The sequence below is a fragment of the Pseudopodoces humilis genome, chromosome 1 (genome assembly GCF_049639895.1).
Source record: "Pseudopodoces humilis isolate 2021_Gansu_Grassland_sample_001 chromosome 1, ASM4963989v1, whole genome shotgun sequence".
Taxonomy (NCBI): Eukaryota; Metazoa; Chordata; class Aves; order Passeriformes; family Paridae; genus Pseudopodoces; species Pseudopodoces humilis.
In genome coordinates this window covers 135,673,295-135,913,071 of record NC_142200.1, presented here as the reverse complement: position 1 = coordinate 135,913,071, position 239,777 = coordinate 135,673,295, and the positions used below count along the sequence as shown (strand labels likewise).

Below are 239,777 nucleotides of genomic sequence, written 5' to 3'. Positions count from 1 at the left end.
ATCAGTTTTTAATCCTGATGCAGCCACGTCTACTAGATTACTAAGCTCCCTATTATCCTCCTGAAGGATTCTCCAACAGTCCTACAAACCTGTATAAATAGAAATCAAGCAGCTCCTGAATTTCTTTTATTTAGAATTGAATTCAACAATGTTTTCACTCCAGTGAATTCATTCTTTCACTGCTATGTCTATCCAATATTTTAATATCTTTTGTGAATCATTGACACCACTACCAGGTACTTGTATTAATGTCAGAGGCAATAGAAGTCTGGAGTATTGCCTTCTCCAAACTCAATATTCTCACTCTTATGTCAAGAATTCATTGGCCTTTTTGGATATGAAGGTGGGTGAAGGCCGCAATGCACAGGATCTTCTCACCCTACTTGTAGTCAAGGAGCCCCATTATAAGTGTGTACTCTTAAAGCTTTTGTTCGGTGTGGTGGGAACAAGATTGGGTTGCAATCATTTTTATTGTTTGTGAAACTAGCTTATCAGATTGTTCTATCATGTCAGTCTGTTCTTTTAATTATTTGTCTCTGTCTTTATCACTGTCCTCTGTGGGAATTTTATCAGCAGTGATTTTATTGTTTCCTTGGAGGCTAATCAAAATAAGTTAACCAACAAGGAGTCAAGATCAATAGACCCTTTATGACCACTTTTGAAGTCTATCAGCCTTTTTTTTATTTAATATCTACCATGACATTCTATTAAATGATTTTCTATTAAAATTATTATTTATTTATTTTTTATTTTTAATTGTAGTTTCTCAAAGTTTTATTAAATTAGATATTTTACAGAATATAAATACATTTCTACAACACATTAACACATTATCTATTCTATCTATTCTAACACATTTATCTATTCAATTTGTGTTCTCACACAAAAAGATATTAAGTTATCCTGAAAATATGTATACTTCTCCATACATTCCTATTGATTTGCATTAATTAAATTTGTCTTCTTTAATTTTTTCTTAGTGGAATCTCCTATGTGTTCTGCCATATACTTGGGATCAATATTAATTTGATAGGACTATAATACCTATATATATCTTTCCAATATTGGCTCAACCTTTGCTTTCTTTCAGTGATCTGGAACTTCTCCAATGTTTGAAAACTGAGAATGAATCTTAACAGTCCGTAACATCCTTTGCTGGCTCATTTAAAATTCTTGGATGTGATTAAACTGTATGCTTATTTAAGAAGATCTAATTTTAGAAGATACAGATAAGTAGACCACCCTTGTTTTTCCTTTCAATGAAAATAAAAAAATATGGGTTTTAAACACTGTGGTTAAAGCTTTTGATTAGTAGTGTTCGCTGTTCCAGAGTCTATGTCGTGATAAATGTACTGCAGACACTATTCACTCACTTTCTTTTTCAAAAAGTTTTAAAATAGTTAAATATTTAGAGAATGTGTTTATGGTTTGTAATAGAGGGAACAGTGCAATGACCAACAATATATATGTATACTTCTACATGATAGAGCATAAAGTAATGATGTTCTACATGAAATTGATGAATTCAGTAGTACATTATGAGCTATTGGTAAAATCATAGAATCATTGAACAGTTTGGGTTGTAAGAAACCTTTAAATGTCATCTTGTCCAAACCCACTGCAATGAGCTGGCACATCTGCAAATAGATAAGGTTGCTCAGAGCCCCATCCAATTTCATCTTCAGTATTTTCAGGGTTGGAGCAGCTACAAGTTCTCTGGGCAACCTGTTCCCATGTTTTACCACTGCCATTGTAAAAAATGTCTTCCTCGTATCTAGTCCAAATCTACTGCCTCTTTGTTTAAAAACTACCCCTTGTCCTATTGCAACAGGCCCTGATAAAATGTTTCTCCCCTTTATGTACTGAAAGGCCACAACAAGGTCTTTCCAGAGCCTTCTCTTCTCCAGGCTGAACAAACCCAACTCTCTCAGCTTTTCCTCATAGGAGAGTCATTCCCTCTCTGATCATCTTCATGGCCTCCTCCAGACCTGCTCTGATAGGTCCATGTCTTTCCTGTAATCAGGACCTCAGATGATGCAGTACTGCAGGCAGGCTCCTCCCATGGATTAGGTTGGTTGTGCTGTAGCTCACATGGCAGCACAAACGTTCTGACCCCACTCCCACCACAGCTTCCCCTTTATTCTGCATAAATAAATCCAAAATTGTGTGCAGGACAGAGGAAGAAACAAAAGACATTCACGAATCAGAGACCAAACCACTTTAACCACAGCTCAAATGGCTTTTGAAGATAAAACAGCAGTTGTATTGACTTATGAACATGTTCAAGCTCAACAACCTGAGCATCCCACTGATTTTGTAATAATAAAATTAAATCCTATGTACATATTATGTACAATATAAGCACTTGGCTGTCAGAAATTCTCGCCTTGTGGCTTATTCTCCTGCCACCTGCCATTCTCCTTATTTCTTGACTCAGATTTGCACTCACAGTAGGACTCACAGATGGATATTTTCTAAATCATTGTGAAAGAGCTTCACGGTTGCTGGATGCTGTCATCTGCATCATTGTAATGTATTTCATTAAAGAATGTGTGGCCTAACTGGTATAGGGAATCAATGATAACAGAATGAATATGTGCAAAAACTGTAAAATTATTACATTTCTGACCACAAATATTGAAAATATTGAGCTGTCTTACATGTCTTGAAATGGGAAATTTGAAGGTGCAACGAAACAAGCTAAGCCCCCAAATCAATGGATCTTGATATTTTACATTATTAAAAAGAGGTTTTGAAAAGTGATTTGGAATGATTTGAGAAAACACATTTTAAATAGTTGTAGTAAAAGCAAGCGAAAGCTCATGCCTGTCCTAGAAAACAGCTCTGTGGTGGCTGTTCAGTCATTCCAAATGAATCTTCTTTCCTTTTTCAGGTCTGCATCTCTTTCTCATGTGGCTCAAATTATGTGCTTTCTGTGCACTTTTGTGGGGCCCACCATATTTGAGCAGTTTGTTAACACACTGAAGCTCTTTAAAATGCACACCATGTGTGCACAAAATGTCTTCATTTATCAGATTAGCTCACAGATCAGGCACTATTCAAAAGAGCAGTATGGTGCCAGAACAAGGGTGTCAACTCACCCTGCAGCGTAACTGAATTCCCTCTCCAATCCAAGGCTGGGAATGAAAAACAAAATAGAACATATTACTAATTTTCAGTCTTTACCCCATTTTAACTGACAGAGGCAAATTGCATTTTAATAAAGTAAATAATTTTTAGAACCTCTTTCCACAAATTCAGGCTGCATTCACACATTCCTTGCTAGCTACTTCCAAGAGGCTGAGGTGACCACCTCCTGCATATCTATGGCTGCTGATTGCTGCCCCTCTGATCTGCCTCTGCAACTGCTCTCCTTAATGCTCCTCCCCTCTTCCAGACAGAGTAAAGCAGCTTCAATCAAACAGTTTACATTAGAGGGCCTGTTACAGATTTATCCTGGTGGGGCAGTGTGAGGATGGCCAAATCTTGGCCACAAAACCATTCTAGTGCAAGCCTCTTGCATGGATGCAGATGTCTGAGCAAACCTCCATGGTCACAGCACAGTTGGGATTGTGCCTGGGGTTAGTTACACTGCCCTGAAGAACCAGGCTCCCACAGCTGAGCTGAAGCACTTTGGCAATACAGTAACAGGTATTTCTATCCTGTTGGAGCAGGATATTTATGAGGTAGACACATTTATCCATTCACCCCTGCACAAAAGTCAGGTGTGTCTTAAACATCTGTATTAAGTAGATGGGATTAATTCTTTGATCATGTAACATGGCCCTCCCTGTATAACATATGTGGCAGTGTGTTTTATAGTATTCAAATTTCTGTCCTTTCCTTTCTACAAGCACAATATTGAGAAATGGTTGAGCAAAACCAAATAACTTTAAGTGGTAGGAGATGTGTTAAATTATTCTGGATTGATTATTGAGTAATATAACCAAATATCAAACCAGATTTCTAAATGTCAGGAATAGTGGGAAGGAAGAAATTCATACCAACCCTCCAGCTAAAATCAGAGACTTACTGCTTCTGTGTCCCGATTTTAGCTTTCATATTAGTGATCCATATGAAAATAAACCCTCTTGTGACTAAATCTCTTCCTACTAACCAACACAGAAGCGTAAGAAATATGAGATATATCATATATGTGGTATATTTCTTTAATATATAAATACATGCCAGCTGAGGGCAAAACATATCCTATAATTTTTAAGTTTTCCTACACAAATTCAGAAGACAAATGATAGGAGAAACCTGCTTGGCAAGGGGAGGGGGCGGAGGAACACACAAAATCCAGCCTGATATTGTGAGATTTCCAACATAAATTAAGGCATGAATTAGAAACTGATATAATAGTTTTGTTATTACTCTGCTTATGAATAAAAATTACTTAGAATTCTAGAATTTTCAAGGTTGCAAAAGACTTCTAAGGTCGTCACATCCAACCATTAAGCCAGGACTACCATGTTCCCCACTGAAGTCCTCCATCCACATGTTTTTTCAACACTTCAAAGGACAGTGATTCCACCAGTTCTCTGGGCAGCCTTTTTCAATGCTTAACCACCCTTTCAGTGAAGACATTTTTTCCTAATATCCAATCTAAACATCTTCTGGTGCAAGTTGAGGCCATTTTTTCTCAACCTTGTTACCTGGAAGAAGAAACAACCTCCTTCCAGGTAACTATAGAGAGTTGCAAGGTCTCCCCTGGGCCTCCTTTTCGCCAGGCTAAACAACCCCAGCTCCCTCAGCTGTTCCTTGTAAGACCTGTTCTCCAGCCCTTTCACCAGCTTTGTTGATCTTCTTTGGATATTTCCTTTTATTTGATTAAAACCTTTTATACAAAAATAGTTATGCATTAGATAGCATAATTTATACAGTCTATTTTGTGAATAAGCACTAGCAATGGATTATACATAAATCACTACATTGTTGCTGTGATCCTTATTCCTAGGCACTTATAAATAAATATGTTCCCCTGTGGCTTCACTAAATCTTTGAAAAGTACATTTCTATGCAAATCTGTGAAAAGTTATATGGCAGTGTCACCCTTAGCATTGCAAAAGTTGTCCAGTACCACAGTGGACTGTGGAACAGTCTGACAGCTGATGGACTGGAAGCTCCAGGCCTTTTTCAGTAGGTACATGTAAAATTAGAGGGTATAAAAAGCCAGATATAAAGTACAGAGGACGATTTTGCCATATTCTACATATATACATATGTACTGGATAACCTCCTATTAGTGTCTTAGTTATGCACTTAGTTATACACAATATTCACAAAGTCCTTTGCTAAGTTTTTCTAACGTTGCTTAAGGGGAAGAACAAGTGATCCTCTGATCCAGAAAATGCAGCTGTCTGCCATGCACCAAGGGAAGGCTTGGCAGCTGCCAGCCTCCAGCCTAACCCTGCTTTGTGATGGCCAGCACTGACCCTGTTGGAAGGTGGCAGGGCTGGGACTGGCTCGCTGCTGCTTTAACCAACACCTCCCAGCTTTCAGCTGAACCACAGCAATGGAACAGCATCAGCTACAGGCTTGGGTTACAGGTTCATGTAGTTTATATCCATCACAGAACTGTAATAGGAAATCACTTTATAGCAGTTTTATTGTTCTAATGGACTATTATAGCAGGAGGCTATTGTAAATAATACCTGAAGAGTTTACTGAAATTAGGCTTTTTCAGTTATGAAGACAAATCTTTGAATGAAGCACTGTATGTCAGATTTGCTGCTCTTTTTCTAATGCAGAACAAGAAAACATTTGAATACTGAATTCTCTTCTCTGAAATAAGAAACCTTTTGGCCACACAATAAAAATAATTTAAAATTATATGTATTAGCCACTTGAGAAAAGATATTCAGCCCAACTTTTTTCCAAAACTTTTTTTTTCCTTTCACTGGAAACTAAAGGAGTTTTCAAAAGAGAGCCTGTTTCAACAAGTTTTTTTAGGATAAAAAGGACCTGCTCCCCTTAGTAGCTTATATGATACCCAGTCAAGTATGATGTCCATAAAATCTGAAGAGATTATGGCACTCCCTAGGTTATTAGCTGGCCAATACATTGTTTAAACTTGCTAAGAGTTTGGTGTGTGGCCAACATAAGTACCATCATCAAGATTTGATTTTTCAGATCTACAGCAAATGACCTTTACACAGCAGGAGTAATTGGCAATGATCATAGACTGTAGTCCACAGATTCCTGTGAATTTTTTGCCTATTGTGAAAAAACAAGAGAAAATAAAGTCCTGAGTCCAAGCCTAGATCCAGTGTAGGAAGTGTTTGTAGTTTTTTAGTGCTTTTCTCAGCCCACCTGTTCTCTGCTATGATCAGACACCATATCTAAACAATCTTCAATCTCATCATAGTTCCTCTTTACCTTTTCTTCCTCTTCCTCCCCTTTTACACCTGTACATGCCCCTTCTGTCTGGCCCATGCAAGTGTCTGCACTATTTCTTCTCCCAGACTTCATCATACTGTTACATTAGGGATGCCAGGGATACAATCCCTCTATGCCATTATCCATCACAGTGATACTGTATGAAAAAAAAAAAAAAAAAAAAAAAAAGTGCAGAAAAATTCCCTTAACCATTGCAGTGCACACTGGAACATTACTAGCACAGCCCAGTTCCTCAGGTGACAAATTCTAGCTCTTATAAATGCTATTGAGAGTATGCAAATATGTTAGTTCTAGAACTTCAGGAATTCACCAAATGTTGTCAGGTTTTTCAGGAAGAGCAGGAGGTATGGCCCTGAAACTACCTTCTGCTATCTTCTTCATTCAAAATAGAGAGCTCTTGGAGTAATTTCTTGGCTGAAATATTTGTAATGATGCTACAGAAAGCATTTCTTCTTTCTGTCTCACAAATTCCTCGGAGAGGAAAAATAAAGTCTGAAATAGAAATATGTGCTACTTGTGCTAAATTAAGACTGAGAAAGGTATAAGCAACTAAAAGCAAAGCTTTACAAGGGGAAAAAACCTGCAAATTTCACATACAGTATAGTGAGGGCTCTATAATACATCTTCAATGTAAAACAACATCTTAATCTCTTTTTCAGTCAGAACAGCATGAGTCTTATTTTTCCTTAGCATGTAAGAAAAGATATCTAGTTGTGAGACATCTTTTAGTTGATATAAAAATGTAGACAGGATCTACCTTACATATCGAAGAAATTTTGAGAAGTACAAACATGTCAGATACAGAATGAAGAGTCAGAGAGTTAAAGAGAAGAGATGGCATGCATAATTATCCATCTCACATTCAGAATTATTTTAAAGAATGTTAGAAATATTTTTAATACTGAATAGGTATGCATTTATTAAATGCCACTGATTAAAAAGTCCCCACCACCTTAGGAAACACACTGGCCAGAAAGATACTGTGGAATTATTATAGTGACGACCAAATAAATTAAAACATTCATAGCTAATGGTGACAGCAAATAGTTGAGCATAGCAGGAAGCTGTCATCAGTAATTTACATATTCACTTCTAATTGTGCTTGTGCACCATTAGTATTGTTCATATTTGCATTTGCTGCCCTCTGAACCAAGTCATTTTCCAGTGGCATATATTCACTTTCACTGCAGGTAACTTTCATTAGTGGTAATTAAAGGACAATTTTTACTGCATTATGCTACAGGAAACAAGAAGTGGTTGCTGAGATTGATTAATATCTAAACTAAGTTTGAGATGTAATCAGTCTCAGAGGCACAAGAGATTGTTCCTGTTATGTAATGAAAAGTAACAGGAGAACCCCCTCCTATTTGTTTTGAATATCCAAAGCTTATCCTTTAAATTTTGTTGGAATGAACTAAGTGGCCTGATTTATTTTTAAATGTTCCCAACAGAGAATAGCCTCAGTCTATGTGTAATGACTTTTTACCCTCATTTCTGCACAGTCTGTGTTTGAGCTCTGACTGGCACAATACCAAGGAGAATGTCAATGTTATCTTAGTGTGGAAGTGATCTTCTAGTATACAACTGCATCTGAAGGTTGCTGTGCATCCAGTCTGATCCCTTTTGCCTTCAGTGCTATTGAAGATGGTCCTTTTCAAACACCGCTCTACCCTACAGACTCAGCATTGCTTCCAGTTGAAGCTTTACTGTTTCACTGGGAGCTGGAACAGACCCAAGAACTGTAATGTGTTTTCACTTGCTGAAAAAAACCCCTATTATGTTGTCCCTTATTTTGCCATCCAAATACTGTGCTTGGTAATATTATCACTGCAAAATTGTTGTCAAATATTTATTTTTATTGGGGAAATAGCACTTCTTCTGTAGTAGCATGATGTTATCATTTAATTATTTTTTCTTTTCTGCTTTGTGATGGAAAACTGCAATTCAATGAAGTATATATTTAAATGCAAAAGAGGCACACCAATTAATCAGTACAGAATACGAATGCTTTTAATCTGCATCAAAAAAAAACCTGTGGCGCTTAGAAAAAAAACAATCTTTTAAATAGAAAGAACATAAAAGTAATTCCTATCCATGCTCAGATTTCCTCAAATACAATGTAAAATTACAATTGTGCAATTAGATTATCTTCACAATAATATATTCTTTTAAAGTTCCGCATTATGCAAAGCACATTTTGATAAGCTTTTCATTCCTTTTTTTTTAAGAATAAAAATGGACTTAGATAAGTAATTTTAATTGGTAAAAAAAATCCACAGAGATAGCTCAAGTGTTGGCTCTGAAACACAGATGTTTACTATTTTCTGGTTTTTATTCATCCACTGTACCAAACACAGAAACTAAGTACTGAAGATAGGAAATAAATCAGTCTAGGTATATATGGGGTAAGTTAGGTATAGCCAGGAGCATGAAGTATCAATTCTGAGGTATGGATAAACTAGGTGATAGTATAGTACAATCAACTCTCCGTTATCTGGGGTCATAGAGGACTGGGAACTGATGGAGAAGAGGGAAAACACAGACAGTGGAGCTGCTCCAAGAAACAACAGAGACACTTCTGTAATGTGTGTGGTAAATGTAGTCCAACAGAGTTGTGGTCAGCACTAGGCAGTGGTCTCAAGGCATCGTTTGCAGTGTTGCAGGAATTTGCAAAGCCATCTTAGACTCTGCTTCTCAAGGAAGCAGTTACAGCTCTGCAAACCATGTCTGAGCCAGTCAGTCTCATTAAGCTTGGGGTGGCTCTATATGTGTTTTCCCAGGAACATTTTTGTTTGTGCTATTCTCATAGCCTTTATAAAGCAGTGCAAAACAGACCAGAAATGGTACTAAAGGTGTTTTCAGACTTCAAAATGTTTTCTAAGACCTTAAGCAGTGTTTTTCTTCCTGTTAGGGATACTTACTCCAAAGAGCTGAGCAAGTAGGACACTCTTGATATGGGCCATCTACCCTTTCAGTGCCTGCTTAAATTAAGAGTCACAGGAGAATTGTCTTTAGATCTGTTATATTCCCTTTCACTGTTAATTATGCAAATATTTCTTTTTTTCTGGGCAAGGTGTCTCTCTCTGCTTTCAACCAGAAACTCTATGCAGGGTGAAAAACCTTTTCCAGGAAAATTTTTACTTCATATATACATATCAAATAAATTTTTCCATTTTAAAGGATTGCCATCCTCCAACAAACAGCTATTAGCTCAGGAAATCCCAACTTACCCACCCTCTAATGAGTATGCCAAACCTGCATGGGTCTATTCAAAAAGCTGACTTTGACTCCATGCCTACCCCTTGCAATAAGATGGTTCTTTTCATATTTAAATTACCTTTCCAAAGCCATAAAATAAAAGAATGAAAAAAAATGCTAATAGAAAGGATTACTGCAAGAAGCCCACCTCCTGCTTTAAGTGGCTGCTCTAAAGTCAACGCTTCCTCAAAATGTTTTTATAGCAAAACAGTTTAGCACTATTTGTTAATGGTGTTAGAAGCAAGTTGTCATTTGTCATACATTAGCCATCCTCTCTGTAGGTCTAGGAGAAAGAAATGAGCTGCCTGAGGTTCTCGTATCTGGCTGCACCACCAGGGTCTAGATCCCCCATTTTCCCCATGTTCTTAGGACAGTGGATGCCTTGGTAGTATTTTGAGGGATTAAGAAGATAAGCCTACCTTGTGATGGGCAGCTGGAAGTGACAGCAGGAGAAGGGGTCGAGATTGGTAGCTGGGAGTGGAAAATAGGAGAGGAATTCCTTGGTACAGTGGAAGTGGAAAGGAAAAATCAGGAGACAACCTAAAGGCCAGAGGCTGAGCTGAGAAAGATGCAAGAATGAAAAGATTAAAAAAGACCAAAAAATTAAAGAGGCCAAAGGAACAAGGGATACAGTGGAACATGGGAGAAGAGCAACTGAGATGACAGATGGAGAAAAGGGTAGCAGAGGTGACGGAAAAGGAGGATTGCTGACACCAGAGTACTGCTGAGGAGCAAAGATAAGTACACAGGAGGGATGAGGAGCAGAGAGTTTTATGAAAAATTAGGTTGAGACAGAAGGCAAATCCTGCAAGTGAAAATATATTAGAGGAGAAAGGTCATGTCAAAATACAGTAAAACTATTTATTTTTTGCCACTCTTATCTTGTGCATTCTTGAAGCTGCAATTTTGAATCTTATTACTTCTGTGCTCCCCAGCAGCTCAGGCTGCCTAGCAATGGCTGGCTGTGCTGGCTCTGCTGCACAGAGCTCGTGGCTGCCTAGCAACTGCCAGGGGGCTGTGCTGGGGTCCCCAACCAGCTCAGGGGTGCAGTCCTGCCCCAAACACCCCTGCTTCCATGGCAAGCCAGGAGGCAGCACCTCCAGTTGTTAACAGCTGTGATGAAAACCTTAAAAATATTAATTGGGAAAAAGGGCATGCGGAGGTGACCACAAGAGTGCAGAGTGCATGACAAACTGTCTCCAAAATGCAGGTACAGCCCCATTCATCTCTGCAATATTCAGACAACCTGTGATGATAACTGAAATATCAATATGGGTAATTATTCTGGTTCTTAAATAAAGCTCTGTGCTAAAGCAAAGGAAAGCAACCCAATGCAGATATGCATCTTCTTGGGCAGCTATTAAACCGGCAGAGCAAATTTTGGTACCAGGAAAAAAAACCATTAAGAGTATTAAGTAGTCACAAAGGCTTGCCCTAGTACAGCCATACTTGTGTAACTACTATTGCAATCAACAAAAATTTTCTTACAAGGAAATGAGACTTGGCATCTTGGCATTTGGCAGCAGAGCTGATGTGGCTGATCTGAACAGGCCCTGTGTCCTCTGTGCTTCCAGCTGCCCCCTTAGATCCCTCATCTCCCTTTCCATTGCACTGTCAGAAGCGCTTGTGCAGCTAAACAACCGAATCAGGAATCAATCCAGCTGAGAAATGGTCCAACAAAAAAATAAAGGGTTATTTTCCAATCAACACTACTGAAGCAAGTACTGTTCGTTCCCAAGGGAAAAACAAAGACACATGCCAATCTATGGTCAAGGAAAGGGAACAGACAGTTACAGAGCTACCCAAATTACAGTGCAGAAGAAGTTGCTGTGATACTGCTACTCTGCTGCTGTTCTAAATAGCACTTAGAATACAGTCACATTTTTCTTTCCCAGCCAAAAATGGCCTATTGTCCCTATTGTCCTGAAAGACAGGATTGCCCCTAGAGTTCATGCCCCACTGAAGAGGAGAAAATCGCAGAGGTAAAGTTATAGATATATAAGACACTGAGAAATATACAAGCATACCTACTCTGGGTAGGATCTCATTTGGGTGATTGTTTAGGTGGAGATTGATGGACATAATTACATGTTTTCCTCCACCAGTCCAGCAGCCCATGCCAGGAAAATTTTAATTACCAGCTCTTTTACACACTCGAAGTATCTTGTGTAAGTTAGATAATTTTTTTTCTAATCAGCAGTTTATTGTCTGGTGCAATGAGAAAGTGTGACAGAGCAAAAAAGCCCAAACCCAACAAACTAAACCAAAATTAAAAGAACAACAGAATAAAATAGTTTCTGGAAAGAAACCCCAGTGAACGCAGTTTAGATGCACACTACTATCTTCAGCAAATGTCAGCTCAAGCCCAAGGTTTATTGATTGTGGCTCAGTGCTGGTTCTGCTACATTTGCACTTTTTCAGGTGCTTTAGAGTCTCTCAGTGTGCACACCATGCAGATTCATGGAGCCAGCTTCGATCTATTGCACCTGAGTCAATGCACCCTCCAAGAGCCTCAGATATGAGCAACACCCTGCAAAGACACTCGAGGGACCCTGCAGAGAGTTATTAGAAAGCTATTTTAGTTATTTAGGGCTAGCATGGGGCAGAAGCTAATAAGGCCTGCTGATCTAATCAGTTGAGCGTATCTACACCACAATTCCCAGTACATCTTACATTGTGTGTTGGTGCCCTCACAGCAGCACTGCCATGGTTGTATGGCACACAGCTGAAAGGTCCTGAAGGAGCGGATCTGGAGCCAGTTTGGGTGTTAGACCTACCCCAGGTCTACCTCGTGGGCGTGGGGACAACACCTGGCCATGCCACGGCAGGTGCAGAAAAGCCTCAACGCAGCTGTCAAAAGGTGGCGACCTTTGATGTGCTCCTCCAAGGTCTTCATGAGTTGTGAGAACATTTCGAAGTACACTGGGTGGGGTTTATGCAAGGCCTTTCAGGTCCAGAGTCCAGCAGGGCATGAGGCTGCAAGCCCTCCTGGAGCCACTACTCCATGGTGCGAGGTGGCTGCATCTTCTGGGAGCCCCCACTGCCTGCTCAGTGGCTGTCCTGCCACGGGCTTGGAGGACAAGCTTGCTCACTGAAGTGAAGCACAATACATTAGCAAAACACATGCCACTCATTTCTCTTGTACTGAAAAAAGCTGATGGGCAAAGCCCCACACGTGTCATTTCTTCTGCAGGGGCAACTGTAACATTTTAAGAAGAGCCAACAACAATTGTGCTACATTTGGGGATGTCAACAGCTTCCATGAAGATAGTCTGCGATCTCTAGGCAATTGCAGACTCATCCAAGCCAGTGGGTGTTAAGCAGTTTGCAGCCAAAGTGAATAGCAAAATCAAATTTGTCTTTGTATTTGTCTTTTAATGAAAAGCTGGAAACAAGGAGAAATCAGTACAGGAAACAAGGAGGAGACAGTGCCCAAGAGGGGTTCTGGTCACACTTGCCCCAGGACACGTTTAAAGCTTGCCAATATCTCAATACAAACCAATTGAATTATTTTACATTAAAAAGAATCAAAAATAAAGTGTTTTATTGGAAATTAAATACTGCCCTAAAGAGAGCTATTGAAACTCCTTTGGAAACAATTTTTCTAAACTGCCAAGTAAATTAACCATCAGAAGATAGCAATGTAGATACATTTCTAAGCCACAGCAAGTGCTGCAAACATACCAGCTCCTTTGGCTCCTCAAAGAGCTCTCAAATCATTTTCTTGGTACCTTTCTGGCTGCTCCCAGACAGGGGGTGGTTTTTGTAACTGCAGCTACAAAGAGTCCCCCAGGCCCATTGGTCCTTTCCAGGCTCCCTACCTTTCATCCTTGCCTCTACAATTCTGGGCTGAGATGCTGGACTTTGCTAACCTCAGAGGTGAAGGGAGATCTATTTTTTTTCCCCTCTCCACCTTGATTTAGAGACAGTAGGAAGTACACCAAAGCACAGCAGTACTGCAAACAGGACACAGACTACAGAGAACATGTAAAATGTCCCATGTTTATGCAGAGATGAAGCAGTCTCCTCTTACTATAATGTGCTTGAGACTGCTTTTTTTCTGAAACATACTGACTTTTTACCACTGTGTGGATTTCTCTGGGATAACTACTAAAATTCAAGGACTTACTGTGCTTGTGTTTGTGACTGCAGACACATGGCATGAACAGCACAACCTTTGAGATGGCTTCTTCTGGTCCTGTTACTCATTGCAAAAGCAGGCACGGACAATCCAGCAGAGCAGTCACCTGCTGTTACTGGCTTCTCTTCTGGCATGACTGCAGAATCAGGATTTGCTTACAAAAAACACATGCAAGAAAGATTGTACTAAGTAATCACCAGACCTTTGTCTTCCATACCTTTGCAAACAGCCAGAGGAAGCCTTGGACGATGATTAACAACTGAGGTAAATGAGTGGCCGGAATACTGTATTTATCTCAGCCAAGTATGTAAGCTCTTCTTCTGCACCTAAATCCGGGCAATCACTAATTATTAGTGAGCAGGCCTTGATGAAGATCTACATAGCTTAGATTCAGTATTTCTCCCTCCCCCTCATGGGGTAACTCCCTGGAAGGCACTAGTTGTCCCCAAGCCATGATCCCTCTAACATCTTACCAGTGTTTTGTCATCTTTGGAATGGTCTGCTCAGGGAGGTGATGGAATCACTGTCCCTGGAGACGTTTTAAAGAAACACCGGATGTGGGATTTAGAGCTGTGGTCTAGTTGACATGGTGTTCAGTCATGAATTAGACTCGATGATCTCAGAGATCTTTTCCAACCTAATTTTTCCAACCTAACTGGAAACCTAAGATACGTGATCTTCCAAATTTCTAGCCTGGCAGACAACCAGAGCACTGCTTCCCTCCCAGACCCTTCTGGCCTCTCCTGCAGAGAGGCGCTGTCTCCGGGCAGCCCTGTGGGGCGGCGCTGTGGGGCAGCGCTGTGGGGCTTTTCTGAGCGTGGTGTGGGGATGGACATCGGTGTGTCCCTTCGTCTCTGGGCTCCCAGAAGGACAGTCCGACAGGCCGGCTGCCGCCCTCCCTCCGCGGGAGCCAGCCAGGCCGGGGCACTCCGGGCCCCGCCATGTCAGTCCGGCCCGCGGGCGGTGCCCATGAGCGGCGGCCGCCCCGCGCATGCGGCCAGGCCTGCCTACAACTCCCGGCTGCCTTCGCACAGCGGGGGCGGGCTTTTCCTCTTTTTTTCTTGGTCTGGTTTTTTTTTAATCTTTTTTTTCCCCTCCCCTCCGAGGGGGAAGGATGGGTGGGGAAAACGAGCGTTCACGAAAGCGAGGCGAGGAGGAATCCCACAATACCAGGCGGGTTGCGAGCCCGGCGCTGCCGCTGTCTCTTTAATGCAAGAGGAAGCGATGCGGAGGGGTGGAAAATGGCAGAGTTGCAGATGTTGCTAGAGGAGGAAATCCCTTCTGGCAAGCGGGCTCTACTCGAGAGCTACCAGAATCTCACTCGAGTCGCCGACTACTGCGAAAACAACTACATCCAGGTGAGAGGCGGCGGGGCAACGCACCGGGGGCCGGCGGCGGCGCTCGGCGGGGCCGGGCTCTCCTGTGCGGGCGGCGGGGCCGGAGCCGCCCGAGGGGCAGCGGCGCCTGGCTGCCCTCGCCGCGGCCCCCGCCCCGCAGCCGGTCCCTTGGGTTTGCCTTTTCTTTCAACTTTCCCAGCTGAACGGCCAGGCTTCCCTTCCCCCCCTCCAGAGGGGAAGGGAGGGGGTTATTATGTCAGTCCGGCTGTGAGGGTGTGTCTTCTTTTTTTTTTTCTTTTTTTTTTTCCTTCCCCCCCCCGTATTTATTTATCATGAGTCACATCCCGGAGACCTCCTAGGGCAGGGGTGGGGGTGTGTGAGGCGCGAGGGCCCCCGAGTCTCTCCGTGCGGCCAGCTCCGACCCGGTATCCGGGGTTTCCCCAGGGCTTCCCGGCGGCGGGGCTCCCTCCGGGGGCCGCGGACGGGCCCCGGGGCGGCGGTCGGTGGCGGTGGCCGGGGCGGATGCGCCGCACGTGGGGCGCGGGTGCCGGCGGCCCCGCACCGCGCTCCGCCGGGGCTGCCGCCGCAGCGGCGCGGGGAGCGGAAGGGGCCCCGCACACCCGGGGATCCGCGCCGGGTCCTCCTCGGCGTGCGGGTCCCGGCGGGCCGAGGGAGCCGCGGTGCTGCGGGTCCGCAGCGCTGCCTGAGCACCGTGCGGGGGCAGGAGGCTGCCCGTGGGCTGGCACCGCCGTGCGAGCGTGAGGAGGTGTTTCAAAATGGCAATCGGTGCCTCTCGCCGCCTGCCCGGCTCTAACACCCTGCAACAGTGATTGCAGACCGGGTCTCTCGTGCTGGAAGAGGCTCCATTGGTTGTAGCGTCTCTCCACTGGTTGGTGTGGGGTTTTTTGCCCCCCTCCTATAGATTGCCAGTGCTTCTTGACCTTGTTTTGAGTCTGTGTTTGTGAAGCTACTTTAAGCACAATTTACTATTATTATTTTTTCAGGATTTACATCACGTGACTCTAAGTCTGCGTAGTCATACAGATCTGGATGCAGAACTATCCAGAGATGCTGAAACTCAGCCTTTTTTTCTGTGAAAAATTTGAAGGTGAAAGGCAAATAAACCTTATTTACTAGACAGGTCGTAGAGTGAACTTGTTGAATCTAATACTAGATCACCTGTGATAAGTATTTAATGCAGGTTACTAATGTCTTTCGTATCCATCATTGCTGGTAAGCTATCTTACTGTTTTTAGTAATGGAGCAGCAAATATGGAAGCATCTTTAATAATACAAAGTGATTTTTTTTATGAGATATTTGAATTTAAACTGCTCTAACAAGCCATATTTTCAAGGTTTTTTTTTTTTTTTTTTTTTTTTTTTTTTGTGGTATATGAGGTAGTATGAGTTAATGTCTATTTATGCTTCTTAGTTGTTTGCTCCACCCAGAGAAAGCTGCTGATATAAATGCTTCTAAGAGGTGAGGTTCATTTGGTTTTACTCATGGGAAATATGACAAATACATGAGTATGGTAATTGCAGCACAAGTTTTGACGTGTCTCCTGCTCCTGACTTTTCCCTATGTCAGAAGGGTGCAGAGAATCTTCAGTTACATCATATTCTTCAGAGTCATAAAACTTGTCTTTTCTTACTTCCATCAAACAAACCAAATAAACACAACACTTGAGCAAATTCCCATCCGGTCATTTGGGGTGGCTTTTCCTTTTTTCTTTTTTTTTTTTTTTTAATTTGGTAGCTCATTTTCACCTCAAGTATCAAGGTCAGCTGGATGTGGGATTGCTGGGGTCTGTTTTATCTTTGTACAGCTGTGTTTATCCCTTTTGAAAGGAAGCTGGAATTCTAAAATTCCTAATGCAGTCTTGTACAGTAGCTTTGGAAAACGTATTACCTTGCTTGTATTTTACATGTTTTGTACATTTGCTCAGTAAAAATGGTAACTGTATTGATAAAACTATGTATTTTTTTAAATGTTTGATGGAGGTGTTTTTTTTAATCAGCACTTGATGCAAAGCCATCTGCTGTCCAGTTGGACTACTGAACAGATAATACTGCCAGTGCATGTGGTGGGGCTGCTGCCGGATTAGGCAATATGACACAGGGCACTGGGTTATGAGATTTGAGTGTATAAGTATTGTGGTGTGGGAAGAGAAAAAAGGAAAGGAAGAGGCTTAACAAATATACAATATAAAATCTATGTGTTTAGTGTAATTGAGCATTTTATCAAAAAAGACAGGCCAGAATAGAGAACCTGGTCATTAAATGAATGTTAAAGTATTTCACAAGTAGCTACATATTGAAGCTTATGGTTACTTATCTGTAACTTAGAGCTGGCTCAGTTCAGCCCCTTTGAATATGAAGGGATTTCTTTTTTACTGTGGAAAAAGTGAAGTGCTCTATAGTGGTAAAAATTACCATGTGCTGTTACTCCCTCTGAGTTGTGCCACTGGGGTGGAACAGGTTTGTCAGACTATTCTGAGTGCTGGCATTAACAATTTATAGTGATTGTAATGGGAGACAGAATGATATTCTCAGTGTTATGGTTTATATTCTGTGGTGACTTAAGCAGGAAAGTAATTTCCCACCACTAATATTGCTGTATTCAAGCTACATACATATTTTTTATTTAAAAATACAGGAATTTTGTTTTGTCTCTTTAACTTAAGCTGAGAATAATTCTGATAAAATTTCAGTCATGCTAGTTTTTTGAGGAAAACTTGTCTTCAGTGTCTTTAGGAATTCCTCACGGGGGGTGGGAAAAAAAAAGAGAGAGAGAGAGAAATGGGGAAAAGCTCACCTGGCTGGAACTTGGCTCCCTGATGGTGAATGTAGTTGTGTGGAGAGTAAGTATCCTTTTACTGAAGCATTTACAAAAGGTGACAGCATTCAGGAATCTAAAGTTGAAAATTACTGTTCTTAGAAAAGCAGGAAGCAGGTTTTTGCTAAGGCATATTGTGACTATATCAGAATGCTGGCTGGTAACACAGTTAGCCAGCCCTCTAGATCATGTGTATTTTGGTTATCTTGAAAGTTTATTTGTTAGGAAGAGAAAAGAATTCAGGAGAAGTAGAGCAAATAAGCTTCTAAGGAAGACCTGCAGTGCAAAAAGGAAAGTACAATATGGTGACAGTCTTGAGGGGGATGGGAGAAAAAGGGAGACAAAAAAAGGTAAAGAAAACCAAATGTAGAAGTAGTAACTGAAGAACATTATGGTGTTTTGGTGGTGATTTTGGCTTTGAATAGAAGGAAAAGGACATTATAAGTACATTAGTGTATTTAATCTCTGATGATATTTGAAATCTGGTGATGTTTCTGGTTGTAAGCTTCAGTAACAAGCAGGTAGAAAATTAGATCCCTGTTTTAGGTCAGAGGCTTAAACTCTGAACAGTTTGAAGAGCAGGTTTTGAACCTTAAATCTTTAAGGCATATTTTTGCCTTCTGGAGAAATTTTTCTTCTATATAGATGTATTAATTTTTAAAAACTGTTTTCAAATTGTAAGCTCCCATAGCTGATGTCTTCCCCAGATCCTTTTGCCTGCAGGTGTATTTTGGGACTAATCCTTCTGGTGTGCTTGTAACCAAAAGGCTATCTGAAAATCTGTAGCATAAAGCTGAAGATGCTAGTGAGGAGTTTTATCAGTATCCTAGACAGTATGAACTTGATCAGTACTACTTAATACAGAAATAACAAGGAGTTAAAGCATTTGCAGTTCTAGTTATGATTCATCAGCTGAAAAGTACTAACTTCCTGACTAGAGATTCTCTAGTCATTTTTCTGGCTGTATTGAGTTATTTTGGTGTTTTAGGGAACTTATTTACAATAACTAGCTTATGAAGCATTAGAATGACACAGGAAATCAGCTTCTTCAGTGTTACTGCACTGATGGCTTCCTTTTGAACAACTTCAGTTGACTGGTGTATCCCAGAGAGGCCTCTGTGCTATAAAGCACTGCTTGCAACTCGTCTCCTGTCTAAATCAAGTGTTCTCATAACCCTGTTTATGCATATGCAGATATACATAGTTTTTGTCAGTCTCAAGTTTCTAGACCACTTGTGAAGATCCCGTTGTAATTTTTGTTTTTAAGCTCAAACATAATTTTAATACGACTGTGAGAATCTCTAAACAAATAGCTTGCACTCCTTGTGTAAATTGTCATCCTGATAGTCTCAAGTGGGTAGATTTAGCAGCTTTAGAAAAATAAATTCAGTGACATTTTAAGGAAGTAAGTGCTGTGTTGCCTAAATGTGTATTTTTCTGTCATGTTACTTCCTTCTGTAGCTTCTGACTGGTGTGTGGAAACTGAACAGTGAAATAACAAGTTATTCTGGGTAAAACAGACAAAAGCACAGACAGATTTCAGTTTAACTGCTATTCCAAAAAATTAAAGTATCTTTCCAGTTTATATAAAAGTAAATGTGTGGCATTGAGCAGAAGTGTTGCATGCAAAAAGTTTCATAAATATTTGTGTTATCTTCCAAGATGCATAGAGGAACTATTTTTGCTTCATACCTTGGATGTTCTACACTTCTATACAATAGATACTTCCTTTCCAACACTAACAAACCTTTTTTTGGTGGCTTTTCTTTAAACATTGGTAGGTGGTCAGACACTTGATTTCATTGCCTGGCACATGGAAAGTGGCTTAACTTAGTTCAGTACAAAGAAGTTCACTCAGAATATCTAATTCAGGAAATGAGCTGCTCTAAAAGGATAAACTTCTTAAATTGTCACTAATACAAATCCTTTATGTGCTGTAAGAACTTGCATGCTTTTATGCTCATAGTTAATGAGTTTGTATTGAGAGTAAATGCAGTGGTATTTTTTCTTCTGCAAATTTGATTGCTAAATTTGGAACATTTAACAAAAAAAGCAAATTAAGTTCATTTTCTGTAACACCAAATATAGTTCAAAATTAAGGGAGCAATGAGATTAAAAAAAATGTATAATTTATTATGCTTTGGTTTAAATAATATTCTTTTTCAAAAGGTGTTGTATTATACTTTGAAATAATGTTCTTTAAAGGTAGTTTAAGCAAACATTTGCCAGCAGTATAAAAGACACGAGCAATTCTGTGTGTGGTCTTGGACTTCTTTTTAGAATAATAATATAGGTACAGATATAGGTTGGTGGGTTAGGCTTATAGTTCTTCTGTGCCTTGTATAGGTCTTCTGTGCCTATGCAAGTATCTTTGTGTTTTGCAAAATAAAGCTTTAGCTTATCAGCAGCAATAAGACTGTAGCCCAACTTCACTGAATCAGCAAGTGATTACACTGAACTTAAAGAAAACTAATCCTTTGGTGTTGTATGTCTGGTTTGTGTCCAGAAGAGGTAGATGATATGGGATTAGCTTTTCCAAATTCGAAATGTTTCTATAAATTTTGGTATATTTGGTTTAAGAAGCCAGCAAGATGTTGGCTGCTATTCCTTCTCCATTTTTCATAAGTGCTGCCTTAATCAGGTGCAGTGAAGTGGATTGGGATAAGATTTTACAGGTATGTATTATTTCTTCCACAAGGGAAGTGCTCTCCACTCCCTTCTGTTTGTGCATTGTTGGAAGGAAGAAGCTTGCAGGATGTCTGTGGTCAGTGTGAGTGAGATCCTTGGTCCCTGTGCTGCTCTTGCTGTGCACAGTCCTGTGGAATTATTGGAAGGAAGAAAGAAATATGATTAAATGGGGCAACAATCTAATATTCTGGTTCTCTGGGAGGTTACAGTAAGTAGCTCTCCTGGTAAAGAGAAAATAGATGAGGCTTGGGGAGGTCTCATAAAAGTGGAGAATGAAGGCAGTTGTAGTGAAGAGTACAGGAGCATGCTGAGTACAAGTAGGAAGTGCTGTACCTCTGAGGGCAAAGTTCCTGCTAGTATCTAATCTAAGTTTAACAGAAGAAAAAGCCTGAACTCTGAAACAAAAGAACTGCTACAACTTTCCATTATCTTTGTTTAGCATTTTGAACTGTCTTCATATTACAAAAGCATAAGTGGAGGCATGGAATTTATAACTGCCTCATGGAAGGTCATATAGGGACATATTGTCAGACTTGGGAACAGAACCTGATAGTGTGGACTTCCAGTGCTGTCCCCCTGCCACCCCACCCCTTTCCAGACTGCCTCTGTTGCACTGCAACACAGCAAAAAGTGGGTGAAACACAGGAACACAGAGACAGTAAGCACAGAGGCAGTGTAATGACTCTTTTTGGAAAATATGCACCTGAAAGCAGCATTGAGCATCAACTCATTAGCAATTACTTTTTAAGAATTTTATGTATTGACTCTCGTAAGAACCTTGAGATTCTCATTTTTTGCGAACCTTGGGAGTTACATAAGGCTCACAGTACTGTTTGTCTGTGTGTTGGTGGGTCTTGGCAGAAGCACGGGAAGATGCCGCTCTATTTCTCATTAGTGAAAGCAGTCTATGTTTGACATTTCTGGTGACCGAAATCTTGCTTTGCTACAGAATGTTGGAGTGGCAACTGTGTGGACCAAGTGTCAGTCCTGGCATAGCAAGACAGCCTTGAAGGGATAGAGGGGTATCTTGCTCTCTCTGCCTGTGTTCAGTCCTTATTAAGTGACTTGGAGTCTAAAGGAGTGCAGTGTGGTTTTTATTGTTAAATGGTAGGAAATTACTTGTGGGACACCGCTTACTCAGTGTCCAGGCTTGTTCATAACTACCTGAGCATTCTTGCTCTCGTTAGCATCTGTGTTCCCTAGAGTGGTCTTCCTTTGCTGTTATTCCTTCCACTTCAGTCCCAAATCTGAGCACAGGTGATAGAGATGGGTGACCTTGGTTAGAAGGATCCTCACCTCCCTCTACCCCTACGTAAAGGGAAGTAACTGCTGAAATTTAAGTGGTAGTGTGCCTCAGTCTGGTTCCTCCCTTTTCCTGACCTTGCTGGTGAGGCAGCAGCCACAGAGACTTGATGTCTCCTGTGGGTTTCGGAAATAGCCTTTTGCAGCTTAGAACTTGCAGAGCCCTTGAGAGCCAAGACCAAGGTGCTGTGGAGAGTAGGTCACAGTGTGCTTCCGAACACAGCTCCGAGCAGAATGGTCCTGCAGGTGCCTTTCCTCCTGCACCCCCAGCCTGTCAGTGTGTCCTGACTCTGCTGGAGGGGCTCAGTCAAGTGTTTCATCAGCTTACTGTCAGGTATTGAAATAGAAGATGCAGCATTTCTAACTCTTTTAAGTGGGCTCTTTAAAGCATTTATTAGGCAGCAGATGAAAACAAAACTCTAAACTCTTCCTCCCGATTTTAGAGGGAATGCGTTATTTTCCTTTGGCTAATTAATAACAGTGTAGATGCCACCTTTTCTTGAGACTGTAAATAGTGTTGCTCATTACTTATTCAGGCCCTTAATGGTGTTAACGGGAGCCATGCATGCTTGCTTAGAAGAATATATATTTGCTACTATGAAGCTGATAGTTCAGAAGACAAGGAGGGGTGGGGAATCCTGTATGAGACTTTCAACTTAGAGTGAAACATAAGTATAGCATTTTCTGGTACAACGTGTAAAATTCAGCAGTTTGTATTAAAGTGAGTTGGAATTGGTAGGTAACTTGCTGGCTGAGCTAAAGAAGCAGGTTAGTTTAACTCTGAAAAAGACTGACTACTTACGAAGGGACTTTATTTTTAATAATATTCTTGTCAAAGGCTCCAGTTCAAATATGTTTAGTAAGTGCTGGGGTTTGGCAAACTGAAAAAGTATCTGAAAATCAAAACATCCCTTAGTTTGAGCCTCCCGTATGATAAAGTCTCTTCATAACCTCCACAGATGGTTTGCCATGCTGTATCTTCTGACATTGTGGAATATTCTAAAAGAACAGTAAAGGTTGTCTCTTCTGCAATGAGATTGCATCTTTCTTGTGTTTCTTATGCTAAGATAGCAGATATATTTCTGATAGTGTCATCCCTCCCTCTCTGAGCCCAAAATAATTCTGTATACTCTTTATACAGCAAAAGTTAAAGTGCAAGCATGCTGCTCCATGTGCAAGGAAGCTTTGGTACTTGGTAGTGATGTACAGTTAAATAATTAATGGGGAAGAGACTACATCACTGTCCTAACTTTACTGTACCCTCAAAGAGAAATAGGAATAAAATGTGGTACTGTTTCCGCTTTTGTTAAGAAAGCAGGAAGGCCTCTCAGGACTTGCACGGAGGAGTCTTAGTAAAACAAATGTTGGTTTGACATCCTTAGAGTTGAATGTAGTGTTCTTACTGGGTGGTCTTAAAGTTATAAATAGTTCCAAGGAACGAAAGTTTGTTTACCACTTGAAGCATAACAATTCTTGGAAAAGAATTGAAGTGTAGACTCTGCTGGCTACTTTCTCACCAGTGTTTCACATGATAATGCTTTTTGTAAGCTATGCCTTATCAGGCAAGTGTGGGGGTTTTTGTTGGCTTTTTTGTTGTTTTGGGTTTTTTTTGTTTGTTTCATGGATAATCTTTTACTAGATGTATATTTTCACTTTCGTTTTCTGATCTCCTTGTTGTACTTTGGGGTCAGCAAATCTGCCAAGCAGTATTTGTCCTGCAGTAATCATTGTCAGCTGTGCATCTTATTTGACTTTGTTTTAGCAGATATGCTACAAGTTAATATTTGAGCTGTGGTCCTCATGCAATAGTTCTGCATTTTCTGGAGCCTGTGATAAGAAAATATATGCATAAAACAAATGGGCAAGAGAAGAACAAGGTATTCAGGCAGGTGCATCAGATTACTGTATGAACATCTAAATAGCTGCAGAATGCCATGCCATGGCTTGTCTTTTCACATACCTAGTAATGCTAGTTGTTCTTATGTCACTAAATATTACTAATGATGTTTCTCTCTTTCCATGTTCTTCTCCTAGGTTGTGATGTTAATATGAATTTGCTGATTTCTCTACCCCTGCTCAAGTCTTCTATTTACTTGCTGCATATTGCTTGTTAGACCTTTTGTCTCAGTCTCATGATGTTGACTTTGTCTCACTCCAGATCTGATCTGAAAACCTATTCTCCCTTGCCTATTTTTTTAATTAATCTCTTTCTAATATTTAATTACACATTTTACTGCCTTGCAACTTATATTATGCAGCTATTTTTCATGATGCCTTTCCTACAAAGAGTTTCTACTAGCATGGGTTTGCTAGTAATTTGAAACCTTCAGCTACTGAAGACATTTATACACATCTTGTTTTAAAATTATCTTTGTTGGCACAGAGTTGAGACTAAATCCTTATCTCTGCAGTAGTCTTTTAACTACCTGAGAAAGCCATGATGAGCAGACTACAGCGGATACGAAAAGCAGCTGGGAAGACAGTGGAATGGGAGTGACATAATTCTCCCTATTACTAAAATTCTTAGGAGGCCTCTCATATTTATATGCAGCCTGGCCTTTCCTATATTAGAAACCTGTCTTCTTCAGGAAACTGGTCCTTTTGTTACTCTTTTGAGACTGAGGAGTAAAATGAGCATAATAAAACAACTCTGCTTGGAGGGCTTTGGTTCTCTTAAGAGTGAAGGAAAGTGAATGTGTCAGGAGGAATGGCATTCTCTTAACATGCGTGTGTCCACAAAGCAGAGCTGGAACAGATCCTTAAAGGGTTTTATAAAATATGGTTATAACCTCCAGGATTTCCACTGAGAAGCCTCGTGGCAGGTGGCTTGGATGGTGCTTCAGTCAAAGTCCAGAGAGTATCAGACTAACAAGTCTATGGTGGATCAACGCACTTAGGTTGGCAAGATCTTTGAGACCTGGCTGGAGATTGTTCAGCTTTTGATTTGCTGTCTGACTCGCAGGATTTCTAAATCTCTGGGAGGAGCTATTGTTTCTGTGATGCAAACTCCCGGCTTTAGCCGCATTAGATAAAATATGTGTCTGGTTTGGAAGTGCTTGGCTCTACAAGGGCTCTCTTCAAATATCGTGGGTGTGTTTCCTGCTGCAGCACACCATATGTTCTCCCAGCACTGAAATGATGTGGTTGCTGCATTAGTCCTGGGATTTGTCTTAAATGGCAACAGATTTTTAATCTAATTTCTAAGGTGTCTTTAACTTTGAACGTTAGAGAAATTGTTGTTCCCATAGATGTATTTGAAGTCTGGGCTCATATACAGTGCAGTTTACTTTGTCAGAAATTTTGTATCTCTTCAGTAGTGGCTGTCATTTCTAAATGTGTATTTCATTCCTCTTTATCAGTTTGTCCTTTAACCAGTGGAGAATGATAATAGCCAGTGGAAAGCTTTCTAGCACACATTCCCTCTTTGAAAACCTACTGTATGTTAACACAAACTGTAAAATCAGCTCTTCTCAGTACTCTGCAGTGAATGAATATTGACTGTTCAGAGACTGAGGGAGGTATTTTTGTAATTATGAGAGAAGCTTGTTTACTGGGGGTAGAAGCCAACTAGGCAGGGATATGGTACCTGTTGATTTCTGTCTCTCTGCTAGAGAGAGAAGTTGCTGGTTTTGGTCCTGAATGTCATATGTGTGGAGTATTTAAATGTGTTCCTCGGGCATGGAAGGAACTTTAAGACTAGATAATCTGTGTTGAATAACTTTCTGCCTTGCTGATAGAAAATGGGAGTGGTTTGAAGGATATCTGAAAAGCAATTTGAGGGTCTTGAGAAACTCCCAAGTTTCTGGTGGGAATAAGAGCACAGGAAGAATGGGGAAGAGTGTGTGTAACCTTCCTTCATTGTGTTCAGCTGCTCTCTCTTGCTATCTGTGGTACTGAGAAGGACATTGTGAAAAGCAAATACTATTTGTTTCCTGCCTACAGCAGAGAAATAGCTTTACTTTTTTCCCAGATTGCTGTAAGGGCTTTCTGCAGCAGCAGTGGGAGTGGGGGAGTATGAACTGGAACAGGTACTTTTACTGGCTGCAGAACATCCCACGAGGCCTGGGGGAATGAATGTGGGGAATACTGTGACTCATACTTGTCAGTCTCATAAAGCAGGAGGCTTTTTAAAATTGGCCTTGGAGGGGAAGAGGTCTTTAATGGAGCAGTTTTGCAGGAGTTATGCAAATAGAGAACATAAATAATGAGCAAACACACTCATTTAAGCTTTTTGTCTCCTCAGAAAATGACTAAATGCAAACACCCATTGTGAAAGTTAAGAAAAATGCATCATCATTTAACTATAATGTGTGCAAAAATGTGGCCATCCATGACGATAAGAAAATTCTCCTTTTGTGAATAGCAAAATTAATTTATGTAGTTGTTGAACAGAAAACATGCTTCTTGTCAGTCTGTTTGGTTTTTTGTGCTTTCCAGTTTCCTTTGAAAAACAACAGGCAGGAAGCTGAAAAGCAGTTCCCTAACCCAAGAGCGGGTGGGGAGGGGGGGTGGTGAAAAGATCAGTCTTCAGTTTTGCTTTGGACGTATCTTCTCTGTTTAGGCTGGTTTAGTATAAAAAAAGTTTTTTTCTTCTCTGTACCCTTATTCATGCAGGATTTAATTTACATGTAAGTACTGTGTATTCTTTGGTGAAACCAAGAGCATGTTTTTAGAGTATAGCTGTATTTTTATTTTTTTTTTCCTTACTGACACAGCCACTTCTTGCTGTTTTAAATTAGTTTTGAACAGAACTTATAAAATGTCATTGTTCCAGTCCTGGACTTGCTTGAATCATAGTGAGAATCTTATCTCTGATAGTAAGCTTTACCAGCAGACTTAATGGGCATAAAATTTTCTTGGACTACTACTTCTGCCTCTTGCGGTGCAGAGAGGCCATCCCAAGCTTTGAAGCAGTTGGAAATGACAGATCTACCATCCTACATGCTGCTGCACTGCTGTACATGTCCTTCCGTGGCCTCCCCTGTGTTTCAGCCCAGCTTCCTCATGGGTGTACAGATGCAGAGGTTGTGGCAGTGTGGGTATGGGTGGATACACAGCTGCGGTGATGTGTTCCTGTTGTGCAGGGACTGTTTCTCTGAGCACAGCCCCTCTGCAGCTGTAATAAGGCCACTCAAGCTGATTACAGATGAGATAGCAATGTGTCCTGATGGCCCTATGACAAGTGATGAAATAGAATAGTTCAGGTTTTGTTTTACTGCTGGAGTGGGGAGACAGGGAGTGATGTGGATGTGACTGTTCTCATGCATCTGGTTGCGTGGAAGTACAGCTCTGCTGTCATCTGTATGACTCTGCACCTTCTGCCTATGCCTACACCTGCCGTCTACATTGTACATGAAGGGGAAGCAGTCTTTAAAATCGTGTGAAGGTGCATCTTAAAAACACTAGTGCAACTTCAGCACTGATTAGAAAACTTTGCTGTAACTGTGTCTGCAAGAGGCATTGCAGCTGTATTTATAGGGAAAGTTATTCACTTGAGCTGCTGCTGTATTAGCTAACAGCACAACAATCGTCTCACCAAGGACTTCAGAAAAGCCAAACAAAGAATTCCCTCACTCCTGAACTTGATGCTGTATTTCCTATAAAATAATTTGTTTGCTTTCTTCTATTGCTTTCTGTAAGTTGGGTTTTACCTATTGCTGGATGTGGAGATTACTGTATTTATTTAGTTCTAGTTATCTGTTCTTCTGTTCACTTTTTGGTGAGGAAAGAAATATTGACTCACCATTCCTATTCCCTCTCCTTCTCCGTTCTCCTGAGCTCTTTTGCTCTGTTGTGTGTGGTTTTTAGAGGAGATAAAAATCTACTTGTTGCAATTGAAATAACCCAGTATGTAAGAGAGCTTCTGCATGTAAGATTTTGCAATATTGTTGCTAACCATAGGATAAAATTTCAACTTAATAAAAATAATTATGCAGACAGAAGCTGGATGTAGTGTGCTTACAGCCACTACCAAATAAAAACCGTACAGTCAGGTCCAGGAGTACATCAAAGTCTGAGCAGTATTTTCTGTTTGTGTGATCAAGTAGAAACAGAAACTAGGTTAATTTTTTCAAATTACGTGCAAGTTCTTATAAAAACAATAATTCCTTGTATTGCAGTCCATTACTTTATTACCGTGAGATCACTGTATAGCCTGTGTGCTGTGTGAGAACATGCCTTGTGCTGGGCAACAATTACTACAAAATTCTGGGACTCTACTAATTTCTGGTCTAAGTATGCTGCTGAGTACAGTGAGATACGTGATGATTGTCTGCTGGACTGAATATATCCATCTTCAAGAAACTAAAGAGTCAGCAGTGTAGTGATACAAAGCACGAGGAGAGAATTTGATCCTATAATGGCCATTGTTTCCTTTGTTTTAAAAATACTGTGATGTTTCAGAACTGCCTGAACTGTAAAATCTGGGCAGCAGCTGTGTGTCTAAAGTGACTCTTAAACATGAGAGCTGTTCCTGAATTAGGAACACGTGCAACACAGAAATTTGCTGCTTGTCTGAAGGCCAGTGTGATTCTTGGCTCTATGTTTTTTTGCCTCGAGATTCTCCCTGGAGCTGGACAGGCCTGTTAATGACTTTCAGTGCTCCCTTCTCCCACTTCCTTCACTGCTTTGTTGTCTTGCAGTATCTCTGGTGTCTCTATGGGAAGGAACCTGTTGCAGTGCAGAGTGTAGCTTTGAGCCTGCTTGTTTGTGGGCCAATCCTTTAGTGGATGCTGACATTCAATGTGTTTGTTTTGCATACAGATGTTGAGGTTACCCTGTTGTATGGGTTCAGAGCACTATTGACATAAAATAGAATACCAGGTTGGAAGGGGACCTTAAGAATCATCTGGTTCAACTTTTCTTGGGCAAAAGAAAGCATAATCTAGACAAGATGCCCCAGCACTCTGTCCAGTTGAAAACTGGTGTTGGGGATCCACTGCTTCCCTGACAACATTATTCCAGTGACTGGTTGTTCTCATTGTGGAAACTTTTCCTATTGTGTCTAATAGGAATCTCCCCAGAAGTAACTTGTAAAAAGGGAGATTCCATCTTTTCCTAACCACCCTTTGAATACTGGAATGTCTTTGATAATGATCTGTGATACCAGGACATGCTGAGATGAAATTTGATCCTTTATGCTAAATCTTATTGTGTTAACCTTGCTTGTTCAATGCTATCTGGTATGATTCCAGGCCTGCATAAAAGGTAGGGAGGACTAGAGAATGAGAATCTGGGAAAAAAAAAGGTAGTCTTTGAAGCTGACCTATGAAGTCATCAAATTTTAGCCTGTTGCTTGTCTTCAGATGAAGATTTGTTGTATTCTGGGTTTAGACCTGTAGTGTGATTTGTCAAAACAGAAAAAAGACTTCATGTCAGCAGTCACCAGTCCTAGAGAGTAAACTAAAGAGGTAAACAAAATCCATAGGAGGAAACGTTGTGAACATAAACTTTTTCACACAGAGTGAACTGGGAAGCTTTGACCCAAAGCAGGTTACTCTGTGGTGTCTGGATTCAAAGGCTTGCATGACATCAAAGTCTGTCAATTTCTGATTTTTCTCTTTGTTTGGAGAAACTCAAGTTTGGTTCTATGTTGCTGCCACTATATCACAGAGAGGATACTGAAGTAACTAATAAATAGTGAAGTGTTTCCTTCTTATTCTCACCAAAAAAAAGAGTGAAAAATAAGTCTCTGACTTATCAAGGTGCGTGTCTTGCTAGATGAGCTAATATTTGTGGGTGGGTGCTGTCACTTAAACAGCCATTTTAATTTCAAGCCCTATTACAAAAACAAAAGATCAATATTTGAGAGACATTCTATTTGTTTCTCTAGGCACTGTAAGTTCTCTAATTCACTGTTATCTGCTGTCTGGTGTGCCAAAATAATCATACACTCCAAAGCCTTGGGTAGCTTTCTTAGTGTTGAAGGAAGAAGACTGCTATGGAAGTGCCAAGGATTTCTTTTTCTGTCTGACAGCCCAAGGGTGGCATTAGAATCACAGAATTATTTAGATGGGAGAAGGCCTTTGAGGCGGTCAAGTGCAGTCATTAACCCAGCACTGCCAAGGCCACTAGTAAACCACGTCCTAGGTGTCACATCCACATGTCATTAAAATACCTCTAGGGTATGAATCCAACACTCTGGAGCTCTGGTTGATATCTCTGATGTCAGAGGCTGCTTTATGTCAGCTCTGAAGAAAATGGTGTTTGATGTCACAATGCAAATCAGACACTGCAAGAAAGTTCAAGGTGTAGTTTTGAAGGAACTGTATGTGCTACTATTGGGCAGTGCTTTACAGAAACAGAATATGTGGTTTCTGTATTGAAGCTTATATTGTCTAAATCATGTAAAACACAGAATGTAGGATTTGGACCAAATTTCTTACCCTTGCTGTGTGTGCAGCCTTGAAGCCTTACTAAATGAGTGTACAAGGGTTGTGTGAAAATGACACGTGGGCATGTCTGCTTCTGTCACTTGAGTTCAGTGTGGCATGCCATTATGGTTGTATAGACAGATTGTGACAACTGACAGTGACAATGTATTGTGCCAACATATTTACTAAGACGTCTCTTTGATTTGATTTAGCAGAAGAACTGAAAATTACATTTTCAACAGTATTTTTATATATTGTATATAAATAATATATGTATATATAGTGTTTTTAATAAGGGGAGTGACTTAGTCCAGAGCCAACATGAACCTTGTTTGTTGCATTGGGCAGAAAATGCTACTAACAGAGCAGCTGGCATGTACCTTCCCAGGCTCCATCTGTTAGAGTCTGCATTGCTTTATAAATCACATTCCTAGTGGACAGATTTATTTCTTGCTACAATGTTTGCAGCCTGGATTAAAATAGAATTCCTCAATTGTTTTTTAAAAAAAATTATTTATTGTTTAAGTGTATATGTATATATATATGATATATGTATGTTTCTTAAACTTTCTGTTGGAATTAACTTCTCCCTTTGATAAAAAAGCTTTTCTCCCTCTCCCTTTCTCAAAAAAGAGGATGATTAAAAAATTCAGACTCTTGTATTTACAGTTAATCAACAGAGTGAAAAGCAACTTTCAAGTAAAAGAAAATTGGCGAAGACACAGTGAGATTGACTAAATTTGGTCTCCGCATAGAAATGCTAATTTGCTATCAAGGCTATTCAGGACTGGTCAGGGGAATATTATTGATGGAAATGAAGGATTTGCTTCTAGCTGATTGTCTCGTGCATACAGGATTTGGGGGAAGGGCTTGTCTGAAACAGAGTTTGCAAATTACAGGCAGTGCTGCTTACACTGCTGCGTGTGTTTGTTAAACAGTAATTTGGTGTGCGTCTTGAGATAAAGAAGCTGACTAGTCAATGTTGTTTGTCAAGATAATGTTTCTAAAAAGAAACAGACTGAAATCTTGTTTGTGGACTGCGGTATGGTGGTGGTGGTGATCACCTCATCTTCTGGTGCCTTGAATGAATGCCAGCTTTATTGTGCAAGGTCTTTACCTGAGAAGAGATTTCAAATTCTTCTAGTTTCTCTGCATTTTGTATAGCTGATTTACTGCATCTTATCTGGAGAAACTCAACAGACATGATATTATTTCATACCAGTGGATTTTTTTGTTTTAGATGCTGGAAGGAAATTCCCTTGAGTTGAAGGTTAGATGCTAGCTTTGCTGTGTTTATTGAGGATTTCTTCCTTAGTAGATGCAAAGAATTACTGTTTACTGAATGAAGTGGAAAGAATTTTAATCATGCTGATTTTAGTTTTGGGGTTTTCATAGTGAAAGGTATCTTGGGGTTTAGAACTGCTCTTAATGGTTAGGCATCCTTCTGTACCTTACCTGGCTTTCAGATTCCTCCATGTTTCTGGAACAGTTAGTTATTTAAATAATCAAGAGCTCTGATATTTCTATTTGACACTACCTCTCACTCTGAAGAGAGAAGCCTGCTGAATAGTCTTGTTCTATTCCTTGTTTTCACTGTCAGTGAAGGATTGACTGCCAGCCCCCTGGAGAGGCCTTGGACCAGGAGGTGGACATGTTCAGTGACTGCAATATGTTGCTATTAGTAGCTTGCAAGCTATGGGATAATTAAAGTCTTGAGCTTTTACTTGCACACACACAAATTCAGGAATGGTAGAAAAGTACAACCAAATTACATGTTTTGATAAGAATCACTTCAGTAAAACCCTTGAACGTTTTTGTATTGCACATACTTTAGCACTGATCTTTGTGATGCAGAATTTTAGTTGAGATGTGCCAGTGGTCTGGAGTGTGTGTGGCTTTTTGCCTTTAGTTCCCCTTTCAGTATGGAGGCTGGGTTGGTCCTGTCATTTTATCAGTCTGTACTTAGACTAAGTCCCTTCCTGTTCTTTGTCCCCACATAAATGCTTGCTTTTCAAATTTCCCACAGTTGTTTTTACTGATGATAATAATGATATGAATGGCAGAGCAACTGGTTCAAGTAACAAGAATATGGATAGTGATCTGCTTATGTTGAAGAAAAACAGTAGATGAAGTGTACTGGTGACCCTCTATAGCCTTGTCTGTGGTGCTGTGGGAGGGTGTCTCTTGTCCTAGTACACTGGACAAGAGTTGAGTTTGAACTTCTGAGTTAACTCTTCTGATGGCTTACTTCACTTTCCAGTGGGGGAATTGGAGTGCTGATCAGTGATGAACAATCCAACTTGTAGGCAGGTAAATTCCAGGCCAGATAAAACTCTGTGGGTATTGGAATGTACTCAGCACATCATCCATCCCCTTGAAGTAAATGTGTTAGATGTTGCCTAGCCTGATTTATTGCAGAGAGAATTTCTTCAATGGAATTGCTGTATGGCACAGGTACTGTAAACCTGTTGCAGGAGACAATTGACACATCTGATTGATACTCCTATTTTTACCTGCATGGCATATGTAATGTAAGCAGCCCTGTTTGTAAATTTTGAAACTTTAGTTTCCTGTGCCACTTTGGAATGTTATATATCCATTGAGGCTATGCGTGTGGTGATAGAAACCCTGAATGCTCCCTGCTGAGTACCTGCTACTAATAACCACAGTCTGTATAGATCTACTTGGATGGCTTCCTGAAAGTTCTTCAGACTATAGAAACTTGTGGCACTTGCTGCTGTGACTTGCCAATGTGTCTCTCTTCTTTAATTTATAACTGATACTCTGATGTAATAACCATCAGTAGCAGCCAAAAAGTCTACCTTGGTGCAGTGTGTTTACAAAGCAGTCTGACAAGCTCTATGAAAAACAGATAAGGGAAAACCTGTATCTGTGGGGTACCTACCTATTTCAGTATGTAGCTTCGCAGTCATTTACAGTGATCTAGGGACATGATATTCAACATAAATTGCATTTACCTCCTGAGCCAAAAGTCTAATCTAGTGTGTATGGCATATTTAAACCTTTTAAAAACACATTACTAAAGCTTGGATGTGGAAGACTTGGTCTAAGAACATATGTGTGATCAGTTTAGAGTTGTCCGAGGCTTTTGCAGTTAGCAGTCAGAAATAACAAACTCAAATAAAGCTTTGATTTATTAAAAACCTTATCAGATCAGGGAAGCAACAACTTCAGACTCCTATATCTGAAGTTCCACATAATGTTACAAGCCCTTGCTTTAGGGAGGTTTGCTTCTGTTTTCTGAGTAAGGAAACCACAGAAATTCCACTTTGGAGTGTCCCCAGTTAATTCTCAGGCAGGTTAAAGTACTGATGCCTAGAAGTCTCCAAGCCACTTCCAGAATGTACATCTTCACCATTCTGTAAAAGTATTTCCTATTGATTTGAAAAATAAGGTGCTGTAGGTTGTATTTAACATAAGGCCATGTGATAAAAATTTTGACTGGGTGGTTTGATATGGATCTCTGAGCTAAAATGGCAAGACCTTAGTGAAGAAAACAGGACCTGGAAACTTCAACTGTAGTGCTTGTGTTATCAGAAAGCATGCATTCTGTAAATATCAAAGATTGATACGTGATGGGATGAACAAAAGAGAATACTAATGGATGTATTGATGACTTTGCATAGTTGCATTCTGTGAATGCATTCTGTAATGCACAATAGAGATTGCTGAATTCCTGTGGCAACTGATTGTAGTAATCCTAATTTTATCTTTAATCAGCTAATGATAGGTGGAATTCTTTTTCAAAAAGTCCAGAACATAAAACTGAACAATTTTCTTGTGTTTACTTTTGAAGCAAATGCAAATGTACTGCAGTGTTGCATTTCAAAGGTGCATGAGCACAGCAAAGGCAAATATAACTGAGTGTAAAGCTGTTTCTGTAGCTTGGTTGCTGAGAGTGATCAAGCCCAGCAACAGAACTCCAAGCATCTGAGCAGCTATCGAGCACTCAGTATTTAAGAGCTCTGTTTAACTTCCTGATTATTGGGCTGCTTGAGGGCAGTTCTCTGTTAGTAGTTTGTCCTGGATAAGTTTTTCTGTGCTTGAATTTGCACATATTCCAACAGCTTGAAGATGAAAAATGTGGAGCAGCCCATGCCACGTACTAAGGAGGCATTTTGTTTTTGCTAGGCCAGCCAGCTTTGGTGTGATTGGATAAGCTACTTTCTGACCTTTGTCAAGTGGAACCAACTTGGGGACTTTATCTTACAGGGAGTTTCAAGCACAGTGAATGGAACTGAAGTTGAAAGAGGGAGAAGAGAGGTTGGGCAGCAGGTACTGAGGGTATGGACTGGTGTGTTTGCAGTAGGATGTTTGACTTCTGAAGATGATTTACAGTGAACTGATGAGATCTGTGGAGGGAGCCTGTACATGCAGTTTTGTGCTCTGTGAACTGGCACATGGTGGGAATTAGCTGAGAGAGATGGGAGGGCAGATGGCTTGAACAATGCACACACAATATTGTGGGGATGTGCCTGTGTGGGTGGCAGTTTGGAGAGGGGAAGAAAATGTGACTTGTAAAGATCGGCTGTGGAGTGATGGACAGGTTCCTCGTCATTTGACCATGACATGTCACTGAACTGAAGACTTGATTTTATTGTGTCAATTTCTTTGGTGCAGAACTAGTTTTGACTTTACAATAGTATTTGTGTAAACTTTTCAAGGACACTTTGTAATACAAGTCGCATTTGACAAAAATACATGGTATGCAGTGTGGAGAGCCATGCAATTTTAACTGTCTCTTCATGTACCCCATTAAATTATGTGAGAGGTTTTCTTAGTTTTTTTTAATATTGAATCTAGCTATCTGAAAGCAATTTCAAACAGCAATTTTGTTATAGTCACACAATTGTTAAAGGCGAACTGGGGATACAGGTTGGAGCTTACAGGAGGGAAACTTCAAAAGCTATGATGTTCTGTAAAGAATATCCACTTTGCTATTGAAGGAGATCAAATTTTTGTTTATATCAAGGACAACTGGAGAAAAAACAATTTCTCTGAAGCTTTTAATACTAGATTGCAAAGTAATTCTGAACCATTAGGAAAGAAGTCAGATGACAGTCTTTGTACTGTGTTGTCTTAAAATTGAATAGTTAACTGGCGCTTATGTTTTACATTGGATGTAAACATGTGTGTTGTCTTCTCATCTGCTTTCAGTTTTTGCTTAAAGAGATGTGAAAGTAACAGTTGAAGAACACTGAAACTCTGGGCTCACTCCTGTTTCTGTCACACAGTTCTTGGCTTCTCCCTCTACCCTCCCGCCTTTGCTGTCTGTGAAGCTTTTAGCTTATATCTTGTGGATGCCAGCAGTTCTCATTAAAATAATGCAAAAGACTGTATGTCTAGTTAGTTCTAATCTAAACTGTTAATCTGCAAACTGAAATTGCCTGAATTATCTGCAAGGCTTGAAAATGTTCCTAATCTAGTTCTTACAGGACATGAAATACATTCCACATCTCAGCTATGTTCATTTAATCCTGCTGCCAAAGTAGTAATTTGAGCAAATAACTAAAACGTTTAGTGCTTAGGCAAATGAGAGCAAGACATTTAATCAACCAATCATTGCAGAAGAAAAGAAACTTGTTATACACTGAAGTTTTCCCATTTGACAGCACACAGTAATGGAGTGCTGCGACTTTGTTACCTCTTAGTGTTTAGCCTAACAGTATTTAATTGAAACGCTGTAATAAGAAAACTGCTTGAGTAAAGGCTTGTGTTGTTCTGTTGTCATCCCAATACAGGAGGATTTTATTCATAAATCATCCAGTCAGCTAAAAACACTGTTCTAAAACATTCTTCCTACACCAATCAGCTTAATTCTAATGTGCGAGTGTCAGTTCTTACTCAAAATCTACATATATTTTATCTGTTTGCGCAAATAATCCTATCTGTTCTATCTAGAAATGTAAGCAATGTTTTACTATGTTTTTGTTATGTCTGGAGCTAAGTTAATTTTGTAAAAGGTAGCACTGCTGAACTTCAGACTAGGCTTTTGGGCTTTTTACTAGCTAACACAGTATCTTAAGGCACTTAAGATATATTTCTACTTAAAACTAAAACTTACGCTCTTACTTCATGTTTGTGGCTTAATATATTTTAGTTTCTCTAAAGGCTCTAATTTAATCTCTACATTTTTTCTCTCTCTGAGGGACTCGGGCTTCTATTTCATGCATTCCAACAGTAGCTTTGTTTGAATTTGGAAATACTAAAAAATGGAATTTTATGTAGTCTGTCCTTAGTACGTGCAATAGTTGTTCTGCCTTTTGGCAGCATTGAACATTGAACCATTCTTGCTGCTTCACATTTTAGAAGGCATCTGTATATGAATTCCATTTGAAGGATGGCATTAACCAAGTGTCAAGTGTCACTAATAAGTGTCAAACATTTCTAGGAATGTTAATCATGAGTATGAACAAAATTCCTGGATTGGGGGAACTCATGGGTGTTTAAAAAATATATTAGCAAAATGTGGCATAGCATAACATGTTGCAGTATTTAGGTCATGATGCAACTTTTATAATGTATATGAACAGCTCGCGTTCTGGTTTTCTTCTTAAAAATAAGAGACAGGATTTAAAAATGAATGAATAAGGAAAGTGGAAACATAGGGCTCAGTTGAATGCTAATGGAATGTCTTTGTTTCCTTGCTTTGTACTTAACATTGTAACTCTTGCATATAATGTGTATGCAGTGTTATTCAAAGAAAACAACAATTAAAATAGAAGTCTAATTGGAAGGGACTATTAATATGGACCTTTTCTATTGGTTGCTGAGGCCTACTCTTTGTTCCACAAATAAATAAAATTGGGATGAAATTATACTAGAAAAGGAAATTCTGGATAGTTCCTGTTTGCAGGTTGGGTAAGAGATGAAGTACATGGCCTCCACTGCCAGCTCCTAAGGTGTGAAACAGGGAGTACTTCAAAAGGGGTTTTGTCTGTGTGTTGTCATGGTAGTGGTGGTGTTGGCATCCCAACACCAGGGACTTGGGCCACACAACTCAAGTGATGTAAACAGTTCCTGATCTTGGACAGTAACCTGCCCTCTGACTAGGGAGCCATGCCTCAGGACAGATTGAGGACTTTACCTTAGCAAGGTGTGATTTCAGTGGGAAAGTTTCCCTTTCCCTATATTTTCACCCTTCAGGGGAAAGCATATGCTCCTTTCTGATACCTCAAAATATGGGTGCCTTCTCAGTCAATGATCTTTCTCAGCTGTCAAGGAAAGTTTAAGCTTTTGTGTGAGGAGGGATAATTTCACAAATACTCCTGTATGCGGGAGGCCTCTGTGCATGCTATCCTGATGCTCTACTCATCATTCTGCTGGTCTTTGGGAGTAGTAGCCAGCATAGCTGGAGGATGAGCTTTTTAGATGGCATATGGAATTGGGGGATACCCAACTGTGGGAGAATATTTTTCTGTCTTAATTAGCCTGGGCTGCATGACCTCATAAGAAATGGCAAAAGGAACATTTCAGTGGTCATTGGGATTTGGAGGCTTTTTGAGAAGTGAGAGATTATTGGGTAGGCTTTAGAAACTTGACTCCAACAAATCACAGTAGTGTTGTTTTTCCTAGGGAATGAATTGTTTCTTGGGGTCTAAATTTATTATCGTTAAATATTTTTCAAATACTTCCTTGTCTGTATGATTGAGATTTTTTTTTTAAAATCTCATGCAGATCAAGTACTTGGGCTACTCAGTCAGACCTTCTTGACTACAAATTCTTCCAAATATAAGTTGTATTTTTTGTTCCTGTCCTTTTTCCCCATCCTCTTCCTGGCCTAAAGCAGATGTCTTGTTTTTCTTTACAGGCTCCAGATAAAAGGAAAGCATTAGAAGAGACCAAAGCCTACACAACTCAGTCTCTAGCCAGTGTTGCTTATCAGATCAATGCACTGGCCAACAATGTGTTACAACTGCTGGACATCCAAGCGTCCCAGCTACGGAGGATGGAGTCCTCTATCAACCATATCTCCCAGGTAATATCTTTTCTCTTTTAATAGAGGACTGGCAGTGTTGGTGGAGGCATTATCATGTCTATTATTATTGAGATGGATAGTTTATGTTGACTTCTTTATTGTGACAGAGGACGGTAAGGTTTTTTCCTTTCTAATATTTATGAAATACGCTTTGTGATTAAGGTCATGACCAAAATAAAATAGTTCCTGTATCAAGAACGCTGGAATTTGATTTAAATTGATTGATTTAAAGCAGGAATTAATTATTAAGATTTCAAGATCTGAAGCTGCACTTGAGGGAGGGGTAGAGAGAAGGATTCTGGTTCAGAAGGAAATCCAGTTAGAAGTGCCATATGAGAGGTGGTATTTTATTTAACTCATGCAATGAGTTCATTTGTTTTCATAGCCTTGCAGGACATAATTTCGTGTGCTGTATGGAAGGGGAGGGGGGTTCACATGCTGCCACTCTTGCTCAAGCCAAAATCCTTCCCAGCTAAGGCAGCTGAAAGAGTGAGCTGACCTTACTTGTACTGTGACTGCAGTATTATTGGAGTTGCTGCAGTGAGAACATGGAAATAGATGACAGAAAAGTATAGGCCAATCCCTCTCTGTGGCAGCCTGTATTTCCCTGGCTGAAGCTTCACCCTGTCTGCCTGCTTCTGTGGGGGGAAGCATTGCTGCTGCTGCCTGCTTTGTACCTATCATTGGCCTCATTGTATGCTAACTCAGCCAAAAATGTCTGCTGTGTTTAATCTGGAAGTGGCTTGCTGCATAACCAGGTGTGTGCCATGTTAGTGCCAATGTTGGCAGGGGCAGAGCTCAGTTATTTCATGCTTACACTGGTGTTCTGAAATGGGCTTGAGGGAGTTGTTAAAAGCCCAGTATCCACCCTGTTGTGCTCTTACCGAAATTCAGTCGGATCTTCACTGGACTTTGTCCCATGTCTCTTTGACATGTTTCATAAACAAATGCCACAGGATGCAACCTAATACGTTCTTCAGTGCAGCCAGTGAATTAAAAACCTTAGTTGGTCAACCAGCATCCTGTTGGTGGTACACCTTAGACCAAATAAGTGAAAGAAAATGCTTCTTACGGTCTCTGTTATCTCCCTTCCCAGCCCTGCTAACCTCTCTTTACTGATTTTTTAGAGTTGTTCTAAACATCTTTCTGTGAAATGACAGCACAGTGGTTTTGTCTAAAGCATGTCAGCAGGGGGAAGATTCCAGTGCATATGGAAGGGCCCTCCTAGTAACAAACCTATCAAAAAGGCATGTGAGGTTAACACGTGCTGAGAACTAAACAATGCTAAGAGCTGTGTAAAGTATTTAAAAGGTACCTGCCACTGAAACAGGAAAGTAGGAGGAAATGAAATTGCAGTAGATGAGTTTTTTAATTCTGTTAAGTATTCAGAGATGCTGGGATTATGACTACCTTTTAAGAAATGACTGGATAAAAAACTAAATCTATGGACTTTTCCCAAGCATTGGATGCCGTCTTACACTGAGCACATATTTTCTTAAGTGTTTGAGAGCTGCAGTGTGTGTGAGTGATTATTGTCAAATTCTCATTGGCCCACTAATATGACTAACCATGGAAAAAGCCAAAATGTTTGATTCTAGCATAAAAGGTGTTAACCCACTGTACTGTTTGCTGCTTGGATTGAAGGCACTAGCTGAAAGCTATTGAGTCACCTGATACATGAACTGTTTGCTAAAGGCTGGGAACAATCAGTGCTTTGTAAAGCTTTTGAGGAGTGTTTAGCAGGTCACTTGTTTGTAGTTTCTGTCCTGGTTGGTCTTGCCTGAAATTAATCCTTGCTTATAAATGAACCTCTGCGGACTAATTTTGTAGAATTAAACGGGATACAGATAATGCACACATACCAGCTCAGCTATTTGCTTTTAAGTGTTTCTGCTCAAATGCTTCAACTGCTTTTCTGAAATCAGATGTACAATTGCTGTGATAGACTGTTTTTAAATGCTTTGGGATCTCCAGAGTGTCCTTCCCTGTGCCTGTATCAGTTGTGAATATTTTCATGTTATTTTTAAAGCATGGGATGAGCAAATTCTCAAAATGGCATTATTTTTCATGGAAGAAATGTTTCCTGGAAACACAGAATTGAGGCATTGCTGATCGATAACTCAATTCTGGGTTTTGTAAAAGAAGAGCAGCTATCTGTGAAATAAGGTACAGTTTGATAGTTGTTCTAAGGAAGAAAGTCCTATGGCTCTTCTGAGCACAAGCTGTTTCTGTTCCCGTACTGTTTTTCAGTTCACTATGCTTATTCTCCAGAATGACTCTAAGCTAAATCCCTGGATAGCTAAGCCTGATTAGTAGCCACTCTGTATTTTTCTTAGCTTAGTGTCTTCTTCAGTGGAAAAAGCCCTCATGAAAAGTTAGGTGATGGACTAGTGTGTTATTATTGTTACTGGAGTCTAATTTTATAGATGGAAACTGTGCTTGGTTTTATAGGAAAAAAATCGTTGGGCTTTGGTTTCTGGTTGAGCACAAATGCAGACGCTTCACATGAGTAATTGCAGTGTGGTGAGGGAACACTTTTCTGAGGTGGAGGCCATGAACAGCTCCAGGATGTTGGCTTTCACATAGCAGCCAGAGCAAAAACCTGCCCAGCTGCATCTGCATTTTTCTGTAGTTACAGTTGTGTTTCAGCTGTAATGCCTGTGACCTGCCATGTGATAATTTACTGCACCCAGTACAGGGGGCTGTACACATAGAGCTCAGCTCTTGGTTTAAATCCTTCATATTGACTCGGAGCATTGCCAAGCTGACTTGACCTTTCCAAGCTGCTGTGATATGGCAGATCAGAGACTTGGTCACTCTCCTGGAGAAGTTTGAAAACCCTTCTGGTATAAGGGATCCTACTTGCCCCATTAGACAAGACTTGAGCAGAAAAAGCTAGTAAGCATATACTTTGCATCAACACGGGCATCAAGACTTCACTGATGGCATTAACTCAGCAAATATGCCAGACACCATCCTACAGGAAGGGCTGAATGCAGGATCCAGGGAACTATAAGCCTGTCAGCCTGACCTTGGTGCCACAGAAGGTCATGGAACGCATCATCTTGAGTGCTGTCATGTGACACATGAAACCAGGTAATCAGGCCCAGCCAGGATGGGTCTGTGAAGGCAAGTCCTGCTTGATCAGCCTGATCCCCTTCCATGACAAGGAGACACACTTAGCGGATGAGGGAAAAGCTATGGATGTGTCTACCTGGACATCAATGAAACCTTTGATGCCATTTCTCACAGCATCTCCTGCAGAAACTGGCTGCTCTTGGCTTGGATGGGTTTGCTCTTTGCTGGGTAGAAAACTGTTGCGATGGCCAGGCCCAGGAGTGTTGGTGAATGGAGTTACATCCAGCTGGTCACCAGTCACCAGTGGTGTTCCCCAGGGCTTGGTATCGGGGCCAGACCTGTTCAATAGCTTTATCAATGATCTGGATGAGGGGATTGAGAGTACCCTCAGTCACGGCAAGTGGGGTAGAAGTGTGGAAGGCAGGAAGGCTCTGAATGGGGATCTGGACAGTGTGGATGGATTGGAAGAGGCAAATGGTCTGCGGTTCAACAAGACAAAGTGCCAGGTGCTGCAGTTTGGGTACAACAACCGCATGCAGCAGTCCAGGCTTGGAGAAGTATCTGGGAAGCTGCGCAGCAGAAAAGGACCTGGGGGTGTTGGTTAACAGAAGCTGAACCTGGCCCAGCATGTGCCCAGGGGGCCCAAGACCACCAGTGCCATCCTGGCCTGTGTCAGAAGTGGGGTGGGTAGCAGGACTAGGGAAGTGATCGTCCCTGTGTACTCAGCACTCTTTCTTGCTTGTACTCAACTCTTCCTCTCCTCGTATTGGAATTAAGAGTTGACTTAAAACATGTACTTTATGATAAATTTTTTGCTGCTTCATTTCCACAAAGTTCAAGAGAATGAAGATGGGACAGCCAGATTTCTCAGAGGAGAGAGGTTGACAGGGACATCCTTGTTTACTGTGTCAAAACTGAAAAATATAACAGATCAGCACTCATGTTTATGTCAGAGCTGCAGCACTGAGTGTAGCAACTCTTCCTTTTTTTTTCCTCCCTCTATATAAACAGTCTTTAAATAGCTCAGTATTTAAATCCAAGCATGAAGAAAGCAATAGTCTCCTTTTAAAGAAATGATAATTTTCACCAGGAAACACCACTCCCCTTAAACATTCAGTGTGAAGATTTTCTTTTGCATCTGAAGCTCTCCTCTAATGCAAAATAGGGACTATTGTAAAACAATGTGTTCTGAAAGCATCACTCTCATTAAAAAAAGATACGTGTGCATCTTTTGTTACCATTTAAAATTATAAGGTTTTAGAACTATAAAAATAATTTAAAAACTCCCCTGAATTAGTTCAGAAGAATCTTGCCTGTTACCATCCACGTCTAATTAATTATGTGTGTAATTCAAGTGCCATGTGCAAGCAGAAAGCCAAATGCCTTATGTTGCTGCAGCGTGGTTGTGTAGGTAAAGTTGGGGCAATGGTGCAGATACACATCTTCTCATAGGCTTTCTGAATCTTACAGCTGTAGCCTGTGTTGAATCCCGAATACTAAGGCCTTTCCATTGAGTTAGCTACCAGTCAGGACTGCTGTGGATTAGGTTTCAGAGAAATTCTGCTGAACATGTTCTGGGGCTGTAAGGGGTGAGCTCCAAAATAGTAGCAAGTTGGTGTTTGGGAGGGAAGAGGAGCACAAGAGCTGTTACATGCTCAACCTCTGGTGTTTGAAGGGGCAAAAGGCAGTGCAGGAACAGTGGTGGCTCTTTATAGGAAAGAGCTTTCAGAGTGTGTGTGTACTTTGGATTAATGTGATACTGCATTGTGTATAATCACAACACAGTTTAATTCATGTTTAAAAGCCAAGAAATAGAAAGATGAATCTGTTGATGAATGTAGATGGTCATGCCTAGAAAGAAGCAATTATGTGAAGAACTTTAGTACACTTATGGATAGGAGCAAATGACCTTTCCAGATCCTCTTAATGGTGACTGTGCTTCCAAAGTACAGCTCTCCAGGTACTTTTGTGCTGAAGTTGCCTCTTTAAAAAGAAGTAAGTGCTTAGACCCTGACCTTTGTTTCTGACCTCAAGAACATATGGGCTAGATGGAAGGACTGTTAATTGGAGAGAAGATTAGCCAGAACTAGCAAATGGTTCACTGCTGCTAACAAGCAGGGTCAGTACTGGAGGAGTTCAGAACATGCTTTGGAGACCATTCAGAACATAAAGCATATCCTCAACAAATCTGGGACTAACTCTAAATTAGGAAAGATGATTCATACACTGCATGGCAGAGCATCAGTATGCAGGACTCTTATTGAACCAGCAAAAACCTCAGGAAACTGGGCAAGGTGCATGGTCCTACACCCTAGGGTAGGGCCCAAAGTGCATTTGTATGCACTGGGAGGTGACTGTGAGTAGCAATGGGTTGGAAAGGAGCTGGTATGCTGATGAGTGCTGTGCTGAGCATGAGCCAATGCCACAAGACTGTCTGAATAAGTGAAGCAGTGTGGTGGAGCTGCCTTGGGAAGATTGTGGCTGGCAGATGGAAGGCAGTGATGCAATTTCATCTGGAGTACTGGGTCTGGGCTGTTTTGGTTTTTTTTTGTCACCTCTGCCTTGCTCAAGAGTGATTTAGGGAAACTGAAGACACTCCAGCAGAGAGGACTGCAGAGAAGGTCAGGGGCTTGGAGCATGCAGCCTGCAAGAAGAAGCTGAAGGAGTTGTGTTAATTTGGTCTGATAAGGAAAAAGCAAAGCAGTGAAGTTATGGTAGCTCGTTAGTACTTAAGTCTGTTTCCATCTTTGCAGTTGGTCTTTTGCTTGATAGTGATGGTGTAATGTTAAACAGCTAGCCATAAGCTGAAGCTTGGCAGATTAGTACATGGAGTTGGGAAAAGCCTTTTTATTTTGGAGTGTGATCTCTGCCATGACTTTTTGGTATTACCCTGCAGCAGCTGGATGTATCCTAAAAGCTGACTTCGTATCCTTGAAAGGCACAGCATAAATTATAGGAACTAATTGGTGTGGGGGGGAAGATAATTACAGAGTCAGGGGAGAAACTGCCATTACATATCTACAGATCTTGTGTGCTCCACTTCCATCCAGACTTTCCTTTCCACACATCCAGAAGTCTGTGGAGAGACCAAAAGTATCAGCAAGAGCTAGTGCATTGTCTAATGTTGTATACATTAAAAAGATAATGTCTTCTCTCTGGTTCTCTTGGACTGCCCCTGCCTGTCAGCAGCCACAAATACTCTAAATATGGCAAGAAACTTGCACCTTTTGTTTAGATTAAACTTGCCTTGGGTGACGTTCCCTCTCCTAGTAAAGTGCTGACAGTTATCTCTGTGGCCTTTGCTTCACATCCTGCTCTTCCTGTTCTCCCCCTAATAGAGGCCAAAGCTCCAAGAAGTTGTGCTGTGCTTGCTCTGTTTATCTGTCTGCTTTTGAAAATTGTTGTCAACTTCATGCATATCAGCTTCTACATGATATATATGAATTGCTCAGAAAGTAGTATAATGTGTAAGAGTTGCCTTGTCAGCCATTCAGCTGAGAAATTCCCTTCATGTCCACAAATGAATACATGTAGGATGTCTGTAACTCCTGTGCAGTTCAGCTGATGCAGGTAAAAAGAAAACCCCAGCACATTACCAACAAACAAATCAAGTCCTCCATAACAGGTACACCTATGAGAGAGTAACCACAATGTCAGCCTTTCTGTGATGGGGAAGAGCAGTTGCTTTGATGAAGAAGAAACTGAACCAGAAACTTTCATTTCACACTTTTTTTGTTTGCCCTGTGGAATGCAGGGTTTTGAACATATTTTTGGGGAATGGGCAATGTTGCTTACTTTAATAGACATTGACTGTCATGAATTCCTTCATATGCTTATTCCCATTTCACCATCTGCCAGAGGGGCAGTCTGAATGCATAGTTTTCATGTGTTTTAGACCATTAAAACCTTCTTTCTGCTCAATGATTATTTGGCTGTAAGCTCTAGATACCTCATTAAATACTGAATTAAGAGGCCTGATGCAGCCTCTTGTTTTCTGAAATCAAAGCCAAAAACCCAGGACTGAGAACATGACTCTGAAAGGCCTTTTTGACAATTTTGTGTAACAAAGGAGTCATCAGTGTTTGTGCAGTCTTTTTAATGAAAACCTCTCATATCTGGAAGCTATACCACACTGACGAAATGCGTCACTAACCTGATATAAAGTCACATATTGGACTTTCCAAGGAGTCTTGGTTTGTTTGGGGCTTTTTTCCCCCTTCAGATGCATCTGATTACCTTGCTGCCTGAATTTAATTTTCCTTCTATTTCAAGTCTTAGTAAGCCAGCAGTATCCACATATGAATAGTTCTTGGTTTACATCTCATTAAAGTTTTATCTCTGTCAATGTTTTAATTGCATAAATGCAGTGTATGAGGTGATAAGAACATTGTGCCTAATAAAAGAGCAGGTAACCAGCTACCAAAGCATTTAGTCAGTTGCTGTACCCGTGCCATCCAGTGCAGCTATTTGGGATGTTGGTTTTTGTGGCAACTGGGTAGTGGTGTGCTTGAGCTGACTCTTTTTGGGGAAATAGAGGGGAGAAACAAGTACAGGAAACTTACTGTGGAGAAGATGAGTAACAGCATTTGTTGTACAGCATCACTGAAGCTGCCGCTCAAGCACAACACATCCTGCTGGGTGCTTGTGGCTGGACTTCTTGTGCTGTTCAGATAGGGATCGCTTAGTGATTTCTGCTGGCTGGTTTTACTAGGACCACATAAGTACTTAGTTAACTTTGATCTGCAGGTGGAAAACCAAGTAATGATTCACATGGGTGTTTATAAGCCAGTAATAACACTGCCACTTTTAATGCTGCTGCTGCTGGTTTGATTTTATTCTCTTTTTTAGCAGCCTTTTGGGACCCATTGGTATCTGTTATGCATGTCTTGTAAAAGCCCCCTTACAGGCCATACATATACAAGGAATACTTTATTAGTTCATGGGAGGTCTATGAATGATTTGTTAGCTGCTCTTCTGAAGAGTTGGGACAACTTCTGTTGTTTTTTTGTAACTTTGTACTTTTGTAACTTTGAAAAAGTGTATATGAAGTGTGAAAATCTGTCCAACTATGTTAATATCACTAAACACTTGTTACATGGCTCCTGAGCCCCAGTGGGAATCCCCTCCCTTCCCCAGCATCATCTCTGCATCACTGGGGCAGTCACAGACCACAAAGGGAAGCTTCCCTTTACTGTACCACAAAAAAATGTGAAATTGTGTTGGGTGATATAATTTATGGCTAAAGACCTAAATAAGTTACCCTGAACATTGTTTATTTGAGACAGCTTATTTTGCTGGAGAATATTGTTGATTCTTCCCTCTCCCTGCTGCTAGTACCATCAGAGAGGGTATTATGGCTCTCTATAGTAGTGGAAATAAAACTGTAAATTTGTTTTTTTAAAAGCTGTACTGTATATAGGATTTCTATTTTTTAACGAAACTCGTCAAGAATGTGTCTTGAATGAGCACATTTTGAGTGACAGGTAGCTAAGGCCATCATTTGCTATTTCACCCATTCCTGTGTGGAATGTTGACTATGCATATAGAAGTAACCAGCATAAAAGTATGTGTGTCTCTTTCTCAGTTCCAAAAAATAGATTACTAAAGCTGTCATTTTTGTCTCTAATACTAAATTCTGGTTCCAAGAAATAGTTATATTATTTAATAATTTTGGCTAATATTGTACCTAATTCTATCTTATTGTTTACATTTTTGTGCCCATATGTGACCACAGAATCACAGGGTTTTTATTTTTTTGCTTCCTCTTTGGGAATCTGCTGAGTAGCTATGGCTTCTTAATGAATGTATCTTTGTACAAGTGCCAATGTTTAATGTAGTTTTACCTGTTCATGCCTAAAGGCATTTGCTTCTTCCCCTCACATGTTGTCCCAGCATGATTATGTACAATGGATCCAGTGGTACAGTTCAGCATGGGCTCACACCACGACTGAAGCACAGCTTGCTGTTTCTTTAACTGGCTTCTCTGTCCTCGCTTGCAAGAGAGAAATAATAATCAACCTGATCTTGTCATGCTATCTCAAATTCCTCTGTGTGGCAAGACCAGGAGCAGCAAGGGTATGATTAAAAGCTATTAGGCTTCTAAATATAAAATAAGAACAAGTAGGATGGGAACCTTAGAGTTGAGAGGGATCATGATGGAAATAATAAAACATATCATTGCTTCAGGAAAAGTCAGTTGGGCCATCATTTGAAAATATAAATACAAGGAAATTGAATAATGGCTGAAGGGCTTGATTTGAATGTAGGAATTTCTGCTTGCATGTTGAACTCGGTGTCTTAGAGGATTTTTTTTTTCATTTTAAGATAGTATTTTTGAACTGTGTTCAAAACTAGGCTATATAAGGTTGCAAGATAAGCCCTCAAACCACAAATCAACCTTTATCTGACTGGAAAGGAGATAAACATCATCTTTGGGGAGCTGATCCTTCTTTGTCCATTTATAGGATTTTCTTATGTGTGTTGTTAAGTATTGAGCAAGATGCAGTAATGGCTAGATGTACAGGACTAGAAAAGATGAGTTCTGCTGAGGATAAGGCTTGTCACCTAAGCTAGGCTGAAAAAGGTCCTAACTGAAGCTTTTGAATAGGGTACATATTGTTTGCTCTTTAATAGCTTATAGGTAGTGTGTGGTAAGCCAATAAAATGCCTGCTGGTGTGACAATTTGTGTGTTCCTCTAAATAGTTTTTGAATTTCTTTTCATTAAAACTTAGATTAAAAATAAGAAAAAAACTTACCTTGAAATTATGCAGTTGACATGCACATGTGTCTTGGTTGATTATGGCTTCTGAGAGTGGTAGAAATATTATGAAATATTATGTTATTTCAATTCTCCATCTCGGGGTAATTTTTGCCTGCTGTGGTGATGAGTGAGATGCTGAAGTAATTGAGGACAATCTCCATTTGGGACATGGAGGAACCTCCAAATCCTAACAGAAATGTTCCAACCTCATGTAATTATGAGTCATTAAGGTAAAGAAAGTAAGTCCAGTCAAAATGCCAGAAACAAATTAGTCTTTCTCAGCTATCTACTCTCCTACCTGTGTCACTGTATTTTGATTTAGTTTCTTCATACACTCTAAATCTCATGTTAAGATCCAGCACCAATAGGGTTATATCAGCCAAAAGCTGAGAGGAGCCAGGTCATCCTTTATTTTATTTGTTCCACTCTTCACACTGAGGATGGCCATCTTGCCACTTACATATCTCTGGTTTAGCCTGATGTGTAGTTAAACATATCTGGTTTTGTGTTATGGACAGTGTTCAGACCAGTAGGTATGTCTGCTAGTGCATTATTTTGATGGTAGCATGACAGCTGGCCTCAGAAGTGCTGCATCTTATTACAGTTTTGAAGCACCCATGATGTAGTGGTAGTGTTTGATGGTACTCTGGCATCTGAATGCTAAAATGGGAGGAGAGAATTTCTGGGGGTGTTCATGGTGCTTTGGTTAAAATAACAAGTTTTTCCCTTTTCTGAGCTCAGGCTCTGGCCCATGAATAAATAACAAAAAGCTCAGGAAGTGGGGGATGGTTTCCATACGCCCTCACTGAGCAAAATTCAAGTTCAATCCCTGGGGATTTTGCTGCTTTAAGCAGCAAATTCCTCCTGCAGTGCAGTGTGCCCCTGGGCTGGCATCTAGAATATCAAGCTTCACTCCCAGTTGGCTTGCTTCATGCTTCTAGATGTCCAGATGTGGGAGCAAAGGGGTAGTGAGGGGACCACTACTCCAAGTTACTGGCATCTTGTTTTCAGGTCAACAACTTTAAGACTGCATTTTCTTGAGCTGCATTAGTGTGTAGTCCTTCAGTCAATGCCAAAATGTCTTCAGATATGCTCTCTCCTAGAGCTGCCTGAAATACTTGGACTATATATATCTGACATTTAAAAAAAATTATTTGAAAAACTTTCAAAATACTGGTTTTCATGTGAAATGTTTGCCTAGAATATGTTTCAGAGAAGGCTGCTGACTGGTCATTATTGGATAATGACAGATCACCTACTTTGAGAATATTGAAAAGCATCATTAATCAGTAGAAACTGACTTAAGAAAATGTGGGATGAATTTTTCCAAATGCATTTTTAGAAAGCAGACGTTCTGCAAACAATTATGTGACTTAAGCAAACATCCTGGGAAAACAGATTGTGAGCAGTCTGCAGATCTTACTTGGATAACTTTCCTGTGTACTCTTCCGCTCCTGCCCATTTGCCGAGATTCCTTAGTCATGGTAAAAAAAAAAATTGTTAAAACAAATGTGTAGTTGTTGAGTTGTTGTTTATATTGGCTGTATACTTCTGGGAGTAAACGCACTCTGTACTGCTGAATGGATATACACAGTTTAAATCTAAAAAGTACATTGGCCTCCTCAGACTTTACCAAAGCATTGGGGGGAAGTAGGCCACAGAAGTTTGCACAGCTGTCTCTTTTGTAGCTCATTAAATTGTGTTGTGCTGTACTCCTTCATCTCTTGGAGAACTCAGTAGCACCTCCCTCCCTGATTAAAGGTATCTCAATCCACCTTCCTGTGCACTCAGGTTTCCTGCAGGTGTTTAGTGACTCTTCACTGTGTGTTTTGCTGTCCAGCACTGCACAGGTCAGTGTCCAGTTGTGCACATGTCTGTGCTGGTTGTTACTGTGGAGTGGTAGAACTGCCTCTTGAAACTCTGTGGTGCCATTCAGAGGTTTATAAACCCACCATGGTGTTTGGAGCACCCTCACCAGGCAACCCCTCTACCCTCCTCAGTTAGCTGTAAACACTTCAATGGTCAATATTGGTGTAATGTATGTATAACTTCTGCCTTAAGTGACAGTAGGAGATGGCCAGTCTTCTTTTTCCTGCCATTTTCTTGTGACAGGCAGTGTTTTATTCTTGGCCCCCTATTCCCTGACTTGTGGGCTCAATTATCTTGGAGACAAGGTCTTAAGAACTGCAGACTTCCAGCTGCTTTTTTGACTGGCTTCATTATCTTTGTCCTCTCCACTGGCTGATGCTCTGCTTCTCCCCAAGTGTTTGCAATCATATTTAATCATTATGCTAATGACTGCACAGTGGAAATGGCTGATTTGAGCACGTGGTCAGTCTAATGAATTGACTGTAGCAATAGTAGGATAATACATTCAGCAGCAGGGACATAGTGATGTGCCTGTGTCTCTGTGCCTATGCACAAAACTTCTCTTCAAGACTTGCACTGTCTGTTAACCTGCCATCAGGCTGCAGTGTTTGTGTTCAGGTGCTCTTGCACAGGACAGAGTCAAGATCTCACTTTTGGGTGTGTGCATGTACAAGCCTGAGATGTGATCCTGGTGGAGGGGCTGAGTGATGGCACGGCTTCTTCTTGAGCCAGTCTCCCTCTGTCAGTAGGCCCTGCCTTAGTCAGAAAAAGTTCTGGGTGAATAAAGTCTGGATGTTACCAGCAGATGTAACTGCAGTGTTTCATATCAGTTGTGGCCAAGAGTTGGGAGGCTAAGGGAAATCCATTTACAGAAACAATGTGCAACTTCCTGTTTGACTTGTGTGTGGAATTAAAAATGGCAGTGGAGAACTAGAGCAGCCTTAGCAAGTCTATCTCTGCCTTGGCCCTTCCTTCCCACCCTGTTAAACTGGTAAATGTCATATTTGCTTGTCTGTCTTCTGCTTTTACTTAATATATCCCAAATTAAAAGAAGTCTGTATGACTCAGTCCAAAATAGTAGCACAGTCTTAGAAAACATGTGAGGGAATTTTTGTCAACTCTCCTTTTTTGCCTGAGTATTTTAATAGGCATCCACATGCAATGCTGCGGAAACTCAATTTTTTGGAAGAAGTTTGATCTGATGTAAGTTCATGATGCTTCTAAGTTTGTCCTCTGTTGATGTGCCTTCTTGCTGAAGGGCATTTGGGAAAGGAGAGGCTGCATCAGAAAGTTGATCTGTTTTGTTCTATATATGTCTATATTTGAAAACTGTGAGGAACTTATCAGATCCTAGTTGTTTTGGTGTTCAAGGTACATGGAAGAGCTCTTTACTACAATAATATGCAGAAGATAGTAGCCTGGGTAGTAAGTGAACTGTAAAGTAGAATATGGTACTGAAAACTTTTAGATTGGAATGTGTAGTGGCTGAGGATTGTTCCTGCCACCCTATTTTTACTGATGGACAGGGTGGACAAGAGGAAGAAAATCGCTGTTGGTGGTTATCATTCCACTGGAATAGCACCTCACAATGTTGCAACAAAGTTACTTGCCATAGCATCTTGCCTACTTTTTTATTAATTGTTTTTAAAAGTCCAGAACTTTAGTAGTTCTCTTCTGGACAGAGTGGAATATTCAACTCTCGAATGTTCAACCCTTGAGAAATAGGAATTTCACATAGGGTAAGCTATGTTTGTGGTGTAGATAGTGTGGCCTTGAGTCACATGATGGCTGTTTAATTAATACTCATGAGTTACTCCTGGTGCAGTGCTGACCCAGCTAAAAACCAGCACATCTCCCACTAGCTTATATCACTGCCGTCAGATGACATGATCAAAGAGGGATAGAAGGAACATTGTGCCTTGGGCAATTTGTAATCAAACTATGTCTGTAGGTAGCTAAAGGATACCCATCGTCATTCCAACATCTGCTGTCCTTGTTTTATGTGTGGGAGAAATAGTCTTTCTCAGAACTGTCAGCCTTACGTGTTTCATAGGCCCTGAATTCATGAGAAGGAGGTGCTTGGGAAAGGCATTTTTGTGTATGTGTTTGTGTATTTTTGTGTGTATGTGTATATTTTGTTGGTTTTAGATCATTTGGTGATTGGGATTTCATGTTTTAAGAAAAGTGTCTGAAAATTAATCGAGACCACTTTCAAGTAAATATATGTGATAAAGCAGCTATTCTGAGTTTTGTTATTCTTTAGATAATAATTATTTTGAAATGTACAATAAATCCACTATCCCATCCACATAACATAACCTTTATCATTGGAAAATATTTTATTTTTGCTATTAGAGCTGATTAAATAAAGCACTGAAGAGGCGATACATTAAGGCTAAGGCAATATTAGCTCACTTTCTCTTGGTGTGGGTTCTGTCCCATGCTCTTACCAATTTGACTTGCCAACTTACAACTAAATGTGAAGTATTGGGCTTTGGGCTTTTTTTTTGTTGTTTTTGTTCAGGCATGAGCATTCTGACTCATCATTGTTACAGCTTTATCAGCTTCGTACCTCAGACAAACTTTCAGAAAATTCAGACTTGTTCTGTTGAGTTTATTTTTCATAGGATTTTTTTAGATGGTTTCCTTTTCAGCCACCTGCAGTGCGCTTTGCAATTGCACATGTTCATCTCCTGTGAAGTTGCTTTTTTTTGGCATACAAAATGCTTTTTGTTTGACATACAGTTTTGTTCTACTCCCATGGTGGTTCTTTAGTGAGTCCAAACTACTGAAGAAGCCATTTAATTTTTCCTTTCTGTTGTGCTTTCCTGCAGTCAAAAATATATTTAGGTTTGTATGTTTTGTTTAATTCTAGACAAGTGCATTGCTTCCAGTAAGGAAGAGGGACTCAATCAGCTACTTTAAAATGCTGGAACTCTTATGTGAAAGCTTGCATAAGCATATTCAGTTTCTTTTTCTTATTTTTTTCTTTTGAATTGACTTAGTCATGCATATCTTCAGGAATACCCAGCAAAAAAAAATTTGAAGTTACTAATATCTAATTTCACAGACTGAAATACACTTACACATACAGCTGGAATTTTGACTTTGCATAATCAAAAGCATTTATCTGCTTTTTGTGCTTTTTAGAGCTGAATACAAATGTAAAATGACTGCACATTCTAAATGTTGTTCTGTCAAAAATCCATCAGATTGTACTGTTCAAACACTTCTCTTTTGAAGTGTCTTCCACTTTAAAGACTGATTTTAATCAGCAACTGGTGTTAGTTAAGCATTGAAATGTCTGTTCAGTTCACTGTGTAGAACACTAAAGGAGAGGGGGTGTACCTTGAGAGTTCTCTTATTGGAATCCCGTCTTGGTGAAGGGGAGGTGGTGGCCAGAGGAAGGGCTGAGTAAAAGAACTGACATTCAGGAAGATGTTTGTTGCAGTGTGAAACTCAAGTGAATGGTTACCAGTTGTTAATTTGCCATGTGCTGTAGTTTTGATCTGATGCAGAGCTGGGTCTGTACTTCCTGTTGTGCAGCACTTGTGAAGGAGGGGGGAGGCAGGGGTGTGTGAGGTTCAGCCACAGCTGAATATACTGGCAACCATATTCTAAAGTGGTCAGGGATTTTGTGTCAGAACAGGGAATAACACCATGGAAGCCATTTCTCTCTCTTCCCCCACTCCTGACATTGGATGCTGGAAAGCCATAGACTTCAGGAGGCGGGTGGAGATAAATGCCTTGTCTCCTCTTCTGTCTTCCCACAGAGATCTACATAAGTGATGCATTTTTTTTTCTATTTGTTTATTATACTCAATTTCTTGAAGATGGTATTGAAATAGCAGTTGCATTTGAAAGAAAAGAAAGTTATCTAGAAAACAGAAAAATTGTTGTACTCCATATAAACGTGTATCATAGGATTGGTCATAGGAGGGCTAGTGCCTTTTTTTTAATGAATAATGCTCCTAATGCACTTTTTATTGCAGTGTATGTACATATAGTTTGCTCAAATGGTTAAAATTGGCAGTAGATTTTGCCAAAGCACAGGAAGTATTGTCTGTAACTCACATTTTCATTAGCAGCTAAAAACATCAGTGGAAGGTGTTGAACGGAGAAATCTGGGCTGTCACTGTGTGTCACTGTGCCCACAGCGGACAGCTGTGGCAGTGCTGCCTGTACCTGTGCCCACCTGTACTCTGTCTGTTCCTGGTGCTGTTGCAGGTGCACAGCTCCAAGCCCAAGCAGCAAAGCTCCTTGCTTGGTATAGCACAGGAAGTCTGGCAGAGCCAGGAATAGAACTTCAATCTGCTGTTTTCCAGGCTCCTGCTTTTAGTCATAGACCCATCCCACCTCTTCACTCACTGATGTCCTGGCAGACAGCCGCCTCCTGCGTGCAGGGCCAGCTGCTTCTGCAGCGCTGTCTGACCTCCATACTCCAGATGTTTGAAGTTCCATTTCCCTCATGCTTATGTGAACTTTAGCAGAGTGCTTCTGGCATTTTACCAATGCAGCGGAGAGGAGGAAGGGCTGTTAGCTGTTTTCTTTCCATAATAAGGGCCTCTCGAGCTGCTAAAAATCTCCTTCTCTGTAGGACTTAAGCTCCATTTGCCTTCAGTTGCCATCTGCCAGTCTTACTTCTCACATCCCTCTCCCTGTTCCCAGAGATACTCCTTATGCTCTGTGTTGACATCATCTTCCTTTCAGTTGGGGAAAGTGGGGAGCAGGGGGTGAGGGTGTGATGAGACTTCCATGTGTCTCTCCAGAGATGTTTCTCATTCATAGACCCTAATTCTGTGAGGTGGCATTTCACAGGTGAGACCTACTGGATTCTGTCAGATGTCCCATTTTATCTGATCAGCCTCTTGCATGAACATGCCTGAAATAGTCATTAAGAGAATAATATGACAAGCTTCTTTCCTTCACTGCTGAGGGATGAATATGTATTGTCCACAGCAGTCCTCCTATTTGCACTTGGCACCAGGAAAGAAAAACCAGGCATGAACTCAAGTCTGGCTCTTGGACAAGTGGGCTGGTTTTTGTTCTGATTCTTGTCCTAGAATGTCATGTACCCACTCCCAGCCCTTCTGGTCTGTCCTTGCCCATTCTGTTCTCCAGCAGAATGCTGATTTGCCAATAAGGTACTCTGAAAAGCATCTATAGAAGTAGTCTTTTAGCTGAACAGGCCTCTCTTTTTCCTTTTCTGTGCTGTTAAATAGGTGTATGTGCCACTCCATGAGTCATGTTGTGGAAATTAAGATACAGTTGGGGTCCAATTCTCAGTGAATCCTAGTGTTCCTTTTGGAAGAAAGGCTAAAGGTGAGGCTGTTTGTCCATGGGTAGTAATCTTTAAGCCTGTTTCTCTAGCTTCTGTTTTCAGGTTTTTTTATCTTAACTAGGCTTATTTTCTTTTTTAAATTCTTGCAAGCACATGTCTGTTAGTCAAGAATCAGTTTCTTAAGTATGTCTTGAAATGAATAGAGCTTCAACTTGCTATGAAACTATGTGTGTAATTGTTTTACATTCTGTGCTTCTGAATTCCAAAAACATACAGTCCTGAGTAAATGGGATGTCTGTGTATACTTCACTCCCTGACCAGTCACCCCCTATAGCTGTCCTGATATCCCAGAAAAAAAAAATCTATGTGAAGGTATAAAATATCTTCAAATGTTGCTGAAATATGGTTTGCTTTATGCCAATGGCAGTTGATCTGAGAAAAAAACTGCTAGTGTATATAAAGAAAGATTTAAATTCTAAATCAGGTGCTAGCTCCATAGGATTAAATTGAAATATAATCTGTGTTCAGACATAATTTAAGAAGTAGTGATAAACTGTCAAAACAAGACCCACAATCAACACTTTTTAAACCCTCCTCTCCATTGGATAATACTAGTAAAATGCATTGTTAGCAGTGTGATTATATTTTTTTATATATATATTTATATTTTATGTATAGAAATATATTTTAAAAGTGTACCTTTACATATTAATGACATCTGGAAGTAGGATGTATTTCTCTAATTATTTTTCTTTTGATCTCTCTAGTGCCTTTCCCCCTCTGCTGGCAACATTTATATGGACTGTGAAAGTTGCTGTATATATCTGTGTTGATGGCCTTAGTTCATAGTGTTAATCTGTGGAAGCTCTTGAATGTGAGCCCTCTGTGCAGGAAAAGGAAGGTGGCATATCAGATTACATGAGATATGGCTTATCTGGCTCCTCTAGCCTTTTACCTTAAGAGGCCTGGATTTACCAGGACTTCAGGAGATGAGGCTTTCTGGAGAGCCTGTCCTACTATTGTCACTTTGTCTGTATGCTGAAGAGAATGTGTGAGAAACTTCTATCTATAAACCTACCAGAAAACATTGCTGGGTTTCTAGCTCTGGAAATACAACTCTTAAATCTATTTCAGTTGCCTCCTACATTGCCAGCACCCCATACAAAGTAAACACTCAAGGTGAAACTCCAATGTCCGAATGCTTCAGAGTGATAAGAAACCTTACTTTCATGGTGCAGGTTCAAAAGGCATGTCAGGATATTATGAGGATTCTCAGATGAATTTAGATAGTGGTGTTCAGGCAACTATTAGCCTTAGTGAAAGTTGGATTGAAGGATTGTTCATATGAAATAAAAAGGTCTTGAAATCCTTATATTCTTAAAGGAATTTGGGGAACTGGAAAAAGCATCTCCCTTTTTCTTTTCCTCTAGTAACTGTTGCTTGTTGCTTGCGCTGGGTTTCTTCTGTGGATGGACTGATAAATTGACAGTGCTTTAGCAGACTTGATTGTGGTTACTGTCCAAGAGGCTGTTAAAAATATCTTGAAATTGTCTCTTGAAGAGGGGAATGGTAGGAAAGGCTGTTCCCCTTTTTATTATGAAAGTGAAAGATAATCAATATAAAGCTTCTAGTACGGTGCCTTCATATGAAATTTGTTCAAAGCTAGCTAGGGACTTGAATTTCACACAACTGATAGCTGATAGAAGCTATGATAGAAGATTGCATCAGTCTTCTCCCTTAAGAGACAGGATTGACTCCACCAGTCCCTGATAACAGGGCAATATTTCAGTCAAAGTTTCTTCCAGTTTTTTTATGTGCTTCTTAGATGTTGGTTAACTTTACCAGATGTCTGTTCTTGAAGAACTGGTGAAGAGGCAGATGCTCACCAACCTGACCAGTTTTGGTCTGTAACGGAGTTGGTATTGTCACAGCTGGAGTGTTCAAAGAATTTCTAGTTGGTGGAATTGATGGCTACAATTCCCAACACCAGTACAGCCTCATACTTTGGAGGAGATCCCCATGGAATAAATGTGTGTGCACAGTGATAGACAAGAGTGACCGATGCCAGTTGCACCAATGCTCTGCTCTCCGTGTCTCCCGTAAGGCCAGGCCTGTTTAGTGCTTGGACTCTCCTGGACAAGAGAGGGAAGTAAACTATTTTATATCTGTAGGTACATTACTTGAGTTTCTTGAACAGTATCTTGGTATTAGACAATATGTAAGCAATAGTTTCAAGCCAAATACTTGAGTTACTAGCACTTTCATCAAGAGTTAGTGAAATATGTAATTTGCAACACAGTTGCAAAAGACATCTGATTTTACATGATGTCATAAAACCCCAAGCTACTCATTTATGCTTTTTCATGCCTGATGTGCCTTGAGTCCATGATTGATCTTTTCTGTGCGATATTTATTTGCAGTTTAAATATGTTCACATTTCCCTGTGTTGAATTTTCTTTACCAAATAATGGCATAAAATGGTGCCCTCACTGGAGAAGTTATCTGTCTGACCAAGCTCATTAAAGCTGGGGATTTCATTGTTCTTTTTGTAGGTCAAACTGACTTCATTGCAGGTAGCCTGTGCAACATGCATTGTCTAGGTCTCATCAGTGCTGTTACTCAACCATAACTCATTTATTTAAAAGGTCTTACTAAACATGCTTTCTTTCTGGAAGTAGCGGTGGAATGAATTTGTATTTCTAAAACAGGACAAGTTGATGTTCTTGTCTCACCGGTTTATTTTCATTTCAGGGAAACTTATTGTATAAACTGTATAGGAAGTCAGTGAAATCTGTAGTTTTGGAGAATGACAGTAAGGGTTAATATTAAAGCTGGGTTTAGGAACAGATTGCAAAGAGTGAGGGTTTGGGTTGTTTTTATTTATTAAGGGATGCCAAAAGCACCTTAGTGTTTGTTTCTTAAGTTATGTTTCCTTTGGTTATACACTTTTTAGTGGATGTGTGAACTTGTAGTAGAAAATATTTGTGTTAGAAAGTTTTTAACATTTAACTATGTGTATTCTACTGCTATGTATGACCAATTAAATCTGAAGCTGTGAGTGATTTTTTGTGGGCAATAGAACAGATACTACCTTTCATATTGAAACGAAAAGTAAGCTTGGAATCCAGTTGTATCAGAGGTCGAGGAAGGAAACTGAACTTTCTCTGCACCACTCACTATTGCATTGCATAGTTCTGTTGACAAGGTTGAGTCTGACTGCCTTTTCCCAGCATTTTGTGTCACATCAGGCACAGTTCCCGCTGAAAGAGGATACTATATTTGATGGATTGTTGTGATGTGATACGTCAAATCTAGTGTTCCAATTGGCTTGTCTTTGACTAGAGGTCTTTGGGTTTTTTTGTTTTTAAGCAATTCTTTTATCTTACTCTGCCAGCAATGCCCTTTGGTTAAGAGAATCTTACTGTTCAGGTATAGAATGGATGAAATACTGTTCTCTCCATTAACTTGGAATTAGATGATGCAGTGTTTAGCATACAGTCATTTAAAGTTAGATGAGACCAATAAGGATAATCAAGTCCAACTCCTTAAAGCTCAACCATGACTTGGTATCATCCAGGTGCTCATTGAACTCTGACAGGCTTGTGATTGACCACTTCCCTGGGAAGCCTGTTCCAGTGACCACCCACCCTGTCAGTGAAAAACATTTTCCTAATGTCCAGTCTGAAATACCCCTGACATGGCTTCATTCCATTTCCTCATATCCTATTGCTGCTCACCGGAGCAGATCAACACCTTCCCTGTTTGCTGCCCACCTTGAGTTGTTGGCTGTGATGAGGGCACCCCTCAACCTTCACTTCTCCAGGCTGAAGAAACAAAGTGACCTCAGCCACTTGTATGGCTTCCCCTTGTCACCTTTCAACATCTTGTCACCCGACTCTGGACACACTCTGAGAGTTTGTCCTTCTTGTATTGAGCTTCCCCAAAGTGCACACAGGACTTCAGGTGCAGAGCAGATTCCTTTGGGGAAGTACGTCACAAAGTTTGTGCAGAACAGGTTGCTGAGCCTCAGGACATGTGATTATAGCAAGTGCAGTAGGAAGATGGGGGTGGGAAGTGGTAGCAGGTCATGCTGTTTGCCTGGCTGATGTGTCTTATGTCTGAGTTTTGTTAGTATAAAGTAATTGTAACCTATTCTGCTGACATTTAGGTATGTATAGCACTGATGCCCTGTAATCAGGGCTCTACTTGCCTGAAATAAAGTGTTAGTAAGAGACCCAACCCTATATTTAACCACAAACTGAAACAGCAAAAAAGAGAAACAATGTCAAAATTACAGAAAACTGTTGCCAATAACAAGCTCCTTGGTCTTCCTTGTCTCCTTGCTTTAGAGAAATTAGCATCTTAAGGAAGTTTGTGGAATGTGATCCTGCATTGCTTCTTCTCTGAGTGAGTTTAGGGACAAATTGAAAAGTTACTGGCTTGCAGCTCTGTGTGGCACAGGGCATTTGTTCGTATGATGTGAAAGTTCTTAAAAGCATTGCATGAAAGGGCTTGTAAAACTGTCATTGAAAGTGGTGGTGTAATTTTAGGATTTTTTTTTTTGGTCTTACATGTTTGAATGTTAGATTTTTTTTTTTAAGATCAAGGAAATGTCCTTGAAGTGACTTTTTGCTCTTCCTTAAACTCAAATTTGAGTTGCAGTGGTTCAGGAGTAAAAAGATTGTAGAAGTTTGAATTGTTTTTCCTTTTTTATTTTAATACCCCCATATGTGTGAGCTTTATCAAAATGTTTAGATACCCTCATATTAGCTTGGCCAGAGATGCTTCAGTCTCTATTTATTGTAAATTGTTTGTTCTGGGCTAGCACACTGTAGCATGTGGGTAGAGTGGTATCTGCAGCATAGGGTAATTAACAACTATTTGCTGTATCATTGCTGTACTTCACTTGGCCTTGAGGCTGCTTCTAAGGAAGCAAATAGTTAAAATTTAACTCTACATCCTGTTGTTCAATTGTTTGGTTTTTAAAAAAAATTATATGATTTGAAGATTACAAATAGTGGAGGCAGCTAATAATTAACAGTTCCTTCAACGTCCAAGGTTCTGGATTAGCTGGCATAGTCCCTGGCACTCAGTTGTAATGGCACAGGGGTTTGTTTGACAAGTTAATTTAAATTTGCTTCCCAAAGGAAACACATTGTGCTTCTGGAAGGACTGTCTTTTCCCTCTTCTCCAAATCAATATAAAGCTGGGCTTTGTCTCACTGGATTATGTTGTCTAGGAGTGAAAATCCCTGTCCTATTCCCCAAATATTAAATTATGCTATGTATTTGTTTCAGCACAGGCCAAAGATACCTGAAGCTGGTCTGACTGCTTGCAAGTTCTTACTAACCTGTGCTAACCTATACCAGTTAGCCATACTTTGCTCCTCTCCATCTTTCATGTCTGAAAGTAGGTTTTGTGCATGAAATCACAAACTACTGTTTAGCTGTCTTGTTGCCATATCAGAACAAACACAGTATGTCAAGTGTGACCAGAGCTTTGAGAATGGTCTGTTTTGGCTGTTGCCTGGTATATATGGCTTGTCTTTCTTGGAAATTAACTGTTGACTGGCTGGAAAGCTTTGCTGTCCTACTAAAAATTACTTGTGTGTTGAGTTTTTCCTCTTTTGAAGGTGAAAAACATTGCCTATGACTAAACAATAGACTTCCACATGAGCATCAAACAAATGGGTATAAATGAAAATACAAGAACGACAAATTTCTTTGTGATTTGCTTTGCAAAATGTTCACATAAGACTTAATAATATGCAGACCAAAAAACCACAGTAATTTCTTGAAGAAGATGCTACCTGGTAGCTCTGACGGGCAGCCTATTGCTGTGGGCAAAGCATATGCTGTGAGCCTTTCCTTTGCATAGGGGTAAAATCCTGCCTTGCTTTTCCGGTGCACCAGATGTGGTAGGGGTTGAAATCTCATTTGCTTTGAACAGCAAATTAGTCTCTTGCACAGGCATGTCTGAATGCCTTTCAGGATTTACATATATGCCCTGTTGATGGCCCTGCACTGTGGTACAGATACTCTTCTTTTTGTTTTGTTTGCCTCGCTGAAATTTGTGCTGAGACTTTACAAATCACTGGTCAGTACTTAACTTTGGATAAACTGTCTAATAAAATTAATATATAGTCTTTTCCTGCTCTAAGAGGTATTTTCATTAACAACAATTTGTTGCAAAATTACTTAACTCAGTTTCCAAAGCATTTATGGTACAGCATCTATTCCTGGAATTTCTTATCCTCTCTTCCAGTGAGTTAAAAAATTTTCATTGTTCATTGCAGGGAGGAAAGGTAATTTCATGGACTACCTGCTAGGAAAAGATGCATAATTTTGTACTCTGAAGGGCTTTGTTTTGTTTTGTCTTTTTTTCTTTTGCTATCAATAAGAACTCTTAGTATAAAGACACATCTTTGTCCATCCACTGAACAAAAAATGAATCTATCAGTAACAACAGATTTGGTTTGTGAGGATGAAGTAGAAGTATGGATTTATTTCAAGGGACATAGCTGTATTTTAAAAAAACTCTATTTTGAAACATTGTTGTGCGCTTTTTAAATTGATGTTCTCAGCCTCCTAAATTGCTCTGCTATTCAGGGGAATTTAAAATTGGTTCTTTTTCTGTCCTAGGCAGTGTTCATGTATTACAAAATATGAAGAGTTGCTTATTATTTAAGAGTTTTGTGAGATAGTTTGAGGCCTGCTCTTATCACTGAACAGAAAGGTTCAGGTTGTGCAGAAAAATTGGAAGAAAGGTGAACATGTAGCACCACCCTCATATAATTTTTTCAGCAAGATGAAGAAAACAACAAAAAGGCAGAACTAATACGTATGTTTCAGTCTCTAAAAGGAAAAGAACATAAAATAGCTGCATTTGGAAAAAATAGACTAATCTCATTCTGTAGTCTTTGTTCTATCATCTGTGGAATCGGCTGCCAGGGAAAATGTGGGTGCAGTGGGTGATTGCTGATACAGATGTAGGTAAATACTTGATGTATAGGATTGTCTTGTCTAGAAAGGCATTTTTTTAAATTCCTGACTTAAGGATTTTTCAGAACATGCACATTTAGAACAGTAAAGCTTGTTCCGAAGTTTTACTGGGATATTTAATTAATTTATTCAAAATATGCTAATGGAGATGTACATAGTGCATGTCTTGCATTGCTCTGGAAAATGACAGCTCTTATTTCTGTTAAGTTTCTGTGTGCTTCCAAAGTAAAAGAGCCTTTTGCAGTATTACAAGTAGTCTATTATTTAGCTTTAAGCTGTGAAAACAAGCTTATATGGTATCACCACTTTTCAGTGCTTTTCTAACTGTATTCCTGCTTGTAATCTGCAATGCTGTTTATCAAACAGCTAAGTTAAGGAAGGATTTGTCTTTTTGTAGTCAGGAGAATTTAAGATTATTTGAGCATGTGCACCAGTTAATGAAAAAAACAGTTCAGCTGAAGACATCTCACAGTGAACACTGAATGTTCATTTCCTGAGTACTAGTCTTGCTTTTTTCATCTTGCCTCATATAGAAGTAGAAATATCAGCTAATTTTTTGCTTTGTTTTTGACTTTGTTTCACTAAATAAAACCTTGAATATCACAACATTAATTTTAGATTAAACTATTTCTAGAGATGTACCTAAATGAGGTAGGATTTAGGATTTTTCTTTCTTTTTGAACCTTCACTGTTTTTATGTATGATTGCCTTTCTAGGAGGAGTTGATGATTATAGACTAAGATTTATTTTCCTCAGTGGATAAAGTGATTGCTTGATAGGTTTTGCTCAAATGGGTGATTTTTTGTCACATGCCATCTTCTTCAATGAGATCCTGAGGTTCTAGTAGGTACTTAAGCCGGTACATTCAATCCCTGACATTTGAAATAGGCTTCCTGGAAATGGGACTTCCTATGGCATCCAATGCTTGATTTGCACTTGTTCTTCAGCTAGGGTTTAAGCCATGGTTATATTCCATGTAGAAGAATGTCTTGTTACGTGAAGTTTAGCTTGAGTTTTCACAGACTGCTGGACTGATCTTTGTCTCTTCCCCCACCCCTGAATAAAATGCAGCATATTTTGTATTCCTTTACTTGCATCTTTAAAGCGTTCTTTTATTCTTTCAGTAAAGCTGCTATGAACAGTATGATTGAAACTAGCCCCAGTGCTGAAATTAGTCCCTCCCTGTGCAGACTCTCACTCTGATATGCACTGATGGCTTTGCTGAAAGAAATTACCACACAGACTTCCCAAGCTTAGTCCTCCTCTGGGGCTCTGAGCAAATTGCTTAGCTTGTCTGTCCTGGTTTCCCAGCTGTGGAGTTGGAGTAATTTATTACCAGTGTCAGTCATAAGAATGCTGAGGGCTCATCTGTGAGGACTGTATCTGCATAGTGTCTTTAGAGTGTCGAAGTAGTAAAGTATAATTGTAATTTTATTATTAATATTGCTTATTTCATTAAGGAGTAATTTTCTAACAGCATTCGTGTAGATTAAGCTCATTTTGTCAATAAACTGGCATCCTTCCAGCAGCATTAACTCAGTTCAGACTCTTTGTCTAACAGTGAAACCTAAACATGTAGCTAGCTCTGTAAAGAAAACAGCAAATGCCTAAAGAAACCCATACTTTCTTGTTTTTAATCTAGACTGTGGACATCCATAAAGAAAAGGTCGCTCGCAGAGAGATAGGCATTTTGACGACCAATAAGAACACATCAAGAACTCACAAAATTATAGCACCAGCGAACATGGAACGTCCTGTAAGGTATATTCGAAAACCTATAGACTACACGGTGCTGGATGATGTTGGCCATGGCGTAAAGGTAAGAACTCCTGGACACTTGAGGACTCCAAGTAACACAGACCAGGAGACAGGGTTGGGGCAGAATGTTACTGATACTAAAATGTTCAGTTCCTTTATGATAGGAAGGATTATGTGTGTGATATGCTCCCACATACAAACATTTCAATAACAAAATGGATTGTTTTACAGTGAGGGTTTTTTGAGCAGTGTTTTCCATAACCTTGTGACTGTCAGCAATAGTCACAGTGTCAGGAAATAATGACTCATGATCTTAGGCTAATGACTTGTCAAAAAAACCATGACTGACTTTTAAAATCATCACTGCTTCCTCCTCTACATTAAGTTGTCACTGCCACTCAGTTTTTCCTCAATAACTAAAGAAATAAAAGAAGTCATCTCCTATGGGGAAGTTGGGTGGTGGGGGTGGGGTTTCTTGGTAGGTGAACAGAAGACAGGGAATCAGCCAGCTTGCATTTAAATCTCAGTGGCAATTGATGTCTTACTCTCATTGGACAGCCTAACTTTCCTTTTCTCTAAATAAAAACCTTAATAAGATAATGTCTACCTCTCTTGAAATGGTTGTAATTAGAGTGAATTAATGTAACACCTTTTACTCCCTGGTCATCTTTTTATAAAAAATACCTTTGTATCCCTCTAGACCAGGTGTTCAAGGTATATTCAGTTTGCAGCAATCTTCCCTTGGATGGTATTTGTTCAAAACCTGTGTATCCTCTAAAGCTTGATGTGCTCTGGTCAGTCAGTTGTGCAGCTGTGTCAGCCCATCATGTGCCCTTTGAATCGCTGAGCTTGAGGAACAGATCTCTCGAGGGTACCTCCTGTTTCGTAGCAGCCCTCCAAATGTCCACAGGAGTCTAATTCCAGCACAAGTTAGAAAGCAGTTCTATACCATGACAGCTGTTATGAATTAATGTAGTGACTTTAGACTACCTGATTTTTTTTGTTTTGTTCATAGGTGAACATGTATTAAACCTGTAACACTTAGGATTGTTTTACGGTAATAAATTAAGCCAGTCTTGATGGATAACAGTCTTGTTATTCATGACAGACATGTTCTGAAGTGCTATAAAATAGAAACACTGGAGCCAGAGAAACTGATGATTTTTCAGTGTAGCCTGCATTTGAGGAGAATGTTCTATGAATAGAGAGTACAGAAATTCAGTGTCAGGTTACTGGTTTCTGCATTTAAGTGTTCTAGGGATCAAGTGCTGTAGAAGACTTGAAAAGTCAAAAAATTACTGTTAGTCTCTGAAATTGATGCTTTGCTGAACTACTTGGATTGTGCAGACTCAAAACAGATTGCTTGATCCATGAAGGCTGAGGTTATTTAGGGTTAGCTGTTGCATTTTCCAATATCAGTATTTGCTTTTGGGAACACTGGTGTCTATTCATGTCACCCTCATTTTTTAGTGGGTGCTGTTTACCCATTTTCTAGGCAGTCCTTATGGAATGGTTTTGGTAAAGTGTTTTTTGAATGTTATTCATTTATTCTATACTAAAAGCTTGGTCTTGGTCTTTCAGAGGTAAAAAAAGCCTCTAGTCATAACCAAATTGCCAACTCAATTACAAGACAGCTGCAAATTATATCTTGATACTGTTTCTTTGAGTGACTTGCCCAAGTCTATTTTACAGCTGTGAAAGGCATGAAACAGTTGGTATTTTCTATGTAGACTTGTTACACAAATGAAGTAAACTGCCATCCAGATCTCAGGTATGTAGTTCAAGGTGGTTGCCATGTCTTAGAGACACTGTTGAAAAGAGTGCTGAGTTCTTTAATGGCACAATTAAATGTTTTAGCCATCTTATTACTTGGGTTCCAAGGGTGTGACACAGGTCAAGGCTCTGAAGGAAGTAGTTTAGTCACCTAGATGTAGGTAGTGGTGTTACAAGAAAATCAAACCAAAACTACTTAAGAAGCTGGATGAAGCCATGCTGGAAGTCAGTACAAATGAAAGAAGGTGCTGAGAATCTGGGTTGCCTCTTGAATCTACAGTTAGGGGAGAGCATACAATAAACTGAATTACAAACTTTGTCTCATCCAGAGTGGTCTTAAAAGATGTTTCAGTCTCTGTTAAGTCTCATTTTCTTGAGCAAAGATTTCACCCCAGGTTGGATAGCAATGTGTACAATAAGGCCTTAGAAACCATGTTTTTCTAGAAAAAAAAAAAGTTCAAGGTCTACTTAAAACAGTTGTCAGTTTGACAAACTTGCAGATCCTTGAATGTTTTCTGCTGTAGTATCTGTCATTAAAATACAGCACAACACATATATTGGCATTTAAGTATTAAATAAAAATTATACAATACTTTGAAATCTGTAGATAATTTATTGCGGTTAATGGGACTCTGTTCTGGTGTAGGATTTGATAAAGGAACATAAAAGAAAAATACAAGAAGGAGAAATCAAGGATACAGACTGGATTATACCATGTTTCTGCTTTTATGTTTTTAAATATTGATCCTAGGAAAAATACAGTATATTTTATGGGGTGATCCTGAATTGTTTAATATGGAAAGTGTAAATAAAAGGAATGTCTCACAGAGTTATATAATTAAATTAGGGAGGTGTGTAATCCTGAGGGTAAATGCTGTCTTCACCGTATGTCTTCCATCTGAGCAAATGCAAAACCACCTCCTGTGTATACTCAGAGTTCATTTTCTTTGTCTCTGCTTGTCGTGGCTGTGTAGAAAGGATGCAAAAGCAGATGCATGTGCTTGGGGCATGGAGAAGGGCTGTGCACGCCTCCCTCTGTCTCACAGGCATGCAGCAATTTCTGTGGGGGCAGGTGAGGGTGGAGGTGGCAGTGATGGGTAAGCAGCTGCTCTCCAGAGCAGATTTCCTCACTGATGGGAGACACTTCCTTGGAAGGCAACGATGTTTCCTCCTCCAGCACAATCTTGGTTGAAAAGCTTTTGTAGAGCATCATAGGATCACAGAGGTGCTTTCTCCTTCAGCCTGAAATGTCCATGGCAGCCCCAAAGTGCCCCAGCTGCTGCACTCCCTGCCCCTTCTCTTTACAGGTACAGATACAGATACAGACAATGTCTCCAAAGGTTGCTTTTTTTAAATTTATGTCCCTATGAAGCTGAGACTAGCGTAAGTCCAAATCAGGAGGGCTTTTGAAGTTGGTTTGCTAGCAAGAAGGCTTTCCTTTGTAATACAAGTATGTGCTGATGGCTCCAGGAAACACACAGGGAAACATTTTTGCTGGTCTGTTAAGTGGTTGCTCAGCTGTCACCCTCTGGGCATAGGGGAACGTAGCTAAAGTAATTCTTTGTAAATAAGAGTAAGTGTCTTATCTACCTTCCTGTGTAGAGCTCGGTTTAAAATTATTAGGCAGAGGCTACTTCAACATTTCCTTCCTCCTTTCCTCCTTTTTTTTTTTTTTGTGAAAGGAAAGGAAAAAATACTGTGCCAGCAAATAAATAGGTCAAACACAATTACTCATACAGAAAATCCTTAGTTTAAGAGCAGGGAGAAGGAGGAAGCTTGGAAGCTGCCTTAAAAACCTTAAATTTGCCCTTAAAAGCCAAATTCAAATTGGCCTTTGGATTTATTATAATCTTCTTTTTGAATAGAAGGCAGGTGGAATTGCAGCAATTTGTAAAATGGCAGCTAAGTAGGAAATTGAAGTGATGATGCCTTATGGTTAACGTCAGATAAAATGTTGAATACCTGCCTAATTGAAATGCCTAATAGCTGTAATTGGATCAAGTTTATTTTATGGAACTAACAGTTCTTCAAAACCAAACTTGAATTGTATATGAAGATTGATCACTTTTCAGTTTTATTTTAAGGAAAGAAATTGTAATTTTGTCACCATAAAGAAATTTGCATTTCAGCACATGAAAGCTGTAAGAAGCTTTTGAGCCCAGAAAGTTAAACAGGAATTAAGCATTCAGAAATCCTTCTCAAGCAAATGGAAGTTGGAAGGACTCCTTTAAAGTAGGGATTGGGCCAGAACTTGACAAACACTAAGCTTAGAGAGGAGAGTCTTGCTCTTACCCTTGTACTTCTCAGCATGTCCTCCTTGTCTGCAGTCCTTATGCTTATATCTGTGTCAGTGCAAAATGAAAATGCAGATGAGATGCTGATGTGAGGGTGAAAGGCTACCTAATCGAGCTTAGTTACCCTTTAGGATAAGACTGTTTATGTGTAGCTGCTGGAATATTAAATTTTAAATAATTCACCCTAATAAAACCCAAGTGAGATAGGGATCCTGAACTGGAGCTGCTGCTGCCTTTGTCCCCTTACCAGCCTCTGTCAGACATTCACGCTTCAAAGGATGTCATGTTGCCAATTTCATTAATGTCACATCATCTCTCTGGGGTCACAGCCAAACAGTAAATATTGCTGTAGGGTAAAGAATGCTTCTCTGGGGGAAAAAGGAACTTCCTGTTGCCAACTCTAATGGCTCTGTTGTGAGTGTTAACATGCTGTGCTTTCCATAGGGCACTTGCTACTGGAAAGTTAGAAGTGTGCTTAGTGTCATCTGATATAATGTAGGATGCAAGCCTTTTAGCTTGCAAAGGAAACACAGAACTTTGAGTCTCTTTATTTTCTATTTTATTTTTTTTTTATGCTAGCCTTACTTTATTGTAGTTAGATTCAGAGTCACCAACTCAACTGAAAAATCAAAAAAATCTTGAACTATTTAAGAGCAGGAATCTAGGTATCTTTCTCTGAACAAGACTAGTGAGTGCTGAGAGAGCAGTGTTAAGTTTGTCTACCACACACAATAGATTTTGTATGCTAATGCTTTTTAATTAGAAAGTTAAAAAAAAAAATAAAGGAGAGAAGCAGCACTGACAAACTACATCTGGTTGCTGTTAACAGAAGACTAATGACTAGGTTGCAAGTACTTGTAGGAGAGGTTAAACTTCCCTGAAGAGAGACTTACCTACACATGTTCAATTTTTAAAGAAATACTAATTTGAAACCTACATTTCTTCAAAATAGTCTGCTTTACTATAGACTAGAAGGAAATGAAGAACAAATAAAAGCTTCTTACCCATTCTGATAAGAAAATTGAGACCCAGGAATCATTTCTTTAAAACTGCTCAAAACTAGTGTGGCAGAAATATTTTACTCTGAGTGCCTGACACCCACATACAGTCTGCCTGCTGAACATCATCTTTGATTACATATTCTACCAAACTCTGTGTCTTGATTTCTGTAAGGAAACCATGTTCTAGGTTTGGTGCTTTACTGTATAATTTCCTCAAGCACTACCAACCTTCACATACAAGCACCTTTCCAGCTTCTGTTTTTCTTGCTCTGTGTCACCGTGTGGTATTTCAGAACTGCCCCACTGATGAGATAGAAGGCAATCTTGTGCAAAATTGCCTAGCTGCACACACATAATTGCATTTCAAAAGGTCTTATGACCAGCTACCTCTCTGTAGGGGCATTCTCCCATGACTAATAAAGGAGTACCTTATTAAGTAAAAAGGAGGTTGACTAAAGAGTCAGGAGTAACCATGTGGGGTTTTTTTTCTATTGTGTCTGACAGCTGTATTATTGGTCAAAGAGAACAGATTTTAGGCTGACTATTGCTTTTACAGACCCTATGTATAAAAGTTCGAAGTTTTCCAGATACTTACTATTAATGGAAGTCAGACTGGCGCACTTCTTAAACCCTTGTTTCCATTGTGTAGAGCATTTATACTGGGTGGTCTTTAATGACCTCTTTCAGTCATCCTAGGTATGGCAGGATATAGAGTGAAATTGGCTCTTTAAATTCAGAAGTTGAAGAAATGATGAGTGAATACAGCAGGGGAAGTACAACCTGCATAGACTTGAAGTTTCTGCACTCCAAAATTGGAGAGTTCATAGCTGAAATGTGCAGGAGAAACTTGCTGAATATCAGCATAAGGATTTTGCTTCTGTGTGCAGGTGGTCTTTTGTGTGCTTACAGATAAATGTGCTCACATAAATGAGTTATTTGCAGCCATCCCTACCCCTAGTTTTCCAAGCACAGTTTATAGCACAAATGATAGCTTTATAGTTTCCCTGAATCATGACTAATGTTCCCCCATGACTTGTTACTTGGCATGAAAGCTATTAAAAACAGTTAGATGGCTGCCTTCTGAGGCAGCCAGTGGAGTCCTTCAATGTCTCGACATCTTTTGACTACCAGTGGGTACTTCTGATTTCCTCACACCCTTCCTTTTCATGCCATTCTTGGTCTCATCCCTTTGACCTCAGTTACAGCAACCTGCAGTACTGCTCTTGGCAGCAGGTGTTTTTTGTACTCTTCAGACTACCAGAACTGAATATGCTGGAATTGCCAAAAGAGTTGCCGTAAGCAAATAAGTCTCTTGGTACTAGCAGTCATTGCCTGTCCTTCCAAACTACAGCTGAAGTTCTGAAGTCCAGGTGCTCTGAATTCCTGGCATGAGTTACAGGAGCTGCCTCAATTTTGGCTTTTGATAAATGCCTTGGATGGCTACTGCAAACACCTGTCTGCCCATTGCCTTAATTGCTTTGCTTCTTTCCAGCCCACTGCTGGCTCTCAGTCCTAGGCCAGCCTGCTCTCCCATGTTGTTCAATGGATATGGATGTGTCACTGCTCTGGCTGTGACATTTTGGGAATGCAGCAGCATTGACTCTTATTTCTTGATTCTGAGATTGTGGTTTCTTTCTCTTAGTTTTGTGACAGCCCTTACAGCTTTATCTAGGACAGGCACATGCTTATTGGGTTTTCCCTGGAAAGGCAAGATTGTTCTGCTTCCTTCCTTAAAACGTGATCTGCTATATGATTGTTCTGCTTGCTTCTTTAAAATATGATCTGCTATATGATTGCAAGAAACCCCAACCAATACTGCTGCTTACCATATTTCCTTTCTGGGAGTGTTCTGGTCTGTCTAGTTCTCACCTTCAGCATTACAAGCATCCCCAGCAAGCCTACAGCCTGTTTTTGTTCTGAAGTGTGTCATCCAGGATGCTGGTATTGGGTTGAGAAGTGTCTCCTGTGTGTGCAGTAATACAGGTCTCAGGGGGAGAAGAGAATCATGCTCCTCACAGCTTCTGAAGAGTTCTCAGTGATGCTCTTCATTTGACTAAGCTTGCTTCCTTTTGCATGTCCTGTCTCTTATTTTATACCCTCTCAGAACAGTCTCTTCAGAACTCTCAGAACTCCCTCTTCAAGCTGTGAACCACATGGATGCTATGGCTTCTCCTCCTCATGCCCTGCATTTCCCTTCTTCCTGGCTCTGACCTTCCTGGTACTGATCAGGCACTTGGTGATGGTCATGTTCTGCCAACAGGCTGGCTGGTCTAGAGGCATTTTTAGAGAGATGCTTGCACATACATTAAGCACATAGTTGCCACTACTTTTGGAGTGGCAACTTTGGTTTTCTGATGCCTTTTTTCACCTTCAGTTCTCACTGAGTCTATTCAATTCACCCTGCTGCATAAACTGTTCTCGATTCCAAGCAGGTTTTTTTGCTTAGAAAGCATCACATTTGGCTTTCAGACCAAGAAATGTAGCAATGTTGACCTCATAAGCTCAGCTGATAAATAAAAAGTCTCCTCCTAATTAGCTTGTTAACCATGATTAAATAGCCATATGGTTCATCTTGCTTTGGTTCAATTGCTTCCCCCCCTTACTTAGGTCTTTCAGATCAGAAGCTGTTCTCTCCCAGCTCCTTCTGTGTTCTGGCCTTGTTTTCCTGCCTGTGTGATTCTTGTTTATACCGACAACAGAGAGGACATCTACAGACTTTTTTACATATCGAAAGCAGCATGACAGTAGTTTCTAATTCTTCTGAACAATCAAGTGTGTATCAATCTGTATATTGTTTAACTGGTAGCAGAAGAGATGAAGCTCACCTGATGTAGTCCTGGAGACAGGAATAAAGCTCAAGAGCTGTTGGACTTCAGATAAATGTTTAGTGTACCTAGCAGTAGAAAGGTTTGAAATAAGATGAAGATTAACTGAACCATTGCTACACCTTGATATTCAGACTGTCACTGCAGCAGAGGCAGAATGAAACAGGGATTAGGAGGGGGGTGGAAGTACTCACTATAAATGCTGAGTGACACTGCATAAGAGAAGGAAAGAAGGAAGCTTTTTGGTTTTATATTTTTGAGGCAGGCAAATTTAGTAGGAGAGGCTGGATAAGAAGCCATGTCACCCTTCCTTTTAAGCCTTCAATAATGTTTCTAGCTATGTCTGCTGGGGAAGGACAGAGCCAAGAGTTTCATTTTTTGGTCTCCTTTAACAAATTCCTTTTATTATGCCATTGCTGTTGGCAGCTGGTGAAGTAAGGGGAAGGGTCGCATATTCCTGTGAGAAGAGAAAGCAAATTTCATTATTAAAGGCCTGTTTTAAAAGTACACTACTTGGGAGAGTACTCTGACATCTTGGGAACTGAACCTGCATGTTTATCCATGAAATAAGTATGTGGGGACAGAGTTGGTTTAAATGCCTGTGAACTCTGCTGACAAACTTCTGCCCAGGCTTTGAGTAAATGGGTTGACCTTCAAATTTACTTACCAGAGTTAAACTTTTTAATCTGAATTTTGGAACAGGATTTATGTTCCTGTTATTGTAATATGAATAACTTAATGGCCACAGCTTTCAAGCTTGATTGGTAAACCCCAGCTGTTTTTCATTGGTTTTGCAGACCCTGTCAGAAGCCTCAAATGCACGTTTGCTGTATAGCACGTTTTAATTACTTTTTTTACTGAGTTCATGGATGCCTTTAAACTAGTCTGTGTTTCTTGGAGCAGGAGAAGAAGATGCAAACCACAGTTTGAAATGCTCTGCCTTAGAAGGCTTGTTCTGGATGCAACAGTTTAATTCCAAACAATCTCAAAAAAGCATTCGGATCGTTTTGGTTTGGGTGTTTGTATTTGTTTTGTTTTTTGGTTTTTTTATTGGTGAAATTAACCCTTTCAAAAATATAAGTGCCTATCCCCCTGTACCACTTGCCCATGATCCCCTTGCACCCCCCAAAAATGAAAGAACTTGGCTTATTTTAAATGTTACATTTTCCTCATGAGGCCAAGTTTTGATATTTTTTCCTCTGAAATCATGAGGGCTGTTAAAATGATACAGTGGAGTCATATAATGACTTTATTCTAAGAGCTAAAATTTCAGAATAACAATCATTGTATCCCTGCCAACACAAGGATATAAGAAGCCAGCGTTGTGCTGGCTTGAATCAGATTTCAATCAATAAACCAGAAGTGAAAGGCGCTGCTGCTCATCCTGTTTAAAAATTCCCTTTTCTTTATTTACCATTCAATGCAGCAGCTAGGATTTCTTGAAAACATAGGAAGGTTAAGTGTCAAAGCAACAGGCCATCGATTCTCTGCACATTGCTGAAAGTGTGGTTTTGTGAATGAATTCTTAAGTGCGTATTGCCATTGAAATAGCACTGATTTGGTTTTGGACTTGAATGGTCAGCAGAGAGCTTTTCAACCCTTTACTGCCCATGAAGAACCTGGCAGATATGTCTGGCAAAGCTTAGCTAAACTTAATTTTGACACAAGCGCTTTTCCTGTGGTTGCTTCATCACACACTGAATTTTCAATAACTGACACAGCAGAATCTCTCTTAGTGTACTGGGATGAGCTAATTATTAGTAGACATAAATGATTTCTTTAAAATGTGATTATCTTTAGTTTAACCTGTCGTATCAGTTGTGATGGATCTGCCATTAATTTCTACCTTTTTCCCCCCCTTTTTTGCCAACGTTAAGTGGCTAAAAGCCAAGGTAAGAAGTGTTATTTCTCCTTTGACCCACAGTGCCTCATGTGACTGATAGTAGAGGCTGCAGAGCCATTAAAACTGAAAACTAGTGCTCTCTTACACTCTCTTCTGCTTTCCATAGGATATTTATATTAAACATGCTATACTTTTTTTTTCATTTACAGTATTTAGCGTGTCAATATATCTATGATACATTGACATCTGCATTTATTCATAGATACATTAATTTCTCTAACACATATAGTGCTTTGCTCTGAATTCGGTAGATGCCTTGTTTCCCTTCACTTACATTATTTGCAGGAGACTTCCCAGACAACCCGAATGACTCTGCTAGTCAAATAGCAGGGACAGATTAAGAAATTCTGGGCCATGCTGGCTGTATTGTACTGTCAGTGTTAAAGTTTGATTTAAATTATTAACATCCGAATGGCAATGAATACAAATGTGGCTTCCCTCTAAGGAAAAAAATGATAGAAGACATTTGTGCATGAACCTGTCAATTGCCTACCTTTCTGATGTCTATTTTTAATTAATAGTAAAAATAACATTAAGCTTGTGTTTAGACTTTTTGTATTTACTGGTGTCTGTCTCATGTGTAGCTGAAAACTTGCTGTTTGACAGCTGTCTGGGAATTCTCAGTTCATATTCTTACACTTAAAAAAAAAAAAAGCTGTCAGTAATAGTGTTTCTCTGTTATAAAAATAAAATCATGTTTTCCCTTATTTCAGCATGGAAATAACCAGCCTGCAAGAACTGGCACCTTGTCAAGAACAAATCCGCCTACACAAAAACCACCAAGTCCTCCTATGTCAGGCCGGGGAACTCTGGGGTAAGAATGGACTGCCCAGTCCCTCCTGTGTAATTGATATTTTTAATTGTGCCAGTATTGGTGTTTCTTAAATCCATGGGTAAATGGCAATTCTGGTTGCCTTTAGCAAAAAAAATTCACCATAACCTTTTCTGTATGAACCCCTTCAGCTGCATTGACTCTTGTTTTCAGGATGACTGAAAGAATTTTTTTTTCACAGGGAAGGATTTAATATGGATATTGGTAAATAGCCATATTAAAATAAATATAAATTAAACATAAATATCCAGGATATTGTTATTCCTGACTTTGGAGAGAAATGCTTAGTGACAGAAACAAATCTTAAAGTTTTAACTTCAGTGGGGGAAGACTTTACGAGTAAAGTTCTTGTCTACTCATTTCTTAATATTAGAAAGCTATGAAGTGGCTGTTTGTGCTGTAGTTGTTGCATTATCTAAGCAAAATTTATGGCATTGTGAGCACAGTGGCAACATTGATTCTCGCTGGCTTGTGCATTTTTATTTTTATACTTAAATGAGGAAGGATTTTGCTATTCCCAAGTCCCACTGTGAGCAGAGTTCCCTACATCTATTTTGCTGCTATGGACCTGTGGGAGTGAAATCTGCTTATCTTGGTGTGCCAGCAAGTAGTTGTTGCTAGAGACAAAACATTAATACTTGAGAAGCTCAGTGCATGTGCCATGCGGTTTTGTCTGCCCAACAGTGCAGCATCTTCCAAAAGGCATCCTGAATGACATTCTACTTTTTTATCACACTCAGCCTTCTCCTTATACTGTGGGGGATTGAGGCACTGTGAAGCTGGCTGGCATGACTGTGTTGGCTTCAGGTGTGTTGTCTTGGAGAGGCAGGAAGCTGGAAAAATGAGGAATAATGAGATGGAGCAGGGTGGAGATCAAGAGCAGTGATTAAGGAAAATTAGAGGCAGAAACTCCTTTTTTTGAAGACTTAGCAGTTTTTAATCCCTATTTGATGCTTTGGTGGTAGTGTTTACTGCATATTCCACAGAGAAATTAACCTAGAGGTTTCCTCAGCATGTTTTCTGAAAATTCCCATTGCTCAAGGGCATGAAATCAGTATTCCAATTGTGTCTCTTATCCCAGCTGAGAGAGTTGTTTATCAGCCCTGGGAGCCTGGGTAGCACTTTCATGTCCTCTTGGACGCTTGCTAGTGAAACAGCAGTGCTGATGTACTGGTGAACTGCCTCTCTCAATACTCCCTCCTGAACAAGCCAGAGCTGTTCGCTTGCCTTGGCTGATGCCTGATAAGGATTAATCAGCTGAATGTCATTTCCAGATGAGCTTGACAAGCGGCAGCAGTTGGCTGAGGGGGAGGAATAATGTGGGTTTGTAAGAGAGATTTCTATCTGCCCTTCTTGTTCAGGAAGTACAGTTCTTGTCTTGAGCAGCCGTGTTCTGCCAAAGCATGAAATATCACAGGCATGACTTACCTTAATTTATGCAGAAAAAATCGCTAGAAACCGCAGGGATGCTACTCTTCTCCCTTTGATCCAGAAAACAGAGATAAGTATGTAAAACCAGAATGAGCTTAATGTGTAACATCAGCCTTTAAGTAGGTGCTGCCTGCTGTGCAGCTTGTGCCTCCAAGGCAGAACCATCTAAAGGAATATGGTGGGGAGGGAGTCCTGCATGGAAATCACGCAGAATGAAAAGCAAAGGGCTGAAATAAGCAGAGGTCTCTTCACAGGACCAGGGAGAGATTGTGGAAATCATTGGGTGCTCAGGTTGGAGGTACCATGGAAGAATAAGTGAATTGCTGGAGCTTGATGTGGCAGGAGAAGTTGATGTTATTCCTTGAGGGTCCTGGAGCAAAGCAAGGCCCTAGGCTCCCTGTAGCTCTCCCTGGTGGTAAGGGCTCCCAGGATCACCCTGAAACATTGGGGGACAGTGAGGTGGGGAGCTCTGACCAGTGTCAGGAAATAATTTTTTTGTTTTCCTTCTATAACAATTTATTATTAAAACCTCTCAAAGAAAAAAGTGGAAATACTGTAACTGTTTTCAGATACTGTGGTGTTTGTAAATTAGCTTGTCTATATGAAGAACTCTAGATGATAATATGCAGGGTGTCACCACCTATAGATCTGCCAAAGGAGATCAGTTGTGGAAAAAAGAAGAAATTTTGTGTTCTGGTTGTAAGCAATAGAGATATAAAGACTATCAAATAAAAATGATAAGCAGGGAAGACTGTTAATGTGCTTCCAACTGAAATAACTTTAGTTCTGTTGCTTTTCATAATGTAGAAAGTAAGTTTCTTAAAATACCAGGAAGCTGTATAACTTAGCCAACTTGGTTATAGGCAGTAATTGAACAAATTATTAAATGCCAGTAGTTCAGTATTTTTGGTTTTGGTTAGCTCTGGTGCATTGCCAGATTCTGTGTTTTGCAATGGATCTCTTAGTTACTGGTGAGAACTGAAGAACTCTGCGATTCAGTACAATAAATGCACTGTTCTTATGGCAGTAATGGGTCTGGTAAATAGATCTTGAAAGATCTGTGTTATATTTCTGACTTGATGCAGTCTGCTAGGTTGGAATTCTTGGGCCACAAAATAGAGACAGTGAAGCTCATCTATGAGGCACTTTTATTTAGGTCTGGTTATGTGACATGAGGTTGCTTGATTACTGCATGAAGCAGTGCTCCTAGGAAAAGCACTGGTGATTGCAAATGTCACTTCTTTGAATCTTGATTCAGCCATGCTGATGTCTTAATGAGATGAATACCTTTAGCCAAGAATACTTTTGTAAAGGATTCTGATGGGAAGGGAAGGGGGAGGAGGGAAGAGGAGATTGGTACAACAGAAATTTGTTATGTGCCAACAGGTAACCCAGAGTGTTATGCAGATATAGCTATTGTATGTTAGGTTGCTCAAATAATGTATTTTGGGTGGTTAGTTTAGTTCAGGCTTTTTTGACCAGTTTTTGTGCTGTAGGCCAACTTCTATAGATCTAGCTGTGTAAGACTACTTTGGGCTGTTGACTGTAACCTGTCTACCCTGCCCATTGGAATTTTAATATACTACAGTGTGGGTCACTGCAGTGATCTTTCATGAAAAATTTAGAAAACAAAAGGATTTACAACTTCACATGTTTATCCTTTAAATCTTTCTGTCTTCAAATCTCTTTTTCCTTGACCAGACGAAATACTCCTTACAAAACCCTGGAGCCAGTCAAACCGCCAACAGTCCCGAATGATTACATGACCAGCCCTGCCAGGCTGGGCAGTCAGCACAGTCCAGGAAGGACAGCTTCCTTGAACCAGAGACCACGAACACACAGGTAGTGTGTCTTCCCACAGTAATTCTTTCCTGCCTGGCAAGCCAGTGCTTACAAAAGTCACAGAAAAGCCTTGAAGCATTGTGCCTCTCGGCTTACTGTTGAAAGGCAAAAAGGTGGGTTATTCTACCACTGCATCAACAGAACTTTACTGCATTGCTGACTTCAAACACGAAGAAGTGCCTTCATATTCAATGTTCTGAGTGTAGCTTTTAAAAACTTGTTATTTTCTTCTTGAATTGCAAGGCTAAATGTTTCTCTGAGTCTCTTGAGTGAGTTCATTCTTTTTTCAGTTTGATTTTTATCACAGGCTTCAAACTGCAGGGAAAAAAACAGATGAAGGAATTCAATGTAGTTAGAAATAAAAGGTTAGCTTGTTTTTTTGAGAGCTTCTTTCTTAGTATTTTTCTCTTTTTAAAAACTCCCAGTAGGCAGTTAAACATGGTAGGTCACTAACAGGGACTGAGTATTTTAGACACAGTTGGTGATAAGCTACTGTCAAAATTAAATAACTTCTAAATGTCGCTGCATGAGGATCTTGTTAGTTTGTTTAGCTGGCTACTGTGAATGCTCCTTACTCCTGTCTCACAAGATCTTCTTTTATGTAGGCTGCAGTTAGAAATTCAGCTGCAACCATGGTGACAAGATCAAGGTCTTCAGCAGACAGAACACTGATTTTGAAGGAATTATCTTGGCTTCCATTTCAGATCACCGATTTTCTTTTTGTAACCTTATTTTCTAAAGAGATATATTTGAATGATTTGCGCTTGACTCTTGACTGATTTATAGCTATCCACGAGTGGTAAATAAGCTAGAACCTCACAGAGTACTCCTAATTACCATAGATGAACTAAAGTGAAGTTTTGGCTTCAGAACATCTTACTCCTTATTTCCTTTACATTATCCATTTAATGCATATAAATTCAGGACTTGAACTAAGGATTGCTCTTAGATATGAATAAGGACAGATTCTATGTCAATTTTGATTCTTTTTCAGTTCCCTCTAAGAAAATAAATGTTATGGCCTCTATAGGCACAGGTAGAAATGTTACCCAGTAGTTTACTAGGTTTTGCATTGCTGGCCTCTGATTTGCATGTCATATTACATTAGTTAGACAAATTTTGAGCTGGCTGTACTGTTAACCTTACAGATAGTCTTAGAAAGAAATTTCTCATACAAAAAGGGTATGTGCATGGGTAATGGGGAGTGTTAGATATACAGAAAATTAGGCACACTGTACCCCAGACCCCACCCAGGGGTTTATCATGTCCATTCTCAGTTGAAAACTTAGCAATCTAAACTTCTGCTCTGAGTAGAGGAAATGTTCCTTCAGTTGACAGCATAGTTAATCCTAATTATTTTTTTAGAGTTTAGCCATGAAGTCTTCCAGCCCCAGCGTACTCCTTTCAGTTATTACAAGGCCCCTGAACTATTCCTGCAGTTGTTACTCCATTGCCTAGAACTTGCATGGTTGATTACCTTTTTATTTTTGAAGCATTTAATTGCACATTTTAGTTATAGTGATGTTTATCAGTTTAGCTAATTCCATTTATTAGGAGTATAATGCATCCAGACTTCATTATCTGTATGCAATTGTAGGTAAAGACAGAGGCATTTAATTTTCAACAGTCTGTAATTGAGTTAAGCTAGCAGAGCTCACACAAGAAGTGTGACTGATGGTATGTTTTTGTAGGAGATGCTATGCTAATACTTGTTTTCTTCTGTAGTGGCAGTAGTGGAGGAAGTGGCAGTCGAGAGAACAGTGGAAGCAGCAGTATTGGCATTCCCATTGCCGTGCCTACACCTTCACCGCCAACCATCGGGCCAGGTATGTGCAGCTCCTTCAGGCTGCTCCCCACTTCCCTGTGTTTGCAGAGGGACTTTGGCTAAACATGATGAGGTAGAAACTGCCCTGAAGCACAGTCCTGCTCAGGAAATCATGTGTGCTGAGTGATATCTAAAGTTTTAATTCTTTGCCAGGAGTAGTTGCAGGACAGTTACTGAATAATGAGCGGTTAAAATACGTTTGCTGGTCCATGTTTTTACAAGACAATCAAGGGTGCACAAGGGGAGTAAAAGACAAACGTATCCTTTTAAAGCTTAACTGTAATTTTAAATGTGTCTACAATTTGGCATTTCTGGATGCCCTGAGAGCAGCAGCAACTATGCACATGTTTAATGGGAAACATTGGCTTCTGAAATACTCTGCTAACTTTGCCATCTGTGGTGAAAGAACCGTGTGGGATCTCTCAGCATTGGAGGAACACTCCCTTGTGTTTAAGAATGATGAATGGTGAGATTGAGTAGGGTCCTTTATTATTATTGTTATTATTATCTTAGTAATAAACTAGCCCAGTCACTTACTGTATGTTTTTCAAGCCTGTAAGACATAAGAAAATAGTAGAGTTTTGGTGTAATGTAATATTGCTATTGCAGAGATTTCTCTGTTTCTTGGATGACAAGTCTTCACTTCCTTGTATACATATAGGCTTTCCTTTCCCAGAACCTTTTCTGGTCCTGCAGTGGTACAAATAGGCATGAAATTTTATTATCCTCTGGCATCCCATAGAAGTAAATGAGAATAAAGATTGACATATACAGAACCCTGGATTAGGATCAGGGTCTGAATTTGTATTAGTTAGCTGAAGTTGAATTTTCATATTTGTTAGGGAAGCCTATCAAGTGCTTGTACTTTTTTTTTTTTTTTAAACTTTTAATAATATAGCCTAATTAGGAATATAAACTATTTTATTAGCACACATTTCTGTTCCTCCTGGAGCCCCGCCAGCACCACCACTGCCTCCACCTCTCCCGATGGGCAGTCTGATAGGTGAGACTTGTCAATGCTGAAGTGATTGCAGTCATGCTGCATAATCAATAATCATCTCTTCCTAATGAACTTAGGGTGTTTTTTCTTCTGTAATGAGACCTTGGTGATTTTATTACAAAAATCAGTTCTGGGATTTTTTTGGGGTCTTTTTTTCAATATATCTAATCTCCACTAATTTCCTGTGGTTAAAGCCTCTGAAGCTAAATGCACTAGGTATGGAAAAAAGGCTGCTAGTTGCTTGAAATACACGCCAAATTAAGCGAAGACCCAATTAATCTGATCTATAAGATCTCAGAATCAGCTTGAATATTGGTATTAGGCTGTGTAACTCCTGCAGCAGAAACCAAGTCACAGCAGTTACATTCTAGCTTAGAAATGGTAGGTTATGTGTCGGGTGATGTGTGTGTACTATTCTGTCGGCATAAAGTGAGTGGACAGCACAAGTGTCTGTCACAGTGGCTTGGCTTTGATTCCATAATGCTGCAGGCAGGTGTCAAACTGGAAGACTTGAGGATATGAACTAACAGTTCTTAAGAAATTGCTTCAAGCATTAGGGTGGGGTCTAAAAATAGTACTTTTCAAAATAGACAGGAAAAAATACCCCACCCTTTCCTGTCACAGGCTGACAAAAATAATTGATTGAATTATGAAACTAGCTTTGGAGGCTTTGACCCACATAACCTTTTGCACTCTCCCTTACTGAAATGTTAAGTGAAAGTGACTTTGGATAACATTACAAGACTGCAAACTTCCGACTGCTTGCTGTTTGTGTCTTATATATATATGTATGTATATAAGAGCACAAAATATTTTATTGCAAACTAGTTTTTGCATTTAAGAATTGTGTTAATTCATGCAACTGCAACATGTGAGATGCATTAGTTTGCAAGGTGTGATTTTCTGTCAGAGTTTAATCTGAAAGAGAACTTAAACTGTTTTGTCAACCTTGAAGTTTGTGCAGCAAGTAGGTGGAGGGTAAAGATGGGTGTTTATCATGAAGAATGAATGAGATCTTTCTCAGCTGGCATTGGTGATTCTGATTTGTTAGTACAAATTCCATCAATATGAAAGTGCAACCAGCAAATATGGTTGATAAATGTGTCAAGTGTTTGACGCTCATGACATGTGTTCCACTGTTCTGTTAGAGTGTTGTTTTATATTAGATTGGACGCATGTTCAGCTTTGCAGTAGAGATCATTTTTTTTGAGCGGAATGTGGATTTTTTTTCTGTGTGCCTTTTAATAAAGGGTATTATTGCATGTAGTATAATTGAGATACACTTAAGAGTTGGATTCAATTTTCCAGTCCAATCCAGTCTCTCAAAGTACTCTCAGCATTTCTCAATGCCCTTTATATGAGTGTTGGTTTATGTTCTGTGTGTTTTTTCTCATTATTGATTGTAACAGGGATGTTTGTTTTTCTGTTATTTGCCTGTTACTGACCTTAAATTATTGGAGAACTGTAATCAAGTATTTTCCACATTCTGGACTTTTTCTATTTTCTGCATTCTATCCCAAGTAATGCTCTGCTTAAGTCTTTTCCTTGGTTCCTCTGGCTAATGCTTTTCAGCTGCTCCTGGTTCAGCTCCTGGCTCCCAGTATGGCACAATGACCAGGCAAATCTCGCGACACAACTCTACCACTTCTTCAGCATCTTCTGGTGGATACAGACGGAATCCTTCTGTGACTGCCCCATTTTCTGCTCAACCTCATGTTAATGGCGGGCCTCTTTATTCTCAAAATTCAAGTAAGCTGCTGAGCTCTGAAATCACAAACTGTTTTGAGCAAAATGATTGTAAAAGCATGCATGGCATTTTAATTCATTTATGAAAAGCATCAATGAGATTACTGCTTTCTTTCCTGAAACAGAAAGAAAAACAAACAAGAAAAACCATATTGAAATTGTACAGTGATTGCACTATATGCAATTATACTGTTTTTCCCCCTGACTTGTTTGCTGTTACTCATGACAAGAAATTATTAGGATTGCCTGTCTAATAATAGGCACATTATACTTAGCATTTCAGGTGTGCTTGGAGAACATAAACTAAATCCAGGGTTTTTTTGTGGGAGACCTAATATGATTGTAGTACAGCCCCCCACTATTTGGATAATGGCAAAAGAATACTATCTGAGCACAATGCTCATGTTCCTGTCACACAGTTTCTCCCTGTCTTTGTCTCTTTCTTAAATCCTTTCCTGATTCCAAGTTTCTCCTTTGTTCTTAGCTTTAAGCTTGACTGTTAAAGAGCTCAGTCTTTCTCTTTCAGAAGACAATTTCTCCTTGCTTTCACACTGGTAGGAGTAGAGAAGGAGATGAATGAGGGAAGGGATGCATGCCATGGGCAAGAGAGCAGATTTTGGTCAGCAGCCTTCTGCCTGCCTACCCCGAAAGGGCAAACAAGGTTCACTGCAGAAAGATCTGCAAAATAAGGGTCTTGGCTACTGGTATGAAGCTCTATTAGGAAACTTCTTCCTTGCCATTTCCATAAATTTTCATCAAATACATATTGAGGAGTGGTAGTTGCTTGGTAGAGTTCAGAATGCCTACTCTTTAAACTTCAGAGGAACATTTCTTTTGAAAAGAAATGTTGACGTTTGGATTCAAGATCTCTTTAGACCACTGTTTACTGTTGTGTACTTTTAAGAAAAGAATGCTTTTAAAATACTTGATACACTCAAGTGAAGAGTTTTCTGAGTAGCTTAGAAGTATTACATTTGTCCAAAAGCATTTTTATATGCAGACGTTATCTATCTTTTCTTTTTTTCCAAACCTGATTTTCTTCCTACTCTTGCTCACCCATACTAGCATTTCATTTTCCTCCACATTCTTATTCCTCCAAATTAATTCACCATAACAACAGAAATTCCCTCCTGCTTGAACAGTTGAGTTCCATTAAATAAACAGGATTTTACTTCTGGAAATAGTTCAGTTGTCTTAAATGCTGTGCAACCACTGTTTCTGAACATTTACATTTGTCCAAAGCAATTTTTTGCTCAAATGCAGGTGCTGTTTCTTAATCTAGCCTCTCTGGTGTTCTCAAAATACTGATGGTCAGCATTTTTTAAACAGTATTTTGATAGGTGTGTTTTGCTACTTGAAACTGTTTTCCTCTGTTACTGTAACTGGTGATTATTTTTTTTAGTGCTACTGTCTTGACATTAAACCCAGGTCCCATGTTTCCTTAAGGTTTTACTTTTCATGCTAACAAATGCTCTGGTTTTTCTTAGATGTTTACTTCAATTTTGTGAGACACTGTTTGTTCTCCTGCTTTTATTGATCATTTATCCCATACAGTTTATTTGATTATTGGTTTTGTAATGAACTAAATGCTTCATTTTAATTCATCAAACATTAATCTTAGTTACAGCTTTATTTAAAACTGTTGCTTACTTGGAAGAACAGAACCTCTTTCAAATTTGGTTCCAACTGGATTATTACCCTGCTGAATTCCCACCTTCACAGGAATTTCTCTGCTCCAATGCAAGAGAAATTCCACTGCGAAGGGACAGACAGTATGAAAAAATGAGTTGATGTTTTGTTGAGTTTCTGGGTGGGGTTTTGTTATATGCTTTTCATTCTCTGCACTTAAGGGGGTAGATGTCCTACCAGAGCTGATAGTTCGAGTGGCTTGCCCTACTGCTCCCATTCCTCTTCCCTACCTGTGCAGGGAAGAGTTGAACATCTGGACTGTCAGCCCAGTGTCTCTGAGCACGGGTGTGGTCACATGTCTCATTACTCACCAGAGACAGGCACATACTTCAGAGAAGATGAGCCTGCAAGGCCTTCCTGAGCAACTCTGCATGCTTCTGTATCCACTTGGAACTGTTGAAGCCTTTGCCAGTCTTTTAGGTAGCTGAGTGCCCTCTTACCACAGAAGACTTAGTAAAGCTCCACTCTGCTCTAGACCCATTTATTTTTTTTACCAGCAAGCAACTAGGCCCCTTTTTTTGAGAAAAACTGAAATGCAGTAAGCTAGCTGACTGCCCCTATCCCAGCAGAGCACAGTGATAGGAGGTGCTCCCTGTGTGAATGTGAAGTATTGATGCTGGAACATTGTACCCCTTGCAAAAGTTGTCTTTGCTCTGTGTCAGTGCTGCTTTGCTGCACTTGATGCAGCTCTCCACTTTGATTTTAGAGGAGTCCAGAATCTTGCGAAACATCACCTCTACTTCTAGTAGCTCACTTTGAAAAGGTAACTGCTAAATTGAGTAGTGCCTATTTAGCAGCAAGACAAAAGCTCAACTTCATGTGCTCCCCAGGTGAAGCACACAAAATGTGTGACAGAGCAAGAACCTTCACGTGCACCCTGTGAGCTTCCAGACACGCAGCCTGCACTCGGCTGTTACCTGGCTGAACACGGGCATGCTTTGCTTTTGATCCTCCATTGGCTAACCACGAATTCAGCCTTGTTGGAAACACAAGCTTGAAGAAGGTTCTTGTGTGTGTGTTCTTGTTGTTCTTTACATACTTTGTTTTGTGGTCCTCGTTACTGACGGCTGCTTTTGTTTGTTCCCTTTTTTTTTCCTTTGTCCATTTGACTTTCCCGATATGGTGTGTGTGTTGCTACCAGTTTCTATTGCTCCACCCCCTCCCCCTATGCCTCAGTTGACTCCACAGATACCTCTCACAGGCTTCGTGGCCAGGGTACAGGAAAACAGTAAGTTTGGACAAGCTGAGCTGTTAAAGGGTAGAGCCTACTCTCTTCTAGCATGCATGGCTGGCAAGTCAGACTCTATTTTGTTTCCTTTTCCAGAAGCTAATACCATCTTGCATTCTAGTGTCAATATGCTATTGGAGCTGAAGGGCACACTCTTCAATATTTTATAATATATGCACGATTATTACTGACCCATTTAAGTTCTGAACTGCAAATTTATTACAGAAGTACAGTGTGAAATGTGGCATATGTTTGGTGTGAATATAAAATTGTATTTTAATTGAAAATACTAATTTCATGTTGAATCACCCTGCCTTTTTCATTAGGGATAATTGATCAGTTTCTATTAGAAAGGCTTATGTTAGACCGTCAGAAGGTGTAATGTGTAATCATTGATTCCAATACTGTAACATTTTTCAGGAAGCTGTACAGTCAATTGAAAATGTGCAGTCTAAAGATCTAATGCATTACAAAGGAGGTTGTAAGGCATTTCTCCTCTCAGCAGCCTTTCATTCTCCATTTCCTTGTGTTCTCCTATTTCCCTGCTTAGCTTCTTGCAGCATAGCTCTGCTTGTTAGATTTATGAGAGGTACTCTCTAGCTGTGCTGTGTTTATACTGGTACCTTTGCTTTTACCATTACTGCTTGATTCCCTTCAGGTGAGTGTTACTGTCTCAGGTGCTAATGCAGGTGGAAAGTCATGTTCCTGATCTGGAGATATCCTTTTCTGTAGGAGTTTGTTGCAGTTCTGTAAACAGAAGACCGAATGTGATGCACATAGAGCATGAAATAAATAAAAAATGTTTTTAGAGCGTTTGGGAACCATTTTGAGATTTGCTAGGATCTCAGGGGCTACTGCTATCCAGTTAGCAGTATAGCTGCAGCATCCATTTAGGGACCCCAGGTCTGAGTAGTGCTGCTGTTCTGCTTCCCATTAGAGTTTTTAAGTGGTTGTGTTCTGAGTATTCCCCATGAAATAAGAGACATCTCTCTGGTTCTCTTTCAAAAAGAAGGTATTTTGGTGTTGTGCTAGGTAAACAGTAAGAATCATGTTGATGCAGAATAGTATACCACAAAATTGTGTTGAACACCTTTCCAAAACATTGTGTAAAGGAAAACCTGCTGAAGATTAAGATTACAGAATGTCTTCACTTGCAGATAAACTTGAGAAAATTGACACCTGCTTCTGAATTGTTCCAAGTATTGTCCTCCTGGAGATAACACAGCCCTTGGGAGAGCGGAGGTGAAAGGGACAGACTGACTTGTGCGTGCAACAGCAAAATGCAAGCCAACTTGTGAATGAGGTTGCAGCAAAACAGCTGAAGCTTGAAATCTGGTCATAGGAATTGTTCTTTATTTTCTTTCTTTTAATAGTCCCTTGGGTTGGAAAGTTATATAATGAGTATGGCTTGAAGCTGCTGCTGCCTCATTCCGGAGGCGGGGGTGTGTGTGGCAGCCTGTGCATACGCTCAGCAAAACTGGCTGTAGAGGCTGTTGTTGAGTTTTGGCACTGCGTGCTAGACTTTCATTGGCCTCGTTTTCTGCAAGAAGTCTTTGGTGTTAGGAAGACGTGTGGGTAGGCTTGTCTTTACCTTATCATAGAGATCTGCAGGTTTGGAAAGCAGCATCCTCTGCCTGTGGACTTCTTTCAGAGGACAAGGACAGAGAGGCCTTAGAAATTACGCAATGCTTTTTCTTTTTCTCCTGCATCCAAACCAGTGTGTCTGGTGCTCAGGGACAGTTGATTTAAGTTGCTGTACTCTCACACCCAGTCCTTTCAAAAGGAATCTGCTGGTCCCCATTTAAAGAACAAGGATGGGAATACATACAAGAGAAGATCTCAGTTTGGAGCTATATAAATACCTATCCCTTTACCCTTTCTCATTTTGAGTGGCTTTTTGCATGCTTTTTTTCCCCTTCCCCTAGGAGAAGTGATGCTGTCCTAGAGTCTGACTAAGTTTAGATCCAGGAAAAGTCTAGGTTAAAGTCCAAGAGGCGAGGGGATACTTCAATGGAGTGGCACTTGTCTAATTTTCTGTTTAATTCTCTCCCTTTGTTTAAATGTGAAGTTGAATTGTTTTAAATGTTTCCCATAAAGCTTGCAGTTTCTGCATTGCATCTCAGTTAGAATATGTCTTGGTGCTTTCACACTTGCATTTCCTGCTCTCTTTACTTCTTTTGAAATTTGCAGCTTCACTGCTGAATAAATATAACTTTTTTTATTTTTAAATTTAAAAAAAAAAAAATTCATAAGGTAAGGATTTATCAAGATCTCAAATTATTGTTGTTTCAATTCTGTTTTGTTTTTTTTTCCTGGCTGCAGACAGAAATTAAGGGGAGAAATACATTTGTGGAAGATGTACTGAACTGCAGCATAGAACCAGTCCATTCATGAACAGTGTTGTCATGTATCTGTGGTGGATTAATGAAGCCTGTCTGTGAGTGCTATTCAGTAATGGGCAGGACATAGCATTCACTCCGCCAAAGACTTTGTTAGTCTGTCTCCAAGTGACATAAATGGGCTTCTGTATGGGAGAGGAATCACTAATGCAGTGGCAGCCAGTCTTATTGATGGAGAGAGGTGTGGGGTGTTCAGCTCAGCTGGTCAAGTTGAAGAGGAGCTGGGCTTGCAGGTAAAGAATTGGCCCTTCAAGGGAAGGGAGTGGGCTGGATCCTGGGCTGAGGCAGCCCCTGCCCCAGCAGCTCCTGCCCCCTTTTGCCCATGGCAGCAGGTGCCAGACCTGTCCCAGTGCAGCCCGTCTGACCCAGACAGGACATGGGAGCTGTGCCCAAGTCTCTTGCCAGGGCCATGGGGCTGAAGAGCAAAGGTTAAGTCACCACTAGAGTGGTGACCAGCCAAAAGTAAAAACTGTTCAGGCAAACAAAACCCTTATTTCTAATCTCTAGTGCCATTGTAGCTGTCAGTAGTTAAAGCTTAATTCAGTGCAGTGTTGTTCTTTCTCACTTGCTTGGCTTTCTTTTCAAAATTTGTGTGCTGGAGCTGCACATTCTGGGGCCTGATGCCTCGTTCCATCAAACCCTGCCTAGAGCAGTGGTTTTCAGCCTGTGTTTTCAGTGTGCAGAATCTCAGCCCTTGAAAATGAATCTGTGTTGCTATGTAACCAAGTTGGTGTTAGTAACAGTAGCTTCCTTTCAGTAACTTGGGGCTTCATAGTGCTTACACCAGGTCCATGTGTAGTGGTCCACATCTCCCTAAGGATGGGACAAAGTGACTTGGTGTCCTGCATCTGAGTATGCCATCTCTTTATCTCGCTGCCAGGTGCTGTCAGCATTACTGGAAACTAATTTAATGAACTGATTTTAAAAGTGATTTGTATCGTAATGCCTTTCTCTTTTTCCCTTTCCCAAAGCAACTTGTAATTGTGCTGATTGGAGTATCTCAGGGCAGGGATTTGACATTTTGGTTTATTTAATTTAATTCCTTGAGCACTTTTTCTCTAAGAGCACCAGCTGCCTATCATAGTTTTCCATTTATTAATTGACTCCTGAATGTGTGCACACACACAAGCTACTCTGCAAGATAAAGATCTGTACAAAGCTTTTCTCCTGCAGAAGAATCACTTGGCTTCCTCTTACCTGGTTAAATCTTTAAAAAGGGAAGAGACTAGTATTTATGATCCACACCAGATCTTTTTCTTCCCTCATGCTAGCTCTGAGAGAGAAAGAATCCAAGGAAGCAGTGTTCAGAAGTAAATTGAAGTGACTTCAAGTTGCGAACAAAGGATTTGTTAAAAACCAATCAAGCTGCTGGCCCGGTCAGAGGCCTGTTGCTGCCTGGCTCAGAGGGTGCCACTCGGAGTCCTCCATAGCTAACGCTGCAGCGCATGGACATTGCAGCAGGAAGCTTTCCTCTCTGCTGATGTTCAGCTTATGCCCCGCAGCATGTGCTTTGACTCTAGTAGCATTTACACATAGATTTGACCACTAAACAAATATAGTTATGTGTTGTAGTTGTTAATACAAAGCCTCTGTTTCTAATCAGTGCATGGTATTATAGTGCATGCTGTGTGTGTTGTCCCCCCCAACCCTTTTATTTACAGTGTACAGCCTCAGGTTTGTTTGCATCTCTACACTGTCTTGATTTAAGAAAAACCAATAATGTCCAAATGTTTCTAGTTGCTGATAGCCCGACTCCTCCCCCGCCGCCACCTCCCGATGAGATGCCGATGTTTGATGACTCTCCTCCTCCTCCACCCCCACCCCCCGTGGATTATGAGGATGAGGAGGCTGCTGTTGTGCAGTACAGCGATCCCTATGCAGATGGAGATCCTGCCTGGGCACCTAAAAACTACATAGAGAAAGGTAAGAGAAGTGTTGCAGCTGTGTTAGTGCAGTATCAGAGGATTAACGGTATCTGAAGGGAATGAAGGACTTAGCATGGTTCTGATGAAAAAAGTCATTGTCCCTCCTAAGTCAGAACTCAAACCATGCTTTCTGTAGTTTGTCCACATCTAATGTGGTAAGACATAATCCTTCTTTGGACAAATTATAAAATCCCTTCAAGCATTCTAGAATGGATGAAAAAGAAAGCTTCTTCACAACAAGCAGATGTAAATGGGATGGCTTTCATCTTTGAGCTGGACTGTCTGTACCTACCTCAGGATTGCTGGGCAGTCATCTACAAACTGCTGCAAAACAGACAGAAATTCCAAGCTGTATTTATCTCATCAAACTAGATTACTAGAGTGGATTATTAGCCTTTGAACTATAAAATGTGTTGAGGCCTCGTTGGAGATTTATCAGTGACTCCAGATCAGCAGACTGTGAACTGTGCTTAGGTATGAAGTCACATATTAAACATCTCTTCCCATAAATAATGGACAGGCAGATTTCCTGCCTGTGTTGTCTGTGTTGTAGCACTGACCATTTAGTCAGCAGTAGCGTTGCCAGTTTTCTCATGAGCTGGCCAGTGCTGCAGTGAGTATGAAATGGGGCCAGGTACTGGTGATGTTTGTGGCAGAGCTCCTCTGTTCCATCTTCACTCAAGCTGGCCTGTGTGTAGGACATACCCATGGGATGAAAATAACTGACGCAGCACATCATTGCTAGGCATTAAGACATCAGATATCAGAGAACATACGTAGGTGTAAAATAGTGGATTCTTGGAATTCATAAAGCTGATCAATTGCATATCCATATTAACTTCTGAAGGGTAAGGCTGTGATATCTGAAGTCTGTATATTCACAGTGGTAGTTTTTAACTCCAGTATTTGTGGTGGCAACATTTGTTCCTTGGGGAAATCTCCACTTTGTTAATGGCACACAGCAAGTTGGAGGTTTGTAAGAGTAAGGAACACACCAAGCAGGTACTGAAAATAACAGATGTTGCTTCTACATTCTTCTTCAGCAACTTTCCTACTTGCACTCAGTGCAGCTCCTTGAAAAGTAGTGCCAGAACTATTTATGACATAAAAGTTCTGCAGGAAAGACTATTCATTTGTGTGCAATGGTTTTAGCAATGATGTGTGCAAGGCCACTTTAAGGTGCCAACAGTGGAATGTTTTTTGTAAAATTTTTTTAGCCGTGTTCTAATTAAGGGATCCACATGCTTTTGAGGTAATCTGGTCAGAAATGGGTACCACACAAGTCAGTTACTGCCCAACTCAGCTTTTAAGTGTCTATAAGCGGCACTTTACGGTGTCACAGTCAAACATACTTCTCTGTCAGCAGCTTAAATGAGTGTTCAGTGTAGTCACTACCCACTTCTTAGTGCTAGCTAATGTTGCAAGGAAAGTGAAATTCCATTTTCTGGGCTTAATGTTCAACAGGAAAAGCATGTGAATTCATTATTGAGAATCCCAGGATAGCAAACTAATGTTTTAACATTTTCTGAAGTACTATTTTTTTTTAATACTGTTACTATTAATAAAATGCTAAATGTGTCCCTGTGTGTTCCACAGTTGTTGCTATATATGACTATACAAAGGACAAAGACGATGAGCTGTCGTTTATGGAGGGTGCAATCATTTATGTGATAAAGAAGAACGATGATGGCTGGTATGAAGGAGTTTGCAATCGAGTAACTGGCTTGTTTCCTGGGAATTACGTTGAATCAATCATGCACTATGCCGATTAAAATCCTTTGCTTTTCAAAGTTTGGTCTTGTATTAAAGTCATACCATGATTATTTACAAGGGGTAACTAAAAGCTAACAGAATTGTCTTAATATACTTTCAAAATTGTGCCCATTTCTTCAGGCCATACTGTTTTAATGGTATGATTGAATGTCCATCTCTGAGTCTCTGGGAACAGTATGTCTTACCTGATGGCAATTTGTAAAACAAGCAACTGTCTATAACTGGTTATACTTATTTACTTATACATTGTTAATTTTATGACCAGCCTAAATATTATGGGGAAGTAGGGTATAATATTTAATGAACCATGATCAGATTGTGCCATTACATTTTTCAGTACAGCATGGTAACTAACACTACGTTAGACTAACATATTAAAACCTGGATGAGAAATTTAATGTTAGTGCTGGTCATATTACTTTTTGTTTAGACTCTTTGCTCATTCTTGAACTATATTTGTTTAAAGCATGCATACAAACTTATGTATTGAAATATACTTTTTTAAAAATCCAAGATGCTTCCAATTGTTGTAATCTTTACCTGGAGTATTCTCACTAAAGTCTATTACAATGAGTTGTTTGGGTCTAAGGTGTCCATGTGATTCAAAAAATGGGTGGTCTTATGTATGTGTAATTTGTACCCAAGTTTTTTTAATGAGTAAATTTACATTATGACTTTTTCCATTCATAAATATATAAGTGAACCGAAGGTCTTGTCCATTACTTTTTTGGTTGGCTTGGCAAAGAAATTTGGAATGCTAACGTAGCAAAATCGTGGCTGTGTTATCCCAGGCAATGTACTAAAAAACAAATATTTGTAACATGACTTTTCAGTGACAGAAGGCAAATAAATTAGATCTGAAACCTGAATTACACACTTATACATACTCTTAGAAGTTCTTTCCTGCCAGCACTTAATTTTAGTGAGGGTACTTGATTGAATCTAGTTACCTGGATGCAGTAAGTTGGACAGGATCTGTAGCTGACAGTTGTGTGTGGGAACATTCTGTGTGGCTCTGGGGAGTGCCCCAGGGAGCAGGAGCAGGCTCTCCTCCAGACAGCATCCAGGGGAGCACATGTGACAGGAACCTGGCCATTGTTAGGGGATCACAGGCACAGATAGCTAGAGAGGGTGTGCTTCCCTGCTCTACAGATTCTGTGGCTGAAATAACCTCAGAAGGAATGTGGTAGTACTGGGTAATTACTGTGAGAGGAATGTGTCTGGGACTTCAAAGGCAGCTTCTAGGGTGCTACAGAATATATTCTGTAAATGAGTGATTGAAAGTGATGGAGTTGCAGGTTTGACTGGCTGATGAATCATTCATTTTTAGTGTGAGTTAGAAATACCAAGCCTTTTTGTTTTCTGTACAAAAGCATTCATTTGGTAGCAGTCTCAAATTCTGCATCATTGGTAGCCACCAATAGCATGAATTGGAACTCATTTTATATAACCAAGTAAATCCACATGTAGTCTTTTACAGTAAACCAGTATCTCTATATACAATTCCAGGTGCTTGTTAAACAGCTGGGAAGCATCCAAACCATCTCTCTTCACAGGAGTTTACCAGCTCCTGTACATGCATGCTCTGTTTATTAGTGTAAACAAGTGAAACTTGGAACAGCTTCAGTTTTCATACACTGATTTATATTTATTCTCATTGTGGCCTTTGTGCATCAACATGTAAACATCTTCCCCATCCCCCACAATCAATAGCCCCTGCTAAAACAATTGTACAGCACAGTTCGATTTACTCTGAATTGCATGGCTTCCTGCAGTAAAAGACTTCAAACTTCTGTTTTTAAAAAAAAAAGAACTTAAAAAAAAAAGAGATTTTTTTTTTTAAAAAAATAATTTTTGGTAGCTTGTGTTGGAAGCAAATAACTTTTGAAATAAATTTAGGCACAGTCTGGTAAGTAGCTGCCAGAATGAGTGGAAAGAGCTCTCTCACTTGTCTCGCATGAGAACCATTTCTGTCAGGTGGACGAGGGCCTCTCTCTCGGGGGACGGCCGCAGCTTGCGGATCTCGCGCGTGGCGGCGTGGCAGTAGCGCTGGGCGAGGTAGGTCGTTTGCTGCACACCATCACTCTGATGGAAGGAGACAGAGATAGGAAATGGTGAACTCTGATCAGCCTTCTGCCTCTTCCAGTCACAGGCGGAAGTTTTAAGGTCAGTAAGTACCCTAACACATTATATTCTGATGGGGAAAGGAAGAGGATTCATTCTGTAATCAGGGAAGCCCACCTACCTGCCCCAAACTGTCAAAGTACTAAAACTCATCCATGCTAAAACACCAACTCAACCATTACAAAACAGCACTGGTATTGATAGCAAACTAGAAATTAATGGTTTATCCCTTCCTCTCCTGCCCTAAATAGAGATGTACAAAACCTCCATGCTATTCTGAAAAATAGGTATTAATTTTGCACAGACCATTACTCAGTCTTTTTAGACCAGAGTCAATTAAAACTGGTATGGGGTGTGCACTGCAGTTACAAGACTGACTGGTAATTATGTGCCACTTATACCAGCTATTGAATACAGCTGAGCTATGCCTCAGCTGAAGGAACTGGGTTCATGCATGAGCTTTTTACTTATGTGGATTTTATGCAACTGGAGGGAAAAAAGAAAAAAAAAAGTTCTTCAGTACCTAGCGTTTGTGTTAAAACACTGTGCCAGTAGGAGAGGTGAGGAGCTCTGACTTGGCACTGTATGCTGCATGCTATCAGGAGGTATTTGACAATGCAGCCTTGCTATTTTAGTTGAGAGACAATTTCAGACTGAGCAGCAGGGAGAGTAGAAATATTTGGTATTAGTCTTACCTGCAACACATATTTCCGTGCACGTTCAACATCTCCTGGCTTACTGAACCTCCTCATTATCATAGCATTCATTTCTGGAAACTAAGCATAAAGGGAGAAGTGTTTGTGTTTGCTTTTGAGTTGTTTTCCAGGTAGCTGCCTGCCATGCTAAGGTCAGAATGACGCCAAGTGCAGTCCTCTTCCCCCGTCACTGTTATTGCTTACAGGTATAGCTTTAGGTTTGTACTTGCAGTCTGCACAGGACTACAGTATAGCAGAGCCCAAGCATTGAAAACTTAAACCATCTGGCTCTGCTGGCTGTAGCCAGTTGGAAGCAGAAGTCAGCACCTGCCATTTTATCATGTTAAGCAGATGCTCCAGTGTGGTAATTTCTGATGTGGCTACTACCTGGTATATAATGTGCATCAGATATTCTATCACAGATGAATGGTTAATGTTGGCAGTCCTAGAGGAAGCACCTCTACCCCCACACCTACAAAAGAACCCAGGATGTTTGTTTTTACAATATTGCACAGTTCAGCTTGTAAACCCCCTTGTGGTAACACTGGCATGTTCTCATGAGATTCTCCTACATTTTCCATTGTGGTGGTATTTCACATATGCATATTTTTTTTTTAAGAAGAAAAAAATTACAACTATAAGGTATTTTGTTTTCAGTCACATAGCATTTGTAGTTAGCACTGCATGCTCAATTCCCTGTGAATCAAGCAGGTAACTCAAGTCTGTTGTTTTGAGAAAAATCACATCACTTAGCTATATATGCAGCCTCTTTCTTCAGACAGCCTAGAAACAGAAAAACCTAATGCTTAGCAAAATAAGGCCACAACTCAAGGCAGCTACTCCACAGAAGAATTCTTTTTAAGGGAAAGAGCTGTTTGTTCATCTTTCCTGAAATAATTAAGAGTCAAACAGATGATTTTATTGCTGTACACTTTTAAACAATTATCTGCTTTCCTTGCACACCTTTTGTCCTGCAACTGCAGCTTTACAACCTTGTTCAGGTACAAACATGTAGCACCCCTCTGTGCTGCGACATTTTCCTATTACTCACACATCGTCTTGGAGATGCATTCAGAAGTTCAGTGGTGACTCATACTTTATCTAAAAGAAGAAAGTCATGGCTTTTTCTAGATCCTAGCTTCCTTCCCAGGTAATGACAATTTAACTGCACTCTTCATGCAATCAGTTTTCACAGTATTCATATTTACAGTTATATAGGATGCATATGGGATCACTTTTTATATTTAAGCACTAAAGGACAGGAAAATCCCCAAACTTGTAAGGCAGAGCTGTTATTAGCAACTCTGCATATTTAGTGGGCAGCACATCAGCATTTAAGAGGAATGTTTATAATAAAAATAGACCTTCATTATTCAGCTGTACTCATTTAAGAGGAGCTTTGAATTAGCATACACTAGTGTATTTCCTTAAAAAGTAAATGGGGCGGATTTTTTTTTTTTTTAGTGAGTGACCTAACTTTAAATACTGAATAAATAGGTTTTATATCAAGGTAAACATTTTTTTCTCCTTAATATTCTAATGCACAAAGGTGTATTTTAGAGGGAGGGGAGGGGAGAGGATAAGAAGAAAAGGCATCTGTCACTGATGATCCAGAGCACATTAAAAACGAACAAATGTTTATCAGGAAGACAACTTGAGGAGTACCAGCTACATGAAAGGATAGAGCAATACTAATCTGAAAAGACAGCCTATAATTAATAATTACACTTTGGGCTGTCTTCAAGTCCTGGCTCATGAGTTTTTTTCTCAGATACAAAAATATGAAATATCTTTTAATAGCATCACAAGTAGGTGTCTGTTGAAGCTCCACATTTTTTAGCACTCGTGCTTTGTTTATATATCAGTTAAGTCTGTAGTGCTGTTCTTCCAGTTTCTTGAAAACAGCAGGACATTTTCAGCAAGGAAGCCTTCTGGTTAATGCAGAAAACTTTTTAAGATGGTCAAGTTACCTTTCAATGCAAAAATGTACTCTTCCCATCTATCAAAGATACAAATGAGGAAAAGCATTTAAAAGTGACATTTAAAAGTCACTTTAAGCATTTAAAGCTCTACAAAGAACAAGATTTTAAAATAGGACTGGCAGATTTTCTTTTCTTGTATTTCTGTATTACGAACTAATTTATCTTGTAAAGCTAATTAAAAGATAGATGAAGTTCAAAGTCAGAGACAGACAACCCTAACAAATTAATGAAGAATAGTCTTAATTTAAAAATTGGAATATTCAACACCCACATGACAATCAATATCACCCATTCTCTGACATCTAACATACAAGACCTAACATCTACTGCTGTACCATGAAGATTGGGTATTTTCAACATGCCTTGTTTCCTTCTACACACAGCTTTAGCACACAAAAACAGTTTTACAACTCCATGCTCCCTTTCTACCTGATTCTCACTGGTCTTTGGACAGCTCCAATTGCTGATGACACCATTCTGAAATAATGATTCATGAACATGCTTGTGAGTCCCCCAGATGAGTATGGGACATGGAGAACGTTGTCCTCAATATGCATTCATCTACTTTGTCAGTTGGCTGATACTGTGTGCTCCCCTGTCTTTTCTGAGATACAGATCCTTGTAAATGCCCAAAGGATATGGAAGCGAACAGATGTGTATGCTCCACCTCCCCCTCCAACAGGCTCTTTTGGAGGGGGAAGTAAATGTCAAATTTGGGGGTTTTTTTGTTTTAAACGATTTAGAACTTTTCCCAAGTCAAGCTCTAAGTAATTCCACTGAGAGATCATAGACAAGAGCTCTGCTGGAACTAATTGTGCCAGTTTTTGTATCACACTGTGAAATCTGGTAGGAAGGACTGCTTTTTAAGTCCCAAATCTGATTGCCTCTGGTGAACAAGACACTGGAGCAAAGAATTAAACCAGTTTCTTCCCTGTTTATGGATTAGCACCGATTTTAATATTTTTTTCATGTTGCTCACACTTCTGTTTTCATTCTGCTCCTCCAAATAATTTTTAAGGCTCTGAAAATCTTGACCAATTTTATTGACCATGTTTTATTTATGACACTCTTTTCTCTTATCCAACCTTCTGACAGGAAAGCAACCTGTGTTTGTAACTGGATAATACTTGAGGACAAAGAGATTAAGAGATCAAATCCAACAAATAAAGGTACCCACCTAAAGGCAAGACAGGGATTTCAATTCTTGGCCCCAGGTGGATACAAAGCCCAGAGCAAGGCAAAAAAGAGTCAAGCCTGGGAAGATGTCTCAGGAGAAAACAAGCAAGAAGCTACTTAGGAATAACCTATACAAAATGTGCTAAAACTCTCTGAATACCTACAAGAGCCTAACAATAAGTAGAGTTGTGCAGGAAGGTGTTTCTCGTAACTTGTGTGTGCACAGAATCCATCCGATATCAAACACACTGATCAAACACACGTGCCCAAGCCTCTCTCATCACTGACACTGGAGATTTGATGTGTTTCAGCCGGTCCTGTGAGGAGCGGTTTACACTTTTTATTTTGAGGAAACGGCTTCCTGCTGACTTACCTGTCGACAAGCAAATAAGACGGGACCTGTAGCTAATCCAAGCTTGAGATCTGCTGCTGTTGGTTTCCCCAGATGGTCAGCACATGATGTAAAATCCAGCACATCATCTATCAGCTGGAAAAAATATACAAATTATTTAAAATTTGTTTTGAAAAAATTAGAGCTAAATACAGAATAATCCTTGTTAAGGACAAGATTTGTAGGAATGATTAAGACAGCCCACTTTGATTTCTACAGCACTTTGGAGAAGTTTAGATTTTAGATTCCATTTAGTTAAACAAAAACACTACCTGAAAAGCTATGCCAACATTTTTTCCATACTGGTATGCAATCTCATGAACTTTGGGATCAGGGCAGCCTAGAATTGAAACCTGAAAAGAAAAAAAAACCCAAATAAATAGAAAGCTTTAGTTAGCACCCACTTTTAGCCCCTAAACATAGGTGTGACACAGCCAGCACAGGCAGGAGGCATCTGGGAAATACAAAAAAAGCTGACTCAGGCACATTCTGGCTTATCTCTGTTCGTGGAGACACGTAACTAGCCAAGCTCACTAGAAAATAAGGCTCAACAGCAGGGCAGTATTAAAACTACATTCAAGTCTGCAAAGAGATGAACTTCATTAAATATTTATCAGGCTTAGAAATTACAGTGCAAGGATAAAGAGAGAAGAAATGTTAGATGCACTTCACATGCAGGGTAGTAGTCGTATACAGTCAATACAGTGATGAGGAAATTAAGCTAATTACATATATAAATCAGCCTGGGGATAACTTGAGGTCTGACAACAGATAAATAGACATTATATTTCTCATAAAAGATCACAGAGCTGGATGTGTTGAAGCCAGCACAGGAGGGGCAGCTGACCTAAGTTTTAGCAAAAGAATATTTTTATAAGCTGATGTTAACTGTATCTGACTTGCTCAGGAAGATGAGTTGATTAGCTTCCAGGCAAAGATACCGAGGGATAACTAATGGCAAAGTAAAGACAGCAAATGAAGAAAGCACACCAAGCTGACTTGGTTTCACTAAACTGAGACAAACAAAACATTTTACTTGAATGTACAATCAACTACTTGAGAGACAGAAATTTTGCTGAATAGATGACACAAAACTAAAATACAGGACACTAAGGTTTGAGAATATCTTGCCTCAAAGTAAGGGCAGTTACGCTTTTTGCATTTATGTACTGTTTATGTATTTTGCAAAATGAGGTTAGTTAAATACTCAGATTTATTTCTACCTTAAATAAACCAATTAGGAACAGGGGACAAAAATCCATCCTGGTTTATTGCAGGCATTCCAAATCTGCTGTGACACAGGGAGTGAAGATACATTTTACTTAAGACTAAAAACATATGCCAGGAAAACTACACAATATAAAAATACGTAAGTGTGTGTGTATATACATACATACATACATATATATACATACATATATATACATACACACACACACACACACATACATATATGTATATATATATATATATATATATATATATATATATATATATATATATATATATATTCTTTTTTAAGACAGTGTAAGGTAGGGTCATAAAGAAAACCCCTCCAACCCCCAAACCAACCCCAAACTAAAAGTGAGTCCAGCAGTAGTGAGTAGCTTTGAAGGTGAACATGAAGATAGAAATAAGAAACAACGTTAAATCCTAATAAATGTGATGCAACTTGCACAAAATTAGAGATTGTTTCATGCATCACTGTACTTCATAGCTGAGCATCAGAATACTTCCCAGTCATAACCTGCATCTGTGGATAACTAAACCCCAGAGGAATCTGGATGACTGAGGAATTAACAGTATTAAACATTCCCCACTTCTATTTAAAGGAGGACAATATAGCAGGAAAATAATGCTACTTATCTCTAACAATGATAAAAAATCCTGAAGGCTGTTGAACAGAGTGAACTGCAAATATGAGATATTTAAATTGATGTTGCTAGGGTCTATCAAAGTAGAACATTTTGCCCTTTTATCCTCCTTTTGATGTTTGTCTCTTAAATAGCAGTATTTGCCCGAAGACCTAACATCTACTTCTGTACCATGCAAGCTTTTGTTTGCTTCTGTAATATAAATCACATAATACCAGCATGGCATGGGACTGCATCTATCCTGTCCTAATGAAATCTTTACCTACCTCCACATTTCATTCCATGTGGAGGATTAAAATACGGAATTCAGTGCCAAAATTCTGGTTAATGGTAAAGGGTTGGAATGGGCAATAGCTGGCAGAGGGTGAGTGTTGCAATCTTCTCATGGGGGACCCCTCTGTTCTATCCCCCCTGGTGTGGAGGCACAGCTCCTCAGGGAACACGGGCGAGAGAGGGATCCTGGAGTAGATACAACACGGACTCAAAGTATCTAGACACAGGAGGCTCAGACCTGCTTGGAATGATCCCAGGTTTATTGTCTGTTGTCCTTATGGGGCAAGAAAGAGGCCAAAATGCCCTGGGTCTTATCTCTTATACTAGGGGGCGGGGGTGATCGGGGGATACAGGGAAGTTACAGCCAATGGGACAGGGGAAAGGGAGAAGGTTCTCAGGTGGGGACTAATATTACACAGACTGAGGGTGAGTTTTTAGCTTAGGATATACCATGATTTTTAGATGCACTAAAAATCTCACCCTTTTCTGTTATACAAAAAGGAGAAAAAAAGAAAAAATGAGAGCAAGTGCTATGTAAAGAAAAGAGCTTCTCATTTAACCTGAAAGGTCATTTCTTGTTCAAAGACAAAAAAAAAAAAGACAAAAATTAAAAATTCTAGGAGATAATAATAGGAGATTTGTTTTGCCAGTCATCCTCCAGTGAGCAACCCTCTGACCATGACCACATCATAAATGTGCAATGACTGGGTTGCGTCTATCAGGAAGTTCCTTCAGGATGCAATTTCTCAAGCTGCTCTTGTAGATTGTTGCCCCCAGCTGGACATGGGCCAGGCTGCAGCCAGGCAACCTCACTCCCACATGGAGTTTAACTGGAGCTGTACTGGGATAATGTTCTGGGATAATACATGCATTTGCAAATACAAATCAGGATAACCAAGTCAATACAGTGTTGTGTGTCTAAATGATAAAACTCCCTCTTTGAAAATAGCCTAGAGCTCCCCAAATAGGTATGACTGGTTCATGAGAAATTTAATCTTGCAAGAATTCAGGCCTATCCCCCACTAAATCATGATGAAAAATCCTTCCTAATAGTAGAACAAATTCTTTAGGAAAGTTCTTTGAATTCAGCAAAGCAGGACAATCTCCTTGGTGTTATTTCAAACACACTTTTTTGCAAAAAAAAGTTGTTTCTGTTATGTATATAAGAGACTATAAACCAATTTTGCCTCTTTACTGGATTTCACGTCCATAAAATACAGCATCAGCTCTGGGTATATATATCCTGCTATAATCTGATATTTAATAAGTGACAATATGGCAGCTGGAACTGAAAGCGTTTGCTCATCTCTACCAGGGCTCTGTAGGTCAAAGAGGAAAACCTGCTGCTAGGCCAGAATATGCTTGAATAAACACTACAAGTGATGTTTTTTCTTGTACTCCTAGATTTGTGGACTCCATGGAAAGGAAAAGCTCTAAAATCTTCCCCTTTTCCAGCCATTCTCCTCCATGCCCATCTCTAGAAGCAGTCAGATTCCTGCCTTCTCACTCCTGGCTCATCTACCAGTCTTTTTCTAGACAGAGGCAGTGCTCCTCTTTCCAGGAGAATCACAGAATAGCTTAGGTTGGAAGGAAACTCTGAAAGCCATCTGCTGAGAGTTTACTTCACAGACCAGGTTTCTCAGAGCTATGTCCAGTAGATTTCTGAGCATCTCCAAGGATGAAAAATCATACACTCTGTCTTGGCTACTTGTTGCAATGTTTGACCAACCTCATGGAGAATTTTTTCCTCAAACCTAATTGAATTTTTCCACAGTACAACTGTGGAAAAACTGGTACAATCGGTCCTTTCACTGCACATCTCTCCATCCTCTCTATGTCCTCCAATTACAAGCTGGAGACGGCAGGAGGATTCCCCCTTTGTCTTCCCAACTCCAGACTCAAACCAGCTCTTGGCATATCATTTGCTCCAGCCTCTGCCCTCAAGGTGGCCCTTCACTGAACTCCCTGCAGAGTGCCCATGTGTGTCCTGCAGGAGGGAGCCCAGCCCTGTGGCCTCACAGCCACTGCACTGGATGTGCTGCTGCACTGGCAATGATGCCCCCTCCCCATGTTTGTCCTCCACTGCTGCTGGGAATGCCTCCAACTTCTCTGGGCTCCTCAAACCCTCCTGGGAACTGCTCTTGAGGAGGGGGTGATGGAGGCCTCCTTGGCAGAGGGAGATGTCTACACAAGGCAGACAACTATCTTGTCCTGAGTCTGCATATTCATGCATTTGACCTTTTCTCAATATTTTAACAGGTTAACCAAGTACTTGTTTGTGCAGAATTGTACTTTGCCGTAGCAAAGATTATCTGCCTGAATATATGTGATCTATTTATTCAAATCTTTTTCACAGCAAAAGAGATACCCCCAAAGGACTTACTGTATTTTAAATAACTAAGGAGATTAACTAGCTGACCATGCTATCTGACTGTGCCATTACCCTACATCTGCCATTGGACATTATTACATCCTGCAGGTCTAGCTGGGCTGGGGGGATTCAATTCTGCTGATGGGGGTCTGAGGTCTAATTTTCCTAGGCACCAGTTCCATATGCTGGTAGGGTTTTCTGATGGAGCTCTGTGCACCAAACTAGGAACTGGTTGGAGCAGGAACTCACAGGTAGATCCAGAGCTGCAGACTACTGGTTTATTCAGTCCCTTCCATAGCCTTACACAAGGGAGGCACAAGCTTCCTCCTAATATGGAAATCAAGACTCTCTAGTGCACCTTTTGCAAGCACAATTTAATCCCTCATCTGAAAGTATACCAAATATGAACAGCTTTATGAGACTCAGGAATTTACATTACAGCAGGGTTTAAAAAAGGACAGAAAGTTATTTTGCTATCTCAAGCTGGCCTGGTGACTAAACAGAAATTCCACTTCAGCTTTATTGTTTCTGAATTCTTGAACTAAAGTCACCTCATGTTTCTCTGAAAAATGCCTTGCAGTAACTAAGGCTTCAGTGACTCTGGGCCACCTGCCACTGTTTCCTTTTACAATACATTTTGATTGAAACTCTGGTAACATTCCCCCATGCAGAACTATTGTAGAAATAAGCCTAAGACTGGAATGGCTCTTAACATCTTGAACAGACTGTTCTGTCCCTAAGTCCTAACTTAAAGAATTTTGATTTAAATCCAGTAATGCTTTGGTGGTACAGAATGTATCAATTAAATGCGAATGTCGTGTTTAGACCTTTTTACAGGAATACTCTACTCTTCCATTTCTAAAGCATGGCACGATGGAATTCTGAAGTGCCAACTGAACTTGTTTGACATCTTCTTTCCAGTTAATACTTGTATTTTATTCAACCACAGCAACAAATGAAGTTTTTCCTATCATTAACAGGAACAGAACTGCTTTTAAAGCCCATAATCTCTTTTTTGTCCCTGAAAACAAGATATGAATACTATTGATTCCCTAACTGAATTTCCTTTCAAGATAGAACTGGTGATGCTGCTTATCATTTTTTGTACAGAAAGCAGAACTCCCTTCTGATTCCATTTCCTCAGTAGCCAAAGCCATCTAAACAAAAATCCCTTTTAACTGCTATCAATAGAGCTCTCCTAATCCATACAGAAAGAAACTGAGGGAAACATACATATTCAACTCATTGCTTCTATGTGCAGCAAGTAAGGATTTGCCATGAGAGGCCTTTTCTCAGTTTTCCTTTCTAGCACAAATTTTACAGCATATGAAATTCCAGCAATTCAGCAATGGAACAACTCAGACCAGCCACTAGAAGAAAAGCATCCAAACACCCCCTTGACCAGCATCACAGCCTCAATCTTGAGGGAAGTGCTTAAATCCTTAACTCTTGCAAGTCATGAAAAGGAAAAAGCTTAAATCAGCACATTTGTAGGGAGAATCCAGCCAGTGGGAAAGTGATTTCACTTATCTGCTAAGATTCTTTAAGGCAGACTGTCAAAATTAATACTAAAACTTGTGCATGTTTTTTCTGGGGTAGCAGAATAATGTGATGCTCTCTACTAGTCCAGGTGCCTACTGATACAAAACAAGACATGCAAAAGAAAATTTTCAGGGTCCTATTGCCATTAATATGAGCAATCCAAAAGACTTGACTTCTTTCCTCCAACTAGAATAAAAGGTGTTTTCCCTCCCCTGAAAACCATGTGTCTCTTTCTATGTGATCATTTTGATATAAGCTATTTTCAACTGCTGTCTGTTGTACAAATGTACCAGTTCTCTGAGAACAAAGGAAGATGATTAATATTAGCACAGATTTTTAGTCTAATTCTCTTAGAACTCCTGCTTGCTATAGAATCCATCAGTTATACTGCCTTTCACTAAAAAGAATAAACAAATCTCTCTTTTGGGGTGAAATTATTACCCACCTCTATTTTCTGCACTAAAACTGAACATCTATTTTTGTGTAAGAACATAATCTTGAATTGGATCTATTTGTAATCAAGTAAGAGAACAGAGTGACAGGGTTGGATAAAGCAATTGATAATTAAAACCCCCAGACAAATCGAGCTACATGCTTCTGTTTTTTTACAATGTGATGTAGAGATATCGGGGAAATATTTTCACACAGAGGGTGGCTGGGTACTGGAAAAGACTCTCCAGGAAAGTGGTCACAGCATTGAACCTGACAGAGTTAAAGAAGTGCTTGGACAATGCTCTCAGGCACATGGTGTGACTCTCGGGGTGTCCCATGCAGGGACAGAAGTTGGACTTGATGATCTTGATGGGCCCCTTCCAATGCAGCTTACTCTCTGATTATATGAATTAATTGTTTCCTCCCACTGTTACCATTACATTTAAGGTCTCACTCAGCACCAAGGAATAGGGACAAATGTCAAAGAAGATTCAAAATCAAATTATAGGCTCAAGAATGATCAACTGAGTTTAAAACCACTGTCTCAAAGCTGCAGAATTTCGTGATTTGAAGATTGCCACCATTATTATTATTTTAACATTATTTTGATTCCACTGAGAGTAACAATAAATCCGTGCAAAAATAAAAAATGCAAATTGAAAGTGAAAACCAATATTGGAGGCTACACAGCTGAACTGTGATAAAATTCACAATCTAACCCATTCACATTCTGGCAGAATACCATTACAAGGGTTTGCTTTGGAGGGTCTCCAGAGCAAACAGCAATACTAGGAGTTTAGCTGTGAAGCTTACAGTATGGTATGTTAATTTCAGAAGAGACAGACGTACATACTGCTTTACAACTGTTTGCTATCAGACTCGCCGTCTTCTTAAAAGTCTTCTCAAGGTAGTGAGCAAATCTCTCATTCTCGTTTTCCTTGGAACCCAGCTGGAGGAATTCACCTAAAAAGTTGCACAGATTGGAGGTTTTATTTGTGGGTTTACTGCTTAGGCAAGCAACTGGGAAGATAAAAAAATAGGAAAAAACCTTACCACGCACCAGATCTTCAATCACCTGAGTTAGAACAGAGATGATAGTAGTATTTCCAATTCGTGCTAAAGCTACAGAAGCAGCTGAGAGGATGAAGTCACCAGCTAGAACAGCCTAAGAACAACAACAACAACAAGGTGATTCCTTAAGTCTTTTCCTGTGTTACTCCAGACCGTACAATTTCCCTTATTTGTCAGATCTACCCACATTACATAACTTTTCTACATAAAGCACAAATATCTAATTTTAAGAGCAAAAAAACACATAACCAAATATTGAAATCTGAGTAATTTTTGAATCTCTGTCTTATAGTACTGTTTATATTTTTTCTGTATAAGCACTGTCCTCTATGTATGCAATATGTGTTTGCTTATGAAGTTTTTCTGAACATTAGTTCTCTATTTGACCATTCTCTTGTGGCTTGTTGCCACATTCTCTTGTTGCACCATGTGAACTCTGAACTGCCCCAAGTTCCTTCCTTGCATTTTCTGGTGAAGACCTTTCTTGTAATCCTCTGTGAAGAAAATACTAATTTCAAAAAAAAATTTCCCGCTGACTGTAAACATTTTTGTGCTCACCACTGAATCAGCATTCAGGAGGAAGTACAAGTTTAAAGTATTTCAAAAGCACTGCCGAGAATGGCACAGGGAATGTAAAATCAGTAATAATCACAGAATGGGTCAGGTTGGAAGGGGCCAGTCATCTGGTCCACCCTCCCTGCTCAAGCAGGGTCATCCCAGAGCACATGGCACAGGATTGCATCCAGATGATTTCTAAATCTCTCCAGTGAGGGAGACTCCACACCCTCTCTGGACAATGTGTTCATATTCAGGTGGAACTTCCTGTGCATTAGTTTTAGTCCACTGCTTCTTGTCCCATTACTTGAGAAGAGCCTGGATCCATCTTCTTGACACTGCTTTCAGGTACTTGTGATGAGAACCCCCCTCAGTTGGCTCTTCTGGAGGATGAAAAGGTTCAACACTTACACACTTCAATCATTCATTATCTAATGCTTCCAACACTTTAGAGAACACACTTGTCTCACCCACAAACTGTGCACACCTCTTCATATGTTTTCTGACATATTCCAAGACCTAGAGATAGTAACGTTACAAACCTCTAGGTACTCATGCTCTGCTGAAATTTAAAGGCAAGTCCTGCACTTATTAGCAAACTCACTTTCCTCTCTCCCCAGATTTGATTAAGTGTCCTTTTTCCTCTGCGAGAATTTGCATCATCAATAACATCATCATGAACTAGACTGGCTGTATGGATCATCTCAGCAATTACGGCCACAGAGCGCTGGCTTGCTTGCACCTCCCTAAAATAAAAAACAAGAATTGTCAAATAATTAAATCAATTATATATGCTGCAATACACTAAAAAATCTTTATTAAAAGCAAAATAAAAAAATGTTTCTTTGAAAACAGCTGTTACAGTTTTTTCCTGGTCTGACCTCCTTCTTTCAAACCTGGAATTAGGAAGGCAAGAGAAAGTAAGACCACGTTAGTACAGTAGGTGCAGAGGGATGCATCCATCCTCATTAGGCCTATTTCTACATTGCTGCATTAACAGTACTGCAAAACTCCTGTGTTATTGACTTTATTTCCTCTAAATCCAGACTGCAATAAATAGCACAGCATCAAGGATGCTTGGCTCCAAGACTGAAGTCTGGAAAGCAGCAGAGGAAAGAATGGCCGGTAGCTTTGTAGATGAGTTTTCCTTACCTCTGTTGCTCTGCCTAGAAATGTGGCATCACAAACTCTCTAAAGCTGGATAACTCTACTAACCAGCAAGTGGAGAGTTCAGAAGAAACAGAAACGTGCATTCTACATTTGAAAGACATAATTCATAGATCTTGTTCTTTATGTTACCTGATTACCTTAAAACCCCAGAGATTTTTGAGAAGACTGAGGAGTTAACTAGAATTCTACTGCAACCACTTTAGGACTGTAAACACCAACTACCCAACACTTACTGGAACTCAGCTTCTGGGGAAGATCATCACTGATGATTCAACTCTCAGTGGTTCACATTACTTTGTTTTTTTAAACTAGGTGAAAAGAAAGCAATGGAAGAACACAGAAGCAATTATGTAGAGAACAAGACTGGCAAAAAGCACATGAAAGAGCCAACCTTGCTCACACAAAGGACCATCTCCCTTAATATCCAGTTGCCACTATCTTCTGGTATTTTGCTATCTGCTTTTATCATGGATTACATGCAGGAGCCCAGAATGGCTATCCCAGTCAGCCTTACCTCATAGGTATAACAAGTCCACATGGACATATAAAATACCACCCCACCCCCCCAAAACACTAACATAAAAAACCCACAACAAAAGAAAGAAACTACTTCTGAATTATAAATACTGTACTTCTGGTACACACACAACAGAGAAAATCATACTACTTTCCAGAAGAACAGAAAAAGAACAGAAACAGAAGATAATTTCAGTTCAGCTAAGAGAATTTAAAACTTCCCTGCACTGCCTATGTTCATTAAAATGTGATTAATCACAAAATGAAAGAACATATTGCAGTCTGCTGACATAACACTGCATTCTGACACATACCTCTATACAGAATTCTGCACTGCTGTCAGTGGGAGTTCTACATCCTGAACAATAGCAGGATGAATGGGTAGCTCAGGCTGTGAAAATATGGCTTTTACACAACAGAAAATAAGAGCTGGAAACCTTCATGGTTGTTTGGAGGCAAGTCTTAATGTGGACCAGTGATTTAATCAAATGCTAGTTTGGTAAGTAGCTTTCCAAAATAAACTACTCTTTCTAAGTAGGAGAAAACTTACCTTCAAAAAACTGTAAAGGTCTCCAGCCTCTTTCATGCACTGTTCTCCCTTTGGGGATTCCCTTTTTCATTAATTATGTCAGCAGACTGGATTTCCTGCTGGGAAGCAGCAGTAAATGGCAACACTCACTGACACACTGAAATATTTCAGTAGTATGAAGACAGCACAAAACCACTTACTTCAAAAGCAGGTTCTGAAAAGTTCTGCATTATACTCTCTTATCTCTGACAATGACTAAAAATGGCATAGGAATGTTCACGGTTCATGGTTTCCAGAATGTTTTATCAAATACAATTAATTCAGATTAATCTGAAGGGGTTTTAAAACTAATATTTCCACAAAGTCTCAAGCAAGGCTCTTCCCACTGCTGGCAAAAAAAAGATCTGCAGTAGTTTCCTACATGCATCTTGTGAGACTAATTCTAGATCAGAGCATGCCTATTTTAGGGGAAAACACACAAACCCAAGGATCCCTCTCATCCCTTGACATTTTTCATTCAGCTTCTCCTGCGAAACAAAAGCAAAAAGTGGCAGTAACTCAACTCAATAATCACAGGGTCCCTGCAAATCCAGTAAGTGGAAAGATGCCATTTTTAGGTCATTCTCAAAGTAAAGATGCCTCGAGATAATGTATATTTATATGGATATTTTATACAACTGAACACGTTCTATCTTTCAGTAGGACCCCCTGCTTGATTCCGTGATAAAGTTCTATAGATCTACTGTACCCTGAGATACTTTCCATTACAGAACTTGTTTCATGAACACTGAACAAGCCAAGGCTGACCATACAGGTTAAGAAACCCCAAATATCTCCCTCCAAATATTCCTGTCCAAAACCAAAACAATCAAAAAACAACCAAAACCACCAGACAATGTTGAAGGTCAAAAAAGTACACAAACCAGTATTTAGACTCTCCAGAAAGAGCTTTGAGGCAATGCGTTTGCCAGTAAGTAAATATTGCCAGTTTATGGAGAGGAAATGAAAACAAGGACTTGTAAAATTTTTGTGGAGGACCACAGTCCTCCAAGCATCTTTCTCCTGCTAAGGCCCGGTGGCTGAAAGAAGCAACCATGTCAGAAACAGAGTCTGTGACACAGAAGGGCACTGCAGACTAGGGGAAGCACAGAGAATGCATGTGTTAACACCAGGGAAAACCGCAGAGCAGCTGCCACCACTGGCTTCTGGCAATGATGGTTTGGAGGGGTGAAAAAAAAACGAACTAAGGCTGCTGGCAGGTCCTATCCTTAGGAAATATTCCATCAAGTTTAGCCACGTCATTTTATTTGTTTCTCACACTATTCTGATAAATTTATTTCACTTCCCCTCCCCTCCCCGCCACCAAACTTTTGTGCTCAGTTTTCCCTATTGTCCTTGTACTTCTTTGGTCCTCTCTTATTTGCCTTTCTCTTTTTGATTGTAGGAAAAGAAATAAAAACTCATTTGCAAACACCTTTGGAGAATACAGAAACACTATGTCCTGTCAGGCTAAGTGACGATTCAGTATAATTCTTCACACAGGTATGTGAAGAAATGCCAGTGGATGTGTGAAATTCAGGCTTTGCATGACCCCAGCTTTAACTATTTCCAACAATTCTCACATAAAGCCAAGTTGCTATCAATAAGCAAAAAGCCACTGCCCAAGGGACTTAAAGACTTAGGGTAGAAGGATTTCTGACACTTGAAACTCCAAGAGAAAAGAAATAAACACACTTCGGTCGCTTATCTTTTTGGTAATAATGAGAGAACTCTTTATACAACTGTCATTTTCCTTATTATGACCAGAATAAAGTGACCTCAATCTAGATAAACATTCACCCTGCTGAGGATACAGTAAACACCTCTCTTCATTCAAACCTAAACATAAATGATCAATGTCACCTAACCTGCAAGCAGAGCCACCTGGGCATTCCATTCTCCTGACAAATCTCAGCTGCTCTGGAGGGACTCAGTGAAGAGAAAGAGGGGATTGCCTTGAAGGGATTGCCTTGTAAGATCAGGACCTGTAGCCTTCCTAAATTGAGTCCTGTTATTTTAACAGCCAAATAAGAAGTATTACATTTTATACAAAAATTGCACAAAAGAAGAAAAGAAAACAAAAAAGTAGGCAAAAGCATGCTGGGTCCAGCAAGTTATATTACAGTTGAGAATGGCAGCAAGATGAAGAAGAAACTGAACATCAGCAATACAAACCCCAGAGGCAAAATTTTAAAAAAATGCTAGGGATGAACAGCAGAGGATATTGGCTCACCCTACAAACCTACAGATACTGTGGTCAGTCTCTTCAATTACATGTGTGGGAACCAAAGCCTCAACAAAGAAAAATAAGCCTGGGAGAAGAGTCATTATTAACTGAGGAAAAGAATGATAAAATGTTTCAAGGGAAATGACAAATTGAAAGTGGAAAAATATCTTTAAAAAACACTGGGAGAAGCAGAACGTAAGGCAAATATTTTTCCGTTCAGGTTTGCAGAAGAGTAGCAAGGTTAAAAATATGCAGTATTACTTCTCTACATACCCAATTTTCCTCACGAACATAAAAAAGTTGGAAGAGCAATCTGTCACCTGGAGACAATGTTGCCTTAAGAAAGAACAATAATGAAGCAATCATAGTATCCATGTGAACTGAAGTATATGTATACACACACAGGGTGTAAGACAGCCTGCTCCAAGCAGCTTAAAAGCAAAAGAGAAGAAAATGCCCATAAAACTTTATCAGCTCACAGGAACTGGGTATCCACAGTACAAATGTAAATTCCTGCACACAGCCCTGCCAACCCTCAAAAGCATTGGTCACCACGCAAGAACCAACAAGCACTACAGTGAAGACTTTGTATCAACATATGGGATATTTAATTACAATCACATTGGCACAGGGCACAGAAGAGGAAGGTAAATACCCAGAGATTTCATTCCATTCCTTTGCTGAAACATTTCTGTTCTTGCCACTCAGAATTTCATTCTAAAAGCAATATGACAAAGATGTTGACTCAGCCTGGTTTGTACTAGGAACATTCAGATTATTGAGGAGGCTTTTAAACACTGAGCATACTTTGGAGGTGCTGATTAGAACCACAACAGATGTACAAACACTACCAAATGACACAGGCATCCAGAAATCAGAGGACTTACACCAAGGGCTGGCTACTGCAAAACAGTACACTTGCCCCAGGCATATGTGGCACTTTCTTACTGGCATAGGGCAGGTCTTAAAACTGGTCCTGACAGTTTTGAGACAGCATAACATGTGGACAAGAATGTGTCCATGACCATATATATATGTCAAAAGACAGCAAATATGCTTTGAGCATACAGGCAAATTCAGTCTTTCCACTGCTACCTCTCTTTGATTCACTGCTCAACTCCCACACTGTATGACATCAGTTCCAGCCTTCTCAGTACTGCACATGTGATTTTGTTCATAAGCTTTTCATGCGACATACTAGAATGAGATATAACTATTTTTACCATTATTTTGACTCCAAAGATGCTCCAAAAAACACTGTCCCCTTTGTTAAAAGTCTCCTCCTAAATTTCCATTCTCTTAGCAACATAATGCTTTGTCTTAAGTAGCTCTTTCACCCTGCTCTGATAAATTTGTAGACCACGAGTCTTCAATCTTCATGGTTATCTTTGCAATCCATCCCTGAAGCCAGCCGGACTTCACTTATTTTGAACACAGGGATTGGACATGCTGATGATTTCAAGAAGTGCAATATACACTCCCGTAGCTGAACTGGATGGCTGACGCATGCTAGGGTATCTTTGAGGTTCTTCATAATGTAAGTGGTTGCAAACCACACTGGGTTATGCCCTAATGGGACACCCAAGACTCTACAAGCTCAAGCAGAAGTTTTTGGTTTACTGCGCTTCCTTACATTTCACCATAGATGGCTGATCATCAAGAATGATTCTGCCATCAAAAAGTGCCATCCTCAAACTCCTTTTTTTCATGTCAAGACCAATCAGGAAAATATTAAGCCAGCCAATGGCAAAAGGCATCCCTGAGGATTTTCACAACCAGTACTGTTCTTTTTGCTATCTCAAAATTAGTGACAAGAAGCAGTCCTGAGCTGACAACAGAAACAGGCTGAAGCAAAGTTCATTAATCCTGGATGATTTTTCCTAAAACAAGGAGAACTGGCACACGCAAGATAGGACACTGCCAGCTCAGTTTTGCTTTCTCCTTCAAAATTATATTCACATAGAACGGGATACAGGGAGAGGGGCTATCCATGCAACAAAATATCCATATTCTGAGGTAGTAATCAAGTCCAACAAGGCATTAAACTACTCCTACAGAAAGAAAATGGTGCAAGAGCTCAGAGAAATTCCTTGATTTCTGACAAATTAGCTATTATCCTTAATTTCTGACAAATGACTGACAAATTAGCCTAGAACCACTTCTGGAAAGGGACCAAAGATTACCTATTTGAAATTCTATAAAAGTCAACACTGGAAGCATAGCTGAAAGGCAGAGAACAGTGCAGCCAACACCCTTCCTCAAAATGCAAACATAGCAGTTGACAGGAACATGTGGAGTGAAGCATTTGCAACAAGCCAGACTCAGGAGTGATAGAGATACAGGCCAAGCATGATCTTCTGCTCAGTTAAAACAGCTTTCAAAAGACATGTAACTTGGAGATCATGAGGACTATGCCAGTCTAATAAGCTTAGAATCTTACATAAAGCCTAGAAACTTGCTACTAGAGGGTGGGAAAAAACCTCTTGACTGTTTCCAAAATTTCACTGCTTTGAATACAATCATACCACTTGTTTAATATCTTTTCTGCATAATTCCTAAAAAAATCTATGAAGGCCTCTTCTCACAGCAAATTTCTTACCTGTGACGAGAGTTTAATAGGAACAGGAGCGGTTACAAATGAAATATACTTAATACAGTTTATATAGTTTCAAAGAATATCAAAGGTTCTAATAAAGCATTTATCCAAAAAGGTAGAATTGACTAAAAACCTTACAAATATCATAATTCAGCAACATTTTTTATCCACCCTGGTTACAAGTGCAGTATCCTCCACGATTTAACACATGGAAATAGGTAATAAACCCAGCAGTTCCTTTTGCACTGACGACTACAAAAGTACAGCTTCAAGATGGAACTGAAATTCAGGTTTTACTGAGGAGCATTTTATTTTCATAAAGTATTTTTCAAAGACACAAGAATGATAATTTTCAAATATGATCTGTGTATCTGAAAGTGACCAACTCACTTGGAATTATTATGGTGAATGTTGCAAGCCCGAGCCATTAGCACCACAATCATTGGTCGAAAGGCCTTTCCCTTCCCATCAAAGTAATAATCACACATTTCCTTAAGTTCTGCTGCAGAGACCAGCAATTCCTATAAAAAAGTACAAGAGCATTTCAGCATAGAAGTCACATAGTCTGTTTAGTGTAAGTAAAACAGTATGCATGTATAAGGTTATTGCCTGCATGCATTCCACCCAGTGTAAGCTCAAGTTGTTTCTAAAATTACTATGAGTAACCTGAAATGTAAGTTATGCATTCCAGCACTGAAAATCAGGAGAAAAATTGCATTCTGGTTCTATAAAATATGAGAAATGTTCTGTTTGCTTTCAGTTTCAGACAGCTGCTCATAAACATAAATAACATTCTTTCAATAAATATCCTCAAAACTGATGGCTTCTATTAAAAACAATCATCATGACATCCCAGCATAGTCACCACAGTCGGTTACCTTTTTAATATCTTCATAGAGATTCTTCAAGTCTTTTCTACCTAGTTGAAAAGGGTCTTGGTATTTTTCATCACTAATTGTCTTACTGCAGCTGCACCAGTGGGATGTACTTGTATGATGAAACCTGGTGACAGTGTTTTTCAAGTCAGTAGTCTTGTTAGAAGTCAAGTTCCCCTGATTCCCCAAACAGAAACATCTGAAAGGATTTATTTCTCTCCCCTCACACCACATTTAACCAAATGGATAAAATATATGAAGGCATCAAAACACACTTTTCAGGCAGACAGTAAAGTGCAAGGACAGCAGAGCAATGCATTGATGACCATAAACCTTTGGGACCTGGCAAAGCACATTTGGCAAACACACACACTCTGCCCTTAACAGATCCCAGAAGTCTTCTTCAGACACAGAACACTACCTTGCTCTCCTTGTATTCCTTTTCAATACACTATGGATAGCATAGCCCACACTTGGAGATAGAGCCTTCACTTCTGGCAACCCAACTATTCTGTTACTTTCTTCCCTCTCTTGCAAACTCCTGAAAAAATATTCCTGTCTTAGATTTGGTATTTTTTCCTTTGTATACCCAGCTGCATACCCAGGTAGCATGATGATGCTAGGAAAGTTCATTATAAAAGGGTGAAAGCTCCACCTGGATGCATTAAGATGCATTTAGCCTAGGAGACTAGTTTGTTTGTTTCCTGGAGTTGAAGTATCTTCTGCTTCTAATGTTTCCTTTTCCAAAGTGACCCATATGTATTTCTTGCAGCATTCTTGCTTTACCCATTACTCTCCAGGACGAACGACTGAGATTCAGACTCAGCACTACAGCAGTAGTCTACACTGGAGTAAATAACCTTATTTTCAAGGTTTACGGCTCAGAGGTGTAACTACTATGGTCACCCAGTAACTATTTCTTTACCCGCTACACAACAATGTGACGCTCCAACTTACCGCCAAAATATACTACATATTTTTGGAAACAAGAAAGTTGAACTTCTTTGGGTAATGTGACACATCTGCACAAAATAAAATCAGGGATAGTTTATTAGAACTTTAAACTAACAGAAAACATTTGACTACAAAAAAAATGTATCCGTCACAACTGCTCTACTTCTCCATTTTAACAAGCCGGCAGCAAAGGGCGTCTCACAACCCCTTCCATATCACGTGAGACATGAATGCCAATAGGCACACTGAACTGATTCTTCTGCTTCGGAGCGCTGGACTTTCTACCCTGGCATGCCCAGCCCAGGAGGCTTATCACTTAAATTACTAAAACTGTTCCAATAAAACTTTGCTTTTGTACTTGTGCAAGGTGCAATTTTCAAATATTTCCTGCCTGGAAGATAAATCTGGACTGCACCAGTCAGGACATAGAGAAAGGGATTAGCTGTTTCAGCATGCTAACAGAAAATCAAATAAGGATTTTCTCCTGAAGCAACTTCAATTCAGCCTGCTGTTTATAATCTATGCCTGTCCATCTTCCCTGCTACATGTCCAGAAGCTAACTTCCAAATCTCCCAATGTCTCCAATGTTCTCTCCCTGCAGACAGAGCCCAGGAGCGTGCGGGAAGGCACAGTCCCAGGTACGTGACTCCAGCAGATACAGCCTGAGAAAGGAAGTCCAGCTTTTGCTCTGCTCCTGGGAGTGCAGCCAGCAAGCACTGAACCCTGCCCAATGCTGGGCTGAGCCAACCTAAAATCGCTGCAATCCACGTGTTCACCAAACTGCCTCTGCAAAAACTAGAACAGAAACGCTCAAGGAGACCTGCTCCTCGTGCCTCAGCGAATCCTCATACCTGGATTAAAATCTGTCTTCGGACAGTGGGAGAGAAACAAAAGCACTGTAATGGCTCAGGGGCACTCTTCCACCCTCCGTGCTTACACAAGGCCATGCAAGGAGTCTAAGGAAGGCGAGGAGCTCTAACTTACCACAGATCTGCAACCCACTGCTGTCTGACTTCAGTGTCCGGCCCTACGGCTAAGACATTCCTAGGTCGCTCTCTCGGACCTCTCACCGCGTTCTGTTGCTAAAAATAGCTGATCTCTTCCTACTCTTCCTTCAGTGTGAGCCCACACAGACTCCTTCACGCTGCTGCTGCTTGACCCTGTAACAGCGGCTGGTGCGGGATTCTGGACACATTCGCCAGAGCACTTTCTCGGGGGTCAGGACAGCCAGAGCACTTCAGCGAGGGTCAGAATCGCAGCCTGGCCTTGTGAAGAAGCTCCAAACCAGGGCAATGAGAGAGCTGCCCCCATTACCGCTCACAACGCTAGCACACACAAACGCCTTCAAAATCTCATACTACTGAGAAGCACTTCCCCTGCTCCCACCTAGGGCCGGCTCCCAGAGGCGCACACACTGACCAGTGCCAGAGATCCTTAATCCGGAATTTAACCTTGCTCCTGCCCCCAATAAGGACCCCCCGGCCGGGAGCCGTCCCCGGGCCGTGGCGCCTCCCGGGCGGAGGCTGCCGGGGAGCCGAAGGAGCGGCGGCCCCGGGTGCCCGCCCGGCCCGGCCCGGCCCGGCGCCCCCCGCCCCATTCATTCCGCGCCCGCCCGGCGCCGCCGCACTCACCGCCGCGCTGGGGGCCGGCGGGGCGCGGGGGCCGGGGCTGCCCACAGAGCCCAGCGGCGGGGCCCGGCAGCACGGGGCGCCGCTCCGGCACCCCCACCGCAAAGCCATGGTGCCCCCCAGCCCCGCCGCGCCGGCACCGCCTCCCGGCCCCGCCGCGACCCGGACGCGGAAGTCCCGCGCCGCCACCGCCCTTCGGCGGGGTACCGGGCGGGCACCCCCGCGCCCTCTTTGAGGGCGGGAGACCTGAGTCCGGGTGCGTAGGTGACGCTGGAAGGCGAGGTGTGAGGGCATGTGGTGGCGGCTCTGGCTGCCCGCGTGCCTGGCCTGGGGCTGTGTGGCCGCGCTGTGCGGCTCCCGCGGGCTCTGCCCGGCCCCGAACGCCTCCCACGCCGGGCCGGGGCTGTGCCCGCGGCGCCGGGCGGCCGAGCTCTGCGCCTGGGCCCTGTCCTCCGACAGCCTGCTAGGTACGGCCTGCCCTGCCCGGGGCTCCGTACTCCTGTCCTGCCCTGCCCGGGGCTCCGTACTCCTGTCCTGCCCTGCCCGGGGCTCCGTACTTCTCTCCTGGCCGTCGCTTTTGCTTGTTGGGTTGTAGCAGCTCCCTAAGCAGTAACTAAGCGAAGAAAAACATAGTCAAATATTATTTTTAAATTAAAACTGGATTGGTCATAAGGAGCTTCTTTTTCCCCGAGTCCCAATTATGTGTTGGTGCAGAGTTGATAACCTGACGCTTCTCTGGAAGTACACAAAGCATTCTAGCTCTGCTAGCTCTCGGGCATACAAAACTGCGTGTAATCATAATGCTAATTGATATGATAACATTACAGAACTAATTTCATTAGGTGACACAATTACTTGTGAGCATTAAGAAATAATAGTCAGTGATAAATCTTGTGGCAGCTGGCTATAGCAGGATCTGTCATTAGAGGCTGTAAGGAGCATGGCTAGCAGCGAGGCTCCAGAGTTGCTAACTAACTTAAAGTTTTTACAAAACAATGAGTATGAGGTACTGGGATTTTATAATTAATGTGGAATTGTAAGATTGTTGCGAGCAAAAGTCAATAAGGATGGGAAACCACACTGTTTTAAAACAATATTTGTCCTCTGTTACTATGGAAAAGGGCACAGAGTAGGTCTGAAGGAAGAATGAACTTCTGAGTACAGATGTATGCTATAGCAAGAGCTAAATCTCCTAACTCATTCATTTACTGTTTACATTACTCAGAAAAGACTTCATCTGTTTTCTTGGGTTGTGTGGTGATCACTTTATTGCATATGGACTGTACACAGCAATGGTGCACAGTGACTTAGATCTGTTGCACTACATTGTTCAGCTCTGAGTAAAGCTGAACAACTCTGTCTCCTGCAGGTATTTTTTAGGGTGTATATAATTGAGTGCAACATCAAACTGCCCTGAGACTATTCTAGTCACAGTCTATTCAATCTATTCTTAGATACGGTTTAGATCTTAAAACTAGAATACCCTGGTAGATTCTTTAACTGCAGAATTCAGTCCTTTGCAGAAATTCCAAACAATGAAATCCTAAATTTATTTGGGCTTGCTTTTTGTGAAGGCTTAATATATATTGGTAAAGTTGTAATGTTACAGGTTTTAATTGTTTATAAAGCATCTTGGCTGGATTTAAGAGGAAACATATTAAGAACAATATAATTAATTGGTTTTTATACAGCATTTGTTGTCTGTTTCATGTTTACAGATCCTTTTCCAGTTGATGTGATACAAGAAAATTATGTCCGTAATGTGAGAAACTGCATTTTTTCAGTTGTCTATCCTACACCTTTTAAATCTAGAGTTCATCTTGTAGCTGTTTCAAAGGTTGGCTATTTTTTTTTATTATTCTCTAGTTCGTAGAAATTACTAACACATTTACTAAAGTATACTTTAATATTCATGCTCTATATATTGTAAAACATTTTCTCAATATATACTTTAAACAAAAAGAGCATTTAAAACATATTGTGAGATGTCTTTTAATGATGAAATATATAGAGAAAACATGTTCATTACCACTGAAAATTTGATCATGTTCAAGTATTATTTTTTTCTCCAGGAAGTTCTTGAAAATATTTTGGATCTTGATATATCTGTCAAAGGATCATCTGATTTTCTGGAGTTTGTCAGTGGTGGGAAAGTGATATTTGGGTCTGTTCCACTGGCCCATAGGTATGGGGGTCACCAGGTAAGTATGGCACTTGTTCTTCCAGGTGGAATTGTGTAGGTCTTTTCTTGTGAATTACACCTTGATAATACCTGTAAGTACCTGAGTATATGCCTGTGAGTGCATGAATGCTTACTAACATTTTGATTTCAGACTTGTTCTTCAAAACAGGCTGCAGGTGGAAGAGAACTATAATATCCTTCCACAGTACCCTGTTTACTTGCTCTGCTTTTGTTTATGCCTGGAGCAAATTATTGTTTTAACTTTCATTAGCTGCCGAGCCTGCTTAGCACCCCACAGCCTGGCCAGCTCTGCTTTGTGATAGACACTAAGGCCTCAGAGGAGTGGAGAAGGACAGAGCCTCACTGCAACACCATGATTGCTAAGATTCACATTTAATTGGAATGACTATGATTATTCATGGAGAAGAATTTGATTTGTAATTTCCAGTTAAAAAAAACCAACAAAACAAGCCGTGTGGGTTTAAAGGCTCATTATACAAAAAAGACAGGTCTGTAGCTGTACGTCATAGCTGGAAGGTAAAAAAAAAAGAGGATTACTGCTGTTACTCTTCCTGCGGTTTCCTGATTCATTTCTGGAGTGAGTGTGGAAATACAGCTTTAGGGATCAACATTTTAATGTAAGCAAATGTATCTTTTGTGAGGACCTCAATTTAATTTGTATTGTTTCAAGTATAACTTCTACAAATGATGGAGGACAATAACTTGATTTAAATTTTTGTCAGTTTGGTAGCTGGGCAGGTCAGCTGGGGGATGGAAGAGCCCACTTGATCGGAGTATATACAAACAGGTGTGACTTTTTTTAAGTGTCTGATTGAACTCTGTGTTCAGCTTAGCTGATTCATGATTAACCTGAGGTCTGTTGCTAGAAATGCCAATGGTATTTTTGCAGGCATGGTGAGAGGTGGGAACTGCAGTTAAAAGGGTCAGGAAAGACCCCATACTCCAGGTAAGTTGCAGTTATTCTGTGTACTCTAAAACAGAATGTTTTCTTTTTGAAATTTCCCTTGATTTTATGACCTGTTCCTTATTTCTCTGTTCTCTATAGGAATGGTGATGGAAGAGCTGTGCTTCGCTCTTCTGTTCGAGAGTTTTTATGTAGTGAGGCCATGCACTATCTTGGAATTCCTACAAGCAGAGCTGCTAGGTATTTTTCTTTCCTTTGTTCACAGTATACTAATTTACAGGTAATTTTGTGACTGAGTTTCACTGAACATCAATAAAGCAGGACAGTTAGTTTCCAGATGAAAGATCTCTTCATATGTATGCAATCAGAACAAAATACGTTCTCCACAGATTTTTGGATAAAACTTTCCAATAATAATAAGCTACAGCAGTTAATTGCATCACATAGTTTGCTGCATTCTAGAAATACTACTTAACTACTTTAGTGTAGTAAAGACTCATTTCTGTAAAGTTAGTCCAAATTCTAGAATCTAGCCAACTAGGATAATGTTGAAAGTGGATATTTTTGTACTGTCATTTTTAAGATTGCTGGGAAAAACTGTCAGTCATTAATAATAATAATAATACATTGTATATAATACATTAATATTGGAGGTAGAACTGAATGAAGGCAGTTAGGAAACAAACATATTTATTCATTTGGATGATTTTCTCAGAATCAAGTAACTGAATATTTTCAGATGATCGTGTTTAAAATGCCAAGTTCACTTTGTGTTCCAAGTAGTCTCAAGTCTGTACTGCAGTGTTTAAGGCTTCAAATAAAGCAAATGTTCTGCAGAAAAGGCCTGTACTCAGCTGCCACATGGCTAGGTGTCTGTATTTGCAAAGTGTCTGCAAATCTCTTTAGCATTAGTTCTAACTCATTTGCTCTGTTAAAGTGCAGTGTTTGTAAATGACATTTTTGATGGTTTATTCATTGACTTCATCTTGAGACTCTTTGCTGTTGGCTGTTAATACAGAACTTTAAATCTGTCTGAATATCAGTAGGAAATCATTTGGCAGGTTAGAGCCTCTCTTTGCTGTCATCTCAACAAATTGTTCAGTGCAAAACCAGTATGAAATTACCCCTTTACTGTGCACAAATTCTACTGAGCACACAGTGTGCTTTAGTTCTCTGCTGGCAGATTGGTTAAATGCCTGGCTCTCTTAACTGTTGTACAAGCTCTGCAGACTGTTTGCAAGACTTAATTTGGAAAAACCCCAGCTGACAGCCATATTCTTCCCGATGGGGAGCTGTTGTACTGAGGCTGGTGGGATGCACTTAACAGAGGTCTTGTCAAGTCTTGGCAGAAGTGGGAGGAAAAACCTTATGGCTTATGCCAGAACACCCAGCAGGTTGGTTTGCTCTATTAATTTTAAGTACTGTGTTCGCAATAGGGTGCTACAGTTTATGACTGTACTGCCAGATACAGAACACTTCATACAGTACCATTTTAGTCACACACTGGGACTACCAGTGAGCAGTGTTACACATTTAGTCAAAAAAGGGAACCAATGTGCTTAGTTTTCCAAGTGGCTTTACTTGCACAGGGCTTGATGTTCATGTGAAACAGCAGGCAGAGCACTGGGAGTGTAAAGTCATGCCTTTAAGTGAGAGCCAGGAAGGGAGGGATATCATCCATCCATGAGCGCTGTTCCAGCTTCTTTGGTGTAAGAGCAATTTCAGTGCTCTGTTTCCTATGGGTGAGCATACAGCTGGTCTTCTCTCCAGTAATGGTGTTTACCACCTACAGGGACCATTGGAGAACTGCTTTTCTAGTGGAAAAGTTTGTTCATGTGGCTGCTCAGATACCTGGCCAGCTCTCAAGTGTTGCATGTCCATACTAACTGAATGTTGATGCCCCCATGGATTTTTTATCTGCAATAGAAGTGCTGGTATTCTGTAGGAATTCTGCAGAGAGCCTGCTAAGAGTTACACAGTGAAAATAAAACAAGCTTTCTGCCATAGGTCTGTTCAAAACAGTTGAGTTTAGTAGCACAACTTTTGTGCCTTCTGTCCCCTAGTGCTCTGCTGCACACAGTATATTGTAGGTGTCTGAGGTTCCTTCCTTGGTTTTCATTTTTTTTCCTCTTGAAGGATTAAGATTTTCTTCTTCCATCTCATTTATGTCAGAACTTTTTGTACTTAATCCTACAGACATACCAATTGGTTTCAAATGGGTATTTAAAAAAACAAAAACAAATCCTAATTCTACTTGTATCAGTACAGCTCCAATAAAAGGAGCAGATTGATTTCTATATATTTTTCCCCTCCTGAAATAATTCACTGCCTGTTCTTTGCAGTTAACAGAACATTCCGTTTTAATAGCTACTAGATATCTTCAAAAATACTTAATATAGTAACAATAATTTAGTTTCAAACCCACAGTTACTGTTGCAAGCAACTGCACTATGTAGGACTTTGTGCTATTTCTTTACATGACCTTTTTGTACATATTTATATTTACATGCATACCCCACATTTTTAGTTAAACTGAATTCTTTCTAAAATTTCAATGCTAAAGTATGTCAAACCAGAATCTAGTGTACTTCCAAAATTTAACTTTTGGGAATTAACAGTGTGACTATCTTCAGTCATATTTATGAATGGAATATTAGGCTTGTGTTTTGTTCCTTGCTGCGTACCTTAAAAAAAAGTTTGGTCCTGTCTTCTCTGCTCTCTTCATCTACCTAATAGGTATCAGATATAAGTAACTGCAGTAAATGTCGAGCAGCATGCCACCCAACTATATTCTGAATCATGGAATCGTAATTTGGATTGGAAGAGACTTTTACTGGTCTAGTCCAATTCCCCCTCAATGAGCAGGGGCATCTTCACTAAACCAGGGTGTTCAAAGCCCACTCCAACTTGACCTTGAATGTTTCCATGGATAGGGCATCTACCACCTTTTTGGACAACCTGTTCCAGTGTCTCACCACCCTCAGAATAAAAAACTTCTTCCTGATGTCTTATCTAAACCTGCCCCTTTTCTGTTTACAGCCATTCCCCCTTGTCCTATTGCTGGAGGCCCTGTTCCAGCCAGCTTTGGGACTGGAGGGTGCTGTGAGGTCTCCCCATACTCCCCACGTGCAGCCCTAACTCCCTCAGTCTGTCCTCATGGGAGAGGTGCTCCAGCTCTCTGGTCATTTCTGTGGCCCTCTGGACTCACTCCAGTAGGTCCATGTCTCTCCTGAATAGAGAGATAATTTCTAGTTATCAAAAACAAACAAAAAAAGAATTATACAAAATGAGCTGAATTATCCTCCTGCTAGATTCTTGAACTAGGGGTCTTCTGAGCCTATTGAGGGGCTAAGATCTCTTTCAGAAGATGGCACCAAGCTGGATTGTCAGTGTAATCCCAGTTTCTTTGGAGAGGAAACTTCCTACATTTTAATCTTGGAGGAACATGATGCCTTTGCATAGTTTGTGGTGATTGATTCTTCCTGATAGAATAGAAAATACAATGAAATTATTTACTTTATTTCATAGAATTAATCTAAATTGTGAAATATTTTAAAGCAAGTTGTATGGAACTCTCACAGACCTCAATATTTGGATAAACATGAAAATTTATAGAATGTGAAGAATTTTAAGGCAAATGAAAGGAAGAGATTGCTTTTAAAAGTCCAAGTACCAGTTGCTAAGGGTCACAGACCTGCCCCTGAAGTTTCTGAGATAATTTTGGTGCATGTAATGGGCAACCTCCACCTGATGCAACAATTTGGTTTCTAATTTCTCTCTCCTCAAAATTTCCATGTTGTCCCCAGGGAAATTGTGACTTAGTTAATGTTGCAGTCACACTAATCTGTCACTCAGGTTCCATGTGAATGCACTGCTCTTTTTGGCAGCCATCTCACCAAGAACAGTGAGAGTAATGAAATTGGACAACATTGCTTTAAATACAAAATAAATGCATTTTGGTCATGAACCTTAGTAAACCTCAGCATCTTCTTTGCCCGTGTCATTTGTAAATACAAAGCTATGCCACCAAAACAATGTTTCTTTTTATGAAGAAAATTAATTTCTATAAAATACTGCTTTGATCTTTGTTATTAATTATTTTTGCTGAGATAACTTTTAATGTTCATTTCTTGTTTGCTACAGCTTAGTTGTAAGTGACGATGATGTGTGGAGAGACCAGTTTTACAATGGAAATATTAAGAAAGAAAGAGGTAATGAACATATTTTAAAATGTTACAACATTGTAAATTAATTCTCCATAAAAATGTGTAATAAAAAGTAATAAATTGTCTTAATTTAATTTATTAAGATATAAAACCTCTCCTGAGAAAATCAATCTGAAACGTATCTTGGTTGAAGAAATGAAGTCCTCTGAACAGGTCTTCTATGATTGTGGCATACATATTATTACATACATGTGGCAAGAATATTATTTTCATTTCCCATTACAAAATTGTTATTAAAAACTAGGGGAATTTTCCATTGTTTTGACAGCAATTCCAGGATGGGTGGAATGCAATTGTGGCCATGTCATTGCTACATCACCTATATGTGCTCTGAAAGAGTCAGATGCCACAGCATGGAGAAAATCTGTTTGTGTTCTTTCTTTGAGGCTGGCATTTCTGGAGCAATTCTAATATTAATGCACTAACAGAATTTTGCCTGTGGTTGCTGGTATAACGAATCAAGCTTTATCATTAAAATGCATATGTAGTAAAATAATGTTATACATATTCATCTGTTATGTGTTAGGCATCCTTACAAAATATCATTTTAACTGTGCATATATAAACTCTGTGTCTATAGAAACAACACATGGTGGCTTTTGCTATGGAACTGTTTTATTTTGCTGATACTCTGTTTACATTTAAACACACTTGTCTCTGTATTTAAGGTGCAATAGTGCTACGACTTGCCAAATCATGGTTTCGTATAGGATCCTTGGAAATCTTAGCTCACTCAGGGGAACTGGACTTACTGAGGTTTGAATTGAATCTTCATAGTAACTGTAATAGTTTTCTCAACAATCAAATTACATTAGAATTCATTTATACAGTTGGAATTTAGACATAAATTATTGAGCAAGTAAGATTACATAATTTAGAAAGGAAACCTGCTATTTTTATACAGGCATACCAAAGATCTTACAAGGTTTAAAACTCTTTGAGATGTTTCTAAAGGCCTGGATCTCACAAAATGAGGAAAGTTTTATACCAAAGTAGTTCTGGTAACTAAGCACTAGGGAGGAGTTGTTTGTTTTGGAAAGATTTGTAAGTTGAAAGTGTAAGTTCATACATTTCCCAGTTTTCTGTGAGAGTTCCTGCAAATTTTAATGCATGTGTCCCATTTCCCTAAGCCTGTCTTGTAGAGCACTGTTTTGGAATGGCCAGTTACTGTGAAAGTAACCCTGCTTCATAGGAATTCAGCTGTAACTTTTTCTTTTGAGAATTCTGATGTAGAATTCCTTGTAATCTTGTACTGGTTTTTTTGAAATGCAAATTTTTTTCCCTAAAGAATGGATATTGCTGCATGCAAGACCATGTCCTGGTATGCTCTGGAGATTTAATGGTGGGATAATTTTAACCCTGTGTGGCAGTCTCCAGTTGTATGTATAACTACAACCTTAGGTTTTATCTCTAAGCATTTGGAAGAGCTTAATCTAATATTCATTGGAATAAATAGACTTTAATAACTATTTGTGGCAAGCTGTAGATCAGCATTTTGCTATTTGAGAACAAGAATTTTTAATGATCAGTTCCAAAGTACCAGTTTTGTTTAAACAATTCTGTTTCTGCTATTACAGAAGACTGCTAGACTTTATCATCCAGGAACATTTTCCATCGATAGCTATGAATGATTCAAATAGATACCTGGTAAGTCTTTTTTAAGAGTCATTTTTATTTCCCACAAGGATGTGAACAAAAATTACAGGAAGATCTTCACAATTTCAAGTTTTATAGGATTTTAAAATTTGAAATAAGCTTCCAGGTTTTATTATCAAAAGTTTGTTAATTCTCATCAGTAAAAATCTGCTTCTTGATTTTTTTTTGTTTTCTCAAAGTCAAATATGAACATTTTTCACCAGTTTCCATTATGAAAATATTTATTATGAAGCTTCCATTTTCTGTTGTTTTTTGTTCTCTTACTGTCGCTCTAATTAGGAACGGCTGGGTAGAGACGACATAGACTCTCATGGAGTCTGAACAGGAGAATTCCTTAGTTTATTGCTTTAGCCTTGTTTTATAGACTAGTTCGTGGAAAGTACAGAAAGGAAACTCTTATTGGTTAGTTAACTGCTACATCACCATCATTGGTCAGTGGTGTACACCACCTCCTGACTTTCTCCTGCAATGAAAATGAGACAGACAAACAACACCTGCAAGGGCTGTTTTCTGTCTTTGAGGATTGTTTTTAAATCCTCCCATGAATTTCTCAGGCAGGACCAAGCTCTGTGGCCTGTAATAGCTACAGGCACTCTGGTTCAGATTTAGCATCCATATCTTACTGCTCAGGTTGTCGGTGAACAGTGGTCATGAAATGAGGAAGTGTGCTTTTGCAAATGTAAATGTAGCCTATATAGTATATTCTAGTATATTGCCAAGTATATATAGTGTCTTTGGTTTTTTTTTTTTGTTGCTTTTATTTTACTTCTTAACTTCTTTAAGGGCATCTGTGTATACTTATTTAACTACAGTCTTTGCTGGATAAGGTTATTATGCATTCACATAATTTAGAATGGGAATGGCAAATCCTGACAGATACATAGATTTGAAAAATAGAATGTGTTACATATTTCTAAAGCGAATAAAATGCTTATGTATTTCAATATGTTTGATACAGAGAACTTGAACTAAAAGATGTATTTGATTTTAGGAATTTTTCTCTACAGTTGTGTCAGAGACTGCAAATCTCATTTCCTTGTGGATGTCTGTGGGGTTTGCACATGGTAAGGTGCCAGATGGCATTGGCTTTAGGGGAGGGTCACTTTACAGTAAAGTACTTAAAAATGGCTTTTATTTGTCACCATCTTCAGTTCTGCTGATGTCTTTACCTGCAGCTTTATCTGTTACACAAGGGGCTTTTATAAGGGTTATGCTGTCTGATCTCTCAGAGCACAGCTGTGACAGGACGAGAATAGGGGAGCAGGAATTCTCAGAGCTGCTGCAACAGGACAATGTACAAAGACAGGGTACTGATGCCACATGTAAGTTTAACTGCTCTGAACTGGGTCCATCCACATAAAGCCCTGGCCTTTTACAGTGCACAGGAGGCAGAGCTGTCCAGCTTTCTGCAGATTTGTGGATTAACCCCAAAACAGCGGTGGGAGCAGGAGCCTCAGTGTCCTGCAGGGCGTGGGCTGGAGGCACAGGGACAGGTTCGTTTTCCAGAGTCTGATTCCTGAGAGCTCTCTAAATTCAGTGGACCTGTTTCACAGCAAATTGCCTAGAGATTTGGTTCAGGTGGAATTTTAACTTCTGTCTCTCCTTTCTGTTTAACTGTAGGTGTGTGCAATACAGATAACTTCAGTTTGTTGTCCATAACAATAGATTATGGTCCATTTGGATTTATGGAGTACTATGATCCAAGTGAGTGTAACACCTGTTTTTATTATTTTTTTGTTACTTAAGATAATCTTTTTATATTAAATTATATGGTTTCCATTGCATGAAAACCTCTTTTCATTATTAGCAGAAAAACCATAAGCATATGTACTATTTGAAGAGCTTTAGGGGAAAAAATTGCATCAGTGACCAGTTTTATGACACACTATACAGGTTGCATTCAAGGACTAAAAGTCTTTAATTTTTTAAATTAAATATTACTATTAAACCCATTTCCATGAGACTGTTTCCACTTGAACACCATCAACTCAATAGATGCTACAACAGAAGCCAAGAAAACTAAAAAATTTATATTGCTGGAAGCAGCCAAAAGCAGAAGTGGAAGACAGTAACTTTGCATGCATGAAGCTCTAGCTTTATAGTCACAGCAGCTAATTATACATTGGAAGGAAAGAAATCAAACCTACACAGTCATGGTAACCTTTCAAAGAAAGTCTTAACTCAGTCAGTCTGGGATTGATAGACACACATTCAGTACGTACATAAATGTGTATTCTTAGAATATTGTTTATAGTTTCCAGCTGAATAAACTTCAGAATCATCAGTGGTTACCTTGCTACGTGTTTTCATGCCTGCAGCCTCAAATTAAGGAAAAGTCATGAGAATAAATGTCATATTGTTTCTATTGTATTGAACAAAATGGGGCTTTTTTTGCTTTTAGCTCTCTCTCTGTAGGGTGGCTTGACTCCAGCTGGCAGTTAAGGACCCACAAGCCACTTGTTCACTCCTCCTTGCTGTGGGCTGAGGGAGAGAATTAGAGAAGCAAGGCTAAGAAAAACTTACGGGTCAAGATAAAGACATCTGAATAAGTCAAGGGGAAAAAGGGGCACTAGCAACCAGCAATTGGTGTAAAGACAATCACTCACCGTATCTTACCAGCAGGCTGATGTTAAGTCAATCCCCAAGTAACAGCTGCCTTGGAAAAACTACCCCTAGTTTTTATTGCTGATCATGATGTTACAGGTGTCGAATATCCCTTTGGTCAGCTGGGCTCAGCTGTTCCAGCTGCATCCCCTCCTAGCCTCTTATCCACCCCACCCTCATTTTCTGGGGTTGCAGAGTGAGACTAGAGCCCCTGGTGCTGGGCCAGCCCTGCTGAGCTGTATGTAGAACTTTGCTGTGCTATCAGCACTGTTTCAGTCACAAGCCCAACTCACAGTGCCACACAGGCTGCTGTGAAGAGAACTGACTCTGTCCCAGCCAGACAGTGCACCCTAGAGCCAGATAAGAGGGTTAGAGTTGAAATTCAGCTTTGAACCACTTGCCAGATCTGACAGATGAGGTACCAGTCTCCTCCTTAGAGCTCCACTTGCTGTCAGTGTCCTGTGAGGGCTCAGGCAATACTGTGGGCATTGATCAGCTTACCTGGGTGTGACCTGAGTGAGGGTTCCCACTGATCCCTGCAGAGACTGCTGCTGTAGGTAGGCATACATTTTACTTCTGGATACCTGTAACTTGCATGGTAGGTATTTATTATCTCCGAGATAATGGATTTGCATAGTGAAACACATTAGGCCTGATTTTTATGTGACTACAAAGCTTGCTTGTCCTATTGAAACAAATCTTGCTTAGGTGGCCTATTAAGTACTGTTCACTGTATGTGTGACTTTTTCATAAATACTTAAATCCTGAATCTAGTTGGACAGTTGTTTGCTTAACTATGTGCAAAATAGTAGCACTAGATGTAGTAAAAATATTTGGTTTAAGTGTAAAAGACAGTGTTTTTAATGCAAAAATGGTCTTTTTCTCTGTAACCATCTGAATTTACCTTGTATCTTCAGGTAGGAAATTGTCACTTGTGACACATGGGAACTTGTGTGTGAAGGATATATTCCTTAGATTTTGAAATAATAGATCTTGAGTTAATTCACTTTAAATAAATGTTCTTGTGATCTGATTTTAAATATTTAGTAGGTTTAGGTCTTCTATAAATTTGCTGTCTAAATATAAAAATTAATGTATTTCAATATCTCAACATTGATTGTTTATTGTAATTACTGTTACAGAAAACTAATGTTTTGTTTGAAACAGATTTTGTTCCAAATGCATCCGATGATGAAAGGAGGTATAAAATAGGAAATCAGGCAAGTGTTGGGCTGTTTAATCTGAGCAAGCTGTTACAAGCTCTAAAACCTTTATTGGATCCCAGGCAAAAGCAGCTGTAAGTAATCCTTAAAATATCATAATGCTTAAAGGAACTAGTGAGATGGGAGACACTGTAATCACCATATGCTTAGGAAAGAAAGGGATTAGCTTTTAAAATATTTTATTTTCTTTTTAACTGGAAATTGATTCTGGATTAATTATTGGCCAGAATAAGATTGGAGGGTGGGGAGAAAAGTTTTTATTGGTCATAAATTATAGTAAAATAGGACCACAGAGAGATATTAGATGTTGTGTGATCCTGCCTCCTTCCACTAAGGTAGTACCTTTGTAGTTTCCTGTTCTAAGTTTGTCTAGCTTTTGTAAGACACTTACTTAGGAAGACCGTGCACCCTCCTGAAGTAATGAACTAGTGTTTTAATAGCCTCTTGTAAAGATCCTTATAGGAAGAACAGATTGCTGATGATTCAGAGTATCAGTGTTTCTGAGATAGCAGGCAGAAGTTTTCATTGGTTAAAGTACAGCAGGATTATACCCGCAGCAGTAGCTCCTTAGAACTTAAGATTTCTTTTGTTTTGCAGAGCTTCCCAAATTTTGGAGGGGTATGGTGAGCACTATTACAGTCGGTATGCACTTTCAGAACTGAAACCTTCTAGTCTCAATACTGTAAAATATGTAAATTTCACAATTTCCATATTTTGTTACTATTTTCAGTTTCACAGAGCTATTCAAAACAAAATTGGGTCTTCTTGGGGAGAAGGAGAATGATAACTACTTGATTGCTTTCCTCTTAAAAGTGAGTTTACTTCGCTAATTTTGTTGGCAGACATCTGAACTGACACCCCACACTTGAAAAGCATTCATAGAAGTATCTTTATTCACTAGATTATGGAAGATACAAAGGCTGATTTTACAATGACATTCCGAGAGCTGAGTGAAATTACTGCAGACCAGTTAAAGGAGCTCCGTATTCCTGAGGTATAAATACAAGCACCCAATCTTAGAAATACTTAATAAAAAAAGAGTAAATCAAGTTGAGAGTAACCACAATATAGTAGAGGCTACCTCAAGCCGTGATTCATCAGGGAAATATAATATTGTATCATTGTTAAGGGACAGAGGGACTAATATACCTGTGTCAGGCTGCCACCCCTTGTTAAGCCTGTGTTTGGTAATGATGGATATGTTAATCAAAAGTACTAATGAAAGGTGCATTAATGAAGAATGCTGAAGTCAGATTTTGGTACAGGTTCAATATGGGTAGTCATAAATACTGATATACAATGGGGAATGTGATTTTCTTCACATTAATGTGGGTCTGCTACAAAGAACTTTCTTCCCCCTCATCTCCCTTTTTTTTGATTTGTTTGAGAGTACTTTTTACCAACAAGTGCAGTGTCACAGGGCTCAGCAGGAAAATTTCAGCTTCAGGTCAACCAAACTGTGCATGGTAAACCTGGCAGCCTAAACCTCTGCTCTCAGGCATGTTTGTTTGTCTTGGTATCTGATGATAAGTGAGGTTCCATCTCAGCATAAACTCCTGCTAGAACTCTTTGCCCAGATTGGCCTCTGCCCTTCCTTGAGCACAAGATTGGTTTTAAATGTAACTTAAAGCATAAGAATAAATTTTGCTATTGTGTCCTGCTCAGCCTGCTAGCCCATCCTGTGTTGCTGCTAACTTAGCTTGAACTTATTCTTCAGGACCAAGTATAACCATAGATTTGAGAGTATTTAAATTTTTTTACCTGGATGAGTGCAATCTTTGAAAGTGGAAATACAGCTGAAATATTTGAACTGGACTGAGGTGCTAGGCAAGTCATAATTGGGTAAAAAAGCAAGAGGGAAATTCTGAAAAGGAAGCTTGTAATCTGGTTCTGAAAAGCAACCTAATCTGGGAAGTAAAAGCCTTTTTGCAAGAGCCAACATTTTTTCTTTTCCCTTCTATTCTTTAATACAGTGCCTTTTCCATGGGATGAATTTTCTTCATTTTGCCTGGGAAACTTCATTGCCTTCCCCAAACATCTGATTTATGTCTGTTTTTGAAGCCAATTTAAAATGAGGGCAGGTGGACTTTGGAGGTTGTTTTTAGGCAGCAGGAGGGTAAAACACAGAATGAAAATGAGGAGTTGATGGTTCTTTTTCCAAGTATAATTAAGTGGTTTTGAGCAAATTTTCTGGTTCTCCTTGGTTTTTTCTGTTAAGAAGTCTGTCCTGACCTTTTCTATGAACTTGAAGCCATTAAGACGTTAAAAGTTTAGATACTCTAGAGGTAAGCAACAAAAAGAACCGCAGGAACTGTGGCTTTGGAATTAATCGTTTGCACAGGAGGGTGATAAGTGGATGGGTGTGTTTGAAAGAAGGTATTTTTGTCATAGAGCCCAAGGGATTTTTCCATTTATGGCAATTCCATCTCCCCATCTTTGAAGGTGTTGGCTGAGGAACCAGCGATTGTGGTGGAGTTGTGACCCTGCTGCTACACCGAGGGTCATTTCCAGCTTTCACTTGGTAGCAACCTGATCTTTTTTTTTTCACACAATGAAATTGTTTAGCCCACAAATTCTGAGTTCCAAAGCTGATGGGGAAAAACAAGTACAATTTTATGCTGGTGAAAAAGTTTAATTGTTTTAAAGAATTTAAATTTTAAAGTAATTTCACTTCTGTTTCTTTACACACCAATACTTTTATGAGTAAGTTTTCATATTGATTTGTACATAATTTAAGATTTTTTTCAGCTGCATACCAAAGTTGACCTAAAAATGCCAGGATCCTTTGGGAACACTGCAGGAGTCCTTATATTTAGTATTAACTGAAAACATTCTGAAATTCCTCCTAAAGCAGCCTACCTCTGCATATCTTTGTACAAACTCTAGATTCTCACACTCACCCGTTATCCACCTGCCTGATTGCCAGCTCTTAGTCATTTCTGTGCTCATTTTTATGATCAAATATAGTTTTCATATATTTTTACTCTTACTCCTCAAAAAAAAAAAACAAAAAAAACCCAGATGGGATCAAAACTTCTTCTTCTTACTTTTAATTTCCCTTACTTTTTTTTTCTTGAATATGTGCTGTTTAGCTCCTTTAATCTATGTCCATTTCTTCCTAATCTGTTCATTCTCTGAAGTCTGTGAGCTGTGGCTGCTTTCAGCTGAGGAATATGAAGCAGCTGTTAGCTCAGTGTAATCAGTCAGGGAGGCCTGGTTTGTGTTTGCTGGCCATCACTGGAGGCAGTAAGCCCAAGCTCTGATTTCTTGCTGTTGGCCTTTTCCAAGTTCTGTCTCCTCTCCTGCTGTCTCTATTCTCAGTTTTCTCCTATCGCTGTAGCCTTTAGTTTCCCTTTCTCTCCACCTTTTCTTTATTTATATATTTTGCTTATTGTACAATTTTTGATGAAAAAAAATCTCAGTGAATATATCTGACCCATGTACAAGTCTCAGAAGAGAGTGAAACCTGTAATTATATAGCTTAAAAGAATGAAATAGGTCAGACAATAAGCCAGGGAAAAACAAGGGTGAAGTACTTGAGGTGTTTAGGTAAAATTTGTCATCCATTTGTCATTGGATGTATCATGCTACCATAAAGGAATAATTCAAATACAGAGGAAAAGAGACTAGTAGAATGCTTAGGGAGAAAATTGTTTGAAGGGTGATCATATGTTTGCCTTTTAAATCCTTTTATTGTTCATTGTCCTGATTTTAGCTGGGAAAGAGTTGATTTTCTTCCTAGTAGTACAGTGCTATGTTTTGGGCTTAGATTGTGAATAATGCTGATAACACACTGATGGTTTATGCTGGTTTTTCAAGCAAGGCAAACACCCTAGTCCAGGAGCCAGCCCATGGCCTCTCTCCCGGGCCACCCTGGCCAATCTACCCACAAGACATCAATATGATGGATGGCGAAGCAATGGCGTTTATTGCAGGGGAATTTGACAATTTATAACTTAGGGTCATTGTGTTACTCCCATCTGCTCATGTCACACCTAAGTGCTATTGGCTAATTACAGAAGGTTTTACTATCCTAAAGAGAGAGTTTTTTTCTAACTTTCCGTTACATCCCGAGATCTTCCGCATCGCCGGGCCTTAAACTACAACAGGTTTAGTTGTTGCTGAGCAGGGCTTACCCTAAGTCAAGGACTTTTCAGCTCCTCCTGGTGCTCTGCCAGCAAGGAGACTGGGGGTACACAAGAAGCTGTGAGGGGACAGCCAGGACAGCTGACCCAAACTGGCCAGAGGGATATCCCACAGCATTTGGTGTCATGCTCAGCAAATAAACTAAGGGAGAGCCAGGGGGGAGCACTGCTTGGGAACTGGCTAGGCATAGGTGGGTGAGAAATTGTTTTTTCAATGGCATCACTTGTTTCTGTCGGGTTTTATTTGTCTCTCCTTTTCATATTTTCATTGCTATTATTACTATTATTATTGTTATTATTAAATCGTTTCAGTTATTAAAATGTTCTTATCTCAATCCATGAGTTTTCTTATTTTTAACCTTCCTTTAAAGTCCCATTGAGGGGGAGCATGAGCAAGTGGTTATGTGAGGCTTAGTTGTCAGATGGGCATAAAACACATTATTTGTTGCTTACTTTGGTTTTTGCTTAACAGGAAAATAATTCTGAACAATAAATGTTTCTTTCTCTTTAGGAGTTCTGGGCTCTCCAGGATCTGGGTAAACACAAATTATTTTCAGAATGGGTCACTATGTACCTCCTGAGATTAAAAAGGTAAGTCTAATTGGAGTTTAAAGTGTGTATTTCCCAGAAGCAGGCAACTTTGATCTGCAGTGATTTTCCATAGTCTTTAGCAGGTCTAATAAACTGGCCCAAGCATGGTTTCATACACCTTTTTTTGTGTTCATGGTTTTAGATTGTGCTGGGTTCAACAATAATTACTGCAGTAGTTCTGTTTTGACACACAGGTACATAAAAATGACATGGAAGGAGTAATTTCTGCTCTTTGTCCTTCATTGAGCACCTGATCAGTTTTCTTTGGTTAACAGTTTTTCTTAAAATATCAATCCTACAGACTCAGTCAAAGAATCACAAATAGACTCTGCAAGTACATAGGAATGACTAGTGTTTAATTACTCTTTATATATGAATATTTACTATGTAATAACATTGTGGTGGCAGGGGATGGAAGTTGAACAGTTGCAAATATACAGATTGTGTTTGGAAACCATGGTGTTGCATAGATAGGAATGCACAGGATTCTTTTGTGTTAAATCAATAAAAAAATCTAACTTTTTTTTCTTAGTTATATATGGTATGCATGGCTAATAATAGTGAAAATAAATACATATCAGGTACTTGGAAATTTTATGCAGAAAATACAATTCTTAGGGGAAAAATCAATACAAGGCACAAAACCTACAAGAATGTGCAGCTTTTTCCAAGTCTAATCATTCTTAGAGATTCACACAAGCTTCTGTCAAACAGAAAAGCAGAGCACTTAATGGTTTTAATGGAAGTCAAATAAGATATTTCTAAAAATAAATCAGCATAACCCTCACTAGCCAAAATGCTTTCTGTTTTTCTTTTTTTAATTTGCTTTTCATGTGTAGTAACAACAATGACTCAGATGCCAAAAGAAGAACAAGAATGGCAAGTGAGTAAAACAACCCAAAGGAATTATGCTCTTGCAGATGGCACATATTTATTTACATATGTTTCTTTAGTGTTAGATATTTTTCTTTTTGGGTAGAACTAAAATATTTTTCTGAAGAAGAGAAGCTCTCATTATGCTGCTGCAAATCTTGTAACACCACATTCTGTCTGTCTCTGTCCTTTCTATGTGCTACAGAGAATTCAGATTTCTGACAGGGACATGCTTTTCCTTTCTGTCACTCAGAGAAAAAACTCCTTGTGAAAGGATTATCTAGTCATAGAAGGCAAAGGAAAGTGCTTTGATTCTCCAAGTTACTCTAAACACAAAATGGCAAAGGTACTGCAGTTAGGTATCACAGCAGAAACATCAGATATGAAACTCCAAGAATTGTTCAGTGGGAGATATTTTTGATATGCATAAGCTCTGTGGTAAATTTGTGACATTTGCTTATTAGAGAAAATGAGCAACTGAAAATCAATGGCCAAAGGAAATGCAGGAACTAGAGGATCTGATCAAACTTGGCACAAGAGGCTTTGCTGTTACACTGCTTTGCAGGGTGCTTCCTGCAAAGCAGGATGGAAATGGCTGCACTCTTTCGTCAGATATTGATTGGCCACTTTCTTCTAGAGCTCCAATCGATTTGCTAGGAAAATGGCAGGAGCTAGCACTGACTTTCAGTAATGAGATAGTAAAACTAAAGAGGGCACAGATGGTTTCATGTTTGCATCCCCATTTTCTAACAAAGGCTCTATCCTTTTTAAAGAACAATTCTTAAAATTCTATATGCATTTTAGAAAGTTAATATGAAAAGAGCTACCAAGAACAAATATTTATTTTATTGTTTTTTGATAGGGTTAAGAAGCTTCATCTGTGAGTTTCTGAGGCCCTTTGTTCAATTATCATTTTGAGTTTTCAAGCTCCTGTTTTCCTCAGCTAAAATTGAATGCTGAAAACTGTCTAAACACACTTCTTATTTTTCTGTATTTTTGACTCTGCTTTTAGAGAAAATCATGACATTCTGAGGTTTCATTCCAAATCAGAAAGGATCCTAGTTTGTCAATGCTCTTCTGTAAACCATCATTATGTTTTTCCATATGCACCTCAGAAGATCTCATAGTACAGGAGATGGATGAAACACAGAAAAGGTTTTGCCTCCAAAATCACACTTGTGCTAATGGTCTTAGTTATGGTAGCAGTCAAAACTTGATCTGCAAAGATTAATGGTTCAGTTAGTTTTCTTCCATATAATCAACCATCACTCTATTCATACTGCAGAGATGCAAAAATTGATAATAGACTACTAATTTTAGTTTGTTATTGTTTTATTTAAAATCAACACTTCTAGTTGGATTTTTGCTAGCTGCTCCATGTTACAGAGTGACTGAAATTTCTTACAGAGGTTTTGGGATTTTTTTTGTTCCGTTTTATATTTGTTTATCTATGCATTTAAATAGATTGCTTAGATGCCCCTGTGGTCTCTTTAAAATTATTTCAGTTTTTGTTTTGTTTGTTGTTTGTTTGAGCATTTGGTTGTAACAGCTGTGCTGGTCAGCAAAACTTCCAGCAGAAATCTGGCTCAGTTCAATCAATTCTGCATTTTTACCCAGCATTTCATGTTGAAGACAAAACTGTCGTGACTCTTCAGATTCTCAGCTGTGTTGGGAAGTTCCACTAAACTGTGTACTGCTGTCTTTGACTGACCTTGAATATATTGGCATTAACACCTCATTATTCCTCACCCTTCCCTAATTGTTAGTAAGTGTCATAAAAAATCTCACTTCTCAAAGTACATTAACTTGAATCATTTGAAGTCATCACTTATTCATTATTTTTATTTTATTCTCCCTTTATGTAGTTTTCAATTCTTAGTAGCGTTTTATCTTGCACTGTCTAAACTTAGTTCTTCTGGAGTTGATTAAAAAGTTTTGACAATCCAAGTCTAAAATTGTATTCCTTTACAAAAGAAGCATGTAAAAAAAGTAGACCAGATCATACTTATAAGGGCACGAAAGTTCTTTTGCTTTGCCCTTTTCTTACCTGGCTTGTATTACTCTTTCATAATTATCTTGTCACTTGTGTTAAATACCAGTATTTTTAAAACCACTGTGAAGCGTGTCAATTTGCAATTGTTAAGAATTTATTTCTGGGACAAATATTCTCCTGATAAAATGACTCACAGCTGTAATGTGAATTACCATTTTTTGAATGAGTCATATCTTAACTTTTTCACCTTTAAAAATATTTTTAAAAATAGTTATCACACTTTACTATTGATGAGCCATTTACTGGATTAAATCAAATACTTGGCCAGTGCAAATTGTTTTGCCATGTGGTAAAACACTGGTTTTTAGCAGTTAGGGCAGAGTGTTGTTATGCCTGTGTAGAGGTTATCAGGATTCCCAATAGACAGTTGTATTTACTGGCTTTTTTAATATGTCTAAGTACATACTGGACAGTGGGGATGTGAAAAAGAAGAATGTCTGTGGCCCCTTGTAATATATTATTTGTAAATAAAATAATTTAATAACTAACTGATTAAAGGAATTTAGTAGAGGATAGTTTGAGATGGTAATTTTGATGATTCCTCTGCTTTTTCTAATACCCTCTTTCAAATATGCTGTAAGGGTATTTATAAAAATATTTTATAAATCTCTGTGGATTTTTAAAAAGAAATATATAAAACTAACATTTATTCATATCTAAAGCTAACATTTTTTCATATAAAACCTACTGGGACATCAGTGGAAAGAGAAGGAGATGAAGTTTGTGTATGTCCATAAATCTCAGACTTTTGGTTTCAAGTGCCTGGATGAAACACCTTTGGTATCACTAACTAATACTTTAATGTAATAAATGCTTACTGTATTGGGAAAAATATACAGACCAATGGCAAATTAAGACTTCAAAGCAGGCTTGAAGTGTTACAATTATTCTGTAATGTTGTTTTGAACATTAGGTAACAGGAAAACTTACTGAAGTAGAATTCTAGGCTTTAATTGCAGAACAAAAATAAGAATTTCATTGACATAATCTGCTAAGAAATTGGTAATTAGAGCCATGTGTGCTGATAGAATTGTCCCTGGCATACAGTTTGACAAAATTCCTTTTACAAGTTGTTAGTAGCTCTGCTGTAGGATATATCCTGGTCTACTAATTCAGCAGTTTCATCTTCAGTTTAGCTAAATTCTCTCTACTGCTCGTTAGACAAAAGCAGCCTGAAACAAGGCAGGGAAACAGTGCAGTTGTCATGAGGGTTTCCAAAGAGATAAAACAGACAGCTGTGGAAAAATCTGAGGAGCTTCTGCCTACCCCCAGCCAGGAGATGAAAAGGAAAGTTGAAAAAGTAGTTTCTAAAATACACAGCTGAAATGTAACATTTAAGACTTTTATGACTAAACTTCCGTTACATGACATAGAAGGAGTATCTAAGTGCATATACTTTAAAATATATCTTAGTAATTTCTTTTTAAATTTCTTTTTAAATTAAGCAATACAGTATTAATTTTTGTGATTTCCAGAAAGCTTGAACATTGAAATGTTTTCCATCAACACAGCAGGAACCTAGGCCATGATAAACTCATCACACTTGAAAAGCCTGCAGGTGTTCCTGACAGGAAATCCTTCCCGTATCAATGTCATGTTCTGGGCTACTCTAATTTCTGCTTGGCACTTTGGCACTACTGATAGTGCAAGTTTTAAAATCCTTTTAGCAACTCATAGAATTAAGTAGATTGATTAATTCCTTTTCCATTTAATGTGTTTTTTTCTTGATCTGCAAATTTAAATCTTCTTGAAGATTTCGGTGACACGTTTCAATGACTGTTTCCATTTTGTTGAATATGTCTAACTAAATTTAACATTATTTACTCTTGGTTTCAGCTGTTAATCCTAGATACATACTTAGGAATTGGATGGCAGAATCAGCAGTGCAAAAAGCTAATTTGAATGATTTCTCAGAGGTAAAATTATCTTTTTTTTTTTTGTGGCAGATTTAATAATAACTGTCATAACAGCTAAAGAAACAATTTTTACATTTACACTTTGAACTGTACTGCATTTTGACCAAAATTGTACCATATAACACCAATTGCTATTTAAAATATTAACAAAATTATTAATAGCATTAATTATAACATACATAGTAGTGACTATATTAATAGTAGTACTAATAATAGTAAGCAATTAATGTGGTAGTTTCTGGAGCCAGGAGGGCATAAGGCAAAGTGGAAAAAACTTTCCTTGTTTACCAGAAAGCATTTTGTATAAAAAATCACCCATTTTTAACTGCTTCCAGGTTCAGCTCCTAGAGCAGGTTTTACAACACCCCTTTCAGAGGCAGGAGGCTGCAGAGAGAGCAGGGTACTCCCTGCGCCCCCCAGCTTGGGCCAAGCATCTGAAAGTCAGCTGTTCATCCTGAGGGAAATTCAAACAAGCAAGAAGAATGATCAAGGTCAAAGCTCAAGCCTTCAAATAGGGCTAATGGATCAAGCCACAGGAACTTCTCTCCCCTTAGACTCTGTGGACTGGAATCTGCTACTGTTCTTGACCACTTTATGAAGTTTTAAGATTAAAAAAGTGCATCACTATGTATGGTTGCATCAGCAGATTATGCTGGCATTGACAACTCTGCTTCTCACATTCAGCTGTGCATTACTTTGAGTCCCAATATTTAAGTTCTGCCAAACTGTCACACTTAACCTTTCAAAATTCACAGCTGATCAGGTGGGACTTAATATCTTTTAGTGACTGATCAATTTAAAATCCATCTAAGCTAGTTTTAGTAATGCAGTATTTTGATGAATTTTCCTCTTGCTGTTACACACTCAAATATAGCCGTGTTCTGCAGACATAAATGTTAAATCTTGCAGACCTGGCATAGAGGATCATCATAGACCTTGGCACCCTTTCTCATTCTGATCATGTTTTGTACCATTAAGCTGACAAAAGATTTAAAGGAAATGTAGTTAAATACTTAGCAAAGGTGTCTGTCTTGGGAGTGACTTACTCCAGAGTAAGTTTTGGTGTCTTTGCTGGTGTCAGGTGCCTATCCAGAGGACCATTGCTCTTTGAAACTATCTTTTGATAGGAGTAGAAAGATTATTGCTGCATAGATATGAAGTCTCAGGAAAAATTCACTGTTTGGACCTGGAAAAGGACTGTGTTGGACTGTGTCTCAGCTGAGACTGCTTCCATTTCTGGTATGGAGGGAGGTTAAAAAGGACGTGCTGCAATTTCAGATATTTGCAGGCTAAAATGCTGTAAGGTCCAGTGATCTAAAGACCATTTAGAGGGCAGTAGGTTAGGTAGAGGTGGAAGGATTAATTTCTTTTTACAAACACTTTGAATTACAGCATTGGAAAATCTTTCTGTATTTTGCAACATATTTTGGTACCAGATCAAGCCAGATAATTGTGTATCAATAAGGGGCAGTTTTGTTCTTTGAATGAAGTTTAAATCTTACGTTTTAAGAATTCCATGTAGCCATGTACATACACAAAATAGTTGATAGATGTCTAATCATCACAGCATTTTAATTGATTTCTGGAATTTTCTGTAGGCTTTGGTTTTGGTTTTTGTTTTGTTTTTTTTTTAAGAAAGTTCAACTTCTTTTGTTTAAGTGTGTGAATTATGATCGACTGCAGATATAAAAAATGTATAAAATTGATTTTTTTGTGTTGTAACAAAAGAGAAGGGAGGAAGGAAATAAGGTGGGAGGCTGGGCATTCTGGTGAAAAGAGTGAATGCTACAAAATCCATTGTAAAAGTCTCAGTGCTTTGTGACCTTATTGTGAAACATTTTTCCAAGGATATGCTCTGCTTTATTTTGATGCTGGGTGTATATTTCATAAAATTAATTTGATTTAAAAATAGTTGACTTGCAGACAGCTGTTGTCACCTTAGTATGTCAAATATGTGCACTCCTAATACCTAGTTAGAAACTGTCCAGCTCTTCAATGATTCTGCATATTGCTTCCTTCAGTTATATATGGAAACATTGGATTGGGAAACAGTAATCCTTTCCTCATTCTTAATTTTTTTTTTTTTTAACTTCTAGTTTTAACCCTCTCACTTTTAGGCTGTTGGTATTTTTCCACTCCACTTTGAATTGAGGCCTGTATGAGCTTTGCACTGGCTGCAAGGGAGTTTCTCAGTTTGGCAGTTTGAGGGTGCTGAGATACCTTTTCAATGTCCCAGCATGTCAATTCAAGACTTACAGGTGACACTTTTCTTAGTGGTGGGCATAGTTCTCTTGGTGAGAGCTTTTTGCGCAGTTCAGCTGAAAGCAAGGCAGCTCAGAAACCAATAAGAGCTGGATGGACTCTCTCTGTGTCAGCTTAACATGGTATTTAAAGCAAAATCATTTCAGGAAGAAATGCACATGATTCCAAACGCTGTTTTCAGGTTTAAATAAAATAAAATAGAATTTTTTTAAAAGTAGTAATTTCAAAGGGAAAGGTTCTTTATGAAGACATAGTTACAGCTTTCTTATTTCTGCTGATCTTGTTATGCAGATATCTAAGTATTGCCAAACCAACCTTAAGCCACAAATAAGACTAGAGATGACCCAAAACACAGACTGTGGCACTGCCAGCAGCTTGTCTTTCTCTCACCTCCAACACCACTTCTGGATCTAGCAATCCATTCTGATAAAAACAGCAGGCTCATCCCCTGCTCTGTCAGCTGCTTTCATGTATTTATTTATTTAGACCACACACTTTGCTTTTTTATCATTCAAATTGCAGAGATATATTGCTGATACCTTAGAAGGTCAAGTGTGCATGAGAAGAGGCAAAGACCAGAAAAAATAAAAACAAAGTCTAGAAGGTATAGGCAAAAATTCTTTAAAATATTTGAAGTTCCAATTGCCAGAAAAAGGCTGTTCATTAACTGTGACACTTTGTACAGATATAAAATAGAAGCTATTTTTATTTAAGAGCTAACAATGAATGCTTCCTAAATGAACAGTGGAGAATTAAATGGGGAGAACAAATGGAGGAGGAGAGATTCCTATCAGATACAAGATAATTACAAAGCCTTTCACAAGACAGATCATTTCTAGGTACAGTTTGAAGACAAATGTTAACCAACAGAAAAAAAATCTCTTCTTACCATGGAAGCATATATGATTTCAAAATAAAATATTTTTCTTTGTCTAACGCAACCAAATAAATGAGATTTTAAAGCAGCAGTTGTGAATGCTGACAGGTATGACTGAATTGCATATAGAAACAGGAATGTGTAACATTTGGAGTGACACTGTCTGGAAATGGTCCTGGCCCTAACTTGCATCTCCCAATAATCTAGCTGAGGTTTTAATTTTTAAGACCTACTATTTAAAAAAAAATAAAATTAAAAGCATCTTTGTATTGGAAGAAAATCCCCCATAGCTGGGAGTTTTCTGATGAAGTACTTTTAAGGGCAATTCTGTGAAAAAGGGTCTTCCTTCCCACTTCTCAAAATTTGCATGAGGACATTGTATTTTTCCTTTAACTCCATTTCTACTAAAAAGGCAGCCAGAGTAGATACATTTCACTTTCTGAAATGGCTGGCTCCAGAGTGCTGCTCCATCATCCCTGGCTGTCCTTGTGGAGGGAAGCAAGACTCCAGCTAATTCTTACCTTGGCCTGGTGGTGGAATGGGAATTAAGAGCAGGGGATGGTGAGGTGTAGGGAGGAAAAGAGCAGGTTGTAGGGACAGAGTGGAAGACAAAGGGTGCCCCACCTTCTCAAGACATCCCCCCACCCCAAGAGGAACTCTGAAGGAGAATTCCTCCTGGAGAAGCCTGATCCAGCATGACCTTCCGTGATGCCTCACAAAAACACCTATGTCTTAAAGTCTACCCATTCCCAGAGTTCAGGAGCTATTACCCCTTTTCTTCTCAAGAGCCTTCATTAGGTCAGACATGAAATTGGCTTGCTTGCCTCCCCCTGCCATCAGAGGTGGCCCCACTGACTGTGGCTCTCCTTCTTGTCCTGTGCTTTCCAGCCTTTTTGGAGGAAGTGGTACAGGTTTCTTCGCTGGAGGTGGTGGTGGCTTACTGGAGACAGGTGGAGGTGGAGGGGGTAATGGCACATCTCCATTACTGCTGCTGGAGACTGGTGGTGGTGGAGGCACAAAATCAGGAGGTGGTTCACAGAAATCAGGTGGTGGTGGTGGAGGAAAATCAACCTTCAGTGTAGGTGGTGGTGGTGGAGGAAAATCAACCTTCAGTGTAGGTGGTGGTGCTGGAAAGCTCTCTGGATCTGTTAGGAAAATGCCACTGTCTCGTTTCACTTTGGAGGGCAGAACTGGTGAAGCAGAAATAGCAGATGAACGCCTTTCAGGTGGAGGAGGAGGCTGCAGTGATGTCCTCTTACTCTGGACTTTCTGTGGCCTCAGCAATGGCTGTGCCAGGCTGGGTGCACTGGCATTATTTGTTTCAGCCTTTAATAAGCAGAAAAATAAAAGGACAGACATAGTAAATGTGTAAATTAATGCCACTGCCTAAGAACATAAAAAAAATGTGAAAATACATCAGTGTAGTGACAGGGAAATTAGGTAGAGTACATTTTGCCTGAAATATGAAAATGATATTTTGTTTTCTTTCTGGAGCTGCCACAGAGGTTTGACAGTGGAAACCTTCCTGTTGACAGTATTCATAGTGCTTCTTTGAATGCTGTCCACAGACAATAAGTATTTCTAAAATTTCAAATTGCAGCTAGTAAGACTAAAATCAAGAACGTGTCTTTGGGATGCATTGTCCTTGAGCCCGGAAGAAATGATCCTTGAATTTTGACCACCTCTTTTGGACCCCTCTTCCCTTCAGGGCCTTCTCCCATGAGATTCTTCCAAGAATATCCCTAAAGATGCTAAAGTTAGCTTTCCTGGAGTCCCTGTTTGTAATTGTGCTCTCTGTCCTGCCACTTCTTCCTTCATTACTGAACTCTACAACCCCATGGCCACTGCAGCCAAGGCTGCTCCAACCTTCACATGTCCAACAAGGCCTTCCCTGTTTGTTAGTATAAGGTTGGGCAGCCCAGCATTCCTTGTGGGATCCTCCACTACCTGTGAGAGGAAGTTGTCATCACTGCTTTCCAGGAACGCCCTGCACTGCTTGTGCTTTGCTGTTTTGCTTCTCCAGAAGATGTCAGGATAGTTAAGGACCCCAAGAACCAGGGCCTGTGACTGTGGGGCTGCTTCCAGCTGCCTGTAGAAGGCCTCATCCACTTCCTCCTGACCAGGCGGCCTGTGGCAAGCACCCATCATTGTGTCACCCTTACTAACCCGCCCTTTTATCCCCACCAGGGCAGAGCTCAGTATTCTCCAAGTGTTGCCTCACATCAAGGGTGACTCCACCACTGCACCTTCCTGGTCTCTCTCCTAAAACAGCCTGTGGCCCTTCATGACAACATTCCAGTCACGGGAGCTATCTCACCACATCCATAACTGCAATGAGATCGAAGCCCAGTGGATACACACAGATCTCTAGCTCCTCCTGTTTCTTTGCTGCTTCTTGAGAAAAGTGCTCTGCATCTCTGCAGTCAGCATTAATTCTGGCATGAGCTAATTATAACATGTATGCCTCCTCTTCCTCACTCCTTGCCTACAAACATGGAAGTAAATCAGACACAGGAGGAGGGAGCCACTGGCTGAGTTCTCTGAATGTGATCTGGTCCAGAGGAAGTGAGGTTCAGAACAGAGAAACAGGAGGAACTCAAAGACAGAAACGGGAAGTGTAGAACATATAATGCTGGTGACAGGAAAATCCTAGGAATTTAATTTCATTTGTTCTGTGAACTTCATGCATGATGGAGAGATTGAATAATGAACTGCAAACAAATGCTTACTTTTTTTCTGTATGATGTTCTTGAGGTTCTCTTGACTGTACCCATTGCTATTTTTACAGCCAGATTTGGTTCAAGTACATGAAGTTTGGAGCTTAACTAAGAAATATATTTAGAGCCTAAGGAAAACATGTAATGTTTTCCCTTAGTTCTTCATAGTTTCTCCTTTCTTACACACTCATCTTCAGCTGTGCAGTGTTCCCTACTGAAAGCACTACTGCATGCCTTGTAAAAGGCAAGACCTCTTTTCTTTGCAGAGACAGAATATGGCACCAAGGCTCTGGCAGCACACTTTGAGACTATCCTAGCAGGCACATTCCTATTCTTGCTACATGAACTCATGGCTGCTTTTTCTGAAGACCAGAAGCAGTGGGTGGCTGTGCCTTCACCTCCCACTGGAGGGTCCTGGTTCTGCACAGCACACACACAGTTTGCAGTGTGTAAAACAAGAGGAGGGGCAGCCAGTTTTCCCAAGAACCAAATCCTTCTCATTGGCACTTTGAGGGGGAAGATAGAAGGTGAAGGAAAACAAACTTGGAGAACTTGTTCACAAGTGACATTTAACTGTAGTAACTGATCACTTGTACCTCGGATGTATCCGCTTTCTTCTGAGGGTCTGGAAATTCTGCACTGGAACAAGGAACACTTTGGGGAATCTGTCCATTTGACTGATCAGTACCTGTGACAAGGAGAGAAGTCAGAGGGAAGAGAGTGTTATGTTTCTGTGATATTAACTAGATCAGGGAATAACCAACTAAGAAAAAAGGCTATACAAATTTCTTCACAACTTCCACATGTTACTAGTTTTTTATATGTAACTCAGTAAAATCAGTTTTCTAGTTCAAGCTCATTTTGTGACTTTTCATATTCATATTTTTATATTCTGTTCATTACTTAGAGAAAATAAAGTACCTTACATTAAAACACCTGTGTTTCATAACAGCATTTTGAAGTTTGCAGTGTGCTGTAGTATTGCTACATTCCCAGTTTTTATTGCTTTTGTTTTGTTTAATTTAGGCTAAAGACTAAAAGCACCATGGATTCATACCAATCAGTCATGGGAGTGGAAGGTCTGAAATCCTACACAAGGGCTGATCCACTCACTTTCTTTAGTAAATGAGCTAAAGCATCTCCCCTACCCCACTTAGAATCACAAAGATCTGTGAATTTCCCTGTGTTCTCAGATTAGTTTGGATCTGGAAGCTGGCTGAGTTAAAGCTCTGCAAAACATCTGCCCACCATTTCTGCTTGTGCAAGGGATATGCATAAATAACCCAGTACTGTCAAATGGAGTAAGTGAATGTGAGACCAAAGAACAAATTTACAAGTTTAATTATAAAAAATCCCCTGCCCCTGTGTAGTCTGATGATGATTAAATACTCTCCAGTTTAATGCAGCATTTTTGAAAGCTGCATGTGTCAAAGTAGTAGACAGTGTTTGCTGCTTAGAGATGTACATTTGCAAACCTTAATGACTGCCTTAGCTCTATTATAATTTACAGTTCTGAGATCCAGTAAAGTTCCACTCATGTACTTCTTGGATGTTAATGAACTCTTAGCTGTCTACAGTGTAGACTAAGCACAACAATGGCTTTAATCATAACATGTACTTTACTGATCAGCAAAGAGGTTCCAGGAAAATGTTAAGAAATAGAATAAAGTATTTTTACTGCCATTCCTGCAAATCCCATGACTGGAAGAGAGGTAAAACAAACTCTGCAGTGTGCCTAATTTACTAAGACTATTTAAGCTTCAAGGGGTGGTCTAATGTCAGGTTTTATGCCTATGCCTGCGCAGTGTTCAGCATATTTGATCCAAAGTACTATTTGGATCATTCAAACTACAATCTTGTATTGGTTGAAGGACAAACATGGAAGTCAACAAAGAGATAAAACCAATCTTGTGGCTCTCCTTCCTCGGTGGAAGGAGATGTAATTACCTGGAGCCCAAAGGGATTATGCTTCCTAAGTGGAGCAAGTTATTGTCTTACCTCCCTTTTTCTGCTGTTCATAGCAGAGCAGGAGTTTGGTTTTCACACTGCTCAAAGATGATGCTGCCTCCTGTCATACTGAGATTTAACTAAATGAAGGAGAGAAGAGAGATCCACTCTATCTAGTACAAGATATGGTGTTCTACTTGGCAAAAATGTTGTAACAGAACGCTGGGACACGGTAATCTGTTTCTTCTTCTGTTAATGGATTTCATAAACTATGCAAGACTTGAAAGCAGCACTTGATACATTATCTCTTGTCAGCCAGCTAATGGACTCCCAGACAATATAGTAAGCCCATGCCCTTGCGAGCCCATGCATTCTATTCTCAAGATTTATTTTTAATTTAAATGTTATAGTATTCTTTACAAGTTAATTTCTTCAAAATTTTATAGTGAATTAGCACTTGTTTTAAGAAAATAAAAAGGTAGTCCAAATAATGCAAAATATAGATACCGAAATGCAAAATATTTATCCTTGTAGTGACAAGGAACACATGCATGAAGCAATATCTTCTGTCTTTCAAGCATCATGATATTGTACAGGAGCACACATACACTGACTTTTTTAGTGTTCAAAGGCACACAGTAAGGCAGAGAAGGAAACAACATATTTTGACTGAGATGCACCCGGGATGCTTCAGAGCCAAAGACTACACAGGTTAGGGTATATGTGAACATACCAATGCTGATTACAGTAGTGTGTCCAGGGAATAGTGGCTACATGGTATGTGAGAACCAAAGTTTCACCTGCCTTCCTTGGCTGCCACTGAAGTTGACAGAGTACATCCCCTGCCCAGTTCACACAGGACTGTATTTTTCTATAGCAGATTTTAGCTTATACTGAAGTCAGCCCATACAAATGGCTATGGAGCCATCTGAAAACAGAATGGACATGCTTTGTTCCATTTCCAAAACACAAACTAACAGCTGCTCACACTTAGGCAGTTCTAGCAGCATAGTCAGGCCCCAGGTTTTATACAGGGCCGCTACAACAAATGTAAGAAACCCAGAATCACAGTGACTTGCCTCAATTACAACACTAATGATCCTTCAGAGATATTTCCATAGAGACAGTATACATGACTAAAACCTTTCCAGGCTACTTAACCATGTAATGCAATCCATTAGTTAAAATTAGCAGTATATTCTATTGAACACATGCAGTGTTCCTGGATTCCAGTCAGGAGCTGAAGTCACAGATGTATATACAGCCTTAATAAGGCCTCAGTCCTGCCCATGTCCAGGACAGATGGCAGCACCAGCATGGAGCCCCATGGCCAGCCACTTCTCTACTGCTGTCAGCACCTGCACAAATGTTTCATGACTGTCAAACACACCCTCAATCAAGTAAACTTCCTCCTGTCAAGGACTGATGCTGTCCAGATGCCAGGCACCCGCAAAAGCTGCTTGCTCACTCCTCTCTGCTGTTGGGCAGAGGAGAGAAAATTTAACTAACAGTTCAGGGGTTCAGATAAGAACTGGGAGAGTTCACTCACCAAATACCATCAAGGGCAAAACAGACACAGCTTAGAGATATAAAGTTAACTTACTGCTAACAAAATCAGAGCAGGATAATGAGAAGTAAAACAAGCCCTTAAAAACACCTTTCCCCATCAGAAACATCCCTGATCTCAAAACAGTCTGTTATGGGTGTCCCCAGTCCAGATGTGTATTTATTAACATGGAACAGTAGGAAGACCACTCTCTATCTCCCATGTACTCAAAAAAGGTGAACTGAAGCCCTAGAAAGGTATTTGAGCTGTCTACATGAAAGTCAGAATATTAACTGCCAACAGTGATTTCTACTTTGCCTGCCTTATGACAGTGAGTACTTGACCAGCATGCCCTTCCTAATAAAGCATATCTTAAGCATGTAGACTAAAAATAGTCATGCAAGTTACAGCTCGTATCATGCACTGTTGTACTGGCATCATGATTAGATCAGTAACAGCAATACAATGAAGCTGCTGGAAAAGTAGGGTTAGAAAATAACGCAATCCTTTCTTACTCTTGTGTCCTAACACCCACATTGTTACCATGCAAATGAGTGAAAGGCTAGGACAGAGTGGCTCACCCTGTAATAATCTTTCTATAATGATCAATCTCAGAATATCCCGCTCATCCCTTTTACTAATTGGAAGAAAATCTCCACTACAGTGTAGAGATGGGCAAACAGAAAGTTTCAAGACATGGACTATCAGTCTGCAAAATGTAGATGGAGGATAAAGGATTCAGATGCCAACAGAAAAATGCTTTATTAAGTTATGCAGATTTAAACTGATTTTCAGTGAACTGTCTTTGTACTTTCCAAGTTCTAACTGTAAAGTGAGAGCTTTGCTGCTACACTGGCCTGTCTATAAAAAGACTTCTTGCTGAATCCCTGGGATAGTTTTCTGAACAAAGACTCTATGCAACACTGATGATAATAGAAAGGGGCAAAAAATGTGACTTCAACTGCCATGACAGTGTCAGTACCTGCAGATGAGGATCCTGCAGGGGCAGCTGGTTCCACCACTTTTTGATTCGCCCACCTAGAGGACAAGCCAGCTTTCTTCACTGCACATTTGTAATTGTCATAGAGTGTCTTGCCGTACTGCAAAAGAATAAAAACAATTACACAAGCTTGACAAAGGCTTGACAAAGGCCAAGCATTCATTTTGCTCTTGGATAACTTTTCTGATCCTGTTTCTTCCTACCTAGTTTTGTTAAAAAGCGCCTTTCTAGAAGTAGTGTGCCTTTTCTGTTTAGGGTCAGGTAGAAAGCATAGTAAAACATGAATGCCCATGACCAAACACAGTCCTACTGATACAATGCTTACATTTGATGTTTGTTTCAGTATTTGTAAACTTCTTGAAACCTAGCTTTAAAATCAACTGTTCTCAGTATCTTTTTCCAAGCATTATATTTTCAAACTGGAAACTTGAGACACCAAATCCCAGGCTCTAGAGCAAACAGCTCTGTCAGTGTAAGACACGACATAATTTCATGTTCACCCCACACCTTTGTTATATGCCATCCTGCAGCAAAACTGTCAGGAAAAAGCCCAAAGTAACAGTTAAGAGGAGTAGGTCTGTGTGGGAAAATACAGCCAATACCTAGAGCTTGCACATTAGCACATTATAGCCACAGCTAATTATTATATATATATATATATATATATATATATATATATATATATATATATATATATATATATATATATATATATACAGTTATTATTGAGCCAGCTAACTGTGCAGCAAGTTTTATGAGGACATGAGTTTTATAGCTACTGAACTCACTCCTGTGTTAATAAGAAAAACATACTGATAGCTAAGGTACAGGGACATTCAGCAAATCCATCCTCATCATGCACTTCCAATCTTTGTTTCTATGGTAAAACTAGCATGAATGTTCATTCTTGTCACAGCATTTCCAGTTGAGGTGATGACAGTCAGTAACCTCAAGAAGACCTGATTTTACAGAAAACATATTAAAGTAAATTTACTTTTAATCTCACCTTGGCAATCCTTATTCCTGTTACCCACTGATGCAGGGTTGTTTTATCATCACAGCACAAGTACTTGATATATTGTGACTCCTTTTGAATCTGGGGGTGCTGAAAGATATTAATTTATAAAATGAGACAAACACAGAAATTAAATCACTATACAAAAGTCTGAAGGCACAATGGCCCTGTGAAAACACATCATGAAGATGATTTGAAAAACAAAAAAAGGCAGCAAAAACAGAGTATAAGAAAATATAAAAAATATGGTGATTATGAACAATACATGAGTTGCCACTGGCAGCTTTTGCTTGAAATAATTTAAGTGCACTGTAATATGAATTCAAGGGTTTCAGAAATGTAACAGTGATCTAGAGTACAATGACATCTACAATTGCTCTGGTTCAAGGTCTAACATGCAATGTACAAACACTAGAAGGAAGTCTGTTTCTCTTTTTGTGGCTTGTCACATGTGAGGCACCCAGACTGAACATTGAACATAATTTCAAAGGTGAAAAGTTGAAAAGTTTTCAAAGAGTATGTTAAATTTAAGTATAAACTTTCAGCTGAAACAGATTTTTCCTCCTAACTGACTGCTTTTCTTTGGGCTCAATTCTAGGTTTCTTCTTATATATTTTTATTCAGTTCTACTCTTGCTGTTTTGGAAAAAAATTTATATATATATATATGTTCTAGACAGAGGATCATTCCAAATCCAGCACTATCAGAAGTATTCTTTTTCATTTGTTTGTACTAGAAACCTCTTCCATTTTAAAACCTTTTTTCTTTCATTTTGAAGAAGAATTAGGATCTGTTTCCTTTATTGATCAAGGTAGTATGGGTATGTGTTGACATACCTTTTGCAACTCAAAGACCATCAAAATGCCAGACTTCCTACCTGCCTAGGACTGAACATTCTCTCTAAGACTCAGAAGGAATTAGGTTTCCCCTGTTGAAGCGGAGAAGGATGTAAGTCTTTAGTAACTTGGGTGGAATAACATACTGCCATCTCTTGATATGCAAAGGAAAGAATGGACCCAAAGGAAAACTGCTTCATTATCCCTTATTTATGTGTTCATTTCTATCTATATTCTTAAAAATTGTAAGTGCACAGTTAGTGAAATACTGTGAATGCACGAAGAGTGGCTAAATATAGTCCAAGGATTCACTCTCTTTTCAGCCTGTACAGTTAAAAATTCAAGGCACGCCTCCACCTAGCAATGACACCTGGTTTGTAGCTATCATTAAGTCCCCAAAGCAGAGCAATGCTGGACATGGGGAACTCAGCAAAGTCCCTCCCAGCGTGGAGTGCTGTCAGCCTCTGGCTCATGTAGGTGCCACCTCCTCATAAATATCTGCTGATGGGTGGGGCATCCTGCTGCAGAGGCCAAACCTGCCCACAGCTGGGTGACCCAAGGGCTCACAAGCAGAGCCAAATACAGCGGACTTGCTCCTCAGCCACATGTCCTTTGCTCCCTGCTCAGCACTGCAGATGCCAGGCTTCCCCTGTTTGTGCTGACCCAGCTGCTCAGGAGGCCACATTTTGATTAAAATAACCACCAAAACCAGAACTGATCTGGGTTAAATATAACCCATTTCATCATGCTGTAGTTTTGGTTTATATGTTTGTAAACCCAGCAGTTCACAGCATGACCTCACATACAGCGAGGGAATAAGGCACATTGTAGCTTGGGGAGAGAATGAGTAGCAAGGGATGGATGAGAGGATGGGACTGCACAAGCCATTATTGCTGCCAAAGCCCTGTATCATCAAATTATAGAGTGAGAGGGAACATACCATGGAGATAATTGTGAGGAAGAAAAAACAAAGGGATATCCCAAGGCAGTCCTGTGGATAACCATGTTACAAGTCCTTGCATGTTTGCACTCAGCTGCTCACACAGGTCTTGGCCATTTTTCTGCAAACACACAGCTGGCCACCTCCCCTGGACAATGGATACACCGAGTCTACTTCCACCTCTGGAATTGCCTGTGGCTACCTTATTCCGTTACATTCCATTCCTCTGGGGCACTCCCAAACTGAGTGAGGGACAGCTCAGACTGCAAGTCCAGAGGTACCAGCTCACTGTCACCACGTACCTTAACTGCAGAGCAGGAGCCATGCCCACCTCCTGGACTCTCACCCATCACCCCTGCACACAGCTCAATGTATAGGGCTGTATCTTGTTTCTGTACACCTCTGCCGTGTATCAAACCAAGGCAGTAACCAGGCCCCTGGACAAACAGCCTGCTCCAGCTCCCAGCATCTGCCTGTCCTTGTCTCCCACAGCCTTGGAGAGCCTGAATGCTGCTCCGAGTGAGCTCTGCTAGCACAAGATGTGCCTAGGACACAATGCCCAAAAATCCTTATTTCCTTACACTATTTCTCCATTTGGTGACCAAACACAGTGAAAATCAATAGAAAATTCAGCCAGAATGGTACCTTTAAAAGGGAACTGTAAGCAGACACTTTTTTGTGTGACAGAATACATCCCATATACCTGGGTTACGTTATCACCAATGGAGACAAAAGAACCAGGAGGTGCAAAGACACTGCAATCCTCCATAAATTCAGTTCTTCAGGCACTTTTCAACCAGCAACTAGCAATTTTGCTCCAGTGTGTAAGGTCCTACTGAACCCAGCAGATGGCACCCAAACCTTTCAAAAAGGAAAAAAGAGAGCTTTTCCTTCCCCTTCTTTTTCATGGCAAGAAGTCCATTGCATCTACATATTCCCCTCCATTTTTAAATACCACACTTACTAGTGTGTGTTTTTATTACAAGAAGAAATAGAGAACTTCCATAATTTAACAAATGGTTGATGCAAACATCTGGAATCTGTCCACACTGCATAACAAGGCAGAAGAGGTCATGGCATAGTAAGCTAGGTAATGATTCCATAGACACATAGACACAGCCCTGCCACTGGGATCTGATTCTGGGGTGCTCAAGAGAGGCTGCTGCAGACCTCTCCTCTGGGGCACCCTATGGAACTATCAGTTTCACAAGAACACCTGTACTGTGTCAGAACAAAGGTCCCTGAACCCAGAATCTGGACTCTGAAAGTGGCCAGAAATGGGGGAAGAGAAAGTACAAGATAAGCATATATGATACTTCCTTCTCTGTACACTCTCTGTCTACAGTGATTTTCAGCAATTTTCTGAGATTCATGGGGTTTCCCCATAAATAGGTTCTCTTCCAGGTACTTCTTCAGTTTTTTATTGAGCACAAAGAGAGTTCTGGCATCCACAACACCTTTTAGCAACAACTTTAGTAAGTCTGTCACATACTCTATGATGAACCATTTCCTCCTCTGAACCTGACTGCCACTAGCTTTGTGTAACATTCTTGTTTTGGAAGAGACACTGAATGCCCGAGCCCTAGCCACACCTTTCCATGCCACCCCTGAGCTTAGAGATCCACATCATACTCATGGCAAGTTGTCTCTCCTTTTCAGCCTACGGGCTTCTAGTCTCTTCAGTCATTTTTCAAGTCAAAGCAATTCCTTACCTTTGCTTATCCTTGTTGCCCCTGCTTGATACTTTTCCAAGTTTATTATATATTCTCTTTGACATGAGAGGACCAGAACTGCACAGAAACCATGAACTTGTGCCATGGTAAGGCAACATTTGCTGTTTTATCATCTACGTCTTTCCTAATCGTTCCTAATGCTTGATTCATATATCCGACAACTACTTAACAGTGAACCTCAGACTCCCAATGGCCTTCCAGAATTCCTCATTCTGCCCTTTCCATGATGATCTGAATAAAATAATATCATCATCAAGTTTCCTCACCTCCCTCCTTACCCTGACTATGAATATTTTCAGACTGGGGGGTCTCATAATCCTGAGAAGTTGAGGGGGAACTGTCAGTGAACAAGGTGACAGTGTCCCTTGCTGGATAACATGTGAGTTACTTTCTGGCTAGCCTTTACCCTATCTTTTGCTGGCTATTGTCTCCACTAGACAATCCATCTTAACTACTGATATTCACCAGTGGGACCTATTCCAAATTGCCCCAATCAGTTTCTTGATTAAATTACTCCAATCAGCAACCATGATTAAGCACGCAGTCACAAATATGTGCTGTCAATTAGGGACCAAAGTAGCAAGCTGCAGAACCCCAGCTCTGTGAAGGAAGGTCAGACACCTCAGAGCTATCAGGCACCCTGTATAATCTCTTTGTTACAGCTGAGAGCTGCATTGTCTCTCATTTTCCAAGAAGCAGCAGTAGCACTGGCTCTTTTTACATGTAACTTTATGAATGACACATGAAGCTTAAGTCATTACTGATCCACAGCCCACTGAGGTCAGCTGGAAATATCCCCTCAACTCACAAGGGTCAGGCCTAAGGAGGACTGTTCCAGGCTGCCAGTACAGAGGCTGCCAGTACAGAGGCTGCCTACAGCAGCTGTCCACAAGGCCAGACCACAGGTACAAACACCAGCAGCACCAAGTTTAGCCCTCAAGGTTTATACCCATACAAGATTAATAGTAACTGGCTCAAATGGAGACATTTGGCTTCCTGTGGTTTTTAGATGCATGAAGCATGCTACTTTAGCTAGGAAGGTGAAATGTTTCAGCCAAGAATTGTCACAGCCCACCCACCCCACCATTTGCTCACTTGGAGTGATGATATGATGTGAAATGAATATGATAGTGAAATTGCTTCAGTAGTACAAACAGCAGAAGTCTCAGATCTCAATGCTGACCTTTACAAGCTCAATTTTCCACTTAAAACTTCACAGAAGATCTACTACATAGTGCATAAAAACGTTGATTCAGAGTAAGCAATCTGAAGAAGAACCTAAGCAGCTGGAAGTGCCTGGAAATGCTGACTTGGTATGAAGATCCCTAAACAATTCTATGATTCTGAGTGGACCAATTTCCTCCTTTCACAGCTCTGGTGTCTCAGGAGAGTGTTTAGTCTAGCACACAGACATAAGCAGCTGTAGTCACTATGCAAGTCTGGTTTTACTAAACTAGATTCAGAGTCTCTGTAATAACTTCTCTGTGAGACTAGCAGAGGTCAACTACATCAATCATGACTGTCATGTGAGAAATACTGTACTTTTAAGGGAAAACAACACTAACCTCAGTATGTCACACCTCACACATAGACACAGATAAATTATTTTGTTATAGGGCGAATACCATGTCCTGAAAAGATCATTAAAATCATCTGATAGCAAAGTGAAAACATCTTCACTGGAAAGGTTCAGCACCTTTGACTCTGAAATATGCAGCACCAAAATTAATTATGAAAGACAACTGTTTGAACAGCAACAACTCTAGAAGTCATAGTTTAAAAGAAAAGTGGAAATATGCAAGTAGAAAGGTTCTCCAGAATTTTTCGCACACTAAAAACATTGAATAGTGCTTTGAAATAATATGGACTACAGTGAACTTTCAGCTAAATAATGATGAATTAGTTGCATCATTGAGCCTGATTTTTCAGGTATTTAAGATCTGAGCATCTCAAACATGAGGCTGCAAAAGTGCTGTGTTTCACCCAGAAAAGCACTGAAAAGGCTTGGAACAGAACCTAGTATTCTCCCCTGTGTCCCACTGTCTCCTCCGTAAGTATCAATTGTCTAGAGATAAAAAAAGCAGAAGCACTTGAATACAAAGAGTTTGTTTTCTGGAGAGGCTGAAAAAAATATTTGTCCACAGATAACATTTTCAGATATAAAGTAAACTTTTTGCCTAAGGAAAAAGAAGATAAACCACATTGAAAACCTGAATAAATGGGAACTGAATGATGTGGTTTCTATGGTGTCTGCCAAAAAAAATGACTGAAGGCCATGTGTGCATGAAATTGGAGATTATCCCAATAAAATGTTCTTTTGCGTTGCCTTCTTCCAACACTGAAGATGAAAAGTAAATTGAAGTTATTCAGGCATCTCATTGCATTCCTTGCCCCAAAATATATGGATCATTGCTCAGTCTCTGAGGCAGAAACAATAGCCAGAAGCATAAAGAGTGACTAACTTTGGATCACAAGCTTTGGCTTTTGGCAGAATTTTCACAAAATCCTCAATGCTTTTGTATACCTTAACTACTACCAATGAATTTCTGCTGTGTTAAACTAGCTTCTCTGAAAAGCTGAGACTCTTCTGGCTCCTGTGACTGAAAGAAGAATTAATAATCAGTACCTTTCAAAAGCCACATTGAAATTGTTCAGATTTGCAATCTACTATTCATCATGGTCAAATTCAGATGCTATGCAACCCTTGCATGAAGATAATCGTACTTAACTGATCTTTTGAAGATCTGTGAACTCTATGTATAAAAGAATAATTACCCTATTATAAGGAAATTATTATTTTGACCTACATTTCTCTAATGACCTGAGGCAAAATTTTTAGGTCATTAAAATATATATATAATAGCCATTTTTACCAAAGAGGTCTGTTTTATGCAGGAAGTAATATTTTCCAAAGCTATCATATTCAATTTCTCCCTGTCATTCTCTGTCCTTATTCTCCCTCCTGTTTATACATTAATATAGTAAAGCTGTGCATGTACATGACTGTAATCTCACGCACCTGAAAGTGTTCTGCCATAAAAAGTACTTCTACTTCTTCTTTCTCAGTTAATCTAGCAATGAATTCACTCTGAAATACTTATCTGAAGCACTCATACTAACACAATTTCCAAATCTTTCACATAAAAAATAAATTTCTTGCTTTCTATCTTTGTTTCCTGCATTAGCCATTTGTTCTACATAGTTATTATTCATAGTGTTTTCTATCTCAAACACTGCTAATTCTCACCTTCTACCTTTTAAACTGTCTTTGTGTTGAGTGCATTACATACATGATTCAGCCTACATGGAGCACATGGGGTGTGAGGGAGGAGGGAATCAGGAGAGAAGCAGCTAAATACAAAATTATCTGCTAAAATGATGCTGCTATTGCAAACAAGCTATTCTTCTTGAAAATTTACTTCCAAAATTCTTTACATCATTAGATTTTTATTTTTTTTTTAAAATCACAGTGCCAAATTATGCCAGGAAAACTTAACTGTTTTGACTGCACAGAAAAATGTACCCAGCTGTAGAAATAGAGGATGATTCGCCTTTGTCTCAGTTTATCCCCAGGAAACCAATTTTTTCATCCTAGATTAATTCAGCATTATGCACCATTACCTCCAGATTACTCAAGCATAACCAGCACTCATAAACTATAATTAAATCCACTCTTTGTCACAGGCACATCAGACTGACTAAACCAGCAAATTTGCATATAGATTACCTTGCTATTTGTCTGCTTTGAAAGATTTTTCAACATGGTGTGACAAAATCAGCTCCTGGATGAGCATGCGTGCGCATGCACACACAGAGAAAATCCAGAAAATAAACATTACATTCACAATTTCTGCTCAGTACAATAGATGCTGTTGCTAGCATGGTGGACAGATCCCTCTTGGTGAAATACTTTATTTTTGTAAGCTTTCAGTTTCAGAATATGAAATAAATCATTAGAGGTCTCCTTTATTTCCACAGCATTTCCCATATAACATAGTAAACAGTGAATGAGAAAATTTGCAGGGAATTTATATATAAAACCACACATTTGTAAATGTAAAGGTGGCTCTGAGGAACCAAACCATTCCTACTTGCTGTGTTCAGTGTGTGAATATATTTTTGCTAGAAAGTAGAGAGAATTGTGTTCCATCACCATTGCTCTCCCAGGAGGGGCCAGCACTCTGTGCAGGTGTAATCTGGGGCGGCAGGGAGAGGTGTGCTGTGACCCTCTCCTGCCTACTCTGCTAGGAACAGAGTGACAAATCTGAACTTGAGAGATGCAGGTTTGAGTGAGGGTCTCTTTTTCAAACTTGGCTGATCTTTCCTTTCCTCTCCTCTGCATATGGAGATGTCTATTATGAAAAGACTCACTTTATCCAATGTCAAAGAGAAGGGTGGGATCTTTAAATTTATGAAAGCATTAGACTTAGGCTGAGTACAAAATAGGAAGAATCTGCATATTTACAGGAGCAGATGTCCAAAAAGTATTTCTTGTACTCAGGGGCTCTGATTTTAATATTCTGAGAGTTCTTTGTGCTGTTTCTGGGTTTTGAAATGTGGGACTTCCTTTGAGGGAGGAAGGTTTGTTTAGCAGTGGTATAGAACAAGTGCATTTAAGAAGGTTAAAGCTCAGCACAGACCAATTAGCTGCTGAGAAATAAAACACAGTTCTTCAGGTTTTTAGTTGCCCCAAAGCCAAAGGATTCCTGAATGTCAGCTCCATCAGAGGCTCTGTGCCAGGCTGCAGTCTTGTCCTCAGGACCCAGCCACGTCGGTCCTGGTCTGCTGCACAGGCAGGTCTGCTGCACAGCTAAAGGTGACCCTGCTCTCAGCCACCAACCAGCCAGCTGTGCTCTTTCTGGCTGGTCACAGCTGGGCTTTCTGCTGCCTGATATGAAGAAGTAGCTGCTTTGTTCTGTTATTGCAGTTGTTTCCTGAATCATCCTGAAAGGAAACTTCTGAATAAGCTCAGCAAAATGCTCCCTCTTTTGCTAGTAAACACTGTGATGTTTAATTGTTTCTGGCACCCCATCATTATCTCCTCAGTTATTAACAAACAAGCAAAGCACACCCCATATTTGTCCTGAGGTATAGTACAGTGGGGTGCTGACATAATGGGAACAAGTGATACACAAGGAGCACTCACAACACATTGTGCCTCTCTAGCTGTAAGAAGAATATCCTACAACATGGATCTGCAGATAATATATTTGAGCTAGTTTAGGTACAGCTCCAATATCCCAGGCTGCAAAACCCACCACAGCTTCAGACTAAGTATCAAAGCAACCTGCCCATGATGTACATGATCTTCTTGCTTCACTAATACCAGCACCCAAGCCAGCATTAGCTACATAACTCAGTTATGATCCCTGAAGTTGAAATGAAACACCTACATTATAAAAGAAACAGGACAGAGGGCGCTGCCAGCTCCTGGGGACTGGATATATGTTAGCTGGGAGAGGCACTATCACCGAAAGCTCACTGTCTCTGCAAGCCCCATACTTGACTGTAGCTGAGAAGAAACTGAAGAAAAAGCCCACACCCCATTTAGGGAGAACAAAGTGAAGCAACATTTGAAGAAATGTCATGAAGACTTTGAGGCAACACCCATATTATTCAGGGCTGTGTCAGACAACCTGAAAAATCTTGTTGCTCTGGCTAAAACCAGGTCACCAGGATTGTGGTTAACATTACAGCATTAACATTTTCTTTACATTATTGGCAATGCCTGGAACACAGATGTAAAAATGGCAGGAGTGCTGTGCTCATTCTTAAAATTTTTCCTGAGTGCTCTTCCCTCCATAAAAACACACCATAAAGATGAGCAAGACTGGGGGGAGGCAAAAGGAAATGTTTTCTCTTTTCCCCTGCTAATGTGAGACAAGACCTTCAAAGCAGGAACAAATATCACAAATATAATGTACTATTTGTTTTGAAGGCTCATCATACAACTGAAGACTGGAGGAAAAGAAAGAACACTTTCTTCAAACATTTGGCCATATTCAACTCCAAACCAGCCTACCTTACAGGCCATTTGCAGCCATTTGAATGAACAAAGGGCATGTACCTGTTCTTGAAGTAAATATGCCAACAGCTTAACCACTGAGAAATGAATATGGTAATTTTTCAACTCAGTTCTCCAAGCTGGGAAAATAGAGTTCTGAATTCAGCAGGGTTTTCCACCTAGCACGGAACCAAGGTATTGCTGAGGCTGCTACACCCTTGCATTTCTCCAGTACTACAAAATATAAACTGGTCTCTTGCCTCTGAGCTAGGCAGGTTCTTTGTCCCTATGTTTCCTCTGAAACACAGCAGAGCAAGTAACTTGGCTGATGACTGCTCATTGTTTTTACGTAGCAGTTCCTAAGGGGATCCTCAAAAAGAAACAATTCTTTAAAAAATGTAATTCCAATGCTATTCAAAAACTTTATAAGTGGCATTACAGCATGCTGGAGATAATAAGGGCTACCAGACTAACCTTTTTTCACAAAGTATTTCCTTTGCTTTACAACCATCTCAGTGAAAAGCTAGCATGGACTGTGGCTGCTACTGTTTCAATTACCTTCTCTCATTTGTTGTAAAACAAATAATCTTATCCTGCCCTCTGTGGCAAGGCACACATAGGGGGATGGAAGAGCTGTGAAGACACAGCAGAACTTCGGCTGTGGAGAAATTTCCAACTGGCTTAGGCTAAACTGGGCATCCAAATTCCTTCAAAATTACTGAGAACACAGCCCAGAGAAGCATGCAGAGGAGTGAGTGCTGTTTCTGAAAACAAACTGTGTGTTTCTTCTTTCCCCCACTTTGCTCTCAGAACCAGTCTTAACGGTGCAGAATTTAACATCCAGCATAAACAGAACAGATGAATGGGGATACCAGAATCATAAAGTCACCTCAGGACACTAGGCTTCCTCTGTTATAAAAACAAATGTTTACCCATTAAATCCATTTCCTTTTGCTCACTGCACCTGTCTGCAAGGGTACTGTTGTTTCTTCTTGACGACTTCATTCTCAAAATGTGGCAGGATGAGAAATATCTCAAGAATGATGGCTTGTTTTCCACTGACATGTCAGGACAAGTGTCTCCCAGCAAGAGAGATATTTTCTTCTGGGAGACTTCCAGATCAAACCAGACAGGACAAAAATGTGACTAAGTGTGATAAATGGCTCAGTGCTACTGTCTACACACTTTTGTGTCACCAGGGATCCAATCAGAGAGACTGACATTTAACTTTGCTCTTTCCTTCAGCCCACAGATCTCAATGTATATTACATCCTCAGTTCCTCCACATCCTCAACCTCCAAAGGTAAAACAAGGATATAAGAGAACTCATTTCAGCAGCATGGCTTTAAAAAGTAGAATTAATACTCTATTTATATATCAAATATATATATATTTATATATATATATATAAAATTCAAATTATGTACAGAAATTATCATAAATATTAAACTCTCCACCACCCTCAGAAAGCCACCCTAAGTAGGAGACTTTCATTTCTGATATAACAGAAGATATGAAGATATCAGTATTTACCTGTACTAACTGACCAACTCCAGCACTGCAAGTCAGCCATTAAAAAAAAGCCAAGCCTGAAACTGAGTGGGTAAAGAATCTACCAAACAATGATTTGTAGTAATGAAAATGAAAAACAAGCACTGTAAAAAAATCTATTCATCACTAAGTTACATTGCTCAGAAATAATTATTGATACAATGTTTTTTCTAGTGTACCACAAATACATTTTAGAAGCATCAGAGCAAACTGGATTTGTTAAGTAGGTTTCATACATTTATAAACCTATTACACATAAAGCTTTTCCATGTGAGCTTTGATCTTGTTCTTCCCATTTCACATTGAAGGTACCGCACTAACATCACACATGAAATAAAGCAAGAATTTCACTTGAGGTGTGACTTTTTGCTAGTGTAAATAGCATACCTCTTTTCAGAAAAGATGACAGCAAGTCCAGAAATTTTACCTAACTATTGTGAACAGTTAAACTCATTGCTACATGCATTCAAAAATCATGCTTTTATTTTCATCTGGACAGAATGTGAATAACTGTTATTAAATTAGTCAGACAGTCCTTAGACCAGTTATCTATTTAGAAAATCAATTTCCCCTTATTTTTTTACATCAGCTCCCTTTTTTCTTTTTTTTTTTCATTAGAGGTTGTACTTTCCAGAAGCAATTTCATTACCTGTTAGGTTCTAAAAGCTCACCTGTGTTTCTTGTAGAGTGTTTTGTGGAGGACTAGAGTATTAAAACTGTTTATCTGTGTTAATTAGATATATCTATTTCAGAAAATAAATCTGCATCTATAAACCATAGACTGCTTGGCCATATAGAAATTAGGCTAGCAGACATTTTGGGAATGAATAAAAAAGTGCTTTAAGTGTGCAACTACCGTCAGAAATGTGGTACTGTTAAGTGACCTCTGATGTCAATGTTTCCTGTACTTTTTTTTTCTGAGATGGCAAGCTACTGTGTTTTCTAATATTTTGTTTGCACTGCACACCTATAAAAAGAAAATCAGCAGCAAGGTTATCTTCTGTCTTGTACACAATGATATGACAGATAGCAAGCAAGGCCAAATTACTGCAACCTCCAAGCTTCATTTCTGCTGTCTGAACTAGGTGAAAAGCATGGACTTGTTTTCCTTTCCTGAGAGGAATGCAGAATTCTCAGCCTATTTGCAGTGCTATTACCTGGAGAGGCAGCAATGAGATACTTATTCAAGAACAAGCATTGATTTTCTTGAGTGGATGAGTAATGTATTTTGCCTTCCTGCCAGAAACAGCAGTGCAATAAAATATGACAAATGAAATGCCTGTTCCTGCAAAATTTTGCATCTCCATTCAACAAATCCCTCTACAGGTATGACTACACCAAAAAAAAGTAGATATTCTTTTTAGTGTATAATCCATAGTGCTCATAACATCAAAATTAGGGACTGCCAGACTTAACATACATCTGCCCTGGGTGTCATCTGCCCAAACGTGTCCAGTCACCTGAACAGTCAGCATATTCAACCCTGTTTTGAAGACAACTTTAGGATGCACTGTAGACATGTATCACAGGACTAAGAGCAATAAAATTAAGGTTCTAAATACATGTTGCTGATAACAATAAAGCAAAGAAGAAATTACACATGATTTTGCAGGAGTTACTCTATCTTATTAGGATCCTTGGAGATTCAAACTTAAACATGTTTCCATATAAAAGAAACTATGTGACATATGTGACATTTGCAGAACTTTTTGGTTTTTTTGTACATTACCTTTAAGACAAAGCAGTGATCTGTAGGTGCCTTATATTTCACTTTGTGTTGATAACCGTAATACACGTTCACATTCTCAAACTGAAGGAAGCATGCCAGATCCCGTGATGTCTACAAATTAAACCCAAACCCATCATTATTAGAACAAATTGAATTTTGATGTGAAACTCATTAATAGGACCTTTATCAAGTGCATAAATGCCAATGATTTTTATTCCTGTAACTCTCATGAAGCTGACTGAAAAAACAAGGATTCATTTAAAGCATCTGCTTTCTTAAAATAAAAATTGTAAGAGGGTCACTACATATTATGAATAATCAATAACACAGTTCAACATTTTGCTCTTGTTCTGGTTATGCTGTTCTTCATTGCTTTGTGTGGAGATTTTAGCTTATGTCTAATATGACCAAAGAAAACATCATAGTAATAAACCACACCCTTAAAATTCTGAGTTGAGAAAGAAGGTTTGGGGCTCTAAATTGCTTTGGAAGCTTGTTTTTCTTTTGTACATGTAACAAACAAACCCTCATCAGGAAATAAGCACACATTTAATCTGTTTTGCTTTGAATTTTCTCAAATTTCCTGGCATCATTCCATTTCTGTTTATATTAACATTTGCTTCAATAATAAATATATTTCTTATATTTATCAAAATATATTGCTAAAGTAACAAGGTTTCTGTTGCTGGCATGTTTCTCAGTGATGAAGTCTGCATTCAGTAACTTCTGCAATCTTTTGTGTGGAAATACAAAAATAGCCATTTCACATGGTCATCCTTGGCTAAACTGAACAATCACTAAATTGAAAATCAGAAAACAGTGGGGGAAATAAAGAAAAATAAAACAACAAACCACAAGCTCCCTCTACCCCTAAAAATGGGGTATGGTATGATATGTTATAATATGCATATAGTGGTTCTAGCCTGCTGTTCTCATTATTAATGATATTTCATTACAATATACCCTTGAGTCAGCTTTATTTACAAATTGAGTTTGCAAGTAAGATTTGTGGGGAAACACTTCCTACTAGATGTAGACAGGACTTCTCTCTCTCTCTCTCCTGTCTCTGCTGCAGCTGATGATGCCAGAGATTTGTCAGTGAGTGTGTGGACCTCAGTTTTTCAAATGCGTTAAAGTTCCTAAATGTGCTCAAATCCATCCAGTATAATGTGTTCCTTTCCTTTAGGAACCAGGCAACAGATATTAAGACCAATATGAATGCAGTTGTTATTATCTTCTGAGGAACAGATTTTTATGCAAGGGACAAAGGCGCTTATTGGAAGTATTTGTGCAATGTTAACATGACATAGCAACATTAACATGACAAAGCAACACAATTAACAGATACAGATTTTTTTAAATTATCTGTAATTCTGATGCTTTTGTTTTGTGACCCTGTCCATTAACATCACATTTTTGAATGGCACGTAAGTAGAGCAATGCTGAAGAAAGAAATTAAGACAGCAGTGCTGACTGGTTTGTTAACAAATAACCCTGAAACAAAAACCACTACAAGCATGTGTGTAAAATTATATGAGCATGCCCCTGTATTTTCACCTTCACCATGTATTTTACACCCAGCACAAAATGCCAAAGGTAGGCCAGATGTCTTTGCTTTTTTGTAACAAGTGAAAACAAGAATATATATGATGAATTTTAAAACACCTGCAGCAGCTGAAGATACTGTTGTCTGACGACTGTTTGTCCCTGTACCTCAAAGAAAGACTACTCTGCCCACAACTGAATTGCTAGGTGCACGTGCACTTTTCATGCTAACTTGACAAGGAAGGAACTCTCATAATTTGAGGGCTTTAACTGAAGAGCTCTACTGAATTCTACTGCAGCGCTTTAAGATGTTTAACACCCTCACTGCATCCTGCTTATGTCCCAGAGCAAAAGACGTGTACCTCATCCTCAGCTGTTCCAATACAGGGTGCAGTAATCACACAGATCACCATTAAGCACAGATTTGAGCTAAGAGACTTGACTTTCTCTAGAATAGCTAAGACATGGACACAGGCATCCTTTTGCTGAAGGCTGTTACGGATGCAGGAGCAGATAACTGGGCTACCATTTTAAAGAGCTGTGACTAACTCCTAAAGAACTTGATTCGTGGTAATATAGTGACCTTAAAGCACACAATTCCTAAAAATGCTTGGTTATAGGCAGGGTGGTACACAGGCTGTTACACAGGCTGTAATGATGAACAGGCAGTAAAGTGTTAAAGAGCGGTTACAAGGGGAGTGTGCTCCATTTGAGCCTATGTTTACAGCCTACCACCTGAAAAAAGAAAGCACATCCCTCATTTGCACTGTGATGAAAAGTCACTGGAACAGGTATCACTGGATGATGAAGAAAGGCTGAGTAACTATCAGGGCATGCTTGCTTTGCTTTGGCACTGTACTATTGGTCATCACTGGAGGCATGCTACAAGGTAATGTCCAAGATGGACTTTGCATTTGACTACTCTTACACTGTTTCCAACTTAAGTGCCTTCTAAATAGCATTCTAGATCCTAATTGATAGGATGTTGTGTGTACAACCTGATTTGAGGCATGAAAGCCATTATCTCAGGGTCAGATAAAGTCAAAATAAATTGCTGTGAAAGCAGCAAGGTGATCTGTTTTTCACTGTTGTTTGGTTATAAAAACAGGTCACTGGAGCAGCAGCACAACATCCCTTTATAACATAAAAAGTTTTTTTCCTTTGGACTTTAGTCAGGAAATAGCAGAAGAGTTAAGTTTCAAAGCACAAATCCTAACAGTAAAGCTTCACCAGCAGCAGCATTTCTAAATATGAAGCATTAGCAGAGCTGTAAGTGGTAACAGAAATGGTTTTCAGAACACACACAAAAAAAACATACCACTGGTCCCAGAATCCACTGTTCTGCCTCATCACTGTGGAAATGAAAAGCCAGCTGCCCTGATGTGCAATACATCTAGTGCTGGCAATTTAGACTCTTTAAGTGTTTTGTAATACTAAGTGTAAGTAAATTTGATTCAGCTGGGTAGATGCTTCTGACTCACTTCTTTCTACACAAAGGGTGGTCCTAAAAAGCCATAAAAGATACAATACATTCTCTAGATACAGATCACTGTATTTAAAAAGTACAGCATTTCACATGCTGGTTACTGGCACAGAAAGTCAGTATCAAGCAAAGTAAAATTCTACCTTTTTTGTGACAAGAAATTAGTTTACTTGACAACTTTATAAGATATTCTTTCACAGGGAACCCATATAACAGTGAAGCATTTTGGCAGCACACCACCAGCTGACGGGTGCTATGCTGTTTTTCTTTCCCTTCCTGCTTTCCGGAGGAGCACTGTTTTATTAATGCTTTTATCTATCCCTAGAAATCAAAAGGAGAGAAACGTGACAGGATTCAGTGACTGCATTCTAGTATTTGCACAAGTGGTGTAGTAAAGTTGAACCATGGAAATCTCAGCCCTCACAGATGCACCAGACAGTGCTCTTCAAATGTCACCTTGGGAGTTCTACACTTTCACCGCCATGAATTGTTTCATTGCTAAAAGGATTATTTGGCTTCCTGACCTTGGTTTTTCCTCTGGGTACATAATAAATTCCAGAAGCTCGTAGAAGAAAATAACGCCTCTTCCAGGACTTTTTTCCATCTTCTTTTAAATAAAGGGCCCCTTCAAGCTCTGGCACAATGACAGATGTCCCACAGAAGCTTTCCTGTGCAACAAGAATAATAATGCACAAAACAAATCCATTTAAGCACAATCCTATCAATATAGAGAAGGAAATGCTCCTTTGAAAAATAAAGACATTTCTTGTGACAGTGAACATATGAACATGGGGAATGCAGTTATTAGGGAGATGAACACCATAGACAGGCAAAGGAAACTTTTCCAAGCTAATGCTGGGTGCTCACACACTGATAAAGAAGGATTGCAAAATCTCCATCCCTTAGGGTCAAGCAAAAACCTACAAAGGCTTTTAATTAGACATAGATGTGCTCAGCAAAGACTATAGAACAGAATGGTTGGTACTGTTGGGTTTTTTCCTCTACTGCAGTGTTTATAGGTTCTGTAGAGAAATACTTCAGTAGAGAGATTCCTTAGAGACTGCTTAGGGCTCTCTGCATAGGTCAATCTATGCCTTCACTTTGAAATATATGATAGCATTTAAAATACTATTTAATCAGATATACTAATTGTTTGCTTGAAGGACTTATTGCTGGGTAATTTTTAATGCCAACACACTCATCACTTAATGCTTTCATTTAGAATTCACCAGGACTTCTGCTGGTTAACATCTGGTGTCTTCATGAGATGCACTAATTTTGAAATGTGAGTTCTCAGTCACCTGAGAAATGCATTTCCTTTGTGAGCTTTTACCAAATTGCTTGCCTGGAGAACTGTGGTAATCTTTTCTTTCAAATAGCTTTGGATTTTTCTCTTTCAAGTGTACATCTGAAGCAAAACTTGAGCAGGAAAGGCAAGAGATTAAACAGACTTTCTGGAAAAGTGAACAGATCTTTTTCTGCTGTAGTACAGCTAATAAGTTGAGAAGTAAATCCACTTCTAACCTAAAGATAATTGTTCAGTACTGATCAACCTTACTAATAATAAAAAGTCCAGGCCTAAATAAAGGCCCAAATTATTTGAGATTAAATAAAGGCCCAAATAAAAGGGTTGGCCTAAGAGTGAACAATCTGCATTTTTAATGAGGAACAGCAGATGAAGAAGGAAGTCTACATATTAAACCTGAGATACAAAGACACCAATGATCACAGAAATTCCTGTTGTTACTCTATTTCCCACAAAGAACTAAATGTTGTTATTACAGAGCAGATACAAATGGTGGCAGAGTTTTGGTGACATTTGCATCATCGCCTTAATCATTTGGCTTACCTCCAGCAAAGCCTCTTTGTTTTTATCATTCATTTCTTTGCTTTCTTTCTTCCCTTTGTTTGCCAGGTAGAAATTCTGATGAAGACACAAAAGAAGTTCACATTCATTATAAAGCCAGCAATACAAGTAACTAGATTGGTACAAACTCACTCAATAGTCACTGGGTCCTTCAATACTGAGTACCCAATCAGCAGGTGCAAGAGACAGATGCTTATATGGACTCTTAAAGAAAAGTTTAATCACACCTGCCTGCTCATGAATTTTTAATTCTTTATTCTGAATAAAATTAAAACGTAATACAAGATTATTTTTGCCCACGTAAACGGCCTCCAAAAAGTAAAACCAGTGGCTTATGTTTTTGGCTGTTTTTCTGGATCAACAGGTTTGGGTTTTAGCATTCCAATTTTCACTGCTGCCTGTATTATTACATACAGGTTGCAGAGAACTTAACATTTGATTGCATGCTGATATACAGTGAATACAATGCAGTATCAAAAGACTAGGAAGCACTTTCCCTACAGCCCAATCTGGTCATTTGCATGCTTCATATCTTGCACACTGGATATAACTTAATTTTTAGGTGAAGTGCTTATATACCAAAGCCTTTATTCAAAGTTACTACTTTCTACTTTTGTACCTCTGCTCATGCTTTTCAAAGCACTTTTATGCAGTGAAGAAACTGTTCAAAAATCTAGAAGAAATCTGAAGAAGTCATCACCGTGATATTTTGGCACATGTGCTCCAGCCTACTGAAAATAAAGCCTGCACTCCTGTTTCTGTGAAGCTGCAGCTGCCCTCGGAGGACCCAGTGCCTGCCTGCCCCACAAATAAGGAACCACAGTGCCTCAAGGACACGTTCAGCCATAAAAACAAATTTGCCCACTGTTAAACAGCAAAAATGAGCCTGCATGCCTCTGGATTGTACAGATGGACAAAAGAACAGCACCTGGACATATGTGCAAATTCTGACAAGTGGGAAGGATGCTAGCACTTGTGTGCTGGAGCATGTGCAGTGGCTTTGCTCCACAGCAAGCAGGGCCACACAAGCAGAGCCGGCTGCCTGCAGACTGTAAGGCAGGTGTGTGTGAAGGAAGAGGGGAGATCAAGGATGGATGCATCGAATAGCATTTGGATCCATGGCCTTGAGGCTAGAATGGTTATACTCAAGAGTTCTTGTGGTTTACAGTTTTTCAGTTTATCTGACTTTTCATCTCTCTCTATTTTTCATGTCTCAAGACTATGAGAAAGTGACAACATATTTACATGCCTAGAACTCCTCAACGCCCAAACTGCAACATAAATGCAAACGTTACCAAAATACAAGTGAGAAGTGTGTAAATGAAGGGATAGGCTGTTGACATAGTATAAGAAAGAAACAATCAAAAAAGTAGCAAATCTACCCTGCCAGCAGACCACATTTACAGCAATGCAATTTATCTGAAGTGAAAACCTGCTCTTCCACACAACCACATCTTCTTTTACAAACAGTGCTGTGAACAGCTGTCTGCCAGAATGCAAGCCTCAGAGCAGACTGTTTTTGGAGGGGCACCAGGAGAGGAAGCAGAAGAGGTCTGGATCTCAAAACCAGTTCTTTAAAAACTGCTTTCTTTAAAGTTCACATTAAGTCAGACAGGGGAGCTCAGAAACAGACACCTGCAATGTGGCCTATGCTCATGCCATGTCTATGGTGTGAGAAACTTTAACATTCAGTACAATAGAGAGTTATCCTGGAAACACAGATGGCTTCAGACTGCCTGGATATATTTTTAGTCCACAGCTGAAGGTAAGCAAACACTAAGGACCACAGCTTTGCAATTACATCTAAAGACAATATTCAGAGTGGAAAAAACCTCCAATCAGCTCAAAACAAAACCCAGTTAAAAGTTCTGAGCAGCTGCAGCCCAGTGATTCGTGCATGAGCAACAGCTTTTCTTGACAGGCAACACTACTGCAGTCCTGAAGCCTCCGAGGTCACTGTTAGGCTGGGCTGGGCCTCCAGACCTTGGGATGGATTTGGAAAGTAGAGGGACATGCAAGCTGTAAGGCTTCTTCTCTAGACCGTTATAAAGACATAGTACAACCCCTAAAATACACAATGAAGATTTCTCAAGGTAAGTACACCTTATCACTGTCTCAACAAGGCTTGGTTCATCAAATTTACTACTAGTGGGGAGAGCATCCATCTGACTTAGTCAGCCTTCTGTGGACTGATAATACAAAAACAAAGCTCCTCTGACTACAACTGATTCACATTCAGGCATCTGGCATTTATTTAGCAGAAGCCCAGACCACCCTGTACTGACATAATCAATCGTAAAGAGAGAAAGTTTGCAAGGATATCCATGCTGGATCTCTAGTGCCACAGCTTTTTCATTAGGGAAGCGGGGCTCTGTCACCTAACCCAATGTTACACAGATGTACACTGTTATCTTTCACCTGTCAACACACACTTCATTTATTTCTGATTACCTCCTTTATGTCTCTGCTCTGAAATCTGGAAGTACATGGTATTTATTAGTTGTCAGTGGCTAAAAACCTGGGGAGCAGACTGAACACTCTACTTGTTTCATCACTGTGTGGTCTTCTATTTTTGATCAGAAGCATTCATCCTAGAGGAGGCAAGCCACATGTGTCCAGAAGAGGTCATTTCAAGTCTAGTAGTCAAAGGTCATGATAAAAGGCAAGCTCTTTCCTGTGTGAGGACACCACCAGGAAATGCATGTTTGATTTGGGATGTCAGGTCATTAATGGGACAAGATGTAGCTGCAGGGCAGCTTTCTACATATTTCTACAAATCTACAGATTTGAGAATTAACTGCTTCTTACATTCAAAAGACAAGCCTTTCCACTTAGGGACACAGCCTTCTCCTTTTTTATGGAAAGGCAGGTAAAAAAAAAAAAATCAGGCTGTATCTCTGCACTGTGTAACCCTCAAACAGTGGAAAACAGAAAGTGTTTTCAGTAGTGTCCAAGAATATCTGTGTTGGCATGTAAGCAATACAAACCTGGATCATGATAGAAACAGTACTAAACTACTGCAGTATCAAACTCTCCGATTGGTATTTATAGACTCAAAAAATTAATTTCCTGAATGAAATAACACCTTGAGGGAACAGAATTAGCTGGGATATTTAATACCTTGGACCAGGTTCCTAACATGGAGGAATAAACCTAAGGCCCAGGGATGCGGGGTGCTGGGGGGATGCTACTGGAGTCATCCCAAAACAGGTCATGTCTGTGGGACGTTTTCACAATTGGGCCTCTGCCCTCAGGTACCTCTTTACATTGTGAAGTTCACCACATCCCCATGTCTTTAGAAGCAGCCCCTCAGACCATGCAGTCTCTGTGAACATTAAAATCTATCTTTGGGCACTCCACTGTACCCATCCCGATTTATTCCCCCATGCTTGACCCCGTTGAAATGGACGTGAGGTCTCAGAACCCCACTGTGGCAGCACCTCTCTCACACCTTTCACTTTTTTTCATACACAGACCCATCCAAGTGGGAATGCAGCAGCAACTACTTGTTGCATGTCAAAAAACAGGTGCTCCAAGACAGCATGCTCCCTCTGCCTACTCCTACACTTAGGTTGTATTTTTGCTTCCAAGCTCTTGAAACTGATTTTCCAGATCTGAAAAATCCACAACAGCACAGATCAAACAGTGTGCATAAAACAAGGCAGATGCTTCATACTGATGACTAGCTTCTTTGAGCAATGGGCTGCCTGCTTATGCTCATCCAACCTGCACCCAATATGAGGCAAGAACTGGCCGGCTCACATCCCATTTCAGATCATTGCAACTGCTACTCAGTGCAGCATGATTTGTGCAGAAAAAATAAAACAGAACCGGGTCATATCTGCAATTTATATCATGGTGTGTCCCACAGAAAACTGCACATTAAAAGTATTAGAAGATACCTATAATTGCTCTGAAGATCATAAAAGTAAAAAAATACATGAAGCTAAAGGCAAAGCTCTTTTGAAACCCTGAAAAAGAGAAATTAAGATTAATGAACAGTGGGAGTACAGTGAAAAACACCTCTCTTTTCTCACTTCTATTTCTTTGCACTTTTGCCAGCATACTCAATAACCAGGTCCCTGTCACCCTTTTATGCTCTCATCACTGGGTAACAGTGGAGACAAAAGGAAAACCTGGATTAATAAATGTGGCCAAGCTGGTGAAAAACAAAAGTATCACCTGGTGGATAGTAGATAAATATACAAGCATGAAACTTGCTATAGCTGTCTTGTTATGAAAGACATTACAAATCCACTACAAACACTCCACTTCCTGATGCTGTTGAGAACTCTTGCTCTTCAGAAGAAATAAAGAATCAATACAGTGTATGGGTCCTCCATTAGAAGGTGTAGCTCTAGCTTTTGGCTTACATATGAGGGAGCAGAAACATTAAGTACTTTACAGATTTTCAGTAATTTTCATAAATACTGTCCAATAATAAGAAAACAAACAAACAAAAGCATATGCAGGTGGTGTAGCCTGCACTGTTTGATTTTATCAAAAGAAAACCACAGGAAATCAAAGTTCATGCAAACAGAAGTAAAATAAAGTGTTCTAAGAGCATGACCAGCATTTAAAACAAGGAGTTTAGATTCAGCTACACCTTAAAAACAACCATTTTCCTTCATTTTTCTTCCTTTTGTAGTATCTTTTAGCTGAGTTATTTTTTGAGTTTTTTGAAAAGAGGTGTTGAGACCTGACAACCTTTCCTTTCGAGAGAAAACCAGTGTCACTTAACCATATGACAAAGCACCACCTTTCCAATGTTATAGAAGTTCTCTTTATTTGCCCATGTGTTTTTGTTTCACTCTTTAGTCACAGACTAAAGAAGAAGCTACTTCTCTGCAGATGAGTCACTGATGGCATTCATGGAACAGTCTTTTACTGCAAGTTCCCTGCAGGTTCTATTATATCACAGTGAGCAGAAGGCAAAGTGTGCCTGTCATCGTGGTGAGAGGGACACCTGAGAATTTTATAATAGTTTTTTCTAAAAGGTATTCCAAACACATTAAAAAATATTTCAGAAAACAAAGCTGCAGAAAAACTACCAAGTGCTGCATGACAAGAATGACCATTTAAAAAAAAAGCCACAGGCATTAACTGAGCAACATATTGCCAGCACATAGAGAATAAATCCTGCATTTCAGAACCTCAATTCCCCCTTAGAAAATGAAACACTTGTAATTAATTGTTAAATTGGTCTATAACTAGTTCACAGAAAGAAACAATAAACATTAGCACAGGTCACAGACCTTCTTCAGCGGTCCGCTTGTTTTAGGAACGCATCTGCCCATCTTCATAAGATTTTTTTTAAAAAAAACACTTGACTCTTAATTGTGTCAAATCTTTGTGATGAAAATTTTGCATTGCTAATTTGTCTTAGAATAAACTGTAGGCACCTGGCCACCTTTGGAATTTTTTTATCCCCAGAAAAGTTAAAAAATGCAGGCTAAAAAAAGGTGAGATCTCCACAAAACCCTTCCAACAGAATGAGCACAAAATAAAACAAGGAATTCAGCTGTTGCAGCATTAACACCACTGGGTGTGTCAAAAAAAGCATTCTGCAATTTCTGTACTCCCAAAATGAGTTTAACGTGGCAGCCTTGACTGAGCTAAAAGAAGGCTGAATGTACTGAGCACACAGTCTCACAGCACAAGATTTCAGTTTCCCATTGGTTACATTATAATTTCTGCAAGTAGTTAGCTAGGTAATCACACACCCTCCCCCCCACAACTCAGCATTTCCTCTTGGTTTACCTGTTCAGGGACTCACTGCAGATCATGTATTTTATCATGTTTCAGTATTTAGTGTGAGCTCTGTACAGTGCTGATTACTTTCTGCCACAATATGACTGTACTGTTTTCCCCATTCACAGTGTTTCGGTTTACCACGCCTGACAGATGGTCAGACTTTATTACTGGCAAAATATTTCAACAGTATGATAGTCACAACTGATCCAGTTTCCTTAGACTGTTCATTTTAGAGCTTATCATGGAGGGGCTAAAGTTCAGTGACTCCAGATCCAGCTGAGACAAGAGGACAGAGCTACACGTTTGTTTCGTTTTTGGTTTAGGCCACATTTATTTCTAAATTTCATTGCAACCAAAACACAGTATTCATCAGAGCAGAATATTCATCTTAGTTTTATTTCCTGTTTGAGGTTCAGAGACTTGCTCTAAGCCACTTACCCAAATAACACTATACTACAGTGTATGAATCAAATGTGGAGTTGAACCTCTGCTGCTGGGTAGGTTTATGTGCTCTAGAAAGGAGGACTTTGAGCCAGCACATTGTATTCTCAAATTTGACTTTGCTGTTTCATACTAAAAATCAACATTAATCCATGTACACTGCAGGATAAGTTATCCTTTCCTGACTGTGGATACCTATTGTCAATGAAGGAAATTTCTTTTCTGCAGGTTTTATTTCAAACATTGGCTCATTCTATAAAAAATAACTTCCTAATGAGCAGCTTGGTGAGATTTACTGCCAAATTACATATTTGACTCATTTTTTTTCAGCAATGCTGAATTGCTCATTTATTTCTTGCGGCCCTTAGGAACAAACCAGATGCTCAATGAGCTAACAGTCAGCTGACATGGGGAAAAGATCTTGTGCCCCAGAATCCAGCAGCTGTATGTTCCAGGGTGTTTGTACATACAGGTTTGACCACATAACACAAGAAATAAAACTATTTGTGTATACACCTATCTGAATAATTTGATGCAATTCAGTGTGCAGACCCTCCTTTACAAAGTTAATGCACACCAGTTACTGATAACCCAATTCCTCTCCTCAGTATTAACAAAATCCAGCAAATCCTCTGTAATATTCAATATACCCTTTATGAAGTTTCATGTACAACTGGCAAAAACTGGGCCTTCAAGGAAATCATCAGCAGAAATAGTGGAGAAGCTGTAGTAATAACAAAGACCAGGTTTTTACAGCTGTTACAGCTCACCCAGTTCTAAAAGCTGTACCAAACAGTAGCTTGTACTGGAGGTGAACTACATGCTTCAGTTTTTACCTCTACAGACAGGACTCTAAAATAGTATCAGAAAAAAAAGTAGAAAACACTCATTTTCAAATCCTTGCATTCAACATCCTGGTGGGTTTTTTTGGTCGAAAATACAATTTTTGCTTACTCTGAACTGAGAGAGCTGAAAGCAAATTGTTAATGCAATAGGCAGAATGCAGACTAAATTACCTTAGTTTAGACACTTATCTGAATACCATGTTAGCTTACCTGGGGATTTTTAAATAAAGCATATTTTTGACTTTTTTCCAAAAACAGAATCTTATTCTCAGTGTCTCGAGTCCAGTCTGATAACACTTCAACAACATTTTCATGGTCTTCAAAAAACCTTTCTGGAGAGACAGAGAAGATAATGTAAGACATTCAAACTGTTCCTGCCCTCTACAGAGGCCGCAGAAATTCCTGTGTAAGAATGTAATCATTATCTGATGTTCAGTCACTCAGCACTGGACAGTTCAGCACTCTTTTCCCACTGCACAGACGTGTGCAAAACCCACATGAAATTGTGTCACATGGAAGGGCAGAGCAGCTCCAGACGCCTTATGTACCCTGTGCCATGCAGGATTCCCCCTGCATCTCTGTGCTGTCACTTGAAGACTGCAGGAAATGGAAACAGTGACCTGCCAGGAGTAAATGGTTACACCCATGTTTTTCATGGCTTTCTGCTTTTGATTGATTTGGTTTTTTTAAGGTTTGCACTATTACAGATTGAGGGGCAGGAGAAGGGGTATATATAAATTATAGCTAATGAAAAAAAAAAAAAAGTAAAAATTTATTTATTTCTCCTTTTGCTTTACTTCTTTTACAATGAAGATTTATTTTTTTGTCAGCAGGAAGAATTCTATGCACTGAAAAGAAAATGTTTGGTTTCAAGCAACTGTATTTAAAACCACAAATATCAAAACAGAAAATACGAAGGTAGACTGAGAACTGATGTCAAGATATACTGGTTCACCCAGCATCTCTGTAGCTAAAAACCTTACCAGGGATGTGAGAGACCTAATGTTAACTCTTTCCCCTCCTGATCTGCTCCGAACCCCAGTCCTCCACCCAGAAAAGCCGCAGGGTGTGCTGAGACTAGGAAACTGATCTTTTCTGCTTCAGTTTCATTTATACAAGATTGCTCAAGAGTAACACAAAACCCCTTTTAAAGGAAAAGGAATTCAGCATAACTTGACAGTTCATTTTGGAGGATCCCAACCTGCACTTTTTTAAAAATTCAGTACTGAGATAGGGAATTAACTCAGCTCCAATTTTCAGTAGGTTTTTGGCAATTTCCTGGGAACAGCCATACCCATTTCTGTGGTCTGTGGTGATCACATCTTCCAATGGCCTAGACTGGCCATTGGAAGCCTCCACATCAGAGGAGGTAACAGAGCACACATTCTGTAGGCTTTCTGTGATACTTGTTACTTTTGACAAGGGTTAAGTACATCCCATCCAACCCATATCTTGTGAATTAATTAATTTCACAGAACGGGATTAGCTTCAAGACCCATTCGCATGTACACAGTAACTTTTAACATCAACAACAAAACACTCTTCATTTAGCAGCTGGTACTTCTGCAATGCACTGGAAATAGAAAGCACTATATAAAACCCTGTTAATGGTTTGAAGAGTGAACAGTACCTTATAGTTTAAGATAGGCATGAAACAATTCTCAGACAGCAACACTAATTTTTGCCACATATATTTTCATTTGTTCATTTGCTGCACCAGGATTTTCTTGTATGAAAAATGTGATTTTATGACCACCAGGAGAGTCTTTTCAATAATTGATTTTTTAATTATTTAATTTATATATTTATTATATAAATATATATAATATATTTAATTTCATTTAATTTTTTAATTTTTTACCTTAAAAAAGTCAAATCTAGATGCCTATTATAAGACTATAATAGTCTTTATTGCAAAATAGATGCTGGTCTATACAGCCCAGTGTTACACCACCATCTCACTACTGAGATTGTGATATTTAAAATGTATTTAATTTTAAACTGTAGTTTATTTTATTTACAATGGTAGTCTTTCAAAATAACCATATATGTAAGACAACCTGACAAGTATCCTGTGATATAAAAGTAGTTTGGACTTTCAGTTCAGCAAGAAATATTTGCTGCTCAGATTTGCTTCTTAAAGTAAAGGAAATTTTATTCTATTTAATACTAACGTGGAAAGCAGGCAGATAGATGAAGTGCAGAAAAGTTCTGTCTTTGTGCTGATAGTAATAAAGCCATCTAGAGCAGCCAGGAAGTATACTGACAAAAATAAAGAATGGCTCACATTGTTCTGATTTTGAACAAAATTAGCTGCATGTTGCTGTGCATTGGAAGCAGAAGAAAGAACATGTACTGTTCCACTCATATTGAAACTGCCTTCTGCAAATAAAAAGGCTCCAGCCACAGCAGATCTGGACCTGGTAATAGATCACTGCATCAGGAGTTAATAGATTTTTCCATTTTTCTTGAACCAGATACAAGTTTATTTCCTTTGGTACTTTTCTTCTGTCTTGGCTTTTAAAATAATTTTAATTCATTATTAGAGTAATTCCTTACTGCACCAATACCCTAACACTAACTAAAATCACCTAGCATTAGCTGGGACAAAAGAAGCATAAGTAATTTTTACCAAAAAAAATTCTAACCATTAACCCCAATGTTTGTAGCAAACTGATACCTTCAGTTTTAATTGCATGATGGGAGATTCAAGTATCTATCCAGATTATGAAGAAACATATTCTTTTTAATGACTATGGAGATTAAGAAAACAATATATTTATGTGCTGTCATTCTAATACTCAAACATGTTTGTTCAAGTCATACTGGACAAAAAGGGAGCAACATTCTAAGATAGGAAAATACTCCAAAATTCTTTAGTGACTTTTGTCAGATTTTTGATCTAGGGTCAAATGACATTTCCAGTATTTCCTTAGTTAAGATAAGCAGGTACAAAAGAATGCAGCACCATTATCTTAAGTAGCAAGAACAGCCTGGCAGTAAATTTATGCATCACTCTTACAAGCAGATGAGCATCTCCTTGCTCATGACAAGTCAGGCTTTTTTCCAGGTATTTTTAAATTTGTATCATTTAATTTAGCAGAGTGACTACACCTGAGGCCCTTTTGAAGTGCAATATTGATATTTGACTTAATATGTGAATTTTCACATCTCTGCTGGGAGACTGTAAACTGAGAATGTTAAAGGCTGTTTGACAATTTCCCATTTTGCTAGGTTAAATGTGACTCTGAAAGAAAGTCATGGCAATTTTCCTTCTCCTTTTGATGTCATACCTTTTCAGTCTGGAAAATAAAAAGATTCTGAAATATTTCACAATTAGAGAATACTCTCTTCTTAATGAAAGAAACCTTGAATCCTTTTTCAAACAAGACTCATTATGTTGCACAGAGCAATTTCTAAGTTTTGCACAGCTGTTTCTCAGGACCTGGAGGCCAGGTTAATTACTCCATAAGTCATAACTTACCATCAGCAGAGCTGTAGCCCCATCACGGAGTAGTATTCTGGACACAGCTACACTTATGAAAATGATTACCACAAATGAAAAGCATTAGAAATTACTGAAACACTTCTCACAGAGACTTGTTTAATGACATTTGTTTAGCCAGTATGTAATACATGCCTGCTGACAGCACTCCAGCACTGCATCCTCTCTTCAAAAAGTGGATTTGAGTACTGGTGTGTTTAGGATTGTCATCACCTTGAAATTCACATCGCTCCTTCATTTTGTGTAAAATAAAATAATGAAAATGGTGAAAAGCAAGGAGCCTTCCACAGGTCACAGCACAGCTGAATGGACTCATTTCCACAGCAAGAACAACCCAACTATATTCCTTCAGCATCCTTCATCTTAGAGTCTGTGATGTCACATTGCCAGGTGACACATGGGCAGGAGAAATGTTACTATCTTTTCAAGATTACCAACACTTATCTGATCATTCAAGATGACCAGCCCTCTATCTATTTGCTATGTGCTATGTTACTACACTTACCAATTTGCAGCTCTGGGTACATCTCATACAGACACCAGTCAACGTTGCAGTCACAATGGGTTTTCTCAAAGAGATTGTCCAAAACATCCCGCGCCACCTGACGCTCATCCACCATTAGAGACTTTGTGCTGTTATCGTTCATGTGCACCTTGATAACAAGCTGAGAACAAAGTCACACAAGAGTCACTTAATTTCAGAAGCAAGAAAAAGCCTAGTCTGAATCTGCAAACACAGATAAGAAAGATAAGGGCTGAAGGTCAAAGGCTGATTCAAAGGGATCCTGTCCTACAGCAAGCTGAGAGAATAAAACAGCTCCAAAGTTTTCACATTACAATGCCAACAAAATAAAGATCTTTTCTCTAAAAATAAAATTGAGCCTTGTCCTATGCATGATTTCAGGAAAGATGAAATTACCATGAAGAAAAAGCAGAAGCTAATCTCTTTTCTGAATCTACTACATGTGCGATTGAGGAAAATGCTTGTTAGGGAAGCCAAGTACAAAAGGACAGAACGTCCTTAATGCAAGTTACAAATGTGGAAAATTCAGTTTTAAATAGAAAAAGAATGGAAGAACCTTGCCATGCCAACAGTATAACCTGAAACTGGATTGTATTAAGATGGGCCAAGGTCTTGGACATCAAGATAGTCCAATAGTCATCAATTAGAAAACAGACGAGTTCGCAGAATATGCTGAGTTGTAAGGGACCCATCAGAATCATCGAGTACAACTCCTGGCCCTGCACAGGACAACCCCAAGAGTCACACCATGTGCCTGAAAGCATTGTCCAAATGTTTCTTGAACTCTGTCAGGGTTTGTCCTGTGACCACTTTACTGGAGGGCCTGTTCCAGGCCATTCTCTTGGGTTCTGTCACTGGCTACCACTGAGAAAAGATCAGTGAATGCCCCTCCTCTTCCCCTCATTAGTTACTAACATAGACCAAATTAACCTGAGACACCCATTACTTCTTTGTATGGTGAAGTATTTGTTAAACATGAAACACAGTGAACTTTCTTCAGAGAGGAACAATGCAAGAAAACGCTGAAGTAAATAAAATGTGATAAAGAACTGGAAGTACATTGTAAGAAAGTACTTAAAATGCTCCATTAGTACTGAAAACAGTAGAATAATTCTCTAAAAGGTCTCTACATTGCTGGTGGGTTGGAACTACTTTCCATGTAGTCTTGTTTAAATAGCTCTTTATTTTAAATTGTGTGCATAAGAATCTTTGGCTCTGTAGAGACAATCTGCGTAAAAGGTCAGGTAGAAGCAGAGTTATGATCCCCAAGAAAAAATCTACACTACCTCTGAAAAGCAAAAAACAAATGTAACAAAAGCCATGAACTTGTTTTGATTCCAATCCTTGTAAGAAGAAACTTCTGTAAAATAAGCAGCTGAGCCGTAGTGCAGATTAGAGAGAAAAGAAGTGTTGTGCATGCGTAATCTAACACATTTAAGGTAAAAGGGAATTTTTGTCTGGTTCTAACTGGCTGCTCAGGAACATGCATTCAGCTTCCATCTTCACAGAATCACAAAACAGCCGAGATTGGAAGGCACCTCCAGTGGTCATCCAGTCCAGTTGCCTGGGCAAGCAGGGTCACCTAGAGACTGATGACCAGGACCCTGTCCAGATGGTTTGTTACCATCTCCAAGGAGGGAGACTCCACAATCTGCCTGGGAAACCTGTGCCAGGCTCACCCAACCTCACAGTGAAGAAGTGTTTGCTGTTTGTGCCCATTGCCTCTGGTCCTGTCACTGGGCAGCACTGAAGAGGGCCTGGCTCCATTCACTTTGCACCCTTTTTTGAGGTTTTTCTAGAGATAGACAAGCACCACACAGAGCCCCCTCTTTGCTAGGCAATCTCAGCCTTTCCTCACAGGAGAGATACTCCTATCACCTTCATGATACTTTCTGATCATCTTCCATTGGAATGGAACTCTCTCCAGTTTGAAGGAGGTGATCTTTAAATATTAACCAGCTTTCTTGACCCCTTCTTCCCACCAGGAAGTCCCACATGGGATTCTTTCAAGCAGATCTCTGAAGAAGCCAAATTCTGCTCTCCTGAAGTCCAGAACTGTGAGCTTGCATTTATCATCCCTGCCCTCTGCTTTAAGTAGAAGAGAGAAAACCAGTTTTCTTGACAATGTTTAGTCAATTTAGAATTCAAGAATGACTCAGTAATTTCATTATAGTGACAGTACAAGATTGAACCTTACTTCTACTGTATGATTCCAAATATTGGGGGGGGGTGGGGTGGGGGGGGGGGGTGGGGAAGAAAAGTCTCCCAAAGGAGAACTGCCAACATATCAAAGAAAAGAGGGTGATCAGTGAGCACTCATAACTTTAGTTACAGAGTCAACACTGGTGAAATCATCATTAATTTAATAGGGATTAGCTAAATCCACATCCACTATAAAGAAAAGTTTAATACTCCTGGAATCACCGCAGCATAAGTAAGCAACATTTTCACGTACACTCTGCTTTCTCTAAAGCAACTTATCAGAACAGTGGGCTTTGCCCCAACACTGATAAAAAGAGAAAGAGACAGCATTTTCCAAGTCCTCCAAAAAATAAGTCCCTTGGAGGCAGCATTCTCCTAGAGACATCTTTTGGGGTGGGTGATGAGAGCTCCACTGAGTATCTTTACAGATAAAATATGGAAGAGCCTAGTCATTTTAGTAAGAAATTTATTATTAAGAAGAATGTTAACAGTTACGTAGGTGGTAGCTCTTATGGTTATAGCTCACCTTCTTAACTTTGGCTTCCTTCAGTTTCTCCAATGCAAGTTTAATCTTGTCAGCTTTAGCCTTTGCTTCTAGTTCTTCCTGGAAAGACACAAGATATATTTGATATATTTCTTGTTAAGTAATCTCAGCAATTTATATTTACTTGAAGAGGGTTGTTTTCTTGATAGGAGATAAGGCTTGTCACAGCAAACTTCATACATACAGATAATCTCCAGCCTTCCTTGACCTAATATCCTTCAGCCAAAGCTGAATCACTGGATTGATTTACAAGTCCAATGTTCCCTGCTGTTGCTCAGTCATATAGTTCTTACATGATCTGTTCCTCAAATGCTACAGGAATTCCTGAAAACTGGATTCTTCTATGTTTCTGTGCGTACAGCTGATACAAAAGAGAAGGTGAAGGAAGATCTAGCCTGAGTGAAATAGGATTGTGGTAGGAAGAAAACTCATTTCTAATTAGGGTAAGAGAACTAGTATTTGTAGGATTTTACTGAAATTTTGGCTTGCAATTACACCACTTATAATTCATACTCTGTGTTCAGTACACTAGTTTACTTTGGATTGCCACATATGATCTCTTATTGCACAGATACTTACTGAGAAGAACACCTCCATTAATTGGATGATCCCATGGCTTTTTATTCTACTAATGGAGCTATTCATATTAACAGACAGTTAGATAGAGCACACAAGTTCATTCCAGCTTTTTCTGAATGCCACAGCCACAGTAAGAACCCCAAAAATCTCAGTATCACCCAGCTCTCCTTTAACAAAGCAGCCCTATCAATATCATGCCTCTCTCTTAAGATCAATGGCATTTGTGATCCAAGAAGACTCTGGATCCCCAGGTGCTGAGAATTTTAGCTACATGTACCAAATGCCAATGCCTAGTGCTGCCTCTGTGACTGCTCTATAGTTTGGGACTGTTCCTTTATGGCATCTCTGTTCCAGAAGTCTCCTCCTGTCACATTAGGAGCTGGAAAAGCACATTTTGGACAGCAAGTGACAGTGGTTCCTGGGGCTGCCTTGGACTCCTCCAGTACTACTTGAGCATTCAGTTTCTTTCCAACTTAACATCCCTGTTGCCTCTTCTGAAGTCTCTGTTGCCTCTACTGAAGTCTGTTTTGTCAATGCTTTTTTGCCTCTCTGCTGATTTTTGCTGTCCCTCTTGCTCTCTTCAGCTTCCTCTGTTTAAAAGGGGTAGGATTTTGTGCTATGCTATACGCTACTCACTGGCTACAAACTTCCAGTCAAGGCCTGTGGGAGAAACTTCCTGTTCTGCTTCCACACCAGATTTCTATTACCATCAGCCCCCGCTTGCTACCCTAAAGTCAAAATTTTTAGTGGCCTTTGCACCAAGAGAACTGGCTACAGCTCATGGAAGATGCACTTGCAAGAAACTAAGCCTAACTAAGCCATTACTTCCCTGTTGCTGAGATACCATACAATCATAGCAAAAAAGAGCAAAGAAGGCTATCTTGTTCATCCCAAGTTTTGAGGGATGTTCTACAGCATCTAAAATATTCCTGACTGACATCCCTCCTGCTGAATTAAACATCTTTTGTTTTATCACTGCTTCAAGCATGTTTCCTGTTATCAAATTCTCTACTATAAATACCATGCAATCAGTTAAAAATATCTCCTTTTTTCTCTGCAGGTGTGGAAATTTGCATTGCTATAGCTTAGCAGTGCTTAACTCAGAGAATCGAAAAAAAAAGATTCTGTAGTTGAACACAAGCAGTTGCACAAAGGTGGCTGCTGCAGTGAGGCTGAGTGTTTAGAGGGAAAAGCACACACTTCTCACACTGTGGCCCTCCCCTTACCACCTCTCGGCAGCAAGCAGGAAAAGCATCTTAACCAAAGTGGTTGAGTGTGCTGTGGGCAAGCTTTCTGATGAAAATTTTAGGCAGGTATAATTCAGGCTTCACCTGCATGTGACTTGTGTTGAACAGAGTTCACACACTGTATAAATCTGTACAACAGAACTCTCACCTGACAGCCTTCGTAGTTTCATAAGCTTTGACCTAATGCAGAAAAAGGAAATAAGCTATCAGATGAAAAATTTTAGCAGTGTTAGAAACGCTTTGACAAGCTACAGGATTTGTTTTCCTGCTACAGTATCATCCCCACATTTTCTGGATCTTTTAACAGAAGCACATAAAGTCATCATGTCAATAGAAAATGAAGCCTTATTTAGCTGAAGGACAGTTTTAAAAAGAAATGTCAGAGTTTATGGAAACTAACGACACAGCTCTATGCTTCCCTGAAAGAAAGGCCCTACTTTACCTTGGCACACCTAAAGGCTAGAAAATAGGGTCTTAATATCACGATTGCATTGGGAATTACTAACACTGTTCTTATTTGACTGTGGATAACCAGAAGTGTTAAACACAATGTCAGCCTTCATTGGCTCAAGAATCACTTATCAAGAATCCTGGCTAACAGGAATGTGGATTTTGATGACACAAAATACATTCCACTTACAGCTGAATTTCATTCTACTGAGCAGAAATGTCATGTCAAAACAAATACTAATTAAGAAAATTAATATTAATTTGAAATCAATTCTTTCCATATTAGTTTTAAATGGTTATTACCTCCATCATTCAACCTGTGTAATAGCCCTGTGGGCAATTCTGTGGACAGTAAGCCACAGTGTGTATGCCATTAGTATTTGAATACAAACTGTATCATAAAATGAGACAAAGGCTGCAGGAAAAAGCTGAACCGATGCCTTAATGGGGAAATAAAGTATTGTTGTTATAGTCCTTAGAAATGCTTCTACAACCTGTTCCTATCCTCCTCTGACACTCCCTGAATCTGGAAAGAGATCAGGGAATATCGTTAGAGATCAGTCTCAGAGGAACAGTTCAACTGAGGGAGAGGCTACATTTGCCTACATTTTTTTTTCATATAGAATTCCAGTTGTGTTTAGCAAGAACGTACTCTTCCCACTCTAAAATCTTTGACTCTCAGGTAATGCCCAATATCAGTTAATAAAGAATTAGCTCAACACTCAATGGAAAGAACAACACTCAATGGCAAGAATTTCAGCACAGTTGATTTCAGTGAGCTTTAGATCCCAGCATCATAAAAATGCTGTCCGGAAGGGAGGCCTGAGGGTCCATAGTCAAGCTCCTGCCCCAGGCATGATGGTCACCAACCTTAGATCATGTCAGTCATGATTTTGCCTAGTAAAGTTTGGAAAACCTTTAAAGAATGGGAATCTGGGATCTCTCTGGGTCACCTGTTCCAGTGCTGCACCACCATCTGAAGAGGAAAAAATTTTCCTAATGTCCTGTCTGAAACTACAAAGCTACAACATGTAGCTCTTGCCCCTTCCATGTTAGTGACCTAACACTACCATGGAAGAATTTGCCACCACCAGATTTGCATCTATCCTTCAGGTATTTTTAGGCTGTCATTAGATCACTCCCCAGTCTCCTCTGTCAGACTAAACAAGCACAGCTCCCTCAGCCTGTCCTTGCTGGCTCCTGATCACTGCATGCCTCTGGCCATTCCATCAGCTCTCTGCTGGACACTCTCCAGTATCTCCACAGTGCAATATTCCAGGAGTGGGACCACCAATGCCAAATGAAAGCAACAATAACTCCCTTAGTTTGCTGGCCATACTCCTCCCAACAGAGGCCAGTTTCCTCTACTGAGATGATCTTTCCCTAATGGTTCTTATTCACTGTGGTATCCAGCAGAATCTCCTTTCCAGCAGGACTGCTGCTCAGCCTGTCCTCTCCCAAATTGTACAAATGGTAATTACACCCCAGGTGCAGGACCTTGTACCTTGCTGGGTTTCTGAGAGTTTTGCTGGCCTAGTCCTCATGTTTTAAGTCTCCTTGCATTGAAGATCTGCCAGTGATCTTAACAGTCAATGCCCTTAATTAAAAGCATCTTCAGCACATCTGCAGGTGGGTTTTTATATCATCACTCGGGTCACAGATGAAAATGTTAAACAATATAAACCCCTGTGCTGATCCCACTTGCTACCAGCCAGCAAACCATTAACTTACTAGCCCTTGAGTCTGGCCAGTCTCAGCCCACCTAACCAGCTACTCTTCCAGAGCATACTTGTCAGCTGACAAACCAGACTTGGAACTTAGAAGCTTGGTACTTCCTTAAAGATCTCATGAGTCTAAATCAAGATAGGGAAATGCTTGAAGGAAATGGATAGAACTCATCTTGATGACATCTCTTCTGTATCAGTCATACTAGTTAAAAAAAATACTTCAGCTTTTGAAGCTATTTAGCTTCAAAAAGCTGATATTTTGCAAATGTTTATATTCCTTTAAGAGAGGACGTTAGCTATTATTTTTGAGATGCAGAACAATGGCAAAGCTTCTCCCATATGTTTATCAGTTTCATTCTTCAAACAGTGTTGAAGGGTCCCAAGCATCAAATGAAGCTTTATCCAGTGAATCACTTCTTATACCATTAGACATACACAATTTTTTCTATCTAATTTTCTGTTCCTTTTGCTGAATATGTCTGCTGTATGATTCCAAACACAAGGGCAGCAGTGATGCTGAGGTGATTCATATTCAGTTTGTGTGGGCTTTTAAACAGCAATGAATTGACCACGGTTTTAAGGAAAACTGAGTGATACTTTTCATGTTCCCTAAGATATTTCCATTCCCCAAATGTAAACATCTTCTTTCAATCACAGTTACTGTGACCATGAATACTGAAAGAGATATATTTGTGTATTTCATGATTTCAGATTCATTTTTTGCGGGGGCTGCATCACTCTTTTAATGCCTTCTCTTCACAGGGCTGTGACAGGGCAGAATTCTCACACTACCTCTCCACAATCTCACATCATAAAAATACTACAAATATCACATTTTATTTCAGTTGTTAAAACAGCTCTGCAAGAAATACAGACATGGAGAAGGTTGTGATAAATCCGAAATTTTAGATACAGGTAAGCCAGTTGTTTATAAATAGTTATAAATAGTTACCTACTGGTAACTTTGGCACCTCCTAAGAGCATTTGTCCCCTATTGCAGATAGTCCTCATTACTTTCCTTCAAGGGCAACACCAAGAAGAGCACTAATTCTGTATTAGGACCAGGAGAGGTACTTGTTTTTGTCTCTGGATATGGTCACCTAGCAAATGCTGAGTTTTACACACATGAACAGCCTTTCCTATTGCAAGAAATCACTTAGACCAAGGATGGAGCCAGGAAACATCCACTGATTTTTTTCATCAGTACAAATAGCACAGACTGCAATGAACACACACAGTGACATCTTCATGAAGTGGAGATCATTGGCTATGCTGTGCACTGATGCCAAAACCAAACTCTCTATAAGAAGATATTAACTGATCAGTGCTTCTTAAAATGATTCAGTGATAAATTTTTCTGTTACAATAAACCATTTGCAATGATTATGCCTATATTGGGCTATCAAAATGATGATTAGAAAGATGAGAGAATGGGCAATAGTTCAAGGAACAGGAGAAACTGTTGAGACCACAACAGTAGAAATTTCACTCCAGAGTTCATGCACATTTCAGCACTGCACAGCCTTCCCAAGATGTATCTGCCTGGGAGATCCACTGGTGTTCCAGTATCAAATATCCCTTACAAAACGACAAGAACTAGTGAATGCTTAGAATAAGGTTCCACCCAGACTCACCTGAGTAAGTGGCTCAGGAGGAGGTGGTGGCGGTGGTGGTGGAAGTTCTGGTTCAGGATCTGGAGGCGGAGGGGGCAAATCATCCTCCAACTGTCCAGTAATGGTAACATAGGGGCTTACTTTAGAATAAATGTCACTATTCAAGCCTGTTGAAGGCTGAGTGACTGTACTTTGCTGGTTGCAAGAAGTTGTTTTCTGGGTTTGTAAAGTTTTCTGTTCAACATCATTAAGGTCTGCTACAAGATCAGCCATTAAAGCATCCAGGTCTTTGTCCTCTAGGGCATTTAGCGATTCTGTAAAGAAAACCACAAAATGTGTCAGAGAGTGAATGCAATGCAAAGCACTGTTTCCAGTTCAGCAGAGATTAAATTGCAGAAGGCATGGTTACGGGGTTATGGGAAAGGAAACAACATTTTACATGGGTTCAAGAAACAAACATGCTTTTGGAATAGCCATTAATCTGGTCATACTGAAGTTCAGAGTACAAGGAACTCTAGAATACAAACTAAACAGGACAGGAAGCTTCAGTTTCAGTGATACAGTCTCAGGCCCTTATGATGTTACAAAATATGGCCCTGATCCTGCCAGGTTACTGGGTACACGCTTAGTGATAAGAGTGTAAGAAATTCCATGAGCTCCCATTAGGCTGTAAGCGCATATATAAATGCTTAGCAAGTTCTGGAACAGCATACAACAAACCATATAACTGAGGCCTAGATCAAGAATATCTCCATATATTACTATTGTACAACAGTAAAATGAAAATTAAGCAGAATCAAAGAATATTGAGACACAATAAACTGCATGGTATCATCTGTAGCACATCAGTAATGTGTGATCTGTGACATACCACGTGGATGATACATCACACATGTTTTTGAGGATCCTTTAAGCAAGGAACAAACAAGAAAGTCTCTTTCAAAAGCATCTTATAAACCAGATAGAAACAATTAAATTTTTTCTTTCTGTTTTATTTTACTCTGATAGAGTATAAGATAAAATTCTATACCAGAACTTCACATGTAATTTGTGGTTGTTTTAACTAGCAATGGTGTAAAGACATACTGTGAAGCAAAACCCTGTAGGATGTTTTAGCTTTCTAGAAGAGAAATGTTCTTTAAGATTGAACAGTCAGTGGTTTAAATCTCTCTAAAGAGTCCAGTTAAGAAATAAATAAATCACCAACTGGGAAAACTTTTAAGTGAGATTTTGAGAGGGATGAAGAGCACTGAATTAGATACTCAAAAATGCCAATATAGTCCAATAAAGAAAAGTCATTCATGAGACTAAGTGTGAATATGTCACTAGGCCACCACAGTTAACTCTGCTCTCCCTGTTAATATAGTATTTAATACAATTTTCTTGACACTGGGGAAGTTGGCTTATGATCCTCTCTATTAACTCTACTTTCTATTATAGCTCTACCCACTTTACAGATAGAATCTTTAGGAAAGCCCAACAGGGAACTGATCCTGGGACAAAGCCAGAGGTTAACACCAACTCAGATTACTGTAAACAACCAGCCCTCAGTCAAAAAAAAAAACCCAACAAACCAAACAACAACAAAAAACAAACAAACAAAACCCAAAACCAAACAAAAAAATCCCAAACTAAACATCAAAACCAAACCAAAGCAAAAAAACCCTAATCACAATCAAAATCGAAAGAAGGGTTCTTACTTCAAACTCAGATAAACCCCCTCATTTGGTTTGTCATACAGCCTCAGCAAGCAGCTGTACATGCAAAAGTAACAGTGCAAACCTACATGAGAATAAGCACTGAAAAGTGGAAGCAGCTGAAGCTGGTACTTCCACTGGACAGAAATGCTTATGCAACTCTGACATCACATTGAGGAATTTTGTCTTCCATCAAGTTAAATTTTTACATTAAAAAGACTACATTTTAGAAAGTTATTTGGAAGACTCCTCATTTTTGTTTTCCTCTACACTCAGACATTTTTAAAAGTCTGGCTTTCATTGAAACTGAGTAATGCCCCAAAAAATCGTTCCCTTTGAAATTTCCTAAATTAAGACACAAAAATATACCTCCTCCTCCAGCAAAACAGGGTTATTTTGTTTGGTTTGGGGTTTTTGCTCAAGGTATGTAAAGATTTTCTTCTCATTTGCTGCTGTGAAGTATTTTAAGCAAGCATAAAAGGCATGAAAGAGTCCATTTGGCTACTTACCGTTCAAATCTTTAAAACCAACTGTAAAGCTAAAGTCATTGTTGGACACCGTGGGGCATGGAGGTGGTACAGTCTCCACTCCTAAACTCTGTTAAGAAGAAAAAAATGGGTATCAGATGATATAATTACTATTATATACATTAACATTTGCAAATCAATTACCTGAATTTATCTAATGAATAAAATTCTTCAATAAGAGAATGACACACTGGTTTCTGAGATTATGTTGGACTGGTAAACTAACTAGGGCCAGGACAAGGGTTCAAGCACTGTCTCACAATCGTGGAAAGGATTTTGCATGCTTCTCAATACAATGTTGAAGGCAGCAACTCCTTTCAGGCAACACCTGGGCTTGGTGTGGGGAACAGCAGAGAATTGGACTGTTTCTTATAGAGACAGCAGGCAAAGCCAGACTGTTTTTTAGCTTTCCTGGGTTTTTTGAAGGGGGATGTGGAAAGAGTTGTGTACACATTTGAGCCACAGTGCCATTTTCTTTCCAGAGTGCTTTATTTACCAATATAAATGAAATCTAGCTGTTGCTTTCTCCTATTGTTTGAAAAAAATCCAAACCCAAATACAACAAACAAAGCCCCATGCTGTTGCAATGTAAACTGCAAATCTGTGTAAATAGAGAATTCCTAGTTTGGCCAAAAAGGCTAATTCTGAATTTACATTTCTTTTTCAGCCCTGTTATGCTATGTGGAGGTGTCTCTGTGAGCTTCTATCATTTACACTTACTTTAGAAATAGAAAGACTGGTGAAAAAGTGTGAAAAAATTATCTCCAGTCTTGTTTGGACAGTTAAGAGTCTGAGGGAATTAACAGATCCAGTTCAGTTAACTGAAAGTCTTCAGACTTTCAGATACCCCTGCCTCCTTCTCCCTCTCTTCTCAGTGCTGATGTAAGAGGTGATGCCAGAACTTCAGAGAGGAGAAGCCTATCTCAATCTCAGGAACACTCCATCCCACCCAGTACTGCACCAGGGAGCAGAGAGACAGGAGACTCTCTTTCATTCTTTGCACTACATGCCCTTGTAACACTGCTGTGTCCAGTCTGAGGAGGTAAAATTTATCACAAGCAGTCTTTTCTTTTGAAGGCATAATAATGAAATGAGATTACCATAAATCCCTCCGTGTATATAGATACATAAAATAAATATGCATATTTACAAAAAGCCCTAAAGAGCAGAAAGGCTACTGAGGGACAAGGTAGTAACAACACCACATGAAATCTTGGCTTTCACCCAGTTTAAACACAATTTCTATTCTGTGCCTCAGAATTATTGGTATTTAATTTGTCAAGCACTGGTATTCACCAAGAAGAAAGACGCCCTCAAAACAGAGGCTGTAACCAAACTCACACACCCAACATGACAACTTAAGTGTTTTCAATCATGCATTTATTAAAATGCAGCAAATTTATTTCCTTTGTAGATTTTTTTCTAGAAATAAAAATTTCCTTTCATCAGCTTTTGCAGGAAGTATTTCATGATTAGAGCTTTAGAAAAAGGCTCATGCTGTTTTACACTCTCAGGAGTGTATTCTGCATTGGGAATATTACCTCCATGAATTCCTGAATGCCACCCTCACTGCAGCTTACTATTTAGCCATATCTAAAGAATCCTTTAAATACACATTCAAAATGTTGCTTTCATTTCCAAAGTTCATATTTGACACTCAGGCTACATCCTATTTACCCATGTATGCTAAGCATTCATACCTGAAAATTCAGACTCAAACTCTTCCTGTTTTCACAGAATCCTTTAATTTCTTTGGACTAAATCCAGAGGAATTTACATTGCTGGGCTGGGTTTTTTTCAGAAAATGTCTTTCACAAGCAGTTAGGTCTCTTTAACAACCTACCCTGTACTGATATTACCTTATTCTTGTTTTAACTGTCAAACAGAGAAATTTAGCTGAAGGTTTACAACAATAATGTATTTATTCAGAATGAAAGTGCATGAAAAATGTAGAGAAGTTCCCTCTTTTCTCTAACACATAATAGTTATTTTTCTAATCTTCATGGAAACACAAAATTATTTACCTGAGTCAGCATGTCCATCTCCCCAAGTAAATTGCTGAACATTTCATCGATATCATCACAGGTTTGCTCCATCTGAAACAAACAACACAAACAAGAAGTTAATTTCAAAGCCAGGAATGGTTGAAACCAAATGCTCTTTCATATTGTGTTTGCAAATAACTTTAAAACAATCATGACTTGCAAAAAATCTGAATCTATACCTTAGAAGTAACTACTAACAGTTCAGACCTCTTATCCTGTATATGCTAAAATATACACTTCAGTCTATGCTCATCAGAAGTTCTGATGACCTCATAATTTACATTTCATATTAAGTCATCAGCTAATAAACATGGTTGTATCTTAAACATAAAAAATAATGTAGCCTGTGAGATATAGAGAGGGAAACAAAGTTTGATGTTGAGAAATTCCTGAATGTTTCATCTTGAAAGCCTTCTTTCTTTGGCTTAGATAACTAATATTATAGGAGTTGTTGGGTGCTATCTAGTGCAAAACCAGGTTATGGTTAGGTACATGACCAACTTTTTGGTCAGTGTTTCTCCATTTTTCTTTCAACTTCTACTGCACTGAGAAAACTCAAGTCTTACCTAACCTTAAGAGATCTGAGGAAGAGACAAGGAAAATGGGTACATGCTGCATGACAGTCGATGGCAGCACTTGTTGCAAGAGGGCAGTGTGAGGACAGGATCACACACCAGCAGTGCTGAGCAATGGGGAAGACACAGCTTCTCTCTCATATCCTCTCCCTCATAAATCAGTTCCTTTGCAGGGAAAGAAGCAGTGTAAAAGGGTGTCTGCCATGGAATGCTACCAGAGACAAGAACTAGAAACTTTCTTTTATTAAGAGGCTCAAGCCTGCAAAGGATTTAGGACTGTGGTACTGAACACACAAAACCAGGGTTCAAACTAGGGCCAAACTTTAAACACGCAAGTAGTCCTATCAGTTCTCTGGGTTTCTGTGCACCTGTATTGGATTTTGTGACAAGTTTTGGGGGGGGGAGGGGGGCAGTGTGGCTGCAGGGGTGAGAAGGAAGCTCTCCCCAGAGAGAGACAGAAGTTCAAGCTGACTCCAAGATGGACTTGGTGCTGGCCGAAGCTGAGACCACTGGCAGTGCTGGTGGCACCTCTGTGACAACACACTAAGAAAGGGTAAAAAATGCTGCACAGCAGCTGTAAAAGAGGAGTAGGAAAATATAAGTGATATAACCCTGCAAACTCCAAGGTCGGTATTGAAGGAGGGAGAGATGTTCCAGATGCCAGAGCAGAGATTCCCCTGCAGCTCATGAAGGACCATGGCAGAGCAGATATCCATATTGCAGCCTGTGGAGGACCTCCAGCCACAGCAGGTGGACATGCCCTGAATGAAGATGAGGGCCACGGTGTGCCACACCTGGTGTGGCAGGCTCCTGGTGGGAACTGCAGCTTGTGGAGAGGAGCCCACACAGTGCAGGTTTTCTGGTAGGACCTGTGACCCCAGGAAGGACCCAGACCAGAGCAAGCTGTTACTCTAAGACTCTACCTGTGAGAAGGATCCAGGCTGGACCAGTTGCTGAAGAACAACAGTCTGGGGGAAGGTCCCATATTGAAAAAGTTCATGAAGGGCTGTCTCCCTTGGGAGGGTCCCCATGCTGGAGCAGTGTGAAGAGGAAGAAGCAGCAGAGACAGCCTTATGAACTGACTGCAAACCCACTTCCCATCCCCCTGTGCCACTTGAGTGGGAAGAGGTAGAAGAGTTAGAAGTGAAGCTGAAACTGGGAAGAAGGGAAGGGTGGGGTGAAGATCTTTTTTGTTTTCTTCTTATTTTGCATTATCCTACCATCTTATTAACTGGCAATATTTTAATTTAATTTCCCTACGTTGACAGTAGTTGGCAAGTGATCTCCCTGTCCTTACCTCAATCCATGAACTTTCCACTGTAATTTCTCTCCCTCTTCTGCCTAGGAGGGGAAGTGATAGAGCACCATGGTAAGCACCTGGTAGACAGCCAAAGGCAACCAACCAGAGCACCTTACAGGATGAGGCTTATGCAAGAAAGCAATCAACTGAGGACAGGAATAACTCTAATGACTATAAAGACTGATAAGAAAAGAAAACCAGCAAGTTTCCCATTCTTCAGTCTTAATGCCTTTCCTTCAACAGAGCATCTTGAGTCATGTAACTATTCCATGGATAAATTATAAAGGCCACTGAACCCTTAAGCCAGTATCTGTTTTTTGAGAACTGTGACATAACTAAACAAGGCACAGGCAACCAAGAACTGAATTTTCAACTTTCACATTTCTCTCAGATCCCAGAAATGAAAGACTTAAAGATTTGGGAACTGGGTACCCTTAAAGACATTTTAATAGGATGTGGCTGGCAGAGCTAAGGGCAGCTATAGCCCAGCAGTGGAGATTGCACAGCTCTGCCCAAGGAACCGGGAACAGACATCACACAAGGCTGAGTGAGTGGAGAGTTAAAGTCATCTTATCTGCTTCCTTTCCAGCTGACAAACCCACACTGCATGGCTCACTCTCCCTGTCTGTATCATGCTTCTCTTACAGAGCCTTGTACACAACATTCTGTTTCTGTAGACTCAGCTGTATGCTGGGTGGAATATGATTACTGAATCTTAATTCATTTATTTGGATCAACAGCTGTGTAGCTTCCTACACACCTGGCACTTGGAGAATCAATTTTCACAGAAAGGCTAGATAAAATGGCACTTATTTGATCAGGCAGAGTGAAGATACATTTGTTATGTGACAAAAAATGGAGCAGCAGCTCATACTGACAAGTATCTCATCAGTGTTTAAATAATACTGAATAATTTAATGTTTTCCTGTTTTCTGATTTAGGAGATCAAAATATCTTCTAAGGAAATCTTATCAGTTCCAGTTATTTGTATGTTTTTGGCAGACTTTTAAAAAAAAATAGCTATATCAACTTTCAGGAAAAGATCTTCATACAAGTTCTTTTGACAAACTGAAATCTGCCTTTACTATATTTTTACAGAATAGAAATATAAAAATGGCAAAAAAATCACTCGAGTTTCAACCAGTTGCAACTTATTTTCACAAGGAGTAGTAAGAACTGTCTAAAAAGTTAAAAATCAAACCTAAGGACTGTCTTCTCAGTAATTAACAACAATAACAGAAAGATAAAGTCACGTTGTCACCAAGCCACTGCTTCTACTGGTATTTTATTTTCTCTTGAATTTTTCTTGATTTGGTTTAGGAAGACAATATTATTATCATAATCAGCAAATATGCTGGAATTTTTTATGTTAAAACACACTGAATGATCTCTTAAATTGATATAAAAACTCTACATATCCACCAAAGATCTTGCCAAGAGCTAGAAAAACTTAAGATAGTAATATGAATCCCCATAATATGGAATTGCAAAAGACTGTCCATTCACTCTTCTCTTCTTTGACTTCTTGCCACTTACATCCATTTCTTTTATTTGATTGCCACAATAGAAATAAACAGATTAAAAAACTTGCAAATTTGGAAATGATCCTGTTGGATGTTGCTGCCTTCTGGATCAGCAAATTTTTCTGAACTTTATAAAGAGCCTTGAACTTATTCAAAACAGAAATTCAAGGTGAAATGTGTAGGTGTATGAGCTCTTATTAACAGAAAATAGGAAAAGATTTACCAAAGTGCCCAGAAGAATATTGAGGTTCATACTCAGTCCTACTCTACTGTAACTTTCTGTCAGGTTTTTCTTTATGTTGTGCTAATACTAGGAACTCTTAAAATTCACTACTGACTACAATAAACCCAACAGAAAAAATCCCAAACCAAACAGAACTGTATTTTAACAACGTTTCCCAGACTATGCATGAGTTTTTAAGCAGAGAAAAAAAAAAAAAACAGAATTAAAATAATATGAGGAAATTGCAGTTGTCACAAATAAACAAGCTAAGAAGGGCCTTGTGGGAAGCCATATATGTGAAACGTAACATATTTTTAAATTGATTGCTTTTTAAAGTGGTTGATTTTCAAACTGATGCCTTATAGACTACTTTTTGAAGCAGCACAGTTAAAATACTCCTTGTTTTTTATTTCCCCCATTTTCACATTCTCAAATCTTCATTAAGCTCTCATAAAAACCTCTTTTTTTAAAAAAAAAAATTTATTTAAGACTCCTACTTTTCTCATACTGTATATCTAAGAGACTGTGACATTTTCTCTTCAACTTCCTATTCTAACCACCAATGAGTCTCACTTTTAGTGTATATATATTAAGCCCTCAGAGGTTTATGTAACACATAAGGTCGACTCATTAATTCATCCCACCATTTACCAGAAGTCCTCCAGAACCACAATCTATTAATTGTTTTAATTATTTTACCTTCCCAATTTAGATAGGAGATTGAATTGTTTGATAGAATCTTTAACATTCAGCAGGAAACTAACAAATGAGGAGTAGAACAGTGGTACAAAATTTATACTGCTTAAGAAAAAAAAAAATCACCCAGCTTAAAAAAAAAAAAAGAAAAAAGAAGAAGAAACCATACCAAGAACAACCTATTATTTAAATATATGATGAAATCTGAAGAAGTGACCATACAGTGGTCAAAAAACCTCAGATATGGTACAATACCAAACAGAATTTTAACAGTTAGTACTTTAGTATCTGATAGTTCTAAGAAATACCCAAAGCTAGTCCCTGTTCACAGGAAGAGTGGTCTAAACCACATGGTAAAAAGGCTTCTGCACTGGAGAAGTTAGAAAACAAGCTCAAAGCCCTTGTGAAACACTGAACAGGAAACACCAACATCATCATCTCTGCAACTCAGTCTCAGTAGAGTTGATGCAGTTTAACCAACCAAAGGGCCACAACAAAAAAGGAATGAGGAACAGCATGATGTCAGAAAATAAAGTTTTACAGTAGATTCTGATATAAACAGTATTGGGAACCAGCCCACTTAGTGATCTAGTGAACAGTTACAGACACATTCATTACATTCAAAGTATTGTTGTTGTTCTTAAATTGCTACATACATAAATAGCAGAGATAAAATTACATGAACTATACTTCGACAAGTCACACAGAAACATCAAAAGCACACCTTCAGGTCCTAGTCTCTGCACTACGGTGTGAAAGTATCAGAGTACCAGGACAATGAACACTGTTTGACTACCCAGATGACTGCTAACAGCACTGCAACTTCCTGCTATTGCTTAATGTTTAAATGCTTTCCGGAGTGGAATGAAGAAATTTTTAATATTTTAGAGAGACGCAGCAGTAGCCCGGTGAATAAATTGCTCGAGTCACAGATTTACCCTTGTGTACTACAGACTATGTGAAGTAGATCATCCCATAGCAAAGACAGAAAAAGGAAGAAAACTAGGGAAGCATGATGAAAGTGACAGAGTCCCACCATAAAGTGAAAAGCTGGAAAGAGGCTTACTGATTGTCACAGAAAACAGGTGTGAAACTAGTGTCATTAAAAAAATGCACCAAAACCTAGGGGAAAATTACTGAGGCACTATTTCATCCTGACTTACAACACAAAACCAGTGGGATAATAAATGAAAGCCTAAGTAACTGTTCCAGGGAAACATGCACAGTGTAACTGTGAACCTCATCATCAAAACCGGTGAGTAAACAAGCTGAGGAGTTGTTTTTCTCTACGTGCAGTTGTAGCTAGAAGTGCTAGTATTGCAGAAAGCTTCAGGCAAAGATGATGAACCTCGTGTTTTAAGACCTAAAATAAAGGCTCCACCAGTTTGGAACCAGAGTAGATCTTTCATGATAGGCAGGTTACACCGTATCTTCAGCACGAAACTTGTTGCCTCCTTCTGAAGTACATGATGCTAGCCACAGCCGGGGATAACTCTGGCCAGATGGTCTGCAGGTCTGAAACAGATCTATGTTCCTCACAGTGATTTTACAGTTAGATGTCAAGAAAAAACTCATTCTACACACGTCTCTCATATACCTAAATGAGGCAGGATGGGAGTTCTTTAACCAGCTATTTCATCACATCAAGTAAAAAATCCTTAAGAGACATATAGGCCCACTTTTCTGAAGTAAAGTACAAGAGAACTTCTGTCTCTGCAGACTTCAGTCCAGAGGAACATAATCCAATTAGTTACTAATTCCAGCAGATACTAAGAATGGAAATTGAAGTTTTGGAGTGATACAATAGAAATGATAGCTGACCCTAAGGTTTCAAAATCACAATCAGATTTGGCAATTAGCATGTTGACTTTCCTCCTTCTTACTTACATGACACGGCTCTGTAACTGTCTGTTTTAACACTAGCTCATATTTTAAAAATAAAGGATCAATTAGACTGCTTCCAGCACTGTACTTACTTAACATTGATAAGAACAGTAAACATTGATAAGAACAGTATTTTCCAATAAAAAGCTTTCACACACTGATAACTCTGAAAGCAGCTTTTTACTAATATTCACTGTTCTTCTGGGAAATTTGGTGTGCCAATAACTGTAGGCTTATCTGTAGCTGAAGTTACACTGCATATTTATCTCAGGGATGGTGTGACATGCAATAACTCTATTCATGAGGGAATAAAAGGGACACACTAAAACACTAGTAGCTTCAGGAAAACTGTACAACTGGAAAGTATCCTTATTAGTTCAAAAATGAGTGACATCTGGCTCTGGATTAAAATTAAAGTGGCAAATAAATACAATCAAGAAAGAATCCTACTCTAATGTTAACATGGGGTACTAGAGTTCATATTCTACTAATTCCAGAATCACCCACCCAGAGGTAAACACAAACATTGTTAGATAAAAGCACCCCAAACTCACAGATTGTACTCATGTTTCACATAAATTTTAACTATGCCATTTATACAATTAAACCTCTTGAAAGTTTGTTGACTTTTTTGCCATTTTGGAAATACAGTTATGTCACATTTTACAGGAACAAACCTGCAGTGAGGACAGATTTTGGAAAAAGCCTTTATTAGTCCAAAATTCTCAGATTTCATAGACATGAAAACTACACAATTTCACTTAAATTATGAGAGCAGTTGTATTTTTTACTTGTTTTGCCAAGATGATAATAATAATTTAAACACGACAGGAACTCCACAATCTTTTTCAGTGATATTTGTGTACTTAATTTTCAGAGAGAGTGACAGAGGGCCTGAGCAGGGTGGGGACAGGGGGAGAGAAGACGGACATTTAAGATGTTTTTGTAAAGCAGCACAGGACGTTGAGTGTGAGGCCATCCTCCAGATGCTGCTGCCTCAGCATCCATCACCTCTGTGATGGATCCACCACCATCCCCAGCCTTCCCCTCTCCCCCAAATACATACTGCCCCAAATACATACTTTCTTCTTTAACACCCTTGCCAAGAGTGTGTCTGGGAGAAGCAGCTGTGGGTCCTGTTCTGAGGGTGAGGCAGGCTGGCAAGATTATTGAATGATCACTGAGGCTCATTTAAGTGAAGCTGGAAGGAATGAAGGACTACCTAACAGCTTACTCACAGCATGTCAGGAAGAAGTTATCCAAGGCCAGAGGAGGGGGTTAGCAAAGGGCTCTTGTTCTGAAAGAGGATAGGAAGAACATTTAACCTATGGCTACAGTAAAGGCATGTAGAGGGATACGGCACACAGGCTGGGTATGAGACTCCTCACTAAGATCCTCTCCACAGTAACTCACAGGCACACACACAGTCTGGATCCTGGGCCCCAGAAAATGTATTCCAAATATACTTGAGCAGATGGGGAACTGTGAGTTAAAAGCACCTTATGAAAGATGGGGAAAAAACCCAACCCAGTGTAAAGCACATATACAAGGAGGAGAAAGCTTGGGAGCAATTTTTGTGTACCAGAACTGCACTTTGTACCTTCCTGTCAGCTCCCAAAGGGGACTGTTTCTATGGGAATCAAAACAGTGCCACTTCTGTTCATTTTTTTACAGTATCCTCACATCAGACCATGTGCTTCAGTCTGGCTTGTGGGTCTAAGAACATCATAGAAATACAGCAACAGTTTTGGTAATCTTTTTCTTTTGCCACAGAATTATTTACTGCAGAATGGTCCGTTCTGGGGAATTTCTCCTCATGAGCAATACAGGCAGAACAAACTACACAGAAAAAAAGGGTAGGAGGAGACATATTTCCAGCCCTATGTCTTCACACAGAATGGTAAAAGAAACAATTCCCTTTTCTGTGCCAGATTAATGGCATACAGGAACGGTATTTCTATTCCGACAACATATCCTCTCCTGGAAAAGGCAGAAAGCTGGGTGGAAGTGTGTTCCCTGAGCTCATGAGCCACCAGCTTACCCAGGCTCATCCATTTTGGGTTTATAATGTGTCTTCTTCAGCTCTACTCAGATATAAACAGACCTACAAGTCATCAGAACTCAGTATCAGAACCTCAGTTTTAGGTTCCTCCCATTCCCTGCCATGATGGCAGCGCAGAATAGCAAAAGAGTAATGTAACCCTGAGTAGCCAGAATTTATAGTTTCCACATTCCTTCCCATAATCTGTAGCTTGCTGGTGCAATGTTTTCCTTCCTGTTTTTTTTTTACCTGTTACCCAACACTGCTGTCCAGAACTTAGATGACAAGAGACTGTCTTGTACTTTAAACAATTGCCAGCAAAGTCCAATAATTCAATTTTGATGAAGTAGACTAATCCCACATTAATAGATTGTCTAAAATGTAATAAACAGTAGAGAAGGAAGCCCACAGATGAGAGAGGAAGGCATACAGGGGTGTAAAATGAGGGGAAAATCCTTCCTTTCCTCAATTCCCTATAGAATCAAAAGATGTTAAGAGTGTTTCCACACTTTTTTATTATTAGTGAAAATAATAGTTTAAATTTAGGAAGAGGAAAAAAGGAATGAAAAACTACAGTACCAAATTTGAGTGCAGGAACTGCACCTTGGATAGGCAGTGGCTCAGCTTTTCCAACACTCACTTCCTCCCACAGTGAGCCACTAGATAAGCATAAGATATGCTACAAGGGTCTATGACACAACTGTCTCCCCATACAAATAACTTATTCCTATGACCTATCACTGGCAAAAGCTCTAAATCACCATCTTCTTTCTTATAATCACATGTTATTACTACCAGAAATGCTTAAGGGATGGCACACATGGTATGGGAAAGGAACACTGAAAAAGGAAAAGACACTAACATAAAATGCTCTAACAGTAAAAGTGAAACAAAAGGATAAATCTGTAAAAATGTTATTGAATCCATTTGTTTTGTACACAGTTCATACAATAAAATCAAATAAAGTAATGCTTTAATATGAATTTATATATATTTCACCACACTACTGTTCTCAGTAACATAGTGAGTAATAGAAAAATTAAATTAATATTTTAAAAAAAATCTCAGTTTTACTACTGACTGAAGTGTCAGGTACGATTCCAAGGCCCACTGTTAACTTTTCACCTAGCAAATTTGCTTCTTTCAGTCTATACAATGCAGTAATTACATGCAGTTCTAAGCAGTAGGTTTCAGATGAAGATCTGTAAGGCAAGTGGAAGCCTGGAGTCACCACAGACAGAATGCTGTGTTGGTATGGCAGTGCTTGCTTTGTCACAATCCAGAGATCCCTGAACTACACAAAGAAACAGCTGTGAGAAGAAAATGCACCAAAAGGAGAAGAACCTTGTGACATTTCCATTCTTCCATTTCTCTAAGGTTTTCCATGAGAAGGAAATATCACTGCCCCCTCTCTTTTTTCCTTTAGAAGTGGAGGAGGGATGGAACAGTCCTGATCTGGTCACAGCAACTCCATCATGACATGGGGGAGACAAAAGAGGCTAATCTAATGACAGATATGAAAGGCTCTGCTGGATTTCATGTAAGAACATGGACCCCATGGGACAGAACTGCAATTAAGTTTATGAATTCCTTCCTAGAACTGGCATCTAAAACTACTGGCTCACTCATATTTGCTCTCTCAAACATTAGGTCCGTCACCTTCCTGTCAGTCATGAGGATATGGCCACCAAAGTACAAACCTAAGCTGTAACCACAACAAGTGTTTGGGAATGTTCTGTGTGTTCATGTTTTTGGCACATGTTCTTGCTTGGTCAAGGTTGACTCAGATATTTATGTCCTCCAAGGAACACGTACAGTATATATTTCAAATACACTATTTCATCAAAAAGCAGAGAACAGTAATGTATTTTTTACTGGGTTTTTGTTTTGTTTTGTAAATTTGCAATCAGACAGAAGAACCACATCACCTTTCAAAAATACATTTTGGGCTGATAATCCTTCTTATTTCTGTGCTTCAGTGAAATCCCCATAGCAAGTGAGGGAATAGGGCCTTCCAGTACAGTTAGAAAATACTAGAAAAATCTTCAAAAGTACATCAAAATCTTGCTCATATGCAAAAGTAAAGTAATTATGTATCTGCAGCCTGGGTTACTTGAAGAGGCAGTGAGAGTACCAAAATGGATCAACTAAGGCTACCAAGGAGCATCTTTTCATTGCTGCCAACATGGACTTGATGCCAACAGTTTAAACAACCTCTCTGCTGAGCTTCCTAACTTTTCTGGTGAATTGCCTTTGAGGCAGACACATCATTTTGCCTAAAACTGGGGACTCTGAAGGTAATTTTAAATTTTTATCAGCAAAAGCATCCAGTAAGTATCAGCATACTCATTAATTTTGGCTCCTTGTGATTCTCTCTATGCTTGATGGACTAGGGATGCTGCTAAAGGCAGATTTGCTCCTCTTCCATCCCCACTCTCCCTGACAGGTGTAGCTACAATGACAAGATTTTCACCAAAATGTTTGTTTAATCCGTTGAATTGTCTGAGGACAACTGAGAACTTTCCGTTGGTAGAGACATCAACCATGCAGGGTCTGCTCATCACTGATAGCAGACACAGAGAGTTTTATCCTTTGATACCGATGTCACATGCCACACTTTTACATCCACCACTTTAGATTACAAGCAAATACAAAGTGAAAGTAAAAATGGAAATGCACTGAGATGTATCCAGTGCAAAACTTCTATCAGATGTGGTTTTGTTAGCATTTCTAAACAGAGCAGCAGAGAAAAATTCATTTTGTATGTACACTGAATGTTGTTCTCCGTCTTGGATCTATAATACATCTAGTCCCCAAAATACTGCTAATACTTCTAATGACTGTAGCTCTTATTTATTTGAGCCTAAATTCATAGCATGCTGAATCAATGTTCAACAAGAAGAAACAGAGCTGTGTGCAGGCTGGTGTAGCTCCTGGCAGCAAAAAAAATATGAGAACAGTCAGTCAGCTAGCCATAAATCTAAAAGGTCACTTTATTGGAATAAAGTCTGAAACTAATGACAGGCCTAAACTTTTTGAACTATCATTACTAAACTAGTTTGTGAATTCCCACAGTAAAATTTTAAGTCAGATCAAAGTCATCTGTGCTTCCTTTTCATTCAAAACCCAGAAGCAGCACTACAAATGGAAACTGAGGGGTGTGAGGAACATGATCTCATATACGCTGCTGTAAATGCTTAAAAGCCTCCTACAGAAACTTGAGAAGAACATAGCACCCAGTTTCTTTCTTGCACAGTATAACATATATCTTCTACACTGGCAGCTCTACTGGTTATACCTGGGGTAGCTGTGGACCAATAGGCTGGACAATAAGGAAATGCCCCAAATGCCTGTTTTTCCAAGAGCCATGGATCATTCCTAATAATGGAAATACATATGGCAACATTTCTATGATATCTGCATCTGACCTGGTTGTCCCAAGCTTTTTTAAGATGATGAAGGGAAAAGAAGACAATTTTACAGAGGAGGATTCATGGCTGCTGTCTAAAACAGCCACCAAAGCAAGGTTTAGCAGTATCTATCTCTTGGTGTAAGAGACTGTAAAGGTGACTCAGAACCTCGGGTGACTCAAATGCTCATGTCTGCAGCTGGATGAGAAAAGTCCTGCCTCTAAAGCCCAAGGAGTGCTTTGGAAGGTCTGTATAGATACAAGATACCATTGTCACTAGAGACCTTCCAAAGGAAATAAGCTAAAGCTTCCATATTGCTGCAGGCAAATAAGAGGTCTTGTTTTTGCTTTAACCCCGATCAGCACCTGACCATGTGAAATCATCATCAGAACAGGTCAGACCTCCACCAAACAATCAAGATATACTACAACTAAAGAAATTAAAAATGGTCTGTGAGAAAGGAAAACCCATGTAGTTTGCAAAGAGAGCAGGAAAGGATAAGGGCCTTGATATCTTAACAATATACAGGAAAACAAAATTCAGTTACATTCCTGTAAAACAACCTCTGAACTGAAGCATGCTTTTAAGAAAATCCATGTTTCCAGATCATCTTATCAATGGTCAGATGTTCATGAATCTGCAAGAAAGACAGGTTCTCTTTTGAACAAGGCAACCCCTTCTCTCATCTGCAGCACTGCAGACTGGTGGTTTTCTCACACTTTTCGCAGGACCAAAGGGATACAATAGGTGATCCCTCCATCCACAGCTTGCCCAAGCTCTTAGCTCTCTCTTCACCACTTAGGAAAGAGCAAGAGAAGGAACCCTTTCTGCCTCTTCTTCCTCTTATTGCTTAAATACATTTCTTTTAACAGGAAAGGTAAAACACAGCAAAAACAAATTCTTAGTGGGTTGGGTAAATCTTTTAACCTGCGAGAAATCATAGGGCTCCGGAGTTAAATTGTTACATCCAACAGGCCCATCTGCTCATACTGTTGCCACTTTTGTGCAAATTGTAACCCTACCAAATGCATAAGTCTCTTTATAAATTACAAAAAAGATCAAGGCTACACCTGATTTACAGGTACATGGGTTATGCCATCTACTAGATCTACTAGACACTGTCCAGCTACAGTGACATTTGATCTGAAAAAATCAAACTTTGCTGTAATAAATACTTTTGATAACAAAATAAACCAGCACTTTGAAAGCATCATACCCTATTTGAAGATACTACACACTGATAACCACAAGTTCCAGCATGAACAATTAAAACACAATTTATTCAATAATTACATTGAATCATCAATCATTTTTCCTCCCAACATAGTCTGCCTCATAGAATAGTCTGTAATAGCTACAGGAGGTATTTAAAAATGAAAGAGAAGACACAGGGAATGATTAAATGTTCCTTTCAGAGTTAGTACGTTTTTCAAGTTATGTGTTCCCAGATGGACCAGAATTTTCTGAGAATAAAACGAGAACCACTCAGTTATTGGTAATGCTCCATTGATTCAACTTTCCAAAGACATTTGTAAGCCATATTTCAAACCAAATTATCTCAATTTTTAAGGAATGCTTGAAGAAAGCATTAAGTACAATTAAATGTAATAGTCTCCTTAGAAAGCTCACAGGGGAAAACAACCAAAGAGGTTCAGTAAAAAGTTAAACATTCTGTTTCAGACATCAAATTTTAACCTAGATTCATTTAACAAAGTAAAAAAAAAAAAAAAAACAAACAAAAAACAAAAAAAAAGCCCTGTAGATTTAGTGAAGACAAATTATTAGGAGACTGCACAGTTGGAACAGGTCACTAGTATAGCTCCCTAGAGCACCGGGACTCACCTATTTGTCCCTAATGACACAGATGGAGTACATCAAGCCCTGACTACATTTACATCACTGCTGTGCAGCAGTAGGGTAATCGAGTAACAGTAAAATCAACAAATTTCACATGTGAAATAAGATGGATGCAGGTTTGGAAGAGATGACAAAACACGCATGTCATGTAATTCATAAAGAGGAACTAGAACCAAAGAGGAAAAAATACTGCCAAAATTCTGCAAACCAGAGTTCTGAGAGGGAGAGACAAACTGGAGCCAAATTATTCACACAATCAGAGTCATCTCGGGCAGGAAGTGACTTCAAAAAGTGAAGCTTCTAGCTTGGTGATCTTGGTGGAACCCTGCTTATTTTATTGTAGGCTGTATTCCTGCAACAAAATTTTAATGGCAGTTAAGACAGGCTGGATTGTATGCTGCATAAAAGACCCTACTGGATACCTCTTCCCAGTGTGATAATGAATGGATTTAATAACTTCTCTTTTAGTGCACGAGGGATTGAAAAACCACCACAAGCTTGTGGAGATTGCCTTTCAGTTACTTCTCCGTGGCATTCACCTGAGGGTATCAAGCTGGATGGACACTCTGAGTCAGGCGACACTGAGAGTTTTTCCCTAATGCACGTTGCCAAAGGCACCAACAGCAGAGAGACGTAAACTGTGTTCCTTAGAAGTCTGTACTGGCTGTTTGGCCGCAACCACACCACCGTCTACTCGCTTAGTTGAAGATCGAATAGCGCATTCACGTGGGGCATTCTCTGCCCGCTTGGTCCGCAGTTTTCTCCCTCCCGCCTTCACTCTCCTAACACTGATCTGGAAGCAGGTCACTGCGCATCCCTCGGGATCCCCGCCGGCCTCGTGAGGCTGCAGGGAAGCTTTGGCACCCCTGCCTTGCAATGACCAACCCCGTATCGCTTCCCCCAGGGACTGGAAGCAGGGAGGGTCTGCCCCAGTTTAACCCCGCCGAGGAGAAGAACCATTCCCGGGACCCAGCACCGCAGTGCGAAACCCGCGGTGCCCCGTCAGCCCCCGAGGCCACGCGTGCCGCCGGCAGGTCTCTGTCCCGAGGGGGAGCGCGGTGTGCGAGGCTGTTCCCTCTGCGGGCTCCCCGCCGCTGCCCAGGGCGGGGGTCGCCGCACCTCCCAGCCCAGCTGCGCCCTTGGCCGGACACCTCACCGCGGCCAGCGGGACCCCGCACAGCCCACCCCGCCGGCTGCCGGCCTGGCGCCGGGAGCCCTCGGGGGTCCGGCTAATCCCTCCCTCCCGCTTTACCTCGACGGGCGGGCGGCGGCTCCGGAGGCTGCGAGGAGGCGCGGGGCGGGTCTGGGGGCCCGGCCCGGCTCGGCGGGGCCCAGCACTGCCTGGGGAAGTGGGGCCGCCCCGCCGTGCTCGCAGCGCCGCCCTCCGCCCCCGGGCCGGACAGAGACAGCCGCTGCCCTGCCCTCATCCCCCGGGCAAACCCCGGCCGGACCGAACAGCCCAGCCCAGCCCGGCCCGGCCCGGCACGGCCCGGCCCAGCCCGGCCCCTGCGCTCCCCTCCCTCGGCCGCTCCAGGGCCGCCCCAGCCTGGCCGGGCGCTCTCGGCTGGACAGCGCTGTCAGGCGCTCTCTGGTTTTCAGACACAATTGTGTTTCTTTCCCCGCTCTCTTAAATGACTCTACATCATCTATAACGTGCAAGGCAGCGAAATGCTTTCATGGCATTTTTGTCACTTCGTACCTTTGGAAAAGGTTGCCTTGAAGGGTACTTAGATTTTATTCGCGGAGTAGGACTGATTTTATAACAGGTTAAATTCTTTGAAAAGTTGGGGAGGAAAAAAATAATCGAGACGTTTCCATCTGAAGTTAAAAACGTGTCAGAAAATTCAATGCAGCCTTGGAAGCCTTGATGTCTCCAAGTTAAAGAGACACGTTGAGTACTGTAAGCCATGTGCAAATAGAACTCTCTCTTGATTTAATATCCTGTTTTCAGTACCTATAACTTTGCCAAAACAATGCTTTTAGCATTTCTTTTTCCCTATATCTAAAGCACTGACAGTGAAGTGTAGCGAAAAAAGGTGAAGATGACACCATTGCCTCCTTCTGTTACTTCAGATTAGAGAAGTCACCGGGTAGTTCAGCTTAGTCTTGTGTTTATAGGCAATTTGTATTAAAATTCCAGATTTTGCTCCAAAGCAGCCAAGAAATCACACTTTTTGTTCTTCCAACACTGCTGGAGACAAAATAATTATAGCAGAAGGATGGTAGCATTTTAAATTACCACCATGCTTTGCACAGCAAATATGTTTCAATGCTTTAAGGGGTAATTGCTTTGAAAAATTCCAGCTGAGACAGCTCAGCCATATTTAAGAATGCATTTAGGGAATAGTGCATTGTTCTGCTCATGTAATTTTAAAAAACGCAAATTAATTCATTGACAAGCTGCCTAAATTTACCAGAGTCTTTGGTGAGGTCAGAGCTTCATTTTTGGCCAGGCACATGAAAATATATCAAAATTTGGCAAACATCATTTATGAAATCATGCACATAGTTATTAAATAGTTGAGGAGTTATTAGCTGAGAAGCTTGGGAGTCTGAGGTTCCAATACTGCATATTGTCTTTGCTGACTTTATTTGCAGTTGCTCCTTTTAATTTTTGGTATCATTACGGTGCCAAGGAAAGAAGTAATTTCAAAGGATTCATTGGCAATTATTTTTTAAAATTTATCCCAAAGTAAATTTTAAATCAGCACTTAGCACTGAACATTCTGAATGTATTAAAGGAGTAATATTGGTTGATACATTTTGTTGTCAGAAAGTATATTTTCATTTCTATATGTGACCTATCAGTAACATGGTCACACCCTGAACACACTAGTGGTTTCACACTTATTTTGCTGTTATTAAATACATAACCAACGTATTTGTTAAGATACTGTAGAAAACATCTATCCTCCTTGTAGAAAGTAGCCTTTGTTTGCTCTGTCTCTAGATTTGTTCCTGTCCTCTCAAAGTACCCTGAAAAAGGCTGAGACAGCGGAATGGCAGTATTTTGCAGCTCTCGTAAGCTCACCTGGCATTGCCTATAAGAGGAACAGTGGAGAAAAGTACAGCACACCTCTAGAAAGCAAAGAGAAAATCAGAAATCCCAGAAAATCTTGAGTGGTATCTGTGAAGGTTTTGGTCTCTGTTCAGGAGCATGAGGATTGTGCTCCAGTGGGATGGGTGGAGGCCATCACATATTCATAGGGAAGAAATGTGGTGAGGGAAGTGCTACAGCAGATGCAGACTTGATTAACAGTGTGTGTTCTAATGTTAGAGAGATACAAAGTTTGTGGGAAGAGGAGGTGGAAATAAGTTAAACTTCCTAATTTGTTTTCTGTCAGATGTAATGAATGTGCAGCAGAATCATTTCCCTGAATTCCAGCCCTACGTTCTGCCTGCTTTCTTCCAGAAGCTTTTAATTTTATAATGGGAAGAGGAGACGTGCACTCCACCCAGGTTACAGTTGGGCGTTTCTCAGCAGTTGCATGACTCAAGATCTAACACATGCAGTTAGAAATCGTTCTTTTCCTTTTCTTATCATGGGTGAGTAGATCACTGGGTAGATATGCTGTCATTATACACCCTCCACTGAGGAAGAAGGGGGAGACCTTTATTAACCCCCCCAGTCCTTTTGGATTGCATGTCCTAGTAGTGTAAGTTTCTATAAAGCAGCAGATAATTTAGAATTAAAGCAGGACATCTGTTTTTGAAAGGGAACAAATAGATATGTTTCTAGTTTCAGGAAACCAGCAGTTCATCGGAAAAAAAAATAACATTTTACCATAAATGTGTTCCCTTAAATTTTACTGAGATCACTTTATACACTGATAATAAAAACCTGACTTTGTAGAGACTGACCTTAATTTTCTCTACAGGGTAAATGAGGCACTATGCTAAGATTTTTTACCTGCCCAGAGTAATGCAGGACCAGCCCATAGCCCTCAGTGTTATGAATTGAGAGGGTGCAGATATGTAAAATATTGCCAAGCTGTTGTGCCCCTGGCCAACAGTAGAAAAGTGGAAAAGAAATCAGTACATTAACTAGAACTTTCACCATAGCAAAGCACAGAGAATGCAATTGAAAGTGTTGTTTGTTTTGTGGTTATTCAAACAAAATAACCTTCAGGTGAAAGAATGGAAGTTTTGATCATAGAGGACAAAGGCATAGATACAAGCTACAAAATAGGATTAAAAATATGTGTTTAAGGCAAGTGGTATCTAAAGGCTGGAGTATCCACTTTTCAAGTAGTACAATGCAGATACTGAAAACCTTCGGTACAGTGACTGGATGATCCTCTAGGCTACTCTAGGGTAGATAAGTTCTTTCATCAAGACACTGTTTTTCCAGAAAGCTTTAAGAGATTGCAATTAGTGAGAAGTGAATCACATCACCACATCAGACTGTAATGTCAGAGCATTCTGGAAAAATCTTCTTATAAGGCCAAAAGTAAAAAGTATATGTATAAGGAAGTAGCAATGACAGGCTTTATGTTCTTCCAAAAAGTATTAATTCTATTTAAGGGTGGGTTTTTTTAAAAAAAATAATTTGTGATTTTGCTATATGGCAGAAGACCTGTAAACCCTAAAACTTCCTTAAAAGAAAGATGGAAAGCTCTCATTTAAGAGCTTATATCAAAGAAATTACCAAAAGCAGCATTTAAAAAATCATAGTAAATCAAATTGAAGTACAACTCTGTAGTGTGTGGAAGCCAGTTAACAAGAACATAATATAAAGTTATTTAAAATTATAGCAAATGAAGAAGCTAAAACCCAATGTGCTAAAGAGCACCATGATCCTTATGCCCATCTTCTCTTCCATCCTTTTGAAGGCATTTTTCAGCAAACCTGAACTGAAAATATAATTATTTATCCATTACTCTTAAGAAGAAAGCATTGATTCATACAGTGGAAAACCAAAAGCAAAACAAACCAATATCTCAACCTGGATGAAAAGCTGAAGAAGACGTTTTAATCTGAAAATATTAGCAGTGAAGTTGGGAAATTCACACTTTTAACTGCAGGAAATTAGAAGTACTTCTGGAAAGTCTATGATCAAAGCTTAGTTACTAGAATTCTATCCATCATAGTTTTAAGATGGACTTCCATTTTTATTTTTCCTCTATGTACAGTAGGGCCTTGGGTTAGTCAATGGCTTCCATTTTTGCATGTAGAATATGTTTAGGTAACCATTTAGATAGCCAGGATTTATACTGTTAAATTTTGTCTAAGGTCTTGATTAATAAGTCAGACACGCCTGAGGGAGATTTTTTTGCTGTGCTCAATGAGTTTTAGATCAGAGTCTAAGTGTTCCTGCTCTCACATATAAATATCACTGTGTACATCCATATTTCTTCTAACTGTTTGTACATAGCAGATCCCTTTCTGTTCCTTGTAGACATCTGTTCAAGTAGGCCCCCTTGTTCACTGTGAGAGCTGAGCATCTAACATAAATTGCAGCTGAGGTAGGAAAAGCCTGACATCTCATTTATTAGCTTTATTAATCTTATGGTAAATTAAACTGCCTGCACCCTTAAAAGGAAACCTGTATATGTCATGACATGGAATATTGAAATCTCATCTGACTTGTTCAGAATGATTCTTGTTATTAACTAGAAAATTGTAACCTGAGGGTCTTCATTTGAAAATGTCAGCATTTATTATTAACATAATTTCTTTAGCTTTACAAAATAGGCTTTTTGATATTGCTCAGAGCAATGTGTGCAAAAGTTAGTTTAATGAGAAGTATAATTTGATTTTATTAATGTTGTATGTTAGATTTCACATGTATGACAAACTAAGCATATGAGCAAGGTTTTGAAGCTTCTTACTGAATATAAGAGGTACTACAAGACAGAAGAAGAGAGAATAATCTGACTTTATTAATATAAATAAATTAATTATATGTCTTGCTAATTTAAAGTTGTTCAACCTTTCCTCATTCACTTCTTTCCTCTGGGATTTATTTTCCCTTTCTTTCCTGATTGTTAAAATGTTGTAAGCATGGTTTATATAGGTAGAATGTTCATTTAAAGTTTCATCAATTCAAAGGTGAATGTGTTTGTGTGAGAACAAGCACGGAAATTGGTCCTCTGGTCATACCAGTTTAAACTTTCATCTTTTTAAAATAAAGTTTAAGTGTTCTCCTTTACCTGCTACATGTTGACTGTTTCATTACATTCACATGAATATTAAAATTTCCCCCATTGCCTGGAGGCCCAGGGCAAGCCTTTGGAACACTTAATAATCTTCTTTTGACAACACAATAGTAGTTGCAAACTACTAAACTTCATAACTTTGAGATTTTTTTTCTGTTGTTCAGGGTTCATAATAAACTTGTTCCACCCCCTGTCCACTTCCCAACCATCCATTATTTTCACAGCGACTACAGAACTCTTTAAGGAGATAATCGTCAACATTTTTTTGCTTGTCAGAAAGTATCTCCAAAATCTGAGTACATGTTTATTCTTTCCCTCTCAGCAGGTATTTTTAAAATACTAACGCAAGGTTACATCTTTTTCCACATGCATTTGATTTCCTGTAGCTGCATGTCAGTATTAGGCTGCAAAAATTTTCTGCTGCGTGTCTGTCACATACAGCATATGTGTAGTGTGTAACATTTGTCCAGATGTAATATGAATATAGGGTGAGGGATAGTATGAGGAAATATAAACTACAACAATATAAACTACCTGTATGGTAGTTTAGCAATATAAACTACCTGTATGTTTTCTTTCAGGCGTGAAGAAGCGCAAAGTAGAGTTTTTGCATTTCCCATCTGTGTAAGTACTGTCTGCAAGAAACAGGTGGAAACCTTCAGAAATACTCATCAGAACTATGTCTTACAAGCCAAGTTCCTGATAGCTCCTGCAAAATACATTTTAAGTGTGTGGCACTTACTGTTCATAAGGGGGGAAACTAGAAAGCAGAACTTGCTTTTAGGCCATGTACTAAATATGGAAGCAACTGTGGGAAAGTGTTTTTAAGTGTTTCGTCTTCTAGCCCCACCTCAAATGAAGGTGCATATGAAATTAGTTCATGCATATAAAATTCACAGCTGGAATTTGGCTACACAGTCAGTCCTTCCTGGTAGGTCCCAGTGAGCCAGACTGTGGTGTCATAGAAGTGCAAGTTGAGTCTACTGAAAAAGTACATGTGATGCAAAAATTCAAGGCTAAGAGTTTTGTCATACTATGACAGCTTTGACCTGTCTTGGCCAACTCAGATTATCTTAGATTTGTGTCAGATACAGGACAATCTTTAATCAAATACTCTTTAGTTTCCACCCTGCCACAATCTTGTATGATGAATCCCGAGAGAAAAGCTGTGTGCCAGAGCTTAACACACCACAGCAATGGTCTCAACTTTACATGGCTGTTGATGAAGAAGATAGCCAGGGAACTTGTTTATTTACACATTGTTCATAAAAAATAGCCTCCATAAAATTATAGATTTTCTGAAGGGTAGTACTTACCCTGTTCAGGTAACGTAGAGATGAGCTATGAATATTAATATTAAGAATTTGGATACCTTGAACTTTCTGTCTTCTCTTCTTTTTCAGCTTTCCATGGCCTATAATTGGTGCTGGTCTGTAATCAAATGTCTATGAGTCAAGCAAAAGTCAAGGTGAGACTCTCCTTCCACTGTGCAAAGAAATTACAATAACCCAGCTGTAGCCAATTGTATCACTCGATTCACAAGAGCATAAGACAATGAAAGGTTTACTTGGATAGAACTAGTAATCTGTGTTTTCCAGATGAAGTTGGCAACATAGTTTTTTCATAGAATACAAACTGAATATGAGCTCCATTTGAATTTTATAGAATCAATAAGGTTTAAAAGAGGAACTTGGCAATAGCACTGTGCTTCCTCTGGTAGCTTTTCTCTTTTTTTAATTTTAGGAGAAGGCAGTGAATTCTCACTTCCTCTTTCATTGAATAACTCATGTTATTGTTTCTACACTATTGCAATATACAGTTGTTTTATTTTTAGATTATGGTTATAACTAATATATTAAATACTGTCATATTTCCCTCATGATAGCTTGAGTGCCCATTTGTCAACAAAATATAGTACTCTTGCACAATGATACAGCCATCTGCTGACCACAACACAGCTTTCTGTGAGAATAAGTTAAAAACAAGCTTTGCCCCAGCAGCAGAAGTTAAAATCATTCAACATCTTAGGTATTCCAGCCAGAATCACATGCTTTACTGATCTTTCATGTTCCTGAGGAACATAGGGTTCCTATGTACTAGCTGTGTCCGTGGTGGCAATTTGAAGAGTTTATTGCAGGACATATTAAGGAAGGATGTGACTCTGGGGTAAAATTGTAGAAGAAAGTATTTCAAATAATATAGCTTGGTTTTGAAAAAACTGTTCCTTCTGCTCCTAAAATACAATAAGCATAAAAAATCTTTTGCTGATGATTTTTCTCTAAAGTAAGGAGATTACTTTCTCAAACAGACTTAACTAATAACTTCAAGCTCTTAAAAAGTTTTGTCCAGAACTTCTTGGACAAGGGGCAGTTTATGGCTGTACTTCGGCAAAGCAGTTGAGGAAGTGCTTGTCTGTAGTCATGTTCAGTCCACCACGATTGGTGTTTATGCACTGTGCTTCTTATTCATGTTTTGTTCTCTGATTCTGCTCCCTTTTTGTCACAGAAGCATTAGTCTTTATTTCTCATATTATGTCTGAACATAATTTAAATTGTGTACTCCTCACATTTCACTCTTCAATAGAACTTTTGCTCATTTTCAAATGAAAATCCTTTGCAGTAGCATTTAGATTATCCACAGCTGACATAAACTTTTCTAAGTACAGGTAACTGTTGTAGAATGGCAAGTATGTGTACTGCATTATCCTGGATTTAAAAAAACATTTTGCAGAGACGTTTTAGAAGTTTCAGATGTGAAAAATAAAATGTGAAGGCTGTCCTAAATTTTAATAAATGGGCAAAGAAAAGGTGAGGGTTTATGAGTCTATAATGAAAGAGAGGTGGTGTGGAATGTGGAGAGTCTATGGAGAAACTTGAAATAGATCAGAAGTTTGTGTTTGATAAAAGTGGGTAGCCAGTGCCAGCTAAGGAATGCAGAGACAAAATGATACAATAAAAATATTATTAGAATACTTATTAGAATATAAACATTATTAGAAAATAGTTTTCAGAGCAAGAAAGAATAAATGAGAAGGGAAAGACCACATCAGAAAACCATGGATAAAGATATGAAATGAAAGCCTTGCTTCAAGCTTTGATGTTATGGAAAGAGAGCACCTATTTTAGAAGTGCTGAAACAAAATCAGCTATCTCTAGACACAGCTGACCTGGGAAGATCTGAGTCAAAGATGATGCCCAGTTTACAGCAGAGAAGGAAAGCATGTGGAAGCAAGTATTTTCTTAAATCTTCACAGGCTCAACTTGAGCTTCAGTTGCTATCTGGATAAAGAGAAAAGTTGAAAAACATACATTGCAAGTGAACCTGATTCCAAGTAAATTCAGTGGCTGGCATGTGCTGGTTTTGTTAAGCAGTCAGTATTGTCACATACATAGTATACACTTGATATGTTTCTTTTGAAGACTGTAAAGCAAACTTTACCTTGGTGGAAAACTGTTGTAAAAGAGATCAATGCAGCATCTTTAATCACAATTTTCTTCTGTTTTCAGGTTTTCCTTTTCCATGCAGAAAGAATTCCATGCCTCATGATGCATGCATACAAAAGGAACATCCCATTTATGTGAACACACTTCAGAAGAAAGTCTTCGGCATCGATAATTTTGCCAGTATGTTCTTGTCTCATGAAGTGAAGGTAGGCTTGACAACCCTATATACCACTTTTCCTCTGCAAGGATCATATGAAATGAAAAGTATAATCCTTTTCAACTAAAAATTAAAATTTCCATAGGTTTAATCTCTCTTATGAGCTTCTTTTCCTCTAGTAACTGTGGGTCTCACATTCCTTCTTTCTAAAGGAAGCCTGTTCTTTCCCTAAAGCATATAAAACTGGTAATAAAGCAAGGGAGATGAAAGTGAAGGACCTAAACAGGGTCCTGTGGAAGACCTGAGCTGGTTTTTCAAGTCTGTCACCGGATATTTGTAACCATGTTACTAGTGACATTTAAAACAACCTAAAAATGTCAAAAGAGCTAAGTGTTGCCTCAGATTGTAAAAAATATTTGGGTCCCATTAGTAACGTGACTGTGCCTGAATGCCTGGAACTCTGCACCTTAACTGTCTAGGAATAAAATCATTGTGGGTAAATAATGGAGAGAGAGCACTTCTTTAAGTCTCAGATGTGTTCTGAACATACTTGCATTGGACTGTGACCTTCTCACAAACTCTGGCCAGATAAGTACCAAAGAGATCTAGATGGGTGATTTAACCACAGCCCTAAAACTACTGCAGCTCCTGAAAATACAAACATGGGATGTAAGAGAAACTAATGTAGTACATGAGAAGAAAGACACAGATATTTAGCCTGCTCAACAGCCTTTTTCTTTATGGAAACAACTTTTTTTTTGCCAGGTTAATATTATTTCTAGAAACAGAGGCCAAAACAAACACTCTTCTTGGACTATCTAATGAAAATCTATCTTGAGTAGAATAAACTCAGCTGGGTCTCGATCAATCAGTGTTTGAAAGATTTCCAGTTTGACTGTTAATGTGATTTTTTGCCAAAATCTTAGGCTTTAAATTTATTTTAGAACTACATTGTTGAGGAAAAGTCTTTGTAATTGATCCTAGCCTATTTTTGGGATTACCAAAATAAGGTCTTGATGGTAGGCAAACAGCCATACTGAAAAAAGATCCCAAAACGTCTCACAGCTTGGAGCAAAGATCAATGTAAACTGTTTACAAAGGGTATTTGAGAGACCACCAGACACTGAAGCATTATTGAGAAGAGCCTCATGTGTTACTGTGCAGATTTCTGCCCTAGGAGCCATGAAAGCTAATTTGCTTGTCTTATACAGCAAGAGTGTGCTTCCTTTCTCAAGGAGAAAAGTAAATCCTTATTTATAGAAAGGCACAAAGAGAAGCTCATGTAGGATGTTTGTTTCAAGAGCTTTTATACTTGTTAGGAAAACACAAAGCACCTGATTTACATTTGTAGTAGAGCACCTTCACACAAGGTAAATAAGGATCAAGCCTACAGTATTTAGTAGCTTAAACAGTCTTAATTTAGTCCTTTTTGCAAGAATAACTCCCCTGTTCTTAAAACTTCAAGGCTGCACATGGAAATGCACAGATCCGAATTGTCAATGCTGCCTATCTGTGCAGAAATCATTCACAGCTATGCCCTTTCCTTTGGGCATGTCTGAAAAAGCTTTCCTCTACACAAAAGAGTTTGTGGATGTTTGTCTCCACTGTTCTTGGATGAATGAAGATAAAGAACTGGAAACCTATAAGCACTCCATAGTATCACTCCTGTGCTGTTTCTCCCATTGTTGGCCTGGAAAATTAGAAATTGTCATTAAATAAAATAAAGAAAAAAATTTATCTTAGTAATTATTACAACTGAAGTTTTCTTCCCATTTTCACCCTGAAAGCAAAAGGCACCAAGACGCATTCTTATCTTTCTTGTAGCTCTGAACTCTGGCTTTTTAAAAGTTACACTGTTATATGTTGTGTGCATAAAGATTATCTAACTATCTTCTTATTTGTTCTCTTTGGCAGCCTCAAGACTGTCTGGTGATATTTTTCAGCATTAGTGAAATATAGACAACACTCAAGAATTTGTCATTTTCAATTCCAGGTTCAAGTCCCCATTTTTAACATTTTATACATTTAATGAATGTTTGTCTAAAAAACAAATAGAAACATTATCAGATTTCACATAAGTTACATTTAATTTCTTCATTTTTGGCTAGAGTTTGACATAGTAATTGTTTCTAACTGTTAGACATAAATTGATTAGAAGGAGCATTGCTGAAAAATTTTCAAAATGTTAAGTATATAATTCCAAAACCAGTTGGTTTTAGTTTGGGCTTTTTTTTTAAGTTTCAAGAAAACTAATCTTAACAGAATCTGTCAACTAAAGTAAAATACAAACGGGACCATATTGTCCTAATTCCAAACTGAGATGTTCTGGCACAGAAATTTTGGAAGTGAATGTTAGATTGCTTTGTCTGTTGTTCTTTATAACATAAGACAAAATCTTCTACATATACAGTCTACTGTACCACTACACACTGTACTAAGCCAAATATTTTTTGTTGAGAAAAACTTTGTTTTGTGATTTGGACTTTCAAAGATAATAAATCCAGTGTTGCACTCTGCCAGTTCTTGATTTTGTAGGGTTTTGGGGTTTTTTTCTGCCTTGATTTTCTGCATGACACCATTTATAGCTGGGGGTGCTTTACCACTCACTGTAGAAAATCCAGGACATTTTCCTCATTTTTCACTCTTATTAGCTTTTAAAAATATTTTCTTTAATCACCATTTTCCCTTCAGGTTCTTTGATGTTCCAAGAGTAGTTGGTACATTTTAGTCTGACCTACACCGTAATTACATATGTTTACTTTTGCAGGGGCCATGGAGTTTTGACAGGTGGTAACCTGCCACAATTTATTTTATACTGAATATTTAACATATAAGTATGTACAAAACCAAAGCTTTTATTAAGGCTGTAAAATAAAACTTTCATGAGTTGGGAAATTCCAGAATCAAGGCTGCTGATTTAAATTAATTTCTGTCACATTTTTTGCAAACCCCTGAGTATGTATTGATCCAAACACTTAAAAACTGACAAAAGTATTAAAAAACTCAAACCAGACTTTATAATGGGAAAATCTGCAAGAGTATTACTAGCAAATGATAGTTTCTACTACTTCTGTAATGAAAAAAGCAACAACAGTTAGATTTGAGGTTGTCCTCTGGCCATTAGAAACAGTATATGGAAGGAAATACAGCAGCTAAAGTGGATAAGTTAGATATCTCTTGGACTTGCTGACATTGATTTAAAACACATTATTTATGTCCAGCTAGGGACCCTGCTCCACAATTTTTGATAGCCTGAATGTACAGGGATGTGATGTACCTCAAGCATAACTTCTCTTTGTGAAGAACGTGGGAACACAGTAAAGTCTTGCAAAACTTAGCTCTACAGCTACTCAAGAGAAATCTTCGTCATCATTTGCATGCTTTTCCCATTACCATGTTATAAGGACCCAGAGGAAAAAGACAAGACCCCTTGTCAAGGTGCTTTGATCAGGAGAATTTCTGGGCAGCCTGTGATCTGTATTTAACCAAAAACCTTCAAAGTAGAATGCAAAAAGTATCCGTCCAGGAGATTCTCTCTAACCAAGTATGAAACCATTAACAAGGATTCTGTGCTGTGCTTCTAATGCTCATGTGGCATTCCTGAATGAGTGCAGTCAGCAATTAGGAGAACAGAAGGTGACTCAAAGATTATTATTATTTCAGGAGGCTGACTTGTAACACTGAACTAATGCTGACCAGCTAGTCTAGCCAAGTCTGAGATATTTTTATCATTGTATCATCCAGCTATGAATGCATCTCTTGGAAACACCATACTGTTGGCATGTTTTCTGTCAGGAGTTGCTGGTTCACTGAGAGTGAAACATTTCATGAAAGATTATCTCAGTGAGCCTTATAATAGAATACAGATAACTTTTGATAGTCGTCTGCAAGGCAGGTCAGCTGCCAGTTTTCCATTCAGTCAGATCTACTCCCATATGATGGCCTCTTCCTTGTCTCAGGGATCCAGGAATACAAGGACCTCCTGGTATTCGGGGCTCCACTGCTCTTGGAAGAAATTGTTGCTTTTTGAAAATGCTGTGGATCTGTTTCCCAAATAACATTGTTAGTGGAATGTCTATTTCCTAGGAAATGTTTTAACAGTTTTTATTCTAAATTGGGACAAATTAAGATTTCAAACTGGTAGGATTTTTCAGAAAATACAAAGTCTGAGCCCTGACCAATTCAAAGTATTCATAGTACACCCCAGCTGTAAAATTCTAGATTATGTGAAGTCTGAGAGCCTGAAGCCTTACCCACGGGGCAGGTAGAGCTCACTTGGAGGCAGCAGTTGCAACACAGAACAGGTCTGCAGAGCTGTGTGCAGCCCTGTGAGCCAGTGCAGGGCACATTGACACACTGATATGATTGTTTTGCAGATAAACTACACTGGGCTGTGGAAACAATGAAATGCTATTAGTTTCCAGCTGTGGTGTATGCATTCTCCTGCTCAGTTTTAGTAAAATTAAGAACTACGTTGTGAAAAGGATATAGTTTCCTCTTAGCAATTGGATAAAAATATTTGTATTTCCTGTCTTTGTGCTATTTTGACCAGAGAAGTAGAAGCCACAAAATACTAAACTTGTAGTACTAGACTAAACTGATTTTTTTAAATGAACTTACACAACAATGATTTCAGGTGATTCCCTAAAATTGGTTGGATAACAGGTTATTCCCAAATTTATAAGTTTGTAAGTTAAAAGGAGATTCTTCATATGTTTGTAGCTACATTGCAGAATTGTTGCTGCTACTTCTGTGCAGGTGGAGATTGACAATATGCATTAACTGAGATCATTGGCATTGATCTTCTCACAGAGAACAGCTCTTCTTTTTTCCAGTTCTCAGTATCCATATGCCAAGGTAATGACTTCTTCTTGGGTGTAACTTAACAGCACTAAAATATGGCCTTTGAACTATACTGTTTCCTTTTTTTTATTGTTTTCATGAAACCCTGAAATCTTTGAGGGGGCAGAAGGGTTATTTTAGTATTGTCATTATTCAATGGAGTTTACATCTTCTCACTTTGGACAGCTGTGACTTTCCATTTCTTTCCCCATGCCAATTAGATAGTAAACTGTTACCTGTAAAGGTATGACACTCTAGACATCTAAGGGAGGCTTAAAACCTCTCACCATCTTGTGAGATTTTATGCTAGTTCTTGATGGAGGACGTAGCAGAGAGAAGTACTACTTCAGTGACATAGCTCTCTCCTCTGTTCATCTAGTTGTTCAGTCATCTAAGGTATAGTTACAGGCAAATTAGTCATCACAGATATCATTGCATGCCATTTTGCATGACATAAAATCATTCAAGGAATTAAGGAATGAAAGTTTGAGATCTATCTGTTTTGTATTGCAAACTATAATGGTTGTTTTAGGCAAAACTTGGCAATCCCTTGACATGCACTATTACCAGTTCAACTATTACTAGTTCATCTGTACTTTGATTAGGAATCTGTTTATAATGTATAGAATTAATTTATTGAAATCCAACCTAGAAATAGAGGCTGAAGGTTAGTGGACATAAAAAGGGATTTCTAAACAGAAAACTTAGCAGTTCTGAAAATACTGAAAACACCTTGGGATTTAAATTTGGTAATGTTCTGAAAAACAATGAAGAATACAAGGCATTGAGCAAAATCAGGGTGTTTCAAATGCTGCCTGAAAGCAAGTTAGATACATTCTGTCAGGATTTGTTTCTCTCTAGTTTCTTTCTCTTTCTTAGCTAATGTTCGTGCAAAAATCCCATTAGCTTTAATGGAAAACTCAAAACTACTCCCATGTTCTTCATCTGGCAAAAGTATTTATTTAACTATCAATCTTCTTTAGAAACCAGCATATACTAAAAATGACAGAAATACTTGGAACACTACCTAAAAAAAGGTCTTGTAAAAAATAAATAATTGAAAACAACCAGAGAAAAAATATTTATCTGTTCTGGTTTGGGTTTTGATTAAAGAAAAATGTGTATCTAGAAAGGTATGCACTGTAAGCAGTGCTGCTGGATGCAGTATTTATTCAGATTGCTAAGCATGTCTGCAAGGCTTGCAGGATCTAATAGTTGTTCAACATTGCTATTTGTAAAAGATTCTGAAAGGTGGGGAAATAATGTGAGTCTAGATTTAGGTATCTGGGAGGGTTTTTTTTCAAAACTGCTGCATGGTTAAGCTAGACAATTGAGTAAAATAAATCACGTTGAGTCCTACTGTTATGTATGACTGCTCTGGATTTTTTTGTCATCCATATTGCAAAATATCATCCAACTCCAAACGTTATTCAAAAATGCTTAATGCAGGTTGTCCGGACTGCTTAAAAAAACTGGCTCATGCAGAGAGCGCACGAGAAAGAACATTTTGCTTCATCCAGCTGCCTCAACAAAGAAGCAGGCAGAGAAAATGTGCCGCTGAGGTTTGAGCAAAGCCTTTAAGGACGCGGTGCATCCTCCCGAGGTGTCCCCTCCGCGCCCGGTGCCGCCGTGCGGCCCCGAGAAACGCCAAAGCACCGCCCGGGGAGCGAACCCAGCGGGAGCGGGGGGACTGCGAGCGAGGCGAGTCCGGCGCGGGGCCGGACGGGACGGCGGGGGACGGGACGGGCACGGCCACAGGGCCGGGACAGGGACGGGACGGCGGGGGAAGGGACGGGCACGGCCACAGGGCCGGGACAGGAGCGGGCCGGGGCCAGCCCGGGGCCCTGCTGCCCTCTGCCGGCTGCCGCCCGCCCCGGAGCGCCGCGGGCCCGCAGCCCCGGGGCCCCGCACGCCGCGGGACAGGCGGGCGCTCCCCTCAGGGTCTCGCTGGCCTCCCTCAGACGGACTTCGAGACGGGCAAAGCCCACCTCCCCCTGCACGGGGAGCGATAGAGCTGCTGCTTTACTTGAAGATGGGGCTAAGTAAATCCGTTTTGGGTTCTTTCCGGATTTGTGTGCTGGTTCAGAGCAGCAGGGCTGTTTTGTAGGAATTACACTGATCTTTCTTGCGTATCAGATTCAGTTTTGGCACTTGCAGAGGGTGCCCTTTGGGGGATTCTAACAGCATATACTCTTTTTTGGACAGACACCAAACAGGTACCGGTGCCTGACCAGGGATGTAGCTGTACAGACCAGTTCTGTGTGAATTTTAATAATTGCCAGGTCTGAAGAACCCTCCCCAAACTGCATATAGTGTAGATGCAGGAGCCCCTTACTTACTTCTTTGATCTGAGCCGCTCCTTTTGTGCCAGAAAACACAGCCAATCTCAAAAATGCCATGAAAAGCAAAAGCATTGCACCAAACTATCCTTCAAACTTGTGAAGCAGGAATTCTCCCTCCTTACACAGTGCCCACGCACGGAAAGAAAGCAGGAGTACAACAGGAACAGCTTTATGTGTATTTACAAACAACTCACTAAGTTCAGTTTGGATGTTCAGCAAGTTTGCTGGGTGATTCTGGTACCTAAGCACCTCTAGACAGTACTCACAAATAGTGTCATATAGCTGAAATGCCCTATACTAGACATCAGCAGAACATACTATTTTTACAAGTATCACCCCCTCCATTTATTGATGCCCAGCTTTTCAGTCATAAGGGATGGCATACACGTGTTTATGCTACTTGTCAAACCAATGGCAGCATTTCTAACTGCTGCATTCTGTGCTATAGACACTTCCAAAGTCAAATGTATAAATCAATACTCTTGTTGGTACTATTACTGATACATTTGCCTATCTAAAAGCTTTTTTTTCTTTTGTTCCAGAAAAAATGAAATAGTTATTAAGGTTCAGGTTTGAAGGTAAATTCTGTTTTTATTTTTCGCATCGGTATATAAAGAGCTCAGATTCAGTAGAGTTGCTCTCAATCTGTGTAGTATCTGAAAACATGATGTCTCTTGTCATTTCATGATTTATTAGCCTGAAGGTGTAGCTGCTCTGGGAATCATCCCCAACCCTATAGCCTTTTTTATGGCATTTCTGAAGATGATCCAGAGATGATCTTAGGTATCTTATATAGCTTTATATGCACTGGCACAGATCCCCAAAATAATACAGCTGTGGTTGCAATGTATTGGCTGCAAAACCTATAAAGGAACTAGAGAAAACACACAAGTATTTGTTTAGAAGAAAAAAATCTGTTCATGCAGAGCTCCATACTACCACAGCTGGGCTGTGGGAAGGACAAACTTTGGAGGTTTATCTCCATTTATTCTATGCTTTTTTGCAGAGCTACTGGAAGCCAGAGGAGTACATCTGCCCTCTCAGGAGCAGCTGACCCTGGAATTCTACTTCAGCTGAAGGTCAAGGCAAAGAGTCAAGGAACTGCTGGGCATTTCATGTAGGATCTGGTCTGACAGAGCTGACAGTTATCTCTGTCCCAGGCAGGTGCTCTGGAATCTGGCAGGTCACCAGCCCTGCAGAACTCAGCAGGGGTGTGTTGGAGCCTTTACTGTTGCTGCTGCATAGGGCATTTCAGTTTTGACAAGCCAGTGTTTTCAAAATTAGTAACGCTTAGTCAAAAAGTGGCAAGCCAGTTTGCAAGTGATGTACTTCGTATGCTTTTCCAGTAGTAAGAGAAACAGTAAATGAATCAGCCTGAATAAAAAAAAAAAAAAAAAAAAAAAGTGAGTCACAAGAAGTTTCAAACAATATTTGTGGAGAAAAAAGCTTTGAAACAAATCAACCAACAAACAAAAAACAATGCTGTTTCTCCTCTTTCCTGTATAAGTGATAGCAAAGGGACTGTGTGAGAGTATTGCAAATATACTCTGAAGAGGCTTCACGTGTGTGAGCCTGTAGATGGAAGGAAGGTGAAGTTAATGAATCAATAAATAGAATTTTCTCTAACTGTTCTTCTGTCCATACCTATTGTATCTGTGCTGGCCGACTTCCCAAAGCGGCATCGCAGTTCGTGCCGAACTGGACACATACTTGGTGTCGCTTTCCCGCAGTAGCATGTGGAAGAGATTTAGATAAGAGAGGTGGCTCCTGCTGGGGGAGTTATTCACGCCTCGGAGCACTTGAAAGGTATGCTGATCCTCACACCTCGGTGTGAGCGCTGCCAGAAACGGTCCGGGGAAGCTTCTTTATCAGAAAGAAAATACACACGGGCACAGCCACATGGCTGGTCTGTTCATAATCGGTCCTTCGCTTCGGTTCTGCTGCGTCCCTCGGTATCCTCAGAGAAAAAGGCAGCTGCGGTCATGGTTATCTTTGATGGAGGCTCCTGACGATCGAAATGAGAACCAAGAAATCCAAACTTTTTCAGCCGTGTGAATTTTTCTTTACTGGAAACTGCGTTGAGAGTGTACTTCACTTCTACTGGGTTTGAGCTTTTGGGTTTTTTTGGCTTTTGGGTTTGTTTTAGTTTGTCTTCGGGTTTTGCGGCGGGGAGGGGGGTTGAGGCTCAATGAAACCACTCGGAATAAAAGCCAGTCTTTTAAGACATGTACATATCCCTGTCTGGGCACCGCGGGATAACGCAGCCAAGCGGGGAGTGCTGTAGCCGGCGGGAGCCGCGGCGCAGCCCCCGCCTCCGTCCCACCGCCACCCCAGGCAGCCGGCAGGGGCTGGAGAAGCGAAGGAGTTAAAGGGAGGCGCTTGGGAAATCTGATGCTAACGAAGCCCCAGGAATGTTGCACATTTCCATTCCCCTCCAGCTTTCGGAGGAGGTTGGTCCCCGCTGCGGGCAGCCGCTCCGAGGAGCACAGCCCCGAGGCCACACTTGCTCCGGGCGCCGCCCCGCACCTTCCGCAGGTTCCGCCGGGAGACACCGGGAAGGGACGGGACGGGGGTGAAAAGTTTTTCCTGGATTTGGGATGCTGTGACAGTACCTGGGCAACTGAGGGAGAGAGGGGGGGGGGGGGCGGGGTTCCGCGGCTCTGCACCCCGGGCGAGGGCGGAGGAAGAGGGGCATCTGCCCTGACCCGCCGCGGCCTCTCTTCTCTTGCAGGCGCGGCCGGAGATGCCGGCGAGACGGCTGTGGTGGGCGCGCTGCTGGCTCGGCGTCTGCCTCTCGCTGCTGGGCGCGGGGGGCGGCTCAGCCGAGCCCTGCCGCGGACCCCCGTGCGAGGGCGGCTCCGCTCCCCCGCCGCCCTGCCGCGGACCCCGCTGCGGCGGCCGGGCCGGGCGCCCGGCGCGCTCCTTCCTGCACACCGCCGCTCCGCTGCGGCCGCCGCAGGGCAGGGCACTGCCCGCAGCCCCGCCGCCCGCCTGCCCCGGCGGGGACTGCGCCGCCAACGCCACCCGCCGCGACTGCCAGGGCCTGGAGTGCCGCCTGCTGCCCGCCCGCCTGCGGCCGCGGCCCCGCGGCCCGGGCTGCGCCGCCCCCGCCGAGGGCTGCCCCGAGCCCGCCCTGCTGCGCGCCGCCGACAGAGCCGCACAGTTCGCGGGGGACGACTTCGGCCCCGCCGCTCCCGAGCGAGGCGGCGGCGCCCCGGGGGTGCAGCTCACCTGCGACGTCAAGCCAGGTGCGGGGCGGCACGAGGGGCCCGGGGGAGGGAGGGCACACCCCACACCAGCACCGCCCGGCCGTGGCACGCAGGGTTCCTGCAGCCCGCCGAGGAACAGTGGGGTCGCGGAGAGCCGCGGGGTGCTGGGTCTCCTCGAGCCGGGCAGGTGTCTGCTGGGCCAAGGGGCATCTCTGAGAGCCCGGACGCAGGGGCACCTGAGCGACTGCATCGGAGCTCCTTGTTTTGGGAGAGTTAGCAAGAAAATCTGGCACTGGTCTTCACATCATGTGAGGGAATTGCTGCTGTGGTTCCTCTCTCTGCTCCCCTTCATCTCCCCTCCATAAACACGTGCACCTAGGAGACCTAGAGCTGGTGAAATGTGGCAGAATATTTTAGTGCTGTTTTTAAACAAGTTTAAGTCTCTTTCTTCGCTGTCTGGTATTTCTGGTGTTCTTAATTTATAGTAACACTGTAAAAGTCTTCCATGGGGTGGGTGTATGTTCCATACCCAGACTGGTGCCATTGGTAAGAAACTTGCTGTTACTGCCAAACTGTCTTGATGTATTAGCCAGGGTAAAAAAAAATTGTAAAGTGTCTCTTACAGTGCATTGTTCTGGACACTTGCCTGTCCATTGACAAGCACAGCTCTGGTGAATTTGGTGTTCCTGTAGGAAGCCAGGTACATCTATGGTTATACTCCCAGGTCAGCAGGAAGGTTTCCAATTGTCAGGGATTTATGGATATGAAGAGCACCGACAGGTCTTTAATAATCACAAAACAGTTTGGATTCTGCTTTAATGCCTTGTCTGAAAGATAGGAAATATATTAGGAAGGGTGATTTATTTCCCATTGATGTTAAAAGCTAATGTAAAGCATGAAGAAGGTAATTTAAGCTTTGTCACATCTGTGTGGCAGATATGAGTTCCATGGCTGCTTCAGACAACAGAGCACATGCTAAACCTACAAGTTATCAAGGTCTACTTAGTGAAGTGACATCTCCAAAGGAGACTGCTGCATTTAGTGATTCCAGTCCCAGGACTGACATTTAAGCCCCCCCAAGCATAATGCAGTGACACTGTCTGCCTTCAACTTGCCTGAAACTGTCCCCAGATGTCTTAGAGAACCTCTGTATGATTAGTGATCAAAGGTGGACAAGAAAACAAGTCAGTATGGTTAACCTCCTTTTTCTCTGCTTCTGTGTGTACTCTTCTTTGTACTGTCATCAAAAATGTCATGCCTCCGTTTTGCCAAGGAGCCCAGTATATTTGCATTTTCTTCATCCATACCAAAGTCCTTCTCTGTGTTATACAAGCCTTGGCAAATACTAAGAACATTCTGCTTGTCCAGAAAAGAGTAATACTTTTGGATGGTGCTGAAAACAGGCACGTTGTATCTCTGTTCAAGTCTTACAAAGAGCATCCAGCTCAGCATAAGCTCTTTCTCCAAACATTATCTTATTCTTTGGCTATCTCAGTCTGTGCTGCCCAGTCTCCAAAACCATCAGCAGTTGCAGCTAACATAGTGACTTACATGCAGCTCTCGTCTTCTGGGTCTTAGGTTTGGGACTTCTGCCCCTTGGATATGGGTCAGAGGAATTAAAGCTGAAGGGTCAGAGGGTGAAGATGTTTGGAGACTCAGAGTTCCCTCTTTCAATTTTATACTCTTTGCAGGCCTGATGCTGGGTAAAGTCTTGGAGGAAGAGAAGTGTGGTTAGAAGTTTCCCTTAACAAAACCCTTGAATGTGTCAAGAATGGATTATGGGCAGTGGTGATAATGGATAATGGTGCATTCATCTTCCTGTGGCAGGGAGAAGTGTCCTATATATTGGAGGGAGAGCAGTGTACTGCTCACTATGCCCACTAAACCATGTAATCTCATGGAAGGCGCTGTCGACAGGGAACACACAGCGAGCAAACCTGTGATAACACACAAGCTTCTATGTGAGTTTTCAGATGACGACCACTGCACCCTCAGAAGTTCTCTTCTTGCACTGCTATTTCCATCAGCTCACTGCTGCAGTTGGTGTGAATGAGTCTTGTTGGAGACATGCTTTTGTCCAGACTGGACGGAGGACATATATACATGTTTTGCCCATTCCAAAGACAGGACCCAACCAAGACCTTCAAAAGGCATCTTTCTCTCCTAGGAGTGGAAGAGCAGCATGCTGAATTCATCACCATCTAGCAGAAATTCCATATATTTGGCATCAGGAACAAAAAATAAGGCATGTTGACTGTCTTTGGTTTCCTTCAAGTCAGCGTATAGGCAAGCATCCAGCATTCTGCTCTGCTTGCAACCTCTAGCATTCTCTGTTTCCCTGAGACCTTCTTTTTAGCACAGGTCAGTGGGTTTCCTGTAGTACTGCAGAGGAATCCCCATTGGCAACTACAGTCAAATCTTGCAAATGAGAATGGTTTGTATAGCAATTCCAGCATGGTTTGTCTACTGAAACAAACGGAACAAATTATGTGATAATAAGATCTCTAATCTGGGGAAGTGCATTGACAATTGTCTGAGGAGAGCTGCAGCTCAAACAGATGTAATATCCATGACAAGGGGAAATGGCTTCCAACTTAAAAGAGAGTAGGTGTAGATAAGATATTAAGAAGGAATTCTTTACTGTGAGGGTGGTGAGGCACTGAACAGGTTGTCCAGAGAATTTGTGGATGCCCCACTCTTGGAAGTGTTCAGGGCCAGGTTAGATGGCGCCCTGAGCAACCTGGTCTAGTGCAGGGTGTGCCTGCCCATGGCAGGGGCATTGGAACTGGAGGAACTTTAAGGTCCCTTCCAAAACAAGCAATTATTTGATGATTCAAGAGACAGGTCAGTGACTGTTCCTGTCTTTGCTTTTAGAGGAACATTTCTGTCAAGGTACCATTTCAGCACATCACTAATACCAGCAGAATGGGATGTTCCTTTGCCTTTGACCTCTCCTCAGACAGCAGGGGATATGGAATATACTTCCTAGGTGACCCAGAGGCCATTTTTCTACCTGCATTAATTCACCATGCACAGGTGGAGATCTGGTGGCGCATCCTAGCCTATGACTGCCAGCTTTGTGACAGTGCCTGATTAGATTTGCAGTGATTCTTTAGTAATTAAAATATCCCTGCCCTAGTTAACCTGCTAGAAAAAGCTGTGTTTTGGTGAGTAGAATAGTATGTCGTTCAGCCTGTTAAAAGCCCCATTCATATGAGGTGCAGTCTACTCAGATGCTTGCTGAAGACCATGCCTGATGCCAACCCTCCACGGTACAGGCCAATTCCAAGGGCTCAAGCCGATTCCCAGCATGGTGTCCATGTTTGCAGGTTCATGTGCATGAGGCAGGTGACTGTCACTCTCCACCAGCTTCCTGTCACAGCCAGCACAGGCCATCTGCAGGCATTACACAAACCTCTTCATCATCTTTTCAGCCAGTATCACCAGCACCACACCTACTGCCTGGAAGACTCCTGCCAACTGCAGCTGAACCACCACTTCTTTTGGCCAGGTGAAGATGTTGGAGTGCGGACTCATAGTCCCATTTCACATCAGATGAGCCCGTTGTCCCAGCTATTTCTCAGCAGCACCATGAGTGCACCTTACTTCAGATGGAAGACTGGCATCCCAAAAGAAGGAATGCACAGAAACTGGGTTTTGTTGTCTTATCCTGGTCTTTGTTTTCTCAAATCCAGTATATTGCCAGCTACCTTAATATTTAAGTTAATGTTGAAAAATGAAAATTAACATGTGCCTTATGCTGTGAGTAAAACTACCCAAAAAGTAAAATATTTTGGGAACTGTAAACAAAAACTGGATATGGTCTTTGTTCATTGTGTCATCCTTCACATCCTGTGCTTGTAAGAATAAAAATTAGTGCTGCTTAAGAGCAGATGAGTGATTATATGGATTGAGGATTCTCTGGCAGTGTCCAGCAGCAGATACTGTAGAAAGTAGGGCATGATATTTTACTAGATCATTTTCCCAGCTCCAACCATTTGTTGCTTAGAATTCCTGTATCTGATTAATGTCTGTCTTTAAGCCCCAAATTGATTTTATTTTTGAAGTTTTAGTGTATGGAACTGCTGCCTTCATTTAATGCCCTTTAATTCTTGTATTGGAAGAAAGACTGAAAAGTCTTTCCATATTTATTTGCTTTAGGATACCTATAATATAGCACAGTCTGGTTTCTTTTTTTCTTTTCCTGATCCTGAAAAGTCTTACCTATTTTCTCATATTACAGCAGTATCATATGTTAGACTTCCCTTGCTGCCCTTTTTGTGAACTTGTGAGTTCTTCTATACTCCTTTTTGAGATGGGGAACCAGCAGTGCATTCTGTATTCAGATGCTGTATTGATTAATGTAATGTCATAATGATATATTATCTTCTATGTTCTTCTTCTAATTAATCCTAGGATTTTTTTTGCCTTTCTGACCTCTGTTGGACACTGAACTGATGGTTACATGGCTCTGAAGCCCAACATCTATATCTAAATGTATTACTTCAAGATAATTTCCAAGGGGTAATAATTAGAAGTATGACATTTGATCTAAAAAAATCTTGGAAATATTTTTTTTTCAGTGAGAACCTCAATTCACCTTTATCTCCTCTGAACCTCTTTTTAGTCATTTTATTGCTGCTGCTCAGTATCATAGGCTCCTTTTGCAGCTCTCTGCAATTGACCCTTACTTTTACCAGCCTTAATAGCTTAGTATTTGCAGCAAGTTTTATCACTTCATTTTATCACTTCTACAGTGAAAATTGGCCATTTGCTCTTTACAGTGTTTGAACATGTACATAGGAATGATTAATCTGTTATTGATGTGGTGATTAATTTATACCCTGAAGCAGGGGCAAATGCTGATTTCATAAGCTGCTTATGAAATGGAAAACTTGTGGTTCCATGAAGCGGCTACAAAGATAGCAAAGGAACTGACCTTATAATGATGACTTGAATTTAATGAGACTTTTCATTAATTTGTTAAAATTGGAATGTTTTTGAAGAGATAATACAACAAGCTTGGACAATAATAGATATTTTGTATTTCAGGAGAAAATGAAGTTCCATCTGAAGATGCCCTAATACTACAACTGCACCTTTCAAAAGGCCATGAGAAATTCACCGAAATGCTAAAAAGCCAACAGCAGATCATTGTTGATTTGCAGCAAAAACTTGCTGAACAGCAACATGTATTGGTTAGCCAGCAACGGGAGATTCTTGAACAGCAAAGAAAAATGTATGAGCAAATGGATCTGATCAAAGTCCAGTATGGCATGCTTTTTGATACAGTGAAACAAATGTCATTTCAGAGTTTGCAAGAAGATATTCAAAATTATTTTGAAAGTCATCTTCATGGACTTCAGAACCAGGTCAGAAATCATCTCCAGAAGTCATACTCTGTGCACAAAGTAGAAGTGGATGCAAAAGTGATTAACGTTGGGGAGTCTTTGCTGGACTGTGGCCTTTGTGAAAGTGATGAATTTTGCAATTTCCAAAAGACACCTTCACAATGTGAAAAATGCACATTGTGTCCTGCTGGTTTTTTCCAAATGACCGAGTGTTCTGCAAACTCTGATCGGATTTGCCAGGTGAAACATAATTATGTATCTTTCAGTTATTGCTTATGAAGCATTGTGTTGGACATATTGGGACAACATTCTGGAAATAACTACTTGGAGAGCTAGAAAAGTCCAGTTTGGAGCATGTGTTTTATCAAATGGGTCTATGAAACTTCAAAGTCTGCCAGGAGTTTTTTTTGTGGGTTTCTCTTTAGCATTTAGTGTTCTAAATGAGTCACTGGTTTTTCCCTGCTGGGTGTGATGCTTTCCCAAACCTGACAGCTGGCAAGACTTTGATTCTTCTCATCATGGTAGGAGAAGACATCTTAAAACATTTAGACTTTCATGTTAAATTTGTTTATTTAAGTCCATTACACTCTACAGGAGCTTCTAGACATCTATGAAAAGCACAGGAAAGCTTTATTAAGCATAAGTCAGACATTTATTTATAAGTTTGGAAACAGAAGTAGTCAGTTAAAGGAAATGTAAGAATTAATGCCTTCTTAGACATAACACAAATTCATGAATACAGAACATGAATACTTCTGTTAAATACATTTTATTATAAAGTACATTTTATTATCCAACACAAAACTAGGATGCAAGCAAAATAAGATGGTTCTTTGTTTTCTTTCTGTCATTAAGAAGTCCTAAAATATACAGACTACTTGATATTTAAAGCAATATCTTGTTCACTAAGTGTTGCCCCCAGTTCTTAGCTTAACATGAGCTGACCAGCTGGATCAGATGCTGAGAACCTGAATGTGTTTGTCCAGTTCCCTTCTCTGCTAGCCTCAATTTTCTTTAATGCTAGAACATAAAGGCAAATGTAGGCTGTTTTTCTTTCCCCTTTTCCTGCTGCAGGGTGAAAGGAGGGCTTGTTGAGAGGGAATATTACTTTCTAATTTACTTGTCATGTGTGTTTTGGTTAGCAGCTTCCTCCCAGACTTAATGTTCTTAAAAGCCTTTCCTGACACTGTCTTGATTGTTGCAATGTCCTTAAGATCAATTGATTGATGCACCAGTCTTGGGGATGTGCATCATAGCAAGTGTTGCTTGTGCAACCCCTCTGTTCAGTTAATTTGCACACTGCTTCCTTCTGTGGCATCACACAGTGTTTTTGGATACCTGGTTAGGAGAGGTAACAAATCCAAACCAAAGTTGTCCTGCTCTAACATGCTTATGGGATCAAGCCCTTCTCCATCCCTACATAAACCTATTACATACAGATGGATGCCACAGAGCCTGAAATGAAATGTTTCAAATTTAAGTTGCCTTAAACTGTTTCAATATGATTCTTGTGATTTACAGGACAGAGATGAGTGCATTGAATCTCCAAGCATTTGTGGTGAGAGGATAAAATGCCTCAATACTCCAGGTGAGTTATATTCTCTGATAAATAAAGAATGAGGATAATTAGATCTCCAGGAACAGGCCAAAGAAATAGATAAGGACTCAGGCTTGTTATGAGAAATAGATAAGGACTCAGGCTTATGTTAGTGAGTAGTGATATGCACAGGTTGCTGGAATCAAAAGGGTTAAAAACCACAGATCTGTACATTTATAGCAGTTCTTGTGGCTATTTAGGACATTAATATCCTTTATAAGCATTGGATGGTCCCTTTTGCCTTATTTTTGTGGGGCTTTATTTGCACTGATTTTGATTTTCTCTTATGACCTGACTTTCTTCTTTTTTATGCTGGTGCAGATAGGGCCCAAATCAAAGATATTATTCCTAATTGAGAAAAATATTTGTCATTTTCCTTCTTGTGTACTGGGGTGGATACCTCATTTGATATAATGAAGACTCTTATAAGACCTCCCTCCATGAATCTTATTCTCCTTAGCAATAATATTGTCAAATACTGAGGAAAGATCAACAGTTTCCATCATTTGAGGACACTTTGGGGGAGTTTTTCAGACTTTTAAGAACAAATCTGTCTGGTGTTTTGCACTGCAGACTTCATTATTTCATTACATTCTCATGGAAGTCAGACAAAAAAGAGCAAAATTAATAGACATACAGAGCAAATTTTATCCAGGTACTAAATTTCTTTATATTGTTTCTATTTTATATATATTTCTTTTTATATATATATATATATTTATTTATATATATATATATTCTTTTTATATATATATATATATTTTTATATATATATTTATTTATATTGTTTATATGTTTATATTTTGGTCATCCAAAAAACTTTGAAAGGAACTCTGTGATCGAACAGGGCATTTCACCAGTTGTGACCTGTACCTGAGGTCTCACAGTCAAATAACCCAGGAAGGGCTTCATTAGATTCTATGTTTTTCCTTCTCTAGGCTTCTAGACTTGTTAGAAGAGGGTGACCTCTTTGAGGGGTAAGAACTGTTTTCAGCTGATTGTGAGTGATTTTGTGCCTTTTTTGCTGAGTCACTAGTGGAGAAAAATTTGGGACCCTAGGAGAGGATTAAAAGAGGGTGTGGGCTTTCCTATATTGTCCTTCCTTCCTCTGGACAGGGATTGTGTTGGTTTGGATGGTGTTACTAAAAACACTACAGGAAACGACTTGAGGAAGAGGGCATTTAGTGTTGCCTTGTGTGGTAAATGCTGCACGTGAGGTACCGTTAGTCTTACGAAAGAAGAGGGAAGACTTTTGGAGAGTCTTAGAGGTGGACAGTTGGAGACAAGACAGTGTAGAGCACAGAATTTGAGTCAAAGCATTGGAAAGGTGTAAGGCTTTGTCTTGTCTTTATTGAGACATTGGGTTTGCTCCCGTTGGTGTTTTGCTGGATGGAAGCCCACAAGGCCTTAGCCCTAGGAAAGGAGAGCCACCAGTGTGATAGTCATTTGGTGTTGCTCTAGTCTGCAGCTTGGAAGGGGGAAGGCTGTAATGAATTTATTCATTGGGTTCTGTGGAGGGGAACCAGAACAAGAAAGGGTCTGTACAGCTGCTGGAGGAATGTAAGTGAGGGCAAAACACTGCCAAGAAGCAGATGGGTAGTGATGGTGTGTCAGACCACAGAAAGGCAGTAGCAATGTATTTGGAAGGAAAGGAATCTCCCCTCTCTTCCTCTTCTCCCAGTTTTAATGGTGGTGTGGAGATGTGTGAAAGCAAGTTATCACCCATCACCTGGACAGGAATTGATGTCCTGTCAATGTTGTTCCAATCTGCCATGGAAGAGAAAGTGTTCCTATTGTTTTTTGTTAGAGACAACTGCTACTTTCAGCCTGTCTGTTCATGGTAGCTCATTATCTCATACAAATGCGATTAACGTGTCAAAAGAAAGGCTGAAACTGAATGTCTGTTTTGGGTAAAGACGGGAAGAAGGGGATGTGATGTGACATATGAGTTCCAGATGTTGTTGAATGTGCTTTCTCAAGCTGCACGCAAAGGTTGTTGCATCTGTAGCAACTCATGTTCAATGTACGTTGTGAGGGGAGACAGAGCAAATAACAGTAAAGAATCATGTGACTAGGAGCCTCTCTTTCTTCACACTTCCACTTTCCTCTACATCATACCTTCTTCCCCTGCTGCTTTTTCTCACTTCTATTTGGGATGAGAATGGTTGATTTATTTGATTAGGGGTATGTAATCAGTGAAAATAGGGTTTGGTGCATCATTTCCTTGTACAATCAACCAAAGACACTCTCCCTGGAATGCCATGCAAAATAAAGAGGACTTACTGCAGAGATTACTGTAGGATGCAGGGGGAAGGGGAATGAAAACCTTGACAGATAGTCCTGCTTTGTAAGGAACCATATTGATATGTGATGACCCAAATTTGATATAGAGGTTTTAAAAAGAGAAGGATTCCCATACTTAATCTGCCCAAATGTAACCTTTGCATCAGGCAGTTGTGAGTAGTAGCAGCAGAAAAATACATGCATAGCTTACTGCAATTGCCTTTCAGTTACCTGGCCTCTGTGAGCAGCAAGGGCTGGGGACTGTGCTGCAGAAAGATTCAATTTCACAAAGCCAGGCTGAGTACAGCTGGACTGCTGGTTGTGAAACCAGGTGCAGCAGTGCTCAGAGCAAGGAGCCAGGAAGAGGTGGCAGAGTTTGTTAAGTGACAAAGAGCAGCAGGAAGCAGTCCCAGCACGCTGCTGTGCTGGTTTTCTGCTGTTTGGCTATCATTTGCTGCTTGACCTCTTCTGGGCAGAGAGCAGGGTGCTGCTCTTGCAACTGTGGCCGCAGCAAGAAGCAGTCTGTGTGCTGCTTTGAAGTCACCTATTTGAAGTACACACAGGGGAACACCTGCTGCAGATCTAACCAGTAAAAGACTTGACAGCAAGTTGGTGCATATAGCCATCACAAGTATTTGTGAAACATGGTATCTGTTAATGCTTAAATATACACTAAAATATTTTAAAGAAACAAATAGCATAAAAAGTGTTCCTAGGCACTACTGAAAATTTTACGTGCCTTGTGGACCAGCTGAATGTGTATACTTAGTATCAATTCATCCAGGATTTCTCACTGATGGTGGAGCTACTGATACAAGAAGTAGAAGTGGTTAAGAAATACATAGCGGTTAAAACTGATTTAAAAGGGAAAGATTGTCTGGGACTTTTTTCTATACTCCCTCTAGAATGCTTTTAGTTGAAAAATGTAATCTTATTTATTTGGCTTTTGTTTCTCATAAAAAAACAAGACACTTTCAGAGTGGAACAAAGTGTTAAGTTTCTCTTGACATTTTTTCAGGTGAAAAAAATCTTACTGTTCTGCGGTGAACTCTTTTGATAAAATGGTACCTGATCTTAGAAGGAATATTCTCACATCATAGATTGTGCAGTCCTACATATCTATGTTAGTGGAGAATCATCACTTAAGTGAATGAGGAGGAAATAGACAAAGTGATATGAGGGTGAATATATGAAGCCTGTATGAATTAACACAGTGTCTGCTGTTTTCTGCTGAATAATGTAGTATCAGAAATGAATTCTTGCCAACATTCTGACCTCCCCTGTGGGCCAGGTTTGTGTACTTGCAGTTTGCAGCAAGTGTGGTGAGCTTTTCTGTCTACATCAGTAGTTGGCATAGCCAGCACCACCCTGGGTTAGCAGTGGAGAATCCATTGTTGGGATCCTTGCAAATGCTGCTAATCCCAGTCTTAGAGCAAATCCCAGCCCAGGTACAGGAAGTTTCCACCTAAAGGATAATGCAAGTGTATGACATGGGATCTAGATCTATAGGATCGTAGATACTAAAAGATATTTAAGATCTGTTAGAAAGATGGTTACTGAGTTTTGATCATGGTGGTAAAAAAGCATAAATGAGTGCATTAGTGATTAAGTTTTGAGGCACAAGCTGCAGGTGGTTATTCTTTAGGATGCCTCAGATCTTGTGTGTTGATTCAGATCCCGGAATCTCCATGTACAAAGGTTTTGGGTTCTGGTTGCTCCAGGTGGAAGCACTGGTAGCTGGTGGTGCTCTTGGAAAATTGCCACAAAAAATTACAGACTGTTTTTAAAACCTGTGTTTTTGGTGTGCATTCTTTGATCCACTGAGGTTATGGTGTACCATTTAACAGCACAAAATTGCTTTGTGTCAAACAAAGTAATTTCAAACAGCACATGTATATTCTCCTCACTGTTTGCAGCAGTGTTTTACTTTAGCTTGATCACAACCACTGGTGTCCTGTGTCTTAGGGCAGTGGTTTTCCACTTTTTAAATGTGTGGGCTGCTGCATAATTATTTTAAGCCTGCTGTTTAAAGTTTCGATTTTCCTATTTGTCTCTTGCAGGTTTTTTAAAAACTGTATACAGAATGAAGGCCAGGGGTCCTTGTTCCTTGGGTTGCAAATCACTGCTTTAGCAATAACAGCAACAGCAGGGCTAGCCCATAGCATGGCTGGGCAGGTAGCACACATTTCTCCCTGTGTAGGGGAACTCTCCATTAGTTGAAAGGAGCTCCTTGGTGCACCAGTCACTGTGCCTTTTAGGTCAGAGAAGGAAGAGACTGTCTTTTGGGCAATATCATTCTATATGATATGATACAGGTTGTGTTTAGAATTGTCCCTATGTAGCTTCTTTTTCACTCCAAACCATTGTACTTGGTTTGGACAAGGTGAGTTATGCCTAATAGTTCCTCTGTAATCTATCAAGGTTCCTCTAATAGCATAAAGTGATCTGACATCATAAATATCTTCTGTTTTCTCCCTTATGATTAGATATATATATCAAAGATACTTGGTATGTGGAACTGTAGAGTTCTTATTTTTAGTATTTTAAAGGTATGACAATAAAAATAGTCCATTTCCTGTGAACAGGTGGTTTCCGATGCCTTGGAATTGCTGAGAAAGATGCAGCTTTGGGAATGTGTGGAGAGGAACATTTCTTTAATAAGGAAATGCAGGAATGCCAAGCGTGTTTAAAGTGTGAAGATGGAATGGTGGCCATGCCTTGTTCTGCTGTCAGTGACACAGTTTGTTCAGCAGCCAGTGAAAACAAGCTCTCAGAGTCTTGGGCTGCAAACATTGTTCTGCCCTCCGTAAAGTCTGGCATCTCTCAGGTCTACTCTGGCTTGAGCTTGAAGATCAAGGGAAAGCTTCCCTGTGATATCCTGTCCACTGAAGAGAGCAGCCTGGTATTCAGGCAACATGGTCTGTTGTGGACTGACTTAAATTTTGCAGTAAAGCACAACTGCAGGAACTTTTTGCAACTTTCCTTAAAGCTCAATGGCAGTGAGGAAGACTATGAACTGAGCGGTGTTCGGATTGAGCAGCCAGAAGGAAAGTATTTCCAGAGCACTAGTTTAAGTAGTGCTGCTGAAGTGGAGCCCAGCCAAACTCTTTCTGTGTATTTGAGGAGCCCTAATCAATTCTGCAATCAAAGCAAAGACTTAAATATTTATGATCTTAATACTCCACTCAGTTTGTTTTGGTTGTCCCACGACACAGGTGCCGTGGCACTCAGTGCGCAGATGTCAACAGCGATGCATTACCAGACCAACTATCGACCTACCTTTAAAATAATTTCTGTTTCTGACCCTTATATGCTAAGTTTATCTCATGATGGCAGAGCTATAAAGTTCACTGAAACTGGTGTTGTCAAATTTGTGTTTCATCAAGCATTGTATTCCATGGGTCATACGTGTGTCCGGGAGGGCTTCTCCTTAATTTCTTACATCAATAGGAATGGTACCAACAGAGAATTAATGAATGTATTTAAATCTGGAGTAAATTACAGAGACACATCAATATCTGCTTCTGGGGCCACAAAGGTTGGTGCTGGAGATCTGGTTAGCTTTGAGATACTTTCTCCTGCACAGTGTAATGTTCGCTATTTTGGAGATAGTTCTGGAATTAGTATGTTTAGCCTCATCTGGATCCCTTCAGCAGTTTCTAGTGCCATATCAGCCACAGTTTCTGTTACAGCTCTGCCTACTGGAGCTGTGAGGAACAAACTACTGGATTTCACACAGATCTCTTCCAATGAGAAACAGATACAACTGGTTTCTTCTGGACAGCTTGCTCAGAAGTATTTTATTTTTACTGAAAAGGGAGTTGCCAGCATTGCATTTAACTTAAAGCTAATCCATTCCTGCAATGTGCTCAAAGTGACTCTCAATCAGCTGACCATGGATCACATGCAGCCCACTGCAGTTGCTCAGCAGATTGGAGGTCAGATGCCAGAGGGAAGCATATGGACCAGCGTGTCCCTCCGTGCATCTTTTGAAGTACATAATGGAACATTGGTATCAGTTTCTCTTGACTGTGTGCGTGGAAGGATCAATCAGATCACTCATGAACATGGAACCAGTATATCTATTTTATGGATTTCATCTTAATTTCTGTGCAGTGAAGTTAGCATGGAATTGGGATTTCAATTTTATTTGGAGTCTACTCTGATTCTATACATATTTGACACTATACTGTGTTGACTTGAGCAGATAATCCCACAGAATGCTTTCAATTTTAGGAATATTTAAATATAATCTTAACTGAATGATCACTATTTAAAGAAAGCAAGAGCTTTCAGTCAAGATTTTAATTCTGCTACCATCTTCAGACAGGGGAACGTCAAACTCCCTTATTTTTAATAAAGCAGCCTCTTAAAATTGATTATTTCTGGACCACAAAAAATTGCAACTGAGGGTAGATGGCGTTTAGTACTGTAACTGAAAGCAGCACAGCCAAATAATTTAAACCTTTCATTTCCTGTCATATGCTTTCATTTTTTTCATGCAACAGGCTAATAAAAAAACTAAATGTACTTTGAGGCTAATTTGTCTACATCATACAAAATGTTGTGCTTTCCATAAAGGGAGAGAACATGCCTCAAATAGGTGATAATGTGGCAACACTGGAGTATACATTCTTAATATTGTGGAAAGGGACTGGGTCAAAAATAGAATATTGTTTTTACAACAAAAACAGTGGAACTAATGACGGCTCTAATGTCATTCAAAAGTATTCTGCATTTAATAATTTAAGAAGGCTTTTCTCTGTTTTTAGTTTTGCCAGTGAAAAGTTACAGAATGAGAAGGAAGGGGGTCTATTCTAACAAGAAAGAGTATATAGGCAAAAAGAAGCAAGTACTGAAAGAATGTATTGAAAATTAGACTTCTGAAAATTAAGCAAATTTTTATTCTATTTCTTTTAAACAGTAAAATATTTTTCTGATCAATAGTTCCCATTATTTACAAGTCTTTTTTTTTTCTGAACAATTTTACTGAACAGGTATTTACATTAAAAAGGCTTTTTTTTTTTTTTTTGGTCAAATCAGTCAATTCAAGGAAATGTATTCATTGACTAATTTTTATCTTCTTTCAACTCTTCCATCAAACTATTCTTTTTCTAAACTATGTAGACTGTTTTCTCCCATTTTCTCCTTT

At 39.8% G+C, this 239,777-nt stretch overlaps 5 protein-coding genes across 18 annotated transcripts; 3 read left to right on the top strand and 2 right to left on the bottom strand.

The window, feature by feature from the left end:
* The first annotated feature begins 14,910 nt into the window (after nucleotides 1-14,910).
* On the top strand, nucleotides 14,911-92,277 carry ABI1 (abl interactor 1). 11 transcript variants are annotated; one of them, XM_005518718.3, is made up of 12 exons: nucleotides 14,911-15,159; nucleotides 38,168-38,335; nucleotides 63,968-64,144; nucleotides 73,854-73,868; nucleotides 74,593-74,693; nucleotides 77,844-77,984; nucleotides 79,710-79,810; nucleotides 80,738-80,812; nucleotides 82,382-82,558; nucleotides 85,386-85,472; nucleotides 89,609-89,794; nucleotides 91,393-92,277. In XM_005518718.3, exons 1-12 carry the CDS (start codon nucleotides 15,043-15,045, stop codon nucleotides 91,566-91,568), a joined length of 1,521 nt encoding a protein of 506 aa, XP_005518775.1. In that variant the 5' UTR covers nucleotides 14,911-15,042; the 3' UTR covers nucleotides 91,569-92,277. The 11 variants fall into 11 exon arrangements, with proteins under 11 accessions (XP_005518775.1, XP_005518776.1, XP_005518777.1 ...); XM_005518719.3 differs by lacking the exon at nucleotides 73,854-73,868; XM_005518720.3 differs by lacking the exon at nucleotides 80,738-80,812.
* A 914-nt stretch (nucleotides 92,278-93,191) lies between these two features.
* On the bottom strand, nucleotides 93,192-116,724 carry PDSS1 (decaprenyl diphosphate synthase subunit 1). Of its 3 annotated transcripts, XM_088063418.1 has the most exons (12): nucleotides 116,593-116,714; nucleotides 114,965-115,029; nucleotides 114,429-114,548; nucleotides 114,011-114,134; nucleotides 113,523-113,653; nucleotides 106,660-106,801; nucleotides 105,483-105,594; nucleotides 105,283-105,392; nucleotides 98,210-98,290; nucleotides 97,920-98,033; nucleotides 94,389-94,469; nucleotides 93,192-93,654 (listed from the first exon to the last, which is right to left on the bottom strand). In XM_088063418.1, exons 1-12 carry the CDS (start codon nucleotides 116,698-116,700, stop codon nucleotides 93,514-93,516), a joined length of 1,329 nt encoding a protein of 442 aa, XP_087919544.1. In that variant the 5' UTR covers nucleotides 116,701-116,714; the 3' UTR covers nucleotides 93,192-93,513. The 3 variants fall into 3 exon arrangements, with proteins under 3 accessions (XP_087919544.1, XP_005518788.2, XP_087919550.1); XM_005518731.3 differs by lacking the exon at nucleotides 114,429-114,548 and having other exon boundaries at nucleotides 116,593-116,724; XM_088063424.1 differs by lacking the exons at nucleotides 114,429-114,548; nucleotides 116,593-116,714 and adding an exon at nucleotides 115,946-116,396.
* Nucleotides 116,725-116,881: 157 nt separating this feature from the next.
* Nucleotides 116,882-141,034, top strand: LOC102104021 (uncharacterized). Of its 2 annotated transcripts, XM_005519106.3 has the most exons (19): nucleotides 116,882-117,056; nucleotides 118,308-118,426; nucleotides 118,662-118,790; nucleotides 119,515-119,579; nucleotides 119,682-119,738; nucleotides 119,838-119,936; nucleotides 123,840-123,907; nucleotides 124,591-124,678; nucleotides 125,500-125,569; nucleotides 126,570-126,642; nucleotides 127,199-127,282; nucleotides 129,350-129,479; nucleotides 130,003-130,047; nucleotides 130,136-130,217; nucleotides 130,307-130,399; nucleotides 134,062-134,141; nucleotides 134,981-135,024; nucleotides 138,904-138,983; nucleotides 139,319-141,034. In XM_005519106.3, exons 1-19 carry the CDS (start codon nucleotides 116,882-116,884, stop codon nucleotides 139,439-139,441), a joined length of 1,704 nt encoding a protein of 567 aa, XP_005519163.2. In that variant the 3' UTR covers nucleotides 139,442-141,034. The 2 variants fall into 2 exon arrangements, with proteins under 2 accessions (XP_005519163.2, XP_087919538.1); XM_088063412.1 differs by lacking the exons at nucleotides 116,882-117,056; nucleotides 118,308-118,426; nucleotides 119,515-119,579 and having other exon boundaries at nucleotides 118,660-118,790.
* An 899-nt stretch (nucleotides 141,035-141,933) lies between these two features.
* Nucleotides 141,934-206,593, bottom strand: APBB1IP (amyloid beta precursor protein binding family B member 1 interacting protein). Its single transcript, XM_014248608.2, has 14 exons — nucleotides 206,496-206,593; nucleotides 191,714-191,785; nucleotides 189,672-189,759; nucleotides 187,487-187,779; nucleotides 181,832-181,909; nucleotides 179,086-179,245; nucleotides 175,286-175,407; nucleotides 168,018-168,092; nucleotides 166,693-166,836; nucleotides 163,141-163,251; nucleotides 150,339-150,437; nucleotides 149,315-149,432; nucleotides 145,436-145,527; nucleotides 141,934-143,448 (listed from the first exon to the last, which is right to left on the bottom strand). The coding sequence occupies exons 2-14, from the start codon at nucleotides 191,783-191,785 to the stop codon at nucleotides 142,879-142,881; spliced, it is 2,022 nt and encodes a 673-aa protein (XP_014104083.2). The 5' UTR covers nucleotides 206,496-206,593; the 3' UTR covers nucleotides 141,934-142,878.
* A 23,930-nt stretch (nucleotides 206,594-230,523) lies between these two features.
* Nucleotides 230,524-238,730, top strand: LOC148185233 (uncharacterized). Its single transcript, XM_088051168.1, has 3 exons — nucleotides 230,524-230,985; nucleotides 232,267-232,333; nucleotides 237,211-238,730. Exons 1-3 carry the CDS (start codon nucleotides 230,524-230,526, stop codon nucleotides 238,728-238,730), a joined length of 2,049 nt encoding a protein of 682 aa, XP_087907294.1.
* The last annotated feature ends 1,047 nt before the right edge of the window (nucleotides 238,731-239,777 follow it).

Coding starts and splice junctions, on each gene's coding strand:
- APBB1IP (XM_014248608.2), bottom strand. CDS start 191,785: ATGGAGCAAACCTGTGATGATATCGATGAAATGTTCAGCAATTTACTT. Junction 179,246..181,831: donor AGGAAGCCAAAGTTAAGAAG/GTGAGCTATAAC, acceptor CTTTGTTCTCAG/CTTGTTATCAAGGTGCACAT. Junction 143,449..145,435: donor AGAAAGCGGATACATCCGAG/GTACAAGTGATC, acceptor TGCTTATTAAAG/GCTGAAACAAATAATGCCAG.
- LOC102104021 (XM_005519106.3), top strand. CDS start 116,882: ATGTGGTGGCGGCTCTGGCTGCCCGCGTGCCTGGCCTGGGGCTGTGTG. Junction 118,427..118,661: donor ATCTTGTAGCTGTTTCAAAG/GTTGGCTATTTT, acceptor TTTTTTCTCCAG/GAAGTTCTTGAAAATATTTT. Junction 119,580..119,681: donor ATCGGAGTATATACAAACAG/GTGTGACTTTTT, acceptor GTATTTTTGCAG/GCATGGTGAGAGGTGGGAAC.
- PDSS1 (XM_088063418.1), bottom strand. CDS start 116,700: ATGGCTTTGCGGTGGGGGTGCCGGAGCGGCGCCCCGTGCTGCCGGGCC. Junction 114,135..114,428: donor AGGAATACAAGGAGAGCAAG/GTAGTGTTCTGT, acceptor CACTGTCACCAG/GTTTCATCATACAAGTACAT. Junction 93,655..94,388: donor CACGGAAATATGTGTTGCAG/GTAAGACTAATA, acceptor TCCTTCCATCAG/AGTGATGGTGTGCAGCAAAC.
- ABI1 (XM_005518718.3), top strand. CDS start 15,043: ATGGCAGAGTTGCAGATGTTGCTAGAGGAGGAAATCCCTTCTGGCAAG. Junction 74,694..77,843: donor TCAGGCCGGGGAACTCTGGG/GTAAGAATGGAC, acceptor TTCCTTGACCAG/ACGAAATACTCCTTACAAAA. Junction 85,473..89,608: donor GGCCAGGGTACAGGAAAACA/GTAAGTTTGGAC, acceptor AAATGTTTCTAG/TTGCTGATAGCCCGACTCCT.
- LOC148185233 (XM_088051168.1), top strand. CDS start 230,524: ATGCTAAAAAGCCAACAGCAGATCATTGTTGATTTGCAGCAAAAACTT. Junction 230,986..232,266: donor ACTCTGATCGGATTTGCCAG/GTGAAACATAAT, acceptor TGTGATTTACAG/GACAGAGATGAGTGCATTGA. Junction 232,334..237,210: donor AAAATGCCTCAATACTCCAG/GTGAGTTATATT, acceptor TCCTGTGAACAG/GTGGTTTCCGATGCCTTGGA.